We start from the raw sequence: 262,500 nt of genomic DNA on the forward strand, positions 1-262,500 counted from the left end.
GGGTACTAGGTGGTACTGGTGGTGTTATTGGTGACTGGGTACTAGGTGGTACTGGTGGTGACTGGGTACTAGGTGGTACTGGTGGTGTTATTGGTGACTGGGTACTAGGTGGTACTGGTGGTGACTGGGACTGGGTACTAGGTGGTACTGGTGGTGACTGGGTACTAGATGGTACTGGTGGTGACTTATTGGTGACTGGGTACTAGGTGGTACTGGTGGTGTTATTGGTGACTGGGTACTAGGTGGTACTGCTGGTGACTGGGTACTAGATGGTACTGGTGGTGTTATTGGTGACTGGGTACTAGGTGGTACTGGTGGTGTTATTGGTGACTGGGTACTAGGTGGTACTGGTGGTGACTGGGTACTGGTGGTACTGGTGGTGTTATTGGTGACTGGGTACTAGGTGGTCCTGGTGGTGTTATTGGTGACTGGGTACTCGGTGGTACTGGTGGTGACTGTGTACTAGGTGGTACTGGTGGTGACTGGCTACTAGGTAGTGACTGGGTACTAGGTGGTACTGGTGGTGTTATTGGTGACTGGGTACTAGGTGGTACTGGTGGGGTTATTGGTGACTGGGTACTAGATGGTACTGGTGGTGTTATTGGTGACTGGGTACTAGGTGGTCCTGGTGGTGTTATTGGTGACTGGGTACTAGATGGTACTGGTGGTGTTATTGGTGACTGGGTACTAGGTGGTGGTGACTGGTGGTGTTATTGGTGACTGGGTACTAGGTGGTACTGGTGGTGACTGGGTACTAGGTGGTACTGGTGGTGTTATTGGTGACTGGGTACTAGGTGGTACTGGTGGTGTTATTGGTGACTGGGTACTAGGTGGTACTGGTGGTGTTATTGGTGACTTGGGTACTAGGTGGTACTGGTGGTGTTATTGGTGACTGGGTACTAGGTGGTACTGGTGGTGTTATTGGTGACTGGGTACTAGGTGGTACTGGTGGTGTTATTGGTGACTGGGTACAAGATGGTACTGGTGGTGTTATTGGTGACTGGGTACTAGGTGGTACTGGTGGTGACTGGGTACTAGGTGGTCCTGGTGGGGTTATTGGTGACTGGGTACTAGGTGGTACTGGTGGTGACTGGGTACTAGGTGGTACTGGTGGTGTTATTGGTGACTGGGTACTAGGTGGTCCTGGTGGTGTTATTGGTGACTGGGTACTAGGTGGTACTGGTGGTGACTGGGTACTAGGTGGTACTGGTGGTGACTGGCTACTAGGTAGTGACTGGGTACTAGGTGGTACTGGTGGTGTTATTGGTGACTGGGTACTAGGTGGTACTGGTGGTGTTATTGGTGACTGGGTACTAGGTGGTACTGGTGTTATTGGTGACTGGGTGGTGACTGGGTACTAGGTGGTACTGGTGGTGTTATTGGTGACTGGGTACTAGGTGGTACTGGTGGTGTTATTGGTGACTGGGGTACTAGGTGGTACTGGTGGTGTTATTGGTGACTGGGTACTAGGTGGTGACTGGGTACTAGGTGGTGACTGGGTACTAGGTGGTGACTGGGGTACTAGATGGTGACTGGGTACTAGGTGGTACTGGTGGTGTTATTGGTGACTGGGTACTAGGTGGTACTGGGGTGTTAGGTGGTGACTGGGTACTAGGTGGTGACTGGGGTGTTAGGTGGTGACTGGGTACTGGTGGTGACTGGGTGACTGGGTACTAGGTGGTACTGGTGGTGTGGTATTGGTGACTGGGTACTAGGTGGTCCTGGTGGTGTTATTGGTGACTGGGTACTAGGTGGTACTGGTGGTGTTATTGGTGACTGGGTACTAGGTGGTACTGGTGGGTTATTGGTGACTGGGTACTAGGTGGTACTGCTGGTGTTATTGGTGACTGGGTACTAGGTGGTACTGGTGGTGTTATTGGTGACTGACTGGTGGTACTGGTGGTGTTATTGGTGACTGGGTACTAGGTGGTACTGGTGGTGTTATTGGTGACTGGGTACTAGGTGGTACTGGTGGTGTTATTGGTGACTGGGTACTAGGTGGTACTGGTGGTGTTATTGGTGACTGGGTACTAGGTGGTACTGGTGGTGTTATTGGTGACTGGGTACTAGGTGGAACTGGTGGTGTTATTGGTGACTAGGTACTAGGTGGAAGTGGTGGTGTTATTGGTGACTGGGTACTAGGGTACTGGTGGGTGACTGGGTGGTGGTACTGGGTACTAGGTGGTGACTGGGTACTAGGTGGTACTGGTGGTGTTATTGGTGACTGGGTACTAGGGTGGTACTGGTGGGTGACTGGGTACTAGGTGGTACTGGTGGTGTTATTGGTGACTGGGTACTAGGTGGTACTGGTGGTGGTTGGTGACTGGGTACTAGGTGGTATTGGTGACTGGGTACTAGGTGGTGACTGGGTAGGTGGTAGGTGGTGACTGGGTACTAGGTGGTGGCTGGGTACTAGGTGGTACTGGGTGGTGACTGGGTACTAGGTGGTGACTGGTGTACTAGGTGGTGACTGGGTACTAGGTGGTGACTGGTGGTACTAGGTGGTGACTGGGTACTAGGTGGTGACTGGGTACTAGGTGGTACTGGTGGTGTTATTGGTGACTGGGTACTAGGTGGTACTGGTGGTGTTATTGGTGACTGGGTACTAGGTGGTGACTGGGTACTAGGTGGTGACTGGGTACTAGGTGGTGGCTGGGTACTAGGTGGTACTAGGTGGTGACTGGGTACTAGGTGGTGACTGGGTACTAGGTGGTGACTGGGTACTAGGTGGTGACTGGGTACTAGGTGGTACTGATGGTGACTGGGTACTAGGTGGAACTGCTGGTGAGTGAGTGGAAAACACACAAAAGGGCAACAATGATAAACACACCAACGTGATGCTGACCAGACCCGGACACAACACAAGTCTATATCCCCTCACATAGACACAGAACACACACACTGACCAATCTCCAACACATACTGAAACACACTAAAGAGGGAGAGGTAGACAGAGACACAGAAAGAGAGAGAGACACAGAAAGAGAGAGAGACACAGAAAGAGAGAGAGACACAGAAAGAGAGAGAGACACAGAAAGAGAGAGAGACACAGAAAGAGAGAGAGACACAGAAAGAGAGAGAGACACAGAAAGAGAGAGAGACACAGAAAGAGAGAGAGACAGAAAGAGAGAGAGACACAGAAAGAGAGGACACAGAAAGAGAGAGAGACAGAAAGAGAGACACAGAAAGAGAGAGAGACAGAAAGAGAGAGAGACACAGAAAGAGAGAGAGACAGAAAGAGAGAGAGACACAGAAAGAGAGAGAGACAGAAAGAGAGAGACAGAAAGAGAGAGACAGAAAGAGAGAGAGACAGAAAGAGAGAGACAGAGAGAGAGAGACAGAAAGTGACTGGAGAGAGGTGGTGACTGGGTAAAAGAGAGAGAGACAGAAAGAGAGAGACACAGAAAGAGAGAGAGACAGAAAGAGAGAGACACAGAAAGAGAGAGACACAGAAAGAGAGAGACACAGAAAGAGAAAGAGAGACAGAAAGAGAGAGAGACAGAAAGAGAGAGAGAGACAGAAAGAGAGAGAGAGACAGAAAGAGAGAGAGAGAGACAGAAAGAGAGAGAGAGAGACAGAAAGAGAGAGAGACAGAAAGAGAGAGAGAGACAGAAAGAGAGAGAGAGACAGAAAGAGAGAGAGAGACAGAAAGAGAGAGAGACACAGAAAGAGAGAGAGACACAGAAAGAGAGAGAGACACAGAAAGAGAGAGAGAGACAGAAAGAGAGAGACAGAAAGAGAGAGAGAGAGACAGAAAGAGAGAGAGAGACAGAAAGAGAGAGAGAGACAGAAAGAGAGAGAGAGACAGAAAGAGAGAGAGAGACAGAAAGAGAGAGAGACAGAAAGAAGAGACAGAAAGAGAGAGAGAGAGACAGAAAGAAAGACAGAAAGAGAGAGAGAGACAGAAAGAGAGAGAGACACAGAAAGAGAGACACAGAAAGAGAGAGACACAGAAAGAGAGAGAGACACAGAAAGAGAGAGACACAGAAAGAGAGAGAGACACAGAAAGAGAGAGAGAGACAGAAAGAGAGAGAGACACAGAAAGAGAGAGAGACACAGAAAGAGAGAGAGACACAGAAAGAGAGAGACACAGAAAGAGAGAGACACAGAAAGAGAGAGAGACACAGAAAGAGAGAGAGAGACAGAGACAGAAAGAGAGAGAGAGAGACAGAAAGAGAGAGAGACACAGAAAGAGAGAGAGAGAGAGACACAGAAAGAGAGAGACACAGAAAGAGAGAGAGAGACAGAAAGAGAGAGAGACACAGAAAGAGAGAGAGACACAGAAAGAGAGAGAGAGACAGAAAGAGAGAGAGAGAGACAGAAAGAGAGAGAGAGACAGAAAGAGAGAGAGACAGAAAGAGAGAGAGACAGAAAGAGAGAGAGACACAGAAAGAGAGAGAAAGACAGAAAGAGAGAGACAGAAAGAAGAGAGAGACAGAGACAGAAAGAGAGACACAGAAAGAGAGAGAGAGACAGAGAGAGAGAGAGACAGAAAGAGAGAGAGACACAGAAAGAGAGAGAGACACAGAAAGAGAGAGAGACAGAAAGAGAGAGACACAGAAAGAGAGAGACACAGAAAGAGAGAGACAGACACAGAAAGAGAGAGACACAGAAAGAGAGAGAGACACAGAAAGAGAGAGAGACAGAAGAGAGAGAAAGAGAGAGACACAGAAAGAGAGAGACACAGAAAGAGAGAGAGACACAGAAAGAGAGAGAGACACAGAAAGAGAGAGAGACACAGAAAGAGAGAGAGAGACAGAAAGAGAGAGAGACACAGAAAGAGAGAGAGACAGAAAGAGAGAGAGAGACAGAGAGAGAAAGAGAGACACAGAAAGAGAGAGAGACACAGAAAGAGAGAGACACAGAAAGAGAGAGAGACACAGAAAGAGAGAGAGAGACAGAAAGAAAGAGAGACACAGAAAGAGAGAGAGACACAGAAAGAGAGAGAGACAGAAAGAGAGAGAGACACAGAAAGAGAGAGAGACACAGAAAGAGAGAGAGACAGAAAGAGAGAGAGACAGAAAGAGAGAGACACAGAAAGAGAGAGAGACACAGAAAGAGAGAGAGACACAGAAAGAGAGAGACACAGAAAGAGAGAGAGACACAGAAAGAGAGAGAGAGACAGAAAGAGAGAGACACAGAAAGAGAGAGACACAGAAAGAGAGAGAGACACAGAAAGAGAGAGAGACACAGAAAGAGAGAGACACAGAAAGAGAGAGACAGAGACAGAAAGAGAGAGAGAGAGACAGAAAGAGAGAGACACAGAAAGAGAGAGAGAGACAGACACAGAAAGAGAGACACAGAAAGGGAGACACAGAAAGAGAGAGAGACAGAAAGAGAGAGAGACAGAAAGAGAGAGAGACAGAAAGAGAGAGAGACAGAAAGAGAGAGACAGAAAGAGAGAGACAGAAAGAGAGAGAGACAGAAAGAGAGAGAGACAGAAAGAGAGAGAGACAGAAAGAGAGAGAGACACAGAAAGAGAGAGAGACACAAAGAGAGAGAGACACAGAAAGAGAGAGAGACAGAAAGAGAGAGAGAGCGGCAACGAGAGACAACGGCAGAGAGAGGGAGAAGAAAGCGAGATACAGAAAGGGAAAGGGGGATACCTAGTCAGTTGTACAACAATGTATTCTACTGAAATGTGCCTTCCGCATTTCACCCAACCCCTCTGAATCAGAGAGCGAGAGAGAGAGCCCGAGGGCAGTTAAGTTCCCAGGTGATACCACCGTCTGAACATGTTTTATCGTCTTGCTCCTGTCAGAGTCTGTCTGATGACTTATGGCTCCAGGTATAAGTTGCCCTCAGGCACAGATTTAGGACCAGCTGTCCCTCCCACACCCCAACTTTTACCACGAGGAGGAGTAAACACAAAACCGACCCTAGATCAGCATCTATTCAACTTCCTAGTCCTGCGTATGGGACTCAGTGTCTGTCTCCTTCAGAAAAGAGTGAGACTGAGACTTTAAAGGCTGTGACTCCTCATGTCCAGTCACTTATTCACTCAGTCAGTCAGCCACCTGATCACTCACTGATGCTCAACACATCATCTACACATCTGAGCAGCAGAGTGGAGATGTGGCTACTCTAGTGATCAATCTCCCCCTGATGATAAGTTCATTAGATTCAAGTGTTGGGAAATAGGAACACGGCTGTCACTAATGACGTGGACGGATACATCATGTAGTAGTCAGAGTGGAAGCAGACCAGAGGTTAGGTTAGGTTAGACTGAATCAGACGCATAACGAACATGAAATCACACACGCGCGCACACACACACGTTCTGGCTCGGAGGGAATGTATTGTGTCACTTCTCCCCCCCCCATCTGGAGTGGAGCCTTTTCATCACTGCATTAATCAAAACTTTTATAGACATCACACACACACTGAAGGGGATTTGGGCTTTGTGTTAGGGAATCAGGCAGCCATTACAGGAGAATGACATCATCCCTCTATGAACCAAGCAGACCTTAACGGTTGAAAGAGTCCAGTGGTGTGTGTGTGTGCGTGTGTGTATGCACAGTGCTGCTCACGCACCGGGACACACACTTCTGTTTGAGTGTGTCTGGGCTGTGTTTTGTGTGGAATATGAAATCATAATATAACGGTCCAATGTGAATCATTTGAAACTAAACAAAGTAGTGCTGACGACTTCATTACCAGCAAGTACCCAACTGTCATACTTAAGTTAAAGTAACGATACCTTAATAGAAAATTACTCAAGAAAAAGTGAAGGTTACCCAGTAAAATACTACTTGAGTAAAAGTTGAAAAGTATTTGGTTTTAAATATACTTAAGTATCAAAAGTCAAATGTAATTTCTCAAATATACTTAAGTAAAAGTACAAATAATTACAAATCCCTTACGTTAAGCAAACCAGACGGCACCATTTCCTTGTTTAAAAAAAAAGTTACGGATAGCCATGGGCACGCTCCAACACTCAGATATCATTTAGAAACTAAGCACGTGTTTAGTGAGTCTGACAGATCAGAGGCAGTCGGGATGACCAGGGATATTTTCATGATCAGTGTGTGAATTAGATCATTTCTCTGTCCTGCTAAGCATTCAAAATGTAACAAACACTTTTGGGTGTCAGGAAAAATGTATGGAGTAAAAAGTACACCATTTTCTTTAGGAATGTGATGAAGTAAAAGCAAATGTTAAGCAAAAATATAAATAGTAAAGTAAAGTACAGAAACCCCCCAAAAACGACTTAAGTAGTACCTTCAAGTATTTTTTACTTAAGTACTTTATACTACTGCAACGGATACTGAAACAGTACTCAGAGGAATTCAGTGCTCTGTGCCTGTAGTTGCGTTGTCCAGTCAATATGAACCACTGGATGAAGGTGAACATAATGACTGTAAAGGTGAAACATGCAATACGTGGTGGTGATCGAGCGGGTGACTCACATGGAGCGATGTCAACATAGAGAGGGTCAATGTTGTGTAGCAGCTCCAGTCTGGGTGAAGGTGAACATAATGACTGTAAAGGTGAAACATGCAATACGTGGTGGTGATCGAGCGGGTGACTCACATGGAGCGATGTCAACATAGAGAGGGTCAATGTTGTGGAGCAGCTCCAGTCTGGGTGAAGCGTGACCTTTACTGGAAGACAAAGAAACAACAGTCACGACACACTTTCAGTCCGTCTCTCGACTACCCCAGAAGGGTCTGGAAATCTAAAGCTGATATCTACGTTCATAAAGCGGTCCCAGGCTTTGACCACACTGGACCACAGGGTGACCGCTAATACACAGCAAGAATAACTTTCTCAATTCACATGTTGCTGAGCTTTTTGGGAGGGTAACATGTTGTCAGTGTAAACTTAAATGACCAAAAACATTTTTTATTTTAAATGATATAAAGTATGTAGAAAAGATAATGGCTCTGCAGTGCATTCGGAAAGTATTCCAACCCCTTCACTTGGTCCACATTTTGTTACGTTACAGCCTTACTCCAAAATAATTCAATAAGATCATCTTTGAGAACCAAAATAAAAGCCAGTCAGGGAGATTAAAAAATTCCAAAAACAAGCCGTATGTATTTTGTTACTACGTTTGAGCAGAAGAACGCAGGATTAGCCATTGCAAAACGTATAGAAATGCAGGAAATGAGCTTTAAAACGGCTAAATGTTCTCCGCTCCACTGCACAATATGTAGAATGGCATGAAATATGGAACAATCTCACAGTTCCATGGAGAAACCTGACCACACCCCCTGCTACACCCACTGCCTACGCCCCTTTTTGACCCAGAACCCCCCCACACACACACACACACACAAACAATCACACAGCACTCAAAGCAGACTGGGACCATAAAAGACAAACAAACAAACAGGAATGTGTTTCAGTAGCCAATAGGGCCAAGGACACACGACGACACGTACACAGTCAAAACACACCAGACAAAAGGTAATGAAACAGCCAGGTGGCCAGCCACAGCCAATAGGAGAGAGGGCTGGACTGAGAGCAGTTGTTTGTGGGTAACCACAGGCTGTGGGTTTCTGCTGCAGGCCTCAATTCAACCCACTTTCATTGTGTCTGCTTTTAGTTTATGAATCTAATGTGTCACTCACGCAGAATGAAGGCAATGATCGCCTTAGTGATTTTGAAAGCTTCTGGCTAGCTTATGTAAGTCTTGTCCTGGACACCGGCCCCCCTTTAAGTGGTCAATGACTTTATGACTTGTACGACAAGTCAGGAGTGACAGAGTAAGAGAGGGACAGGCGCTATAGAGGGAGGGAGTTGGGGGAGAGAGAGAGAGATAGAGAGAAAGAGAGTAAGAGAGAGAGAGAAAGAAAGAGAGTAAGAGAGAGAGAGAAAGAGAGTAAGAGAGAGAGAGAGAGAGAGAGAGAGAGAGAGAGAGAGAGAGAGAGAGAGAGAGAGAGAAAAAGGAGCGACTCCAAATTTGTGTGAAAATGAGTGATGGAATTTCCTTCACTTTGAAGTCCCATCGTCCCGGTAACAAAGAGCTTATTGAAAGACCAGAGAGGGAGACAGATTGGTCAGGGGGAGGGAGGCAGGAAAAAAAAGAGAGGAGAGAGGAACTGTCAAACACAAGGAAATATTTGACCTGATCTGAGACGTTTGAAACTCCTGAAGTGTCTGGCCAGAGTGTAGGACAGACTCACATAAACAACTCAGAAATGATGACAAGGTGCGCACACACACCCCCCACTCCAGGCTTACCTGATAGCGTTCCACACATTATAGCCGTCCAGTGGCTTCGTCCCATCGGTCGATCCCCCGGCCAGGCCCACCAGTGTCGGCAGCCAATCAGAGATGTGTATGAGTTGGCGGCTGACAGTCCCAGGTTGTTTCAGCAGCGGGCTAGTTACGAAGCCAACGCCCCTAACCCCACCCTCCCACAGTGACCACTTCCTTCCTCTCAGAGGCCAGTTAGAACCCCCCGCCAGAGTCTGACCCCCGTTATCTGGAGAGAGAGAGAGAGAGAGAGAGAGAGAGAGAAAGAGAAAGGCAGAGAGAGAGGGACGTCATTCTACTGAAAAGTGTATTATAATGTTTACGTAAGTGCATTTTAAAGAAAGTTTGATTTGATTCTGATTGCATATCACTGACAGAGGGTAAGAAAGAATCCCTCTCCACTGATTAGAGCAAGGCAGCCATTTTATTACTGATGACACGTGAGGGGAACAGATTATGGGTGTCATTGTCAAGTAACTGGAGAGCCAAACCAAAGCTACTACCTTTCAACTCCTCCTCATAAAAACACTGTTTGTTCTTTCCCTTTCCACTGACTGATGCACAAATGACACATCAATTCCAAGATGACACATTGAATTCACCATGAGAGTACAGCGTGCTTGATAAGCCCTACTTACCAACATGACTTGATCTAGGAGTTCTGGGGGGATTCGTATAGTAAGGCTTAACAGTGATGCCAAGTGGATTCATCCCATGAACAACACAGTGGTTAGACCTCCGAAGTACAACGCTCACAGAGGAACTCCCTCAAGGCAGAGAGACGGGAGGGAGGTGGAGATGAAACATGGCCACCGTTTCTTAGATTGAGGAACTTCCTGGAAGCTGCAAGCCATGGTGGGTTGTTCGACCAATGGCCACGTGTCTTGGGGTTAGGGTTCATGGAACTGATCCATATACAAAAGGTTGTTTGATGACTAAGTTCTAGCTTTGCAAATACATAAAACGTTTTTTTTTTTAATTAAACAAATTTGTCTCCCTCTTCCTGTGTCTTTTCATTTTGTCTATGCTTCTCAGACAGACAGTCATCCTCCCTAGAGGCCAGTCCAGTATAAACAAAATAGACCATTCACCCTGGGCTCTCACTGCGCTAGAGAGAGGAGAGGGGGAGGAAAGGAGGGGAAGAAAAAGAGAGGAGCGCCATGTGAGTTCAGGAAGTAGTCTCTGCAGCTTCCAGGCTGTTCTCAAAAGAGAGCCCTCTCTTCACTAATTCATTTTCAAACTGTTTCTGCTCCTTCTCTATGCCAGCTCTCTCCCTCTTTCCTTCTCTCTCTCCAACTCTTACTCACACACCCGCTCCTATCCTTTCTCTCTCACACCCTCTCCCTCTCTTTCCCGTTCTCCCTCACAGACTCGCTCCTATCCTTTCTCTCTCACACCCTCTCCCTCTCTTTCCCGTTCTCCCTCACAGACTCGCTCCTATCCTTTCTCTCTCACACTCTCTCCCTCTCTTTCCCGTTCTCTCAGACTCGCTCCTATCCTCTCTCTCACACCCTCTCTTTCCCGTTCTCCCTCACAGACTCGCTCCTATCCTTTCTCTCTCACACCCTCTCCCTCTCTTTCCCTCTTCTCCCTCACAGACTCGCTCCTATCCTTTCTCTCTCACACCCTCTCCCTCTCTTTCCCATTCTCCCTCACAGACTCGCTCCTATCCTTTCTCTCTCACACCCTCTCCCTCTCTTTCCCCTTCTCCCTCACAGACTCGCTCCTATCCTTTCTCTCTCACACCCTCTCCCTCTCTTTCCCATTCTCCCTCACAGACTCGCTCCTATCCTTTCTCTCTCACACCCTCTCCCTCTCTTTCCCGTTCTCCCTCACAGACTCGCTCCTATCCTTTCTCTCTCACACCCTCTCCCTCTCTTTCCCATTCTCCCTCACAGACTCGCTCCTATCCTCTCTCTCACACCCTCTCGCTCTCTTTCCCGTTCTCCCTCACAGACTCGCTCCTATCCTTTCTCTCTCACACCCTCTCCCTCTCTTTCCCCTTCTCCCTCACAGACTCGCTCCTATCCTTTCTCTCTCACACCCTCTCCCTCTCTTTCCCATTCTCCCTCACAGACTCGCTCCTATCCTTTCTCTCTCACACCCTCTCCCTCTCTTTCCCGTTCTCCCTCACAGACTCGCTCCTATCCTTTCTCTCTCACACCCTCTCCCTCTCTTTCCCATTCTCCCTCACAGACTCGCTCCTATCCTTTCTCTCTCACACCCTCTCCCTCTCTTTCCCATTCTCCCTCACAGACTCGCTCCTATCCTTTCTCTCTCACCCCTCTCGCTCTCTTTCCCGTTCTCCCTCACAGACTCGCTCCTATCCTTTCTCTCTCACACCCTCTCCCTCTCTTTCCCATTCTCCCTCACAGACTCGCTCCTATCCTTTCTCTCTCACACCCTCTCGCTCTCTTTCCCGTTCTCCCTCACAGACTCGCTCCTATCCTTTCTCTCTCACACCCTCTCCCTCTCTTTCCCATTCTCCCTCACAGACTCGCTCCTATCCTTTCTCTCTCACACCCTCTCCCTCTCTTTCCCATTCTCCCTCACAGACTCGCTCCTATCCTTTCTCTCTCACACCCTCTCCCTCTTTCCCGTTCTCCCTCACAGACTCGCTCCTATCCTTTCTCTCTCACACCCTCTCGCTCTCTTTCCCGTTCTCCCTCACAGACTCGCTCCTATCCTTTCTCTCTCACACCCTCTCCCTCTCTTTCCCGTTCTCCCTCACAGACTAGCTCCTATCCTTTCTTTCTCCCCAGCTCTCTCTTACAGTAAGACCCCAGTGCGCCAGTTAGCTAACAGAGAGTTTCATCGCTAAGGAATCTCTCTGAGTGCTCCTCCAAACGTTTCTAAACCGTGTGTTTATGTCTGAACAGGGCTGGGGTGAGACATACTATGTAGGCCGTTAGTTAGCTCACACACTGTGACTCAGCAAGCAGTAAGCCTTGATGGGGCATGAAATAGTAATGATTCATTCACAGTGTATTCTCGACTAAAGAGCAAAACCATGAATATACAGGTTTTATCACCTCGACTCCCTCACAAACATCATTCTCTATATGTAAAAGCTTTTGGGGGGGAAACACAGAAGACAAGTCACAATCAGCCTGCTGTATCACACACTCAAACGGCAACATAGAATCAATGGGTGACACAAGCATCTATTGTTATATGGATCCATCTTCCTATCAACCAAAACCCAGTGCTGGGAATAGTGGTATGTATAGTGCTGGGAATAGTGGTATGTATAGTGCTGGGAATAGTGGTATGTATAGTGCTGGGAATAGTGGTATGTATAGTGCTGGGAATAGTGGTATGTATAGTGCTGGGAATAGTGGTATGTATAGTGCTGGGAATAGTGGTATGTATAGTGCTGGGAATAGTGGTATGTATAGTGCTGGGAATAGTGGTATGTATAGTGCTGGGAATAGTGGTATGTATAGTGCTGGGAATAGTGGTATGTATAGTGCTGGGAATAGTGGTATGTATAGTGCTGGGAATAGTGGTATGTATAGTGCTGGGAATAGTGGTATGTATAGTGCTGGGAATAGTGGTATGTATAGTGCTGGGAAGTATTGACAACTGCTCCTCCTACATAATGTTAAAGGGGGCCTCTACACTGGTAAATTAGGTCAATGTTGGTAGATTTCTGATTACACACCCATTGCCTTTAACAGTAGGCCTCCACGGCACATCTCGACTTCCCCCTGCTCACTGCTCACACTTGTCTGAGGGTCTGCGGCTGCTGGGAGCCGCTCAACTCAGGACTGTTTCCGTTTCCTAATGGCTCCCAGCTGCGTGATAAGGCTCCTCTACAGAGACGGAACAAACCACAGTCAGATACAAGGACATGCTGACCTCTAGTGGTAACTCTGGAAATGACTGAAATTGTTCAGACTGTCAGCATGGTATGAGTTTAGGGTGCGAGACACCTGAAGCGATGAAAATAATACCTGCTGGAACTATGACACACCACAGATGATGGTGACTCGTCCGCTCTGGTGAATCAAAAAGTGCTATGCAGCTCGTTCAACTGGCAGTGCAGAGAACAGAGTAAACATAGGCTTTATCCACTGTCACTTTAAAGCCAAACTTCCCAGCTACTCCTGTCCCTCCATGTGAACTGGCTCTGTGGTGCTGATGGAAAATTCTCTGTGTCCTGCCCGGAGACATTAAGAGTGATTACTCCGTCTTTAACTGCTCACAGAGTTGGGATCTGTTCACGTCTGACACTTCATAAAAACCCAGTGTTCCACAACCACATGTAAACTACAGAGAGTGGAGAGAGTCACAAACACACACACACACACACACACACACGAAGCAGAAGAAAACAGCCTAAAAGATAAGCAGTACACACTGGGGGAAAACAACAACGGGCATTCAGGGGGACCGATTAACACCCACACCCCAGCAACACAACATGTTACTGTCGATGAGGAAAGAGAGAGGGCCAGAATATGTGAGACGTCAGCAGACCTATAAACATTCATTCACAGGATATGAGGCAGATAAACCATTCTAACTCTGTCCTCCAGGGTCCGGGATTAATCCTGCTTCCACACCATAGGGTTTTCAAGGTAAGCACAAAGCACTGTTTGCTGTTGACTCAAGTGTGGGAAGGTTCAGGGACTATGCTCTATAAAATGTCTCTGTCTGAATTCAACCGTACACACACAAGCTCTTGTTATGTACCTGTAGAGAAGACCAGTACAGTGTTGTCCCAGAGGCCGGTCTCCTGCAGTGCCAGCGTAATATTGCCCACAGCCTCGTCCATAGCGGACACCATACCAGCATACAGCCTGCGGTTCGGGTCCTTTATGAAACTGTAGGGGGCGACGTAGCGCTCTGGAACTTGTAGAGGGGCGTGGACCGCTTGAAGAGCCACGTAGAGGAAGAGGGGCTGCAAGACAGGACAGGACAGGACAGGACAGGACAGGACAGGACAGGACAGGACAGGACAGGACAGGACAGGAGAACACACACCGGCCATGAACATTATTCAAGTCTCGCTTCATTTTTCAAGGCTACACAGAGGAAGAAGGACAGAAAGAGTGTGTGGGCGTGTGTGTGTGTGTGTGTACCGTTACCTTTTTGGAGTTGTGTTTAGCGATGATGCTGGTAACCCGGTCAGTAAACAGCTGAGTGGAGTAGGTCCCTGTGTATCCCGTAGCAACCTCCTCCCCCTCTCTCAGGTCCAGGGCACAGCGGGTCACGTTCAGGAGAGGGACATGACTGCAGCGCTGGTGACTGAAGTAGTCCTCACTGCCTGTCAGATAGCCTGGTGGGGACGGAGTGACAGACACAGGGGGGAGAGGGGGACAGAAGTGGAACAGACAGGTTTAGTCCAATATCTGAAATACTGTAAGACAATAAATACCCTATATTGAGTACATGGTTCAATCTTGATGTACCTGAACTGTTCACAGTGCTTTCAAGTGTGCAATGGTGTGAATCTGATGTTACACACAGACGTGTGGCGAGCCCTAGCCACATCCTGATGAAGACATAACCGATCATGAGATGTAAGTGAAGAGAAATGGAGGACGGCTCACACGACCGTGTGCAAAAGTGAACGTGTGCGCAAGAGTCATTTTCATCACTTGTTTCTTATTCCCAGTAGCATACCTAAGAGAGGCAACATGGTCTGTCTGTGTCTGTGTGTGTGTGTGTGTGTGTGTGTGTGTGTGTCTGTGAGCTGACAACCTACCGAAATAGGAGTCGAACCCTCTGCGTGTTGGCAGGCAGTCTTTGCGGTACATGCCCAGGTGCCACTTTCCCACCATGTGGGTGGCATAGCCTGTCTCTCTCATCAGCTGTGGCAGCAGCTTCTCATCCAGAGGGACACAGTAGGGCTGGCACGGCCAGATGATCTGGTGCTGCATGCCTGTGTGGATCTGACAATCAAAGCCACAGGCTTAGATCGACATCACATTATTGTGTCTGTTCTATTATGGCGTCTGCGAGAGCTTGGCAGTGCCATTGAGGCCATCTCCATTTTGAAGTAGTCCATTTTATTATTTTACTACTTCTAAGAGTTAGCAAACAAACTTGTAGTTTGTTGTTTGCAGTGGCGTAAAGTACTTAGGTAAAAATACTTTAAAGTACTACTTAAGTCGTTCTTTGGGGTAACATGTACTTCACTACATTCCTAAAGAAAATAAATGTACTTTTTACTCCATACATTTTCCCTGAAACCCAAAAGTACTTGTTACATTTTGAACACTTAGCAGGACAGGAAATGGTCCAATTCACTCACTTATCAAGAGAACATCCCTGGTCATCCCTACTGCCTCTGATCTGGCGGACTCACTAAACACACATGCTTCTTTTGTCAATGATTGGGCCCCTGGCTATACGCAAAATAGAAAGACAAGAAAATGGTGCCGTCCGTCGGGTTTGCTTAATATAAGGAATTTGAAAACATTTATACTTTTACTTTTGACACTTAAGTATTTGAGCAATTGCATTTACTTTTGATACTAACGTACATTTTAAACCAAATACTATTTCAAGTAAACTTTCACTTGAGCCATTTTACTCAAGTATGACAATTGGGTGCTTTCTCCACCACTGGTTGTTCGAAAAGGTATAAAGGTTGGAGATTTACTGCCTCCTGCAGTTATGAAAAGTTTGCACGTGAGTAGAATTCATTGGCTGATCCCTCCTGAAGACCCGGATAAAAATCATGTGATCCTTCCTTAACCAATGGCATCCTGTCATTCAGGGCACCTGTTTTGAGCCACACATTTTTAGCCCTGTTTTGCATGTTATTTTGGCATTAATACGTGTCACATATCAGTCTTGAGTAAGGCAGCTGCAAAATGTAGGTGTTTCAGCCTAGTTCTTTCTGTGTGGGTGGGGTAGCCAGCGGAAATTACAGAGCGTAGGTGTTGGTAATGTTCTCTAGTTGTGCCGTGATTGGCTCAGCGCTCTGTCACTCATGGGGACACTACGTCACCACCAAGTCTAACGGTAGAGCTCGGGAAATTCAAGCCCCTTGGGCGCTGCCATAGAGTTACATTAGAAGTGCCCATCCAAGAAGGCTCAAGGTAAAATAACGTCAAATCATGTTATATTTACAGTAGCTTTGATTGGATTGATCATGTCAACATCATACTTTCAAAATCTTAGCTAGCAGTCATCTACTGGCAAATTCTTTTTAATCCTTGTCAGATGAAGAGAAATTATAGATAAAATGTATCGTTGCTCATCGGCCATTGGAATTAAACATTACAAAACAAGTTGGAAATCGCAAAGTCAACAATGACTGGTTTGGAAGGAATCTGTGGCTAACTGCAAGCACTGAAAAGCAATCACTAGCCTGCTATTCAGTGGAGTGTCTGTGTGGTCCCAAGTCTGGGTTTAAGGGACTCTTTTCCAAGCTTAAAATGATAAACATTCAACATTGGCCATGCTGTTAATGAAGCATGATTTGTGCTGCGCTCAAAACAACTGGAAACTCTGAACTGGGAAATCTGACTTCAGTGAGTTCAAGACAACTGGGAACTCGGGTAAAATGAGCTCCGACTGGGAAGACATGTTTTGAACGGTCATCCAACTCAGAATTGTAAATCCAGAACCCGGGCCTCTTTCTATAGCTTCGACCTGAGATCACTGACGTCGTCGAGATTCAACCTTGTTTTTCTTCCAGAGTTCCCAGTTGTCTTGAAAGCACTCTAAATCCAGAGAATGCCAGACTTTGATGACAAAGTTTGCCCACGAAGGACAGCCGCACCACCTTCCAGTTCAAGTGAGCACAGCACAAGGTGAGTCCAAAATGATACTGTATGCTCTTGCATAAATGTTGCAATAAGCCAGGGAGATACGCATACAGTTTGATGGATACGTTCGATAAATCCAATGTTTTCACCACACAAAACGCACTGCAACTGCCTCTGCAAAGCAATGCTGCAAGGCAAATGCAGCGTTCCATTGGATGTTAATGTACTTCTGGTGGACCAAAACGCAATAACACTGTCGGTGTGATTGAGGCGTAAGGATGGTTTTGGGAAACAGCTCAGAGATGTAACAATGCTCCTACACTCAACAGGGGTTCAACAAGGGTTCTTCTAAGATCCTCAGGTCTTCGAAGAACCTTAGGGTTCTTGGCACTGAAAAGGTTCTTCCAAGAATCCCATAGGAGGTGGGGTTCATCGAGGAACCTTTGTTGGTGAGGGTTCTTGCAGGAACCTAATTGCCAGACTGAAACATTTGGATTTGAATTTGATAGGACAGCAGGTGCAGGTACTTAACTGAAAAATGTAAAGATCTCCTCAATGTAAAGTAAGGTTGTTCCTTATATGATCTAAATTGATATTGTTTTGTGATGATACCATCTATCTTTTCATATTTGTGCAAATCTTTCTAAAACAGAAATGGACACAATTCAATGGATATCAATCAACGAAGAGGTAAGAATATGTAGGATATAAGAATATGTTGAAGGCTGTATAGCGTGCAGATAACTGAACTGCTCACTATTGTGTCTGCAGGTATACAGACAAGTAGGCATACAAAAGGTATGTTATGCAGATCACATTACCATCCTCCTCCCTTAATTCATCAATGAATATCCCATAGGCCTCTACATTATGGACATAGTATACGTATGAAAACCATTATCAAAACGTTTTTTACATTCACATTTACCAAAAAAAACAAGGTATGAATTCTGTCGTGTGCGTGTTTTGTTAATCATCTGTATAATGACTATTTTTGGATTCACAGACTTCACCCTCCCTACACCTCTGATGAATATAACAGGAAACCTGTTCGATCACCACGCACTGCAAAATCATTCTGGCTATGGATACAGAGAACATCAACACCCCAGAGGATATATCCATCGGACTTGGGGTTCTGCTGGGAGTTTACCTCATATTTGGATTTTTAAATTCTGCTTTGCCACTAAAATCATAATAAACACTGAGAACTAAAATATTGTGTTATTGTTGTTGTGCGTATTATTAATAATCAGGGGAGGAGAGGGTAGTTCAAAAATATACCTCAAAAGGTTATTCGATGATCCATTAAAAGGGTTTCTTTGAAGAACTTCTAGGGGTTCCCCCACAGTTCAATTTGAAGAACCCCGAAAGGATACGCCAGGAACCTTTTTTAGAGTGTACGAAGGTTCTAACAATAAACGTAGCATTAAGATGCTTTTGAGAAACTGGGGCCTGTTGTTTACGAAGTGTGACGAATACAATTTTATTTTATTTGAATAGCTCAGCCTTTGCAACATAGTGTAGCCTACAAACAGTGGTGGAAAAAGTACCCAATTGTCATACTCGAGTAAAATAAAATATATTTTAATATAAAATGTCTCAAGTAAGTGCATTTTTATTTACGGACAGGCAGGGGCACACTCCAACACAGACATAATTTACAAACGACGCTATTGCGTTTAGTGGGTCCACCAGAGGCAGTAGGGATGACCAGGGATGTTCTCTTCATAAGTGCGTGAAATTGACCGTTTTCCTGTTCTGTTAAACATTCAAAATGTAACGTGTAAGCCTACTTTTGGGTGTCAGGGAAAACGTATGGAGAAAAAAAAAGTACTTTTTTATTTATCTTTAGGAATGTTTTGGAGTAAAGGTTTTTAGTTAAGTACTTTACACCACTGCCTACACACAGGGGTGTCTCACCTGATATCTTCCGGTCATAAATTGGTTCCTGGAAGGTGTACATAAAGGTTGAACGTAGTAATTTTCCAGCCGGACACCTTTAGCTGACAGTTTGTCCAGATTCGGCGTCTTGATCTCTGAACCGTGGTATCCAACATCGTTCCAGCCGAAGTCGTCAGCTAGAATGAATACTATGTGCGGCGGCTGTTTACCCTCTAAAAACAGGGGGCATGACAGCAAGATAATTGCAGTGGCAATCATACAACTCAATGTTAAAGGAAACATTGTCCCCCTTCCTCAAATCGAAGAACCTCGAAAGAAATGATACTATTCATGTAAACAAGGAAGTACTAGTGCAGTACAGATCTACAGTATCTGCAACGCCTGAACAGCAGTCGAAAGCATGATTCAGAAAGGTAATGTAGTTTATTTAATTAAAAAAAGCAACAAATCACAAGATGAGGAAATGCACGCGCAATATTGTTTCGCTGTCTTCCAGGTTGAATATTTTTAACTTCCTAGACAGTAACCAATCAGATGACAGCCGGTCACATGAGTAAGTGTCTTTATATGGGCATATGAGTCACACGCCTCAACGTATTGTCTAGCAAGCACACTAAAAAGAAAAGGTCCCTGGAGTATCAAATCAAAACTGTGGGGGAACCCCTATAACCCTATTTTATTATTAATAATAATAATAATAATAATACGCATTGCAATAACAAAAATAACAATATTTTTGTTCTCTGTGTTTATTATGGTTTTAGTGCAAAGCAGATTTTAAAAAATCCAAATAGGAGGTAAACTCCCAGCAGAGCCCCAAGTCCGATGGGTATATCCTCTGACGTCCATAATGTAGAGGCCTATGGGATAGTCCATAATGTAGAGGCCTATGGGATAGTCCATAATGTAGAGGCCTATGGGATAGTCCACAATGTAGAGGCCTATGGGATAGTCCACAATGTAGAGGCCTATGGGATAGTCCACAATGTAGAGGCCTATGGGATAGTCCACAATGTAGAGGCCTATGGGATAGTCCATAATGTAGAGGCCTATGGGATAGTCCACAATGTAGAGGCCTATGGGATAGTCCATAATGTAGAGGCCTATGGGATAGTCCATAATGTAGAGGCCTATGGGATAGTCCACAATGTAGAGGCCTATGGGATAGTCCATAATGTAGAGGCCTATGGGATAGTCCATAATGTAGAGGCCTATGGGATAGTCCATAATGTAGAGGCCTATGGGATAGTCCATAATGTAGAGGCCTATGGGATAGTCATTGACGAGGTATGGAAGGAGGATGGTACATGTGATCTGCATAACATACCAATTGACCTAATTTTGAACTCCTCTTTGTCTACATACCTACAGACACAATAGTGAGCAGTTCAGTTATCTGCACCCTATACAGCCAGCCTTCAACATATTCTTATAGTCTACATATTCTTATAGCCTACATATTCTTATATCCAACATATTCTTATATCCAACATATTCTTATATCCAACATATTCTTATAGCCTACATATTCTTATATCCAACATATTCTTATATCCAACATATTCTTATATCCAACATATTCTTATAGCCTACATATTCTTATATCCTACATATTCTTATAGCCTACATATTCTTATAGCCTACATATTCTTATATCCAACATATTCTTATATCCTACATATTCTTATATCCTACATATTCTTATAGCCTACATATTCTTATATCCAACATATTCTTATATCCTACATATTCTTATATCCTACATATTCTTATATCCTACATATTCTTATAGCCTCTTATATCCTACATATTCTTATATCCTATTCATATTCTTATATCCTACATATTCTTATATCCTAACTTATAGCCTTATTCTTATATCCTACATGTTCTTATAGCCTACATATTCTTATAGCCTACATATTCTTATAGCCTACATATTCTTATAGCCTACATATTCTTATAGCCTACATATTCTTATAGCCTACATATTCTTATAGCCTACATATTCTTATAGCCTACATATTCTTATAGCCTACATATTCTTATAGCCTACATGTTCTTATAGCCTACATATTCTTACCTCTTTGTTGATTGATATCCATTGAATTGTGTCCATTTTCTGTTTTAGAAAGATTTGCACAAATATGAAAATATAGATGGTATCATCATAAAACAACATCAAGGAACAAACCTTACCTTATTTTACTCGAGTATGACAATTGGGTACTTTTTCCACCACTGTTTGTAGGCTACACTATGTTGCAAAGGCTGAGCTATTCAAATAAAATAAAATTGTATTTGTCACACTTCGTAAACAACAGGCCCCAGTTTCTCAAAAGCATCTTAATGCTACGTTTATTGTTAGAACCTTCGTACACTCTAAAAAAGGTTCCTGGCGTATCCTTTCGGGGTTCTTCAAATTGAACTGTGGGGGAACCCCTAGAAGTTCTTCAAAGAAACCCTTTTAATGGATCATCGAATAACCTTTTGAGGTATATTTTGGAACTACCCTCTCCTCCCCTGATTATTAATAATACGCACAACAACAATAACACAATATTTTAGTTCTCAGTGTTTATGATTTTAGTGGCAAAGCAGAATTTAAAAATCCAAATATGAGGTAAACTCCCAGCAGAACCCCAAGTCCGATGGATATATCCTCTGGGGTGTTGATGTTCTCTGTATCCATAGCCAGAATGATTTTGCAGTGCGTGGTGATCGAACAGGTTTCCTGTTATATTCATCAGAGGTGTAGGGAGGGTGAAGTCTGTGAATCCAAAAATAGTCATTATACAGATGATTAACAAAACACGCACACGACAGAATTCATACCTTGTTTTTTTTGGTAAATGTGAATGTAAAAAACGTTTTGATAATGGTTTTCATACGTATACTATGTCCATAATGTAGAGGCCTATGGGATATTCATTGATGAATTAAGGGAGGAGGATGGTAATGTGATCTGCATAACATACCTTTTGTATGCCTACTTGTCTGTATACCTGCAGACACAATAGTGAGCAGTTCAGTTATCTGCACGCTATACAGCCAGCCTTCAACATGTTCTTATAGCCTACATATTCTTATAGCCTACATGTTCTTATAGCCTACATGTTCTTATAGCCTACATATTCTTATAGCCTACATGTTCTTATAGCCTACATATTCTTATAGCCTACATGTTCTTATAGCCTACATATTCTTATATCCTACATGTTCTTATAGCCTACATATTCTTATATCCTACATGTTCTTATAGCCTACATATTCTTATAGCCTACATATTCTTATAGCCTACATATTCTTATAGCCTACATATTCTTATAGCCTACATATTCTTATAGCCTACATATTCTTATAGCCTACATATTCTTATAGCCTACATATTCTTATAGCCTACATATTCTTATAGCCTACATATTCTTATAGCCTACATATTCTTATAGCCTACATGTTCTTATAGCGTACATATTCTTATAGCCTACATATTCTTATAGCCTACATATTCTTATAGCCTACATATTCTTATAGCCTACATATTCTTATAGCCTACATATTCTTATAGCCTACATATTCTTATAGCCTACATGTTCTTATAGCCTACATATTCTTATAGCCTACATATTCTTATAGCCTACATATTCTTATATCCTACATATTCTTATAGCCTACATATTCTTATATCCTACATATTCTTATATCCTACATATTCTTATATCCTACATATTCTTATAGCCTACATATTCTTATATCCTACATATTCTTATAGCCTACATGTTCTTATAGCCTACATGTTCTTATATCCTACATATTCTTATAGCCTACATATTCTTATAGCCTACATATTCTTATATCCTACATATTCTTATATCCTACATATTCTTATAGCCTACATGTTCTTATAGCCTACATATTCTTACCTCTTTGTTGATTGATATCCATTGAATTGTGGCCATTTTCTGTTTTAGAAAGATTTGCACAAATATGAAAATATAGATGGTATCATCATAAAACAACATCAAGGAACAAACCTTACCTTATTTTACTCGAGTATGACAATTGGGTACTTTTTCCACCACTGTTTGTAGGCTACACTATGTTGCAAAGGCTGAGCTATTCAAATAAAATAAAATTGTATTTGTCACACTTCGTAAACAACAGGCCCCAGTTTCTCAAAAGCATCTTAATGCTACGTTTATTGTTAGAACCTTCGGATACTCTAAAATGGAGGTTCCTGGCGTATCCTTTCGGGGTTCTTCAAATTGAACTGTGGGGGAACCCCTAGAAGTTCTTCAAAGAAACCCTTTTAACGAATAACCTTTTGAGGTACATTTTTGAACTACCCTCTCCTCCCCTGATTATTAATAATAAGCACAACAACAATAACACAATATTTTAGTTCTCAGTGTTTATTATGATTTTAGTGGCAAAGCAGAATTTAAAAATCCAAATATGAGGTAAACTCCCAGCAGAACCCCAAGTCTGATGGATATATCCTCTGGGGTGTTGATGTTCTCTGTATCCATAGCCAGAATGATTTTGCAGTGCGTGGTGATCGAACAGGTTTCCTGTTATATTCATCAGAGGTGTAGGGAGGGTGAAGTCTGTGAATCCAAAAATAGTCATTATACAGATGATTAACAAAACACGCACACTTATAGACAGAATTCATACCTTCATACCATGTTCTTATAGCCTACATGTTCTTATAGCCTACATGTTCTTATAGCCTACATATTCTTATAGCCTACATGTTCTTATAGCCTACATATTCTTATAGCCTACATGTTCTTATAGCCTACATGTTCTTATAGCCTACATATTCCTACCTCTTCGTTGATTGATATCCATTGAATTGTGGCCATTTTCTGTTTTAGAAAGATTTGCACAAATATGAAAAGATAGATGGTATCATCATAAAACAATATCAATTTAGATCATATAAGGAACAACCTTACTCTACATTGAGGAGATCTTTACATTTTTCAGTTAAGTACCTGTACCTGCTGTCCTATCAAATTCAAATCCAAATGTTTCAGTCTGGCAATTAGGTTCCTGCAAGAACCCTCACCAACAAAGGTTCCTTGATGAACCCCACCTCCTATGGGGTTATTGGAAGAACCTTTTGGGGGCCATGTTCAGTGCCAAGAACCCTAAGGTTCTTCAAAGAATTGAGGCTCTTAGAAGAACCCTTGTTGAACCCCACATTTTTAGAGTGTAGGACTTTCTGGGAGTGGTCTGAGTGGGGAGGGGAAACTGAGAGGTTTGGAACTCTGTTTCAAGTAATTTACCGCCTGGTGATGTCACCAAGCAGGCCAAAACTCCATCCCACCACAACAGGCTGAAAGACCTTTCAAAAAGCTCTTAAGCTTTCAAGTGACTTTCCCTTCGTGTCCATCTCCAGAGCCATGCTCCAGCAGGGTCGTTTGAGTGGACGGGATATATGTTATATGAAATGAAGTGCCCTTCAACATGGACCACATAGTCAATAAATCTGTTTAAAAATAAATACCCTACTGTTCAAATTTTGGGGTCACTTAGAAATGTCCTTGTTTTTGAAAGAAAAACACTTTTTTTTCTACATTTAAAATAACATCAAATTGATCAGAAATACAGTGTAGACATTGTTAATGTTGTAAATGACCATTGTAGCTGGAAACGGCAGACAAATAATGAGCTTCTCTTTCAACAACAAGGACATTTCTAATATTCCCAAACTTTTGAACGGTAGTGTATATAAATAAGAACTTGCTAAATAGCCAAAATTCAGCACTTTGTCCCGCTGTGCACCCTCTGTGAATTTCCAGAAGATTTTAACCTACTTACTCCCCAAATTTCACAATTTTGTAATAAAAAAGAAATAAATTCTGCAGCATTGATGGTCCCCAGAAACACAATGGCCTCCATCAAGTTGAAGAAGTTGGGAACCAACAAGACTCTTCCTAGAGCTGGCTGCCAGCCTGCTCAATCGGGGGAGAAGGGCCTTTGTCAAGGATGTGACCAAGAACCCGATGGTCACTCTGACAGAGCTCCAGAGTTCCTCTGTGGAGATGGGAGAACCTTCCAGAAGGACAACCATCTCTGCAGCACTCTACCAATCAGGGATTTATGGTAGAGTGACCAGATGGAAGCCACGCCTTAGTAAATGGCACGACAGCCCGCTTGGAGTTTGCCAAAAGGTACCTAAAGGACTCTCCTGAATACCAAGCATCACATCTGGAGGAAACCTGGCACCATCCCTACGGTAAAGCATGGTGGTGGCAGCATCACAGTGGGGATGTTTTTCAGTGGTAGGGACTGGGAGACTAGTCAAGATGGAGGGAAAGATGAACAGAGCAAAGTACAGAGAGATCCTTGATGAAAACTTGCTCCAGAGTGTTTAGGACCTCAGACTGGGATGAAGGTACACCTTCCAACGGGACAACGACCCTAAGCACACAGCCAAGTCAACACAGGAGTGGCTTCGGGACAAGTCTCTGAATGTCCATGAGTGGCCCAGCCAGAGCCTGGACTTAAACCCAATCGAACATCTCTGGAGAGACCTGAAAATAGCCATACAGCGATGCTCCCCAACCAACCTGACAGAGCTTGAAAGGATCTGCAGAGAATATTGGGAGAAAGTCCCCAAATACACTTGTGCCAAGCTTGTAGCGTCATAACCAAGAAGACAAGGCTGTAATCGCTGCCAAAGTTGCATCAACAAAGTACTGTGTAAAGGGTATTAATATTTATGTAAATGTGATATTTAAGTTTTTAATAAAACATTTGATAAACATATTTCCTCTTTGATATTATGAGGTATTATGTGTATGTTCGTGACCAAAAATGTCAATTTAATCCATTTTAGATTCAGGCTGTCATGCAACAAAATGTGGAAAATGTCAAGGGGTGTGAGTACTTTCTGAAAGCACTGTATAGGTAAAGTGACAAGGCAACAGGATAGATAAGACAGTAGCAGCTGTGTGTGTGTATTTGTGGCGTCATTATGCATGTGTATGCGTTTTGTATGTGTGTGTGTGTCTGTGTGTTGGGATCTCAGTGTAAGTACAGTATGAATGAGTGTGTGGGTAGTCCAATGTGTGTGCATAGAGTCAGTGCAAGAGCTAGTGCAAAAAACGGGTCAATGCAGGTCCGGATATCCATTTGATTAGCTCTAAAGCAGTTGTTTATCAGTCTTATGGCTTGCGGATAAAAGCTGTTCAGGGTCCTGTTGATTCCAGACTTGGTGCTCTGGTATCGCTAGCCGTAAGGTAGCAGAGAGAATAGTCTATGGCTTGGGTGGCTGGAGTGTTTGACAATTTTTGGGGCCTTTCTCTGACACCGCCTGGTATAGAGGTCCTGGATGCCAGGGAGCCTGTAATCTATGACTTGTGGTTGGGGGATGCACATGCGGTCACTGTGGGAACAACATTGTCAATGTACTTATTACTGAAGCCGGTGACTGATGTGGTAAATTCCTCAATGTTATCGGATGAATCCCGGAACACATTCCACTGTGCAAAACAGTCCTGTAGCTTAGCATCTGCTTAGTCGGACCACTTCCGTATTGAGCGCATCACTGGTACTTCCTGTTTGAGTTTTTGCTTGTAAGCAGGGATCAGGAGGGTAGATTTATGGTATGATTTGCCAAAGGGAGGGTGAGGAAAGAACTTGTATGCGTTTCTTTGTGTGGAATCAAGTTCTAAACGGACCTGGGTCGCAATTAGCACCAGAAGGTAGCTAAATAAAGCACACATTTTCTGTAAATACTTGAAAGAAAACAGATCCTATTTGGATTCAGGTCTGGTACTCTGGTTCTAAGCTGCCCCCCGTGTGTAGGCCTTAATCTTAACCTTCTTCTGCAGCCGGTTCTTGGTGGGTTAAGTGAGGACCAGTGGCTCCTAGACTACCATGGCAGGGTATGTCCTCCCCAACCTCCACCCTCTGCCCCACAGGACACAGCTCCACTGGCAGATAGGCAAATGCCAGACTCCTCTGGGTGGTGTAGCTGTAGGTCCCTGATGTAGTGTTGCCAACCACCTAGGAGAGAGAAGAGGGCAATAAGCTATATGCTTTTCTATATGATGGTTGCAGGTACTGTAAGAAAATGCTGGGTGGTGTAGAGTTTAGAAACAATGTCACTCCACAATGATATAATTATTGACAATACATATTACGCATAAAAAAACACATTGTGGAACATCTATAATGCATTCCATAATCTACATTCGTGGTAACACTGTTGGTGTAAGTGAAAGCCTCTGTTGTGTTGCCTCTTTGCCACCGGGCGCACACACACAGCTCACCTTGCCGTTGAGCCAGATGGTCCCGTCGACAGCTTCCTCTTCAGACCTTTAGCTTTGATCTCCTGCAGTGCTGTCTTACCGATGAATTCTGCAGGCTGGAGACAAGGAGAGTGATGTTTGTGTGTGTGTGTGTGTACTGTATTTAAACATAGCATTTATTAAAGAATACATGTGTGTAGGAGACTTAGGATACTGGCTACATGGCCACAATTTCACAACATCTAAACATAACCCACCTGGTTTGAATATGAACACCTCTACTTGAACCCACATACGGTGGCTGACTGGTGAGAGAGTAACAATGTAACAATGTCTACCTTGTTGAGATTGATGAAGTAGTCCAGACCAGCTTCCAGAGTGTTGGTGTCAAAGTTCATCTGATTAAAAAAACAGCCCGTCAATCCATACCGCATGAGAGTACGTGTGTGTGTGTGTGTACCTCTGCACCCCAGCCTCTAAAGCCCTTCTCCAGTCGTAGTGATGGCGTAGGTACCAAAGTTGTCGATTCCCTCATCCTGTCCTGCTTCCATGATAGCATGGTACACCGCTGCCATGTCCTTCGGAGGTAGATACAGCTCCCAGCCCAACTCGCCTGAAACACACGCAGTCAGTACGCTGTACATGCTACACATGTACTCTTAAACAATTGTAAGCTAACACACAGACACACACACACACCTGTGTAGGAGATCCTGGTAGCTCTGAGGTTGATGCCAGCCAGTTGAAGGGGTTTGCAGTGGAGTAACTTGAGGCATCGCTTATCAACAAAAAAGAAAATGGCAACATTTGATTGAACCTTTATATAACTAGGCAAGTCGGTTCAGAACAAATTCGTATTTACAATGACGGCCTACCCCGGCCAAAACAGGACGACGCTGGGCCAATTGTGCACCGCCCTATAGGACTCCCAATCACGGCTGGATGTGATACAGCCTAGATTTGAACCAGGGACTGTAGTAACGCCTCTTGCACTGAGTTGCAGTGCCTTGGACCACTGCACCACTCGGGGGCCGCTCATGTTCTACAGAAAGTCACTCAGGAGGACGTCTCTAGTCTTTGGTCCAGCCACAGCCAACACCCCAATGTCCTCTGTCACGTTAGAGATGTCTACGTTATCCCTCCTTCTGTCTCCTATCCACCTGGGTTAGAGAGGGATCCATAGGGTTATATGGTTAAACTTAACATTTCAAGGAATAGAAACGCCTGCACAATGTCGATTCAATTAATCCACCAATCAAAGTCTCCATTAAGGACTTGATCAGTTGAATACGGTGTTCTACTGCAGGGCTGGAGCAAATCCATTGACCCACAGGGCCCTTGGTGGAGAAGATTGGCCACCTCTGCCTGCCCTGCCGTAAGGCTGCAGTGCAGATTTCCTGACTGTCAGTGTTCTCCTGATACCACTAGGGGGCGAAATACAATACTAAGCTGTCTCAGGGTGTGTGAGAGAGCTGAATGAATAGGAGATGAATTCGTTTTTAATGTGCTGTTCCCTATTGGAGCAGAGAGAGGGGGCGTTTACATTAACAGCTGCTGTGAGGAGTTGGAGTACAGAGTTATACTAGCAGTGTTTTCTATGTGGGTTAGAATAATGTTATATAATGGGATATTGAATCATGTTATATGGGATGGTTTGACTCTACACCTGGCCTGAGCTGCTTAGAGTCTGTCCGTCTGTCTCCGTGTGTGTTACCTGAGGTCGTGCAGTTCTGATCCGGTCCTGTGATGAGGAGGAACTCTCCAGGTGCGAGCGGGGTAATGGTGACCTCAGTGTAGACTCTCCGAGTGGGGTTCGACATATGGTTGATGTTAATTAGGCCCACTTGACAGGGGAGAGAGAGGAACATAAATATACTTCCTAAGCCCAACAACCTCAAACAGGTCATTATGTTCAAACTCAACACCGCCTCCTGTTGGCAGTAGTGAGTTTCATAGAGACTGGGAGTCATACAGTGGTGCAGTGAGTTGTCTATGAGAGTTAATGAGTTTAGCCTGGCATGAAGCAGTGGCACATTCAGTTTCTCTCACCTTGGGCATAGTGTTGGTGAGATACAGTAAGATGTGATATAAGAGAACATTGAGTACTAATACAGTGAGTTGTATATAGTGTTATCCTTACCTTGGGCATAGTGTTATCCTTACCTTGGGCATAGTGTTATCCTTACCTTGGGCATAGTGTTATCCTTACCTTGGGCATAGTGTTATCCTTACCTTGGGCATAGTGTTATCCTTACCTTGGGCATAGTGTTATCCTTACCTTGGGCATAGTGTTATCCTTACCTTGGGCATAGTGTTATCCTTACCTTGGGCATAGTGTTAGCGAACAGTCTGTCCAGTTGTTTTTGGGAGTCCTCCCCTTTAACCATGAACTTGCTGAAGGGTGTAAGGTCCACGACCTCAACCTTCTCCATCACCAGGTTAGACCGAACCAGTTGGTACGCCTGAAACTCGGCCTGGGGAGAACAGACAGACACTTGGGGGTTAGTTACTTGGTTTATTTCAGATGTAATGACTGAAAGTGGAAATCCATTCACAGTAGTGACTTCAGAGGAGGTGCTTACGGACTAGCGTTTCTTGATAAACTTACCACTGTGTTATAATAAAACAGTCATACAAGGATGGCTCTAGAAAGGAGACTATTCACTGCAAGTACGTACATGATGTTATGTCACTGGGCCCTTACACGGAAGGTTTCATAGTTTTCATATGGAAAAACTGTATTTTAATATACCATGGGCATCATTTAAAAAATAAATCCCACAGATGGTGCTAAATTCTCAGAGCCAATTAAAAGCTGAGTCAGCCACTGGTAGATGGCCAACTGAAAGCTAACCGTGAGTTGGATTGGCAAACGAGATCCTAACCTGGAGTTTGAACATGTCAATTTGGAATCTAACCTTGAGTTCGATCTCTCAATCGCCTCCATCTCTTAAAACAAGAGTGGTTTCAGACCAACACATGATGATGATGTGGGACTGATATTATCAGACTGTATAGAGTATTGAACAGTAAGTACAGAGCAGTATTTTCCCAAGGCATTACATGTGAATAAAAACTGGAAGCTGTCCAGCCTTTCCCCACCCTCAATCCCAAAAGGAAAGAATACCAAGTCCTCAAACAGTCTAACATACACACAGGAACACACAGCTGCACTGGGACAAAACACACACACAACATTGCTACAATGTGTGTGCATGTAGTGTCTTCACACTCAAGGATGCAGAGAGTTCCAGGCACAAAGGAGATAGTGATGTGCTAGACAGACAGCTTAGGAATTAAAAATTCCTAAAGCCACACTATGCTTTCCATATGTGTACACGCCATAAAACACATGAACCTGAACTTCCTTCACTACTGTCCACTGGCATGATGGTCCAGTAGTAGCAATAGTAGTGTAACATGATGGTCCAGTAGCAGTGTAACATGATTGTCCAGTAGCAGTAGTAGTGTAACATGATGGTCCAGTAGCAGTAGTAGTGTAACATGATGGTCCAGTAGTAGCAGTAGTAGTGTAACATGATGGTCCAGCAGTAGTAGTGTAACATGGTGGTCCAGTAGTAGCAGTAGTAGTGTAACATGGTGGTCCAGTAGTAGCAGTAGTAGTGTAACATGATGGTCCAGTAGTAGCAGTAGTAGTGTAACATTACTACTGGTCCAGTAGTAGTGTAACATTACTACTGGTCCAGTAGTAGTGTAACATGATGGTCCAGTAGCAGCAGTAGTAGTGTACCATGATGGTCCAGTAGTAGTGTACCAAGATGGTCCAGTAGTAGCAGTAGTAGTGTAACGTGATGGTCCAGTAGTAGCAGTATTAGTGTACCATGATGGTCCAGTAGTAGTGTACCAAGATGGTCCAGTAGTAGTGTAACATGATGGTCCAGTAGGAGCAGTAGTAGTGTAACGTGATGGTCCAGTAGTAGCAGTAGTAGTGTAACATGATGGTCCAGTAGTAGCAGTAGTAGTGTAACATGATGGTCCAGTAGCAGTAGTAGTGTAACATGATGGTCCAGTAGTAGCAGTAGTAGTGTAACATGATGGTCCAGCAGTAGTAGTGTAACATGATGGTCCAGCAGTAGTAGTGTAACATGGTGGTCCAGTAGTAGCAGTAGTAGTGTAACATGATGGTCCAGTAGTAGCATTAGTAGTGTAACATGATGGTCCAGTAGTAGCAGTAGTAGTGTAACATGATGGTCCAGTAGTAGCAGCAGTAGTGTAACATGATGGTCCAGTAGTAGCAGCAGAAGTGTAACATTACCACTGGTCCAGTAGTAGTGTAACATGATGGTCCAGTAGTAGTGTAAAATGATGGTCCAGTAGTAGTGTAACATGATGGTCCAGTAGTAGTGTAACATTACTACTGGTCCAGTAGTAGTGTAACATTACTACTGGTCCAGTAGTAGTGTAACATGATGGTCCAGTAGCAGCAGTAGTAGTGTAACATGATGGTCCAGTAGTAGCAGTAGTAGTGTAACATGATGGTCCAGTAGTAGCAGTAGTAGTGTACCATGATGGTCCAGTAGTAGTGTACCAAGATGGTCCAGTAGTAGCAGTAGTAGTGTAACATGATGGTCCAGTAGGAGCAGTAGTAGTGTAACGTGATGGTCCAGTAGTAGTAGCAGTAGTAGTGTACCAAGATGGTCCAGTAGTAGCAGTAGTAGTGTAACATGATGGTCCAGTAGGAGCAGTAGTAGTGTAACGTGATGGTCCAGTAGTAGCAGTAGTAGTGTAACGTGATGGTCCAGTAGTAGCAGTAGTAGTGTAACGTGATGGTCCAGTAGTAGCAGTAGTAGTGTACCATGATGGTCCAGTAGTAGTGTACCAAGATGGTCCAGTAGTAGCAGTAGTAGTGTAACATGATGGTCCAGTAGGAGCAGTAGTAGTGTAACGTGATGGTCCAGTAGTAGTAGCAGTAGTAGTGTACCAAGATGGTCCAGTAGTAGCAGTAGTAGTGTAACATGATGGTCCAGTAGGAGCAGTAGTAGTGTAACGTGATGGTCCAGTAGTAGCAGTAGTAGTGTAACGTGATGGTCCAGTAGTAGCAGTAGTAGTGTAACGTGATGGTCCAGTAGTAGCAGTAGTAGTGTAACATGATGGTCCAGTAGTAGTAGTGTAACATGATGGTCCAGCAGTAGTAGTGTAACATGGTGGTCCAGTAGTAGCAGTAGTAGTGTAACATGATGGTCCAGTAGTAGTGTAACATGATGGTCCAGTAGTAGCAGTAGTAGTGTAACATTACGACTGGTCCAGTAGTAGTGTAACATTACTACTGGTCCAGTAGTAGTGTAACATGATGGTCCAGTAGTAGCAGTAGTAGTGTAACATTACGACTGGTCCAGTAGTAGTGTAACATTACTACTGGTCCAGTAGTAGTGTAACATGATGGTCCAGTAGTAGCAGTAGTAGTGTAACATGATGGTCCAGTAGCAGCAGTAGTAGTGTAACATGATGGTCCAGTAGCAGCAGTAGTAGTGTAACATGATGGTCCAGTAGCAGCAGTAGTAGTGTAACATGATGGTCCAGTAGTAGCAGCAGTAGTGTAACATGATGGTCCAGTAGTAGCAGCAGTAGTGTAACATTACTACTGGTCCAGTAGTAGTGTAACATGATGGTCCAGTAGTAGTGTAAAATGATGGTCCATTAGTAGTGTAACATGATGGTCCAGTAGTAGCAGTAGTAGTGTAACATTACTACTGGTCCAGTAGTAGTGTAACATGATGGTCCAGTAGTAGTGTAAAATGATGGTCCATTAGTAGTGTAACATGATGGTCCAGTAGTAGCAGTAGTAGTGTAACATGATGGTCCAGTAGTAGCATGATGGTCCAGTAGTGTAAAATGATGGTCCAGTAGTAGCAGTAGTAGTGTAACATGATGGTCCAGTAGTAGCAGTAGTAGTGTAACATGATGGTCCAGTAGTAGCAGTAGTAGTGTACCATGATGGTCCAGTAGTAGCAGTAGTAGTGTACCATGATGGTCCAGTAGTAGTGTAACATTACTACTGGTCCAGTAGTAGTGTAACATGATGGTCCAGTAGCAGCAGTAGTAGTGTAACGTGATGGTCCAGTAGTAGCAGTAGTAGTGTAACATGATGGTCCAGTAGTAGCAGTAGTGTAACATGATGGTCCAGTAGTAGTGTAACATGATGGTCCAGTAGTAGCAGTAGTAGTGTAACATGATGGTCCAGTAGCAGCAGTAGTAGTGTAACATGATGGTCCAGTAGTAGCAGTAGTAGTGTAACATGATGGTCCAGTAGTAGCAGTAGTAGTGTAACATTACTACTGGTCCAGTAGTAGTGTAACATTACTACTGGTCCAGTAGTAGTGTAACATGATGGTCCAGTAGCAGATGGTCAGTAGTAGTGTAACATGATGGTCCAGTAGTAGCAGTAGTAGTGTAACATGATGGTCCAGTAGTAGCAGTAGTAGTGTAACATGATGGTCCAGTAGTAGCAGTAGTAACATGATGGTCCAGTAGTAGCATGATGGTGGTCCAGTAGTAGTGTACCAAGATGGTCCAGTAGTAGCAGTAGTAGTGTAACATGATGGTCCAGTAGTAGCAGTAGTAGTGTAACATGATGGTCCAGTAGTAGCAGTAGTAGTGTACCATGATGGTCCAGTAGTAGTGTAACATTACTACTGGTCCAGTAGTAGTAACATGATGGTCCAGTAGGAGCAGTAGTAGTGTAACGTGATGGTCCAGTAGTAGCAGTATTAGTGTACCATGATGGTCCAGTAGTAGTGTACCAAGATGGTCCAGTAGTAGCAGTAGTAGTGTAACATGATGGTCCAGTAGGAGCAGTAGTAGTGTAACGTGATGGTCCAGTAGTAGCAGTAGTAGTGTAACATGATGGTCCAGTAGTAGCAGTAGTAGTGTAACACGATGGTCCAGTAGCAGTAGTAGTGTAACATGATGGTCCAGCAGTAGTAGTGTAACATGGTGGTCCAGTAGTAGCAGTAGTAGTGTAACATGGTGGTCCAGTAGTAGCAGTAGTAGTGTAACATGATGGTCCAGTAGTAGCAGTAGTAGTGTAACACGATGGTCCAGCAGTAGTAGTGTAACATGATGGTCCAGCAGTAGTAGTGTAACATGGTGGTCCAGTAGTAGCAGTAGTAGTGTAACATGGTGGTCCAGTAGTAGCAGTAGTAGTGTAACATGATGGTCCAGTAGTAGCAGTAAGTGTAACATGGTGGTCCAGTAGTAGCAGTAGTAGTGTAACATGATGGTCCAGTAGTAGCAGTAGTAGTGTAACATGATGGTCCAGTAGTAGCAGCAGTAGTGTAACATGATGGTCCAGTAGTAGCAGCAGTAGTGTAACATGATGGTCCAGTAGTAGCAATAGTAGTGTAACATGATGGTCCAGTAGCAGTGTAACATGATGGTCCAGTAGCAGTAGTAGTGTAACATGATGGTCCAGTAGTAGCAGTAGTAGTGTAACATGGTGGTCCAGTAGTAGCAGTAGTAGTGTACCAAGATGGTCCAGTAGTAGCAGTAGTAGTGTAACATGATGGTCCAGTAGTAGCAGTAGTAGTGTAACATGATGGTCCAGTAGGAGCAGTAGTAGTGTAACGTGATGGTCCAGTAGTAGCAGTAGTAGTGTAACATGATGGTCCAGTAGTAGCAGCAGTAGTGTAACATGATGGTCCAGTAGTAGCAGCAGTAGTGTAACATTACTACTGGTCCAGTAGTAGTGTAACATGATGGTCCAGTATTAGTGTAAAATGATGGTCCAGTAGTAGTGTAACATGATGGTCCAGTAGTAGCAGTAGTAGTGTAACATTACTACTGGTCCAGTAGTAGTGTAACATTACTACTGGTCCAGTAGTAGTGTAACATGATGGTCCAGTAGCAGCAGCAGTAGTGTAACATGATGGTCCAGTAGTAGCAGCAGTAGTGTAACATTACTACTGGTCCAGTAGTAGTGTAACATGATGGTCCAGTAGTAGTGTAAAATGATGGTCCATTAGTAGTGTAACATGATGGTCCAGTAGTAGCAGTAGTAGTGTAACATTACTACTGGTCCAGTAGTAGTGTAACATGATGGTCCAGTAGTAGTGTAAAATGATGGTCCATTAGTAGTGTAACATGATGGTCCAGTAGCAGCAGTAGTAGTGTAACATGATGGTCCAGTAGTAGCAGTAGTAGTGTAACATGATGGTCCAGTAGTAGCAGTAGTAGTGTAACATGATGGTCCAGTAGTAGCAGTAGTAGTGTACCATGATGGTCCAGTAGTAGTGTACCAAGATGGTCCAGTAGTAGTAGTAGCAGTAGTAGTGTAACGTGATGGTCCAGTAGTAGCAGTAGTAGTGTAACATGATGGTCCAGTAGTAGTGTAACATGATGGTCCAGTTGTAGCAGTAGTGTAACAAGATGGTCCAGTAGTAGTGTAACATGATGGTCCAGTAGTAGCAGTAGTAGTGTAACATGATGGTCCAGTAGCAGTAGTAGTGTAACATGATGGTCCAGTAGTAGCAGTAGTAGTGTAACATGATGGTCCAGCAGTAGTAGTGTAACATGATGGTCCAGCAGTAGTAGTGTAACATTGTGGTCCAGTAGTAGCAGTAGTAGTGTAACATTGTGGTCCAGTAGTAGCAGTAGTAGTGTAACATGGTGGTCCAGTAGTAGCATTAGTAGTGTAACATGATGGTCCAGTAGTAGCAGTAGTAGTGTAACATGATGGTCCAGTAGTAGCAGCAGTAGTGTAACATTACTACTGGTCCAGTAGTAGTGTAACATGATGGTCCAGTAGTAGTGTAACATTACTACTGGTCCAGTAGTAGTGTAACATGATGGTCCAGTAGTAGCAGTAGTAGTGTAACATTACGACTGGTCCAGTAGTAGTGTAACATTACTACTGGTCCAGTAGTAGTGTAACATGATGGTCCAGTAGCAGCAGTAGTAGTGTAACATGATGGTCCAGTAGTAGCAGCAGTTGTGTAACATGATGGTCCAGTAGTAGCAGCAGTAGTGTAACATTACTACTGGTCCAGTAGTAGTGTAACATGATGGTCCAGTAGTAGTGTAAAATGATGGTCCATTAGTAGTGTAACATGATGGTCCAGTAGTAGCAGTAGTAGTGTAACATTACTACTGGTCCAGTAGTAGTGTAACATGATGGTCCAGTAGTAGTGTAAAATGATGGTCCATTAGTAGTGTAACATGATGGTCCAGTAGCAGCAGTAGTAGTGTAACATGATGGTCCAGTAGTAGCAGTAGTAGTGTAACATGATGGTCCAGTAGTAGCAGTAGTAGTGTACCATGATGGTCCAGTAGTAGCAGTAGTAGTGTACCATGATGGTCCAGTAGTAGTGTAACATTACTACTGGTCCAGTAGTAGTGTGACATGATGGTCCAGTAGCAGCAGTAGTAGTGTAACGTGATGGTCCAGTAGTAGCAGTAGTAGTGTAACATGATGGTCCAGTAGTAGCAGTAGTGTAACATGATGGTCCAGTAGTAGTGTAACATGATGGTCCAGTAGTAGCAGTAGTAGTGTAACATGATGGTCCAGTAGCAGCAGTAGTAGTGTAACATGATGGTCCAGTAGTAGCAGTAGTAGTGTAACATGATGGTCCAGTAGTAGTGTAACATGATGGTCCAGCAGTAGTAGTGTAACATGATGGCCCAGCAGCAGTAGTGTAACATGATGGTCCAGTAGTAGCAGTAGCAGTGTAACATGATGGTCCTCTAGCAGCAGCAGTGTAACATGATGGTCCAGCAGTAGTAGTGTAACATGATGGTCCAGCAGTAGTAGTGTAACATGATGGTCCAGCAGCAGTAGTGTAACATGATGGTCCAGTAGCAGTAGTAGTGTAACATGATGGTCCAGTAGTAGTGTAACATGATGGTCCAGCAGTAGTAGTGTAACATGATGGTCCAGCAGTAGTAGTGTAACATGATGGTCCAGCAGTAGTAGTGTAACATGATGGTCCAGCAGTAGTAGTGTAACATGATGGTCCAGCAGTAGTAGTGTAACATGATGGTCCAGTAGTAGCAGTAGTGTAACATGATGGTCCAGTAGTAGTGTAACATGATGGTCCAGTAGTAGCAGTAGTAGTGTAACATGATGGTCCAGTAGCAGAAGTGTAACATGATGGTCCAGTAGTAGTAGTGTAACATGATGGTCCAGTAGCAGCAGTAGTAGTTTAACATGATGGTCCAGTAGTAGTGTAACATGATGGTCCACTAGCAGCAGTAGTAGTGTAACATGATGGTCCAGTAGTAGCAGTAGTAGTGTAACATGATGGTCCAGTCATAGTGTAACATGATGGTCCAGTCATAGTGTAACATGATGGTCCAGTAGTAGTGTAACATGGTGGTCCAGTAGTAGCAGTAGTAGTGTAACATGGTGGTCCAGTAGTAGTGTACCATGATGGTCCAGTAGTAGTGTAACATGATGGTCCAGTAGTAGCAGTAGTAGTGTAACATGATGGTCCAGTAGTAGCAGTAGTAGTGTAACATGATGGTCCAGTAGTAGCAGTAGTAGTGTAACATGATGGTCCAGTAGTAGCAGTAGTAGTGTAACATGATGGTCCAGTAGTAGCAGTAGTAGTGTAACATGATGGTCCAGTAGTAGCAGTAGTAGTGTAACATGATGGTCCAGTAGTAGCAGTAGTAGTGTAACATGATGGTCCAGTAGTAGCAGTAGTAGTGTAACATGATGGTCCAGTAGTAGCAGTAGTAGTGTAACATGATGGTAGTAGTAGTGTAACATGATGGTCCAGTAGTAGCAGTAGTAGTGTAACATGATGGTCCAGTAGCAGCAGTAGTAGTGTAACATGATGACCCAGTAGTAGCAGTAGTAGTGTAACATGATGGTCCAGTAGTAGTGTAACATGATGGTCCAGTAGTATCAGTAGTATAACATGATGGTCCAGTAGCAGCAGTAGTGTAACATGATGGTCCAGTAGCAGTAGTAGTGTAACATGATGGTCCAGTAGCAGCAGTAGTGTAACATGATGGTCCAGTAGTAGCAGTAGTGTAACATGATGGTCCAGTAGCAGCAGTAGTGTAACATGATGGTCCAGTAGCAGTAGTAGTGTAACATGATGGTCCAGTAGCAGTAGTAGTGTAACATGATGGTCCAGTAGTAGCAGTAGTGTAACATGATGGTCCAGTAGTAGTGTAACATGATGGTCCAGTCATAGTGTAACATGATGGTCCAGTAGTAGCAGTAGTAGTGTAACATGATGGTCCAGTAGTAGCAGTAGTGTAACATGATGGTCCAGTAGTAGCAGTAGTAGTGTAACATGATGGTCCAGTAGCAGTAGTAGTGTAACATGATGGTCCAGTAGTAGTGTAACATGATGGTCCAGTAGTACCAGTAGTAGTGTAACATGATGGTCCAGTAGCAGCAGTGGTAGTGTAACGTGATGGTCCAGTACTAGTGTAACATGATGGTCCAGTAGTAGTAGTAGAGGTGTAACATGATGGTCCAGTAGCAGCAGTAGTAGTGTAACATGATGGTCCAGTAGCAGCAGTAGTAGTGTAACGTGATGGTCCAGTAGTAGTGTAACATGATGGTCCAGTAGTAGCAGTAGTAATGTAACATGATGGTCCAGTAGCAGCAGTAGTAGTGTAACATGGTCTAGTAGTATCAGTAGTAGTGTACCATGATGGTCCAGTAGTAGCAGTAGTAGTGTAACATGATGGTCCAGTAGTAGCAGTAGTAGTGTAACATGATGGTCCAGTAGTAGCAGTAGTAGTGTAACATGATGGTCCAGTAGTAGCAGTAGTAGTGTAACATGATGGTCCAGTAGTAGCAGTACTAGTGTAACATGATGGTCCAGTAGTAGCAGTAGTAGTGTAACATGGTGGTCCAGCAGTAGCAGTAGTGTAACATGAAGGTCCAGCAGTAGCAGTGTAACATGATGGTCCAGTAGTAGTGTAACATGAGGGTCCAGTAGTAGCAGTAGTAGTGTAACATGATTGTCCAGTAGTAGCAGTAGTAGTGTAACATGATGGTCCAGTAGCAGCAGTAGTAGTGTAACATGATGGTCCAGTAGCAGCAGTAGTAGTGTAACATGATGGTCCAGTAGTAGTGTAATATGATGGTCCAGTAGCAGCAGTAGTAGTGTAACATGATGGTCCAGTAGTAGCAGTAGTAGTGTAACATGATGTTCCAGTAGTAGTGTAACATGGTGGTCCAGTAGTAGCAGTAGTAGTGTACCATGGTGGTCCAGTAGTAGCAGTAGTAGTGTACCATGATGGTCCAGTAGTAGCAGTAGTAGTGTACCATGATGGTCCAGTAGTAGCAGTAGTAGTGTACCATGATGGTCCAGTAGTAGCAGTAGTAGTGTAACATGATGGTCCAGTAGTAGCAGTAGTAGTGTAGCATGATGGTCCAGTAGTAGCAGTAGTAGTGTAACATGATGGTCCAGTAGTAGCAGTAGTAGTGTAACATGATGGTCCAGTAGTAGCAGTAGTGTGACATGATGGTCCAGTAGTAGTGTAACATGATGGTCCAGTAGCAGCAGTAGTAGCGTAACATGATGGTCCAGCAGCAGTAGTGTAACATGATGGTCCAGTAGTAGCAGTCATAGTGTAACATGATGGTCCAGTAGTAGCAGTAGTAGTGTAACATGATGGTCCAGTAGTAGCAGTAGTGTAACATGATGGTCCAGTAGTAGCAGTAGTAGTGTAACATGATGGTCCAGCAGCAGTAGTGTAACATGATGGTCCAGTAGTAGTGTAACATGATGGTCCAATAGTAGCAGTAGTAGTGTAACATGATGGTCCAGTAGAAGCTGTAGTAGTGTAACATGATGGTCCATTAGCAGCAGTAGTAGTTTAACAGGATGGTCCAGTAGCAGCAGTAGTAGTGTAACATGATGGTCCAGTAGTAGCAGTAGTAGTGTAACATGATGGTCCAGTAGTAGCAGTAGTACTGTAACATGGTGGTCCAGTAGTAGCAGTAGTAGTGTAACATGGTGGTCCAGTAGTAGTGTAACATGGTGGTCCAGTAGTAGCAGTATTAGTGTAACATGATGGCCCAGTAGTAGCAGTAGTAGTGTAACATGATGGCCCAGTAGTAGCAGTAGTAGTGTAACATGATGGTCCAGTAGTAGCAGTAGTAGTGTAACATGATGGTCCAGTAGTAGCAGTAGTAGTGTAACATGATGGTCCAGTAGTAGCAGTAGTAGTGTAACATGATGGTCCAGTAGTAGTGTAACATGATGGTCCAGTAGTAATGTAACGTGATGGTCCAGTAGTAGCTCTAGTAGTGTAACATGATGGTCCAGTAGTAGCAGTAGTAGTGTAACATGATGGTCCAGTAGTAGTGTAACATGATGGTCCAGTAGTAGTAGCAGCAGTAGTGTAACATGATGGTCCAGTAGTAGCAGCAGCAGTAGTGTAACATGATGGTCCAGTAGCAGCAGTAGTAGTGTAACATGATGGTCCAGTAGTAGCAGTGGTTATGTAACATCAAATTAAATGTTATTTGTCGCATACAACAGGTGCTTACTTACAAGCTTAACCAACAATGCAGTTTTATGAAAGATAATTGTTGAGCAAAAAATAGATAAGTTAAAAATAACAAATAGTTAAAGAGCAGCAGCGACGCTATATACATGCTGTACTGGTACAGAGCCATTTGATTAGCTGTTCAGGAGTCTTATTGCTTGGGGGTAGAAGCTGTTAAAAAGCCTTTTGGGGCCTCCCTGGTGGTGCAGTGGTCTAAGACTCTGGCCTCCAGAGACTCTGGGTTCGAGCCCAGGCTCTGTCGCAGCCGGCCGCGACCGGGAGGTCCATGGGGCGATGCACAATTTGCCTAGCGTTGTCCGGGTTAGGGAGGGTTTGGCCTGTAGGATATTCTTGTCTTATCCCGCATTAGCGACTCCTGTGGCAGGCAGGGCGCAGTGCACGCTGACCAGGTCGGTAGGGGCACAGTGTTTCCTCCGACACAATGGTGCGGCTGAATTCCGGGTTGGATACTCGCTGTGTTAAGAAGCAGTGTGGCTTGGTTGGGTTGTGTTTCGGAGGATGCGTGACTCTCGACCTTCGTCTCTCCCAAGCCCGTACGGGAGTTGTAGAGATGAGACAAGATAGTAACTACTAAAACAATTGGATACTACGAAATTGGGGTGAAAAAAGGGGGTACGTTTTTATTTAAAAAGCCTTTTGGACCTAGACTTGGTGCTCCGGTACCGCTTGCCCTGCAGTAGCAGAGAGAACAGTCTATGACTAGGGTGGCTGGAGTCTTTCACGATTTTTAGGGCCTTCCTCTTACACCGCCTGGAGGTCCTGGATGGCAGGAAGCTTTGCCCCAGTGATGTACTGGGCTGTCCGCACTGTACGCACTCCTTTTCCTGTAGTCCACAATCATCTTATTTGATCACGTTGAGGGAAAGGTTCTTATCCTAGCACCACCAGGTCTCTGACCTCCTCCCTATAGGCTGTCTCATCGTTGTCGGTGATCAGGCCTACCGCTATTGTGTTGTCGGCAAACTTCATGATGGTGTTGGAGTTGTGCCTGGCCATGCAGTCAAGGGTGAACAAGGAGTACAGGAGGGGACTGAGCACGCACCCCTGAGGGGCCCCCGTGTTGAGGATCAGCATGGCAGATGTGTTGTTATCTACCCTTACCACCTGGGGGCGACCCATCAGGAAGTCCAGGATCCAGTTGCAGAGGGAGGTTTTTAGTCCCAGGGTCCTTAGCTAAGTGATGAGCTTTGACAGCACTATTGTGTTGACTACAGCTCAGTGTTCAATCAATAGCATTCTCACCTATGTCTTCCTTTTCCCCAGTTCGGAAAGGGCAGTGTAAAATGCAATAGAGACTGCATCATCTGTAGATCTGTTGGGGCGGTATGCAAATTTGAGTGGGTCTAGGGTTTCTGGGATAATGGTGTTGATGTGAGCCATGACCAGCCTTCATGGCTACAGACGTGAGTGAGTGCTACGGGTCAGTAGTCATTTAGGCAGGTTACCTTAGTGTTCTTGGGCACAGGGACTATGGTGGTCTGCTTGAAACATGTTGGTATTACAGACTCAGTCAGGGACAGGTTGAAAATGTCAGTGAAGACACTTGCCAGTTGGTCTGCGCATGCTCAGAGTACACCTCCTGGTAATTTACCTGTTTAAAGGTCTTACTCACATCGGCTACGGAGAGCGTGATCACAGTCGTCTGGAACTGCTGATGCTCTCATGCATGCTTCAGTGTTGCTTGCCTCGAAACGAGTATAGAAGTAATTTAGCTCGTCTGGTAGGCTCATGTCACTAGGCAGCTTGCGTTTTGCTTTCCTTTGTAGTCTGTAATAGTTTGCAAGCCCTGCCACATCCAACGAGCGTCGGAGCCTTTGTAGTACGATTCAAGCTTAGTCCTATTTTGACACTTTGTCTATTTGATGGTTTGTCTGCGGGCATAGCGAGATTTCTTATAAGCGTCCGGGTTAGAGTCCCGCTCCTTGAAAACGTCAGCTCTACCCTTTAGTTCAGTGCGGACGTTGCCTGTAATCCATAGCTTCTGGTTGGGGTATGTATGTACGGTAACAGTGGGGACGACGTCATCGATGCACTTATTGATTGAAGCCAGTGACTGAGGTGGTGTACTCCTCAATGCCATCAGAAGAATCCCAGAACATATTCCAGTCTGTGCTAGCAAAACAGTCCTGTAGCTTAGCATCTGCGTCATCTGACTACTTCTTTATTGACGAGTCACTGGTGCTTCCTGCTTTAGTTTTTGCTTGTAAGCAGGAATCAGGAGGATATAATTATGGTCAGATTTACCAAATGGAGGGCGAGGCAGAGCTTTGTACGTGTCTCTGTGTGTGGAGTAAAGGTGGTCTACAGTTTTTTCCTCTGGTTGCACATTTAACATGCTGGTTGAAATTAGGCCACTAGAAGAAATGAATTAGGCCACTAGAAGAAATGAATTAGGCCACTAGAAGAAATGAATTAGGCCACTAGAAGAAATGAATTAGGCCACTAGAAGAGCTGCCTCTGGATGAGTGTTTTCCTGTTTGCTTATGGCCTTATACAGCTCATTGAGTGCCAGCATCGGTTAGGGGTTGTAAATGGACAGCTATGAAAAATATAGATGAAAACTCTCTTGGTAAATGGTGTGGTCTACAGCTTATCATGAGATACTCTACCTCAGGTGAGGTTTATGATTTTGGGGTGGAGCGAAAGGTGTCCGCAACCTGCACTAATAAATTGGGAAACGATGCTTAACGCTCAGTGGTAGTGTCATACTTGTATTGATTGACTGATTGACCGGGTATCTTATTGTATCCTGCAATGTATCCAGGCTTATATAACCAGTGTGGTCTTTCCCAGCCAGCATGGAAGCCCATGGAAGCCTTACCTTTTAGTAGCTCATACACTGATCCTGTGGGTCGGACGGCCCGCAAAACACTCCTCTTTAGAGTAGCCTGCTGAGGGAGGGAGGGAGATAGAAATTAAAACATTAATTTTCAACATTCTTTAGTAAACATGCCTTTACTTCAACCAGTAAAGATATCCCATTCATTGAAAACCCACTCACCCATTGTCCAAAATCCTTTTCTACTATAGGCCAGTGAGGGTAGAGAGTACTCACCTACTTTGTTGAATCCATAGGACTCTGACCTTGGTACACATATAGGGTACCGTTGTCCATTTGCCATTGAGGTCATAGAGGGGGGGGTCCCCAGTCACAATCCAATCACTGAGGAACTTCCCGATGCCACCACCGTGGATCATCCCATACCTGGGACATCGCACACAGTCGGACCATGCGGTAATGCCTTTGACCTTCAACCTCCCACTCCCAGTCAACCAAACGTAACAAGGCTTACCTAGTTTTTACAGCAGGGAAGATGGTAAGACCTTCAGAATTAAGAACTTTCACACTACACCATCCAATCACATCAATTTACTTCAGCATCCACCCCTGACCCCAACCCATTGCGCAGAGCTCCCCCAAACAAACACTTGCACACAATCCCACTCCTATGTTTACCCGAAGCCGATGCCGGTCCAGTGGTTGCCTGCGCCCTGGGCAGGAGGTCAGGAGTGGAGGTGATTGGTCCAGACACAGTGTTGATGATGTCCGCATTCTTCACCACAGGTACCATCTCCATGTCCATCTCCACATGGTCCATGATACGGTCCTGGTCTGACTCAAACAGCTCCTTACCAAAACATGTACAACACACACACACACACACACAGAGTAGTACAACTGAGGTTAGGCATACAGAGAGGTAGAGAGGGAGTCTGTGTGAGAGAGAGTGGGACAGAGTGAAAGAGAGAGCAAGATAGACAGACAGACCTGGTGGTACTCCATTTGTAACCCAGGAGTCCTGCAGCACAATCTTCTCTCTCTCGTAGGGCCCAAACAGCAGTCCGTCTCTCTCTCTCTCCTGTCTGAGGTATTATGAGCCCTCCAGGTCCCTGATCACTGGCAGCTCTGTCTTCAGGGCCTTTCACCTAGGCACAACAAAACATATCAAAATGTATTAATCATCTAATTAAACATCACAACACATGTTACTTTAAAACAATTTAATTAAATGAGTACCTCAGGCACTGTTGCTTTGACAGCATACTGGTGATGGACAGGGATAGTGGGGTGCTCAAAGCCAATCAGCTGGCCAATTTCCCGGGACCAGATTCCTATAGACCAATTAAAGAACAGTAATTATTTCATGGTCTGAAAAGGTGCACCTTCAGTGGGGTCAATAGAAACCAGAAACATCCAGGTTTTTTTCAGGGGAAAGGAAGGAGAGCCTGTGACGCGACTTCCGCTTTTGGACGTGCGCCTTGCTGTTTACAGACTCCACCCCAGTGAAACATATCAGATGCCTAAAAATAGCGCCAGTCTTTCTTCGAGATGAAGACACTACATACCAATTTTGTTGATGTCATTATTGCTAGATAAAGCTAGCTCATATTTGGCTAGCAGCTAGCTACGGCACGTGTTCGCTTGCTCTCTGAAAATGTTTCCATGCGGAAAATAAACAAGGCGACATTCCATCTTAACTCCTTCTGTTTCCCCCTCGTCATGACCAGAATATGGGGTATCCTGCTCAGGTGTTTATTTGACACCTCCTAGGTTAGGTTAGCATACATGTTTTGAGGAGACCAGGAAGCAGACACAGGAGTATGGAGAAAGACGCCAGTAGGGTGTAAACAGCCATCCTTGAACTGCCCCGGTCTCCACCGCAAGGAAAGCGAAACAAGTTTAAGAACAGAGCCTCACACACCGCTTCTTTCTGCCTTCTACTAACCCAGCCTTCACTTTATCAGATCAAAATAGTGCATAGCCAGCTGGGTCCCACAGATTGTGCAAAATGATAATGACAGAACTGGAGCGGAAAATGGCCGTAGAATAGTAGAATCTCAGATGCAGAGTATGAAAGCCGGTAGATAGGTTGAGTAAAAACACGACTGTTATTACAGTACTATGGTGTACTCTATGACACTTAGACATGGTTGTGTCTGAAATGATACCATATTCCCAAGATAGTGCACTACTTTTGGCAAAAACCATGGGGCTCTGGCCAAAAGTAGTGTCCTATATAGAGAAGAGGATACCATTCCAGACTGAGGCATGGTGTTAAGGGCCCGTCACGTTAACACTAACACAATGATCTGTCTGTCTGTGGCTCCAACACTATGACTCCACATCTTAAGACAAAGATAGGAGACCCCCTGTTCTACCAGCTGATTCACTTTAGAGTGAACGTCGAGTTACACTGCATAGAAGGTTAGTCTTGTTTTAAACTTCATCAAAGGCTTCATTTACAAAGGACTTCATTTTCTAGGAGCTATTTCAGGTGGTCAGCTGTTGGTGATAATGCAATCTGATCCGATCTGATGTTTGGTATAACGTCAGACGGTTTTCTGACCACTCACAAGGCCTTCTTCTTTTGGGGTTTAATCCCTGCTTGTTAGCTCCCCCACCGAAACACTGGCACAAACACGAATGTTCCTACTCCGTAACATTCTAAAAGAGAAGGAAACAGACCAGCCACTACATCCACAGGGACATGGATACCCCCTAAAACTGAACATTTACTCACTGCAGTACCTGTGTAATCACAGAGCTATTGCTTGACCGTGACAAGCGCAAACCCAGTCAACACATAGTCCTACATAAAATGTATATACATTTACTCATATACTGTAACACAAAGATTTAAAAAGACACTTTTACAAATGAAATAAAAGATTCATTAAAATAATGTATGGCATAGCCTCTGTGCACAGTAGACTGACCACAAACCAGTATAGGAAGCCTGTTGCTACGAGCCTCTTGCCCGATCAATATTCTGATTTCCGGGGCAAGAGTCAGCTGCCCTCCCTCTGCACACAGACAAACACACACACCATTACCCCTGCTGACACTACAGCCGTTTGTCCCTACAGAGCACAGGCTGGTAACGGCCTGCAGGAACCAGTTGTTGTGACAGCTGAAAGAAATGTCACATAACCCCACTTGTTGACTTCTGCCGCTTTCTGCGGAGTTGCAGCTGTTCCTCACCACCCTGCGTCAAGTACATAAATACTTGACATAAATACTTGAGGTACAAGTAGGGAAAAGAGTAACGGTAGAGTATGCGTAGAGTAACGGTAGAGTATGCGTATGTAACAGTATAACATTAGACCGTCCCCTCGCCCATACCCAGGCGCGAACCAGGGACCCTCTGCACACATCAACAACAGTCACCCACGAAGCATCGTTACCCATCGCTCCACATAAGCCGCGGGCCTTGCAGAGCAAAGGGAACTACTACTTCAAGGTCTCAGAGCAAGTGACGTCACCGATTGAAACGCTATGTAGTACGCACCACCGCTAACTAAGCTAGCCGTTTCACATCCGTTACACTCACCCCCCTTTTGACCTCCTCCTTTTCCGCAGCAACCAGTGATCCGGGTCAACAGCATCAATGTAACAGTATAACTTTACACCGTCCCCTCGCCCATACCCGGGCGCGAACCAGGGACCCTCTGCACACATCAACAACAAAAGCCGTGGCCCTTGCAGAGCAAGGGGAACTACTACTTCAAGGTCTCAGAGCAAGTGACGTCACTGATTGAAACGCTATTTAGCGCACACCACCGCTAACTAAGCTAGCCGTTTCACATCCGTTACACGTAGAGTAACGGTAGAGTATGCAAGTCTGATCTAATCACTCATTTTATATACTGCTTTACAGCGTATCTCTCAAATTGAGCAGAGTTCTGCATTATAACTTCAGCTTTGTTAAAAAATGTTTAGCTCAGAGGGATACATACTCTCTCTACCTTTTTTAAAGGTTGCCTTTCCCTATTTCTGTAGGCTATGACCAGTTAGGACCAGAGCAGAGCTTCTGGGGGGGGTCCGAGTAGATAGCACACATGTTTACCAGCTCACTGTAGCAGCAGGATACACACAAGGTCATTCACAAACCCTCCCAGGAGTAACCTCCAATGAATTGACTCTGTGATCCATTTCCAATGGGGCTTTACATCTGGGCTTACCCATATATCCACAGTACACCCACCGCACCTGTTAACTAACCAAATCAAAATCGCATTTTTATGTGTGGCATGCACCGAATACAACAGTGAAATGCTCACTGACAAGCCCTTAACCAACAACGCAGTTTTTAGAAAAATATGTTAAGTAAAAAATTGAAGTGAGAAATAATTGAAGAGCAGCAGTAGAATAGCTAACGCACTCACTCCCTTTCCTCCTTATTTATGAGCACCGGTGATAGCGTGGTAAGCTAAATCATTTCTAAAGGCCAGAGACTGTTTCTCACTCTCTGTGAAACAGTACTGTCCATTTTCTGTTCACAGTACATATAGCTCCCACTTAGGAATAACAGGTTTCACCCGTGATTTGAGGAGGTCCTGTGTGGAGGCCTTTCACTGGTTGTCTCAGCGGCCCGTTCTCCTTTTGGTTCCATTAGTAGGTCACGGCCCACATGGTGAAACCGATCCTTCGGGGGGAGACACATTCCTAGAACCGCAACCCCTGACCTTACTCTGGGGGATTCTCATTGGTCAAGGTGCCAAACGGTGGTTTCAGGAAGAGGGAGTGTCATGTTTTGAAGGAGGAGAAGATAAAAAGACGGGATACAGGACTTTACTCCAGCCCTGGAGCAGCTGCTCCTGGGGACATTGATTTGTTCAATCCACTGTGTTAGAGCAGGGTTGGAGCATAAGCAACAGCCGGCACACCCAGTAGCTCTCCGTGAGCAGGCTTGGTCACCAGCGACCAAGAAGAAAGAGAGAGGAGATGGGCAGCAAAAGAGGAAACGATTGGGATGACGAGGCCTGGCAAGTGGGGTTGGGAGAGAAGACGAGAGTCAATGAGAGGGAGGAAAAATTGAAGGGTTTAGAAGAAGGGGTAAGCGAGAGAGAGAGGAGGGCAAGCAGGGAGTTTGAAGTTGGAGGAAAGAAGAGTTGATAGAGAGGGAGGGAAGGAGCCGAGGAGAGAGTAAAGGGAAGGAGCCGAGGAGAGCGTAAATGGAGGGATTAGGGTATGTGGGGGAGGTAGAGGTGGTTGGGAGTCAAACAAGGGAATGGGGTGAGTGTGAGTGGAAGGAGAGAGAGATGGAATGGGGTGAGTGTGAGACAGTGGAAGGAGAGAGAGATGGAATGGGGTGAGTGTGAGACAGTGGAAGGAGAGAGAGATGGAATGGGGTGAGTGTGAGACAGTGGAAGGAGAGAGAGATGGAATGGGGTGAGTGTGAGACAGTGGAAGGAGAGAGAGATGGAATGGGGTGAGTGGAGATGGGACAGAGAGATGGAATGGGGTGAGTGTGAGACAGTGGAAGGAGAGAGAGATGGAATGGGGTGAGTGTGAGACAGTGGAAGGAGAGAGAGATGGAATGGGGTGAGTGTGAGACAGTGGAAGGAGAGAGAGATGGAATGGGGTGAGTGTGAGACAGTGGAAGGAGAGAGAGATGGAATGGGGTGAGTGTGAGACAGTGGAAGGAGAGAGAGATGGAATGGGGTGAGAGTAAAGGGAGCGAATGGAGTCTGTGAGGAATGCTGCAGCAGCACTTTAGGATCCGCTTTCACATGGAGTTATTTCTGTAGACCACAGCTCCAGTAAACATAAATCACGTACCCTTCCCTGACCTGCATGTCAAGGGTTAAACCCCCAAATCCCACCACACTTAGGGCTCCCGAGTGGTGCAGCGGTCAAAGGCACTGCATCTCAGTGCTAGAGGCGTCACTACAGACACCCTGGGAGTCCCATAGGGTGGTGCACAATTGGCCCAGCGCCATCTGAGTTTGGCCGGTGTAGGCCGTCATTGTAAATAAGAATTTGTTCTTAACTGACTTGCCTAGTGAAATAAAGGTTAAATAAATAAAATAACTTTACACAACTCACCCACCCACTACAGGAGAGGTGAGGTTGACCCGAGGGTTCGAGAGAGATTTGTATTGTAATGAAAGATAGGGAGGCTTTGCTGGAAACAACAGAAAACCTGACAGTGAGTGCTCCCATCGTAATTATCATACCCACATATCCAAACAATGTTCTCAGAATGTAAAAAAAACTCAACCACAAAAGCAGTGGGCTCATTTCACAGTAGAAGAACAAGGTTAAAATATTTAAGTCCTGGAGGAGTGGTTTTAAAAGGGGTGTAGTAACTGAACACCCAGATAGACTCTCCGACGTGTGTGTGTGTGTGTGTGTCTGTGTGTGTGTGTGTGTGTGCGCGAGTGCAAACAAACACAGAAACTTACACAATCGCCACACAAACCTCCACTCCTGGACCTGTACGTACTGTACATGAGCTGTACTACTTTACTGGACCATATGGAGACGGTAGTCATTACCGCACTGGTCAAACACCACAAATCCACAGTGTCCGGGGAGGTTTCAAGTTAAATCCTTTAGCTCCACTATGGGATGTTTCCATTGTAGCCCTGACAAAGTGGACTTCATTTCTCCCCAGCAGCTATATGAGTTACATAAACAGCAGTGGAAGGAAAGGAAGAAAGGAGCTGAACTGGGATGATCCAGTTCAAACCACGTGACCCCATTTCCCCTGAACTCAGGTACCTAATAAACCTGCCAGGCAGATTTAACTCCTCGGAATTCAGACATGAGAAATGGAAACTAAATGAGGCAGTCAGTATGGGTCAAAACCAAACAACAACTACAGCTGAACTCAACCTTAAAGCATTTGGCTAATCAACTGCTTTTGTCTTCAGAACTGGGGGTATAAAGATCTCAACTGTGCTCCTTAGTCTGTTCTACTCTTTCCACTATAGGCTTTGATAGGCTTTGTTGGCATTGACCAAAACAGCTGAACTGAAAATAAGTTAATGACAAGAGACTAGTTTGATTGACTTGAGAGACATGGGGTTCTGCAGTCTATCCAAGCCAAACTGTGGGATGTGTCCAACAACCTGGGAGAGGCTACACGGGATGGGTATCAACTTGTTCAGTTATCAGCTTACTCAAACTTTGCAGACATTACGACTAGAAAAATGTCAGTCACCTGAAGTGTGTGTTTGTTCAAACCTTTTGTCATAGTTTCTCAATCACGTTTTCCAGTGAGAATTCAAAGTGACCCCAGACCTGTGTTTAACAGGACTGTGTTTTTGAATGGCCAAACTACTTGAGTACGATCCAAACATCACGACAACCTCCTTGTATAGCCCTAATAAAAAACACTATAACACAAACAAGATACTACAGTGCTTAATGCAATATATTGATATTCCATTGATGTAAAAAATCAATAATCAATGCATGTTCTGTTGCTGAGTGGTATGGTTCTTACAATGTTTGTTTGAACATACTGACTTGTGCGAGGAGCGATCAATCATGGTTTGCAGCGCAAACACACTCTGCACAATAACCCAGTCCCTGGTTGCTCAACTTCCAACTACACCAACCCTCCTCTGGCTCTCTTTCAAAACACATTCTAGCACGAAGCTCAGCCTCCCAGTCTGCCAAAGGCTCTTGTTTCTATTTTCCACGTTTGCAGCAAGAGGTACATGTTGTGCATATATGCTTGCAAGCTTGTCTTTGCGCATGTATTTGTGTGTACTAGTGATGGTGTCACTTTTAATCAGAGGACGGACTGATTAGAGTGGAGTAGGCACATTTGGGCAGGTGCCAAAACCAGAGTAGGCCAGAGTAGGCACATGTGGGCAGGTGGGCAGGTGCCAAGACCAGAGTAGGCACATTTGGGCAGGTGGGCAAGTGCCAAGATCAGAGTAGGCACATTTGGGCAGGTGCCAAGACCAGAGTAGGCACATTTGCTATTTGACGCAACAGTTTGTGACAAAACAATCAGTAGAGTTGAAAATGTGATGGAAACACAATGAACTTGAGATATTTATTCGGTACATGAAAACGAGAGCAATAAAAGTCCATTTTGTGTGCAATATGTCATCATAAGGATTTTTATCAAGTCCGTTTGGTGGAAACACACCACTGGTGGGAAAATGCGCATATTTTCTTTATGTAGATAAGAGAATATTTCGCCAATTGGATGGAAACCTAGCTACAGACACCAGTGGAGGCTGGTGGGAGGAGTTATAGGAGGACGGGCTCATTGTAATGGCTGGAATTGGATGGAAACCTAGCTACAGACACCAGTGGAGGCTGGTGGGAGGAGTTATAGGAGGACGGGCTCATTGTAATGGCTGGAATTGGATGGAAACCTAGCTACAGACACCAGTGGAGGCTGGTGGGAGGAGTTATAGGAGGACGGGCTCATTGTAATGGCTGGAATTGGATGGAAACCTAGCTACAGACACCAGTGGAGGCTGGTGGGAGGAGTTATAGGAGGACGGGCTCATTGTAATGGCTGGAATTGGATGGAAACCTAGCTACAGACACCAGTGGAGGCTGGTGGGAGGAGTTATAGGAGGACGGGCTCATTGTAATGGCTTGAATTGGATGGAAACCTAGCTACAGACACCAGTGGAGGCTGGTGGGAGGAGTTATAGGAGGACGGGCTCATTGTAATGGCTGGAATTGGATGGAAACCTAGCTACAGACACCAGTGGAGGCTGGTGGGAGGAGTTATAGGAGGACAGGCTCATTGTAATGGCTGGAATTGAATACATGGAACGGAGTCAAACGTGCTGTTTCCATTGATGTGTTTGATACCATTCCAGACATTACAGTGAGCCCGTCCTCCTATAGCTCCTCCCACCAGCCTCCTCTGACAGACACCCTTATAGGCTTTAAAGATTATACACTATGGACGTTTAGTTGCCCTTTTGGCTCCGGAGCACCTCCAGAGGCCAATGTTCTGTGTAGCCTCTTTATGTCATTACAGAATCTCCATTAGGCTCGTAAATCATGCCATAAAACTGAAATCATGACGTTCTTGATCATATTAGCCTGGTCCAAGATATGTTTGTGCTGTCTTGTCACACCCCTTGACATTTAGAGTTGGCCAGACAACACAAACTTATCTGGGACCCAGTCTACATGTCTATGAAGGATGTGACTGTATTTCCCCTCAGGTCCAGACATCGTCCATGTTGAGCAGGGGGAAGAGCTCCTTGATCTTCTCAGGTGTGATGAGCCACTGGGGCCTGGGGTGTCGGTGGGTCCTGGACATCTGGTACTTCAGCTCATCCACTCTGACTGGGGTGGAGGCAACACGGATGCTGCCTGGCTGGTGGGAACCCACCGGCTAGAGACACACAGAGAAAGTGAAGGTGTGAACATACAGATACAGACTCACATTATCATCCATTGTGCCGTTCTGTGGTTTATGTGTAGTGTACGAGACTCTCATACAGATTGATGCTGTGGTAGTGGACCTTCTTCAGGTTGATACCAGGGTGGTAGTATGTGGTCAGACCAGCAAAGAACAGACAATAAACATGGATACTTAGAGGAGGAGGCATGGAAGTGTACATATGATCGCTGACTACACTTAATGGACTGTATGGACCCTGCAAGTTTGCAAAGCAATGTTTTGAAAGTGCATCTTTTTTTATATACAGTGGGGCAAAAAAGTATTTAGTCAGCCACCAATTGTGCAAGTTCTCCCACTTAAAAAGATGAGAGAGGCCTGTAATTTTCATCATAGGTACACTTCAACTATGACAGACAAAATGAGAAAAAAAATCCAGAAAATCACATTGTAGGATTTTTTAAGGAATTTATTTGCAAATGATGGTGGAAAATAAGTATTTGGTCACCGACAAACAAGTAAGATTTCTGGCTCTCACAGACCTGTAACTTTTTCTTTAAGAGGTTCCTCTGTCCTCCACTTGTTACCTGTATTAATGGCACCTGTTTGAACTTGTTATCAGTATAAAAGACACTTGTCCACAACCTCAAACTACTTCTGTGCATGTTGCTGATAATTGGCCTCTGTACCAAAAATGAATTCTAAGTGACTCCAAACTTTTGAGCGGCAAGAAAAGTATGTGAATCCTTTGGTAATACCTGGGTTTCTGCATACATTGGTCATACAATTTGATCTGATCTTCATCTAGGTCACAAACACAGTTTGCTTAAACTAATAACACAAACAATTCCACGTTTTCATGTCTTTATTGAACACACTGTGTAAACATTCACAGTGCAGGGTGCAAAAAGTATGTGAGCCCTTGTATGTAATAACTGGTTTACCCTCCTTTGGCAGCAATAAGCTCAACCAAACGTTTTCTGTAGTTGCGGATTAGACCTGCACAACGGGCAGGAGGAATTTTGGACCATTCCTCTTTACGAAACTGTTTCAGTTCAGCAATATTCTTGGGATGTCTGGTGTGAACTGATCTCTTGAGGTCATGCCACAGCATCTCAATCGGGTTGAGGTCAGGACTCTGACTGGTCCACTCCAGAAGGCGTATTTTCTTCTGTTGAAGCCATTCGGTTGTTGATTTACTTCTGTGTTTTGGGTTATTGTCCTGTTGCATCACCCAACTTCTATTGAGCTTCAATTGTCGGACAGAGCCTAACATTCTCCTGCAACATATCTTGATAAAGTTGGTCATTAATTTTTCCATCGACGATAGCAAGCTGTCCAGGCTCTGAGGCAGCAAAGCAGCCTCAAACCATGATGCTCCCTCCACCATACTTTACAGTTGGGATGAGGTTTAGATGTTGGTGTGCTGTGCCTTTTTTTCCCTCACATAGTGTTTTGTGTTCCTTTCAAACAAATCAACTGTAGGTTCATTTGTCCACAGAATATTTTGCCAGTAGCGCTGTGGAACATCCAGGTGCACTTTTGCAAATTTCAGACATGCAGCAATGTTTTTTTTGGACAGCAGTGGCTTCTTCCTTGGTGTCCTCCCATAAACACCATTCTTGCTTAGTGTTTTACGTATCGTAGACTCGGCAACAGAGATGTTAGCATGTTCCAGAGATTTCTGTAAGTCTTTAGCTGACACTCTAGGATTCGTCTTAACCTCATTGAGCATTCTGCGCTGTGTTCTCACAGTCATCTTTGCAGGACGGGCAATCTTAGGCAGAGTAGCAACAGTGCTGAACTTTCTCCATTTATAGACAATTTGTCTTACTGTGGACTGATGAACATTAAGGCTTTTAGAGATACTTTTGTAACCCTTTCCAGCTTTATGCAAGTCAACATTTCTTAATCTTAGGTCTTCTGAGATCTCTTTTGTTCGAGGCCTGGCTCACATCAGGCAATGCTTCTTGTGAATAGCAAACTCACATTGTGAGTGTTTAATAGGGCAAGGCAGCTCCTAACCATCATCTTCAATTCTCATTGATTGGACTCCAGGTTAGCTGACTTCTGACTCCAAATAGTTTTTGGAGAAGTCATTGGCCTTGGGGGTCCACATACTTTTTCCAACCTACACTGTGAATGTTTAAATTATGTATTCAATATAGACAAGAAAAATACAATCATTTGTGTGTTATTAGTTTAAGCAGACTGTGTTTGTCTATTGTTGTGACTTAGATGAAGATCAGATCAAATTTGATGACCAATTTATGCAGAAATCCAGGTAATTCCAAAGGGTTCACATACTTTTTCTTGCCACTGTGTACGTATATATATTATTGTTATTTTTATTTATTTGTATTTATTATTATTATTTTGTTTAAACAATACAAACAACGACATACAGACACACACAAACATCCACAACATCACCCCTGCCCAGACCCCCACCTCCAACGGCCGCATCACTCTCTGCCACATGGCCTCAAACTTCATCATTTGTTTCTCTCCCTTCCTCGTACTTTCAAAAATGTAGATAAAGGATTTGCTCTTTCCGTTGAAAATGGATTCAAGTGAGATTTGTCACTGGCCTACACACAATACCCCATAATGTCAAAGTGCACTGGCCTACACACAATACCCCATAATGTCAAAGTGCACTGGCCTACACACAATACCCCATAATGTCAAAGTGCACTGGCCTACACACAATACCCCATAATGTCAAAGTGCACTGGCCTACACACAATACCCCATAATGTCAAAGTGCACTGGCCTACACACAATACCCCATAATGTCAAAGTGCACTGGCCTACACACAATACCCCATAATGTCAAAGTGCACTGGCCTACACACAATACCCCATAATGTTAAAGTGCACTGGCCTACACACAATACCCCATAATGTCAAAGTGCACTGGCCTACACACAATACCCCATAATGTCAAAGTGCACTGGCCTACACACAATACCCCATAATGTCAAAGTGCACTGGCCTACACACAATACCCCATAATGTTAAAGTGCACTGGCCTACACACAATACCCCATAATGTTAAAGTGCACTGGCCTACACACAATACCCCATAATGTCAAAGTGCACTGGCCTACACACAATACCCCATAATGTCAAAGTGCACTGGCCTACACACAATACCCCATAATGTCAAAGTGCACTGGCCTACACACAATACCCCATAATGTCAAAGTGCACTGGCCTACACACAATACCCCATAATGTCAAAGTGCACTGGCCTACACACAATACCCCATAATGTTAAAGTGCACTGGCCTACACACAATACTCCATAATGTTAAAGTGCACTGGCCTACACACAATACCCCATAATGTTAAAGGGCACTGGCCTACACACAATACCCCATAATGTCAAAGTGGAATTATGTTTTTCCAAATTTTCACAAATGTATTAAAAATGAAAAGCTGAAATATCTTGAGTCAATAAGTATTCAACCCCTTTGTTATGGCAAGCCTAAATAAGTGCAGGAGTAAAGATACGGTTAACAAGTCATAATAAGTTGCATGGACTCACTGTGTACAATTTATAGTGTTTTTAATGTGATTTTTGAAGGACTACCTCATCTCTGTATCTTACACATACAATGATCTGTAAGATCCCAGTCGGGCAGTGAAATTCAAACACAGATTCAACTATAAAGACCAGGGAGGTTTTCCAATGTCTCGCAAAGAAGGACACCTATTGGTAGATGGGTAAAAAATAAAAAAGGCATACATTAAATATCCCTTTGAGCACGGTGAATTTATTAATTACACTTTGGATGGTGTACCAATACACCCAGTGACTACAAAGACACAGGTGTCTCTCCTAATTCAGTTGCCGGAGAGGAAGGAACAGGCTCAGTGACTTCACCATGAGGACAATGGTGACTTTTTAAAACAGTTATAGAGTTTAATGGCTGTGAGAGGAGAAAACTGAGGATGGATCAACAACATTGTAGTGACTCCACAATACTAACCTAATTGACAAGGTGAAAAGAAGGAAGCCTGTACAGAATCAAAATATTCCAAAACATGCATCCTGTTTTCAACAAGGCACTAAAGTAATACTGCAAAAGATGTGGCAAAGCAATTCACTTGTTGTCCTGAATATAAAGTGTTATGTTTGGGGCAAATCCAATACAACATATTACTGAGTATCACTCTCCCTATTTTCAAGAATAGTGGTGGCTGCATCATGTTATGGTCATGCTTGTAATCTTTAAGGACTGGGGAGTTTTTCAGGATAAAAAAAACGTAATGGAGCTAAGCAGAGACAAAATTCTAGAGGGAAAACTGGTTCAGTCTGCTTTCCACCAGACACTGAGAGACTAATTCACATTTCAGCAGGACAATAACCTAAAGCACAAGGTCAAAACTTCACTGGAGTTGCTTACCAAGAATACAGTGAATGTTCCTGAGTGGCCGAGTTAGTTTTGACTTCAATCTACTTGAAAATCTATGGTAAGTACTGAAAATGGTTGTCTAGCAATGATCAACATCCACTTTGAATAATTTTGAAAAAAAATATGGGCAAATGTTGCACAAACCAGGTGTGGAAAGCTCTTAGAGACTTACCCAGAAAGCCTTAAAGCTGTAATTGCTGCCAAAGGTGCCTCTAAAAAAGTATTGACTTAAGGAACGGGAATAGTTATGTAAATTAGATATTTCTGTATTTCATTGTCAACAAATGTAGATAAAAATTAAAACGTGTGTAGACGGTTGATTTAAAAAAAAAATCTGTAATCCATTTTGAATTCAGGCTGTAACACAACAAAATATGGAATAAGTCAAGGAGTATGAATACTTTCTGAAGGCACTGGACAGAGAAGGAGAAGTTAGATATGACTACTAAGGAAGTTGGGCCCCTGACATTTGAGCAGCATGTTTACTATCGCATGTAGACTAACCTCTACAGCAGGGATCATCAACTAGATTCAGCCGCTGACTGATTTGTTTCTTGAGTCAGGGAGCCGGGAACCTAATTACAATTAATTTGTAGACTGCAAATTGATAGCAAGAAGCCCAAACAGATGCAATATTTGACTCAAAAATAATTATTACAATTTGTATACGATCACATAGTTTATCCCTATTCTGGGTGGGAATACTGTGGAACAGACGTCCAAAATTACAATCACTTGGAGTCGATTTGCTGGTGTTTTTTAAGTCTTTTATGTCCACCAAATTCGCCAGTTGGAGAACCCTGCTATACAGGATGGAGTTGTTTGAGGGTGATAAAGAGGCAGAACTAGGCCATCAGTTCCTCGGCAGAACCACCTAGGCCTGGTTCTTTTGACAGCAGCTGTCTTTGACAGCTACCATAACTCAGATCTTCTTACATGCCTCCATCTACTTCTTGGAAATCTCAACCTCTCCTTCTGCCGAGTGGACTATCTGATATGTCTGTAGTATCTTAGGTTCTTCCCGGTAGCTGTAAAGTTGCTCTGGATAAGAGCGTCTGCTCAATGGCTCAAATTAAAATGTAAATATCTTGAGTGTGGTCTCTCACTGCGGTCTCACCATGTTGAATATTTCCGACCTACACTGCCTTTCCCTCTGATAGTGTGTGTAATAACACTTAATTCTAATGAGGAGAAATGTGAAAACTCCGTTGCCATGCTAACTGCTGTAGTAGTGGAAGAACGTCTCTGGTCGAAACGGGGCTGCAGTGGAAATGCGGCATGTGTTTTGAATCCTTTCCAAATGTTACGCAAAATGTAAAGGTGTTGTTGGGGGTTTTGCTGTGGATGCTGTGCTAGGTGTCAGACCATCAATCAATATGTTTAACACCAGACTCGATACATAAAAACCCTCTGAAGCCATTTGTAGTTCCCAGGTCAGTTCTGTCTTTTTTCCCATCATATGAGATTAGGTTTTGAGTCAGGCAAGTTGATCCTAGATCTGTTGTTGTTGACCTACAGCGTGCTCGGTGGTTCCAGCAGTATGTTCAGACTTCTCCAGCAGAACCAGATCCTTCTCTCCAGCCTTGGCCAGGTGATAGGCTACACTGACTCCCACACAGCCCCCTCCGATGATCAGTCTCAGCCGGGTCCTTCCACATCTTCCCCAGGACCGTGTCACTGTCCCTGGGAGGAGGGAGATTTTAATCCATTTCAATCCAATTCAATACAGCTAAAGATGTGTGGAGTCGTTGTGTGACTTCTAAGAAGTCGAAAATATTGTGAAGAGAATTGACCCTGTTGTGCACAATTCGGACATGACATACCCCAGGAGGGAAATGCAACACTCCATTGGGAACAAACTGGTTGAATCAACGTTGTTTCAACAACATTTTTCTATGTATTGTGACGTGGAATCTTAAGTGGAAAAGTGAAATACTTGAAAATGTATCTACAGCAATCATTTGGTCTCCCATCCAGGGTTTTAATAAAGCCCAGCCCTGCTTAACTTTGATATATGTCACTGGCTATTACCAAAGTGCTATCGTGAGAATGATTGTGGCGGGACCTCCACTTAAAAACTGGTGCTATCGAAGTCATTCCAAAGGGTAGGTTTAACAGAGTAAATTAAATGTAACCATAGTAGGCTACTATTATCAAGGATGCCATTTGGGCCTATATAGCATTTGTGAAATCATAAACAGCCATTTAGGATACAACTCAAATATACATATAAACCTAGGGTTTCAAATTGGTTTATTTCAAGTGTAATTATATGATAGTGATATTGAGTTGTGTTTGGTTGTCAACGATACCAAATATCAACATTTGAAGGAGATGTATCTTCTGCTTGAATAGTTCCATCTGTGCCATTGATTTAGTCTGGCTTTAATTCCAGTTTGTCTGCAAATGGCTTTTTATTTTATTTATTTCACCTTTATTTAACCAGGCAGGCAAGTTGAGAACAAGTTCTCATTTACAGTTGCGAACTGGCCAAGATAAAGCAAAGCAGTTCGACACATACAACAACACAGAGTTAAACATGGAGCAAAACAAACATACAGTCAATAATACAGTAGAAAAATAAGTCTATATACAATGTGAGCAAATGAGGTGAGATAAGGGAGGTGAAGACAAAAAAAAAGGTCATGGTGGCGAAGTAAATACAATATAGCAAGTAAAACACTGGAATGGTAGATTTGCAGTGGAAGAATGTGCAAAGTAGAGAGAAATAATGTGGTGCAAAGGAGCAAAATAAATTAATTAATGAGTAGGCGGAAAACACCTCAATTCAATCTGGTGTTATAAAATACAACTTGTTAGATAAATGATTTGAAATTGACAAGTTGAAACATAGATAATTAGCAGGCAGCGCGTGTTAAGTTTCCTGTTACGTAATAATCACATTTTGGAACAGTGAGTGTATTGCATAAACATGCATAAAACAACTCACGCTGGGGCGACCGTTAGAGATATTTGGAACCCTAATACAATATAGCAAGTAAAACACTGGAATGGTAGATTTGCAGTGGAAAAAAGTGTAAAGTAGAGATAGAAATAATGGGGTGCAAAGGAGCAAAATAAACAACGTAGGGTGAGAGGTAGATGTTTGGGCTAAATTATAGATGGGCTATGTACAGGTGCAGTAATCTGTGAGCTGCTCTGACAGCTGGTGCTTAAAGCTAGTGAGGGAGATAAGTGTTTCCAGTTTCAGAGATTTTTGTAGTTTGGTTCCAGTCATTGGCAGCAGAGAACTGGAAGGAGAGGCGGCCAAAGGGAGAATTGGTTTTGGGGGTGACCAGAGAGATATACCTGCTGGAGCGTGTGCTACAGGTGGGTGCTGCTATGGTGACCAGCGAGCTGAGATAAGGGGGGAATTTACCTAGCAGGGTCTTGTAGATGACCTGGAGCCAGTGGGTTTGGCGACGAGTATGAAGCGAGGGCCAGCCAACGAGAGCGTACAGGTCACAGTGGTGGTGAGTATATGGGGCTTTGGTGACAAAACGGATGGCACTGCGATAGACTGCATCCAATTTATTGAGTAGGGTATTGGAGGCTATTTTGTAAATGACATCGCCGAAGTCGAGGATCGGTAGGATGGTCAGTTTTACAAGGGTATGTTTGGCAGCATGAGTGAAGGATGCTTTGTTGCGAAAAAGGAAGCCAATTCTAAATTTAACTTTGGATTGGAGATGTTTGATGTGAGTCTGGAAGGAGAGTTTACAGTCTAATCAGACACCTAGATATTTGTAATTGTCCACATATTCTAAGTCAGAACCGTCCAGAGTAGTGATGTTTGGACAGGCGGGCAGGTGCAGGCAGCGATCAGTTGAAGAGCATGCATTTAGTTTGATTTGTATTTAAGAGCAATTGGAGGCCACGGAAGGAGAGTTGTATGGCATTAAAGCTCGTCTGGAGGGTTGTTAACACAGAATGGTGTGGTCTGCGTAGAGGTGGATCAGAGACTCACCAGCAGCAAGAACGACATCATTGATGTATACAGAGAAGAGAGTCGGTCCAAGAATTGAACCCTGTGGCACCCCCATAGAGACTGCCAGAGGCCCGGACAACAGGCCCTCCAATTTGACACACTGAACTCTATCAGAGAAGTGGTTGGTGAACCAGACGAGGCAATCATTTGAGAAACCAAGGCTATCGAGTCTGCCGATGAGGATGTGGTGATTGACAGAGTCGAAAGCCTTGGCCTTGGCCAGTATTGTTTCTTATCGATGGCGGTTAAGATATCGTTTAGGACCTTGAGCGTGGCTGAGGTGCACCCATGACCAGCTCTGAAACCAGATTGCATAGCGGAGAAGGTATGGTGGGATTCGAAATGGTCGGTAATCTGTTTGTTGACCTGGCTTTCGAAGACCTTAGAAAGGCAGGGTAGGATAGATATACTGTAGGTCTGTAGCAGTTTGGGTCAAGAGTGTGTCCCCCTTTGAAGAGGGGGATGACCGCAGCTGCTTTCCAATCTTTTGGAATCTCAGTCTACACGAAGGGGGGTTGAACAGGCTAGTAATAGGGGTGGCAACAATTTTGGCAGATAATTTAAAAAAGGGTCCAGATTGTCTAGCCCGGCTGATTTGTAGGGGTCCAGATTTGTAGGGGTTTTGCAGCTCTTTCAGAACATCACCTGACTGGATTTGGGAGAAGGAGAAATGGGGAAGGCTTGGACGAGTTGCTGTGGGGGGTGCAGTGCTGTTGTCCAGGGTAGGGGTAGCCAGGTGGAAAGCATGGCCAGTCGTAGAAAAATGCTTATTGAAATTCTCAATTATAGTGGATTTATCGGTGGTGACAGTGTTTCCTATCTTCAGTGCAGTGGGCAGCTGGGAGGAGGTGTTCTTATTCTCCATGGACTTTAGTGTCCCAGAACTTTTTGGAGTTTGTGTTGCAGGAAGCAAATTTCTGCTTGAAAAAGCTAGCCTTGGCTTTTCTAACTGCCTGTGTATATTGGTTTCTAGCTTCCCTGAACAGCTGCATATCACGGGGGCTGTTCGATGCTAATGCAGAATGCCATATGATACTTACATTTATATGTTTGATTCACATCTCCATCTCAATCAAAAATTGGAGTTAAAGAATTCGACCAAATCAAACATTGTTTTAAAGTGCATTTAAAAGTATGATTTGCTTTGATTTAGTCCTATTCTTTAACTTAGATTTTTGGTTGAGATGGAGACATGAATGCAACATATATATCCAACACAGTGCTTATTAATTTGTAGACAAACAAGAAATGAAAGCCACACTAAGTCAATGGCCCAGACGGAACTATCCAAGAAGGTTAATCTCATTAAAACGTTGATACTTGGTCCCGTTCACAACCAAACACAATTCAATGTCACTTTTGAAATACAATAACCTACTAACTTGATGACAAGTTCAAAACAAACTTTATTTATACAGCACATTTCACACATTGAAAGCAACACTGTGTTTCACAGGAAAGTACAAATTAAAACAAAAACTGAAATATTTACAACACAAAACATAAGAGGATAAAAACTAAAGATTGACAACTGAACGACTAAAAAAGCAAAGTTAAAAAGTTGTGTTTTAAGATCTTGTAAATATGTCCACAGTTTCCCCCCCCCCCCTCTGTCATTGTAACATAGACGCTGGGAGTCGAGAAGCAGGTGCAGCTGGTGAGTTTAATAATGCAATGAACATGGAACGGTACAAAAACAAGAGTTGCGTCTGGACATGAAACACATAACCAATATTGCCTGGGGAATGAAACCAAGGGAGTGAAAGATATAGGGGAGGTAATCAGTGAAGTGTTGGAGTCCAGGTGTGTCTCATGATGAGGCGGTGGGGCACGTAATGATAGTTGTCAGAGTCAGTGATTAGTAAACCAGCGACGTCGAGCACCGGAGAGTTGGAGTAGACGTGACAGGCAGGCTATTCCAGAGGCTGGGGGCATAGTAACTCAAAGCTGCCTCTCGGTTCTAGGCTTTGGGATAGTTAAAAGGCCAGAGGACCTGAGGGAACTACTGAGTACATAACATAAAGGATGTCAAGTCAAATCATTATTTAGTGGTCACATACAAGTGTTTAGCAGATGTTTTTGCGGGTGTAGTGAAATGCTTGTGCTTCTAGCTCCGACAGTGCAGTAATATCTAACAGTTACACAACATATATCCAATACAGATAAATCTAGTAAAGGAATGGAAATAAGAAAATAAAAAAATGAGGAGCAATGTCAGAGTGGCATAGAATAAGATACAGTATATACATATGAGATGGGTATTGCAAAATATGTAAACATTATTAAAGTGACTAGTGTTCCATTTATTGTGGACTGTGATTTCAAGTCTATGTACTGTATATACAGTCGTGGCCAAAAGTTGAGAATGACACAAATATACATTTTCACAAAGTCTGCTGCCTCAGATTGTATGATGGCAATTTGCATATACTCCAGAATGTTATGAAGAGTGATCAGATGAATTGCAATTACTTGCAAAGTCCCTCTTTGCCATGCAAATTAATTGAATCCCCCAAAAAACATTTCCACTACATTTCAGCCCTGCCACAAAAGGATCAAAATGACATCATGTCAGTGATTCTCTCGTTAACACAGGTTTGAGTGTTGACGAGGACAAGGCTGGAGATCACTCTGTTATGCTGATTGAGTTCGAATAACAGACTGGAAGCTTCAAAAGGAGGATGGTGCTTGGAGTCATTGTTCTTCCTCTGTCAATCATGGTTACCTGCAAGGAAACACGTGCCGTCATCATTGCTTTGCACAAAAAGAGCTTCAAAGGCAAGGATATTGCTGCCAGTAAGATTGCACCTAAATCAATCATTTATCGGATCATCAAGAACTTCAAGGAGAGCGGTTCAATTGTTGTGAAGGAAGTCCAGCAAGCGCCAGGACCGTCTCCTAAAGTTGATTCAGCTGCGGGATCGGAGCACCACCAGTACAGAGCTTGCTCCGGAATGGCAGCAGGCATGTGCGAGTACATCAGCACGCACAGTGAGGCGAAGACTTTTGGAGGACGGCCTGGTGTCAAGAAGGGCAGCAAAGAAGCCACTTCTCTCCAGGAAAAACATCAGGGACAGACTGATATTCTGCAAAAGGTACAGGGATTGGACTGCTGAGGACTGGGGTAAAGTCATTTTCCCTGATGAATCCCCTTTCCAATTGTTTGGGGCATCTGGAAAAAAGCTTGTCCGGAGAAGACAAGGTGAGCTCTACCATCAGTCCTGTGGTAAAGCATACAACAGTAAAGCATCCTGAGACCATTCATGTGTGGGGTTGCTTCTCAGCCAAGGGAGTGGGCTCACACAATTTTGCCTAAGAACAAAGCCATGAATAAAGAATGGTACCAACACATCCTTAGTGAGCAACTTCTCCCAACCATCCAGGAACAGTTTGGTGACGAACAATGCCTTTTCCAGCATGATGGAGCACCTTGCCATAAGGACAAAGTGATAACTAAGTGGCTCAGTGAACAAAACATCAATATTTTGGGTCCATGGCCAGGAAACTGCCCAGACCTTAATCCCATTGAGAACTTGTGGTCAATCCTCAAGAGGCGGGTTGACATACAAAAACCCACAAATTCTGACAAACTCCAAACATTGATTATGCAAGAATGGGCAAACATCAGGATGTGGCCCAGAAGTTAATTGACAGCATGCCAGGGTGGATTGCAGAGGTCTTGAAAAAGAAGGGTCAACACTGCAAATATTGACTCGTTGCATCAACTTCATGTAATTGTCAATAAAAGCCTTTGACAATGCCTGTAATTATACTTCAGTATTCCATAGTAACATCTGACAAAATACCTAAAGACACTGAGGCAGCAGACTTTGTGAAAATTAATATTTGTGTCATTTTCAAAGCTTTTGGCCATGACTGTAGGCGGCAGCCTCTATGCTAGTGATGGCTATTTAACAGTCTGATGGCCTTGAGATAGAAGCTGTTTTCAGTCTCTCGTCCCAGCTTTGATGCACCTGTACTGACCTCGTCTTCTGGATGATAGCAGGGTGAACAGGCAGTGTCTCGGGTGGTTGTTGTCCTTGATGATCTTTTTGGCCTTCCTGTGACATCAGGTGGTGTAGGTGTCCTGAAGGGCAGGTAGTTTGCCCCCGGTGATGCGTTGTGCAGACCTCACTACCCTCTGGTTGGCCTTACAGTTGTGGGCGGAGCAGTTGCCGTACCAGGCAGTGATACAGCCGACAGGATGCTCTCGATTGTGCATCTGTAAAAGTTTGAGGGTTTTAGGTGACAAGCCAAATTGAGGTTGAAGAGGCGCTGCTGCGCCTTCTTCACCACGCTGTCTGTGTGGGTGACCATTTCAGTTTGTCAGTGATGTGTACGCCAAGGAACTTGAAGCTTTCCACCTTCTCCACTGTGGTCCCGTCTGTGGATATTGGAGTGCTCCTTCTGCTGTTTCCTGAAGTCCATGATCATCTTTGTTTTGTTGACATTGAGTGAGAAGTTATTTTCCTGACACCACACTCCCAGAGCCCTCACCTCCTCTCTGTAGGCTGTCTCGTAATTGTTGCTAATCAAGCTTACTACTGTTGTGTCATCTGCAAACTTGATGATTGGGTGTGCTTGGCCATGCAGTCATGGGTGAACAGGGAGTACAGGATGGGACTGAGCATTCACCTTGTGGGGCCCCAGTGTTGAGGATCAGCGGAATGGAGGTGATGTTTCCTACCTTTCACCACCTGGGGGCGGCCTGTCAGGAAGTTCAGGACCCAGTTGCACACGGCGGAGTTCAGTCCCAGGGCCTCGAGGTTAATGATGAGCTTGGAGGGTACTATGTTGTTGAATGCTGAGCTATAGTCAATTAACAGCATTCTTACATATGTATTGCTCTTGTCTAGATGGGATAGGGCAGTGTGATGGTGATTGCATTGTCTGTAGATCTATTGGGGCGGTAAGCAAATTGAAGTGGGTCTAGGACGACGGGTAAGGTGGACGTGATATTATCCTTTACTAGTCTCTCAAAGCTTTCTTGGGTACAGGAACAATGGTGGCCATCTTGAAGCATGTGGGGACAGCAGACTGGTGTAGGGAGAGATTGAATATGTCCGTAAACACACCAGCCATCTGGTCTGCACATGCTCTGAGGACGTGTCTAGGGATGCCGTCTGGGCCAGCAGCCTTGCGAGGGTTCAATTATAAAAGGGTTGCATGGAAGAATACAAAAAATGGATGCAAGGTGAGAGAGTTCTGACAATAAAAATAAAATAACACAAAACACACTCAGTTAACTTCCAAAATATGCATGAAACCTAACACACACAAAAAATTAAAATGTCTTACTCACATCGGCCACGGAGAAGGGGAACCCACAGTCCTTGGTAGTGGGCCGTGTCAGTGGCACTGTGTTATCCTCAAAGCGGGCAAAGAAGGTGTTTAGCTTGTCTTGTATTCCGTGATTGTCTGTAGACCCTGCCACATACGTCTCGTGTCTAAGCCGTTGAATTGCAACTCCACTTTGTCTCTATACTGTAATGATGGGGTGTTGAGTCAGAAGCAGGTGCAGGTTAAACGTTTTAATAAAACAACAAAACCAGGAACAGGACACTAACATATGGCAGAACGCCAATACACAAGAACAATACCAACTGGTGAGTGAACATGGGAGAGTGACATATAAAGGGGAGGAAATTATGAAGGTAATGGAGTCCAGGTGTGAATCATAATATTAACAAGTGCGCATAATGATGAGTGCTAGGTGTGCGTAATGATGAATCCCAGGACCGGTGGTTCGTACTCTGGCGACATCGTATGCCAACCAGGGGGACGACCCCAAGGGCGAGGAGCGGGTCGGTCCGGGCGGCAAAGGTGGAAATCGCGGAGGATGTTTGGGTCCAGAATGTCTTCCACCGGAACCCAACACCGCTCCTCTGGGCCATACCCTCCCAGTCCACCAGATACTGGAGCTGACCCCCACGACGTCAGGAGTCCAATAGGGATCTAATAGAGTACGCCGGGCCCCCCTCGATGTACAGGGGGGGTGGAGGTGTGTCGTGGGAGACAGCGTCAGCTAGGGGAACAGGAACCACCGGCCTGAGAAGGGAAACATGGAAAAGGGGTGAGATACGGTAGTGAGGGGGTAATTGTGTCCTGTATTTCACCTCATTGACCCTCCGGAGAACCTTGAACGGCCCCACAAACCGGGGGCTCAGTTTCTTGCAGGGCAGGTAGAGTGGGAGATCCCTGGTATAGAGCCAGACACAATCCCCAGGATGGTTCACCGGGGTCTCATTGCGGTGACGGTCTGCCTGTTCCTTCTGACGATGGACACGCGCTGTAGTCTCATGTGCGCATTGTTCCACACTTCCTCCATGCGCCGGAACCCCTCATCTACCACAGGGGCCGTGGTCTGGCCTGAGGACCACTGGGCCAGGGCAGGCTGGAAACCCAACACACACTGGAAGGAGGTCAACCCAGTGGAGGAGTGAAGTAGAGAGTTCTGGGAGAACTCTGCCCAAGGAAGGGAACGTGCCCACTTACCCGGCCCGTCCTGACAGTGACTCCTCGGGAACATCCCCAGCTCCTCATTCATCCTCTCCACCTGCCCGTTAGACTGAGGCCAATACCCGGATGTGAGGTTAACAGTGACCCCAAGCTTCTTTAAGAAGGCCCTCCATTCTCGGGATGTGAATTAGGGGCCACGGTCCGAGACGAGGTCCTCTGGAAGGCCTTAATACCAGAAGACTTGCTGGAAGAGTGACCTTGAGAGCAGTGGGGAGACCAAGAAGAGGGATTAAAGGACATGACTTGGAAAATCTACCCACTACCACCAGAATGGGGATGAAACCATCAGAAGGGGGATGATCAGTAACAAAGTCAATGGATAGATGGGACCAAGGTCGCTGAGGCACGGGATGCGGCTTGAGCTTCCCTACTGGAGCATTCCGAGGGGACTTGGTTTGAGCACACACGGAACAGGAGTTAACATACAGCTTAACATCCTACACCAAGGTGGGCCACCAGTATTTCTCAGTGAGGGAATGGATGGTGCGAGAAATCCCTGGATGTCCAGCGATGACAGCTGTGTGCCCAGGTCAGCAGCCAATCCCTTACCCCTGTTGGAACGTAGATGTGTGTGCCCAGGTCAGCAGCCAATCCCTTACCCCTGTGGGAACGTAGATGCACGCGGGAGGACAATTCCGGGGTACGGGCTCCCTCTCTAGAGCCTGGCAAATGGCTTCTACGTCCTAGATCACTGGACCCACGAACCACGGGAGGATGGGATTATGGGTGCCCTCTGGACAAGACCCTCTCGCAAATTGTAGATACGGGACAGGGCATCGGCTTTGATGTTCTTAGAAACTAGGCGATAGGTCAGCGTGAAGTTGAACCTGGTGAAGAAGAGGGCCCAACTGGCTATGTGCAGATTCAGTCTCCTCGCTGTCCATATGTGCAAGGTTCCGATGGTCGGTGAGGATGACGAATGGTTCCTTGGCGCCCTCCAGCCAGTGTCTCCACTCCTCTAGTGCCAACTTCACCGCCAAGAGCTCCCGATCGCCGGTGTCGTAATTCCTCCCTGTGCGGGACAGTTTCTTGGAGAAGAAAGCACAAGGACACACTTGGTGACAAAATCCCCCCACACCTACCTCCGATGCGTCCACCTCAACCACAAAAGGTAGCATGGGATCTGGGTGTTTCAGCAAGGGGGCGGTGGTGAAACACCCCTTGAGGAGACGAAAGGCCTCGTCGGCTGCTGCAGGCCAACCCAACCTGTGAGGCCCACCCTTGAGGAGGGAGGTGAGAGGGGCAGCGACGGCGCTCGTAGTGACCAGACATCGTGCTGAGCGCCATCTTCCACTCATCCCCCTCCCGGATGCGAATGAGATTGTAAGCACTTCCAGGACCAGTTTGGTGAAGAACCGGGCCCCATGGAGCTGCTCGATGGCTGATGGCACCAGCAGGAGAGGATACAGATACTTCATGGTGATGTCACATTAATCGATACAAGGACGTAATCCTCCCTCCTTCTTGGCCCCATAAGAATAAACCAGCCGATGCAGGGGATGTGGACCTGTGGATGAAACCCTGTAGGAGTGCCTCTTGAATGTTGTCCTCTATGGCCTGGGTCTCAGCCACCAACAGATGGTAGTTGCATCTGCGCGGAGGTGTAGCACTGGAAAACAGGTCAATGGCACAGTCCCAGGGGCGATGAGGAGGGAGACCGGTAGTGCGGGTCTTGGAGAATACCTCCCTTAGATACTGATATTCCTTTGGGATGTTGGGCTGGAGGGCAACCACAGGACTCTCAACCGATGTGGAACCACAGGGGACAGGGAAGCAGGTCTTCCGGCATTCAGGTGACCAGACGGTGATTCTCATCCTCGACCATGAGATGGTAGGGTTATGGAGCTGAAGCCAAGGTAGGCAGAGGATGATCTTGTGAACTGGTGATGAAGAAGGGGATGTTTTCCTGGTGATTGGGCTCCACGGTGCGGGTGAGTGGTTGGGTGATGTGTGTGATGGTTCTGGATCCTAGAGGCCGACAGTCGAGACCTTGAACCGGAAAAGGAGAGGAGAGCAGGTAGGTAGTAATATTGAGAGAGGAGGCAAGGGTCCGATCCATAAAGTTCCCCGCGCCGCCGGAATCCACTAAAGCTGTAGACACAGGGCATGAGGGACAGTCAGCCAGAGTTATGGGTACTAAAATGAGTCTAACAGGAAGAGCAGTAGATGAAATACTCACTCCTGGTCCAGGGTATGTAACATTACGTGACCGGCTCTCTGCTCTAGTGGGTCCCGGATACTGAAGTAATGGACACCGCTGGCACGTGTGCCTTCCCTGGCCACAAAACGGACAGAGCCCCAGCTGTATCCATTTGAGTCATTCCTCCACAGGAAGGCGTGTGACCCCTACCTCCATGGGTTCAGGCTCTGATTCCGAACACTCCCCGAAGGATGGAGAGAAGCGATGAAGGGAAGGGGAGGTTATCCAGACAGATGGCCATCGCAATGAGTGCGTCCAGGGTGATATTGTCATCTCGGCAGGCCAGTTCCGTCTGGGCCTCCTTGCGCAGACCTCTTCTAAATAACGTGCTCAGCGTCGGCTCATTCCATCCACTGGAAGCTGCTACTGTCCGGAAGGTAAGCGTATACTCAGCAGCCGTCTGATTCCCCTGCTGGAGCTGAAGCAGATGCTCACCACCCTCTCTGCCCTCCGCGGGATGATCGAAAATACATTTAAACAGAGCCATGAACCCCTCATTAGACTCAAGCTCCTCCTCTCATCTCGCCCAGATGGCCGTAGCCCATTCCAATGCCCGCCCAGTCGGCAGAGAAATAACCGTGGTAACCTTAGACCTCTCGGGGGTGGGGGCTGCCATCTGATTTGCAAAATAGAGGGAGCACTGAAGGAGGAAGCCACGGCATTTCGATGGTGACCCGTCATATTTCTCCAGGAGGGATAGACGGGCATCACTGACCTGAGTGGGTTGCTGGATGGGCTGGTGTGCTGACTCCTTGGGTAGACTGGCTCTAGAATATCCTCCACTGTTGAGACGTTGTAGACTGCTGAGAACATCTTCCATGGCCGTCCCCAGTTGAGCCATCTGATCATGGTGTTGACGAAGACGACCTTGTTCATCGATCGTCTGGGAGATGTCCGGTTGTCCTGCTGCTTCCATATTTTGAGTTGGTATTCTGTAATGACGGGGCGGTGTGTCAGAAGAAGGTGAAACATTTTAATAAAACAACAAAACCAAGAGCACAACACTAACATAAGGCAGATCTCCACTGTTCCTGATATTGTGTCATTTTGGAGCCACTTTTATTGTAAATAAGATTCCAATATGTTTCTGAACACTTCTACATTCATGTGGATGCTATCATGTTTACGGATAAGCATAAATGAATCGAGAATAATAATGAGTGAGAAAGTTACAGATGCACAAAGATCATGCTGCAAAAAAACATGCTAACCTCATAACATTTGTATTGTAACAGAATGTGGAAAAAGGGAAGGGGTCTGAATACTTTTCCGAATGCACTGTATACACTTTTCTGCTGAGACACGGTTTTAAGATCAGAGTGACACCAACGACTGTATACATGAATGGACAAAGCCATTGATCACGTGACACCATTCATTCCTATTTAATGGCTCAATAGCGCATTGAAGCCAAATGAAGTCGGTTAAGATGGCCTCTCATGGAGACATAACATGCTCAGTTTGAACTACTCCAGTAAGTGACGTTGCAGGCTTGCTCAGTGCTCCCCCTCTCAATGAGGAATTTGGTTCTTGTTTGTTGTTCATGTAGTGAAAAGGGCTTTATGACAGAAATAAGGTATTTCTGTCTTTTCCATTTTAGAATACGGCTGTAAAAAAGTGAAGGGGTCTGAATGCTTTTTGAATGCACTGTAGATGCAGAGAAAAATAGATTATTTAACAAGCAGGAGCAGGCGGATCTGTGTGACTGTGAGTGACATCAGTGCACACCACACCCCTCCTTCGGCATATAAAGGCAAACGGATCACGGTATCAAACCCTCTCCAAATCTAGAGGAAGCCTGTGTTTGAGAAGGAGTGTCTCAAGTACAAGTGCAATCACCAATGATCATGGCACCAGCTGGAGCTAAGAGAGTAAGTCTAGACTTAATATGACCATCATTATGGCTGTAAAGGCATGCATGCCTATTGCGTAATGCACTTAGCCTTTTGCAGAACTATTGCAGATGTGCTAATGTGTGTAATGCTTTGGTGTTAAGAGTATGTTATTATAGGGATCAAAATGCTTATTTTAGTTCTAACTTCATCTGAACCCCTTGGTCTTGTTTGGTGCAATATATTCAAAAAAATCCATTGTGCATGCTTCATTTACTTTAGCTAACATAGAATGGTCTGACTTCTACTACAACTCTATTATATAACCTTAGATCAGCGTTTCCTGAACTCGGTCCTCGGGACCCCATGGGGTGCGATGTTCTCCCATTGGTGTCCCCAGGACCCAGTTTGGGAAACAATGCGATCGTCTACCCGTTGCGTATTTTATTCGGGGAGCTTTTTACGCATTTATTGCGGGTGCATATTTCATACTTGTAAAAGGGAGAGCTAATTATGCAATGTTTGTGCAGAACATTCTGGAGCGCCTGGATGCAGGCGAGATTGTTATTGGGGATGGAGGTTTCGTCTTCGCCCTGGAGAAGAGGGGCTATGTGAAGGCGGGTCCCTGGACTCCTGAGGCTGCCGCCGAGCACCCCGAGGCTGGTAAACGATATCTAATATTTGGCTCCCTGGACCCTGCGCACCAGTCATAGGCTAGCCTACATAGCATTTAGTTTAGCGAAGCCTCTCCAACTTGTCCATCAGACGCACATTTTTCAACCAGATGTAGTTGAGAGAGCGTGAGGTCGCGAAGTTGTAAATACTCAGCAAATAGCCATATGAGTGAGTGACACTTACTCTTCTCATTTCCAGTGAGACAGCTGCACCGAGAATTCCTGCGGGCGGGGTCAAATGTCATGCAGACTTTCACCTTCTACGCCAGCGACGATAAACTGGAGAACAGGGGTAACGCTCAGCGCTTCACTGTGAGTATCCGTCTGCAGCTGTTGGGAAAACTCACAGAGAGGAAGAAATAAGAATGCCAGACCCCATTCTACTGTTACAGTTTGGCCATGCATTTCTAAGCAAGATTGTTCAATGACTGAATGGGATAAGAGTTTATAAAAATAATTATTCCATCTGTAAATCAGGTTTCCTATACATCTCTCGAAGCCTGTTCTTCTGTTCAGCACTGATTTATTTCCCAACTTGGTGTTTAACCTACTTGGCAGGTTTCAAAATGGTGATGTAGAAGACATTGGGTGTGTTCCTCTGCCCAGGCGTTGCTGATGCCTGCCAGATCTTACAACGCCTGGTTAGGTATTTTTTTGTATCAGCTAATCACGTTGTATGTTATAGCAATCTGTCAGTCAATCACGTGACACTGAAACATTGGTTGACGCATGCAACGTCTGAGCAGGGGAACACAACCATTGTAGGCTACCTCAAACTACATCAATAGGGTTGTACACTCATCAATACTTGATTGACACCAGGGCACACAAATCAACGAGGCCGCCTGTGACCTGGCCAGGGAGGTGGCCAATGAGGGCGATGCGATGGTGGCGGGCGGGGTCTCCCAGACCCCCTCTTACTTGAGCTGCAAGTGCGAGGATGAGGTCAAGGGCATCTTCAAGAGGCAGCTTGATGTCTTTGTCAAGAAGAACGTGGATTTCATGATTGCAGAGGTAGGAATGGCATGATGTACGCACATATAGTAGATCCACTTCTTGCCCACATGGCATACTGATACCGTAAATCTGATTTTGACCTGACCGATTCTACGTGGATGGATCTTCACTTGGACAATGCTGGTTTCTGTATTGCTTGGGTTGTCACTGTTTTACCCTGTGTGTTTGTGCAGTACTTTGAGCATGTGGAGGAGGCAGAGTGGGCCGTGCAGGTGCTGAAGACCTCCGGCAAGCCAGTGTGTGCTTCTCTGTGTATTGGCCCTGACGGAGACCTCAACGGAGTCAGCCCTGGAGACTGTGCCGTCCGGCTGGTCAAAGCTGGTATGGGACTTCATTTATATATATATATATATCTCAGCAAAAAAATAAACGTCGCTTTTTCAGGACGCTGTCTTTCAAAGATCATTCATAAAAATCCAAATAACTTCACAGATCTTCATTGTAAAGGGTTTAAACACTGTTTCCCATGCTTGTTCAACGAACCATAAACAATTAATGAACATGAACCTGTGGAACGGTCGTTAAGACACTAACAGCTTACAGACGGCAGGCAATTAAGGGCACAGTTATGGCAACTTAGGACACTAAAGAGGCCTTTCTACTGAATCTGAAAAACACCAAAAGAAAGATGCCCAGGGTCCCTGCTCATCTGCGTGAACGTCCCTTAGGCATGCTGCAAGGAGGCATGAGGACTGCAGATGTGGCCAATAAATTGCAATGTCCGTGCTATGAGACGCCTAAGACAGGGCAGACAGCTGATCGTCCTTGCAGTAGCAGACCACATGTAACAACACCTGCACAGGATCGGTACATCCGAACATCACACCTGTGGGACAGGTACAGGATGGCAACAACTGCCCGAGTTACACCAGGAACGCACAATCCCTCCATTAGTGCTTAGACTGTTCGCAATAGGCTGAGAGAGGCTGGACTGAGGGCTTGTAGGCCTGTTGTAAGGCAGGTCCTCACCATACATCACCGGCAACAACGTCGCCTATGGGCACAAACCCACCGTCGCTGGACCAGACAGGACTGGCAAAAAGTGCTCTTCACTGACAAGTCGGGGTTTTGTCTCACCAGAGGTGATGGTCGGATTCACGTTTATCGTCGAAGGAATGAGCGTTACACCGAGACCTGTACTCTGGAGCAGGATCGATTTGGAGGTGGAGGGTCCATCATGGTCTGGGGCGGTGTGTCAAAGCATCATCGGACTGAGCTTGTTGTCATTGCAGGCAATCTCAACGCTGTGCGTTACAGGAAAGACATCCTCCTCCCTCATGTGGTACCCTTCCTGCAGGCTCATCCTGACATGACCCTCCAGCATGACAATGCCACCAGCCATACTGCTCGTTCTGTGCGTGATTTCCTGCAAGACAGGAATGTCAGTGTTCTGCCATGGCCAGCGACGAGCCCTGATCTCAATCCCATTGAGCACGTCTGGGACCTGTTGGATCTGAGGGTGAGGGCCATTTCCCCCAGAAATGTCTGGGAACTTACAGATGCTTAGTGGAAGAGTGGGGTAACATCTCACAGCAAGAACTGGCAAAGCTGGTACAGTCCATGTGGAGGAGACGCACTGCAGTACTTAATGCAGCTGGTGGCCACACCAGATACTGACTTGTGACCCCCCTTTGTTTAGGGACACATTATTCCATTTCTGTTAGTCACATGTCTGTGGAACTTGTTCAGTTTATGTCGCAGTTGTTGAATCTTGTTATGTTCATACAAATATTTACACATGTTAAGTTTGCTGAAAATAAACGCAGTTGACTGTGAGTTTATATACACACACACTCTCTCTCTCTGCCAATAGGAGCCAATATTGTGGGCATCAACTGTCACTTTGACCCCATGACCTGTGTGAAGACGGTGAAAATGATGAAGGAGGGTGTGGAGAAGGCGGGGCTGAAGGCACACTACATGGTCCAGCCTCTGGCCTTCCACACCCCTGACTGCAACTGCCAGGGATTCATCGACCTGCCAGAGTTCCCCTTCGGTACGTACACAGATCTCCATCGCCATCTCTCTCCTGCCCACTAGGTCGTCTTTCTCTGTTTCTCTTTCCTCCTTCCTTTCTCCTAATTTCTCTTCCCTTTTCCAACTCCCTCTCTCTGACTGCATGTCTGCCTCTCCCCCAGGTCTGGAGCCCAGGATTCTGACCAGGTGGGACATGCACAAGTACGCCAGGGAGGCCTTCAACGTTGGCATCCGTTTCATCGGCGGCTGCTGCGGCTTCGAGCCCTACCACATCAGGGCTGTGGCTGAGGAGCTGGCCACAGAAAGAGGCTGCCTGCCCGCTGCCTCAGAGAAGCACGGTAACTGGGGTGCTGGTCTGGAGATGCACACCAAGCCATGGGTCCGTGCCAGGTAAGGAGACCGTATATACCACACGGGTACAAATTAGTTAGATACCAGGAACCACAAAAGAGTGTCCTTATATGACTCCAGTCCAAAATCGCAAAAGTTAAGTTATTTAACTTAAATGGTTACTGTAAGACACATGAGGTTAGACATAGTACTGTACCATTTTATTACCAGCTTATTACTCCCATGTCCGGAGTATACATTTGACCTTCTACATTTTCCCCCACCTCTCCCTTCTCCCTCCGTTCTTCTCTCTCCCCCAGGGCTCGCCGTGACTACTGGGAGAAGTTGAAGCCAGCATCCGGCCGTCCCAGGTGTCCCTCCATGTCCACCCCTGATAGCTGGGGTGTCACCAAGGGCCATGCCGACCTGATGCAGCACAAAGAGGCCACCAGCCAGGAAGAGCTCAAGCCCCTGTTTGAGAAGGCCAAGGCCAGCCACTGAGCACTCCTTCTGGGGTAGGAGAGGGAGGTGGAGCCCCCTGGAGGAAAACCGAAGGAGTGGTGTGATAAAGGCAGAGGGGAGAACTCTCACACATTCCCTTTTTAAAGAAGTTTACATATCAAAAATAATTAGAAGTCTTATTGTTCTGTTTTGATTTCTAGGACCATCTTCTTGTGAACCAAAAGTTATTCTTATGATTTCATTCAGATTTGCAGCATCTCTAGATGGTATAGCTCCATTGTATTCTCTTCTGTAATAATTCTAAAGTGATTATGGTATATATGCATCTAATTTCTAAATAACTGGATTTCAAACTTGATATGTGCCTTACTCAAATATAATGTGACAGCAATCATCGAGCCATTGATACGTACTGTGAGTTAAACAAACAAACCAAAACGTTGCCCCCGGTGGTGCGTCCCACATACCTCCAGAGTGTGCTGCTGATCTTGTGACTATTGAAACGCATAATATTAGAAATAAAAGTGAAAGCGTGTTACCGAAACTACTGTGACCACAATGTTAAATAGCTGGTAAAGAATGTAGGATAGCCTAGTTACATCTAGTGCCAAAAAAAGATCTATACCAAATGAAAGTTGACTTCATAACTGTAGTTTGATTCAATAAACTTCCACTTGACCTTGTATGTGATGACATTTCTTCATTGTGTGGGGTATCCTGTGTTTTGAAACCTCAAGCTACCAAAGTACTTTACATACACAGAATACCAAGATAAAACTATTGAAATTAAAGACAATCGCAGCAAAATCTGAATTGATTTATTTCCAAAACATTATTGTAAATGTTTCTGAAATGACAAATAACCAAATAGCTTCAAAGTACAATCCAAATGAGTACGAAAAAGCTATTTCACTGTCATTCTACCCTTACAAAAAAGTCCTGCAAGACTATTCAATAATCCTGCAGGTTCTGTTGGATTCCTGCAAGAATTTAGCTGACCCTGCAGGGATTACTTTGGCTGCATTTACACAGGCAGCCCAATTCTGATCTTTTGTCCACTAATTGGTATTTGGACCAATTACATAAGTCAGATCTTTTTAGATCTGATTAGTCAAAAGACCAATGAGTGAAAAAAAATATCAGTGTTACATCTGCTCCTGCCACGCCCTCTACTTCTCATCCTGTGTCTCCCTAACCTGCCACCACTCCCCCAGTACCACTCACCCAGTGCTCTCTCCCTCTCTGTGTATGTAATTGTGTGTGGAGACAGGTGTGCTAGAGGCGGAGCAGATCACCACCAGCTGCAACCTGTTCCATGTTCAAGGCCTCTACAAATACTCAGCCCTGCCACTTCCACACTGTCAGTTTGTAGTCTCTGCTCAGTCAGTCTGCGGTTCTAGCCGCTTGTTCCTGCATAGATCTTGTTATCCTGTTTTTCCCTAGCCTGACGCTACTTTTCTCTCTGCTACAATTCCAGCTGCTCTGACTCTGTTCCCTTTCTCCAGTCCCTCGTCTCGTCACTCCTGCCCTGGACCCCCACTCTACTGCTTCCTTGGACTCCGCTCCAGTCCTGCTTCCCTGCCCTGGACCCACACTCTACTGCTTCCTTGGACTCCGCTCCAGTCCTGCTTCCCTGCCCTGGACCCCCACTACTGCTTCCTTGGACTCCGCTCCAGACCTGCTTACCCTGCCCTTACTCCGCTTGCCTCAGTTCCTGGTTCCCTGCTACCTGGCCTGCACCCCACCCCCACTCCCTCCCGCTTTTCAATAAATACCTTAGCTACCTTGTCCCTGTCTCCTCGTCTGAGTCTGCACTTGGGTTCACCTGCTCTGCCCTGCGTTACAGCCAGAATTGGGCTGTCTGTGTAAATGCAGCCCAAGTCCTGCAGGAATATCAAACATTCTGTCAATTCTGCTCCTACAGATCCTGCAGTAATTTACCTGGGATGTGCAAGATCCTTTTTCCTGCATGATAAGAGAAATTCCTGAATTACAGCAGTTGCCTTGACTTCTGACAGCGACATCTATAAACGTTTTCCTGCATGATTTCATCAAGCCTACAATATTCTTATAGGTCACCTACACAATTAATTCACAAAGGCAAACATTCCTCTTTTAGTTTTCAGAATGTTGATATTTTTGTTATCTGCAATTTTACAGGTTAGGCATTCTCTACCTAACTGTGTCATTAAAGGCTGCGTTTACACCTGGGGAAAACGGCTCCCCCCCCCTCTCATTGAAGCCACGGAAGTTCAAGGCCGACAGTGGTACTGCAGGCGTTGTTTGCAGAAAAGTGACTATCTTCATGGTCAATCTTAGTGTAAATAAAAACAAAAATGCAAGACAATCATGGTACAAATAATTGCTTCTAACACACCAGATATATGTCCTTGAACCGATTATTTCAAATTCACACACAGAAGATTCCATTCTCTATATTTTTTTCACTTTGAAAGTGCTTTCCTCACCATCTTAAATAAGCATGTCCCATTCAAACAATGTAGAACCAGGAACAGATATAGCCCTTGGTTCACTCCAGACCTGACTGCCCTTGACCAGCACAAAAACATCCTGTGGCGTACTGAATTAGCATTGAATATCCCCTGCGATATGTAACTTTTCACAGAAGTTAGGAGCGCAAAGGTTAGCTTTTTCAAACAGAAATTTGCATCCTGTAGCACAAACTCCAAAAAGTTCTGGGACACTGTAAAGTCCATGGAGAATAAGAGAACCTCCTCCCAGCTGCCCACTGCACTGAGGATAGGAAACTCTGTCACCACCGATAAATCCACTATAATTTAGAATTTCAAAAAGTATTTTTCTACGGCTGGCCATGCTTTCCACCTGGCTACTCCTACCCCAGTCAACAGCACTGTACCCCCCACAGCAACTCGCACAAGCCTTCTCCATTTCTCCTTCTCCCAAATCCAGTCAGCTGATGTTCTGAAAGAGCTGCAAAATATGGGCCCCTACAAATCAGCCGGGCTAGACAATCTGGACCCTTTCTTTCTAAAATTATCCGCTGCAATTGTTACAACCTCTATTACTAGCCTGTTCAACCTCTCTTTCGTATCGTCTGAGATCCCCAAAGATTGGAAAGCTGCCGCAGTCACCCCTCTTCAAAGGGGGTGACACTCTAGTCCCAAACTGTTACATACCAATATCTATCCTACCCTGCCTTTCTAAGGTCTTCGAAAGCCAAGTTAATAAACAGATCACCGAACATATCGAATCCCACCGTACCTTCTCCGCTATGCAATCTGGTTTCCGAGCTGGTCATGGGTGCACCTCAGCCACGCTCAAGGTCCTAAACGATATCATAACCGCCATCGATAAAAGACAATACTGTGCAGCCGCATTCATCGACCTGGCCAAGTCTTTTGAATCTGTCAATCACTACATTCTTATTGGCAGACTCAACTGCCTTGGTTTCTCAAATGACTGCCTCGTCTGGTACACCAGCTACTTCTCAGACAGAGTTCAGTGTGTCAAATCGGAGGGCATGTTGTCCGGACCTCTGGCAGTCTCTATGGGGGTGCCACAGGGTTCAATTCTCGGGCCTACTCTTTTCTCTGTATACATCAATGATGTCGCTCTTTCTGCTGGTGACTCTCTGATCCACCTCTACGTAGACGGCACCATTCTGTATACCTCTGGCCCTTCTTGGGACACTGTGTTAACTAACCTCCAGACGAGCTTCAATGCCATACAACTCTCCGTCCGTGGCCTCCAACTGCTCTTACATACAAATAAAACTAAATGCATGCTCTTCAACTGATCGCTGCCTGCACCTGCCCACCCGTCTAGCATCACTACTCTGGACGGCTCTGACTTAGAATATGTGGACAACTACAAATACCTAGATATCCTACCGATCCTTGATTTTGGCGATGTCATTTACAACACTCTACTCAGCAAATTGGATGCAGTCTATCACAGTGCCATCCGTTTTGTCACCAAAGCCCCATATACAACCCACCACTGCGACCTGTATGCTCTTGTTGGCTGGCGCTTGCTTCATATTTGTTACCAAGCCCACTGGCTCCAGGTCATCTACAAGTAAGTCTCTGCTAGGTAAATCCTGGCCTTATCTCAGCTCACTGGTCACCATAGCAGCATCCACATGTAGCATCCGCTCCAGCAGGTATATTTCACTGGTCACCTCCAAAGCCAATTCCTCCTTTGGCCACCTTTCCTTGTAGTTCTGGAGACTCATATATCCCTCCCTAACTTTAAGCATCAGCTGTCAGAGCATCTTACAGATCATTGTAGCTGTACATAGCCCACCTGTAAATAGCCCATCCAACTACCTCATACCAATATTGTAATTTTTTTTCTTCTCCTTTGCACCCCAGGATCTCTACTTGCACATTCATCTTCTGCACATCAATGACCCCAGTGTTAAATTGCTAAATTGTAATTACTTCACCACTACGGCCTATTTATTGGCTGACCTTCCTAATGTTACTTCATTTGCACACACTGTATATAGACTTTTCTATTGTGTTATTGACTGTACGTTTGTTTATTCCAAGTGTAACTCTGTGTTGTTGTTTGTGTCTCGCTGCTTTGCTTTATCTTGGCCAGGTCTCAGTTGTAATTGAGAACTTGTTCTCACCTGGCCTACCTGGTTAGGAGAATTAAATAATATATATTTTAAAAAAGCTGTAAAGATCATTTAGTTGCTAATGGCATCCTGCAGTACCCCGGAGTTGCCTCTTCACTGTTGACATTGAGACTGGTGTTTTGCGGGTACTATTTAATGAAGCTGCCAGTTGAGGACTAGTGAGGCATCTGTTTTTCAAACTAGACACCCTAATGTACTTGTCCTCTTGCTCCATTGTGCACCGGGGCCTCCCACACTATTCTGGTTAGACAGTTTGCGCTGTTCTGTGAAGGGAGTAGTACACAGCGTTGTACCAGTTCTTCAGTTTCTTGGCAATTTCTTGCATGGAATAGCCTTCATTTCTCAGAACAAGAATAGACTAATGAGTTTCAGAAGAAAGTGATTTGTTTCTTGCCATTTTGAGCCTGTAATCGAACCCACAAATTCTGATACTCCAGAAACTCAACTAGCCTACAGAAGGCCAGTTTTATTGCTTCATTATTCAGAACAAAAATTTTCAGCTGTGCTAACATAATTGCAAAAGGGTTTTCTAATGATCAATTAACCTTTTAAAATTATAAACTTGGATTAGCTAACACAACGTGCTATTGGAACACAGGAATGATGGTTGCTGATAATGGGCCGTTTTCCGCTACAATAGTCAATTACAACATTAACAATTTCTACACTTTATTTCCGATCAATTTGATGTTATTTTAATGGACTACAATTTAGCCTTTCTTTCAACAACGAGGACATTTATACGTGACCCCAAACCTTTGAACGGCAGTGTAAGTGGTATCCCGGCAACTTTGGAAAAAAAAACTATATCGAAGTTGTGCCTGTTGTTCACATAGGTAGTTTGCAGACGACACAACAGTAGTAGGTTTGATTACCAACAGTGACAAGACAACCTACAGGAAGGAAGTGAGGGCTCAGGGAAATAACCTCTCACCCAATGTCAACAAAACAAAGGAGCTGATCGTGGACTTCAGGAAACAGCAGAAGGAGCACCCCCATATCCAAGTCGACAGGAACACAGTGTTGAAGGTGGGAAGCTTCAAGTTCCTCGGCGTACACATCACTGTCAAACTGAAATGGTTCACCTACACAGATAGTGTGGTAAAGAAGGCGCAACAGCGCCTCTTCCACCTCAGGACACTGAAGACATTTGGCTTGGTACCTAAAACCCTCAAACTTTTACAGAGGTGCAATTGACAGCATCCTGTCGGGCTGTAATACCGCCTGGTACGGCAACTGCACCGCCCACAACCGCAGGCCTCTCCAGAGGGTGGTGCGGTCTGCCCAACGCATCACCAGGGGCCTACAGCACATCACAGGAAGGCCAAAAAGACCAAGGACAACAACCCGAGTCACTGCTTGTTCACCCCGCTATTATCCAAAAGGCGAGGTTAGTACAGGTGCATCAAAGCTGGGACGAGAGACTGAAAAACAGCTTCTCTCTCTCAAGGCCATCAGACTCTTAAATAGCCATCACTAGCACAGATGCTGCTGCCTATATACATAGACTGGAAATCACTGGACACCTTAACCAGTTGCCACTCAAACGTTGAAAATAAATGTCTTGGCTGGAAGCAAGATAAGGTGGTACCATCCTATCCAATGAGGGTTGATACCTCAAATAAAATTTGATTTGTCATACAGGTGTTTAGCAGATATTGCGGGTGTAGAGAAATGCTTGTGTTTCTAGCTCCAACAGTGCAGTAATATCTAACAAGTAATGTCTAACGATACACATAATCTAAAGGAATGGAATTAAGAATATATTAATATTGGACAAGCAATGTCAAAGCGGCATAGACTAAGATACAATACAGTATATACATATGAGAAGAGTAATGCAAAATATGTAAACATTGTTAAAGTGACTAGTGTTCCATTATTAATATTATCTGGTTAATATTATCTGGTTAATGCAACTGGTTAATATTATCACATGTCAGGTATGACCCAGATGCAGACTGTGTCAACAAAACAAACGTTTATTTCTAATACAGGGGAAAGCGACAGGAGACAAAGTGCTGCGAAACATGGGTTTAACTCTGGACACATGAAAGGTGGGATTTATACGAAGGTACAGGGCAGCAGAAGACGAATAGCAGAGTGGCTAATTTTCACATTAAATTTAACAAGGTAGGCTAGTTGAGAACAAGTTCTCATTTGCAACTGCGACCTGGCCAAGATAAAGCATAGCAATTCGACACATACAACAACACAGAGATACACATGGAATAAACAAAACATACAGTCAATAATACAGTAGAACAAAAGAAAACAAAAAGTCTATATACAGTGAGTGCAAATGTGGTAAGTTAAGGGAGTTAAGGCAATAAATAGGCCATGGTGGCGAAGTAATTACAAATTAGCAATTAAAACACTGGCATGGTAGATGTGCAGAAGATGAATGTGCAAGTAGAGATACTAGGGTGCAAAGGAGCAAGATAAATAAATAAATACAGTATGGGGATGAGGTAGGTAGATAGATGGGCTGTTTACAGATGGGCTATGTACAGGTGCAGTAATCTGTGAGCTGCTCTGACAGCTGGTGCTTAAAGCTAGTGAGGGAGATCAGCTTCAGAGATTTTTGCAGTTCGTTCCAGTCATTGGCAGCAGAAAACTGGAAGGAAAGACGACCAAAGGAGGAATTGGCTTTGGAGATGACTAGTGATCGATCCTGCTTCCCTATTCCCCATCTGAGTGCCGTCGCCAGGCACGTGGTGGGAATTATGGTCTCAGGTTCCGGGGTGGTAATCGTGGGGCTATAGCAGCGTGAGAGCGCATCAGGCTTGACATTCTTGGATCCCGGCCAGTAGGAGAGGGAGAAGTTGAACTGGGTGAACAGTAGGATCCATCTAGCCTGCAATTGAGGCGCAAAGATTAATTCCAGGTTATGGTGGTCGGTCCACACAATGAATGGATGTTCCACCCCCTCCAGCCAGTGCCTCCACCGCCATCTTCACCGTGAGAAGCTCACAATTCCCAACATCGTAGTTCCTCTCCGTGGCATTGAGGTGGTGGGAGAAGGGATGTAACGTGAGGCTCAGTGCAGACCGCTGGGACAGGACAGCCCCCACTCCGACATCTGAAGCATCGGCCTCCACTACAAACTGGCGGGACGGGTCAGGATGAACCAAGATGGGAGCTGTGCTGAAGCAGTGTTTGAGACCCTGGAACGCCCGGTCAACAGCTGGGGACCACGTGAACAGAATCTTGGGAGAGGTGAGTGCAGATGGGTGTAGCCAGGGTGCTGTAGCCCTGAATAAAGCGACAAGTTGCCGAAACCAAGGAACTGCTGCAGCTGTACTCTGGACGTAGGCTGGGGCCAATCCACCACCGCTCTCACCTTCCCAGGATCCATCTGTATGCTCCCTGCAGCAATGATGTAACCCAGAATGGAGATGATTTCACACTTCTCTGCTCTTACAAAAAGCTGGTTATCCAGGAGGCATTGGAGAACCTGTCGGATGTGGAGCACGTGTTCTTGGGTGGAGCGGGAGAAGAGGATGATGTCATCGAGGTAGACGAACCGGTTCAACATATCGCGGAGAACATCATTAACCATATCCTGGGAAATATCAGGGGCTTTGGTAAGGCCAAAGGGCATGATTAGGTACTCGTAATGGCCGCTGGCCATGTTGAAGGCAGTCATCCACTCTTCCCCATCCCGTATCCGCACCAGATGGTAGGCGTTCCGTAGGTTCAACTTGGAGAACACGGTGGCCCCCTGGAGCGGCTAGAAGGCAGAGGTGGTGAGAGGTAGCAGGTAGCGATGCATGGAGTGCGGGAGAGGGAGCCTTGCAGAAGCTGGAGTATTTTCTAGGCAACCTCTTTCCCGGACAATAGAGCATCGAAAACCTTCTTTACCTCTGCCATGAACTCCTCCAGACTGGAGCATACGGCCGACTGTTGTTCCTATACTGCCGTAGCCCAGGCGAGAGCCCTCCCGGACATCAACGTGATGAAGGAGTAGGACTGCAGCTTGATGATGAGGGACACTGAGGGAACACTGAGCGAGAAACGCCCGAGAAGTGCCCAACTCTATCGAAGCGCTCCGAGGGAGGTAAGCAGGGTTCCTGGGAAACCGGGGTGACGGCGCTGCTAACAGCAGGGTTGCTGAGGGGCTGGGAGGTTACCGTCGTGGTAGGCTGCATAGTAGACAACCCATGAAATTGCTCCAGCGATGTGTTCAATGCTTGGTCGTGGCATTCGGCCAAGGTCTGGAACCCTTCCATAAGACCACAAAGCAACTCCTCATGCCTTCCAATGGTGGCTCCTTGGGAGGAGACAGTGTTGCAGAGTTGGTCCGAGTCTGCTGGGTCAGTCATAGCCAGTTCGTACTATCCCGTTTCAGGTATGACCCAGATGCAGATAGTGTCGAAGAAACAAAAGTTATTTCTAATACATGGGCAGGCAAACGACAGGTCAAAGGCAGGCAGGGGTCAATAATCCAGTGAGGTGGGGCAAGGTATAGATCGGCAGGCAGGTTCAGGGTCAGTGAAAGCAGAACAGTCAAAACCGGGAAGGACTAGAAAACAGGAGCAAGAAACAGGCAGGAGCAGGGGAACAAACGCTGGTAGGTTCCACAAACAAAACGAACTGGCAACAGAGAGAGAACATAGGTATAAAAACACAGGGGATAATGGGGAAGACGGGTGACACCTGGAGGGGGGTGGCGACAAACACAAGGACAGGTAAAACAGATCAGGGTGTGACAAATATAATGGATCATCTGTGGCGCTAATGAGTCTTCACATAGCAATGAATGGTGTCAAGTGATCAATGGCTTTGTCCATTCACATACAGCACATACCAAACACATTCCATGGAGTGCAGAGTGTCTGCAGATTTTCGCTCCTCCTTTATACTTAATTTATGACTTAAGGTCAATAAATAGTTAGGAATTCCCCTCACCTGGTTGACTAGGTCTTAATTGAAAGGAACAAACAAAAACTGTCCCTCTGTGGAATGAGTTTGACACCCCTTGGTTTACACAGGCATCTCAATTCTGATCTTTTTTTTTACTAATTTGTATTTTGACCAATCAGATCAGCTATGAAAAATATCTGATGTCAAAAGATCTGATGTGATTGGTCAAAAGGTAAAGGAGTGTAAACACAGCCATAGTGTGACTGCTTGGTTTAAACTTAAACAGTTTGGCAGCATACATTTTACAAGCAAAGTATTCCATCAAGTGGACAAAATGTAAATCACCTTGTAATATCCTACTTTGTAATAAACCACAATCTGTAGGTGTCAGTGTTGTGCCATCCGATCTGGCCCACTTTCATCACCAGGAAGCTACTGTTATATCGTCATAACTAATACTGACTGTATCAAACAAAGGCAAAAACAAGTACAAAATAATTAATTCCTGACTTACTAAATGTATTGTAGTATTTTCACTATTATTAGTATTCCTATGCCTCCTGGGGTCCAAACAGGAATACAACAATTACATCACAACAAAACAACAGCAGCCTACATCCTAAATTAAACAATACATCATTCAATACATTATTACATTATTACTCTGTTAGAAAAATGTACAATATAACATTTACAATAGTACAATGTGTGTGTGTGTCTATTTTAGAGTGTGTGTGCGTATGTGTGTCTCTTCCACAGGAGGTTGGTAGCACCTTAATTGGGGAGAACGGGCTCGTGGTAACGGCTAGAGTGGAATTAGTGGATTCGTATCAAATTCCATTTGCTCTGTTCCGGCCATTATTATGAGCCGTTCTCCCTTCAGCAGCCTCCTGTAGTCTCTTCACAGTTCGCGTTGTGCCGTGAGGTGTTGTTTTATCTGTTTCAACCTGATTTGACTGATAGCTTGATATACTTGATGTGGAAGAGAGTTCCATGTAGTCGTGGCTCTATATAGTACTGTGCAATTCCCAGATTCGGTTCTGGACTTGGGGAATGTGAAGAGACCCCTGGTGGCATGTTTCGTGGGGTACGTATGGGTGTCTGAGCCGTGTGTTAGCTGTTTGAACAGACAGTTCGATGCTTTCAACAAGTCAATACCTCTCACCAAGACAAGTAGTGATGCAGTCAATCTCTCCTCTACTTTCAGCCAGGAGAGATTGACATGCATGTTATTATTAGCCCTCAGTGTAAATTTAATGACCAGCATGTGCTGATCTGCTCTCGTGGGGAATATATGGGTGTCTGAGCTGTGTGTTAGCAGTTTGAACAGACAGTTCGATGCTTTCAACAAGTCAATACCTCTCACAAAGACAAGTAGTGATGTAGTCAATCTCTCTGCTCCTCCACTTTGAGCCAGGAGAGATTGACATGCATGTTATTATTAGCCCTCAGTGTAAATTGAATGGCCAGCCGCGCTGTTCTGTTCTGGCACTTGACCGTATATAGTCATGGCCAAAAGTATTGGCACCCTTACATTTAAAAAAAATAATGCACCATTTCTTCCAGAAAACTGTTGAAATGTAAACATATTTTGGTATCCACATGTACAGTTGACGTCAGAAGTTTACATACACCTTGGCCAAATACATTTAAACTCAGTTTTTCACAATTCCTGACATTTAATCCTAGTAAAAATTCCCTGTCATAGGTCAGTTAGGATCACCACTTTATTTTAAGAATGTAGAGAGAATGATTTATTTCAGCTTTTATTTCTTTCATTACATTCCTAGTTGGTCAGAAGTTTACATACACTAAATTAGTATTTGGAAGCATTGCTTTAAATAGTTTAACTTGGGTCAAACATTTTGGGTAGCCTTGCACAAGCTTCCCACAATAAATTGGGTGAATTTTTGCCCATTCCTCCTGACAGAGCTGCTGTAATTGAGTCAGGTTTGTAGGCCTCCTTGCACACAAACGCTTTTTCAGTTCTGCCCAGAAATGTTCTATAGGATTGAGGTCAGGGCTTTGTAATGGCCACTCCAATACCTTGACTTTGTTGTCCTTAAGCCATTTTGCCACAACTTTGGAAGTATGCTTGACCAAGCTTTAACTTCTTGACTGATGTCTTGAGATGTTGCTTCAATATATCCACACAATTTTCTACCTCATGATGCCATCTATTTTGTGAAGTGCACCAGTCCCTCCTGCAGCAAAGCATCCCCACAACATGATGCTGTCACCCCTGTGCGTCACGGTTGGGATGGTGTTCTTCAGTTTGCAAGGCTCCCCCTTTTCCTCCAAACATAATGATGGTCATTATTGGCAAACAGTTCTATTTTTGTTTCGTCAGACCAGAGGACATTTCTCCAAAAAGTTCTATCTTTGTCCCCATGTGCAGTTGCGAACCGCAGTCTGGGTTTTTATGTTGGTTTTGGAGCAGTTGGTTCTTCCTTGCTGAGCGGCCTTTCAGGTTGTGTCAATATAGGACTCGTTTTACTGTGGATATAGATACTTTTGTACCTGTTTCCTCCAGCATCTGCACAAGCTCCTTTGCTGTTGTTCTGGGATTGATTTGCACTTTTCGCACCAAAGTACATGAATCTCTAGGAGACAGAACGAGTCTCCTTCCTGAGCGGCATGACGGCTGCGTGGTCCCATGGTGTTTTACTTGCATACTATTGTTTGTACAGATAAACGTGGTAACTTCAGGTGTATGGAAATTGCTCCCAAGGATGAACCAGACCTGTGGAGGTCTAGAATTTTTTTCTGAGGTCTTGGCTGATTTCTGTTGATTTCCCATGATGTCAAGCAAAGAGGCACTGAGTTTGCAGGTAGGCCTTGAAATACATCCACAGGTACACCTCCAATTGACTCAAATGATGTCAATTAGCCTCTCAGAAGCTTCTAAAGCCATGACATCATTTTCTGGAATTTTCCAAGCTGTTTAAAGGCACAGTCAACTTAGTGTATGTAAACTTCTGACCCACTGGAATTGTGATACAGTGAATTATAAGTGAAATAATCTAAATCTATATCCCATCTGTAAACAATTGTTGGAAAAATTAATTGTGTCACGCACAAAGTAGATGTCCTAACCGACTTGCAAAAAAAACTATAGTTTGTTAACAAGAAATTTGTGGAGTGGTTGAAAAACGAGTTTTAATGACTACAACCTAAGTGTATGTAATCTTCCAACTTCAACTGTATGTCTTTGCTTTTCAGTTGAACAAAACAAAAACCTCTGAATCATTTACTAAATGTTAGCTTAATCCAAAAATAAATCCTAAAATGGCTCAGACAATATTATTGTCACCTTCTAGAAGTAGTAGCCTGCCCTGCCAGAAGCTGAGCCCACGGTTTGTGGGGCCATTTAAAGTCCTGAGGAGGGTTAATTAGGTAACGTTTGCAACTCCCTGCTGATTACCGCATTAACCGACTTTTCATGTGTCTCTCCTCAGGCCAGTGGTGCCTGGTCTCCTCGCTGAGGCTGGAGCCAGTGACGCCCCGCCTCCTCCTCTGGACATCGAGGGAGGTCCAGAGCTCTCGGTCCATGAAGTCCTGGATTCGTGGCATCGTGCGGGGCGTCTCCAGTACCTTATCGACTGGGAGGGGTATGGGAGGGGTACGGCCCAGAGGAGCGGTGCTGGGTTCCTGCTGTGGACATCCTGGACTCTTCCCTGACCATTTTCAGCGTTAGCGCCCTGACCGACCCACACCGCATCCCTGTGATCTTCCCGGATCCCCCTGTACTGCTGCTCATTCCGTTCACCAGCTCCGGACGATTACCACCAACCGCGGACTGTCTTGTCCCATTACGCACATTTGGTTCCCATTCACCCTGATGAGTATGTGTATATATGTGCCCTCTGTTTCCCATTGTCCTTGTCGATTATTGTCCCATGTCCGTTAGTCTTATGAGTATCAGCTGTCCAATGTCCGTTGGTGCTCTGTTGTATCAGCTTTCGTGCTACATGTTATTGTGCACTTGTTATTACGGGTCTCGTCCCGTGTATTATTTATAGGTTTACACCTCGCTCTTTTGTTTGAGGTAAATCCCTGTGATATATATATATATATATATATATGACAGGGACTAAGCCCAAAACAAACACACACGTTTGTTTTGGGCTTAGTCCCTGTCGTTTTCATGACGTTTTCATGATGTACTTTATTTTGGGTGGAGAAATAAAAAACCCTGATACCTATTCCTCCGCCTGTCTCCTATCATTATACAGCGTGACATGACTGCAATTTGTCAAAACACACCTGAACATGCCAAAATCCTTCTGAGAGAATGTCCTGTGGACAGATGAGACCAAAAGAACACCTTCCGTACAGTCAAACATGGACGAGGTACCAGTGATGTTTTGTAGTTGCTCTGCTGCCACTGGCACTGGGTGCCTTGAACGTGTGCATGGCATCATGAAATCAGGAGAATACCAAGTCATTTTGGAGTGCTATGTCAGACCAAGTGTCAGAAAGCTGGTTCTCCGTCGAAGGTCATGGGTCTTCCAGCAGGACAATGACCCCAAAAACACTTCAAAAAACACCCAGGAATGGTTCAAGACAAAACGCTGGACTGTTCTGACGTGGCCAGCAATGAGTCCGGATCTAAATCCCATTAAACTTGTGGAGAGTTCTGAAAACAGCAGTTGGGAGAAGGCACCCTTCAAATCTGGGAGAACTGTATCAGTTTGCACATGAGGACTAGGCCAAACTGCTAGTACAGAGGCACTTGATTGCAGTTATTTTGACCAAAGGCAGTGCTACCAAATATTAAGTCTAGGGTGTCAGTAATTTTGTCAATGCCATTTCTGTTTATTTTCTGATTTAAATGGATATATTCAGTTCTGAATTCAAAACAAAGGTTCTGTAATATTAACAGTGAAATAAAAAATTGTGGAGACCAAATACTTTGGTTAATCTAATTTTTAGGGGAAATTGTGAGTTACTTGAAATAAGTGCAAGGGTGCCAATATTTTTGGCTATGACTGTAACTGGGCAGTAGTTCAGGTGTAATAAAACCAGGGCCTGTAGGACTTGTTTTGTTGATTGTGATGTCAAAACAGCGCTTTATCACGGACAGACCTCTCCCCAGTCACCATTGCGTCAATATGTTTGACCATTTCAGTTTACACTCAACTTGCTCAATTGCCACATTATTCATTACAATATTTAGATGAAGTTTAGGGCTTCGCAAATGATTTGTCCCAAATACAATGCTTTTAGTTTGTTGATATATTTAGGAGTAGCTTATTACTTTTCACCCATTCTAAAACGGACTGCAACTCTTTGTCATGTGTTGCAGTGATTTCACTTTGTGGTAGCTGACGTGTATAATGTTGAGCCATCAGTGTACATAGATACACTGGTAGTCTTGTGGCCAAAGAAGAGGGGGGGGGGGAGATAGGTGGAAACCTCTCTCATTGAATTAATTCCCCCCAAATAAAGAAATACAACTGCTGTTGAATGGAGAATCCTCAATACATCAAGTGGGAGTAACCTAACCATTTGGCTGACTCTGTCACTGGCAACAAATGGTCTGAAGTCAATGCAAAACCGATCTATAGATGGTATGTACCTATCTAACACACAGCTCAGACACCCATATAGTCACCACCATACTTGATATGACTCTTTTATGTCATAGTGCCTTTGTTATTTTATGTATTTGTTCAATGTAGGCCTATAGGCTACATTGACTTATTATAGAGTGCAAGTGTTAGCAAATCAAATGTTATTTGTCACATGCGCCGAATACAACAGGTGTAGGCCTCAGTGAAATGCTTACTTACAAGCCCTTAACCAACAACGCAGTTTTAAGAAAAATAAGTGTAAAGTAAAAAATAGATCAGTAAAAAAAAGCATATATATTGTCATGACAACAAATGATTGCTTGCCAGGGGATGCAACTGTTACTAATTGTGTTACGTATTTATAACACATTAATAAAGGGTTCTATTAACAGTGATTTGATTAAATGAAACAGGGATTTGTACGTTCTCAATTCTGCGTCACCACGTCCACTGCGTGTCCCACGTGCAGATGTTTACGCTCCTCGTGCAGAACCACGTCATATTAATTCGCAGTTGGAAGAAAAACGTTGGAAAGAGGGAAAGATGGCACATCGAAACAACAACACATTTGTCGTAACCGAACAAAGGGACAGTTCCTGGACAATATCACCCGACTGTCTTTAGACTAACAACATCTCCGACACAGTAAAAACAGTATTTCCGAAGGGGGGTTTTGTTCAGAAAAGCCCTCCCCCGAATTTGACTGCACGCATCTCTCTGGCGTTTACTGCTTGTAAACAGATCCTCCTCTCTTGACGTCGATGGGAACCGCGGCTCTGCATTGATTGTCTGTAACGTTAGTCGCACAAAGGGAGCCAGACAACGAATGTAGCAGACAGGTGAGCGAGCCAGGTGGAGCGATGACAAGCCTGGCAACTAACAATAATAATTCGACTCTTACGCCGTTCGTGGCTGTTTTGTTCTTATGGATGTAACGTTAGTCGAGCAATTTAACGGGCATATCTTCAACTTGACGTTTGATTTGAGAAAATTCTGCGCAACGTTCAGAGGGTCGCTAATCAACTCTCCAAGCTTCTAAACAAAGCGAGCCACGTTTTTTGTTGTTGTTTTCTTCTCGGTTAGCTAGTCTTTTTAGCCTCAACGACCAACTGTGATAAGGGGTACCGGTATTCGTGTGTGAGCTCTTTAGCTCCGTTTTTACTGGCTGGATGAGATGTCATTCATGATGGAGGAATCTGTAGAGTCGGACTGGGTGGCCGTTCGACCAAATGTTTTCGACGAAAAGGAAAGACACAAATTCGTTTTTATCGTCGCTTGGAACGAGATCGAGGGAAAGTTCGCCATAACCTGCCACAATAGAACAGTACAGAAACGGTCTGCGTTTCGGGATTCGCTCTTGGAAGACGTCGAATGCGACCTCGCATCCCCCGCCACACTAGCACCCGAGGCAGACAAACGCAAAACTCCACTAAAAAGTCCCACCAAAAGAAAAGATGACATCTCCGCATTGATTAAAGTTAGATCTAATGTCAAACCGAAAGGGAAAAGTCCGACAAAGAGTCCCATTCGAGAGAATACAGCCGCGGTAGGTGCCTCATCAAGGCCAGCCGAGAGTGTTATCAAAACACTTACGTTAGGGTCGTGGGACATCGTGCCCTCAAAGATGACCGACATCGAGGTCTTGGAACCAGCGGATGTCTCTGGGTTGCCTCGCTCCTCGGACGACGGCGACGGAGAGGAGTCGGATAGCAGCCGAGAGGGCTACAGCTGGGCAGGTCTGTTCGCCTTCCAGGACGTGCGGGCAGCCCACGTCCAGCTCTGCGCTGTCAACTCGGACCTGGAGCCCTGTCTGCCCCCTTTCCCCGAGGAGCAGTCAGGCATGTGGAAGGTGCTATTTGGGGCCCCTGAGGTATCTCAACGGGAGACGGACGCTCTGTGTTACCAACTACAGGTGTACCTGGGCCATGCTCTGGACACCTGCGGCTGGAAGATTCTTGCCCAGGTGCTATTTACAGAGAGTGATGACACAGAAGAGTACTATGAGAGTTTGAGTGAGCTGAGACAGAAGGGATATGAGGAGGCTCTCCAGCGGGCCAAGAAACGGCTCCAAGAGGTAAATTCAACTACACACCAATCTCCCAGCACCCGAGTGTTTATGGGGAATGGCTAGTCTCCAGACAAAAATAACATGGCAAGAGTAGCTACATTAATCTTCTACTGCTCAGCATGATAAACACTGAACCAGAATCTGGTTTCACAGGAGACGTTGAATATGGCGATTCTCCTTTAAGCCCAGGAAGAAGCCATTCAACTTGCCGTTCACCAGCTTTTCAAGCTTAATAATGCCAAAATAAGTTTGGTACTTATTAAAAAATAGACGGTAATATAAGTGTATGAACGTCATATTAATTTGTTGTTTCTCCCGCACTACACGTAATGCAATAATATTTAATGTAAGTATACCATATAGCGTATGTTTTTACAGTGATTGTATATTTCTAGATAGGCTTTATTTAGTGTATTTTAATTCCAATGCTAGTATGGCAGTAGGCGCAGAAAGGTGGATTTGGTGCATGCGCACTTGGTCAAAAACCATACTTATATTATTTTCTAACAAAGCATGTAACTTTTTATTTAAACTTTTTTTTGATGCACATACAGCTTGACATGCTGCTGAATGGCAAGTTGAACGGCTGCTTTCTGGGCTTAAAGTAGAATCGCCATGTTCAGCGTCTCCTGTAAACCCAGATTATGGTTCAGATAAACACTAGAAAATTGTTGACATTCAATATTAAATTAACAAGATAATTGATTTGATGCCATCATAACACCAGCAGACATTCTGAGTCTCACAATGAAGAATAGTTATTGTTCCACATGTAGGAAAATGCCTGGAGAAATTCCTGACATTCTTTACTGTTATTATTTTGTTAATCTGGCATTACTATACAAGGAACATGTTGATCACTTTGTTTCCCAGTCCAGCTTAAATGCACATGCAGGCCTGTACTTTGAACACACACATTGTTTCCATTGGCTGATGAGGTCCAAAGTGCATGTCAGGGGCACTCGACCACATGGTCGTCTCTCCCTCTCCTCCCTCTCTTTCTCCACCTTTCCCTTTGTTTTTATGTAGCCTCAGAGCAACCATCTGTTGCTCTACAAGCCTCAGTCCCAGGCCTGTAATATGATCTGGCCCCTGCCCTGACACTCCATTTGGCTGTTTAGGGGAGGGGAGTTCATTGTTACTGTTGGATAATGGGGTAGGGAATCCTCCACACTAGAGTCATGGAGTTTCAGCAAATGCGGTTTGAGAGTGAGAATTTGAATGATAACAAACAATCAACATTATAGTAACAAAAGCCAGCTCTTATAGGGCTGGATGGGTGAACCTCCTTTAGGGCAGGTCCTACTATCACCCTGTCTGTGTAAGTGCTAAGTGCTAGGGGGAGGGGGGTGGAAACTGTAAAAACTATCTGTGCCTCCCTCTATCTATCGCTCTCCCTTTATCTCTCCATCCCTTTTTTCTTTGTCTTCTCATTTCTCTGTCATTGTGTGATTGTTTGAGTCAGAGACCACAGAACAGCTGGGCAGGCTAGGACGGGGCTAAGTCAGGTCATAACTAACTAACAAGTGGGGATAAGAGTATTTAAGAATCACTGTTACTCTCAATGTTATTCATAAAACAAGCAGGCTATTGCCTTGGCTTACTCTAACACTCGGCTCTGGTTTATGAGGACTAGGTTGTTTACAGTAGACAACATCACAGCCATCCTGTCCCGTTACAGGGTAACAAACAAATGATTCCCTTGTAAAAGCGCGTTGTCTAAACCTGGACTGAATTGTGTTATATGAAGAGTAGTGATGGGGGGTCTATACAGTTACATATCGGGATATGATTTTTTTTGACTATATATGCCTATCATAACATAATTTTGCAAGATAATTTGTTGTGCTAGTGGAATGTACCTGCACCAAATTCCATACTTTTTTTCTTCATAGCTTGTTCTCCATCTTCTTTTTTAATAGGGGGCCAATTAGTTTTCAGCACTTTTATTTCCAAGACTGATAAACTTGTTTCCCCATGCTCTCTCTTGTCCCTTTGCAGCAGACCAAAAGAATCACAGTATCAAATCTCATTCCATATATCATGAGAATCGCAATACGTATCGAATTGTCACCTAAGTATTAGTGATACGATATGACATTTCTGTCCGATACCGATTTCCAATATTTTCCTTGCCAAAAAAAAACTATTCCGATAATCAATATAATTTTTTTTAGCAGCCTTTTAAGCATTCTAGTACGGTTAAATAGTTAACACACAGACATGGACGCAGCGGTCTAAGGCACTGCATCTCAGTGCAAGAGGTGTCACTACAGTCCCTGGTTCGAATCCAGGCTGTATCACATCCTGCCGTGATTGGGAGTCCTGTAGGGTGGCGCACAATTTGCCCTGCGTCGTCCGGGTCTGGCCGGGTAGACCGTCAATGTAAATAAGAATTTGTTCTTAACTGACCAAAACGTTATTTTGTTGGCATTTACGTATGTCCCCATTACCAGTAAAACATAATCAAAACCTATTTCTTTCACTTACTTGCTGTTTCGTTGTTCATTTGTTCAGTCGTTTCATTCTCAACCGGGATTTCTATGGGACGCCGCTTGGGTCTTTGCGTGTCGAAAAATATACGATTTAACACTATTTTACTTGTCAAATAACACTTGACGTGTCATAGTTCGTGGCCGGTGTTTGCTTGTTTGCTGACTTTTTTGTACAGCTTTGACAGTGCTACTGTATCTTCTTTGACACGCAAAGACCCAAACGGCGTTCCATAGTATGAATGCCGTGAACCTAATAGCAGTAATGCTATTACTGTGTAACTCCGGTAGGGCAACATCGGAAAAGTAGCGCACTTGGTAGTGTTAACCGATGCTCGACCAGTCGGCGAAAGCCAACATCACCCAGGACAAAGAACGGTTGATTGTCAAGGGCAATGAATTCCATTATCTTGGCTTTAATGGATTTCGCCTTTGAGTTGTCTCGCTGAAAATTTGTTTTTCTTTCAAGTGACTGTTTGACTTGTTGACTGCTCGAGCCACACAGCAGACGTGGTGGGCTAGTTTAGGAATGCTACGTGGCGTCATTACGTCATGTACCTTCGTTATATAGGTATGCACGTCAGCTTTGACATCGGTTTTGCACATCGGGCGTTAAACTAGACATCCGATATGTTCACCGATATGTCGTGCATCCCTACTAAGTATCGTGAGAATTTTGTATCGTGAGGTCCCTGCCAATTCCCAGCCTTTTATATGATGGAGAAACCTGGATAAGAATGATGGCAGGATGAGGATAGTAATTAGGAATGTAAATCGGTTAGCCATCAAAAATACATTTACAATGCTTATCAGTCTATAGGTTAATTTGCATCATTTTGTGGAATTAAATTGGCGTGTGCGTTTTATTCATCACACGCGCACCGCATACCCTAGTTTGAAGAGCAGAATAGCCTACCACCTGTCAGACAGTGCGAAAGTAGCTCCTCAATAAGCCTGTAGGCTACTGGAGTGAAGCCCAGTCATTGCGCAACAAATAACAATTCTAAATGAAATTGTGTGTTAAAAACTTTGGTGGCCACGATTTAAAAAGGAGTTATTTTTATTTCTCATTTTCAACTCGTAACGTGCTCCACCCATTCGGCTGCATAGGCTATAGCCTGCCTACCATTGACTATCAGCGTGTCACCCACTACTTTGCAACGTGATCTTGAGGCAGTATAATTGTTTGAAACCTGAACGGTTTACTTCACTTCAGATAACGAGGCATGTCTGACCTTGCTTCAAAGTAGCCTGGCCAAAATCCAACCATAGAAATGTGGAGGCAGTTATTTTATAAAGACTTCCTCATGACATTTCTTTCTTGTCCTATTGATTTTCATATCAACTTTCTTCCATTGTCCAGATGCCAAAGGCACAATCCTAGTCATATTAGAAACCCATCATAGTAGTTGCTATTAGAGTCCTCCTCTTTCCAAGTTTCTAACAGATGTTCAACTCTGTCAGATATGGAACTTCTCACATTAGGTCTGCTCACATTAGAGCTGTGTTTTCCTGCAAATAAAGTTATTTTGGGCCTAAGCTTGTCGCCCGCCTTATCGCCTTGGTACAACTCCAATTGTTAGGCTGGAAACATAAGCATCTCGTCATTATATATACAAAACACTACCAGAGATTGTTTGCCACGTCATTTTACCGGTTAATGAGGTTCAGTTAGTTGGTAGCAAAATTGACTGAAATGTGCATCCTTATAGCAAATGAGTCTATTACTGGAGACCTTGTGTGATTCCCTGTTGCTGTGGTGACCTGGTTTGACTCCGTAAGGTGTTTCTTCCTCAGAGAGATGGGGAGAGGGAGACACACTGTGTTTTCATATTGTAGGTGCTGGCAGGTGTGTGTGGAGGTTGCTGAAACTGACCTCACATCCTCTGCCACAAACATAATAAAATTTGAGCGTAATCGTGTGTGCCTGTGTGCTCGAGCATGTTTTTGTTTTTTTGCGGGGGATTCCGTGGGTTGATTTTGCTTGAGCTGTAGGCAGAATGCAGAATGCACTACACCACACCTAATAATAATTCACGACAGGCCAGACAGACATCTCACAGAGTAGGACAAAGAGAACTCCTCTCTGAATACAGTGCAGGAAAAGGGGAGGAAACAGAGAGGGAGAGGAGGCCATTGTATATTAGTAGTGTGGGTTGGTGGTGAAGGCCAAGGACAGAGGGGAGTAAGAGAGCAGCAACTCAATGGACACACAATAGCTTCCTCTGACTGAGGCTGTGGGCTATGATGAGAATGTCACAGCTGATTGAGCTCCAACCTCTGTCAGTCATTGGGTGATGATGTCATTGAGGGGAGACAGTCACTGACTTTGTGCAGGCCTCCATGCTGATAGTGAGAAGGCCATAGGACCAGCTGGGATACGAGTCAGAGAATCACTGGGTTAACTCACTGTGTCCTTATCTCAACCTCTGCCCTGCCTGTCTGCCTGCCTGCACTATGTAAAATGATTCAGTTGTGGGATACACTGCTTGAGAAGAGAGAGCAAACACTGTGCTAAGCATTTATGGAATAGAATGAATAGAGCAATAGTCTTGTTCAATGTCCACACACAATATGGAAACTTGCCTTTGGCTTCATACACTTTGATCCAGATATTTGCCTAAACAACCATCAAAACATCAATAGCACTTGTCAAAAATAACATGGGACTTCAAAAGTAGGCTACAACATGGAAAATTCAAAGAATGATTTATAGTCTATTAGTTTGAACGTTATTACCAGAGGTTATCTGTACCGAATTAAAACAAAAAGTCTACTTTCTCTGGGATTTAAAGTTTGATCCGAGTTTTGATTCAGAGTAACATTAGTTTGTCATAGAAAGGGTTTACAGTAAGATGGGCACTCCCAGTCTGTAAAAGTCATCGAGACTCCTGTAATTACGGCAAACCTCCCTCGCTCCCAGTCCTACACACCCCACTGAGTCTGAGAAGTTTTTACATCTGCACAGCCCAAGATACAGCTTTGATAGCTATCCTAACCCTTTTCAGACCTTGTCTGTGGAGTGTTTTTGACGTGAGTGTAGAGAGACAGCTCGGGTTGGTTGCTATGGGTTTTAGCCCTGTCGAGTCAGAGCGAATCTGTCCTATATTTCTAAAATGTATTTAATAGGGGTGTAATAGTACACGTATTCGTACCGAACCGTTCGGTACAGGGACCTCGTTTGGGCCACACTGAACCCAAATACATACATAAAAAAATATATATTTTTACAAAAAAAAAACACTAGGCCTATAGGTTATGCGTACGCTGTGTTGTATGCCTTGTGTAAATCTGAGCTGAAAAAAAGTATCATTTTGGGTTATTCCGTTAAAACAACTAAAGACTATGCGCATTAGTGTTGCACAGTATACCGAAACTTCTGAATAACACACTTGAATAATGCGACACGGCATGTAAAAATGTTGAAAATGTTCATTATTGTTCGCAAAACAATGTCCATACAGGCTAGAACACATTACAATGCAAGAAGATACCGGTAGCTTCCAGCTTGGTAGGCTAACTATCCTTGCTAGCGTACAGCTGAAGCCAGCATCAATTCACTACCCTAGTACCTTGTTTGTGAAAATGCAAAATATGCTGATTTCAAAGCTAATTGCCACCAAAACTTTATTAATTCACATAATTGTTCTCTCTCTCACATCTCTTCCAAAGAGGGTCTATTGCCTCAGCAAACTGCCCCCCTTTTTCCTCATGAATGACATCATTACTGTTTAAAGAGACAGTGTGCACTTGAATAAATAAGCTACTTCTATTCATATGTTGTTGATCAGTACAATAAAATACACAGTACCTTTTGGCAGCTATTAATTACATCATCGAGTCTTCATATGGGTATGATGCTACAAGCTTGGAACACCTGTATTTGGGGAGGTTATCCCATTCTTCTCTGCAGATCTTCTCAAGCTCTGTCAGGTTGGATGGGGAGCGTTGCGGCACAGCTATTTTCAGGTCTCTCCAGAGATGTTTAATCAGGTTTAAGTCCAGGCTCTGCCCGGGCCATTCAAGGACATTCAGAGACTTGTCAAAATGTGTATGAACCCTGAACATGGCTGCCATAGAATGAAAACTATCATAAAATATGCAAAAATAGGCATCTAGTTGGCACTTTGTGGTTTTTGCACTCAACTGTGTGAAGTTGGAGCTGAACCAATCAGAGGACTTGGGCTCCATAGTCGTAGTACTATCAAAAATTGTGGATAAATGAATCATTTCTTGATCTGTCCTCTTGAACAAGGTCATGGATAATATACATCTACCTAGGTTTTCTATGCGCCGTCAAGAACGTACAGCACCGTCGGGTAAGGTTAGGGGGAGGGATGTGTCTCTTTTTTAACCTTTCTAGGGTATGTGGGACGCTAGCGTCCCATCTGTCCAACATCCAGTGAGATTGCAGAGCTCCAAATTCAAATACAGAAATGCTTATTATAAAAATTCAGAAAACAAAACATATTTTACATAGGTTTAAAGATTAACTTCTTGTTAATCCAATCACGGTGTCAGATTTATAAAATGCTTTTTGGTGAAAGCATACCTAGCCCAGAACATTGCCCAGTTGACAAATTATTACAAACAGTAACCAGCCAGGCAGAAGCGTTACAAAACTCAGAAATAGAGATAAAATGAATCCCTTACCTTTGATGATCTTCATATGGTGGCACTCAGAAGACATTCATTTACTCAATAAATGTTCCTTTTGTTCGATAAAGTGTCTTTATATTCAAAAACCTCCATTTGTTTCACACATTTTCTTCAGTATTCCACAGGCTCAAAGGCAGTGAAAACAGGTAGACAAAAAAAATCCAAATTGTATTTGTAAAGTTCATAGAAACATGTCAAACGATGTTTATATTCAATCCTCAGGTTGTTTTTAGCCTAAATGATCTAATATTTCAACCGGACAATAACGTTGTCAATATAAAAGGTAAACAAGAAATGCACTCTCTCGGGATTGCGCATGAAAAAGCTCTGTGACACGTCAGGGTCCACTCATTCAAACTGGTCTTACTCCCTCATTTATAAGAATACAAGCCTGAAACAATTTCTAAAGACCGTTAACATCTAGTGGGAGGCATAGGAACTGCAAATTGAGTCCTAAGTCAATGGATACTGTAATGGCATTGAATAGAACTACAAAACCACAAAAAAATATATACTTCCTGAATGGATTTTTCTCAGGTTTTCGCCTGCCAAATCAGTTCTGTTATACTCACAGACACTATTTTAACAGTTTTGGAAACTTTAGAGTGTTTTCTATCCAAATCTACCACCAAATCTACTTATATGCATATCATATCTTCTGGGCATGAGTAGCAGGTGGTTTAATTTGGGCATGCCTTTCATCCAAAATTACAAATGCTGCCCCCTACCCTAGAGAGGTTAACAACAGCTGGTGCGCAATCTCTAATGTTAAGGAAGTCTCTATATTTTGCTAGCCTGAGTCAGAATACCTAATGATAAGCTGCAGACCACACTATTTACCCAGAGAGTTTTCATCTATATATTGCGTAGCTGTCTAGTTATCACCACAGACCGGTGCTGCCACTTAGACCGCACTCAACAAACTGTACAGGGCCATATGCAAAAAAGAAAATACACATCCAGAGGCAGCGCTCCTAGTGGCCAGTGATTTTAATACAGGGAAGCTGAAATCCAGCATGTCACCTGTGCAACCAGAGGCAACAACTCTAGGCCACCTTTACTCCACACACAGAGTAAAGCATACAAAGCCCTCCCCGCCCTCCCTTCGGCAAATCTGACCATAACTGTATCCTCCTGATTCCTGCTTACAAGCAAAAACTCAAACAGGAGGTACCAGTGACTCTTTCAATTACGGAACTGGTCCGATAAAGCTGGAATATATTCCGGGATTCATCCGATAACATTGAAGAGTTTACCAAATCACTCACCGGCTTCAGTAACAAGTTGTTCCCCCAGTGACTGTATGTACATATCCCAACCATAAGTCATGGATTACAGGCAATATTCACACTGAGCTAAAGGCTAGAGCTGCCCCTTTCAAGGAGTGGGACACTAATCCGGACACTTATAAAAAATCACCCTACAAGCCATGAAAACAGGAAAAGCATCAATACAGGACAAAGATCGCCCAGTGACGCAAGCCTAACAGATGAGCTAAATAACTTCTATGCTTGGTTTGAGGCTAGCAACACTGAACCATGCACGAAAGCACCAGCTGTTCTCGACGGCTGTGTGATCTCGCTCTCAGTAGCTAATGTAAGACCTTAAGCAGGTTAACATTCACAAGGCTGCAGGGCCAGACAGATTACCAGGACTCGTACTCAGAGCATGCGCTGACCAGCTGGCAAGTGTATTCACTGACATTTTCACCTCTCCCTAACCCAGTCTGTAATATCTACATGTTTCAAGCAGACCACCATAGTTCCTGTGCCCAAGAATACCAAGGTAACCAGTGTATATGACTATCGCCTTGTAGCACTAACATCTGTAGCCATGAAAGGCTGGTCATGGCTCACATCAACACCATCATACCAGACCCACTGGACCCACTACAATTTGCATACCGCCCCAACAGACCAACAGATGATGCTATCTCTATTGCACTCCACACTGCCAATCCAACCTGGGTAAGAGGAACACCTATGTGAGAATGCTGTTCATTGACTATATCTCCATGTTCAACACCATAGTGCCCTCCTTGCTCATCACTGAGCTCAGGACCCTGGGAATGAACACCCCCACTCTGCAACTGGATCCTGATGGGCCGTCCGCAAGTGGTGAGGGTAAGCAAAAACACATCCGCCACGCTGACCCTTAACACGGGGGCCCCTCAGGGGTGCATGATCAGTCCCCTCCTGTACTCCTTGTTCACCCACGACTGCATGGCCACGCATGACTCCAACACCATCACTAAGTTTGCTGATGACACAACGGTGGTAGGCCTGATCATCGATGACGATAAGACAGCCTATAGGGAGGAGATTAGTGACAACAACCTCAATGTCAGCAAGACAAAGGAGCTGATCGTGGACTACAGGAAACGGACGGGCAAGCACGCCCCCATCCACATTGACGGCGCTGTAGTGGAGCGGTTAAAGAGCTTCAAGTTCCTCTGTCCGCATCACTGAGGAATTAACTTGGTCCACACACACCAACACAGTCGTAAAAAAGGCATGACAACATCTCTTCCCCCTCAGGGGGCTGACAACATTTGGCATGGGCCCTCAGATCCTCAAAAAGTTCTAGAGCTCCACCAGCATTTTGACTGACTGCATCACCGCTTAGCATCCGACTGTAAGACACTACAGAGTACATCACTGGAGCCGAGCTCCCTGCCATCCAGGACCTCTTTATCAGGCGGTGTCAGAGGAAGCCTGGAAAATTGTCAAAGATCCCAGCCAGCCAAGCCATTCACTCTGCTACCTCACGACAAATGTCACCGGAGCGCTAATTCTGGAATCGAAAGGCTCCTGAACAGCTTCTACCCCCAAGCCATAAGACTGGTGAATAGTTCATCAAATAGCAACCCAGAGTATTTGCATTGACCCTTTTTTGCATGAACTCTCTTGCACTGACATTATGCACACTCACTGGACTCTACCAACACACTCACACAAACTCAGCAAAAAAAGAAATGTCCCTTTTTCAGGACCCTGTCTTTCAAAGATAATTTGTAAAATCCGAATAACCTCACAGATCTTCATTGTAAAGGGTTTTAACACTGTTTCCCATGCTTGTTCAATGAACCATAAACAATTAATGAACATGCACCTGTGGAACGGTCGTTAAGACACTAACAGCTTAGAGGCAATTAAGGTCAGAGTTATGACAACTTAGGACACTGTAACGACCTTTCTACTGACTCTGAAAAACACCAAAAGAAAGATGCACATGGTCCCTGCTTATATGCGTGAATGTGCCTTAGGCATGCTGCAAGGAGGCATGAGGACTGCAGATGTGGCCGGGGCAATAAATTGCAATGTCCTTAGTGAGAAACGCCTAAGACAGCGCTACAGGGAGACAGGACAGACAGCTGATCATCCTCACAGTGGCAGACCATGTGTAACAACACCTGCACAGGATTGGTACATCCGAACATCACACCTGTGGGACAGGTACAGGATGTTAACAACTGCCCAAGTTACACCAGGAACGCAAAATCCCTCCATCAATGCTCAGACTGTCCGCAACAGGCTGAGAGAGACGGGACTGAGGGCTTGTAGGCCTGCTGTAAGGCAGGTCCTGACCAGACATCACCAGCAACAACGTCGCCTATGAGTACAAACTCACCGTCGCTGGACTAGACAGGACTGGCAAAAAGTGCTCTTCACTGACGAGTCATGGTTTTGTCTTACCAGGGGTGATGGTCAGATTCACGTTAATGGTCGAAGGAATGAGCGTTACACCGAGGCCTGTACTCTGGAGCGGGATCAATTTGGAGGTGGAGGGTCTGTCATGGTCTGGGCGGTGTGCATCATCGGACTGAGTTTGTTGTCATTGCAGGCAATCTCTACACTGTGCGTTACAGGGAAGACGTCCTCCTCCCTCATGTGGTACCCTTCCTGCAGGTTCATCCTGACATGACTCTCCAGCATGACAATGCCACCAGCCATACTGCTCGTTCTGTGTGTGATTTCCTGCAAGACAGGAATGTCAGTGTTCTGCCATGGCCAGTGAAGAGCCCGGATCTCAATCCCATTGAGCACGTCTGAGACCTGTTGGATCGGAGGGCTAGGGCCATGGACATTCCCCCAGAAATATCTGGGAACTTGCAGTTGCCTTGGTGGAAGAGTGGAGTAACATCTCACAGCAAGAACTGGCAAATCTGGTGCAGTCCATCAGGAGGAGATGCACTGCAGTACTTAGTATCTGGTGTGGCCACCAGCTGCATTGACTTTTGATATTGACCCCCCCCCTTTGTTCACGGACACATTATTCCATTTCTGTTAGTCACATGTCTGGGGAAGTTGTTCAGTCTGTGTCTCAGTTGTTGAATCTTGTTATGTTCATACAAATATTTACACATGTTAAGTTTGCTGAAAATAAATGCAGTTGACAGTGAGAGGACGTTTCTTTTTTTGTTGTGTTTACTTACACACGCTCACACACACTTCTGCATATTGATGCCACACACACTTTTACACTTCACCTACGCTGCTGCTACTCTGTTTATTTTCCGTCCTGATTGCACAGTCAGTTTTACCCCTACTTACATGTACATATTACCTCAGCTGCCTCGTACCCCTGCACATTGATTCAGTACCGGTACTTCTTGCATATAGTCTTGTTATTATTATCTCTTGTGCTACTATTTTTACTCTGCATTGTTGGGAAAAAGCGTGTATGTAAGCATTTCAAGGTATTTTGCGCATATGACATTGATTTTGATTGCTTGATCTAGCTCTGTCAACAGTAGGCTTCTAATGATGTGATGATAGTCAGTTCACCAACGGCAACAAGGCATGTTGAATGAATGGCAGTCTAGTAGCCAGACCTAACATGATGGATTATGTCAGTGTGGAGATCTGAAACTAGCTCATATAGGCCTAGTTCAATTGTTTTGTTTAGCCGCAGCTAACGTGTACTATAGCCTAGCCTGCCTGTTAAGTGCTGTTTTGCTGCTAGCTTCTCTCTACATGTGATTTCTCTTCACACTTTAGTTAGCTTACATGCTATTTAGATAGTAATCCAGTTTAGAACAATAGTCAAGTAGAATACGTGTTTTCTATGTATTGTGTTGGTCAAGTATTGTATTGTTCACTATGAGACAATGAAACGTCAGTTAGACTCTGTTGTACATTTATATTGCCTTTTAGTCTGAGCTGCTCCAATAATTTAATTTTTCTGTATTGTTAGTTTTACACTGTTTCAACTATACAACTTGAGGTTTATAGAAAGCCGATCTGGTTCAGTTCTTCATTAGAGTTTGGCTGGCTGTCAAATGATGGTTGCAGACACCTTAAGGAGGACAGTACAGTGTGGGTGTCGCACGCGCCGTTGTGGGGTCCGCAGGGCCTGGGTTGCTGCCGCCGTGCTGAAGTGGTACTCCTAAAAGTTCTTCAAGTTTAGCAGGTCTGTGTCCACCGTGTACTGTTAATCGGGAGCTAACATGGCTGCCATAGAATGTTGAAGTGTCCTGTAAATGCATCATAATGCAGAAACCGCATTGGCCCGAATCTCTGAGTGTGCATGGCTCTGCTTGCTGATGTGTTTTGCTATTTGCTGCCCAGAGCCATATATATATTTTACGGTGTTCACCATCTTTGCCCAGAGTGGGTGAAAATGCATTTTGGCAAATTTAAATTGCACTTATGTTATATAATACATTATTACCAAGACAAATATGATTATTCATGTTCTTAATTGTTCAGTGGGTTATGTTATATAATACATTATTACCAAGACAAATATGATTATTCATGTTCTTAATTGTTCAGTGGGTTCTTTCTCTAACATATCATGAACATTATACACAAACAGTTGGATTTCGTAACCTAATACAGCCGATAATAAGCACCGAGCTCTGTTGACATAGCAGCGCAGCTTTCCCGTAACAACTTGAGGATTTTACATTTTGTGCTAGTATTCAAGTACCTGCCCTGTATTGACCCCCTAAAGGTCAATGGGCTACAGTTAGCTGTTATTAGAAACTTAGCTAGCTAATGTGAGCTATGCACATCTTCCCCTGACATGCTACATCACAATACATGTTATCTGCCAAAAGACGGCACCCTACACAGGGTAGTGTCCCCAATCACTGCCCTAGGGCATTGGGATATTTGTTTTTAGACCAGAGGAAAGAGTGCCTCCTACTGGCCCTCCAACATCACTTCCAGCAGCATCTGGTCTCCCATCCAGCAGCATACCACCCTGCATACCACTGCTGGCTTGCTTCTGAAGCTAAGCAGGGTTGGTCCTGGTCAGTTCCTGGATGGGAGACCAGATGCTGCTGGAAGTGGTGTTTGAGGGCCAGTAGGAGGCACTCTTTCCTACTGACTGAGCGGTGGTAGGCAGAAGCAGGCGCGTAAACGTTCATTCAAACTGCACTTTTGTGAGTTTTGCCAGCAGCTCTACGTTGTGCGTGAAGCATTGCGCTGTTTATGACTTCAAGCCTATCAACTCCCGAGATGAGGCTCGTGTAACCGAAGTGAAATGGCTAGCTAGTTAGCGCGCGCTAATTGTCATTGTGTTGCTGGTTCGAGCCCAGGGAGGAGCGAGGAGAGGGACGGAAGCTATACTGTTACACTGGCAATACTAAATTGCCTATAAGAACATCCAATAGTCAAAGGTTAATGAAATACAAATGGTATAGAGGGAAATAGTCCTATAATAACTACAACCTAAAACTTCTTACCTGGGAATATTGAAGACTCATGTTAAAAGGAACCACCAGCTTTCATATGTTCTCATGTTCTGAGCAAGGAACTTAAACGTTAGCTTTCTTACATGGCACATATTGCACTTTTACTTTCTTCTCCAACACTTTGTTTTTGCATTATTTAAACCAAATTGAACATGTTTCATTATTTACTTGAGGCTAAATTGATTTTATTGATTTATTATATTAAGTTAAAATAAGTGTTCATTCAGTATTGTTGTAATTGTCATTATTACAAATAAATGTAAAACAAATTGGCCGATTTAATCGATATCGGCTTTTATGGTCCTCCAATAATCGGTATCGGTAGCGTTGAAAAATCATAATCGGTCGACCTCTAGCTTTAATACACTATAAGTGAAATGTATCTAAATACTTATGACATCTTCAAATGGGGGAGACTATATATTCAGTTGAAGTCGGAAGTTTACATACACCTAGATTGGAGTCATTTAAACTCTTTTCAACCACTCCACAAATTTCTTGTTAAACTTCTTGACGCTACCCATCCCTGTCGCGGGATCATTTTCGTGAGCAGCCTGAATAGCATAGCGCCACAGTCAAATAATATTACTAGAAAATATTCATATTCATGAAATACAAGTAAAATATATTGAAATACAGTTTAGCCTTTTGTTAATCACCCTGTCATCTCAGATTTTGAAATTATGCTTTACAGCCAAAGCAAGACAAGCATTTGTGTAAGTTTATCGATAGCATAGCATTATGCCTAGCTAGCAGCAGGCAACCTGGTCACGAAAATCAGAAAACCAATCAAATTAAATCGTTTACCTTTGAGCTTCGGATGTTTTCACTCACGAGACTCCCAGTTAGATAGCAAATGTTCCTTTTTTCCAAAAATATTATTTTTGTAGCCGAAATAACTCTGTTAGTTCTTCACGTTTGGCTGAGAATTTGACCGGAAATTGCTGTCACGACAACGCCAAAAAATATTCCAAATTAGCTCCATAATATCGACAGAAACATGGCAAATGTTGTTTTATAATCAATCCTCAAGGTGTTTTTCAAATATCTATTCGATAATATATCCACCGGGACAGCTGTATTTTCAGTAAGACCGGGAGGAAAAATAGCTACCTCTGTCTATTACGCAAGAATTACTCTGAGAGCCCTCAGCCGGACACTTACGCAATGTAGTCGTTTACGCTCATTCTACAACATAAAGGCGTGAAACTACGTTAAAATGATGTAGACACCTTGGGGAATACGTAGAAAAAGGAATCTGGTTGATAGCCCATTCACTGCTCAATAGGGATGCATCGGAACGCAGAGCTTTCAAAACATGAGTCACTTCCTGATTGGATTTTTCTCAGGTTTCGCCTGCAATATCAGTTCTGTTATACTCAGAGACAATATTTTTACAGTTTTGGAAACTTTAGTGTTTTCTATCCTAAGCTGTCAATTATATGCATTTTCTAGCATCTTGTCCTGACAAAATAGCCCGTTTACTTTGGGAATGTTATTTTTCCAAAAATGAAAATAGTGCCCCCTTGTTTCAACAGGTTAACAAACTATAGTTTTGGCAAGTCGGTTAGGACATCTACTTTGTGCATGAAACAAGTGTTTACAGACAGATTATCTCACTTATAATTCACTGTATCACAGTCGACAGAAAGCTACCTCTAAGTTGACTGCGCCTTTTAACTTGTTAGTGTCCCCTTTTCAGAATATCTGCCTGATTGCCAAAGTAAACTGCCTGTTACTCAGGCCCAGAAGCCAGGATATGCATATAATTGGTACCATTCGATAGAAAAAACTTTGAAGTTTGTTAAAATGTTATAATGTATGAGACAATAACACAATCGATATGGTAGGACAAAATCCAAAGAAAAACCAACCAGAATTTTTTTTGAGAACCCATGCTCTTACAATGAAAAGCTATGGGTCCTATGTAATTCTAGCTCCCAGATTGCAATTCCTATGGCTTCCACTAGATGTTAACAGTCTTTGATCATGGTTTCAGGCTTGTTCCTTCCAAAACGAGGAAGAATTTTGAGTTTTGATACAGGGAGTCAGAGTTGGAAATCAGTCTGGGCGCGCGACGAAGAGGACGCACACTAGCTAATTTTTCTTTTCTATTGCACATACTTTTTCCCGTATGAAATATACAGGAAATATATTATAGTTTAATTACATTTTAGGGTACCTGAGGATTATATAGAAATGTAGTTTGACTTGTTTTAACAAAGTTTAACGTTAGCTTTTAGGATTCCATTGTCTGCATGTCAATTGCGCCAACTAAACATTGTCTCAAATCGATTTCGCCAACTAAACATTGTTTCAAATCGATTGCGCCAACTAAACAATTTTTTGGGGATATAAAGAAGGATTTTATCTAACAAAACGACTATGCATGTTGTAGCTGGGACCCTTTGGATTGAAAATCAGAGGAACATTTTCAAAAAGAGATTTATTTAAATCGCTATTTGTGATTTTATGAAGCCTGTGCTGGTTGAAAAATATGTTGATGTGGTGCACCGTCCTCAAACAATGGCATGGCATGCTTTCGCTGTTAAGCCTATTGTAAATCGGACAATGCAGTTGGCTTAACAATAATTTAAGCTTTTAACCAATATAAGACACGTGTATGTACCTAGATGTTGAATATCCATAATTTTGACGATTATTTATTTGAATTGTGCGCCCTCTAATTTCACCGGAAATTGTCGACAGGTGTCCCGCTGACGGGAAACCTAGCCCTAATTAAGCCATTTTACCACAACTTTGGAAGTATGCTTGGGGTCATTGTCCATTTGGAAGACCCATTTGCGACCAAGCTTTAACTTCCTGACTGATGTCTTGAGATGTTGCTTCAATATATCCACATAATTTTCTTCCCTCATGATGCCATCTATTTTGTGAAGTGCACCAGTCCCTAATGCAGCAAAGCACCCCCCACAACATGATGCTGCCACCCCCGTGCTTCACGGTTGGGATGGTGTTCTTCGGTTTGCAAGCGTCACCCTTTTTCCTCCAAACATAACGATGGTCATTATGGCCAAAAAGTTCTGTTTTTGTTTCATCAGACCAGTGGACATTACTCCAAAAAGAACTATCTTTGTCCCCATGTGCAGTTGCAAACCGTAGTCTGGGTTTTTTATGGCGGTTTTGGAGCAGTGGCTTCTTCCTTGCCGATCGGCCTTCAGATTATGTCGGGGCGGCAGGGTAGCCTAGTGGTTAGAGCGTTGGACTAGTAACCGAAAGGTTGCAAGTTCCAATCGCCGAGCTGACAAGGTAGAAATCTGTCGCTCTGCCCCTGAACAGGCAGTTAACCCACTGTTCCTAGGCCGTCATTGAAAATAAGAATTTTTTCTTAACTGACTTGCCTAGTAAAATAAAGATAAAATATATCTCTTTTAAAAAAAAAAATAGGACTCGTTTTACTGTGGATATAGATACTTTTGTACCGGTTTCCTCCAGCATCTTCACAGGGTCCTTTGCTGTTGTTCTGGGATTGAATTGCACTTTTCGCATCAAAGAACGTTCATCTCTAGGAGACACAACGCGTCTCCTTCCTGAGCGGTATGACAGCTGTGTGGTCCCATGGTGTTTATACTTGTGTACTATTGTTTGTACAGATGACCATGGTACCTTCAGGCGTTTGGAAATTGCTCCCAAGGGGATGGAACGTGTCGCCTTCCTGAGCGGTATGACGGCTGCGTGGTCCCATGGTGTTTATACTTGCGTACTATTGTTTGTACAGATGAACGTGGTACCTTCAGGGATTCGGAAATTGCTCCCAAGGATGAACCAGACTTGTGGAGGTCTACAATTTTTTTCTGAGGTCTTGGTGGATTTTCCCATGATGTCAAACAGGCACTGAGTTTAGAGGTAAGCCTTGAAATACATCCACAGGTACACCTCCAATTGACTCAAATTATGTCAATTAGCTTATCAGAGGCTTCTAAAGCCATGACGACATTTTCTGGAAATTTCCAAGCTGTTTAAGGACAACAAAGTCAGGGTATTGGAGTGCCCATCACAAAGCCCTGACCTCAATCCTATAGAACATTTGTGGGCAGAACTGAAAAAGCGTGTGCGAGCAAGGAGGCCTACAAACCTGACTCAGTTACACTAGTGCTGTCAGGAGGAATTGTCCAAAATTCACCCAACTTATTGTGGGGAGCTTGTGGAAGGCTACCCAAAATGTTTAACCCAAGTTAAACAATTGAAAGGCAATGCTTCCAAATACTAATTGAGTGTATGTAAACTTCTGACCGACTGGGAATGTGATGATAGTAATAAAAGCTGAAGTAAATCATTCTCTATACTATTATTCTGACATTTCACATTCTTAAAATAAAGTGGTGATCTTAACTGACCTAAAAACAGGAAATTCTTATGAAGATTAAATGTCAGGAATGGTGAAAAATTGAGAAGAAATGTATTTGACTGAGGCGTATGTAAACTTCTGACTTCAACTGTATAAGTGCTTTGATTTCTTAATGGCAAATCGGATGGAAAATACCCTAAAATAAAATGTTACATTCTATACGGTCACCTCAGATGAAACATTTGATCTGAAATCCAAAATGCTGGAGTATATATCCAAATATAACATTTGAGCATCTCTGTCCAAATGCATACGTAGAGGAGTGTACACCCATATACAGCTAGTGAAATGATGAATACAATACAGTGTATGTTGTTAAAGTCACACACACACACACAGCTCTGTGGAAGGTGTTGCAGCCTTGTTCCCTTACGAATAATTTTGTAATGGCGGACTCATTTTATGTAACTCATAAATAGCTGACATGTTAACTCAAAAAGGGATGTGTTCTTTGAAAGACAGGACTGGTGTTTCCCTTCATAGGAAAGGTGTTTCCTGCCTGCCGGGCCTACTGGCATCACACTATAGCAAGACAAGGCAGATTTCACACTGACAGACTGGAAGAGTTCGGTTTGATAATAGGCCTAGAACGGATATCCCCCCCAGCCAATCAGAGCTGTACGTCGAGAAGAGATAGCCAATCCCTGTGATGGTTATGTTAGCACTGACCTGAGATCAAGTACCACACACACAAACATGGTCGGGAGTGCTCCCAGGGCTGTAATTACACTCAGCTGCCTCCTGCCTTAATCACACCTGGGTCAGAGGTCACAGGAAATGATGTCACTCAACAGACAACATTTTCCATTCTTGCCCCGGAGGTTGCATTGTTCCCACTGACAGGATTTGGTCATTTGTGCCTATGGGCAACTTGTACCTTCCTACTAAATCAGCTATGCTGCTACTGTAGCTCTCTCCCTCTCAGCCAACCCACACTTACAGTAGCTAAGGTGTTTCTCTGGAGCTCTCAGCAGCTGCAGGGGTAGACAGTCAACTAGTGCAGGGCTGGCCTGTCTGTGGTTACCATGGAGATGCCTGGCCAAGGTAAACAGTAGGAGCAGTGTTGGAGCTGAATCGAACAGTGTCTGTCTCTAGCCTCTGGTCCCTAGAGTGGACTTGTGTCTCTCTGTGTGTGCATGTGGCTATGGAAAGCCTGGCTAGGGTTAACAAATAAGAGCCCCTATTCATCCGATCTACAGCTCCTCCACTGTTTTCAATCCACACCAGACAGAGCAGAAGAGTACTGCTCAGGCTATTCACTGCGTAGATAGGCTAGTTATACATTTACGCATTCAATGTCATCCCTGGGAGAACTTAGGGAGAGTTGTACTGTATGAAGCGAGTGGTTCCTAGGCTAGTACATGATTAATTTGATGGTTGTGAGGTGTGGACAATGGTTACTTTGATAGTGTTATCAGGGAAACAATGCTATAGTTGTCTGGACTCCTAGACATACAGTATGTTCTGTATCAGCAGCAGTTGCTGGTTTTCTCTTTCTAATTTATATTGAATGGATTTTTATGATATGGCCACACACCTACACACTAGGGGTGTAACGGTATACGTATTCTCACTGAACCGTTCAGTACGAGGTGAACCTGAATAAAATATCTGACAATTAAAAACGCTAGGACTATAGGCAATGCCTATGCTACATTGTATGCCTCGAGTAAAGCTGAGCGGACTTTTTTTTCTTCAGGGTATGCTCACGTTGTCAACAAAATCTGAATCTTAATGGGCTCATTTCAAACTGTCTTTTTGCGAGGCGCAGCCGGGAACTAGTTCTGTATGATGGCGAGTGGTGGGATTGTAAACCAGGAGGATTCTCCACCCGTTGTTTTAATCTCCAGTTTGGGACCATTTAGGCTTCCCTGTAGATTACAGCGACAATGGACAGAGAGAGTATGTCTCCACTGCTCAACGAGAATAGCCTATGCAGCTGCCAACACCTCAAACATGTTGACATATTTATGACGACATCACACCAGTATTCCTGCTACCGGAGCAAGACTGAAACGCCAAAAAAACAACAACACAACACCGTCTCCCATCTGCAACACTGTCTCCCATCTGACCGGGCCAAACAAATTAGAAGAGCGATATGCATGTTTATGGCCGTGGAAATGCGCCCATTCTCGATGGTCGAGCAGAATAGAGGGTTTTAGCACCATGTTATGACCTCTCGCACCCATTTCAGTAAACCGTTAGTACCCACTCTATATACGGTGAACAGAAAATATAAACGCAACATGCAACAATTTCAAAGATATGACCTGATTTTAGTTCTAATAAGGAAATCAGTCAATTGAAGTAAATTCATTATGGGAATACAGATATGCATCGGTTTGTCACAGATGCCTTAAAACATAAGGTGGGGACGTGGATCCGAAAACCAGTCAGTATCTGGTGTGACCACCATTTGCCTTATGCAGCGCGAGACATCTCCTTCGCATAGTGTTGATCAGGCTGATTGTGGCCTGTGGAATGTTGTCCCACTCCTTTTCAATGGCTGTTGGAAGTTGCTAGATATTTTGGCGGGAACTGGAACACACTGTTGTACACATCGATCCAGGGCATCCCAAACACGGTCCATGGGTGAGATGCTCAATGGGTGAGTATGTAGGCCATGGAAGAACTGGGACATTTTCAACTTCCAGGAAATGTGTATAGATCCGACATGGGGCCATGCATTATTATGCTGAAACATGAGGTGATGGTGCCGGATGAATGGCACGACAATGGACCTGAGGATCTCGTCACTGTATCTCTGTGCATTCAAATCGCCATAGATAAAATGCAATTGTGTTCATTGCCCGTAGCCTATGCCTGCCCATACCATAACCTCATCGCCACCATGGGTCACTCTGTTTACAACATTGACATCAGAAAACCTCTCGTCTACACGGCGCCATACACGCTGTCTGACATCTGCCCGGTACAGTTGAAACTGCGATTAATCTGTGAAGAGCACACTTCTTCAGCGTGCCAGTGGCCATCGAAGTTGAGCATTTTCTCACTGAGGTCAGTTACAATGCAGAACTGCAGTCAGGTCAAGATCCTAGACGACGAGCACGCAGATGAGTTTCCCTAAGACAGTTTCTGTAGAAATTTTTCAGTTGTGCAAACCCACAGTTTCATCAGCTATCTGGGTGGCTGGTCTCAGACGATCCCGCAGATGAAGAAGCCCAATGTGGAGGGCCTGAGCTGGCGTGGTTACACGTGGTTTGCGGTTGTGAGGCTGGTTGATCACACTGCCAAATTCTGTAAAACAACGTTGGAGGTGGCTTATGGTAGAGAAATTAACTTTAAATTCTCTGACAACAGCTCTGGTGGATATTCCTGCAATCAGCATTGCATTTGCACTCTCCCTCAACCTGAGACATCTGTGGCATTGTGTTGTGTGACAAAACTGCACATTTCAGAGTGGCCTTTTATTTTCCCCTGCACAAGGTGCACCTGTGTAATTAATGATCATGCTGTTTAATCAGTTTCTTGATATGCCACATCTGTCAGGTGGTTGGATTATCTTGGCAAATGAGAAATGCTCACTAACAGGGATGTCAACAAATGTGTGCACAAAATTTGAGAGAAATATGCTTTTTGTGCGTATGGAACATTTCTGGGATCTTTTATTTCAGCTCATGAAACATGGAACCAACACTCTACGTGTTGCGTTTATATTTTTATTCAGTATATATTGAAGCGCTACAGACACGGCCCTTTATTAGAGACACAGAAGTGCACATATTTTTCTCTTTGTAAGAAAACATAGCATAGGCCTATAAATGTCTGAGCCCTGTTTACATATTGATTTCACAGACATTTCTACTTGATTTTAGTGTTGTTGTTAATGAGTAATCATGTGTTTTCATTTAAGAAAATCCAAAGTGTTAATCCTGATGGTGCTCTCACCAGGAATTATATGACTAATGATCTTTATATGGAGTCAGGAATACCGACACTTAATTTTGTCCTCTTTAACTACAGTAACTGTTGGCATTTCATTTTCCCGCTGTACCGAAACCAAACCGTGACCCTAAAACCACAATACATACCGAAACGTGTATTTGTGAGCAATTACACCTCTAACACACACACACACACACACACACACACACACACACACACACACACACACACACACACACACACACTTACACATGCTCACACACATTATCATGCTTATGCACTGACTGCACAAATACTCAACCTTCTCATTTTACAGGTACTGTAACATTTGGTAAATACGTATTCTAATTTTTTTCTCCAGATGTTGAAAGAGCTTTCTGTTGAGGCAGCCATCATGAAATGGTCTGGAGTCTGGGCTGAGACTGGGGCCACTATATACACACACACACACACACACACACTGATCCAGTCACTCCTGTGAATCAACGCTGCTACTAGTCTCAACAGTATTAGCTATTCCTGAACGTTATTAGCACCTCTCCTATAGCACCTTATTCAGAAGCACAGAAGAAACACAAGTTCTTCAAACCATGTTCCCCATTTTCCTATTTTCTTTCTTTGGTACAGGCCTAGCCATCTAGGCCTACCGAATCCTCCTAACTCTGCCTTGATGCTGTAAATTGTTTAATTATTTTAGTTGCTTTGATGTTTTTCTGAATTTCTAAATGATCTTGTTTTCTGTAGCTGCTGGAGAGGCACCGGGCCATGGAGAGTATGGTGGAGCTGCTGCAGGTGTATCCAGAGGAGGACGAGGCCTACGGAGAGTTACTGGAGGCTACAACACAACTCTACCACTACCTACTGCAGCCCTTCAGAGACATGAGAGAACTGGCCATGCTGCGCAAACAGCAGATCAAGGTAACAAATCCAATCCAATTGTATTTGTCACATGCGCCAAACACAACAGGTGTAGGTAGACCTTACCGTGAAATGCTTACTTACAAGCCCTTAACTAACAATGCAGTTCAAGAAATAGAGTTGATAAAAATATTGACTAAATAAACTAAAGTAAAAAAAATAAAAAATAGAATCAATGAAAAAAAGAACAGAATAAATGTACATAACAATAAGGAGGCTGTATACAGGTCAATGTGCGGGGGGGATACAGGTTAGTTCAGGTCATTTGTAAAGTGACTATGCATAGGCAAGTAGCAGCAGTATAAAAACTAGGTGGAGGTGGGGGGCTCAATGTAAATAGTCTGGGTGGCCATTTGATTAGTTGTTCAGCAGTTTTATGGCTTGGGGGTAGAAGCACTGTATACACACACACTGTATACACACACACACTGTATACACACACACGCACTGTATACATACACACACACATTAGCTGTCTCTGGCAGTCTGGGCTACGGTCAAGGTTAGTGTAGCAGTGGGCCTAAAGCCCTTTGACAGACAGCAGCATACACTCTAATACCCAGTATTTCTTAAGTCCTATCTAATGACATTAGGGTTAGCTCCTGGTGGGTAACTGGACTAGACGGCAGAGATAGCGGGAGTGACATGAATGTGGAAGTGCAATAAATGACAGGTGAGTTTTAAGTTGTTCCTTCTCTAATGGCTAAGCTGATTCTAGAGCTGTGGTGAAGGCTAAACTCTTCCCACAATATGATGGGCAGTCGTGTGTGTATGGGGGTTGGGGGGGGTAGAGGATCAGATCCGCTAGAGAGGCTTTCCCCCCCTTCAGTCCTCCTGCCTCCCTGCCCAGAGCAGCTTAACCTACAGTATTAGTACAGCAGTTTGTACTCAGCCTCTAAACCAGACCAGCCTGGAATACTGCAGTCTCAGCAGACACCTCTCCTCTCACTCTCCCCTCTCTCCTTCCCTTCCCTTCTCGTTCACTCTCTCTGAGGCTGTTGTGTTATTTCAGTCATCTCTTGTGAGGGTCCAGTCTGTAGCTCGTAGTCATGGCGTTGGAGGTGATTTCCCCCTGTTTGCCTTTTCCCCACACCACGTTCCTCACCCATCATGGCTGTCTGTGGTGCTACGCTGGTCACACACACACACACACACACACACACACACACACACACACACACGGCTGTGTGTGAGGGGAGTTTCTTCAGAACACAATGCAGCATTATGAACTTCGGATAGGACCTGGTTCCCGGTAGGTACAGATGTAGGATCAGTTTACCTTTTGAAACCCTAACACAAACCATTAGGGGGGGAAATGATGAACTGATCTTGAATCGGCATCTAGGGTGTCTTAATCCTCTCATCGTTGCTCGCTGTGTCTGGGCTCACTTATTAAGCCTTCCAACACTGTGAAACATGAAGGAGAGATCTAGTCTCTGGGCTCGTTTGATAATCCTGCCAGTATGGTCAAAGCTGCTCCACTGATCTGCTCTCCTCTAGTATGCCTGCCAGATGTCCAGAACCTGGAGCAATGATATGGCTCAGTAATCCTGCCTGCCTACTGGGTTGCAGCAGGTTGCTGGTAGTCTTTTGTTAATTAAACCCCCTACAATATGAATTCAAATATGTTTGTTTGCTCATGTAGTTTGTAGGAGGAGCTAGAGTACTGTACATTCGATCCACCATATAAATCCTGAATTGTTTAATTATTTAATAGTGATGGGGTAAGAAACTTGTTAGTTACATATCGCAACATTATTATTAAATGTTTTTGCTAGGTAGTGTTAGCTAATGCTAGTCGACTGTACCTGCGCCAAAACTCCAGTATTTTTCATCCTCTAGCTTGATCTCCATCTTTTTAAATAGTGAGCCATGTTTTCAGCACTTCTATTGCCATTGCTGATCAAAACTCATTTTTATCATGCTCTCTCTTGTCTCTCTGCAGCAGACACGGAGAGAACAATATGTTTGAAACATGAAATCGCAATATCGAGTCGCAATACATAGACTTGTAAAAATCACATGTCGTATCAGCACCTAAGTATCGTGATATCGTATCATGAAGCCCCTGGCAATTCCCAGTCCTATTACTTCATGTGTACTGTTTCCACACGCTTGTTCTTATTCGTGAAGACAACAGCAAAATGTTCCCTAAGCTTTGCTATATTGTGAGCTAAGGAGATCCATCTAGGATAGTTGGTCAGTAGGTCTGTTTGATGCTATGATTGTGATTCAGCTCAACCACCTGTTGCCCTGAGGGGAAACCAACGGCTGGAAACAAAGCTGTATGCAAATTAACCCAAATATCAGGCGGGCCAGTCAGTTGGTCGTTTGGATGTTGGTTGTTGCTTGGTTTCTCATAAACTGATGAGTCAGTAGAACAGCCCTACATTATACAGCTGGGAGTAGGAGTCTGTCACTGAGAGGAAGGACGAGCGAGAAAAGGGTGAGGGAGAGGAGAAAGGGGAAGGATAGGGTATTTGCATGTGCTCTGCATTGTCCTTGATGTTCAAGTGGGTAAATGTTGCGAGTAAGGTGAGGCGAGAATTGTCACGTGGACAGATGAGGGTAGGCTAGGTAGTCTTTCAATAGACTACTATCAGTGCCCCAAAGGAGATGAGAACCTGATAAAGTTATAGCGTCCTCTTACCTCCTGGGAGTGTGAACACACACACACACTGCACTGATGCCAATTGTCCTAGGACCTAGTGGAAGGTGTAAATGAATCCTGTCACCTTTTTTAGAAGGGAGGAGCTGACAATGGGTTAAGCTATACAGTGCATTCGGAAGATATTCAGACCTCTGGACTTTTCCCACATTTTGTTAACATTACAGCCTTATTCTAAAAAAGGATGAAATAAAACGGGATACTGTCCAAATGCACCGTTATTTAGCTGGTTGTACGAGTAGACGGGAGATATACTCTTATGATAAGAAGTTGGGAACAGTATCCATTTCACATGGTTCTTTTCTTTCTGGAACCTTCTGAACTAGGGGTGGGAACCCTGTAGGCTTGGGCGGAATGCCATATGCCGGGGTATTTGGAAATAGCCACGGATGGTTTTTCTATACCGTTGAAACTATTTCGTTGAAGTTTTTCAATACGTTTTTAGACTTGTAACTGCTTTCTAAGTAAATACCTGCAGTCAACTTGTCCAATTTGTTAGGAGATTAAGCAAATTGCGTTCTTCATTTCACTCATTTCACAATATTTTACATTATGAAGCTTACCGTAGTTCCCCAGAACAGTTGCGCCAGTGTTTGTTTGTAAATCGCACAACGGGGGAAAACGGGAGCAGGTGAGTTCAAATGTGTATTGACAGGGGTTGCGTTTTTATCTGTTTTATTTTGCAGTAATAGAGTGATCAGGGTCGTGCAACTATAGTTTTCCTTCACAGAAAATACATTTGTGCAACACATTTGTCATAAAATAGCTACATTTTCATCGGATGACAACAGAAGTGCAAAACTATTTGGCTGGCAGCCACACAAGTAAATGAGTAAAAGGATTTTTTTTTCTCCTAATGTTTTGCAAAGAATTATTCTGCACTTCGTGAATTCTCATCTGAGCGGAGAAGTGCAACTAAACCCAGCAAAAATTACAATAAGATGCTTTTGCGTTTACAAAACCCAGCAAGATAAAAAATAAATCTGCGGGAAAAACGCAGAATTCTGCATTAACGCGACCCCCAAGTTTAACTTGCTAAGTGGGTGAATTAATAAGGAGACGGGGCATCATATAGTGTTAGCTTTCTGCGATGTTTGAGAAATCTGTCCAGCGGACACTGCCATCTTGATGTGCTTTGTCACCTCGCTTTTCTCGACCCATTTGCTCCTCTCTTCTCCGAGCAGAGCAGGCAGAGCTGCTCTCTCAGAGCTGTTGCCCTAGCGACTCCAGGCTCCACACAGACACAGCGTGTACACATGCTTCTCCAGAGCCAGTACTGTTCTTCCTTCAGACTAGCATGCGTCAAAACTCTGTTCATTTGCACAATGTCTCTTGTTCACATTCGCTTGTAAATGTCCAAACTCACAAAATATTACATTCAGTAGCTCTTACCTATATATATGTATAGCTTTATGAGCTGGATTGCCTGTCTTTGCAATTCATTTACTTTGATTTGTGCTCGTTAGCATATTTAGCTAGCAGCCTTCATGGAAATTCGCTATTATTTGTGCTCATTTTGATAGCTTTCTTGTAGATGCCCAATTGGCTTTTTTGTGTGTCTATTTGGCTCCCTCTTGTGTACTAAACCGGTAATACCGTAAATCCCGGGCGAAGGACGGTCTGACGATATGAAAATCTGGATAGAACTCAACCCGAGAACCCTGCAGTCTATGCAGGCTTTTGTTCAAGCCCAGCACTAACTCACCTAATTCAAGTCATCAACTAAACATGGTCTTCAATTTTGACAGATATGTTAGAGCTGGGCTGGAACAAAAACATGCACACACTGTGTCCCACAAGCACTGGAGTTGCCCACCCCTGGGCTGAACCCTGTCAACATGCCAAAAGGAACAGGCGAAAGAGGGAACAGATGAATAGATTAATGAAGGGATGAAGTGGATGAGTGTCCGGGACAAAGGAGAGCAGGTATAGGATGAATGATGCATTGTGGGTCAGCCCTATCTTGTGTCGGAGTGATGCAGCATGGGTATTCTGTTACAGCCAGGTTCAAAGGGCATACATTAATAAGTCATGTTGCTTCTGTAACTTATGAAATGGTGGCTAAGTACCATAGGTAGTTAGTAGGTAGAACCTAAAAGGCGTGTATGATAAAAAGTGTGTGCGCGAGCTTGTTTGCACGTGTGGGGACGTTCCTCACTCCCGTAGGTGATAGAAGGCTGTTTTAGGCGTCTGTGATAAGGACTGTGACACTGGTCCATCTCTGTAGTTATTTCAGCCTGTGGCCCCCTGGCCCTGGGAACAGACCAGGCTGTTATTCCTGCCTCACTCACTCTGACACCAGCTGTCTGGAGCTGCAGATTACAGAGTGGGCTGTAGAGGAGGTGTGGAAAGATGGACAGAAGGATGGAGGTGTAGTACTGTTACTGTATGTGGAGAGAGGCAGTGTCAGTGTGTGTATAATTTAGTGGTGTAGGGTTAGGTTATGGCTGTATAGAGTGTCGCGTCTGAGATGAGACCATGACACAGCACAGCAACCAGGAAGTGACAGAAGAAAGGGGGGGATTACTGGACCAGGTGGCAGACTGGCCAGAGGACACCACTAAAGCTCTCTGGCATCATCACATTCACTATTCTTATCTCATTGTTCAATTCTCAGCAACATTCTATTCCAATACTGTGTTCTATTCATACTTATTTTTCACATATAGCCTTTTCACTGCAAGAACACCTAACAAGAACCAAATTCCTTAATGAGTGGGGGCAGCACTGAGCAAGCCTGCAACATCACCTCCTGGCGTAGCTCAAACTGCGCATGTTATCTCCTTGAGACGCCATCTTAACCAACTTCATTTGGCTTCAATGCGCTATTGAGCCATTACATAGGAATGAATGGTGTCACGTGATCTATGGCTTTTGTCCGTTCATATATACAGTCGTTGGTGTCACTGATCTTAAAAGCATGTCTCGGCAGAAATGTGTATACTGTATATAATTGTTTTGCAGTGGCGGCAACAATTTAGTGGCGCATATAGGGGAAACACTGAGTCAACCACAGTATCAGGGAAACGGAGAACAATGGCATACTAGAAATGGCATATTTTACATTTTGTCAACAGCCCCTGTCAAAGACATTCCCACTGTGAAGTGATACTAGTAGTAAAAACATATATATGTATTTTGTTTGTTTTGTTGTACTTTTACCCAATTTCATGATATCCAGTTGATAGTTAGTCTTGTCCCATCGCTGCAACTCTCGTACGGACTCGGGTGAGCCGAAGGTTAAGACCATGTGTCGTCAGAAACAACGACCCCGCCAAGCCGCACTGGTTCTTAAAACCTCTTGCTCCTACCCCCTACTTTTTCGAACATTCTGTTAAAAATCGCGCAACATTTCAGCGCCCTGCTACTCAGGTCAGGAATATAGTATATGCATATGATTGGTATGTGTGGATAGAAAACACTCTGACGTTTCTAAAACGGGTTAAATCACGGCTGTGACTATAACAGAGCGTCTGTTTCATCAAAAAGCGCAGGAAAATCTGATCACTGAAAATGGAAAAAAATATCCATGCGCCACTTCCAGGAATTGTTAAAGGTGAACCGTATTAAATGAGGCCGAGGTTGCAGTACCTACAGCTTCCACAGGATGTCTAGAGTCTTCTCATTTGCTTCGGATTTGATTCTTGGTCGAACCGACCCAAGGGAACCCATTCCCTCCGGCCTCCAACAGGATGTTTTGGTTGAGTTTTTTCCGGACATTTTTTCCAGACGACCACCTATAGAATTTACATCGCCTCCTGATGAATTTTATCGCTTATTAACGTGTACTAATACCTAAAGTTGCATTACACAAGTATTTCGAAGTGTTTTGTGAAAGTTTATCGTCGACTTTTTTACTTTTAAAAAATGACGTTACGTTATGAAACGCTATTTTTTTCCGTTTATCACACAGTCTTCATAGATCGATATCTAGGCTATATATGGACCGATTTAATCGAAAAAAGACCCAATAGTGATTATGGGACATCAAGGAGTGCCAACAAAGAAGATGGTCAAAGGTAATGAATGTTTTATATTTTATTGTGCGGTTTGTGTAGCGCCGACTATGCTAATTATTTTGTTTACATCCCCTGCGGGTCTTTTGGGGTGTTACATGCTATCAGATAATAGCTTCTCATGCTTTCGCCGAAAAGCATTTTAAAAATCTGACTTGTTGCCTGGATTCACAACGAGTGTAGCTTTAATTCAATACCCTGCATGTGTATTTTAATGAACGTTTGCGTTTTAACTAATACTATTAGCGTTTAGCGTAGCGCATTTGCATTTCCAGAGCTCTAGATGGGACGCCTGCGTGTCAGGTAGGAGCAAGAGTTAACACACTGCTCGCTTAACGCGGAAGCCAGGCGCACCGTACAGCTGGCGACCGAAGTCAGCGTGCATGTGTCCCGGACCGCCACAAGGAGTCGCTAGAGCGCGATGGGACAAGGACATCCCAGCCGGCCAAACCCTCCCTTAACCCGGGCGACGCTGGGCCAATTGTGTGCCGTCTCCTGGGCGTGGCCCGCTGCGCCACTGGGGAGAGACTAGTAGTGTTAACATTATGTCTCTATTCCACGTAGATATGATGGACCTCCTCATTGTTAGGGTGTTTCATAGTTCCATAGAGCAGGATGTGTGACTCGTCTGCTGGGTAGGAGCTGTGCTAGGCCCAGATGTTACAATCATTTGAAATGTTATAGTTTGTGTAGCGGGCCAATATGCCCTCTCTATTGGAGTGCGGAGGTTTCCATTCTAAGGTCATGTCTAACGTTGTGTGACTGACTGAGTTATGTCTTTCTCCTCGTCTAGCCTTCTCTGCCTCTTAACACACACATTTTTTTTTTCTCTCTCTCTCCTTCCTCTACCTCTGTCTAACACACTATTTCTCTCCCTCCCTCACACAGACACTAAACATCCAGTTTGTTGGCTGATTTAAACCACTCAGGTTCTGTGAGGCATGCTGTTGATTACTGTGTGTGTGTGTGTGCGTGTGGGCGCTCATACAGACACATCTGTTTTGCATTGAGATATTAGGCTGACATGTGAGTGTAGTGTATGTATGTAGTGGGGGGGTGTCCTTAGGAAGTAAGCTACTCTCACTGTACAATCTGTTCCAGCTGCTGCCGTCTAGTCTAAACACACCTAGAACAATGATCAGCGGTCTTACTAACTCACCCAGGGCTTATCCAGGGCTGGTTAGCTAGCTACAAAGACTGTAACAGACCCAAGTCACTTCCATGTATAGGACTAAGCCTGAGAAGTGAGAGACACTGGAACACTCGATTGCCATTACCTCAGTAGGTTGGGTTAAATCAGGTCCTCTTATCCATAGAGAATGTCCCACGGCTATGAAAAGAAAACAAAGGAGGACACTGGGTTAGTAGTACAGTAAACACATCCAGGCATGTAGCTCTATGTCCCTGACTTGCACTACTGCACCGCCTGCTGTTAAACAATGGTACTACATGATGCCAGTTGATTTGAGGTGCCCATAAGAGTCTAACCCCTGTGGGGGGGGGGGGGTTTATTTATTTGCCTCTTAAGGATCGTACCCTTTTTTATTTTATTTATTTATTTATTTTACATTTTTGCCTAAAATGACATACCCAAATCTAACTGCCTGTAGCTCAGGACCTGAAGCAAGGATATGCATATTATTGATACTATTTGAGAGGAAACACTTGGAAGTTTATTGAAATGAGAACATTTCCAAAATTTGAACGCCAGTGGCGTTCTATTAAGCTATATGGAATTGTTTTAAGAAGGTAATACCAAGATTATTTTGCTATTTGTGTGTCCTAGAGCAAAACAACTGACATGTTTGCGAGAGTCTCACCTTTGCACAGATGGACCATATTAGTGTGTTGCCGAAACTATTCGGACGCTACAGACAGAAGTTGGCAGATCGGTTGTACCAACTTCAGACGAGTCCCAAGGCGCTTGTGGGGGTTGTCGAGCAAAACGGAGAACACCATCGTGTTAAAGATGGGAGGTGGGGATAAACTTGGCTTGGGTGAGATAAATGGGGGAGAACAGGGAGGGGGTGGTGGAGAGAGAGCGAGAAGAAATGACTTTATTATACTACAATGTAGTTATATATTTTTTAAATGAATAACCGTACTGGACAGATTAAGGATGTCAAATCATTATTATTCCTTCTTTGGCATTACAATTAAGATTTAATGGTGGTTGTTGGTGAGAATGGAGAGGGGCTATATCCGGTGGATTGGGATGGGTTGCTGGGAAGGCACTTTACTGAGGTGTGCGTGGGGCTTCCACTCATCACATCTCAATAATTAAGACACGCAAATGACTAAAGATGGAGTCCGACCTTAGTTGATTTGATTGTGCTGGGCCGTGCTCAGACATGCTGTGCTGTGTTAAAAAATAAATAACAGCGAGTGACTGTGTGGCTAGCACCCGTTGTGTTTCTCTGTCCTCCCTGCTGCAGCGACCACCACAGAACATCAACAGTGTTTATCGCCCTGTCCATGTTGCTGAAGCTGGGGGGAAATCAAATGTATTTATAAAGCCCTTCTTACATCAGCTGATATCTCATAGTGCTGTACAGAAACCCAGCCTAAAACCCCAAAAAGCAAGCAATGCAGGTGTAGAAGCACGGTGGCTAGGAAAAACTCCCTAGAAAGGCCCGAACCTAGGAAGAAACCTAGAGAGAAACCAGGCTATGAGGGGTGGGCAGTCCTCTTCTGGCTGTGCCAGGCAGAGATTACAACAGAACATGGCCAAGATGTTCAAATGTTCATAGGTGACCAGCAGGGTCAAAATAATAATAATCACAGTGGATGTCGAGGGTGCAACAGGTCAGCACCTCAGGAGTAAATGTCAGTTGGCTTTTCATAGCTGATCATTCAAAGTATCTCTACCGCTCCTGCTGTCTCTAGAGAGTTGAAAACAGCAGGTCTGGGAGGTAGCATGTCCATTGAAAAGGTCAGGATTCCATAGCCGCATGCAGAACAGTTGAAACTGGAGCAGCAGCATGGCCAGTTGGACTGGGGACAACAAGGAGTCATCAGGCCAGATAATCCTGAGGCATGGTCCTAGGGCTCAGGTCCTCCGAGAGAGAGAAAGAAAGAAAGTGAGAGTTAGAGAGAGCATACTTAAATTCACACAGGACATCGGGTAAGACAGGAGAAATACTCCAGATATAACAGACTAACCGTAGCCCCCCGACACATAAACTACTGCAGCATATATACTGGAGGCTGAGACAGGAGTGGTCAGGTGACACTGTGGCCCCATCCGATGATACCCCCGGACAGTGGCAAACAGGCAGAATATAACCACACCCACTTTGCCAAGGCACAGCCCCCACACCACTAGAGGGATATCTTCAACCACCAACTTACCATCCTGAGACAAGGCCGAGTATAGCCCATAAAGATCTCCGCCATGACACAACCCAAGGGGGGCGCAAACCCAGACAGGAAGATCACGTCAATGACTCAACCCACTCAAGTGACGTACCCCTCCCAGGGACGGCATGGAAGAGCACCAGTAAGCCAGTGACTCAGCCCCTGTAACAGGGTTAGAGGCAGAGAATCCCAGTGGAGAGAGGGGAACAGGCCAGGCAGAGACAGAGACAGAGACAGCAATTGCGGTTCGTTGCTCCAGTGCCTTTCCATTCACCTTCAAACTCCTGGGCCAGACTTCACTTAATCATACTGAAGAGATGAGTCTTCAATAAAGACTTAAAGGTTGAGACAGAGTCTGCGTCTCTCACATTGGTAGGCAGACCATTCCATAAAAATTGAGCTCTATAGGAGAAAGCCCTGCCTCCAGCTGTTTGTTTAGAAATTCTAGGGACAGTAAGGAGGCCTGCGTCTTGTGACCGTAGCGTACGTGTAGGTATGTACGGCAGGACCAAATCAGAAAGATGGGTAGTAGCAAGTCCATGTAATGTGTTGTAGGTTAGCAGTAAAACCTTGAAATCAGCCCTTGCTTTGACAGGAAGCCAGTGTAGAGAGGCTAGCACTGGAGTAATATGATCAAATTTTTTGGTTCTAGTCAGGATTCTAGCAGCCGTATTTAGCACCAACTGAAGTTTATTTAGTGCTTTATCCGGGTAGCCGGAAAGTAGAGCATTGCAGTAGTCTAATTTAGAAGTGACAAAAGCATGGATTCATTTTTCTGCATCATTTTTGGACAGAAAGTTTCTGAGTTTTGCAATGTTACGTATTTGGAAAAAAGCTGTCCTTGAAATGGTCTTGATATGTTCTTCAAAAGAGAGATCAGGGTCCAGAGTAATCCCGAGGTCCTTTGCAACAGTATCAAAAAGGAATTTCAGATTGTTCTTATTTTCCTCAATTAAGTTAGAAAAATAGGAGGATCGAGCAGCAGTAAGGGCTCTACGTTACTGCACGGTACCGTCTTTCCATGCTAGTCGGAAGACTTCCAGTTTGGTGTGGCGCCATTTCCGTTCCAATTTTCTGGAAGCTTGCTTCAGAGCTCGGGTATTTTCTGTGTACCAGGGAGCTAGTTTCTTATGACAAATGTTTTTTGTTTTTATGGGTGCAACTGCATCTAGGGTATTGCACACGGTTAAATTGAGTTCCTCAGTTAGGTGGTTAACTGATTTTTGTACTTTGACATCCTTGGGTAGGCGGAGGGAGTCTGGATGGGCATCTAGGAATCTTTGTGTTGTCTGAGAATTTATAGCACGACTTTTGATGATCCTTGGTTTGGGTCTGAGCAGATTATTTGTTTTGATTGCAAACGTAATAAAATGGTGGTCCGATAGTCCAGGATTATGAGGAAAAACATTAAGATCCACAACATTTATTCCACGGGACAAAACTAGGTCCAGAGTGTGACTGTGGCAATGAGTAGGTCCAGAGACATGTTGGACAGAACCCACTGAGTCGATGATGGCTCCGAAAGCCTTTTGGAGTGGGTCTGTGAACTTTTCCATGTGAATATTAGTCACCAAAAATGTCATTATTATCTGCCATGACTACAAGGTCCGATAGGAGTTCAGGGAACTCCGTGAGAAACGCTGCATATGACCCAGGAGGCCTGTAAACAGTAGCTATAAAAAGTGATTGACGAGGCTGCATAGATTTCATGACTAGAAGCTCAATAACTTCATTTTTTGTTGTTGTTGGTTAATTGAAATTTGCTATCAGAAATGTTAGCAACAGGTCTGCCTTTGAGGGATGCGCGGGGGGGTATGGTCACTAGTTTAACCAGGAGTTTAACCAGGAGGTGAGGCCTCATTTAACACAGTAAGTTCATCAGACTTAAACCATGTTTCAGTCAGGCCAATCACATCAAGATTATGATCAGTGATTCGTTCATTGACCATAACTGCCCTAGAAGTGAGGGATCTAACATTAAGTAGCCCTATTTTGAGATGTGAGGTATCACAATCTCTTTCAATAATGGCAGGAATGGAGGAGGTCTTTATTCCAGTGATATTGCTAAGGCGAACACCGGCGTGTTTAATTTTGCCCAACCTAAGTCGAGGCACAGACACAGTCCCAATGGGGATAGTTGAGCTGACTACACTGACTGTGCTAATGGCAGACTCCACTGAGCTGGCAGGCTGGCTAACAGCCTGCTGCCTGGCCTGCACCCTATTTCATTGTGGAGCTAGGGGAGTTAAAGCCCTGTCTATGTTCGTCAATAAGATAAGAGCACCCCTCCAGCTAGGATGGAGTCCGTCACTCCTCAACAGGCCAGGTTTGGTCCTGTTTGTGGGTGAGTCCCAGAAAGAGGGTCAATTATCTACAAATTCTATCTTTTGGGAGCGACAGAAAACAGTTTTCAACCAGCGACTGGGTTGTGAGACTCTGCTGGAGAGCTCATCACTCCCCCTAACTGGGAGGGGGCCAGAGACAATTACTCGATGCCGACACATCTTTCTAGCTGATTTACACGCTGAAGCTATGTTGCGCTTGGTGACCTCTGACTGTTTCATCCTAACATCGTTGGTGCCGACGTGGATAACAATATCTCTATACTCTCTACACTCGCCAGTTTTAGCTTTAGCCAGCACCATCTTCAGATTAGCCTTAACGTCGGTAGCCCTGCCCCCTGGTAAACAGTGTATGATCGAGCCTTAACGTCGGTAGCCCTGCCCCCTGGTAAACAGTGTATGATCGCTGGATGATTCGTTTTAAGTCTAATACTACGGGTAATAGAGTCACCAATGACCAGGGTCACTGTAATACGTGACAGCCAATGGGATGCAGATGACATGACAAATAAACTGAAAACGGGGGAATGTTTGGTTACTCCGGAGGAAGTCAAATGTGTGGAAGACATTTGACGAGTTGTAGATAATACTGGAGATCAAGAAAACGAAGGTAAGTAGCAAGCGGCACATAGCAAAGATTTATCTGACATGTTGTGGTTGGGTGAGGCTTGGTGCTCACGGAATCAGTAGGTTATTATACAAACACTCACAGGCAACAGAACCAAGATCTGTTTTTATTTCTGTAGATATACAGTTGAAGTCGGAAGTTTACATACATACGTTTAGGTTGGAGTCATTTAAAATGTGATTTTCAACCACTCCACAAATTTCTTGTTTTAACAAACTATAGTTTTGGCAAGTCGGTTAGGACATCTACTTTGTGCGTGACACAAGTAATTTTTCCAACAATTGTTTACAGACAGATTATTTCACTTATAATTCATTGTATCACAAATCCAGTGGGATCATGTTGTATATATATTGAAGCAAAATCTCAAGACATCAGTCAGGAAGTTAAAGCTTGGTCGCAAATGGGTCTTCCAAATGGACAAGGACCCCAAGCATACTTCCAAAGTTGTGGAAAAATGGTTTAAGGACAACAAAGTCAAGGTATTGAAGTGGCCATCACAAAGCCTTGACCTCAATCCTATAGATAATGTGTGGGCAAACTGAAAAAATGTGTGTGAGCCAGGAGGCCTACAAACTTGACTCATTTACACCAGCTCTGTCAGGAGGAATGGACCAAAATTCACCCAATTTATTGTGGAAAGCTTGTGGAAGGCTACCTGAAATTTTTTGCCCAAGTTAAACAATTTAAAGGCAATGCTACCTATTACTAATTGAGTGTATGTAAACTTCTGACCCACTGGGAATGTGATGAAAAGCTGAAATAAATCATTCTCTCTGCTATTATTCTGACATTTCACATTCTTAAAATAAAGTGGTGATCTTACCTGACCTAATACAGGGAATTTTAACTCAGATTAAATGTCAGTAATTGTGAAAAACTGAGTTTAAATGTATTTGGCTAAGGTGTATGAAAACTTCCGGCTTCAACTGTGTATAGGGCATCAGCCTCTAAGGTGCAGGGTTGAGTAGTCGGGTGGTACCCGTCCAGTGATGACTATTTAGCCTTGAGATAGAAGCTGTTTTTCACGTTTGATAAGATTGACAGACATAGTAATAAAAAAGGCACATTTAGGGAGTCTGCAAAGATGCAGAAAAATGTAATCTCTACAAATATTTTACCGGACAACTGGAGATTTACTGTTCCCAACTACAAAATACTGTTCCTTTTTTTCTCAAAGTAAGAAGAGCTATTCAAGAATTGACTTCATTTTTTATTTCCAACAAATCATGAAATAGTGATGTCGAATCATTCTCTAGTATCATGTTTAATTACACCAATGTAAAATACATTTAGCAACAGAATTTGGAGAATGAACAGAGTGCGTCTTCTATACCAGAACTTGATTCAAAACTTAGACGAGAAAATGTAAACCCTTACAAATATGGACATAGAGGACAGAAAAAAGCCGACCCCCAATATAATTTGGGATGCCTTTAAGGCGTACATTAGGGGAATTATAATCTCACACTCGCCAAAAGTTACATTTTGTTTCGGGGTTTTTTTCTTTCTATCTTAAAAAGTATCCCAAAAAGTATCCCATAAAAAGTATTTACAAGGTGAAGAAGAAAATAAAAGGTTAAACTCAAATAACTACTTAATGGTAAATAAACCTGGTAAATATCTCGCAGCTCTCACAAAACGAATAAATGCTAAACCAGTTATAATTTTAAAAGATAAAGATACAGAAGCAGTCATTTGAAACAACAATGCAATTTAATCACAAGTTTATTATGAAAATGTATATAAATCAGAATTAAACAGCCCACAGGAACTATAGCCATCTAAGACTCTAACTCTGCAGCAACTATCAGCATACAACATTTTTTCAATCTGAATTGCTGTTCAAATTTTCGCACGGAGAAAAGCACCAGGAATGGATGGTTTTCCCGTAGAATTCTATTCAACCATTTGGACAAAGTAGCCCCCTATCTACACAAATGACAACACACGTCGTTTAATTCAGTACTTCCTAGTTCACTGCATCAAACAGTTATATTCAAATCTGGAGAATCCCCTGCTGATTAACTTCTCTGGGATATGTGGGACGGTAGCGTCCCACCTCGCCAACAGCCAGTGAAATTGCAGGATGCCAATTCAAAACAACAGAAATCCCATAATTAACATTTCTCAAACATACAAGTATTTTACACCATTTTAAAGATAAACTTCTTGTAAATCCATCCACAGTGTCTGATTTCAAATAGGCTTTACGCCGAAAGCACACCAAACGATTATGTTATGTCAGCACCTAGTCACAGAAAACCATACAGCCATTTTCCAGCCAAGGAGAGGGCTCACAAAAATCAGAAATGGCGATTACATTGATCACTAACCTTTAATGATCTTCATCAGATGGCACTCACATGACTTCATGTTACACAATAAATGTTTGTTTTGTTCGATAAAGTCCATAATTTATGTCCAAATACCTCCTTTTTGTTCGCACGTTTAGCCCAGTAATCCAAATGCATAATGCGCGATCACTTGTTCAGACGAAATGTCAAAAAAGTTATATTATAGTTCGTAGAAACATGTCAAACGATGTATAGAATCAATCTTTAGGATGTTTTTAACATAAATCTTCAATAATGTTCCAACCTGGAGAATTCCTTTGTCTTTAGAAATGCAATGGAACAAAGCTACCTCTCACGGGAGCGCGAGTGATCAGCTCATGGCATGACACTTGGCTGAAACAGCTCTCTTTCTCTCCCCCTTCACAGTAGAAGCCTCAAACAAGGTTCCAAAGACTGTTGACATCCAGTGGAAGTGTTAGGAAGTGGAAAATGACCCCATAGACACTGTATATTCAATAGGCAATGACTTGAAAAATTACAAACCTCAGATTTCCCACTTCCTGGTTGGATTTTTTCTCAGGTTTTTGCCTGCCGTTATACTCAGACATCATTCAAACAGTTTTAGAAACTTCAGTGTTTTCTATCCAAATCTATATTATGCACATTCTAGCTTTTGGGCCTGAGTAGCACCTAGTTTACTCTGGGCATCTTTTTATCTAAGCTACTCAATACTGCCCCCCAGTCCCAAAGAAGTTAAAGACCCATAAGTTTAATAAATTGTAACAATAAAATTTATAAATCTTATAATCAAAAGTGTTAAAAGACTTGATACAAATAGACACAAACATGTTTCAATTTAATACAATATGCAAAACAATAAAACAAGTTATTAATAATGCCCGAAAACACTTTTGATTGTCTGGAATTGCCATTGCTATTAAACTTTCCAGCTGAAATAATACATTTGTATTGAACACGACGGGAGACAGAGAGCTGGTTTCAAGCGCAGGGAGCAGCAGCTGTTTATTGTACAGGACCACAGGAGGAGGCAGGTAGCTGGGTCCAGGGGCAGGCAGGGGGTCACACACAGGGGGTCCAAAAGGGCAACAGTACAGGCAGGGAAAAGGCTAGTAACGTCATCCGGGAGATCAGGCAATAGGTAGATAACAGGAAATCCTAAAGTACATGCATGGAATAGGCAAAAGGCGTCGTTAGTGAGGCAGGCAAAAACTATCATACACGGGAGAAGTAAATCACGGGAAAAACAGAGCTACGAAAGAAGTGTCACAAAACAAACAATACCTCACAGTGATGGGGTGCAAAGAACTGAACTAAATAGTGTGTGATAATGACATACAGGTGTGTGAACAGGTGATTAGAATTCAGGTGATTGGGATCTGGAGAGTGAGCTGCGTTCAGGGGATCTATGAGTTTGAGAGTGTGAGCTGGAAAGTGGGCTGCGTTTAGAGGATCTAGGTGTTTGAGAGTGTGAGCTGGAAAGTGGGCTGCGTTTAGAGGATCTAGGTGTTTGAGAGTGTGAGTTGGAAAGTGGGCTGCGTTTAGAGGATCTAGGTGTTTGAGAGTGTGAGTTGGAAGCAGACGTTACAACATTCAATACAAATATTGTATAGATGTCCCAAAGCAAAAATATACTTGAATGATATAATACACTGAACAAACAGGCAACATTTTTAAAGATTTTGTTATGTTACAGTTCATAAAAGGACATCAATCAATTTAAATACATTTATTAGGCCCTAATCTATGTATTTCACATGACTGGGAATACAGCTATGCATCTGTTGGTCACAAATACCAACAAAAAAAAGAAAAAGCTAGGGCCTTAGATCAGAAAACCAGTCAGTATCTGGTGTGACCACCATTTGCCTCATGCAGCGCAACACATCTCCTTCGCATAGAGTTGATCAGGCTGTTGATTCACCTGGAAGGTTATAAAATGAACATGGAAAAATTCAAAATAATGGCAACTGGGAAAAATAATAACTCCCAGATCTGCAGCATTCCTTTAAATAGACTACAAAAAATGACTCAACACTATGAAAGCAGATCTAATTAAATGGAATAATCTTTCTGTAAATCTTTCAGGTAGAATAAACCTTGTTCAGAATGGCATGGCTGCTAAAGTTTTTGTATTTATTTTCAGTAATACCAATTACCCCAGCGAAGACATTCTTTAAAAAGTATACTCAGTTATAACATACATTATATGGGCAAATCAAATTCATATATTTAAAAGGAAAGTTTTACTTCTTCCTAATTCTGGGGGTGGTTTTCACCTTCCAGACTTGGAATTGTATCAACTCGCCACCCAGGGATTTTACTTGTGACATATAGTTAAATACACTATAGAGAAACAATGGGTATTGAAAATGCTCATCTGCAGAATCGTTTCACGTGTCTATTTTCAAAAGATAAAGCTAAGAACATTAACAACTTCATAGTATAACAGTATGGAAGAAAGGGAAATGTATTCTACAAGAACCAATATCACTTCCTACAAACACAACCTTATGGAACTATCGTTGGATAGCTTTTCAGAATTCACCGATTGGTTGGCCCACATGGAAAACTAAAGGCATAGAAACCATAAATGACTTGGTGACAGGAAATACATTTATTCCCATTACCGCTTTAAAAAGCAATTTGAGTAGATATTTTCAAATACATCTAACTGGGAAGTTTTATATCACCAAATGTTGATTTAAAATCTTTTGGACACCATAGCAACCTTGAGGGAATCTTATTTGAGTCCGAAAATGATGTTCATATGACAGGGAAGATTATGCAAAACCTTGCAGGGAGAATATCCAACTGACAATCTCTTTAGAAAAAAATATAAACTACTGGAACCAAGACTTAAAAATAACTGATGTTGGCACAAGATGGAGGGAATGCTGGAACATAACTAACACAATTACAGTTCATGAAAATGTACGCTTAATCCAGTATAAATGAATGTATCGAATGTATTATACAAGAGACAAAATTCCCAAATTCTACAGCACCATTGCAGTCATGTCTGAAGTATAAAACTATAATGAGTAAATAATTAATGCCTTCTGGGAATGTTACAAAATTCCAAAGTCATGGGTCGGAGTTGGAAAGATGGGTGTCAGAGGTATTGCAATGTAAACGTGCTTTTAATTCATCTGTCTGTATATTCCAAGACATGACATATGAGGGTGCAGCGAGCTACCCGATGGATTGGACAGTACTATTCTCATCGATTACCTTTTAAAAAACACTTGTACTCAAAAGAAATTGCCAATCCTCTGCCGTTCACGCAATGGAAAGGTCAAATGCTTTATTATTTAAGAATTGAAAGAGCGTGGCGATGGAGAGAAGGTAAATTGTGCAGTTTGTGGCAAAAAGGGATATAAGGCTACTGGATATGGGGGCTAGTGGGTCTCGGCAGGGGTGATGTTTGTGTGATGTATTTGTTTGTATGTCTATGTTTTTTAATTCATTGTTTATGTCAAATAAAATCTTAGACAAACAAAAAGAATGGAGTTGATTTGACCTTTGCGTGACCCCTGTTGACCTGTGTCCCCTCTGGGTCAGATCTCCCTGGAGACGGAGCGTCTGGGTCCTCGTCGCGTGGAGGGGCTGAGGAGGGAGGATGAGGAGTGGACGAGGAAGGCTCACGCTGCCGTCCTCTCCATACAGGATCTCACCGTCAAGTTCTTCGAGACCACTGCCAGGGCTCAGAAAGGTAAGTTACACACACACACACACACACTCTGTAGAGGCAAACTCCAGAGCTATGCATCTTCCGCAGAGCAGCCCATAGACAGACTATTATACCGACACTCCCTCCGAGTCAGACCCGAATCTCCATGCTTTAAATTGCTTTGTCTAAACTCTTCCCCCAATCACCTTAACCCAACTATCAACTGGCTCACAATCGGGTTAAAACCTCAAACATATTTTGTCTACCTTTGGTCCTTTGTATTTAAAAAAAAAAAATCTGTGTGTGTTCCAGCGGTTTACGAGCGGATGCGTGTGGACCAGAGGAAGTTTGGCAAGGCGGCGTGGGCTGCAGCTGTGGACCGCATGGAGCGTCTACAGTACGCCGTGTCCAAGGAAACACTGCAGCTGATGAGGGCCAAGGAGATCTGCCTGGAGCAGAGGAAACATGGCCTGAAACAGGAGGTACTACTACTACCACTACTACAGTACTACTACAGTACTACTACTGTTATAAAAGTAATAAAGGAGATCTGACTGGAGCAGAGGAAACAGCCTGAAACCGGAGGTACTACTAATGCTATAGCACTTTTCCAGACTCTCAAAGCACATTGTATTGGGGAGTCACTCCTCATCCACCACCAATGCCACGGCAGCCATTTTACACCAGATATCTCAACGCACACCAGCTTCCCTAGGTACACAATACTCTGTCTTTCTGACCATCTCTTTCTCTCTCTCTGGGTGTCTCAGATGCAAAACCTGCAGGAGGGAGAGGATGCCATGTTGCGGTTGGACCAGATGGAGGCGCTGTACTATGAGCTCCAGCTGCAGCTCTATGACATCCAGGCTGAGGTGCTGCGCTGTGAGGAACTGCTGCTCAATGCCCAGCTCACCAGTCTACGCAGACAGATCACTGGTAATACTACACACTTTATACCTGTTGCTGCTAACGAACATTCAGACTAGGAACTGCTGCTTAACGGCCAGCGCACCGATCTACGCAGACAGATCACTGGTGGACAATAATATTATACACTAGCGACACTACGGTACCAGATTTTCCTTGTCGAAAACGAAAACACAAAGCAGACTTCAAATCAAATGTATTTATATAGCCCTTCGTACATCAGCTGATATCTCAAAGTGCTGTACAGAAACCCAGCCTAAAACCCCAAACAGCAAGCAATGCAGGTGTAGAAGCACAGTGGCTAGGAAAAACTCCCTAGAAAGGCCAGAACCTAGGAAGAAACCTAGAGAGGAACCAGGGTATGAGGGGTGGCCAGTCCTCTTCTGGCTGTGCCGGGTGGAGATTATAACAGAACATGGCCAAGATGTTCAAATGTTCATAAATGACCAGCATGGTCAAATAATAATAATCACAGTAGTTGTCGAGGGTGCAGCAATTCAGCACTTCAGCACTTAACTCTATGGTCCTTTAAAACCTACTTTTGTAAAATATTGAGCTCGTCAAATAAACAAATGTGACTCTAGGCGACAACACAAGGCTGTTTTTTTTCATCATTAAGACTGCTTTCTTCATGAAATTTAGTCCACTTCATGTTTTGTTTCCTTTGCTTCCTTACTTCCTAGTATCGCGATACAGATATCGTGACAACACTACTATACACATATACCTGTTGCTGTTAATCAACACTTCTGCCTGTTATAACCGCTCAGCTCCAGAGCCTGTGTAGAAAGACTGTGGCCTACTGTACTAAACAGTGATCCTCTCTACCACAGAGCGCCAGGACGAGGTGGTGTATTATGATGCGTATGAGAGTCCTGATGCCATGCAGGGGGTGGAGGAACCCTCAGCTCCCCCTCCGTCCCCCCGAGACGAGCTTAGCCAGCTGCAGCAGAGGACCAGACAGCTAGAGGCACGCAGGGGACGCATCACCACCAAGAAGGTCTACCTTAAGAACAAAAAGGTAATTAGCAACCAATTACACGCTTACCTCTGGACTTGCTAACCAATCAAAGCCATGAAAGCCTGCCCCGAGAACAAAAAGGAAGCAGAAAACCAATAATTTGTTTACGTCTTACATCCTCCCATAATGTGTTGGCTCTAATATGTCTTGTTTACCTAAAACCAGGAGATCTGTATCGTCAACCACAACCAGAAGATACAGCAACGCCAGGGTAGTCAGGACGACCAGACATCGCATCAAGCGCTGCAACAGGTACGTTGTCTTTCATTAGTGTTTGTGTATGAGATTCCCTATAAACTCGCCACTTCGATACAGCTACAGTTGAAGTCGGAAGTTTACGTACACTTAGGTTGGAGTCATTAAAACTTGTTTTTTAACCACTCCACAAATTTATTGTTAAAGAAAGGTAAAAAAAAATGTTTTAAATGTCTAAACAATTGTTGGAAAAATTACTTGTGTCATGCACAAAGTAGATGTCCTAACCGACTTGCCAAAACTATAGTTTGTTAACTTCACTAGGGTAGGGGGCAGCATTTGGAATTTTGGATGAAAAGCGTGCCCAAATTAAACTGCCTGCTACTCAGGCCGAGATGCTAGGATATGCATATAATTAGTAGATTTGGATAGAAACGCTCTAAAGTTTCCAAAACTGTTAAAATAGTGTCTGTGAGTATAGTAGAACTGATTTGGAAGGCGAAAACCAGAGGAAAATCCAACCAGGAAGTACTATTATTTTGAAAGGCTGTTTTTCCATTGAAAGCCTATTCACCATACAAAGACTTAGGACCCAGTTCACAATCTCTATGGCTTCTTCTACATGTGGCCAGACTTTAGGCTTTAGTCTGTTTCAGGCTTTTACTCTGAAAAATGAGGGAGATACAGCACTTTCAATGAGTGGACAGTGGAAATTTCCAGCCATGAGCCCAGCACGTGATCGGGAGTGCGCATTTCTTGTTTACCTTTTTTATTGACGAAGCTTTTGTCCGATTGAAATATTATTGATTATTTATGACAAAAACAACATGAGGATTGATTTTAAACATCGTTTGACATGTTTCTACGAACTTTTATTGTACTTTTTAAAAACTTTTCGTCTGGAAGTTGTGAGTGCGCATTGTGCCTTTGGATTACTGATCTAAGGTTTTTGGACATAAAAGATGGACATTATCAAACAAAACTAACATTTAATGTCTAACATGGAGACCTGGGAGTGCCACCAGATGAAGATCATCAAAGGTAAGTGATTCATTTTAATGACTTTTGTGACACCTCTCCTTGGCTGGAAAATGGCTGTATGGTTTTCTGTGGCTAGGCGCTGACCTAACACAATCGCATGGTGTGCCTTTGCCGTAAAGCCTTTTTGAAATCTGACACAGCGGTTGCATTAAGGAGAAGTTTATCTTTAATCGTATGTTAAACACTTGTATGTTTCATCAATGTTTATGGTGAGTATTTCTGTAATTTGATGTGAATCTCTGCACTTTCAACAGATGTTTGTTTGAGACAATGATTACTGTACATAACGCGCCAATTTCAACTGAGGTTTTTGGACATAAAGATTAACTTTATCGAACAAAACACATTTATTTTGTAACATGAAGTCCTGTGAGTGCCATCTGATGAAGATCATCAAAGGTTAGTGATTAATTTAATCACTATTTCTGACTTTTGTGAGCCCTCTCCTTGGCTGGAAAATGGCTGTATGGTTTTCTGTGACTAGGCGCTCACCTAACATAATCAGATGGTGTGCTTTCACCGTAAAGCATTTTTGAAATCGGACACTGTGGTTGGATTTACAAGAAGTTTTTCTTTAAAGTGGTGTATAATACTTGTATGTTTGAGGAATAATTATGGGATTTCTGTTGTTTTGAATTTGGCGCCCTGCAATTTCACTTGCTCTTGTCGAGCTGGGGCGCTACCGTCCCACTGGTGCCAGAGAGGTTAACCTCTTAGGGATATGGAGATGCTAGCGTCTCGTGTGGCCAATAGCCTGGGGAAATGCATAGCGCCAAATTCAAATAAAACGCGATAAAACTCAAACTTTCATTAAATCACACATGCAGGGTACTCAATTAAAGCTACACTCGTTGTGAATCCAGCCAACATGTCAGATTTTTAAAATGCTTTTCGGCGAAAGCATGAGAAGCTATTATCTGATAGCATGCACCCACCTGAACCAGCTAAACCAGTTGTAAACAAAAGAACTAGCGTTAGCAGGCGCTACACAAAACGCTGAAATAAAATATAAAACATGCATTACCTTTGACGAGCTTCTTTGTTGGCACTCCAATATGTCCCATAAACATCACAATTGGTCCTTTTTTTCGATTAATTCCGTCCATGTATACCCAAAATGTCCATTTATAAAGCAGGTTGGATCCGGAAAAAAACAGCTTTCCAAAACGCAACATCATTACAAAACATTTCAAAAGTTGCCTATAAACTTTGCCAAAATATTTCAAACTACTTTTGTAATCAAACTTTAGGTATTTTTAAATGTTAATAATCGATCAAATTGAAGACGGGGCGATCTGTATTCAATAACAGCAAGTCAACAATACATGCATGATTTTCTCTCTTACATACCTATCAACAGTGTAACCTCTGCCAGGAAGTGCCTCTTCTTTGTTTCACCAATGATTAACTTCAACCCAATTCCAAAGACTGGTGACATCCTGTGGAAGTTGTAGGAACTGTAAACTGGGCGCTATCTAATTTCCCTTGACAAAGACAACTCAGGGAACTGCCAGGGATTTCTTTTTTCTTTTTCTGAACAGTTTTTCCTTGGGGTTTTGCCTGCTACATAAGTTCTGTTATAGTCACAGACATGATTGAACCAGTTTTAGAAATGTCAGTGTTTTCTATCCACACCTGCTAATCATATGCATATAATATATTCCTGGCACAAGTAGCAGGAAGTTGAAATTGTGCACGCTTTTTATCAAAAAGTAGAAATGCTGCCCCCTATCCTTTAAGAGGTTTTAACCAGGCAAGTCAGTTAAGAACAAATTCTTATTTTCAATGACGGCCTAGGAACAGTGGGTTAACTGCCTGTTCAGGGGCAGAACGACAGATTTGTACCTTGTCAGCTCAGGGGTTTACACTCGCAACCTTCCAGTTACTAGTCCAACGCTCTAACCACTAGGCCACCCTGCCGCCCCGACATAACCTGAAGGCCGATGGGCAGGTACAGGAACAGGTACAAAAGTATCTATATCCACAGTTAAACGAGTCCTATATTGACATAACCTGAAAGGCCGCTCAGCAAGGAAGAAGCCACTGCTCCAAAACCGCCATAAAAAGCCAGACTACGTTTCGGAACTGCACATCGGGACAACGATCATACTTTTTGGAGAAATGTCCTCTGGTCTGATGAAACAAAAATAGAACTGTTTGGCCATAATGACCATTGTCATGTTTGTGGAAAAAGGGTTGAGGCTTGCAAACCGAAGAACACCATCCCAACCGTGAAGCATGGTGGTGGCAGCATCATGTTGTGGGGGTTCTTTGTTGCAGGAGGGACTGGTGCACTTCATGAGGGAGGAAAATTAGGTGGATATATTGAAGCAACATCTCAAGACATCAGTCAGGGAGTTAAAGCTTGGTCGCAAATGGGTCTTCCAATTGGACAATGACCCCAAGCATATTTCCAAAGTTGTGGCAAAATGGCTTAAGGACAACAAAGTCAAGGTATTGGAGTGGCCATCACAAAGCCCTGACTTCAATCCTATAGAAAATGTGTGGGCAGAACTGAAAAAGAGTTTGCGAGCAAGGAGGCCTACAAACCTGACTCAGTTACACCAGCTCTGTCAGGAGGAATTGTCCAAAATTCACCCAACTTATTGTGGGAAGCTTGTGGAAGGCTACCCGAAATGTTTGACCCAAGTTAAACAATTCAAAGGCAATGCTACCAAATACTAATTGAGTGTACAGTCGTGGCCAAACGTTTTGAGAATGACACAAATATTAATTTTCACCAAGTCTGCTGCCTCAGTTTGTATGATGGCAATTTGCATATACTCCAGAATGTTATGAAGATTGATCAGATGATTTGCAATTATTTGCAAAGTCCCTCTTTGCCATGCAAATCAACTGAATCCCCCAAAACATTTCCACTGCATTTCAGCCCTGCCACAAATGGACCAGGTGATTCTCTCGTTAACACAGGTGTGAGTGTTGACGAGGACAAGGCTGGAGATCACTCTGTCAGTCTGATTGAGTTCGAAAAACAGACTGGAAGCTTCAAAAGGAGGGTGGTGCTTGGAATCATTGTTCTTCTGCTGTCAATCTTGGTTACCTGCAAGGAAACACATGCCGTCATCATTGATTTGCACAAAAAGGGCTTCACAGGCAAGGATATTGCTGCCAGTAAGATTGCACCTAAATCAACCATTTATCGGATCATCAAGAACTTCATGGAGAGCGGTTAAATTGTTGTGAAGAAGGCTTCAGGGCGCCCAAGAAAGTCCAGCAAGCGCCAGGACCGTCTCCTAAAGTTGATTCAGCTGCGGGATCGGAGCACCACCAGTACAGAGCTTGCTCAGGAATGGCAGCAGGCAGGTGTGAGTGCATCTGCACGCACAGTGAGGCGAAGACTTTTGGAGGATGGCCTGGTCTCAAGAAGGGCAGCAAAGAAGCCACTTCTCTCCAGGAAAAACATCAGGGACAGACTGATATTCTGCAAAAAGTAGTCCTGTGGTAAAGCATACAACAGTAAAGCATCCTGAGACCATTCATGTGTGGGGTTGCTTCTCAGCCAAGGGAGTGGGCTCACAATTTTGCCCAAGAAGACAGCTATGAATAAAGAATGGTACCAACACATCCTCAGAGAGCAACTTCTCCCAACCATCCAGGAACAGTTTGGTGGCAAACAATGCATTTCCAGCATGATGGAGCACCTTACCATAAGGTAAAAGTGATATCTAAGTGGCTCGAGGAACAAAACATCGATATTTTGGGTCCATGGCCAGGAACCCCCCGACCTTTATCCCATTGAGAACTTGTGGTCAATCCTCAAGAGACGGGTGGACAAACAAACCCACAAATTCTGACAAACTCCAAGTATTGATTATGCAAGAATGGGCTGCCATCAGTCAGGATGTTGCCCAGAAGTTAATTGACAGCATGCCAGGGCGGATTGCAGAGGTCTTGAAAAAGAAGGGTCAACACTGCAAATATTGACTCTTTGCATCAACTTCATGTAATTGTCAATAAAAACCTTTGACAAATATGAAATGCTTGTAATTATACATCAATGTTCCATAGTAACATCTGACAAGAATATCTAAAGATGCTGAAACAGCAAACTTTGCAGAATATAATATTTGTGTCACTCAAACTTTTGGCCATGACTGTATGTAAACTTCTGACCCACTGGGAATGTGATGAAAGAAATAAAAGCTGAAATAAATCATTCTCTACTATTATTCTGACATTTCACATTCTTAAAATAAAGTGGTGATCCTAACTGATCTAAGACAGGGAATTTTTACTCTGATTAAATGTCAGGAATTGTGAAATACTTACACCTGAGCCAAATACATTTAAAGTATGTGAACTTCTGACTTCAACTGTATGTGACTTATGTGGCAGGTTAGGATAATTAGGTTAAGGTTAGGAAAAGAGTTAGGGTTAGCGAAAATGCTTTCCTAAACTTCTGCGAAAAGTCACTTCTGGTCATAACTGTATCGAAGTGGCATGTTTTCAAGGAGTCCCGTTTGTGTTGATTCAGTATAACAGGGATGATGGTGAGTATTGTTCTTCATCCTATCTGTGTTTCTCCGTAGCGAGGGGAGGAGCAGGAGGAAGAGGAGGAGGAGAGGAGTAACACCAAAATGAGTCTGGATAGATCAAGAACTCTGGACAGACTACGCAGCTTCAAACAGGTGAGGTCGCCGCTACCTCTGAAGAACACTCAAACTCTCATGCTGTGTTTAGACTCGGGTCATGTTGTAACTGTTGGTACTGTCTGTTGCAGCGTTTCCCTGGTCAGGTGACTCTGAAGTCCAGCAGACTGCTTATGTCTCACGGCCAGTCCCGGAAGAAAACCATCTCCTCCTCCCCCCTCTCCCCTGTGGGGAGGCCTGAGACCCTAGCTGCCAGTGTCCAGACAGACACCGCTGACCTCACAGAGCTCTCTGCCCCTTCCTCTGATGCCTGTGGTCACCAGAGTGTCTCTCTAACCCTGCTAGGGGGTGCCACTGGGCCTCTCTCTGCCCCCTCCTCTCTAACTCCTCTCTCAGCGCTCCCGTCCTCTGCACCTCCACCACCTCCTCCTCCCCCACCCCCTCCCTCCTTAGAGGACCTCTCCAGTGAAGGAGGGGAGCGGGCTCACCCCACTAGCCCAGTTCGGCAGTCCAAGGCTGGGTTGGATTCAGAGCCTCTCCCCCTGGCTCCTTTCTCCCCACGGTTCTTTGACAGCAGTCAGCTGCAGACAGCCAGGAAGAAACTGAAGAAGACCGCCTCGCTGGACTCCTCACAGTGGAGGAGAGGTGAGTCATGACAACATACTATTACTAATAATGTATTTTAAAGGAATATTTCTAAATGAGAAATTGACTCGATTTTTCCTCTGACATTGTTCCATTCTCCCATCTCTACAGCGAGTTCCCCCATGGACGAGGTCCTGAACTCCCTCAAGCGAGGCAGCTTCCACCTGCGGAAGGCAGAGCTCCGGGTCCTAGCCCCCGATCCAGACGATGACGAGAGCAACAACATCCTGGCCCAGATCAGGCAGGGCGTTAGGCTGAGGAAGGTGCGGACGCGGCCGGACCAGCAGCGGCACCCCAAGGGCTCGTTCCCCCACTCTGCCGACGCTCTGACCCGCTCCATCCACGAAGCCCTGAGACGCATCAAGGAGGCTTCGCCTGAGTCCGAGTCTGAGGACGAGGGCCTGCCCTGCACCGACTGGGACTCTGACCTTTGATCTCAGCCTGCTACTATCTACTATTTCTGGCTCAACACGGACAGACCGCGGAAAGCGGTGTAGAGATGTTTCTTCAGAAAATAGGTCAGAAGTAACTTTTTCTTACTGTTTCTTCTCGTCTTTGAAATGGACCACTAGCCTTTCCCCTTTCCTCCTGCTTTTCTATGTTGTGCTCCTCCTGCTCTATCCCAAGTCAAGCACATTGAGATCCTTGTGATGGAAGTCACTATGGAAATAAAATTCCTTCATTCGATTCCTTCATTGTCCTGTACTAAGTGGGGGAATAAGGACCCCTTGTCAGTGCACAGACTAGAAAGCTAGGGTTCTGGGATCCCGTATGTAGACTGAACTATGAGGTTGGAGAGTTGAACTGTAGGTTGCTGTGGTGCGTTTGCTTTTACATGTGACAGGATTGAGCGTTTTCTTCAACGTTTATTCAACCCCCTGCAGAATAAGGTGTGTTATTGCTTGGCTGGAACAAAAGCTTGCACCCACATGGGTGAGCTTGGCCACCCCTGGTATTGGGGTTGAGAAGTCATGATGATGTTCTCTGTAAGATCGGCGCCCTGACAGCCAGCCGAAGTATCCAGCTCTACCCAGGTGTCATTCATTCCATATACCATATTAATATTCATGAAGTGTGTTGTTTCTGTTGACATTTTTTAAAGTGTGCTTTTACCTTTTACGGTCATTTTTATTTCCAAAGGAGTGTTTCTTTTTTTTTTTACTGCCTTGTTTTTACTGCTATTATTTTCCAAGCGAGTCCACTAGTAGCGGTTTTACCAGGAGTCGCTTCATGTTTTTATCTACGTTTGACTATCTAAGAGTTGTGTCAAAACTGAACGATTCTTGCACTGTATGAAGGACACGATGAAGAAAGAATGCTGTACTGTTAGGAACTGAAGGACTGAGAGTGCACAACTGCTGTCCAAATTGTTTGGCCAGGTCAAAGGTCGTAGTACTGTATTTTTCCAGCACCATCTTCAGTGGTCTTCAAAAACAGTCACATAGAAATGTATGGTGCTGATATGATTGTCTGTCATTTAGAATAGGGATCCTGTCAGCTCCATTCATCATATTTCTATCTGTGTGTTTACCTCACTGAATCCACCAGTGGTGTGGTAACTAACCTCAGTGAGTTAGTGGACTGAGCATATGGAGCTCATGCTGTGTCTTTATGGCAAGTGGTCAAAATCCAATCATGTGACTTTCTGCAGCATCCAGATCTCTGGCTGCGTCTCAGTATGAAGTGGGTTCCTCGTCTCCTCTCCATCTGCACTGATCTATAAAGCGTGGGTAGGTGACAGCAACATAGTGGAATGACTCAGTGGAATTAGCTTTCCACTTTCTTAGTGCAGGTGGAGAGAAGTTTAGGAGTCTTAGAGGCAGTCATTTTAGTTATGAGATGCCCTCCTAGTCCTGTCTCATGTTCTCGGTAGACAGGATTTTACAGTATGTATATCTGTTGGGAAATGACTCGTTTTTATCATTGTATTTATGTAGGTTTTCTTTTATACATATCTTTGTATAATCCAAATGTATTATTAGTTTCCATTTTTAGCCATCTAATCTCATTTCTGTCTTCAGCTAACTCTACAGTTTGACCCTATGACCTTATGCATGTGGCTGGCCTGGTCTGATTTGAAGATGAATCTGTCACTAGATAAGTGCAATATTAAACAGAAAAATGTATTATAATGTAATCAAGTGTACATCCTGAAAATACATTGGCATGCTTAAAAACGTATTTATTGAGTTTTTTTTTATTTAAAGAAATGGAGTAAGGATTTATAAAGCAATACCACACAATTTAATGTGCTTTTTAAGATTTTTTTTTTGTGTTGCATTTGACTCGTCTTTTCCCGTCATCGCATTCCTAACTGCTTTATATATATCCCAGTTATTTTTTTCCTTCAAAATAAAACAAAGTACCAAAATGTCTCCCTGTCCTGTTCTTTGACTTGGCATCACAGAGCCATTAGAACTCAGCGTTTGGCCAAACCAGCCAGCCTTCTGTTGGGCCTAGCACATCCACGTCAACTACAAATAGTCATTCATAAAAATACTGCCAGACGACCCCCTTTAGGGAGTAAGTGGATGTGATTTTATACAAGCAACAGGACTGGATGGGATCTTAACTGGTCTCTACAGAGACGAATGTACAGATTAGATGAGCAACATTCAGATGAGTGAAAATGGGGAAAATATTACACAACCCTCATTTGTTTAAATTGTTTTTATTTTACTATAAACTGAAAATTACAATTGTTTAAGCATGTGGCATAATCAACATTTAAAATTATTACTCAAACGTTTCTCCCCTTTCAAACTGTAGAAGTACAGATCATAAATGAAACGCTATAAAGCCAACTCACCCAGACACCCCATTTAAGTCTCCCAAAGATACTAGAACCAACAACAAGCCCTTAAAGGTCGACGTTGGGCAAAAACTGAAAAATGTCTTTAAACTGTATAACTGATCAATGCGCCATCATACCAGGTCAATGCTTAACTTAAATAATTGGATGAATAAGATATTTGGCTAAAGAAGTGCCATTTCTTGCCAATCTCTACAGCTTCCATCCAAAACCAAAATCGGTCGCAGCGCACGATACATCAACGAACCACCAAAGGCACACCCCATTTCTGTTTGAGATGTCTGACCACTTTTCGTGCCCAAAGTTGACCTTTAAATAATGTTCTTCACGTATACATATAGTTATAATTTTTTATACATTATCACAGATTTTTGGCAATAGTAAACCCCACAAAAGTACCGTAGTTAGTTACCATTGATCCATATTTGTACCAAAGGCAACGTCAACAAAATTCACATTCTGTACAGGAAAATATTTTGGCAAAAGGAAAGAAAGTCTCTCAGCAAACCTCACCTATGCACAAATTACTATAAATCCATTAGCTTTTTAAATAGTTCAAACATATTGCCAGTCTTTTTTTTCTCATACCTAAAAAACCAACCTTGAGACATAAAAAAAAAACAAGAGTAAGTGACAAACATCTTTGTTTGATACAATTCTCATTAAAATCTGTGGTTATAATATATCTGGAATAATAAATAGGGAAAACACCATAAACCAATCAATCATTGCACTTCCAAGTCGCAACAGAAAAAAGGGGAGGGAAAATAAAGAAAAAAAATCATTGTTTTGGATTCACCCAAACATACAATTCCATTTTCACAAGAGCACTATAAATGTTATATTAGTATTTGTAATAAAAAAGTTTATAGAAAGGAAAGCCTTTTGTAGTCGCTGCTGAGCCAAACCCCAGCGTCTGGGCTTGGAGTAGCGGTCGCTGCTGAGCCAAACCCCAGCGTCTGGGCTTGGAGTAGCGGTCGCTGCTGAGCCAAACCCCAGCGTCTGGGCTTGGAGTAGCGGTCGCTGCTGAGCCAAACCCCAGCGTCTGGGCTTGGAGTAGCGGTCGCTGCTGAGCCAAACCCCAGCGTCTGGGCTTGGAGTAGCGGTCGCTGCTGAGCCAAACCCCAGCGTCTGGGCTTGGAGTAGCGGTCGCTGCTGAGCCATACCCCAGCGTCTGGGCTTGGAGTAGCGGTCGCTGCTGAGCCAAACCCCAGCGTCTGGGCTTGGAGTAGCGGTCGCTGCTGAGCCATACCCCAGCGTCTGGGCTTGGAGTAGCGGTCGCTGCTGAGCCATACCCCAGCGTCTGGGCTTGGAGTAGCGTTGTTTCTTTGTCTCTCCTTACATTTCCCAGAAGAAGAGGAAAATACCTGAAAAGTGAGACTTCAACATGTTTATTTTTCTTCTGGATGCTCCCTCTTTGTATTGCTCATTTAGTATAGAAGGTTGTCCAAGATCTGACCTCAATCTCGGACAATATGCCAGATTCTTCTTCAATCTCCATGGTAACATTGTGATAGGAGGGAGGACATTGGGAGCGTTTAATAAAGTGACTGGGAGGTCATCTGTCTGACCTCTAACCCTTAGTCCTAGTCCAGTGTCAGATGGGGCCTCAGAGCGAACGGCCATAGAGTCCAGTGAAACGCTGTAAAGACCAGTGAGTCTTGACTCTCCATTTCCATGACATCTGACTGTCCTTTTGGCTGACATTGATATCTCCATAGTAAACAGAGCAATAGTAGTACTGTAGTAATAACGGAATAAGAATAGTTCAAAAACAGACCTGAATGTGTGGCGGACGACAGCGAAGAGTAAACAATAATAGCAAAACATCCACCAGCGAGCGACTCTGGATGACTGAACTGAACTTGTGCACCAAATAAAATGTAGAAAATGAGCATTTCCTTTTACCTGTTCAAAGTCTGTGATGGAAGAAACCCCTGAAGCAAAATGACCGACCATATTCAACATCATCTCCTATGGAATGCTAGCCAGACTCCGCAATTTTTTGTTGTTGTTGAAAATACAGTGCATTCGTAAAGTATTCAGACCCCTTGGCTTTTTCCACATGTTGTTACGTTACAGCCTTATTCTAAAATGGATTATATCAAAAATAATGTTCCTCATCAATCTACACACAATAACCCATAATAACAAAGCGAAAAAAAGATTGACAAATTTTTGCAAATGTATTAAATATAAAAAACAGAATTTACATACGTATTCAGATCCTTTGCTATGAGACTCAAAATTGACCTCAGGTGCATCCTGTTTCCATTGATCATCTTTGAGATGTTTCTACAACTTGGAGTCCATCTGAGGTAAATTCAAATGATTGGACATGATTTGGAAAGGCGCACACCTGTCTATATAAGGTCCCACGGTTGACAGTGCATGTCAGAGCAAAAACCAAGCCATGGGGTCAAAGGAATTGTCCGTCGAGCTCCGAGACAGGATTGTGTCGAGGCACAGATCTGGGAAAGGGTACCACAAAATGTCTGCTGCATTGAAGGTCTCTAAGAACACAGTGCCTGCATTGCAGGTCCCCAAGACTCTTCCTAGAGCTGGCCGCCCTGCCAAACTGAGCAATCAGGGGAGGAGTGCCTTGGTCAGGGAGAACCCGATGGTCACTCTGACAGAGCTCCACAGTGCCTGTGGAGATGGGAGAACGAGCTCCACAGTGCCTGTGGAGATGGGAGAACCTTCTAGAAGGACAACCGTCTCTGCAGCACTCTACCAATCAGGCCTTTATGGTAGAGTTGCCAGACAGAAGTCTCTCCTCAGTAAAAGCACATGACAGCGCACTTGAAGTTTGCCAAAAGGCACCTAAAAGGACTCTCAGACCATGAAAAACAAAATTATCTGGTCTGATGAAACCCATATTGAACTCTTTGGCCTGAATGCCAAGTGTCACGTCTGGAGGAAACCTGGCACCATCCCTACAGTGAAGCGTGGTGGTGGCAGCATCATGCTGTGAGGATGTTTTTCAGCGGCAGGTACTGGGAGACTAGTCAGGATCGAAAGAAAGATGAATGGAGCAAAGTACAGCGAGACCTTTGATGAAAACCTGCTCAAGAGCGCTCAGAACCTCAGACTGGGCCGAAGGTTCATCTTCCAACAGGACAACGGCCCTAAGCACACAGCCAAGACAACGCAGGAGTTGTTTCGGGACAAGTCTGAATGTCCTTGAGTGGTCCAGCCAGAGCCTAGACTTGAACCTGGGCTCGAACATCTCTGGAGACCTGAAAATAGCTGTGTAGTGACACTCCCCATCCAACCTGACAGAGCTTGAGAGGATCTGCAGAGAATAATGGGAGAAACTCCCCAAATACAGGTGTGCCAAGCTTGTAGTGTCATACCCGATTTGAAGGTGCTTCAACAAAGTACTGAGAAAGGGTCTGAATACTTACGTAATTGTGATATTCATTTTTTTTGCAAAAAATTCTAAAAACCTGTTTTTGCTTTGTCATTATGGGGTATTGCGTGTAGATTGATGGCGAAAAAAATAAATATTTTTTTTAGAATAAGGCTGTAACGTAACAAAATGTGGAAAAAAAATCAAGGGGTCTGAATACTTTCTGAATGCATTGTAAATATTTGAGCAGTTTGTAGTCAGAGCGTAAATAACATTCCACAGGGAGGGAGAAGAAGAGATGGAAGGCAGGGAAGGCAGGGTGTAAGCAAAGCCTCAACAGGACCTCTGTGAAGTGAGTGAGTGTATGTGCATACAGTATTCAGGTGTACCAGCATTATGCACGTTGTGAACATTAGCCAAAACTAAATCCAAGCGAGCAAGTCTATCTATTTACTACCAATGTGCACGTTTTCAGTAGAGTGGAGCATAATGACTATATGTGTAATAATAACAGAGTGAATATTTTCGTGCAGTGCCTTTGTGCACTGACTAGCAATATTCTCCCGTCACTGTGTTGTTATAATGGTGGTGATGGTGTAGGAGTACTGAAGCTCCACCAGGGGGCTCTGTAGTGGCACTTCTCTCCTCTAGCTGCTGCTGCCCTCAATGAGTCTGGCCAGGCTGTCTCGGAGCTCTGTCAGCTCAAAGATCTTCCCATCTAGCAGCTCCAGCAGGGTGCGCAGACTCTTCCTGAAGGCCTCTCTCTCCAGCTGACTGCCCTCCAGACGCTGCTCTAACTCCACCAGCTGAGCTTCCAACGTCTGGTTCCTCTCCTCCGTCTCCTGGGAGTGGAGGGGGGGCAGGTGTTAACATGTGCACACACACACATTCATAAAATACTCACTCGTTCCAGTGAAAACGTAACATTATGATTATAACTACTGTTCCCTGAAGGAGGGGAACGAGGTACAACATACTATGGGGGCGTCGCACTCTCGCGGCTTCAGTTGAGGGATCTAAAATCACGCCTGACAAGGCCAATGAAATCTGTGCCTTGCTGGAAGCCCTGCCTTCCCCAGGCATCAGGCTCGGATTCATTCCTTCAATTCAACACGGCTCTTCACCTAGCACCGGGATGGGCCGGAGCAGGGAGCGGGGCCATGTCGGTGTTGTACCTCATTTCCATCCTTCAGTGAACAGTATACACAGAACATGGTTGCCATATTCTCAGAACATAACATATTCCTGTTCGAGACGCGATTCATGGGAACGTTGTGAGAACATTCATATGTCCAGTTTTCTGAGGGAGAATATCCCATCAACGGTCCCCTGAAACGTGTCTAGAACATTCATATGTCCAGTTTTCTGAGGGAGGATATCCCATCAACGGTCCCCTGAAACGTGTCTAGAACATTCATATGTCCAGTTTTCTGAGGGAGGATATCCCATCAACGGTCCCCTGAAACGTGTCTAGAACATTCATATGTCCAGTTTTCTGAGGGAGAATATCCCATCAACGGTCCCCTGAAACGTGTCTAGAACATTCATATGTCCAGTTTTCTGAGGGAGGATATCCCATCAACGGTCCCCTGAAACGTGTCTAGAACATTCGTGTCCAGTTTTCTGAGGGAGAATATCCCATCAACGGTCCCCTGATGAAACGTGTCTAGAACATTCATATGTCCAGTTTTCTGAAGGAGGATATCCCATCAACGGTCCCCTGAAACGTGTCTAGAACATTCGTGTCCAGTTTTCTGAGGGAGAATATCCCATCAACGGTCCCCTGAAACGTGTCTAGAACATTCGTGTCCAGTTTTCTGAGGGAGAATATCCCATCAACGGTCCCCTGAAACGTGTCTAGAACATTCATATCTTATGTTCTGAGAACATGGCAACCATGTTCTGTGTACGTTTGGTGGGACATTGATGGAATGTTTTCCTAACCCAACAGAAAACTGGACACATGAATGTTCTTGCAACCTTCCCATGAAACGTGTCTAGAACATTCATGTCATAAGTTCTGAGAACATAGTAACTACGTTCTGGGTAAGTTACATTGTGTAACAGTATAGACTTTACGTCCGTCCCCTCTCCCCGACCTGGGCGCGAACCAGGGACGCTCTGCACACGTCAACAGTCACCCTCGAAGCATCGTTACCCATCGCTCCACAAAATCCGCGGCCCTTGCAGCGCAAGGGGAACAACTACTTCAAGGTCTCAGAGTGAGTGATGTCACCGATTGAAACGCTATTAGCGCGCACCACCGCTAACTAGCTAGCCATTTCACATTGGTTACAATTGGACATTACGGGAATGGTCTCTTGGGCATATTTATTACACATCCCAGGAACATTCCTATGAAGATTTTAGTAAATGACCTAATAGGAACTACGGGAATGTTCTCTAAAGTTGTGGGAATGTTTGTTGTTATCTGGGAAGTCGCGACCCCCTTTCGAAGAAAGGAAATACCGTCTGTACCAGCCGTCCTGGATCCGACAAAGAAACCACTCGGATTGCCCGCGTCTGGAGACGGCAGGATATTGCCTCCCTCAAAACGGGCACCGAGGCCTTGGGAACAGTCGACGTGATGATGCCCCAGGAGCATGAGGGGCGCGCAACAAATTGTAGCCTGTAACCCGACATTACCGTTCGCATGATCCAGAGCAACACTGTGCATGCGCGCCATTGGTCAGAGCAGACAGCAAGCCTCCTGTCAAGTGCCATCTGAAGGGGCGCAACGCCATCTTGTGGACTGGAAGAGATGGGATATTTTTTGGTTTCCACCACCATGTGTCTGAACGTGGAGAAGGGAACTTTATTGAACCTATATGTGGCAGACGCAACACATTTGGTACCCGTGAACACTGTGGAACCTTGGGTCGACACAACTGTGTTTATGCCCCAAGGTTTGCCTGGAGCCCGGGCCAGGCTGTGTTCACGGACTCCGGCGATCCGTGGCGTACCCCGATTGGCAGTGCCCCTTGATGGTACTTCTGTCACAGCGAGCCTGCCACGGTTTTAGCCGCTGACCGGCTGGCACCCAGCGCTGGACCGTACTCATTAAAAATAGACCCAGGAAAACTGCTATCATGAAGGTTATCATACACACCAGCCAAAGGTACCGGCGCCTCAGCACCTTGTAACTCAGCTGGAAAAGGGACAGACAGCTTTGAAAAACGGACCCCTTCTGTGGTAAAAGACGGGCGATTCGTAATAGAATCTAATTCCCCAGGAATGAAACCAATCATTTATAGAACCCATAACAGTGTATCACTAAGCACCTCATAGGGACTAGTGAACAATGAGCCACCTATGGGGGAGGACTGCCCCCTTGTGGACAGAGAGTAAATCCACTAACTTATTACCGTCACCCTGGGGAGATTGATATACAGTGCCCTCAGAAAGTATTCATAACGCATGGCTTGTTCCACATTTTGTTGTGTTACTGCGTGATTTCTAAATGGATTAAATATATGTTCTTCACACAGACACACAACTACCCCATAATGACAAAGTAAAAACAAGTTGTTTTAGAAATGATTGCACGTTTTTAAAATGAAATACAGTGCCTTGCGAAAGTATTCGGCCCCCTTGAACTTTGCGACCTTTTGCCACATTTCAGGCTTCAAACATAAAGATGTAAAACTGTATTTTTTTGTGAAGAATCAACAACAAGTGGGACACAATCATGAAGTGGAACGACATTTATTGGATATTTCAAACTTTTTTAACAAATCAAAAACTGAAAAATTGGGCGTGCAAAATTATTCAGCCCCCTTAAGTTAATACTTTGTAGCGCCACCTTTTGCTGCGATTACAGCTGTAAGTTGCTTGGGGTATGTCTCTATCAGTTTTGCACATCGAGAGACTGAAATTTTTTCCCATTCCTCCTTGCAAAACAGCTCGAGCTCAGTGAGGTTGGATGGAGAGCATTTGTGAACAGCAGTTTTCAGTTCTTTCCACAGATTCTCGATTGGATTCAGGTCTGGACTTTGACTTGGCCATTCTAACACCTGGAAATGTTTATTTTTGAACCATTCCATTGTAGATTTTGTTTTATGTTTTGGATCATTGTCTTGTTGGAAGACAAATCTCCGTCCCAGTCTCAGGTCTTTTGCAGACTCCATCAGATTTTCTTCCAGAATGGTCCTGTATTTGGCTCCATCCATCTTCCCATCAATTTTAACCATCTTCCCTGTCCCTGCTGAAGAAAAGCAGGCCCAAACCATGATGCTGCCACCACCATGTTTGACAGTGGGGATGGTTGTTCAGGGTGATGAGCTGTGTTGCTTTTACGCCAAACATAACATTTTGCATTGTTGCCAAAAAGTTCAATTTTGGTTTCATCTGACCAGAGCACCTTCTTCCACATGTTTGGTGTGTCTCCCAGGTGGCTTGTGGCAAACTTTAAACGACACTTTTTATGGATATCTTTAAGAAATGGCTTTCTTCTTGCCACTCTTCCATAAAGGCCAGACTTGTGCAATATACGACTGATTGTTGTCCTATGGACAGAGTCTCCCACCTCAGCTGTAGATCTCTGCAGTTCATCCAGAGTGATCATGGGCCTCTTGGCTGCATCTCTGAACAGTCTTCTCCTTGTATGAGCTGAAAGTTTAGAGGGACGGCCAGGTCTTGGTAGATTTGCAGTGGTCTGATACTCCTTCCATTTCAATATTATCGCTTGCACAGTGCTCCTTGGGATGTTTAAAGCTTGGGAAATCTTTTTGTATCCAAATCCAGCTTTAAACTTCTTCACAACAGTATCTCGGACCTGCCTGGTGTGTTCCTTGTTCTTCATGATGCTCTCTGCGCTTTTAACGGACCTCTGAGACTATCACAGTGCAGGTGCATTTATACGGAGACTTGATTACACACAGGTGGATTGTATTTATCATCATTAGTCATTTAGGTCAACATTGGATCATTCCGAGATCCTCACTGAACTTCTGGAGAGAGGTTGCTTCACTGAAAGTAAAGGGGCTGAATAATTTTGCACGCCCAATTTTTTAGTTTTTGATTTGTTAAAAAAGTTTGAAATATCCAATAAATGTCGTTCCACTTCATGATTGTGTCCCACTTGTTGTTGATTCTTCACAAAAAAATACAGGTTTATATCTTTATGTTTGAAGCCTGAAATGTGGCAAAAGGTCGCAAAGTTCAAGGGGGCCGAATACTTTCGCAAGGCACTGTATCTCATTTACATACAGTACCAGTCAAAAGTTTGGACACACCTAATCATTCCAGGGTTTTTCTTTATTTTTACTATTTTCTAGTGAAGACATCAAAGCGATGAAATAACACATATAGAATCATGTAATAACCGAAAAAAAGTGTGTAACCAATCAAAATAAGAGCTCAAGTCCAAATTATGGCAAGATCAGCTCAAATAAGCAAAGAGAAGCGACAGTCCATCATTACTTTAAGAGATGAAGGTCAGTTAGTGTGGAAAATTTGCAGTCGCAAAAACCATCAAAGTGCTATGATGAAACTGGCTCTCATGAGGACCGCCACAGGAATGGAAGACTCAGAGCTACCTCTGCTGCAGAGGATAAGTTCATTAGAGTTACCAGCCTCAGAAATTGCAGCCCAAACTGTTCAGAGGGGACTGCGTGAATCAGGCCTTCATGGTCGAATTTCTGCAAAGAAACCACTACTAAAGGACACCAATAAGAAGAGACTTGCTTGGGCCAAGAAACATGAGCAATGGACATTAGACCGGTGGAAATCTGTCCTTTAATGAGTCCAAATTTTACATTTTTGGTTCCAACTGCCGTGTCTTTGTGAGACGCAGAGTAGGTGAATGAACGATCTCCGCATATGTGGTTCCCACCCTGAAGCATGGAGGAGGTAGTGTGATGGTGCTTAGCTGGTGACACTGTCAGTGATTTATAATTGAAGTCGGAAGTTTACATACACCTTAGCCAAATACATTTAAACTCAGTTTTTCACAATTCCTGACATTTAATCCGAGTAAAAAATCCCGTCTTGGGTAAATTAGGACCACCACTTTATTTTAAGAATGTGAAATGTCAGTATAATAGTAGTGAGAATGATTTATTGAACGTGGTACCTTCAGGTGTATGGAAATTGCTCCCAAGGATGAACCAGACTTGTGGAGGTCTACAATTTTTTTCTGAGGTCTTGGCTGATTTCTTTTGATTTTCCAATGATGTCAATCAAAGAGGCACCGAGTTTGAAGGTAGGCCTTGAAATGCATCCACAGGCACACCTTCAAATTGACTCAAATGATATCAGAAGCTTTTAAAGCCATGACATAATTTTCTGGAATTGTCCTAGTTGTTTATAGGCACAGTCAACTTAGTGTATGTAAACCTCTGACCCACTGGAATTGTGATACAGTGAATTATAAGTGAAATAATCCATCTGTAAACAATTGTTGGAAAATTTACTTGTGTCATGCACTAACTGACTTGCCAAAACTATAGTATGTTAACAAAACATTTGTGGAGTATTTGCAAAACAAGTTATAATGACTCCAACCTAAGTGTATGTAAACTTCCGACTTCAACTGTATTTATAATTCAAGGCACACTTAATCAGCATGGCTACCACAGCATTCTGCAGCGATAAGCCATCCCATCTGGTTGCCATGTTCTCAGAACATAAGATATGAATGTTCTAGGCAAGTTTCAGGGGAACATTGCTAGAACATTCATGTGTTCAGTTTTCTTTGGGTGCGGAAAATATTCCATCAATGTCCTACAGCTCCAGGCTGTGTAAGGGCTATTTGACCAAGAAGGAGAATAATGGGGTGCTGCATCAGATGACCTGGCCTCCACAATCCCCCGACCTCAACCCAATTGAGATGGTTTGGGATGAGTTGTACCACAGAGTGAAGGAAAAGCAGCCAACAAGTGCTCAGCATACGTGGGAACTCCTTCAAGACTGTTGGAAAAGCATTCCAGGTGAAGCTGGTTGGTGCTGGTTCAAGGAAAAGGGTGGCTACTTTGAAGAATCTAAAATATACTTTGATTTAACACTTTTTTGGTTACTACATGATTCCATATGTGTTATTCCATAGTTTTGATGTATTCCATATTATTCTACAATGTAGAAAATAGTAAAATAAATAAATACCCTTGAATGTGTAGGTGTGTCCAAACTTTTGACTGGTACTGCAAGTATTCACACCCCTAAGTCGATACCTACCTACAGCAGTGAATCTTTCTGGGTACGTTTCTAAGAGCTTTCCACACCTGGATTGTGCAACCTTTGCCCACTACTCTTTTCAAAATGGTTGTTGATCATTGCTAGACAACCATTTTCAGGTCTTGAAAATATTGAGAGTAGTATTCCGTAATTGGATTTTCCACAAACATAACACTTAGTTTTCAAGACAAAAATGTATTACTTTAGTACCTTGTTGCAAACAAGATGCATGTTTTAGAATATTTTGTATTCTGTACAGGCTTTCTTCTTTAACCTCTGTCAATTAGGTTAGTATTGTGGAGTAAATACAATGTCGTTGGCAATCCTCAGTTTTCTCCTATCACAGCCAATAAGCTCTGTAACTGTTTTAAAGTCCCCATTGGCCTCATGGTGAACTCCCTGACCGGTTTCCTTCCTCTCCGGCAACTGAGTTAGGAAGCACGCCTGTATCTTTGTAGTGACGGTGTATTGATACACCATCCAAAGTGTAATTAATAACTTCACAATGCTCAAAGGGAAATTCAATGTCTGCTTTTTTTTAAACCCGTCTAACAGTGGAATTGCTTGGGTATCTCTTTTATTTAGTATACGTAGCTAAGGGAGGTTTTCCAATACCTCGCAAAGAAGGGTGGATAAAAAATTTTAGTTTTTAAAAAAACAGACAATGAATATCCATTTGAGCATGGTGATGTTATTAATTACACTTTGGATGGTGTATCAATACACCCAGTCACTACAAAGATACAGGTGTCCTTCCTTACTCAGCTGCCGGAGAGGAAGGAAACAGCTAAGGGAGTTCACCATGAGACCAATGGGGACTTTAAAACAGTTATAGAGTTTAATGTCTGTGATAGGAGAAAACTGAGGCTCAACAACATTGTATTTACTCCACAACACTAACCTAATTGACAGAGTGAAAAGAAGGAAGCCTGTACATAATATTTATTGTTCTCCAAAACCTGCATCCTGTCTGCAACAAGGCACTAAAGTAATACTCCCAAAAATTTGGCAAAGCAATTTACTATTTGTCCTGAATAAAAAGTGTTATGTTTGGGGCAAATCCAACAAAACACATTACTGAGTACCACTCTCCATATTTTCAAGCATAGTGGTAGCTGAATCATGTTATGGGTATGCTTGTAATCGTTAAGGACAGGGGAGACTATCCGGATAATAAAGAAATGGAATGGCGCTAAGCGCAGGTAAAATCATAGAAGGAAATCTAGTTCAGTCTGCTTTCCACCAGAAAGAGATGGATTCCCCTTTCAGCAGGACAAATCTACATTGGAGTTGCTTACCAAGAAGACGGTGAATGTTCCCGAGTGGCCGAGTTGCAGTTTTGAGTTAAATCTACTTAAAAATACAGTCAAAGCCTATGAATACTTCCTGAAGGCACTGTTTGTCTGCTGCAGAGGGACAAGAGAGAGCCATGAGAGAAAACGAGTTTTGATCAGTCATGGAAATAAAAGTTGCTGAAACAAATTGGTTTCCCATTTAGAAAGATGGAGAACAAGCTATGCCAAAGTTTTTGTGCAGGTAGAGCCAACAAGCACAAAAATGATATTGTAATATTGTCAAAACTATACGATATATCATCAAAAAGAATATCCCGATATGTAACTGTATCAATTTTTTCTCCAATCATTATCCAGGGGATGAGCACGCTCAACCGCTAAGGGACCGTTTAGTTAGTGCAACATAAGACAGTCCCGTGTTCCAAATGTTTGTTTTGGCAGCGTGAATCGTTCCTGTCAACACCGAGGTGAAGAGAGGAATAATTGAATCAATGAATCTGATGCCTCAAGCTTATCTCCTGTGGAAGGCGGGGCTTCCAGCGAGGCGCAGATTTCATTGGCCTTGTCAGGTGTAATTTTAGATCCTTCAACTGAAGTCACGAGAGTGCCACTGCCCACACTATGTTGTACCGAAGCTGACTGACTGAAAGAGAACAGGTGTGTAAAGGCCCAGTGCGGTGTGTTCATTCGTCTCGCCTGCAGTTTCTGTGTTAGTGATTCCTTTTGAGTCTGGAACTCATTGGCGCTCTCCACTTCCTCTTTCAGCCTCTCCAGTTCCTGCAGGGAGGGAAAAGATACATTTACAAGTTTCAAGTTTTATTTGTCACATGCACAAGTACAGTGAAACGCTTAACTTGCAAGCCCTTCCCAACAGTGCAGTATTCAATATCCAAATAGTTTAACCAACAAAAAAAAAAAAACAGGAGAATGTAAGCTATATACAGGGTCAGTCCCAGTACCAAACTTACAATGTGCAGGGATACTGGAATGGCTCTAAAGACACAGGGCTTACATGTATGCGTTTCTCCCTCACAAATGCAGTTTACATGCCACAAGCACTTGCGCACACACACTCCTTACCTCCTCCTTGGACTTTAATGCCGACTCCAGTTCTTCTATCGTCTGGTTGAGCTCAGTCTTCTGGGATTTGATGACGGTCATCTGACCACTCACACACTCCAGCTCTGTCACCTGAGGACATACACAGTGTGGGTAATCATAGAGCTTCATTTTCCATTTATTTATGCTCTTTGTGTAACCATTCTGATGCGTTTGTTCAGCCTCTCTTTATTACAGACCTGGGCTCCAATTCTATTTCTAATATCTCAATTACTTTCACATTACACTTCGAAGTAAGTATTCCGATATGTTTTATTTGTAAAGACAAGTAGTTGAGTATTGGAATGTATTTGAAAATACACTTGGAAAGTATTGGCATGTATTTAAAAAGAGTAAAATACACTGACTCAAAAACACTCGCATGCATTTAACTGAGGTATTTGGAAATAATTTGAAAAATAAGTATTTGAAAATACTTTCAAAAATTCCAATACAAGTTGTTGATTCGGGCCACATTATTTGAAAAAAACACAAAAACCACAGAAAATAAGTATTTAAATAACAGATCATCAAATACATGTATTGAAAACCAGGTCTGCTCTCTTACCCGTTTATAAACTCAGTCTTACTAGTTTGTATAGTTAATTTATCTTAGACATTTGTGTATTCTCTCTCTATTACTTTATAAAGTTAGTCAGTCTTACACGTGTATGTAGTCTCTCAGCCTCCTCCTGGTAAGCAGCCAGTTGTGTATTCTCTCTCTATTACTTTATAAAGTTAGTCAGTCTTACACGTGTATGTAGTCTCTCAGCCTCCTCCTGGTAAGCAGCCAGTTGTTGTTTCCACTGTTTGACATTGGCTGTGGACTCCAGCAGAGCTGCTGTCAGCTTGGCATTGTTGCCCTTCAGGGCTGCCAGCTCGGCCTCCCAGTGCTTGTTTATACTGGACGAACTGGAGACAGACAGACAGCCAACCATAAACTTCAGAAGTGTTTAGGTGACCATGAGTGGAGACCAAGATCCAGACTGATTTAGACCAGGACATGAATGCTTTTTTTGTAGTCTTGAGTAGTCTTAAGACCACGAGATTAAAACTCCATCTCTGATAAAACGTCATAATTGTCTTCCTGAAGAATAGAAATGCTATCATTTGACTCTTGGGTAAAATACTAAACCATTCCAGCAGCAATGTACAAATTATACACGTTCAACTTCCTGTTCATCAGCATTACCATTTGGTCCCCCCAGCATCACCAAGCTCAGATGGCAGAGGTGACATAAGGGGAACCACGTATAGTGAATATAGAGAGCTGGGGGGACCAAATGCATTTCCATTCATTTAGTAATTCATAATTAAATCAGAGCCACACAGTGTTTTAATGTAATGCTTTACTGCTGTCTAGGGGCTCTGGGACCACATGAATAAGAGATGGATAAATAGACACATCCAAGGCCTGACCGGGCGAACCGCACGGTACTGCTGCTGTGCCAATTTCACTTTAAACCATCACTCTAAAGAGAGGTCCCAGTGGACAGTTAAACCCCCCACCTCCAGGCTGAACAGGGGAGCACTGTGGAGTACTGCGTCTGTTCAGCGTGTAACAGAGGAAGATGAGGGAATTTTAAATGAGGGAATTGGAAGACAGTTTTTGTATTTAAATTGGTGTTAGCTTAACATTTCCACAGAACTGAATGTGTTCATTTCTTCAGCCTTCGTCCACTGTCCGACCATGCGTTGGCCAATAAGGTGCACTCTCTTTGGGCTTGGCACCCTACTCCTGCCCCCGGTTTTAGAGCCTGGTTCTTACCTGTGAGAGAAGGGCAGTTGGTTCTGTGACGGCTCGGCACGGGGCTCGGGGAGGTACTGCGGCGTTTCGGGGGTGGTGCCCCTCTCGTCATCAGTGCCGTTGATGCTCTCCGGGGTCAAAGGTGACTGCAGGTCGCCGGTGGCTGACTCCTGGAATGACGTAAACCAGAAGGTTAAAGGAACAAAAATACCCATAAACTGTTGTTGTCTGTTCTCATGTGCTGAGTAAAGAAAAGACTGGTGTAATGTGGAGAGAATACCTGCAAAAATGATTTATACTCCACAGAAAGGTTTTTTTCAAGTGAGTAGGACTATGTGTTTTTAAGTGAGCCTGAAACATCACTTTATGGGAGCATAAATATCTGACATTGGGAGATAGGAGCGTTCATCTGAGACAGATGTTAATCTGATATTAGGATGGGAGAGAGAGAGGGGTTGTTAATCCACGGCGGAGGGCAGGGTTCTCCCCAAAGAGTGGAACAGTGCCATTCAACACCATGTTCAATTCTGGTTTAAATATATACGGTACATCCATTTTTCTAAGATACTGCTGTGACAACATTCTGGGGAGACCCCCTGAAGGGGTGGGCTGGAGTGTGTTAGCCTAGGGTTGGGTGGAAGCTGGAGGTGTCAACGCTGGACTGGGGTAGGAGGTGACGCAGGAGGGTTATCTGAGACTGGGGTTGGGTGGAAGCTGGAGGTGTCAACGCTGGACTGGGGTAGGAGGTGACGCAGGAGGGTTATCTGAGACTGGGGTCAGATGACAATGATTTTGATTTAATTTTACCTTCTTTCTTACAGGTACTTTGGGAGGTACTTTGGGAAGTACTGGGAGCACATTCTTTTTAACTGCAGCGACCTGGGAAAGAGTTGCAGGGGAGAAGAGATGGGTTGAATGAGCCAATTGAAAGCTGGGGGTGGTTGGGTTGGGAGTTTAGCCAGGAAACTGGAGTGAACACACTACTCTTGCTATGGGAGTTGTGACCACGGACACTCCCATTAGGAATCAGTTTAACGTCTCATACATGGGACGCTTTTGCAGGGTCGTGTTTCCAATCACTTCCTATGATACTTATATCATTTAAGGTCCATTCACTCCCATTGTTTTCCGGTAAAAATAAATAAATTAAATATATAAGGGAAGGGTTATCCTGGTCCAAAGACACCATGAGGATGGGGTTAGGATTAGGGGTGTTTGTGGTTGGGATTACCTGAGAAGGGGTGCTGGTGAGTTCCATCTTCTCCTGGGATTTCTCCTTGGCTAACCGAGCTGCCTCTTTAAACTCAGCAAACTTCTCTGCAAACTGTGAAAGAACCACAAAGACACAGACCAAACTGATTAAACCAGTCCGTGTGTTTGTGATGTGTGTGTCTGTATGAACACGCGTGTTTGTGAGCGCAAGCTTGCGTATGTGTCTCCCCGTCCAAGTCTGTGATCCCCCACATGCTTCAGGATGTCCACCATAGAGAGAAATAGTAATGGCGTCTTTTTGTAGGCACCAACTCCGCCAAGGTTTGTTGGACAAAGCCTATGGGGAAATGAACGGCGTTTCCGTAGGATTTTTCCTACGCAGAAAATAAGGTCTGTGGTAAACACAGGCTTAGGAGATCTTATACGTTTTGTTCTATGAGATAATCTTCATCAGCAAAACTTTTTGTGAACTTTGAAGCATTTATATAATGGAAAAAATAAGCACATTAAGGCTTCATAATTCATAAAGGTCATGTTAACTGACTGATATCTCACAGAACAAAACGTAGAAGATCTCCTAAGCCTGTGTTAACCTCAGAACTTTTTTGGGGGCGTTTATCCTAAAAACCCTATTCTTTCCTCATTAAATTTTCCCCATAGGGAAGGCTCAACGAACCAGAGGTAACCCATTTCCTGGTTTTAGGACGACACGCTGGCGAGCTCTATTGTCCCTGTATCCAAGCAAACAAAGGTAACCTGCCTAAACGACTAATCGCCCTGTAGCACTAACTTATGTCATCATGAAGTGCTTTGATCCCACCTGGACAAGAGGAATACCTATGTGAGAATACGGTTCATCGGCTACAGTTCAGCTTTCAACACCATAGTCCCTTCAAAGCTCATCGCTGAACTCCTCTCTCTGCAACTGGATCCTGGACTTCCTGACACGCAGACCGCAGGCGGTGAGCATAGGCAACAACAACCTACCCCATGGTGACTTTCAACATGGGGGCCCCCAGGGGTGTGTGCTCAGCCCCCTCCTGTATTCCCTGTACACCCATGACTGCGTGGCCATGCATGACTCAAACACCATCATTAAGTTTGCCGACGACACAACAGTGCCTCGGAACAACAGGCTCCGAGACAGCTTCTACCACCAGGCCATCAGAATGCAAAACAGCTAACCCTATCGGTCTCTCAGTCTGCACAGACCTTAGTGACTATTTGACGTTACAAATCGCAGATTCAATAACATGGTTTTGCTCAAATTACTTTCTCTCTACCATCCCAAAAAATACCTCGCCTTTTGTGACATCTTCAGTGTCAAACTGCGCACTGTGCCCAGCTTCGCGAGATGTAGTCGGCCTGTTCCTGATCTTTCACATCTGCGCGGCACCTTCAGCATTTAAATGCTAAAATCTCTTGCGCAATATTAGGCTTCATTAGATGAGTGACAACCCACGTAATCTTCTAGGTTATTGTTATCTATGCACTGTTGAAAATTGTATTTTACCGGTGTAAAAAGTGAGCTAACGGAGACACAACTCTCATCTGGCTATACATGCTGAACAATAGATTTTATTTAGATTGTTCAGGTGTACCATCAGTAATAGTTTTGCTTTAAACCATCAGTGCATATGGTCATTTTTAGATATACACGTTCAATTTGATGATTTCATAATGAGGAATCACTTTTGTGAGGCTGCATGTGGTGATGTGCAGTTCGCCAACGGTACGGTCTTTTTGAACGATTATTTTTACTGACTCGAGAGTCATGATTTGTTTTTCTCAGTGACTTGTTCATTTGACCCGCTGGCTGCAATGAGTCCTATAGCACGGGTATTCTCAAACAGGGGTATGCTCAATGCCGTCAGGGTACGCTCACTGCCGTCGGGGTACGCTCACTGCCGTCGGGGTACGCTCACTGCCGTCGGGGTACGCTCAATGCCGTCGGGGTACGCCAAATAAAAATGCGCTTTACTTTTTTTTTTTTAATAAAAAATTCAAACAGTCCAACGGGGCTATACATTTGGGTTAGTTTTTTTTCTCTCGCCTGAGTAGCCTCGTTTCACTGCCAAAAATAAGATGAAACCATCTGGTGTTCAGCGAAATAACACAATGTCAAATACAGGGAGCCAAAAGAAAAATAATTAACATCCAAATCATATTATGTAACGGCCTTCTTCCTGGGAAGGAGAGGAGGACCAAAAAGCAGCGTGGTTGAAGTTCATGGTTCTTTAATAAGAGACACTTAACATGAACAAAATACAAAACAATAAACGTGGCAAAACCGAAGCAGCCCTATCTGGTGCAGAAAACACAAAGACAGGAAACAACATCCCACAAAACACAACACAAAACAGGCTACCTAATTATGGTTCCCAATCAGAGACAATGACTAACACCTGCCTCTGACTGAGAACCATATCAGGCCAAACATAGAAATAGACAAACCGGACACAAAACATAGAATGCCCACCCAGCTCACGTCCTGACCAACACTAAAACAAGGAAAACACAAAAGAAATATGGTCAGAACGTGACACATTAACCATTACTCTCTCGCGGGAATTCCACTAACGGTCCGTACGTAGCCAAACGTAGCTGCTGCTCATTCCCTTTGCTCAAAAATGGATAAATGGTTTTAAAAACGTAAGGCCCGCGTCCATAGAGACACATACCAGCTCTACTGGAAGTACTGCTACTACCAGCAGTACTACACCTGCACCTGTCAACGACAAGTTGTTCTGCTTCCACGAGCACATCCAGTGCTAACATCAGTAATTCTACATTTGTTGTTAGCCCAGCTAGCATGGAAACTGACCGTTGTGAATCTGATGCAGCCGAAGAGCTACTGCCCCCTTACCCGGGAAAGCACCGAACAACAGACGGGGATGTTGGACCATCAAAAGGAGGTGCACATATGATGAGAACTACATTGATTTGGGGTTCATTTATACTTGGGAGTAGTGCCTTTCCTTAGCCACAGTGTGTTATATGTGCTAAAGTACCATCTCACAACTCGATGAAACCTTCCCTCTTGGGCAGACATTAAGAAGAAAGAAAAAACCCGCCAATCTGGAAAATAACGGGAGTTTTTGGAGCGAGAAATAAGGCGACTTTCGAGTAGTAAGACATGTATAAAAGCAACAGATACCATTAATAAAAAGGGGCTAGAAGCGTCTTTTATGGTGAGCTACCGAGTGGCTAGGACAGGCAAGCCCCATACTATTGTGGAGGACTTCTTTCTTCCTGCTGCTGTGGATATGGCTGGGACAATGCTGGGGGAAAAGGCCCAAAAAACTGTGACATGGAAGGAGATGTTTTGAAACCATTTCTGCTTGGCATACAAACCAATGAATTCTATGCGTTACAGCTGGATGAGTCAACAGACGTGGCAGGCCTGGCACAGCTCCTGGTATATGTCCGTTACGTTTATGGGGGGTCAATTAAGGAAGACATCCTCTTCTGCAAACCACTGGAAACCAGGACAACAGGAGAGGATATTTTTAAAGTACTGGACAGCTTTGTGTCATCAAATGGACTTTGGTGGTCAAGATGTGTTGGTATCCTTACTGATGGTGCAAAAGCCATGACAGGGAGACATAGTGGAGTGATAACGCAAGCAGTTGCTCCAGACGCCACTGCAGCATCCACCGAGAGGCTCTTGCTGCCAAAGGGACACCTGGCAGCTTGAAAGACGTTTTAGGCACTACAGTGAAAATCCTTAACTTTAACCATATCTACATGTACATACTACCTCAAATCAGCCTGACTAACCGGTGTCTCTCGCTACTTTTATAGCCTCGCTACTGCATATAGCCTCTTTTTACTGTTTATTTCTTTACCTACCTATTGTTCACCTAACACCTTTTTTTGCACTATTGGTTAGAGCCTGTAAGTAAGCATTTCACTGTGAAGTCTACACCTGTTGTATTCGGCGCACGTGATAAATAAACTTTGATTGGATTTAAAGCAAGGCCCCTGAAGTCTTGTGTATTTTCTGCACTATGCAATGATATGGACAGCGACCATGTAACGCTTTTACAACATACAGAAGTGCTCCCAGAATCTACTAGAAGCCTAGAAGGAAGATTGCAGACTGAACGCAGGTATGTAGACCACCTCAAGATAAACACGTAATATTCAATATCGGTAAGTTAGACTAAATATGAGCACTACACAATCTGGTGGGTAATAACCTTCAATCTAAAAACACCACAAAACAAATCATAAGACGAGAGAAATGTATCGAAAAATATTACAAAAACAAGCAACACCCAAACATGACGGAGAGTAAGACAGGGGAACCATTTCAAAACAAAAACGTGACTCTTCTACAGACACAGACGTTTGAATCTTTTCACTACCCGGAATGGTAAAGGTCGAAACCGATCTGTTAAAAATCAATAAATGACAAACTGGGCATACTTGAACAAGTCGGTAAGGATATAAAAGAGTTGAAGGCCTCGAGATGAGTGACAAAGAAGCTGCGACATTGGAGAAAGACACAAACAAGCTAAAAAGGGACAGTCAATAAGATTGAAACCGAAGTTAATGACCTTAAAAAGGAGAACATCATTCTGAGAGAAGCCTTACTTGACATACAGACTAGATCCATGAGAGAATCTGGTACTTACAGGTATCCAAGAGAAAGAAGGAGAAGGTCCTGAATCTGTAGTTAGAGAGTTCCTCCTTACAGCGCTACAGATCCTAAGCGCTTCAGACAGATCGTTGCCAAATTTGCTTTCTTTAAAGATAAAAATAATGGTTAAAAGCCTGGGTAAAAGACTTGCTGGCACGAAAATAGGCATGTATGACCAGTTCCTGAAGAAAATTGCAGAACGGCGCAAAGTTCTGCATCCAATCTTCAAGGAGAATCGATTGAAAGGGAAACGCGTAGCTCTCGTAGTCGACAAACTGTATATTGATAACCAGTTGTTCAGAGACACAAAGGCTACTCCAAGGCTATTCTAAAAATTACAAAGTTCTCAGAGGAGGCAAATAATGACACAATTCTAGCCCTGTTATGGATTGCAATAATACAAACAATACATATATCTTTTCAATCTATCTTCAAATAACTAATTGGAACACAAAAGCACTAATTCGACATGGTGGAGATAATAACACCAGACAGAAGGCACAGTATGTGGGTATGTGTGGACGTAATGAGATGGATGGTGTGGTGTGTGTTTTTTGGTATTTGGGAAAAGTGTGGCATTGAGTGAGTGAGAAAGGAAATGGTTGCATATCCCAGAACCAATGTATTTCTGTGAGCAGGGGTTGTGAGAGAGCTTTCAATTTTGTGCAGATGAGGGATATACATTTTATAAACAAATTATAAATCTTATTTATATATTGTCATATCATGGTGGAACAGTATTTTAAAATAAATTATACATCTAATTGATTTATTGTCCTATCATGGGGAACTACATTTTTTAAAATCAATTAAGCATCTAATGTATTTCTTTGTGGTCCTATATTGATGGAACGGTCCAGAACCCTTTACCCTAGACTCCCACCTGAACGACCCAGATACTAAGAAGCCCCTATCTGTTTTATGGGCCTGCTGTAAGCGGCCTGTATGCAGCCAAAATGTGGTCAGAGACTTAGAGCAGCACTGCCCCCTCAAGTTTATGAGCCTGCCTGGCAGGGTTGGTCCTGCAAAGCCCCCTGATGGGAGAGCATAATATACAAGGGAATTCTCAAAGCTGCTAATGAGAACCTTGACGACCTTGTACCTAGCCGGTGGGGATTCTGGTGGGGTGCCCCCACCCAGGTAGTGGCAGTGCTGGCAACACTAGCTGCAGTAACCCATGGGGAGGGGGGGGTCACACTCGGACATTCAGCATATTATTGTGGTCATGGTGGCACAAAATCAAAGGTCTGACTGCATGGAGATGCTTGGGAATATGGTCACTACGGGAGACCGTGTGTGGGCATTTCAGGGTAAGGGGTAAGGGGGTATATCGGACCTCCATCAGGATGGTTAATCAAATCTCCCCATTTATGCCCATTTGTCTACTCAGTTTTGCAGGCCTTCTCATACAGCTGCAACTATATATGCATTCGTAAATCTAGACCTTTCTTGAGTTGGGCTCTGGGATGGCGCAACTGTTGAGAATCTGAGTCTATGGTTGTTGTGGTGGAAAGGGGCTGAGTGTGTATCCCACAACTGTTGCGAGGGAGTATAAGATGTTAGAGACAATATAGGATGAATCACAATAATTGTTTGCTAAAATAATAATTGCATGCCATAATGTAATTTTGGTAATGGTGAGATTGGTGAGAGGTAAAACATCCTTTGCATAATCTGCCTACATTACTACAAATATTAATGGCTAATTATGGAAAATAAGAAATAGGATTTAAAAAATATATATATATATATATATATTTTTTAATGGCTATACATAATACAAATCGAGGTGAGGGAGATGGAAATGCATTTGACGGTTGGTCTGCTTCTGTTTACTTAAAAATCATACAATGTGATTTTCTGGCTTTTTAGATTCCGTCTCTCACAGTTGAAGTGTACCTATGATAAAAATGACAGACCTCTACATGCTTTGTAAGTAGGAAAACCTGCAAAATCGGCAGTGTATCAAATACTTGTTCTCCCCACTGTATATATATATATATATATATCCCAAAAATATATGGGGGATTGGAAATGATGCATACAGTTACATTGATGGGAGCAACGATCTGCAATATTAAAGCTGATCCACCCTCTGAAAAAAAATATATAATACACACACACACACAGAAGTGCGCTGGTTACCAAGTGGCAAATTATTGACACATTTTTAAATTGAGAGACGAGCTTAAAGTTTTCTTTACTGACCATGATTTTCACTTGTCTGACCGCTTGGCATGAGGACAAGTTTCTCACACAACTGGCCTATCTGGGTGATGTTTTTACTCGCATAAATGATCTGAATCTAGGATTACAGGGACTCTCCGCAGCTATATTCAATGTGCGGGACAAAATTGAGGCTATGATTAAGAAGTTGGAGCTCTTCTCGGTCTGCAGTAACAAGGACAACACACAGATCTCTCCATCACTGTATAGCGAAGCACCTGAGTGAGTTGAGTGCACAATTACGCAGGTACTTTCCCGAAACAGATGACACAAACTGGATTTGTTATCCCTTTCATGCCCTGCCTCCAGTCCACTTACCGATATCTGAACAAGAGAGCCTCATCGAAATTGCAACAAGCAGCTCTGTGAAAATAGCCACTGCCAGATTTCTGGATTGGGCTGCGCTCAGAGAATCCTGCCTTGGCAAATCTCGCTGTTAAGACACTGATGCCCTTTGCAACCACATACCTATGTGAGAGTGGATTCTTGGCCCTCACTAACATGAAAACTAAATACAGGCACAGACTGTGGGTGGAAAATTATTTAAGACTGAGACTCTCTCCAATACAACCCAACATTGCAGTTATGAGTTATGTGCATCCTTTCAAGCACACCCTTCTCATCAACCTCTGGTGAGCCATTTACACTTTCCGATGAACAAATAAGGTTTTATATGTAAGATGGTTAAATAAAATAGCAAAATTACTGATTATTATTATTATATTATTATTTGTGCCCTGGACCTATAAGAGCGCTTTGTCACTTCCCACCAGCCAGGTTGTGACAAAAACGGACACTTATTAAAACATAATAATGAGTATATCGTACAGTGTGTGTGTGTGTGTGTCAAATCAAAGTTTATTTGTCACGTGTGCCGAATACAACCTTACAGGGAATGCTTACTTACAGGCTCTAACCAATAGTGCAAAAAAGGTATTAGGTGAACAATAGGTAGGTAAAGAAATAAAAACAACAGTAAAAAGACAGGCTATATACAGTAGTGAGGCTATATACAGTAGTGAGGCTATATACAGTAGTGAGGCTATATACAGTAGCGAGGCTATATACAGTAGTGAGGCTATATACAGTAGTGAGGCTATAAAAGTAGCGAGGCTATAAAAGTAGCGAGGCTACATACAGACACCGGTTAGTCAGGCTGATTGAGGTAGTATGTACATGTAGATATGGTTAAAAAGTGTGTGGCATGTTTACAATGATGGCAAAAAACAACAGTTGAGAGTGCGCCGACCCAATTCATACAGTAGCAAGAAAATGTTCCAATTCTTGCAAGACTGCGCAAATATATGCATACTGCGCAAACATGAGTGAAGTGCGGTGGGCTCTTTTCGAAGAGAGAAGTTTATCGGGCTCAGTAAAGCCTCAAACATAAATTGTCCAAAACGCAGAAATGGGCTACTTCTCTGTGAATTTTTTAATTTCACCTTTATTTAACCAGGTAGGCAAGTTGAGAACAAGTTCTCATTTACAATTGCGACCTAGCCAAGATAGTTAAAGAGTTAGAGAGTTAAACATGGAGCAAAACAAACATACAGTCAATAATACAGTTGAAAAATAAGTCTATATACAATGTGAGCAAATGAGGTGAGATAAGGGAGGTAAAGGCAAAAAAAGGCCATGGTGGCAAAGTAAATACAATATAGCAAGTAAAACACTGGAATGGTAGATTTGCAGTGGAAGAATGTGCAAAGTAGAGAGAAATAATGTGGTGCAAAGGAGCAAAATAAATAAATTAATGAGTAGGCGGAAAACACCTCAATTCAATCTGGTGTTATAAAATACAACTTGTTAGATAAATGATTTGAAATTGACAAGTTGAAACATAGATAATTAGCAGGCAGCGCGTGTTAATTTTCCTGTTACGTAATAATCACATTTTGGAACAGTGAGTGTATTGCATAAACATGCATAAAACAACTCACGCTGGGGCGACCGTTAGAGATATTTGGAACCCTACTCCACTATTTAAATATATTTAGTCCTACCTCAGGTCAAAAATGGGACACCACCACTTAACACACCCTGTAACACTTCTGATGTCAAGTCTTGCACACCCAAATACCTCTCTGCAGCTGCCACCACAACCTCAATTTTCTGTGACTTACTTTCCATCCCTGCAGTTCAGTTGATAACCATTGTTTAAATGCCAAGTCCAATCTTACTGAAACATACAGTACCAGTCAAAAGTTTGGACACAGCTACTCATTCAAGGGTTTTTCTTTATTTTCACTATTTTCTACATTGTAGAATAATAGTGACGACATCAAAACTGTGAAAGAACACATATCATGTCATGTAGTATATCATGGAGTAACCAAAAAAGTGTTAAATTAATCATAATATATTTTATATTTGAGATTCTTCAAAGTAGCCAACCTTTGCCTTGATGACAGCTTTGCACACTCTTGGCATTCTCTCAACCAGCTTCACCTGGAATGCTTTTCCAACAGTCTTGAAGGAGTTCCCACATATGCTGAGCATATGTTGGCTGCTCTTCCTTCACCCTGCGGTCCAACTCATCCCAAACCATCTCAATTGGGTTGAGGTCGGGTGATTGTGGAGGCCAGGTCATCTGATGCAGCGCTCCATCACTCTCCTTCTTGATCAAATAGCCCTTACACAGCCTGGAGGTGTGTTGGATCATTGTCCTGTTGAAAAACAAATGATAGTCCTACTTGCCTACCTGGTTAAATAAAGGTGAAATTAAAAAATTCACACAGAAGTAGCCCATTTCTGCATTTTGGACAATTTATGTTTGAGGCTTTACTGAGCCCGATAAACTTCTCTGTGTCTCACAAAGACATGGCAGTTGGAAGCAAAAGTCTAATTTGGACTCATCAGGCCAAAGGACAGATTTCCACCGGTCTAATGTCCATTGCTCGTGTTTCTTGGCCCAAAAAAGTCTCTTCTTCTCATTGGTGTCCTTTAGTAGGGGTTTCTTTGCAGAAATTCAACCATGAAGGCCTGATTCATGCAGTCTCCTCTGAACAGTTGATGTTGAGATATGTCTGTTATTTGAACTCTGTGAAGCATTTATTTGGGCTGCAATTTCTGAGGCTGGTAACTCTAATGAACATATCCTCTGCAGCAGAGGTAACTCTGGGTCTTCCTTTCCTGTGGCGGTCCTCATGAGAGCCAGTTTCATCATAGCACTTGATGGTTTTTGCGACTGAAATGTTCCGCTTTGACTGACCTTCATTTCTTAAAGTAATGATGGACTGTCGTTTCTCTTTGCTTTTCTGAGCTGGTCTTGCCATAATTTGGACTTGGTCTTTTACCAAATAGGGCTATCTTCTGTATACCACCGCTACCTTCTCACAACACAACTGATTGGCTGAAATCCATTACTAAATGATTCCATATGTGTTATTTCATAATTTTGATGTATTCACTATTATTTTACAATGTAGAAAATAGTAAAAATAAAGAAAAACCCTTGAATGAGTAGGTGTGTCCAAGCTTTTGACTGGTACTGTATATCACTTGCTGGCCTATCCCTCTGTACTGGTACATATCTACTACTCACACCACTCCTCTCAGGATCCCTCCCACTTGACCCATCGTTCTCTACTTTCTTCACTGCCTCAGCATATGACAACTTCTGCACTACCTGCCTATCTCGCACCAGACATTTCTGATCCCCAGCCCCATGGGCACCCCTACAATTAACACATTCATATATACATTCATATAATTCATATTGTACTTTATGTCAGCCGAGAGTTATAAATATATGACCGCTTGTGTTATGTCAATCTGGTAAACTCTAGGACGAATGTAGCCTACATTTATCCGGTTTGGATGATGGTGTTATGATGTTGCTACTTCTGTGAATGTCTGAACATTGCACCCAAAAATAAACTGCTCCTATTATGGACATAACTATGTAAGGACTGTGTTTGTGCAAAATGTTTCTGAAAAAACAGTGTGGCCAGCTCAAATGCTGATTGTTGTGTCATACCAAAACTGGACATTCTAAATAAGTGTTCTAATCACACTGGTTTGATCGTATGCTACCGGGACCACTGTAGAATGATCACACCGGCATGTTGGTCTGTGAGTTGCCTTGCCTTTATGCCCGAGAAGAAAACACTTCAATTTGCTCACCTTGCCATTTGCTCAACCATTGGCTGAACTTACCCTAAGGCAAACAGTTTGACTATATTAGCCCACACAGCTAGAAGGATGCACTTTTAGGACCTCATATTGAAGCTTATGGAATGCCAACTGAAAATAATCTTAAAATTATGATCTACTTTGGTTTAGATACAAGCATAGATATAGAAAAGGTTTTGGACCTAACTTGCTTACCACTTTTCTCAAGAGGTTTCTTCCTTCACAGACTCCATGAACTGACCTCTTCCTAAATACTTGGTCAAATGATTCATTTTGTGTATAGTTTCCTAGAAACAAGGGTGGCTCAACTTACCCCACTATCCCCTATATTGTAATTACAGTACTTGACATAGTGAATGTGCTACCTATTCTGTATATCATATTGTGTACATATCGGGCTATTACTTTGCATAATACCTCTTCTATTACTTATTTTTTTATTTGAATGGACTATTATTGACATTGATTATTGCTTATTGTAATGCAATTCTGAGGGAGCTAGCACACAAGCATTTTACTGCACCTTTTATACCTGCTGTAAACTGTGCACATGACAAATAAAATGTGTGCTAGCTGTGTGTGTGTGTGTGTACCTTGAGCAGGTTGTTCTCTGAGGAGAAGCCTAGACCGTAGACGGTGTTGGCTCGGCTGTCGGCCCACTGGCCAAACTTCTGGGAGGTCTTGGTGAAGGTCATGTTGGGGGTGATGGTGCTGTTGATGATTGCCTGGGAAAGGAAGAAGAGTTATATGAGTCACAAAAGCAATGCTGATCATTTTATGTAGAAGCCCACTTGTCTAAGATGAGTGGGCTTGTATTCTGGATGGTTGCCTACAGCAACAGTAATGACTGAATATGAATTAGCTATCTGTGTCTGGCTGTGTGTGTGTGTGTGTGTGTGTGTGTGTGTGTGTGTGTGTGTGTGTGTGTGTGTGTGTGTGTGTGTGTGTGTGTCATCTACATTGACTGGGGAGAGGGGTGAGGGAGGTGGGTGAGGGTGGGAGGTGTGGGGTCAAGTTTACCGTTGAAGATGCTTCCCTCCACTCTGTCTCACGCCTACAGATTTTAGATAGCTTCTTAGCTAGCTGTAAAAAGCTTTAGTGTTATTAGCCTTAGCCTGTTTAGCTAGCTGTAAAAAGCTTTAGTGTTATTAGCCTTAGCCTATTTAGCTAGCTGTAAAAAGCTTTAGTGTTATTAGCCTTAGCCTATTTAGCTAGCTGTAAAAAGCTTTAGTGTTATTAACCTTAGCCTATTTAGCTAGCTGTAAAAAGCTTTAGTGTTATTAGCCTTAGCTAGCTGTAAAAAGCTTTAGTGTTATTAGCCTTAGCCTATTTAGCTAGCTGTAAAAAGCTTTAGTGTTATTAGCCTTAGCCTATTTAGCTAGCTGTTAAAAGCTTTAGTGTTATTAGCCTTAGCCTATTTAGCTAGCTGTAAAAAGCTTTAGTGTTATTAGCCTTAGCCTATTTAGCTAGCTGTAAAAAGCTTTAGTGTTATTAGCCTTAGCCTATTTAGCTAGCTGTAAAAAGCTTTAGTGTTATTAGCCTTAGCCTGTTTAGCTAGCTGTAAAAAGCTTTAGTGTTATTAGCCTTAGCCTATTTAGCTAGCTGGAATCAGCTAATCTGCCACTGCCCCGACGGATATCAGAAATGAGGAGGGGGCACCTGGCTACATTGTCAGTGGTTTTTAAAACTTGTGACAGCATTGTGAAGTTGACAGCGAATGCACGTGTTCTTACAACACAGCAGTAAGACTCAAGGCTAAAGGACTTCTGAAGGCGGTGACGGAACCCTGGCTTTAAGTTTACAGCCACCATGGTGCACAGAATCCTCAGTCTTCTCCATCCTCCAAACAAATGACTCCAGGCAAAAGCAACTGATCTTTACACTGGAGTCAAAGTTGTCCGCAGTGCGTTGGAGAGCATTGAGAAGCGGAGGTGTGACAGCGAGTTCCAAGCCATTTGGGCACAGTTCCGTGCCAGTGGCACTGACGCACCTCCAGCTCCAAGCAAACGACGAAGGTTATGCACGTACAAATCTCCAGCAATGTGTGTCGGACAGTACAGTAGGCCGGCAGGACAGAGGAGAAGAGACTGAGTGTAAAAGACTGGTCTTCAGCACGTCGGATACTGTCACTGGTGAAATGTCCAAATGATTCAGCGAAAGCAACAGCCAACTGGTGGAGGCCTTGTGTGCCCTTGACCCAGAGAGCCATGACTTTCTAGATGTGGGGGAAAAAAAGTGAAACCACTGCTGGATCTAAGCAAAACTGATTTGGTGGAAGCTGAGTTTAGTATCGCTTGCCAGTTTTTGCTGTATATTGGCGGGAACTGGAACAAGCTGTCGGAGAGGTCGATCCAGAGCATCCCAAACATGCTAAATGCGTGACATGTCTGGTGAGTACACAGGACATCGAAGAACTGGGACATTTTCAGCTTCCAGGAATTGTGTACAGATCCTTGCAACATGCGGCCGTGCCTTATGTTGAAACGCAAGGTGATGGTGCCGGATGAATGGCACGACAATGGGCCTTAGGATCTGGCCCTCGTACTATGCATTCAAACTGCCATCGATTAAATGCAATTATGTTTGTTGTCTGTAGCTTATGCCTGCCCATACCATAACTCTACTGCCACCATGGGCACTCAGTTCACAATGTTGACATCAGCAAACCGCTCGCCCGCACGACGCCACACACTCGGCCTATCTGCCCAGTACAATTGAAACCGGAACTCATCTGTGGAGAGCACACTTCTCCAGCATGCCAGCGGCCATCGAAGGTGAGCACTTGCCCACTGAAGTCGGAGACGAAGTGCAATCGGGTCATGACGTGCACGCAGATGAGCTTCCCTGAGACGGTTTCTGACAGTTTGTGCAGAAATTATTTGGTAGTGCTAACCAACAGTTTCATCAGCTGTCCGGGTGGCTCGTCTCAGATGATCCCGCAGGTGAAGAAGCCGGATGTGGATTGATTATCTTGGCAAAGGAGAAATGCTCACTAAACAGGGCCCTAAACACATTTGTGCACAACATGTGAGAGAAATCAGCTTTTTGTGCTTATGGAACATTTTGGGGATCTTTTATTTCAGCTCACGAAACATGGGACCAACACTTTACATGTGTAGCTGTTTTTTTTTTTTTATAGAGATCTAGGTGGTATAGCCAGGGTACGGAATGGCAAAATGATTTCCTTAGCCAAATGACACCCCTGGGTATAGCTACATATCGGGTTGGTTCATCATAGAAATAGATACATTCTATGATGGTTTTCTTGTTAACATACTGGTTTCTGTGGTTGTAAATAGAACTGCACGTATTGGAAACGTGTTTTTGAGAGGCTGCTGTTATTCAAAGCCAAACTGCTACTCAGTGTTTTTATTGGCGTGCATGAATATGTAGGCTACTACTTTCAGCGTTTATTTTATTTTTAGTAAGGCAGCTGTGTGTACGGCTGCATTCACATAGGGGTAATTCGCCTATTTCATAACAGCCTATCCATCTTGTAGCCTATATTCATTACTACCGGCCTCGCTTTAATGTGTAGGGTGCTGTCCACCGTGCTGATACAGCGCAGCAGAGATGGGCTACAGATTTCGCACCAACCCGCCACATCAAAAAGCACTCAATGGTCTCAGAGTCTCTGAACGTTATGTTTACTGTGGTACAGCGTGATATAAGCAGAATATAATTCCAAGAAAGCCCATTTCAACTGCCTCTTTAGAACCAGGCCTGGCGCCAGGACAAAGGGACTACTGCATGTACTTTCTACGGAAAGTTGTGTGTGTGTGAAGTTCTGTGTTTGTCTATGTGTGTCTCACAGTGGGCTTGTGTTGATGTTAATGATGAGTGTATCCTAGAGCAGCAGGCAGGTAGCCAGCGCCACAGTGCAGCCCACCCTCTCCCTGCTGTTTCAAGCTTAACACAGCACAGCACAGTAACGGTAACCCCACAGTTGAGTTCACCCACTCGCTAGCTAGCTACAGTAGCCCCACACCACCAAGGGTCACATACACAGCAGTGGAGAGAGAAGCAGAGGACTCTCTGTGTGTGTGTGTGTGTGTGTGTGTGTGGTGAGCATTACATAACCGTTGCGGTGCTGAAATAGTTCCTCCTCCCCTGCACCCCTCTGAAGACAAAAATAATCGTTGTTATGACGTACAGAACATAACAGGCCACAACGCCCCCACGCCATTACCAGCCACGGGCTCTGCTGCTACTGCTGCTGCTACCGTTGGCCATGGAAACACACGCACACACACACACTGGTGGGAAATGTAGGGGGTGTGTGTTGAGTGAGACTGCAGCTCAATTTCTGGTTCTGTCCGTGTCCGTGGGCGAGGGGACGATTAAATATTTGTGAGGGGGAAGAGGGAGTACAGTACACAAGCACATGTTTCACGTAAATCAATCCATGATTGATTCTAACTGATCTATAGTTCTACCAGCCCAGAGCCTGAGGTGGCACCAGCCCAGCCAGCCTGGTGCCACCTCTAATTCGCTCCCCATAAAATCACCTTTGCTGAGAGGGGAACCACGTGCAATCTCTAATATCTTCCCCTTCCTTTTTACAAATCTTTAACACACACACCTTGGAGCCGTCGAGGCTGATGATGCGGTAGACGTTGCGCGTGCTGTCGTAGAAGTAGGAGACTGTGACGGCGTGTTTACTGGTGGGAACCCAGTTCTTCTTGGTGGTGGGGTCAATCTGGAAGACATGGGCCCTCGTACTGAAGATAGGCTGCTCTCTGCAGAGGAGAGGGAGAGAGCGAGTGGGAGAGTTTGCATATACACGGGAATTAAACTCACCACCCTGAGCCATACGAAACAAAAGTGCTGGGAGTGTGTGAGTGCTGAGGTAGGTGAGAGACACACACACAGCCTCCAGAGATCTCGACAAACATCCATTATTCACACTCTCCTGCAGCGCACTGCACTGGCCATGACTGGGAGGGGAGAACACACACACACTTAAATTCCAGTATGGATGTGCATTCTCTTCAATCCAGATGGACCTCAATTAACATTAGCAAGGAGTTTTAATACCAGCAGGAGAAAGACAAACATCACCTAGCCACAGACAGAAATCATTTACTAGAAATGAATGGACGTTACGTTTACGTTACTCAAACTGCTGGGTACATTAAGGTAGTAAAACAGGGGCAACGGGGATAAATGATGTTCCACTAGTCTATTCATTGCAGCTAATGTGCCCCTGCTAAGATGATAGAGAAGCGGGTCATTAAAGATGATGCATTCCCAGTACAGGGCCATTTAAACTGTTAAAGCTGCCTGATGAAAATGATTCAATGTTAAAGTGCCTCTTTTTTACTTTGATATAATGTACAGGAAAGTAGCATTTACGTTCAACCCATAGAAGCGGACTGGATTGTTGGTCTCCGTGTGGTACTTAGAGGATGAGAGAGAGAGAGAGAGAGAGAGAGACGCAGAGGAAAGGCTGTGCGACCACTGCACTACCGCAGAACCAGAGACGGCACTGCATTTCCTGACAAAGTGTCAGAAATATAAAACAATTTGTTTCATTTCCCCAAATTTGAACGCCTTATTCAAGGTTTCAAAGACCTCTCTGATGAGGATAGGCTACCTGTCCTGTCGAGGGAGGACACAGAGCTGTGGGTTGGCAGCGTACTACATTGAAGACCTCTCTGATGAGGATAGGCTACCTGTCCTGTTGGGGGAGGACACAGAGCTGTGGGTTGGCAGCGTACTACATCAAAGACCTCTCTGATGAGGACAGGCTACCTGTCCTGTTGGGGGAGGACACAGAGCTGTGGGTTGGCAGCGTACTACATCAAAGACCTCTCTGATGAGGATAGGCTACCTGTCCTGTCGAGGGAGGACACAGAGCTGTGGGTTGGCAGCGTACTACATTGAAGACCTCTCTGATGAGGATAGGCTACCTGTCCTGTTGGGGGAGGACACAGAGCTGTGGGTTGGCAGCGTACTACATTGAAGACCTCTCTGATGAGGATAGGCTACCTGTCCTGTCGAGGGAGGACACAGGGCTGTGGGTTGGCAGCGTACTTCACTACATTGCTGCCTGCAGTAAGATGAGGGACAGTGTCTGACAGACCAACCAACCTGCACATGTCCTCTATGCTTATTGTTATTTTGACCCTTGGTTATTGTTGTTACTGTTGTCCCATTGACAATGTTGATTCTAATGATTTGAATATTGTAAATATCCAAAGTAAGCTTTGGCAATCTGTACATTGTTTACGTCATGCTAATAAAGCACATTGAATTGACAGAGACAGAGAGGGGAAACTGCTGAGTGAGAGGGAGAAAGACTGAGTACTGGGTGAATTCTATTATCTCTATTGTCCCCCTCTATGAGAGGGAGGGGGGGGTGAGAGAGAGACAGGAAGACAGACAAAGAGAGAGAGACACAGACAGACAGACAGACAGAGACAGTCAGACAGAGACAGACAGACAGACAGACAGACAGACAGATGAGCTCCCACACATTAGCATGTTTTTTTTAAAATAGACAGACAAACTTGGATTTTTTGGCACATATGCAGGATTCTACCGTAAACTCCAAATCAAAGCACCAAACCTACAACCTGATTTTGAACAGAATGACCTAGAATGTTTCCTACACCCAAGGATTATTATTCCCAAGCTAAACATCAAATGCTCTGTCAAACAAACAGAAACCTGAAAACCACCATCCAACCTGGAACTGAGTGAGTAATGCTTCGTCCAAAACTATTTTTCACTTTCAAAAGCCAAGAAGAAAAATACATTACAATGATATACACTGCTCAAAAAGATAAAGGGAACACTAAAATAACACATCCTAGATCTGAATGAATTAAATATTCTTATTAAATACTTTTTTCTTTACATAGTTGAATGTGCTGACAACAAAAATCACACAAAAATGATCAATGGAAATCAAATTTATCAACCCATGGAGGTCTGGATTTGGAGTCACACTCAAAATTAAAGTGGAAAAACACACTACAGGCTGATCCAACTTTGATGTAATGTCCTTAAAACAAGTCAAAATGAGGCTCAGTAGTGTGTGTGGCCTCCACGTGCCTGTATGACCTCCCTACAATGCCTGGGCATGCTCCTGATGAGGTGGCGATGGTCTCCTGAGGGATCTCGTCCCAGACCTGGACTAAAGCATCCGCCAACTCCTGGACAGTCTGTTGGTGGATGGAGCGAGACATGATGTCCCAGATGTGCTCAATTGGATTCAGGTCTGGGGAACGGGCGGGCCAGTCCATAGCATCAATGCCTTCCTCTTGCAGGAACTGCTGACACACTCCAGCCACATGAGGTCTAGCATTGTCTTGCATTAGGAGGAACCCAGGGCCAACCGCACCAGCATATGGTCTCACAAGGGGTCTGAGGATCTCATCTCGTTACCTAATGGCAGTCAGGCTACCTCTGGCGAGCACATGGAGGGCTGTGCGTCCCCCCAAAGAAATACCACCCCACACCATGACTGACCCACCGCCAAACCGGTCATGCTGGAGGATGTTGCAGGCAGCAGAACGTTCTCCACGGCGTCTCCAGACTGTCACGTCTGTCACATGTGCTCAGTGTGGACCTGCTTTCATCTGTGAAGAACACAGGGCGCTAGTGGAGAATTTGCCAATCTTGGTGTTCTCGGGCAAATGCCAAACGTCCTGCACGGTGTTGGGCTGTAAGAACAAACCCGACCTGTGGACGTCGGGCCCTCATTACCACCCTCATGGAGTCTGTTTCTGACCGTTTGAGCAGACACATGCACATTTGTGGCCTGCTGGAGGTCATTTTGCAGGGCTCTGGCAGTGCTCCTTCTGCTCCTCCTTGCACAAAGGCGAAGGTAGCGGTCCTGCTGCTGGGTTGTTGCCCTCCTACGGCCTCCTCCACGTCTCCTGATGTACTGGCCTGTCTCCTGGTAGCGCCTCCATGCTCTGGACACTACGCTGACAGACACAGCAAACCTTCTTGCCATAGCTCGCATTGATGTGCCATCCTGGATGAGCTGCACTACCTGAGCCACTTGTGTGGGTTGTAGACTCCGTCTCATGCTACCACTAGAGTGAAAGCACCGCCAGCATTCAAAAGTGACCAAAACATCAGCCAGGAAGCATAGGAACTGAGAAGTGGTCTGTGGTCATCACCTGCAGAACCACTCCTTTATTGGGGGTGTCTTGCTAATTGCCTATAATTTCCACCTGTTTTCTATTCCATTTGCACAACAGCATGTGCAATTTATTGTAAATCAGTGTTGCTTCCTAAGTGGACAGTTTGATTTCACAGAAGTGTGATTGACTTGGAGTTAGATTGTGTTGTTTAAGTGTTGAGGCACACACACACACAACTAATTGGCAAGGGCACTAGAACAGGCTGCAGCATCCGGCCTCACCCTACTAGAATCTAAAGTCAAATGTCTACTGTTTGCTGATGATCTGGTGCTTCTGTCACCAACCAAGGAGGGCCTACAGCAGCACCTAGATCTTCTGCACAGATTCTGCCAGATCTGGGCCCTGACAGTTAATCTCAGAAAGACCAAAATAAGGGTGTTCCAAAAAATAATACTTGAATCAGTCATAGAGTAGTCCCATTGCCCTTTATGGTTGTGAGGTCTGGGGTCCGCTCATCAACCAACGATTCACAAAATGGGTCAAACACCAAATTGAGACTCTGCATGCAGAATTCTGCAAAAATCTCCTCCGTGTACAACATTAAACACCAAATAATGTATGCAGAGCAGAATTAGGCCGATGCCCGATAATTATCAAAATCCAGAAAAGAGACGTTATATTCTACAACCACCTAAACGGAAGTGATTCCCAAACCTTCCATAACAAGCTACAGACAAACAAACACACCCTACAGAGAGATAGATGGCATCTATCTGGAAACAAGGCCCCTGAGCAAGCTGGCCCTGGGGCTCTGTTCACAAACACACCCTACAGAGAGATAGATGGCATCTATCTGGAAACAAGGCCCCTGAGCAAGCTGGCCCTGGGGCTCTGTTCACAAACACAAACAGAACCCCAAGACAGCAACACAATTACACCCAACCAAATCATGAGAAAACAAAAAGATAATTACTTGACACATTGGAAAGAATGAACAAAACCACAGAGCAAACTAGAATGGTATATGGCCCTAAACAGAGAGTACACAGTGGCAGAATACCTGACCACTGTGACTGACCCAAACTTAAGGACAGCTTTGACAATGTACAGACTCAGTGAGCATAGCCTTGCTATTGAGAAATGCCGCCGTAGGCAGACCTGGCTCTCAAGAGAAGACAGGCTATGTGCACACTGCCCACAAAATGAGGTGGAAACTGAGCTGCACTTCCTAACCTCCTGCCAAATGTATGACCATATTAGAGACACATATTTCCCTCAGATTACACAGATCCAAAGAATTTGAAAACAAACCCAATTTTGATAAACTCCCACATCTACTGGGTGAAATACCACAGTGTGCCATCACAGCAGCGAGATGTGACCTGCAGTCTCAAGAAAAGGGCAACCAGTGAAGAATAAACACCATTGTAAATACAACCCATATTTATGTTTATTTATTTTCCCTTTTGTACATTAACTATTTGCACATTGTTACAACACTGTACATTTGAAATGTCTTTATTCTTTTGGAACTTCTGTGAGTGTAATGTTTACTGTTCATTTTATATTGTTTATTTCACTTTTGTTGATTATATATTTCACTTGCTTTGGCAATGTAAACATACAGTGCATTTGGAAAGTACTCAGACCCCTTCACTTTTTCCACATTGTGTTATGTTACAGCCTTGTTCTAAAATGGATTAAACAAATGTGTTTCCTCATCAATCTACAGACAATATCCCATAATGACAAAGTGAAAACATGTTTATAGAAAACAGAAATACCTTATTTACATACGTATTCAGATTCTTTGCTGTGAGACTTGAAATTGAGCTCAGGTGCATCCTGTTTCCATTGATCATCTTTGAGATGTTTCTACAACTTGATTGGAGTCCACCTGTGGTACATTCAATTGATTGGACATGATTTGAAAAAGGCACTCACCTGTGTATATAAGGTCCCACAGTTGACGGTGCATGTCAGAGCAAAAACCAAGCCATGAGGTCGAAGGAAATGTCTGGAGAGCTCCAAGACAGGATGTGTGGAGGCGAACATCTGGGAAAGGGTACCAAAATATTTCTGCAGCATTGAAGGTCAACAAGAACACAGAGGCCTGCATCATTATTAAAATGGAAGAAGTTTGGAACCACCAAGATTCTTGCTAGAGCTGGCCACCCTGCCAAACTGAGCAATCGAGGGTGAAGGGCCTTGGTCAGGGAGGTGACCAAGAACCCGATGGTCCTCTGACAGAGCTCCAGTGTTCCTCTGTGGAGATGGGAGAATCTTCCAGAAGGACAACCATCTCTCCAGCACTCCACCAATCAGGTCTTTATGGTAGAGTGGCCAGACGGAAGCCACTCCTCAGTAAAAGGAACATGACGGCCCAGTTGCAGTTTGCCAAAAGGCCCCTAAAGACTCTCAGACCATCAGAAACAACATTCTCTGGTCTGATGAAACCAAGATTAAACTCTTTAGCCTGAATAACAAGCATCACGTCTGGAGGAAATCTGACACCACTCATCACCTGGCCAATACCATCCCTATGCTGCAGCATGGTGGTGGCAGCATCATGCTGTGGGGATGTTTTTCAGCAGCAGGGACTGGGAGACTAGTCAGGATCGAGGGAAAGATGAGCGGAGCAAAGTACAGAGAGATCCTTGATGAAAACCTGCTCCAGAGCACTCAGGAGCTCAGACTGGGGTGAAGGTTCACCTTCCAACAGGACAACGGCCCTAAGCACACAGCCAAGACAACGCAGGAGTGGTTTCGGGTCCCTGAATGTCCTTGAGTGGCCCAGCCAGAGCCCGGACTTGAGCCCGATCTAACATCTCTGGAGAGACCTGAAAATAGCTGTGCAGCGACGCTCCCCATCCAACCTGACAGAGCTTGAAAGGATCTGCAGAGAAGAATGGGAGAAACTCCCCAAATAAAGGTGTGCTAAGCTTGTAGCACCAAACCCAAGAAGACTCGAGGCTGTAATCGCTGCCAAAGGTGCTTCAACAAGTACTGAGTAAAGGGTCTGAACACTTGCCTGTGTGTGTGTTTGGTTTTACTATCCTTGTGGGGACCAGAAGTCCTCAAAATGACAGTAAAACAAGCAGAATTCAGACATTTCGCCAGTCCCCGAAAGGAAAAAGGCTACTTTAGGCTTAAGGGTTAGGTTTAAGGTAACAATTATGGTTAGGTTTAGGAGTTAGGGTTAGGTTAAGATTTATGGGGTTGGGGTTAGGTTAAGGGAAAATAGGATTTTGAATGGGAATCAATTGTTTGGTCCCCACAAGGACAGTAAAACGAACTTGTGTGTGTGTGTGTGTGTGTGTGGGTGGTGGTGATAAGATAAGGCAGAAATCCGCAGTTTTAAAAGCAACCAAAGTGAAGGCAGATATGCTAATTTCCCTCCACTTTTAAGAAGATGGATGAACAATGAGAGCCCACACACAGACACACATCGCTCCTCCATCACTACACCTCCTACTACACCACACACAGGAGAAAGGGGGAAATATGACCAGGTTAAGGTATGAAGGCTGAGCACTGATTCTGCCATAGTTAAAAGTAAGGTGGAGCTTTTACACAGAAAAAGGACAATACAGATTACAAGAATAAAAGCCATTACTGTTATATTTGTGATCGACTTGGTTTGAATCTGGGTCTCCTACGCACCATGGGACCGTGTTAGCCCGCTGAGCTAAAGCCTCGGCATTAGGCCTGGGAGCTAATGCAAGTCTGGTTCACAAAACCACCTCTGTTACATATCTCTCAAGTGAATGAGTGGATGTGGTTATGCAAACAGTCCAGCAGGGGGCAGATGTCCATATGAGTAAAGCTGAAGTAACAGTAACGTGATATAAGAGAAGAAGTGACCTGGGAGTACCTGGGCCCACATACACAGATCAGACAACTGGCCAGATCCTGTGGCCCTGGCCTGCTTCCAAACATAACATACACTACATATACAAAAGTATGTGGTCACCCCTTCAAATAAGTGGATTCGGCTATTTCAGGCACACCTGTTGTTGACAGGTGTATAAAATCGAGCACAAACACACATGCAATCTCCATAGACAAACATTGGCAGTAGAATGGCCTTATTGAAGAGCTCAGTGACTTTCAACGTGGTACCGTCATAGGAAGCCACCTTTCCAACAAGTCATTTGGTCAAATTTCTGCCCTGCTAGAGCTGCCCAGGTCAACTGAAAGTACTGTTATTGTGAAGTGGAAACGTCTAGGAGCAACAACGACTCAGCCGCGAAGTGGTAGGCCACACAAGCTCACAGAATGGGGCAGCCGAGTGCTGAAGCGTGTAAAAATCGTATGTCAACACTCACTACCGAGTTCCAAACTGCCTCTGGAAGCAACGTCAGCACAAGAACTGTTCGTCGGGAGCTTTTAGAAATGGGTTTCCACGGCCGAGCAGCCTCACACAAGCCTAACATCACCATGAGCAATGCCAAGCGTCGGCTAGAGTGGTGTAAAGCTCGCCGCCAACTCGGGAGCAGTGGAAACGCGTTCTCTGGAGTGGTGAATCACACTTCACCATTTGGCAGTCCAAAGGACGAATCTGGGTTTGGCGGATGCCAGTAGAACGCTACCTGCCCCAATGCATAGTGCCAACTGTAAAGCTTGGTGGAGGAGGAATAATGGTCTGGGGCTGTTTTTCATGGTTCGGGCTAGGCCCCTTAGTTCCAGTGAAGGGAAATCTTAACCCTACAGCATACAATGACATTCTAGACAATTCTGTGCTTTCAACTTTGTTGGGGAAGGCCCTTTCCTGTTTCAGCACGACAATGTCCCAGTACACAAAGCGAGGTCCATACAGAAATGGTTTGTCGAGATCTGTGTGGAACGACCTTGACTGGACTGCACAGAGCCCTGACCTTAACCCCATTGAACACCTTTGGGATAAACTGGACCACAGACAGCCTAATCGCACAACATCAGTGCCCGACCTCACTAATGCTCTTGTGGCTGAATGGAAGCAAGTCCCCATAGCAACGTTCCAACATCTAGTGGCATGTTGGTTGGATGTCCTTTGGGTGGCGGACCATTCTTGATACACACAGAAAACTGTTAAGCGTGAAAAACCCTGCAGCGGTGGAGTTCTTGACACAATCAAACCGGTGCGCCAGGCACCTACTAACATATGCCGTTCAAAGGAACGTCAATCCTTTTACCCTCTGAATGGCACACATTCTATGTCTCAATTGTCTCAAGGATGAAAAATCCTTATTTAACCTGTCTCTTCGTATTTATCTACACCAGGGATCATCAACTAGATTCAGCCGGGGGGATATAATTACAAATATTTGACTAAAACATAATAATTTCAAACCTTGCTCACATTTGTATACGACCACATGTCTCTCTATTGGGGAATACTTGGAATACTTGGAATACTTTGGAAGAAAATCAAAAATCACTGATTTCCTGGTGTTTAAAAAATGTCCAACAATGAAAATTGTCTACACTGATTGAAGTGGATTTAACACGTGACATCGATAGGGGATCGTAGCTTTCACCCGGATTCACCTGGTCAGTCTATGTCATGGAAAGAGCAGGTGTTCCTAATGCTTTGTATACTCAGTGTATATTAAGAGCATGATGAAGAGTGAGATGGAGAGGAACAGAGAGAGCTAGAAGAAAAGAGATGAAAAGAGAGCAAGTGTTCATTTCAGATAATGTGACTGCACTCTTCCAGACCCCTGTGTAAAACTGAACTAGTATTAAAAAAAATAGAAACCTCTGGACATGAAAGAACACATTGTTCTCATAATTGGTTCTGTTAGGAGATGTAGAGGCCTTACTTGTTTTATTATGGATCGCATTTCATCATGGCAGCAAATCGCACCTCAATCACGAGCCATTTGAATGTATTCTCCTCGATAAGAGAGAAGTGAGGAGCAGGAGCCCCAGTTAAGAAAGTACGGACATAGTACCAACTTACACACACACACACACACACACACACACACACACACACACACACGAATGAAGCCTTTCTGGTTGAATGAAGGGAAAAATACCAAAACATGGTGTTGTTGTTTCTAATGATAACCTTGTTTTGAGGTAAAACAAACACTGTTGAAAAACAACAAGCCAGTGGATATTATCACTGTGTTGACGATCAAACAGGAGAGCTTCTCTACGGGGACGACACGGTTGTCATGTGCGTATGACAGGCCAACGCCTGAACTCTGCTGGCTAGTTTGCCAACATACTAAAACAGGAAAGCGCCAGGCTTGTGTCCGTCTGTCCTTTGGGACATGACGTCATGTCCCTGCATCCTTTGGTTACCGTCTTGGTTACCCACGGATGATGATCACAACATGCAAAGCATAATGACTTCCTCCTCCTGGTGTAGTATCAGTCATCCCTACAAAATCAGCTCAACTCAAACCGCCTACCAAATCTGCCAGTCTTAGCTGTAGGCTACTCGGCAGGTAACCATAGTGGTTAGAGCGATCGAATCCCCGAGCAGACAAGGTAAAAAAAATAAAAATGTTATTCTGCCCCTGAGCAAGGCAGTCAACCCACTGCTCCCCGGGTGCCGAAGACGTGGATGTCGATTATGGCACTCTCTGATTCAGAGGTCGAGTTAAACGCGGAAGACACATTTCAGTTGATTGCATTCAGTTGTACATCCCCTTTCTCCTCACGTTAGCCTTGACTGGAGCGGCAACGCCACGATTCTTCTTGTAGAGCCACTTACATTAAAACTAACTATTGAGAGCAGACATTGTAAAGGCTACCAAGACTTTCTGCTTTTCATCCGCTACCTACATGTACATATTACCTCAATCAATCATCCCAACTACCTCGTAACGCAGTGCACTAACCTGGTACCGGTACTCCTTGTACATAGCCTCGTTATTGTTGTTTTATTGTGTTTCTTTACTTGTTCATTTTCATACTTTTTAAGTGCATTGTTGGGGAAGGGCTCGTAAGTAAGCATTTCCCAGTGAAGTCTACACTTGTATTCAGCGCATGTGACAAATACAACTTGATAGTGTCAGACAATCTGAGGGATGGGTGCAGATCCACAGACCAGAGGTTGAGAAGCAGTCAAGAGCAACAGTTTGAGACACGTTCGGGTTGTGGTTTCCATCTATAGTCCTCTCTAATGAACACTGACATAAAATTTAAAAAATACTTGGCATTGAAAAAAAAACCTTGGTTGGACTAAGTTGACTGAACCATGAGTGAGAGTGCCCCTGGGGAGCAGCCCTGGCCTGGCCAAACTGAGCTCTTCCTGGGCTTGCAAGCCTCAGGGTCTCTCCTCCCCTCTGGAACTTTCACACAGCTCAGCCTCACCGTCCAAGCCAGCAGTCACTCAACAAAGACAAACACTATTATAGTTAAGATTCTTCTGTCTGCAATAAACCCCCACAAATGAAGCCTCCAGTATGGCAGCCAGGCGTTGTGCCTTTAAAACGGGTCTCATTTCATAGCGATTCGGTCCTTCGATGACTATCTGCTGGGTGAGAAGAGAAGTCTGCAGGGGAAAGCCCAATTAATTGCTCGGCGGTGGCTCAGAGCGGGTCTCATTCTCACGGCATACCAGGCTTCTTCTGTAGGACAGCGTGAATGTTCGCCTCCCTGTTTTAACTAGTTAATTAAGTTAGCAGAGTGGAGTGGTGGGGGTTTGGCAGCCTGTCATTTAACACAGACTGGTGTAATCAGAGTGGTGATGTGTGATGGGAGGGTGGACTGTTAACTGTACTTTATGACTCACACTAGATCAGACTGCAGAGCACAGCTACAGTGGAGTCAGGCTGTGTATGGAAGGTCTGTGAGCAGTAATGTAGAGCCAATGGAAATATAATATTGACGTGTTGTATTGGGTACGAACCCATGGCCTTCATTACCCTTTTCCCCATCGCCACGTCTCTCTGTTGTCCTTAATGTTTCAACTCGACTTGAGTCGCTGTTTTCATACAGCGACTCAACATACCGACATCAATTGCCATTACACCCACTTCCTCCTGAAGCAAACACTCCCTGTTATCTATCCATCAGTGCCCAGGTGTGTGTGTGTGTGTGTGTTTTCGTGCGAGGGCCTCTTGTCCCTACCACAATGGACAGTTTTGTGGCATGCAAAGCTCAATGACTGGGAGCTGCACCAGAGGAATCTTGACCACAGACGATGTAATCAAATCAGCAGTCCACTTACCACCGTTTAGAATCCCTGTCACACTCAACCCTTATAGAGCCGGATGTCCAGGAAGCATCATTCACTTCCTGTTTTCTGAAGTTGTGTTCAGAAATCCAGGTCATATTTAGAAAAGTCATACGGCACATATGAACAGGATTACTAGATCATATTAAAATGTGCTTCCTGAGATGTTGAAACACTTCTCCAAGGAAATTGCGAGATCTGATCATCTGCACTAGGCAGTGCGGCTGTGTTAGAGACGGGTTGCAAACTCCACCAATCACTCGTTAAAAATAATAATAATAATATCCCTGCTTGCCTGCATTACAAATGTAGCTGCTGCCTGGTTGCCAAGGCAACGTCCACATGACTCAGGGCCGGTCAGGAGCTGCTAGCATCCTCCAACCCCCTCTCTCCCTCCCACATGCTCTCTAAGCCAATCACAAGGCAGCATGTCCCATACACGATAAACCCACTCACAGAGGGAGAGTATGGGGCTTTGCTTGGCGCAGCCTGCGGTTTAAAATACCCATATGACAGGCTAAGGCCTGGCCTTTGGATACACAGGCTGAAGATATTGGCACAACCTCTGGTTTAAAATACCCATATGCTAAGGCCCGGTTTGTGATCTGTGTGGTTCTGGTGACACACACACACATGGCGGGTAGTTTGTGGTTTGTGTGGACTCTTCTGATCCCTCTCTCTCTCTCTCTCCCGATAGTCTCTCTCGCTCTCTCCATCTCTCCTGTCGTTTGCTCAGGGTCAGTGGAGTATTGACAGCTGGAGCCCAGTGAAGATGTCTGGCTTTCCTCCAATAATGCCGCATTTCCATGGAGACTTACCCCCACATCGGCGTGTCGCCAGTGTTTTTCTGTTAATGTACGCTCCAGTGTAATTGTGTTTCTATTAGGAGAGTGACGCTAGGACCTGGGGGAGAGCAGAATCAACAGCCTCGGCAACATCAAGACAGTCTCCTGATCAGAAGGTGTTAAGTTCAGTTAGCCATTGTTATGTAAATAGTAGCTGAAAAGGACCAGTGGCCTGGCTTCGGCCCCAGGTGAAATCCGGTCCGCCGGAGCCATGGCCCAGCGAGACACGGGTGCCAGCCAGCATAGATGGAAACAGAAAAGTCTGGGGCAAATCCTGTATTGAAATATGGCTCTCGCTCTTAATTCCCCCACCTGTAGTTAAGTGTTCCACCTCTGGGGACACTGCCATGGGTAGTAGTCAGGAGGGATCTGCTCGGAGGTTTCCTTCTTAATACCTTCACAGTGCAATCTCTTCCCGTTTTGTCAATGAAACTGTACTTCATGCTTCTAAAAGGGCCATTCGGCATCCTCAGCTTCAGACTGGCATTAGCCATGGGTAAGATGATTGACACAGGGCAGGAGCCAGGAAGGGCCTTGGCTATGCCTAGTGTAGCTGTGGTAAGTCTGGTTGTGATGTCCGTTTTCAGTAAGGACACAGTGGGGTTTTCAAAACAAGGTGCTCCCGACTCTGACCATCCACTTAGTGTCTGACAGTAACTGCCTTGTCCAACACTGGCACCCTGTACGATGAGATGATTTGGAGATCATTTCTACTCAGTCGGAGGACAGGGGAGAAGGTTTTTAAAAATAAAAAAAAAGAAGGCAGGACAGGCAGCACTGACATACTTCTGCACGTATGAACAACATAAGGTTTGGGTTAAAGTAGCTGAACCAGATAAGGGCAGGGCAGACGATGTGAATTAGTTCCGTTGATGATGGAGGAATCATAGTTTGAGGAATCATTTGTGGAACACTTTACCCTCCAGAATAGTTATAAAGTTATGCCAACAAAACAAAACAAAATTAGAACACACTCTTGTCACCTCACTATTTCAATACAACTACTGTATACTAATTATTGTTAATCCAATATATCTGACTGTTTATGACACCTCCTGAGAGTACTTTAGGCTGCTGAGGTGCCAAGTTTCAGGCTGGTTTACATTCATTCATTCGTTATGCAGAACAGAAGCCTTGCACTAAAACGCTGTAGCAGCCAACTCTCTGACAGGCCTAATTTAAGAAGAGGGCACACTTTGAAGAAAGACACATTATTTGACTTCTTTTTTTTGTCAGGCTCTTTATGGGTTCGTCAGTTCACCCTAAAATCAAAGTTGGTCATATAAAGTCGAATTTAGTCCCTTTTTATCCCAGTCTACCGTGTAGGTATAGGCAGATGCATCAGGCATCAGGTAGAGTTAAGGCTACATAAGATAACCGAGGCCTCTGCGATGGGTATTCCATATTCCCATGATTAGTCTGAACTGTCATTTAACTTAATGACTTCTGGGTTATTTTCTGGTATCAGTACAGTGCCTTCAGAATGTACTGACTTATTCCACATTTTCTTGTGTTACAGTCTGAAATCAAAAAAATAATCTCACCCATCTACACACAATTCCCCAAAATGACAGTGAAAACATGTTTTTTGAAATGTTTGTAAATGTATTGAAAATAAAACACAGAAATACCTAATTTACATACGTATTAACACCACAGAGTCAATACATGTTAGAATCACCACCTGGATTGTACAATATTTGCATATTCTTTTTAAAAATCTTCAAGCTCTGTTAAAGATGATTGTTGATTATTGCTAAACAGCCATTTTCAAGTCTTGCCATAAGATTTTTAAGCCGATTTAAGTCAAAACTGTAACTAGGCCACTCAGGAACATTCAATGTCGACTTGGTAAGCAAGTAAAGTGTTTATTTGGCCATGGTGTTTAAGGTTACTGTCTCCCAGTGTCTGTTGGGAAGCAGACTGAACCAGGTTTTCCTCTAGGATTTTGCCCATGCTTAGCTCAAGCATGACAAGCATACCCATAACATGATGGATGCAGCCACCACCTTGCTTGAAAATATTAAAAGTGGTACTGATGTGTTGGATTTGCCCCAAACATAACGCTTTGCATTCAGGACATGAAGCTCATTTATTTGCCACAATTATTGTAGTTTTACTTTAGTGCCTTATTGTAAACAGGATGGATGTCATCTTTGTACCTTTGGCCAAGGTGTAAACTTACGACTTCAACTGTATTGACTCAAGACGTTTCAGCCCATAATAAATTTGTACACATTTCTAAAAACATAATTCCACTTGGACATTGTGGGGTATTGTGTGGAGGCCAGTGATACACAATTTCAATTGAATCCATTTTAAATTCAGGCTGTAACACAACAAAATGTAGAAAAAGTCAAGGGGTGTGAATACTTTCTGAAAGCTCTGTACACAGTGGTCTGGGCTTAGTGACTATCATTTGTTTTTCAACAGGACAATGACCCAACACACCTCCAGGCTGTGTAAGGGCTATTTGACCAAGAAGGAGAGTGCTGCATCAGATGACCTGGCCTCCACAATCCCCCGACATCAACCAAATTGAGATGGTTTGGGAGTCGTAATGCAGAGTGAAGGAAAAGCAGCCAACAAGTGCTCAGCATATGTGGGTACTCCTTCAAAACTGTTGGAAACGCATTCCAGGTGAAGCTGGTTGAGAGAATGACAAGCATGTGCAAAGCTGTCATCAAGGTAAAGGGTGATTATTTGAAGAATCTCAAATATATTTTGATTTAACACTTTTTTGGTTACTACATGGTTCCATATGTGTTATTTCAAAGTGTTGATGTCTTCACTATTATTCTACAATGTAGAACAGAGTAAAAACAAAGAAAAACCCTTGAATGAGTAGGTGTTCTAAAACTTTTGACCGGTAGTGTATCTTCAGAAAGTATATTATGTCCGGGTATGACAGCCTCATTCTACAGTAGTTCTTAGCTTTTGCTTAGCCACCGGAACAAATATTAGACAAATGTATGAATTCATTTATCCATTTCAATGGAGACAGTGTCAACCCATCACAAGGCCATCACTCCAGTCGTGGATAAGATTATCACTTTCCAATGATACCACACAGATGTATTATTATCTGCCTCGAACAAGCTCTATTTTGGTGGCTTCTGGTACATTATATGGCCTTGGTTCCACCTGAAATACACAGCTAAACTACTGAATACTTTAACTTTACCTCCCAGATTGGTCAAATTAGTTGTGGTATTGAAAATGTAAGAAATCAGTATGTAGGCCTACATATTTACATGCAAGATATGAATTGCCAAAGTGTTTGTTATTCAAATGATGTATTTTATTGGCTCTGCTGCTGTGGACACTTAGGGTAAGGAAACCAATGTGTCCTTTGTGTGAACTATCCCTTTAACAGTTTGGCCTGTCAATCAATCAATGTGGTTGGAATTGTCAGAGGAGGCGGCAGGATGTTTGTGAGTCACAAAGTTGGTAGGGTTTCAGACCTGTCAATCAATGTGGGTGAGACGGAGGAAACGTGGTAGATTGTGACTATGTCACTAAACTAAATAGTCTACTCTTTCAATTGAGTTTACTGTGGCAACAACTTAAGCAAATATATTGTGCAGTAGTAGCCTTCCAGTATGCACATTAGGGAGCCAAATGAACGGCTCTCTTGATCAAAAAGAGCTGTTCGTTCATGAACTACGAATCACTAGGCTACACCAACGAGTCACTTTAGCAGTCACTGGCAAATCTCGACATGGGCTTCGAATCCTAGGAAAATACAAACAAGATCTTTGGTTTACTTGTCCCGATGTGATACCATGGACATAACTCCTGTGTAACATTTACGAATATCAAAGGGATATAGGAGATTGATTTATTCAGTCAGTTCGACACCTTTTATAAACTAGTCAAGACAAGCTGTTCTGTCGTCAAATCGACTCCGTGGCTGGCTATAGGCCTAGGAAAACGCCAAAGAAAATACAGGAATGTGCCACAAAACAAGAATGAAGTGGATTTCAACTCATCGTTACCACTTACATGACACGTGTAAATTCACTCACAGGAGACGATGAAAAAGCATCATGTTCTCCCTCATCCGTGAAAAGAAATTTGACTGCAGTCAAACACAGGGCACAAAAAAAAACCACAGGTAGAGGCGAGAGGGGCGGGACAGACAGCAGACTGACAGTGTTTCCCTGTCATCGCTTTGTGATTTACAGGCACCTGTCCTATCAATAGATCACTAGACGATGATAACGTTCATTCTCGCAGGGAAAGGCCATACAGACTTTTGACTAGCAAATTGAAACTTTTAAATTGAAAGAAGCCTAGTCAAATTTATGAAGTGGAACAGTAGCCGGCTTACAATGAGCCTGTTAACCGCTGTTGAGCCGGTAGCTGGCACTTATGGGAAAACACTGCACAAATGTATTGAATTAAAACACATAACACTTAAAGCCATATGTCTATGTGTATAATCTTAGAAAACTAGAAACAAAAGGGAGGAGTAGCCGCTGTTTGATCAATTGTTCAGTGGGCATTTGGAAGCTATAGGGCAATTCCACTGCAAAGGAATTATGCCACTTTAAAAATGTATGCTAAACAACAACAAAAAACATTGCTTTCAAAGTTTAAAGGCCAACTGCCCCTTAAAACCAACTCCTCTGGTTTTAAACGTGGCGTCAATGAGTCAGAAACGTTAGTGTCAAAATTGACTACAAAGTATAAATAGGATCATTTGTCATAGTGAGTCTCGCCCAAACCGAGTTTTGTAAAAGTGAGTTTGTCACGACTTATTAATTACATACCAAATTGCCCAACAAGACACAACAAGACAACACGTGGTATGCTCCCAGCTGCCAAGTGAACATTTGTCGTCAAGTCTGCATATGGATGCAGCGCACGCACATTTCACTCAACAAATAGGAGTGAAAATGGGCTTCCATAAAGTTTGCACAAACTTCCAATGCATTTCAACAATATTGCCAGAAATGGATTGAAAACCGTCAAACCACTGGTGTTGGCGAGTGCGTTAGCTAAGTAGCTAGCTAGTAACTACTTTTGGTTCTACAACATTATTTGATCATGTTAGCGAGCCAGGCTAGCTATGAGAAGATCAATAACAACACTGTCCAGTGGGGTTTGTTCTTGGAACAAACTGTCTGGAGGGAGAAAACGGCAGAAGTGGATGTTATGTTTGAATCAGATGGTGTGTCGAGTGGAGATGAGTGAGAAGAATTGGATTACCGTGGCGAATGCAAAAGGAAATAAGAAATCCAAGCCTAGTTCTGATTCATTTTTTGTTCTGAGTAAGGGTTTTGTGTATCTATGGAACAGAAGGAGCGTACTCTGCGCTTCAAGAAGATATAGGATAGGAATGTGTCCTGTTATCTCTGGGGTGGTCATAGAAGTAAAAGCAAAGGATATACACTACATGACCAAAAGTATTTGGACACCTGCTCGTCTAATATCTCATACAGAAATCATGGGCATTAATATGGAGTTGGTCCCCCTTTGCTGATATAACAGCCTCCACTCTTCTGGAAAGGCTTTTCACTAGATGTTAGAACATTGCTGCAGGGACTTGCTTCCATTCAGCCACAAAAGCATTTGTGAGGTCGGGCACTGATGTTGGGCTATTAGGCCTAGCTCGCTGTCCACGTTCCAATTTATACCAAAGGTATAATCGGCTGGAGTGGTGAATCTAAAACAAAAATCCAGAAAATCACATTCTATGATTTTTAAGTCATTTGCATTTTATTGCATGACATAAGTATTTGATACATCAGAAAATGCAGAACTTAATATTTGGTACAGAATTGCAATTATAGATACATTTCCATACGTTTCCTGTAGTTCTTGACCAGGTTTGCACACACTGCAGCAGGGATTTTGGCCCACTCCTCCATACAGACCTTCTCCAGATCCTTCAGGATTCGGGGCTGTCGCTGGGCAATACGGACTTTCAGCTCCCTCCAAAGATTGTCTATTGGGTTCAGGTCTGGAGACTGGCTAGGCCACTCCAGGACCTTGAGATGCTTCTTACGGAGCCACTCCTTAGTTGCCCTGGCTGTGTGTTTCGGGTCGTTGTCATGTTGGAAGACCCAGCCATGACCCATCTTCAATGCTCTTACCGAGGGAAGGAGGTTGTTGGCCAAGATCTTGCGATACATGGCCCCATCCAACCTCCCCTCAATACGGTGCAGTCGTCCTGTCCCTTTTGCAGAAAAGTATCCCCAAAGAATGATGTTTCCACCTCCATGCTTCACGGTTGGGATGGTGTTCTTGGGGTTGTACTCATCCTTCTTCTTCCTCCAAACATGGTAGGTGGAGTTTAGACCAGAAATCTCTATTTTTGTCTCATCAGACCACATGACCTTCTCCCATTCCTCCTCTGGATCATCCAAATGGTCATTGGCAAACATCAGACGGGCCTAGACATGCGCTGGCTTGAGCAGGGGGACCTTGCGTGCCCTGCAGGATTTTAATCCATGATGGCGTAGTGTGATACTAATGGTTTTCTTTGAGACTGTGGTCCCAGCTCTCTTCAGGTCATTAACCAGGTCCTGCCGTGTAGTTCTGGCCTGATCCCTCACCTTCCTCATGATCATTGATGCTCCACGAGGTGAGATCTTGCATGGAGCCCCAGACCAAGGGTGATTGACCGTCATCTTGAACTTCTTCCATTTCCTAATAATTGTGCCAACAGTTGTTGCCTTCTCACCAAGCTGCTTGCCTATTGTCCTGTAGCCCATCCCAGCCTTGTGCAGGTCTAGAATTTTATCCCTGATGTCCTTACACAGCTCTCTGGTCTTGGCCATTATGGAGAGGTTGGAGTCTGTTTGATTGAGTGTTTGAATAAGTGTCTTTTATAAAGGTAAGGAATTCCTACAGGTTCAGTTAATACAGGTAATGAGTGGAGAACAAGAGGGATTCTTAAAGAAAAACTAACAGGTCTGTGAGAGCCGGAATTCTTACTGGTTGGTAGGTGATCAAATACTTATGTCATGCAATAAATTGCAAATTAATTACTTAAAAATCATACAATGTGATTTTTCTGGATTTTTGTTTTAGATTCCGTCTCTCACAGTTGAAGTGTACCTATGATAAAAATTACAGACCTCTACATGCTTTGTAAGTAGGAAAACCTGCAAAATCGGCAGTGTATCAAATACTTGTTCTCCCCACTATACATATACACTGCTCAAAAAAATAAAGGGAACACTTAAACAACACAATGTAACTCCAAGTCAATCACACTTCTGTGAAATCAAACTGTCCACTGAGGAAGCAACACTGATTGACAATAAATTTCACATGCTGTTGTGCAAAATGGAATAGACAACAGGTGGAAATTATAGGCAATTAGAAAGACACCCCCAATAAAGGAGTGGTTCTGCAGGTGGTGACCACAGACCACTTCTCTCATTCAGATCTAGGATGTGTTATTTTAGTGTTCCCTTTCTTTTTTTGAGCAGTGTATATATTTTTTTACATTTGGTTTCCATGTGTTTGATGCCATTTCATTTGCTCCCCTCAGCAGTATCCACTGATGTAGACGGGAGGGGTATCGATTGCCAGCTGGGCCTAAATGCTGCAATTGTGATGTGTCCTGTTAGGCTGAAGGAGACGGAGGTGGTAAGAATAAGGGCCGTCCAGCAAGTCTCTTCTGCGGAGGCGGTGAGAAGAAAGGAGTGAAGTTGAATAAATAAATGGTAGGAGGAGTAGAGACACCAGATAATATTCCTTGTCAACAGAGGGATCCTGACATGTTGCATGTGAAGAAAGTGGACTTTGTATTAGAGGCCGACCGATAATCGGCATGGCCGATTTAATTCGGGCTGATTTCAAGTTTTCATACCAAATCGGTAATCGGCATTTTTGGATGCCGATTACATTGCATTCCGCGAGAGAACTGCGTGGCAGGCTGACCACCTGTTACGCGAGTGCAAGTTGCTAGCTACCTTTAAACTTCTCTTATAAAAAACAATCAATCTTCACAATCACTAGTTAACCTAGTAATATCATCAACCATGTGTAATTAACTAACTTGTTCTGCATTGCCTGTTCATTTATCATCGAATCCAACTTCGCCAAACGGGATGATTTCAAAAGCACAACCGTTGCATGAAATGTACCTAAAACATCAACGCCTTTCCTCAAAATCAATACACAGAAGTATATTTTTTTAAACCTGCATATTTAGTTCAAAGAAATTCACGTTAGCAGGCAATATTAACTAGGGGAATTGTCTCACTTCTCTTGCGTTCATCGCAGAGTCAGGATATATGCAACAGTTTGGGCCCCCTGGCTCGTTGTGAACTAATTTGCCAGAATTTTACGTAATTATGACTTAACATTGAAGGTTGTGCAATGTAACAGCAATATTTAGACTTAGGGATGCCACCCGTTCGATAAAATCCGGAACGGTTCCGTATTTCACTGAAAGAATAAACATTTGTTTTCAAAATGATAGTTTCCGGATTTTACCATAGTAATGAACAACGGCTGGTATCTGTGTTTATTATATTATAATTAAATCTATGATGTGATAGAGCAGTCTGACTGAGCGGTGGTAGGCGGTAGCAGGCTTGCTTTACAGCGCTGTTTATGACTTCAAGCCTATCAACTCCCGAGATTAGTAATGTCAGCCTAAAGTGCCTATTAGAACATCCAATAGTCAAAGGTATATGAAATACAAATGGTATAGAGAGAAATAGTCGACGCGTCATAGTTCCTATAATAACTACAACCTAAAACTTCTTAACTTGGAATATTGAAGAACTGGGAAAATTGAAGTCTCATGTTAAAAGGAACCACCAACTTTCATATGTTCTCATGTTCTGAGCAAGGAACTTAAACGTTAGCTTTTTTACATGGCACATATTGCACTTTTACCTTCTTCTCCAACACTTTGTTTTTGCATTATTTAAACCAAATTAGGCATGTTATATTATTTATTTCAGACTAAATAGATTTTATTTATGTATTATATGTCCGTAAACACACCAGCCAGCTGGTCTGCGTATGCTCTGAGGAAGCGGTTTGGAATGCCGTCTGGGCCGGCAGCCTAGCGAGGGTTAACACGCTTAAATTTCTTACTCACATCGGCCACGGAGAAGGAGAGCCCACAGTTCTTGGTAGCAGGCGGTGGCACTGTTTTATCCTCAAAGCGGGTGAAGAAGGTGTTTAGCTTGTCCGGAAGCAAGACGTCGGTGTGTCCTCGACATAGCAGGTTTGTCTTTTGTAGTCCGGAATTGTATGTAGACCCTGCCACATACGTCTCGTGTCTGAGCCGGTGAATTACAACTCCACTTTGTCCCTATTCTGACGTTTTGCCTGTTTGATTGCCTTGCGGAGTGAATAACTACACCGTTTGTATTCTGCCATATTCTCAGTCACCTTGCCATGGTTAAATGCGGTGGTTCGCGCTTTCAGTTTTACATGAATACTGACATCTATCCACGGTTTCTGGTTAGGGTGTTTTAATAGTCACAGTGGGTACAATATCTCCTATACACCTCCTGATAAACTCAGTCACCGTATCAGTATATTTGTCAATGTTAGGCTACCCAGAACATTTCCCAGTCTACGTGATCAAAGCAATCTTGAATCATGGATTCTGAATAGTCAGACCGGCGTTGAATAGTCCTTAGCACAGGTACTTCCTGTTTGAGTTTCTGCCTATAGGAAGGTCAGATTTGTCAAAAGGAGGGCATGGGAGGGCCTTGTAGACATCCCGGAAGTTGGAGTAGCAGTGGTCGAGTGTTTTAGCAGCGCGAGTACTACAGTCAATGTGTTGATATTACTTTTTTTCTAATTTGAACTGTGACTGAAGGAGTGGGATGTTTTATTTTTATATGATGTCGGGTTCCCCCCCTTCTCTTCCCGCATTATCCCGTACAGCGAGTGGCGGCAATGCACCAATAAGTGTAGTCTGCCATAAAAACCTTAAAGAAGAAGATGAAGGCTATCTATGATACCACAGATGAAAGGGGAATGACATTGTAGCTAGCTGAATATATCAAGCTAACATGTAAAGTGGTGTAGCATGTCAGAGGAAGATGTGCATAGCTCAAGTTAACTAGCTACCTTGTTAACAGCCAACTAGCAGCAAATAGCAAAACGTATCGGCAAGCATTCAGCAACGTACACAGCTGGTTGCATAGTAACAGTGTCAGCGTCACCGGCTTGAATCTATTCTGTAGTTACAGTCCCTTTAATAGCATATACATTACTTCCAAACTACAGAAAGTAAAAAATGTTGCTGTTGATTGACTTATGATATTTTATTTCATTCACAGGCTATGTAAAAAAACTTGGTGGATTTGTTCAGCAGGGTTGTGGGAATCCCCTTACCATATCATAGCCATTACAGAAGGATGAGGCAGTGGCCAGTCACCGGTCCCGCTTCAGGGTAATGGAGGACACTTGAATCAGGTTGCTCCCATTTGACTTGGTCAATGGTCAAAATACTATCTGTCCTGGAATTCACCAAACCACCATTTATAATGTAATCAGTACTGTGTGTTTTGTGTATGTTGTAAGGAGGTGCCCCCTTCCACTGCATCAGTGGATTACTGCTGGTCCCAGGGAGTAATGCCAACCAGTCAGTGCCATGCTGGCACGTGCCCCTTGTGAATTAGCTGTGAATCAGGATCGCTGATTGGCTACATTCAACATTGTATTCACTGTTGGCTTCCATGATTGTATGGTGACAGTCTCTCTCTCTCTCCCTCAGTGATATAGGAGCTCAAGCTGAAGGGGCTCCTTCATAAGCAGTATCTGAGCAAACCACTCGCCAAGACAACGCCATACACACCATCTACCATCTGCCTGGGACAGTTGAAACCGGGATTCATCCATGAAGAGCACACTTCTCCAGCGTGCCAGTGGTCATTGAAGGTGAGCATTTGCCCACTGAAGTCAATTACAAGCCAAAATGCAAGACACTGGCAAGAACGACGAACACGCAGACGAGCTTCCCTAAGACGGAATCGGACAGTTTGTGCAGAAATTCTTCGGTTGTTTAAACCCACCGTTTCATCAGCTGTCCGATGGCTGGTCTCAGATGATCCCGCAGGTGAAGAAGCCGGATGTGGAGGTCCTGGGCTGGCGTGGTTACACAGTCTGTGGTTGTGAGACCGGTTAGACATACAGCCAAATGCTCTATAATGCTGTTGGAGGTGGCTTATGGTAGAGAAATTAACATAAAATTAACTGGAAACAGCTCTGGTGGACATTCCTGCTGTCAGCATGCCCATTGCACGCTTCCTCAACTTGAGCTATCTGTGGTATTGTGTTGTGTGACAAAACGGTACATTTTAAAGTGGCCTTTTATTGTCCCCAGCACAAGGTGCACCTGTGTAATAATCATGCTGTTCAATCAGCTTCTTAATATGCCACACCTGTCAGGTGGATGGATTATCTTGGCAACGGAGAAATGCTCACTAATAGGGATGTAAACAAATTTGTGCACAAGATTTTAATTCAGCTCATGAAACATTTTACAACACTTTACATATTGCGTTTATATTTTTGTTCAGTGTATATTATTATGGGGTATTGCGTGTAGATGGGTGAGAGAAAAAAATAGAAGTTAATACATTTAACTGCATTTTTGGGGGAATAAGTCAAGACGTATGAATACATTTTCAAGGAATAATTATGAGATCCATTTAGGATCAAGAGTCCAATGTGCACTTTCTAGCGTAACCTTATATCCTTTAGTCAATCAAAATAGCCTCCAACACTCTACTCAGAAAATTGGATGTAGTCTATCACAGTGCCATCCGTTTTGTCACCAAAGCCCCATATACTACCCACCACTGCGACCTGTATGCTCTCATTGGCTGGCTCTCACTTCATATTTGTCTCCAAACTCACTGGCTCCAGGTCATCTATAAGTCTTTGCTAGGTAAAGCCCTGCCTTATCGCAGCTCACTGGTCACCATAGCAGCACCCACCCGTAGCACGCGCTCCAGCAGGTATATTTCACTGATCATCCCCAAAGCAAACTCCTCTTTTGTCTGCCTTTCCTTCCAGTTCTCTGCTGCCAATGACTGGAACGAATTGCAAAAATCACTGAAGCCGGAGTCTTATATCTCCCCCACTAACTTTAAGCATCAGCTGTCAGAGCAGCTTACCGATCATTGCACCTGTACACAGCCCATCTGTAAATATCCCACCAAACTACCTCATCCCCATATTGTTTAGCTCCTTTGCACCCCAGTATCTCTACTTGCACATTCATCTTCTGCAAATCTATCACTCCAGTGTTTAATTGCTCAACTGTAATTATTTCGCCACTATGGCCTATTTATTGCCTTTACCGCCCTAATCTTACTACATTTGCACACACTGTATATAGATATTTCTATAGTTTTATTGGCTTTACGTAATCACACATTGTGTGCAAGTGAGAGCGAGGGAGCAAGAGAGTTTGTGGTGACAATGTTTTGTTGATGCGAGTTGGTGCCTGTTTGATGACATCTGGTTGACATAAGATTTAATTATTAAATTAAATCCATTAAAAGGGACAATCTGGGATTGGTACACCCATTTTTGGACTTAATTTAATATATAGCTATTGATTCTTGAAGAATGCAACTTAAAAATGGCTCATGAGCAATGGTCTTACCCCATCAGAAACTAAAATACAGTATATGTTTGTTTTAGTACATTGTTTGTAATGACTGACTATCTCATAACTCGGGGTCTGAATTGTTTTGGGGATGGGGGAAACAAGCTTCCGTATTCACATTTCTGTTTGACTTGAAATAAAACCCATTACCTCTGCCACTTTTTTTGTATGATATTAAATGGTTTAACAATCTCTAATAAATACTTTTTCATTTGCCTGCCAAATCGATATGCTCCTATGAACTTCATAGGTTGGGTCCTTTTACATGTAAATTACCTAAAGCTCAGGCCATGGGCTGATGGTGAGGCGATCAACGGAAGGCAACCCAACTTCAGGTAAATCATGTCGCCAAACAGCGTATTGTTTCTGTCAACCTTCTACCCCCACTTATCTATCTCGAAACAAAACAGGCTTCCTAGAAATCATAACACACCCATGAATACAATTATTGCCAGGGAAGATTAGCACAGACTAAATGGCACTACATTGCGCGATACGTACCCCATTTTGCTTGGTTGTTAAATCGAAGGGAAGGGTTTCAGTCCGTGGGCGCAGAGCTCCAAAAGGCGGAGTGAACAATCTAGGTAATGTGTTTTTTTCCCCTCTCCAATAAGCAGCTCTTCACAGCGCTGTTGACGTCTGTGGCTTGACAGGAGATTCGAGACAGTCAGTGTGGTTCCCTTCACGCCGACATGTCTTGCTAGTCTGTTCTACGCTATGGGGTGTTGGTTCAAAGTTCACCCAAGCAAACGTGTCGGTGGATTCATGACGACCGAAAACATCGGTGTTGACGTTAGCGAAATTAAACGCACTCTTCAATCATGCTCAATGGGAAGCTAAAGCACGGAGGATATAGCAGCTAAGCTAACGTTGGCTACCGAGGCGCGCATACGTGACTGACGGTTCTTAATTCCAAAGTAGCGCGAGCTCCTTTTACACTTAAAAAGGTAGGGAAAATAGGGACCGCTTGCATTGATATTGGCAGCACACCATCTTCTCGTCTGCGGAAAAAAATGCTTAAAACATCCACTTGGTTCTAGACGGATTTGGGTATTACTATTACAGCTCCGCACGGCGCTCCTCTCCGTTGACTTGCATTTCGCTACTCTCCAAAGATGACACCGCTCTCAAAATGTGACCAGCTGCGTGCACCGCAGTTATCCTCGGGCGAGAAAAATGCTTAACATTCATTCTTGCTTCTCACTTTGAAAGGCCCGACTGTTCAACGTTCCGAAATGTAACGTTACTCGTTGCTCAATCCCTGGCGTCGTAAGTGCCATCAAAATTCCTCTAGCAGCTATCCTACTACAGTTTATCAAAACGCATACATCTGCAGCAATAATAAACTCATTTTAGCTACAGGGAAAAATATCAATTTTTATGTCGAATAGGTTTCATCTCCCATCTGTTTTCGCGGAAAGACTTGGTACATTCTCATGGCTCCATCGTCTCCTCTAGTCAGACCAAACCAGCTACCGGCATCTTCAACGCCTGGTCAAATAAGGCCGACTATGAAATGCTATGCTGAATTAAGTTCAAATAAGAAAAATAGGCAATTCGTTGATTTTATTCATCAGACAGGGATTTAAAATGTCAAATCACGGCCAGTCTTTGCTCCATCGAACGCCTCCCTTTTTCTCCAGCCGTCTGTCTGTGTAGTGTCTGATCTCTCCAATCATCCCATTCATCACCTCTCTCAACCCATCCTCTCGTTCTGTTCACTGAAAGCATGAAATTGGCCCTACGTGATCACGCCGCCTCTCCGCACAACGTCACCGTATCCTTAGAAATCTGACGCAATAAAATAGTTCCGTCATTTCCGCTTAGCGACTGAGGAAAAATTCGTATTATACCTCAGTGGTACCAACCTGCAGTTTATTATGGGCCGTATAATAAACCTGCAATAAACATTTAATGCAATATTACGTTTAAGTTTTTCATTGCGGTATGTTTTGTGACCATGGATTGGATGAGAATTCGGACCTACATTATATGTATATGACCTTTGCAAAGCATTCACTAATTCAGCACACTGCACAGATCTCTTAGATTAAGTATTAGAATTCTACAGATGATTCACCCAGAGGTCGACTTTATGGATAGCCACTATATTACTACTCTACAACTTTTTTTGTTTTCGTAATAGGACATATTTAGTTACCCTATATACATTAAAAGCATACACAGAATGATCATCGATGCAGTGTACACATCACTGACTTGTTCCAGTTAGATTATTGTGCAATGGATGGTGGACACCTTGTGGACATTGGATGTCAGTGGCAAATGTGGCCACTGCAGTGTGACTATTTACTGTTATTGAACTCCGGTTCCCACCCCTCAGCTTGTTTTCTTTTCAAACAGACAACAGTGGCATATTGGCCTTTAGTTTTTGACCCGTGTTAAAGGGCTGGTTGTATGCTTGCCATTCCCTCTTTGGCATCAAGAGGATGCTTGCATGCAATATGGCATGTCTGTTATCAGATGTGTTATCAGATTACTAAATCTAATTATCAAACACTGTTACCGGACCTGGCTTATCAAATTGTTCTGGGCTGTTCATTGCTTCAAATAAATCACAGATTTTGAGGGTGCCCTTGTGCTAATGGAATTTCACTGAAACATAACATTCTCCTGCCCTGTCCCTTAAATCCTCACCTCACATCTGATTTACCACCTGAGAAGAGAGTGAGCAGGGAACATGGCTATATACAGGTAATTGGCAAAATATTGGAAACACTTCTGTAAATGAAAAAAAGTATATTGAAAGCAGGTGCTTCCACACAGGTGTGGTTAATTAAGAAATTAACATCCCATCATGCTTAGGGTCATATATAAAAATGCTGGGCAGGCCATTATTTTTGCTGCCATGGCAATGCCCCCATCCACAGGGCACGAGTGGTCACTGAATGGTTTGATGAGCATGAAAACGACGTAAAGCATATGCCACAACCGTCTCAGTCACCAGATCTCAACCCAACTGAACACTTATGGGAGATTCTGGTGTGGTGCCACCATCAACAAAACACCAAATTATAGAATTTCTCACGGAAGAATGGTGTCACATCCCTCCGATAGAGTTCCAGACAGTTGTAGAATCTATGACAAGGTGCATTGAAGCTGTTCTGGCGGCTCACGGTGGCCCAATTCCCTAATTAAATACTTTATGTTGGTGTTTCCTTTACTTTGGCAGTTACCTGTTTATATATACACCACCGTTCAAAAGTTTGGGGTCACTTAGAAATGTCCTTTTTTTGAAAGAATAGCACATTTTTTGTCCATTAAAATAACATCAAATTGATCGGAAATACAGTGTATTGATGGTGCAGCTAGAATCTTTTGAGGATCTGAGGACCCATGCCAAATCTTTTCAGTCTCCTGAGGGGGGATAGGGGATTTTCTCATACCCACTTCACGACTGTCATGGTACACCAAGGAACTTGAAGCTCTCAACCTGCTCCACTGCAGCCCTGTCGATGAGAATGGGGGCGTGCCCGTTCGTCTTTTTCCTGTAGTCCACAATCATCTCCTTTGTCTTGATCCCATTGAGGGAGAGATTTTTGTCCTGGCACCACACAGCCATGTCTCTGACCTCCTCCCTAAAGGCTGTCTCGTTGTTGTCGGTGATCAGGCCTATCACTGTTGTGTCATCGGCAAATTTAATCGTGTTGGAGTCGTGCCTGGCCGTACCGTCATGAGTGAACAGGGAGCACAGGAGGGGGCTGAGCATGCACCCCTGAAGGGCCCCTGTGTTGGATCAGCGTGGCGGATGTGTTGTTACATACCCTTACCACATGGGGGCGGCCCGTCTGGAAGTCCAGGATCCAGTTGCAGAGGGGGGTGTTTAGTCCCAGGATCCTTTGCTTATTGATGAGCTTTGAGGGCACTATGATGTTGAACGCTGAGCTGTAGTCAATGAATAGTATTCTCACATAGGTGTTCCTTTTGTCCAGGTGGAAAGGGCAGTGTGGAGTGCAATAGAGACTGCATCATCTGTGAATCTGTTGGGGCGGTATGCAAATTGGAGTGGGTCTAGGGATTCTGGGATAATGGTATTGATGTGAGCCATGACCAGCCTTTCAAAGCACTTCATGGTTACAGACGTGAGTGCTAGGGGTCAGTAGTCATTTAGGCAGGTTACCTTAGTGGTCTTGGGCACACTATGGTGGACTGCTTAAAACATGTTGGTATTACAGACTCGGACAGGGAGAGGTTGAAAATGTCAGTGAAGACACTTGCTAGTTGGTCAGCGCATGCTCGCAGTACACACCCTGGTAATCTGTCTGGCCCTGCGGCCTTGTGAATGTTGACCTGTCTAAAGGTATTACTCACATCAGCAGTGGAGAGCGTGATTACACAGTCTTCTGTTACAGCTGGTGCTCTCATGCATGTTTCAGTGTTATTTGCCTCGAAGCTAGCATAGACGTAGTTTAGCTCGTCCGGTAGGCTCATGTCACTCGGCTGTGCTTCTCTTTGTAGCTCTCGGCTGTGCTTCCCTTTGTAGTCTGTAACGGTTTGGAGGCCCTGCCACATCCGACGAGTGTCAGACCCGGTGTAGTACGACTCGATTTTAGTCCTATATTGACGCTTTGCATGTTTGATGGTTCGTCAGAGTACATAGCGGGATTTCTTATAAGCTTCCGGGTTAGAGTTCCACTCCTTGACAGCGGCAACTCAAGCCTTTAGCTCATGCGATGCTGCCGATAATCCATGGCTTCTGGTTGGAGAATGTACTTTGGGGACGATGTCATCGATGCACTTATTGATGAAGCCAATGACTGATGTGGTGTACTCCTCAATGCCATCGGAGTAGTCCTGGAACATATTCCAGTCTGTGCTAGAAAAAACGTCCTGTAGTTTAGCATCTGCTTCATCTGACAGCTTTTTTATTGATTGAGTCACTGGTGCTTCCTGCTTAAATTTTTGCTTGTAAGCAGGAATCAGGATAGAATTATGTCAGATTTACCAAATGGAGGGCGAGGGAGAGCTTTGTATGCATCTCTGTGTGTGAGGAGTATAGGTGCTCCAGAGTTTTTTCCCCTATGGTTGCCCATTTAACATGCTGATAGAAATTTGGTAAAACTGATTTAAGTTTCCCTGCATTAATGTCCCCGGCTACTAGATGCGCCGCCTCTGGGTGAGTGTTTTCTTGTTTGCTTATGGTGGAATACAGCGCATTCTATCTTAGTGCCAGTCTCTGACTGTGGTGGTATGTAAACATGACTAATGATTCCACCCTAAATCAGCTAGATACAGGCAAGAGTGTGCAAGGTGGTATTGAATGTGTCACTGTCTGTCACCTCAAATATTTATCTCGACTTGTGCACCTACGTTGTAAACTTTCATTCAGGCTAGGTTGTAGCAACATCATGATGGGAATAGGGAAAATGTGAGTATCATGTAGTAGCCTAAACCTATTGATGTTCCGTTGAACTGCATGAATGGAATATGAATGTGCTGTAACTGAAATAAGGCCATGCTCATAAAAAAATACAAAAATGTCTTCACTCATCTTAAACAGCACTGACCACCACTGCTACACAGACCTGTATGAAGAGGCGGGAGGCAGCAAGGAAGGAGTGAAGGATGGAGACACAGAGAGTATGACCTCTGAGTGGTCTTTCCACAGCAGACACTGAGACTGGAAGGCCAGTGGGTACCTGGAGAAGTTTGTCCTGAAGGATGAGACTCCCGTGGTGGAGCTGGAAGGGTAACCAGCCGTAGAAGAAGGCTTCAGAACTTGGGCCCAGGAATCAGATACGCTGGACAGCTTTTTCTCACACACTGAGTCTGAGCATGACATGACAGATTTCTTCCTGACGAGCGCCAGGTTCTCTCCATCCGATGATCGGTACATTCCATCACTGGATAAAGAAAAGAACAATGCAGAACCTGTGTAGGAGGATAAGCATGTCAAGGCAGACGATAACGTTTTGGAGACAGTGCAGGAAGCGCCTCAGCCTCAAGTGGTGGAAGAAGGGAATACCACGGAATTGGGAGCGAGACACAGGGCATAGTCACAGACATAAATGAGCGTCCACTGTCTGACCCAGAGTCTTCCTCTGAGGTGGCTGGTGAGGGGAGTGTCACTGAGCCCCCCACAGACCCAGACCTCTCACACAAGCATGATGCTCCCACAGAGGAACTACAAACCCTCCCGTTTCCTCTGCGTGACAGTGGAACCCAGCAGATAACCAATCAGGAAGCTCCAAAGCCAGTAGCCCTGCTTAGAAGGATGCCAGTTGCACCTCCCAAGACCTCTATGAATCTAGCGCCAATGGCTCAAGCCCATACCCCAGTCGAGATCCTGGAGGAGGGAGAAGGTGATTGAGGGAAGGAAGAGAGGGAGGAGGAGAAAGCCAAGGCATCACTAGTTGACGGCTCATCCTCATTGTACCAATCCCAGATTGCACTGCTATCAAGTATAGCTACTGACCCAACAATTGAAGAAGGGAAAGGAAAGCCATTGATTAGACAATGAACCAGTAAAAGTAGAGAACAAATATACTTAATTGGCTGAGGGAAACACAGAACCACATCAGGTTGAGGATTGTGACAGCCCCAAACCAGATACCGACCCGGTATTGATAGGAGAGGAGACTAAGACGGAACCTGAGAAAGGAGAGACTGAACCAGAGAAAGGATAGACAGAACCAGCTGAGTCAGCTAAGCCAGAGGTTGAACCAGAGAAAGGAGGGGGCAGCAGTGAGGACTGTATCAGCTACAGTACAACAGGAGCTAGCCAGACCTCTCCACCTGCTACTGCCCTAATGCCTGCCACAGTGACTGAACCAGCCAAAGATAGCAGAAGATGCATCCTCCTTTAGCCTTGTTCAGTGTCACACCCTGATCTGGTTCACCTGTCCTTGTGATTGTCTCCATCCCTCCAGGTGTCGCTTATTATCCCCGGTGTATATATCCCTGTGTTTCCTGTCTCTGTGCCAGTTCGTCTTGTTTGCCAAGTCAACCAGCGGTTTTCCTTGCTCCTATTTTTCCCAGTCTCTGTTTGTTTCTAGTCCTCCTGGTTTCGACCCTTGCCTGTCCTGACTCCGAACCCTCCTGCCTGACCACTCTCCCTGTTCTGACTACCAGCCTGCCTATCCCCTTGTACTGTTTTGGATTATTATTATTCAGCCCCTTTACTTTCAGTGCAGCAAACTCTCTCCAGAAGTTCAGTGAGGATCTCTGAATGATCCAATGTTGACCTAAATGACTAATGATGATAAATACAATCCACCTGTGTGTAATCAAGTCTCCGTATAAATGCACCTGCACTGTGATAGTCTCAGAGGTCCGTTAAAAGCGCAGAGAGCACCATGAAGAACAAGGAACACACCAGGCAGGTCCGAGATACTGTTGTGAAGAAGTTTAAAGCCGGATTTGGATACAAAAAGATTTCCCAAGCTTTAAACATCCCAAGGAGCACTGTGCAAGCGATAATATTGAAATGGAAGGAGTATCAGACCACTGCAAATCTACCAAGACCTGGCCGTCCGTCTAAACTTTCAGCTCATACAAGGAGAAGACTGTTCAGAGATGCAGCCAAGAGGCCCATGATCACTCTGGATGAACTGCAGAGATCTTCAGCTGAGGTGGGAGACTCTGTCCATAGGACAACAATCAGTCGTATATTGCACAAATCTGGCCTTTATGGAAGAGTGGCAAGAAGAAAGCCATTTCTTAAAGATATCCATAAAAAGTGTCATTTAAAGTTTGCCACAAGCCACCTGGGAGACACACCAAACATGTGGAAGAAGGTGCTCTGGTCAGATGAAACCAAAATTGAACTTTTTGGCAACAATGCAAAACATTATGTTTGGAGTAAAGCAACACAGCGCATCACCCTGAACACAACATCCCCACTGTCAAACATGGTGGTGGCAGCATCATGGTTTGGGCCTGCTTTTCTTCAGCAGGGACAGGGAAGATGGTTAAAATTGATGGGAAGATGGATGGAGCCAAATACAGGACCATTCTGGAAGAAAACCTGATGGAGTCTGCAAAAGACCTGAGACTGGGACGGAGATTTGTCTTCCAACAAGACAATGATCCAAAACATAAAGCAAAATCTACAATGGAATGGTTCAAAAATAAACATATCCAGGTGTTAGAATGGCCAAGTCAAAGTCCAGACCTGAATCCAATTGAGAATCTGTGGAAAGAACTGAAAACTGCTGTTCACAAATGCTCTCCATCCAACCTCACTGAGCTCGAGCTGTTTTGCAAGGAGGAATGGGAAAAAATGTCAGTCTCTCGATGTGCAAAACTGATAGAGACATACCCCAAGTGACTTACAGCTGTAATCGCAGCAAAAGGTGGCACTACATAGTATTAACTTAAGGGGGCTGAATAATTTTGCACGCCCAAATTTTTTTTTTTATTTGTTAAAAAAGTTTGAAATATCCAATAAATGTCGTCCCACTTCATGATTGTGTCCCACTTGTTGTTGATTCTTCACAAAAAAATACAGTTTTATATCTTTATGTTTGAAGCCTGAAATGTGGCAAAAGGTCGCAAAGTTCAAGGGGGCCGAATACTTTCGCAAGGCACTGTAGATGGGCTGTTTACAGATGGGCTATGTACAGGTGCAGTGATCTGTGAGCTGCTCTGACAGCTGGTGCTTAAAGCTAGTGAGGGAGATGTGAGTCTCCAGCTTCAGAGATTTTTGCAATTCGTTCCAGTCATGGGCAGCAGAGAACTGGAAGGAAAGACGACCAAAGGAGGAATTGGCTTTGGGGGTGACCAGTGAGATATATCTGCTGGAGCGCGTGCTACGAGTGGGTGCTGCTATGGTGACCAGTGAGCTGAGATAAGGCGGGGCTTTACCTAGCAGAGACTTGTAGATAACCTGTAGCCAGTGGATTTGACGACGAGTATGAAGCGAGGGCCAACCAACGAGAGCGTACAGGTCGCAATGGTGGGTAGTGTATGGGGCTTTGGTGACAAAACGGGTGGCACTGTGATAGACTGCATCCAGTTTCTTGAGTAGAGTGTTGGAGGCTATTTTATAGATGACATCACCGAAGTCGAGGATCAGTAGGATGGTCAGTTTTACGAGGGTATGTTTGGTAGCATGAGTGAAGGATGCTTTGTTGCGATATAGGAAGCCGATTTAATTTTGGATTGGAGATGCTTGATGTGAGTCTGGAAGGAGAGTTTACAGTCTAACCAGACACCCAGGTATTTGTAGTTGTCCACATATTCTAAGTCAGAGCCGTCTGGACGGGCGGGCAGGTGCGGGCAGTGATTGATTGAATAGCATGCATTTAGTTTTATTTGCGTTTAAGAGCAGTTGGAGGCCACGGAAGGAGAGTTGTATGGCATTGAAGCTCGTCTGGAGGTTAGTTAACACAGTGTCCAAGGAGGGGCCAGAAGTATACAGAATGGTGTCGTCTGCGTAGAGTTGGATCAGAGAATCACCAGCAGCAAGAGCAACGTCATTGATGTATACAGACAAGAGAGTCGGTCCGAGAATTTAACCCTGTGGCACACCCATAGAGACTGTCAGAAGACCGGACAACAGTCCCTCCGATTTGACACACTGAACTCTATCAGAGAAGTAGTTGGTAAACAAGGCGAGGCAATCATTTGAGAAACCAAGGCTGTCGAGTCTGCCAATAAGAATGTTGTGATTGACAGAGTCAAAAGCCTTGGCCAGGTCGATGAATACGGCTGCACGGTAATGTCTCTTATCGATGGCAGTTATGATGTCGTTTAGAACCTTGAGCGTGGCTGAGGTGCACCCATGACTAGCTCTGAAACCAGATTGCATAGCGGAGAAGGTATGGTGGGATTCTAAATGGTCAGTAATCTGTTTGTTAACTTGGCTTTCGAAGACCTTAGAAAGACAGGGTAGGATAGATATAGGTCTGTAGCAGTTTGGGTCTAGAATGTCACCCCCTTTGAAGAGGGGGATGACCGTGGCAGCTTTCCAATCTTTGGGAATCTCAGACGATACGAAAGAGAGGTTGAACAGGCTAGTAATAGGTTGCAACAATTTCTGCAGATATTTTTAGAAAGAGAGGGTCCAGATTGTCTAGCCCGGCTGATTTGTAGGGGTCCATATTTTGCAGCTCTTTCAGAACATCAGCTATCTGGTGACGAAGATTCCCAATTTTGGAATGGCAGTGTCAGCCAATCAGCTCCTTTGTTGTTCAACCATTCCATAATGACTGCCGTGGCTACTGTTGTGACAGTTCACTTAAAAACGAGCAGTCAGTCAATCTTCTTGTGTAACAGTTGGGATAATGGGACAATTCTAAGTACAACACATTTCTCCTCTTTGGATTGAGTTATGTTTCCTGAGCCATACCTCGTGCTGGCTCCCCCGGTGTCTTAATCTACACAGGGAGCCTGTCAGACCCTAGTGCAGCTGTCAGCGTGCTGGCTACATGTTGGTGAGTTCAGTGGGAGGCTGGGAGTTTGTGTTTTCTTGACCCACGCTTGTTATCATAGTTGAATATTTAGGATTAGCTAGCCACCGGAGGATATTCATTCTCACCACAAACTATTCTCACACTCAGAGTTTTCAAACTGTACCCTCTGTCTTTGCTATTCTGCTGCTTCTAACAAGATGAGATTTGAGCAGATGTTATTGCGGGTGTAGTGAAATGCTTGTGTTCCTAGCTCAAACAGTGCAGTAGTATCTAACAATTTACAAGAAAGGAATTAAGAAATATAGAAATATTAGGACGAGCAATGTCAGAGTGGCATTGAATAGAATACAGTATATACATATGAAATGAGTAAAACAGTATGTAAACACTATGTGACCAGCGTTCCATTATTAAAGTGACCAGTGATTCCATGTCTATGTACATAGGGCAGCAGCCTCTAATGTGCAGGGGTGAGTAACCGGGTGGTAGCCGGCTAGTGACAGTGACTAAGTTCAGGGATGGGTACTGGATGGAGGCCAGCTAGTGTTGGCTATTTAACAGTCTGGCTGCGGTGGCTGCATTGTGCAGACACAGCAGAATGCTGATCCTGTACCCAGGACCAGGTGCTCCGAACCTGGAGGAGCTAGTCCAGAACCAAGTCCTGAAACGGGAAGAACAGAACCAGGGAGACCAGGACGTGAGGACAGTGGGACACAACATCATCATCATCATCCTCGACAGCACCTGGAGCCAGGCCAAAGACATTTTCCTGAGAAACACCATTCTCAACCAGCCCAAAGAGGTGGAATTGCAACAGTCCAATAGGGCACAATGTATTTAGTACAATGTAACCAGGGTAAGTAAGTATAAAGGACGCAGGGTACTTTACACTGGGGAAGTATTGATTAGGTACAATGAAACCAATTTAATAGTCCCAAAAGTGCAAACTACAAGCTAAATCAAGCGCTTTCAAGTATATAAACTCAGCAAAAAAAGAAATGTCCTCTCACTGTCAACTGCGTTTATTTTCAGCAAGTAAGTAAATATTTGTATGAACATAACAAAAAACAACAACTGAGACATGAACTGAACAAGTTCCACAGACATGTGACTAACAGCTATAGAATAATGTGTCCCTGAACAAAAGGGGGTCAAAATCAAAAGTAAAAGTCAGTATCTGTAGTGGCCACCAGCTGCATTAAGTACTGCAGTGCATCTCCTCCTCATGGACTGCACCAGATTTGCCAGTTCTTGCTGTGAGATGTTACCCCACTCTTCCACCAAGGCACCTGCAAGTTTCTGGGGACATTTCTGGGGGAATGGCCCTAGCCCTCACCCTCTGATCCAACAGGTCCCAGACGTGCTCAATAGGATTGAGATCTGGACTCTTCGCTGGCCATGGCAGAACACTGACATTCCTGTCTTGCAGGAAATCACGCACAGAATGAGCAGTATGGCTTGTGGCATTGTCATGCTGGAGTGTCATGTCAGGATGAGCCTGCAGGAAGGGTACCACATGAGGGAGGAGGATGTCTTCCCTGTAATCCCCTCCACCTCCAAATCGATCCCGCTCCAGAGTACAGGCCTCGGTGTAACGCTCATTCTTTCGATGATAAACGCGAATCTGACCATCACCCTTGGTGAGACAAAACCATGACTCGTCAGCGAAGGGCACTTTTTGTCAGTCCTGTCTGGTCCAGCGACGGTGGGTGGGTGCCCATCAGGCCTACAAGCCCTCAGGTCCAGCCTCTCTTAGCCTATTGCGGACAGTCTAAGCATTGATGGAGGGGTTGTGCGTTCCTGGTGTAACTTGTGCAGTTGTTGTTACCATCCTGTACCTGTCCCGCAGGTGTGATGTTCGGATGTACCGATCCTGTGCAGGTGTTGTTACACATGGTCTGCCACTGTGAGGATGATCAGCTGCCCGTCCTGTCTCCCTGTACCGCTATCTTAGGTGTCTCGCAGTATGGACATTGCAATTTATTGCCCTGGCCACATCTGCAGTACTTATGCCTCCTTGCAGCATGCCTAAGGCACGTTCATGCAGATGAGCAGGGACCCTGGGCATCTTTCTTTTGGTGTCAGTAGAAAGACCTCTTTAGTGCATTGAAGGAGACAGGTTAATAAGGATCTTTAAGCCTTGAGGCAATTGAGACATATATTGTGTATGTCTGCCGTTCACAGGGTGAATGGGCAAGACAACAAATTGAAGTGCCTTTGATCTGGGTATGGTAGTAGGTGCCAGGCTCGCTGGTTGATGTCAAGAACTGCAACGCTGCTTGGTTTTTCACACTCAATAATTTCCTGTGTGTATCAAGAATGATCCACCACTCAAAGGACATCCAGTGCATTGGAGTCAACATGGGCCAGCATCCCCGTGGCACGTAGAGTCCATTCCCCGACGAATTGAGGCTGTTCTGAGGGCAGCCTTAACCTTCTGCGCATAAGGCCGCCACAGACCCACACCATGATGCCGGGGGGGGCCCTTTACAAACAACCGTCCTGAACAGGGCTAGGTCCAGGGAGTGTTTCCCTGTGCTCCTGTCACTGTATGTGACTTATCATTTCCTCTTCCTGGCTCCTCCGGGTTCTGTTGAAGCCTCTGCAGGCTCTGTACTCCTTCCAGCTGCAGCAAGGGGCCCAGGTCCACCACAGCTCCCCAAGATGAGGGACTACTAGGTTGTGCCTGAAAGGAATGGACACCCTGGCCTATCCCTCATGTAGTTCACTACTTATGACCTGAATGCAATTTCAGTTAATTTCTTCCACTTTTTCCAGATGTTTGTGCAGTACACTGCCAATTCAGGCTCCCTCAAGGATTTAAAGCTGCAATATGTAACTTTTTGTGCGATCTTACAAATTTCACATAGAAAGGTGAGTTATAGATCTGTCATTTTCATTTAAAGCATGTCCCAGAAGCAGTATATCTGTTCTATGTGTGTTATGTCTATGCTTCCCATTCTTAAGTTTTACTTTCGGTTTTGAACACCAGCTTCAAACAGCTGAAAATACAATATTTGTGGTTATGGAAAATATATTTCATAGCGGTTTAAATGGTACAATGATAAGGCCCTGCCCCGCCCTCCTTTCGGAAAAGCTGACCACGACTCCATTTTGTTGATCCCTGCATACAGACAGAAACTAAAACAAGAAGCTCCCGCGCTGAGGTCTGTTCAACGCTGGTCCGACCAATCTGATTCCACACTCCAAGACTGCTTCCATCACGTGGACTGGGATATGTTTCGTATTGCGTCAGACAACAACATTGACGAATACGCTGATTCGGTGAGCGAGTTCATTAGAACGTGCGTTGAAGATGTCGTTCCCATAGCAACTATTAAAACATTCCCTAACCAGAAACCTTGGATTGATGGCAGCATATGCGTGAAACTGAAAGCCTGAACCACTGCTTTTAATCAGGGCAAGGTGACCGGAAACATGACCGAATACAAACAGTGTAACTATTCCCTGCGCAAGGCAATCAAACAAGCTAAGCGTCAGTATAGAGACAAAGTAGAATCTCAATTCAACAGCTCAGACACAAGAGGTATGTGGCAGGGTCTACAGTCAATCACAAAAAGAAAACCAGCCCCGTCACGGACCAGGATGTCTTGCTCCCAGGCAGACTAAATAACTTTTTTTGCCCGCTTTGAGGACAATACAGTGCCACTGACACGGCCCGCTACCAAAACCTGCGGACTCTCCTTCACTGCAGCCGACGTGAGTCAAACATTTAAACGTGTTAACCCTCGCAAGGCTGCAGGCCCAGACGGCATCCCCAGCCGCGCCCTCAGAGCATGCGCAGACCAGCTGGCTGGTGTGTTTACGGACATATTCAATCAATCCCTATCCCAGTCTGTTGTTCCCACATGCTTCAAGAGGGCCACCATTGTTCCTGTTCCCAAGAAAGCTAAGGTAACTGAGCTAAACGACTACCGCCCGTAGCACTCACTTCCGTCATCATGAAGTGCTTTGAGAGACTAGTCAAGGACCATATAACCTCCACCCTACCTGACACCCTAGACCCACTCCAATTTGCTTACCGCCCAAATAGGTCCACAGACGATGCAATCTCAACCACACTGCACACTGCCCTAACCCATCTGGACAAGAGGAATACCTATGTGAGAATGCTGTTCATCGACTACAGCTCGGCATTTAACACCATAGTGCCCTCCAAGCTCGTCATCAAGCTCGAGACCCTGGGTCTCGACCCCGCCCTGTGCAACTGGGTACTGGACTTCCTGACGGGCCGCCCCCAGGTGGTGAGGGTAGGCAACAACATTTCTACCCCGCAAGGGTGCGATCTGAGCCCTCTCCTGTGCTCCCTGTTCACCCTCATCAAGTTTGCGGACGACACAACAGTGGTAGGCTTGATTACCAACAACGACGAGATGGCCTACAGGGAGGAGGTGAGGGCCCTCGGAGTGTGGTGTCAGGAAAATAACCTCACACTCAACGTCAACAAAACTAAGGAGATGATTGTGGACTTCAGGAAACAGCAGAGGGAACACCCCCCTATCCACATCGATGGAACAGTAGTGGAGAGGGTAGTAAGTTTTAAGTTCCTCGGCGTACACATCACAGACAAACACAGAATTGGTCCACCCACACAGACAGCATCGTGAAGAAGGCGCAGCAGCGCCTCTTCAACCTCAGGAGGCTGAAGAAATTTGGCTTGTCACCAAAAGCACTCACAAACTTCTACAGATGCACAATTGAGAGCATCCTGTCGGGCTGTATCACCGCCTGGTACGGCAACTGCTCCGCCCACAACCGTAAGGCTCTCCAGAGGGTAGTGAGGTCTGCACAACGCATCACCGGGGGCAAACTACCTGCCCTCCAGGACACCTACACCACCCAATGTCACAGGAAGGCCATAAAGATCATCAAGGACAAAAACCACCCGAGCCACTGCCTGTTCACCCCGCTATCATCCAGAAGGCGAGGTCAGTACAGGTGCATCAAAGCTGGGACCGAGAGACTGAAAAACAGCTTCTATCTCAAGGCCATCAGACTGTTAAACAGCCACCACTAACATTGAGTGGCTGCTGCCAACACACTGACTCAACTCTAGCCACTTTAATAATGGGAATTGATGGGAAATTATGTAAAATATATCACTAGCCACTTTAAACAATGCTACCTAATATAATGTTTACATACCCTACATTATTCTTCGTATATGTATATACTGTACTCTATATCATCTACTGCATCTTTATGTAATACATGTATCACTAGCCACTTTAACTATGCCACTTTGTTTACATACTCATCTCATATGTATATACTGCACTCAATACCATCTACTGTATCTTGCCTATGCCGCTCTGTACCATCACTCATTCATATATCTTTATGTACATATTCTTTATCCCCTTACACTTGTGTCTATAAGGTAGTAGTTTTGGAATTGTTAGCTAGATTACTTGTTGGTTATTACTGCATTGTCGGAACTAGAAGCACAAGCATTTCGCTACACTCGCATTAACATCTGCTAACCATGTGTATGTGACAAATAAATGTTGATTTGATTTGATTCTCTACACTATACTTGCTTGTTTTTTCACATAAACTGAAATTAGGCAAACTATTAGAATTTTAACAACCAGGAAATAGAGAAGTGATTTCTGCATAGTTCACCTTTAAAATAATTGGATCAGAGTGCATGGTGTGGCTACCATAGAAGATATAACTGTTAGCGCAGTTAGCGCACCTGAGAGCGCGCGGGAAAGACTGATGTTTTAATAGAAAAAGGTAGGACATTGCATCGCGCCGCTGGTGTAGTGGTATCATGCAAGATTCCCATTCTTGCGATCCGGGTTCGATTCCCGGGCGGCGCAAGTATTTTGGTACATTTTATCCCAATTTTCTCCTACATTTTGGATGCACATCAAACCGAATGTAAACCATGCCATCTGTAGCACAAATATGAGTTTGGTCATTCTGCCAGTGCTTTCAACGAAGCCACAGTGCGCATGCGAAGCCGTATATCCGCTCTCTTTCTCCGCCATCTTATGTCGCCTTTCCATTGTTCATTGAAGTTAGCAGGGGTGGCGGAGCTATTTACTGCGCATTAAAACATTTCGGGGATATTGTTCAGTTGACATCCGCAAAATAGTGGGAAGGAGAAAGAATCCAAGGTCATCATAGAATACGTGACACGCGCGGATTTATCGCTCAGGGTTCGATCTCACACCTCGTCGGGAAACATGATGGACGACGAACAACCCAAGACCCTGTATGTATGAATAGCGGCAAGCTAACTAGCCGACTGACCGTTTATTTTAAGTATCATCATGTAGCCGTGCATGTATCAATTGCATTTTCTTAATATGTGGTTCGTAATAGTCATGTCAGTCAGTTCTCCATCCTCCTGCTTTCTAGTTGTGAGCCAGCCGCAACATGTCAGACGCGTCCATTTTTTTAGACAAAGCAAAGGCTGTATTTTGTTGCGAGCACTGTTGCCACTGCACAATCATTTCGAAAGCCACCTTTTTAAAATCTCAACATTAATTGATATTGCGATGTTCTTCTTAGCCTATACTACGGGAGTTAACTGTTAATGGTTGTATATTTTGGTAATAGCAGCTATTCGAGAAAGAGTTAGCATGCATGCTAACTATCTTGCTAACTAACGTTAACTCTTGTCGGCAGCATGCCGGGCCTCTAGTTTCTGTATTATGCGAAGCAATGCGGTTGTCATCAGTCTGATACCTTTCCACACCGGTGGCCATACTCTACAATGTCTGTGAAATCATAACCTACCTGCTAACATTGGCTAGCTAGCTACATTTTAACTAGCGACACTGCTCGGCGTACACCAACAATCAGACGTCCGTGTTGTGTTGGTTTGCTAACTTAATTAACCTACGTTCCCTAACTTACCGTTCATCATACCGCTTCAAATTGGGTTTGTCAGCTACCATTTGTATGTCGGTGTTGTTACTACAACACTGCCATGTAATGATAGCGAATGCACGTCGCTATTAGCTAGTTAGTTAAGGAACATAATACATGCAATGTGAAAGCGTGGCCTAGTCTTGTCGGATGCCGAGTTTTAGTTTCTGAGGCCTATAGGCGCCTAACGTTACTATCTCAAGGAAATTATAACCGTGAATGTTACTGTATTATGTTGCTGTTGCAGTCACGTGAATTCAGGTGTGACAATGTTACAAATAATATGTACAGTGGCTGTAAAATACGGTCGGGTGTTTACTGTTTCCAAACAGCCCAGCTGACTTTACTTCACTGTTGTTTTTCTTCTTTGTATTGCGCATCCCTGTCTTGGTTTCAGTATCACCCCAGTCGGCTTCTTCATGTGGCCACTGGTTATACCGTGCCTTGCTTGGGCTGGTATCCATTTTACGTGAACTCCCAATATCCCAAATGGGTAAATCCGTTTGAAATCAATAACTTTTTTTTTTGACAACCTCCACTTTGATTTAAACAACACTTTACATACATGTTTGCCCATAGAATACGTTTTCAGAAAGTGGATTTTTGGACCTGTGTGCCAAAACGTTCAGGAGATAAAGGTGCTCGAAGTTGACATCCCATGAGACATCTATGGAAGCCTGTCCCCCCCCCCCAAATGTATCAAGACAGAGTTATGAGGTAGTAAGTCTATCGAATTAATGTTTTAGTGCAATGTGCCAAATGCCTGTATCACAAGAAACACTTTTTGTTGTTGAGTGTTCTGTCTTTTTGGTCTTTGCTCCTTCTGTGCCGGTGTGCACCTTCACACACAGACACCAAACCCCTCCACCTGTCACTCACAACTAACGACGAAAGATGACGTCTTCCTCTCTGACAACAAGCAACTTAAACTCGCTATTTGTGTTTGAGATTTGGTCCAACAGAATCAGTTATATGCACACCGAAACACTTAGATACATTATTTTACTGTAATAGATGAGAATTGAACATTTATAATGATGCTCTTTTTATGTATTAACTCCAAAACGTAGAACAGAGCAGACCCTACTAAAACTAGAGTAACAATGAACATGATTGTGGAAAGTGTATGCTCAGTTCCTTTGCTCGAAGCATTGCAGTACCATGTACCACTGGCAACATTTTAGCCACAGACTAATGTGCTAGCCGTCTAGTCTGCAATGAGAATAAAAATAGATGTTTATATAAGGAATTGGGAACTCGTTTTAATTCTGAGAAATAAGTATCTTCTTATCCAGGTGGGCCACTTGATTTCAACATCTAAACCACGTGAACAGACTGTTGTTCAAACAGTTGGAGACGAAGAGAAGGGTGTGTTCATAACAGTTCAACTGTTATACCTTGTTAGCAAGCAAACATATCCAAGTTGGCAAGACTTATTTTTATGCCCATTGCAGACTAGACAGCTAGAACATATAAATCAAAGTAGGTTACACTTTTTTTGGTTACTACATGATTCCATGTGTCATAGTTTCATAGTTTTGATGTCTTCACTATTCTACAATGTAGAAAATAGTACAACTAAAGAAACCCTTGAATGAGTAGGTGTCCAAACTTTTGACTGGTACTGTAAGACCCTTTGCTATGAGATTCAATTGAGCTCTGGTGCATCCTGTTTCCATTGATCATCCTTGAGCTGTTTCTACAACTTGATTGGAGTCCTCCTGTGCTAAATTCAATTGATTGGAGATTATTTGGAATGGCACACCTGTTATATAAGGTTGACAGTGCATGTCAGAGCAAAAACCAAGACACAAGGTCAAAGTATTGTCCGTAGAGCTCCGAGACAGGATTGTGTCGAGGCACAGATCTGGGGGGGGTATACCAAAACATTTCTGCAGCACTGAAGGTCCCCAAGAACAGTGGCCTCCTTCATTCTTAATTGGAAGAAGTTTGGAACTACCAAGACTCTTCCTAGAGCTGGCCAAACTGAGCAGTCGGGGGAGAAAGGCCTTGGTCAGGGAGGTGACCAGGGGGATGATTTAACAAAAGCGCATTTGCGAAAAAAGCACAGTCGTTGGACGACTGTACCTAACCATAAACACCGCCTTTCTTAAAATCAATACACAGAAGTATATATTTTTAAACCTGCATATTTAGCTAAAAGAAATCCAGGTTAGCAGGCAATATTAACCAGGTGAAATTGTGTCATTTCTTTTGCGTTCATTGCACGCAGAGTCAGGGTATATGCAACAGTTTGGGCAGCCTGGCTCATTGCAAAATAATTTACCAGAATTTTACGTAATTATGACATAACATTGAAGGTTGTACAATGTAACAGGAATATTTAGACTTTGGGATGCCACCCGTTAGATGAATACCGAACGGTTCCGTATTTCACTGAAATAATAAACGTTTTGTTTTCGAAATGATAGTTTCCGCATTCGACCATATTAATGACCAACGGCTCGTATTTCTGTGTGTTATTATGTTATAATTAAGTCTATGATTTGATAGAGCAGTCTGACTGAGCGGTGGTAGGCAGCAGCAGGCTCGTAAGCATTCATTCAAACAGCACTTTCGTGCGTTTTGCCAGCAGCTCTTCGCAAGCACAGCGCTGTTTATGACTTCAAGCCTATCAGCCTAAAGGCTGGTGTAACCGATGTGAAATGGCTAGCTAGTTAGCTGGGTGCGCGCGAATAGCATTTCAAACGTCACTCGCTCTGAGACTTGGAGTAGTTATTCCACTTGCTCTGCAAGGGCCGTGGCTTTTGTGGAGCGATGGGTAACGCTGCTTCCAGTGTGGCGAAATGCTTGTGCTTCTAGTTCCGACAATGCAGTAATAACGAACAAGTAATCTAACTAACAATTCCAAAAAACTACTGTCTTATACACAGTGTAAGGGGATAAAGAATATGTACATAAGGATATATGAATGAGTGATGGTACAGAGCAGCATAGGCAAGATACAGTAGATGATATCGAGTACAGTATATACATATGAGATGAGTATGTAAACCAAGTGGCATAGTTAAAGTGGCTAGTGATACATGTATTACATAAGGATGCAGTCGATGATATAGAGTACAGTATCTACGTATGCATATGAGATGAATAATGTAGGGTAAGTAACATTATATAAGGTAGCATTGTTTAAAGTGGCTAGTGATATATTTACATTTCCCATCAATTCCCATTATTAAAGTGGCTGGAGTAGAGTCAGTGTCATTGACAGTGTGTTAGCAGTAGCCACTCAATGTTAGTGGTGGCTGTTTAACAGTCTGATGGCCTTGAGATAGAAGCTGTTTTTCAGTCTCTCGGTCCCAGCTTTGATGCACCTGTACTGACCTCGCCTTCTGGATGACAGCGGGGTGAACAGGCAGTGGCTCGGGTGGTTGATGTCCTTGATGAGTGCCTATGAGAACTATAGTGCCTATGAGAACATCCAGTAGTCAAAGGTTTATGAAATACAAATGGTATGGCGAGAAATAGTCCTATAAATACTATATTAACTACAACCTAAAACCTCTTACCTTGGAATATTGAAGTCTCATGTTAAAAGGAACCACCAACTTTCATATGTTCTGAGCAAGGAACTCAAACGTTAGCTTTTTTTACATGGCACATATTGCACTTTTACTTCTCCAACTGTTTGTTTTTACATTATTTAAATTGAACATGTTTCATTATTTATTTGAGGCTAAATGGATTTTTATTGATGTATTATATAAAGTTAAAATAAGTGTTCATTCAGTATTGTTGTAATTGTCATTATTACAAATAAATAAAAATCGGTATTGGCTTTTTTGGTCCTCCAATAATCGGTTTCAGCGTTGAAAAATCATAATCGGTCGACCTCTAGTATTAGGTAGTGGTTGTGGAATTGTTAGATATTGCTGCACTGTCGGAACTAGAAGTACAAGCATTTCACTACACTCGCAATAACATCTGCTAACCAGGTGTATGTGGCCGATAAAATGTGATTTTAAAATAATTTGACAACCCTGTTTGTAAGATTTTTAAATTATACTAATCTCAACCGTTTATGTTTTCCAGTGATGAAGACATGGATGTTTCACTGTATGGTGGTGTATGCAACATTGTCAACTTTGAGCACCTTTATCTCTTGAATATTTTCATTCAGGTCCCAAAAAGTCACTTTCTGAGCACTTCTACACTCAGCAAATATGTGTGCAAGGTTTTGTTCAAAAGGGATACTGCCAAAAGTAATTGAATTCAAATGGATTTACCCAATGTAAAACTGAATCATTCAATACAACCTCTTCCTAATGGTTAGTTGTGAGGTAAAATAGTGTGGTTTAAAGGAACAGTTCATCCCCAAAATAACAAACTATTCCAGACGGTTTCACACCTCAGCAACGTTGTGGATGGTGGTGAACCATCCCTTTTAAATCCAGATCTTCTTAACCACACTTCCTTGTCTATTTATTGTCTGCTAAGTGGAGCATCCATTTCTCTTCTATTTGCTGAGCTGAGCCCAGGGTGTCCATGCTGATGTGTTGTCACTGTGCTGCAGGTATGTGGGAAACCTGTCCCGGGATGTGACCGAAGCCCTCATCATGCAGCTGTTCGGCCAGATCGGACCCTGCAAGAGCTGTAAAATGATAGTAGATGTGAGTCAAAAATCAACCTTTCTGTTGTCTGGGAATGAACCTTCTTCAATCAGATTCCCCTATGATTCTGCTCAGAATGACTTAACGCTGTGCCATGTTCAGTTAGAACAAACCCGGAGAAAAGTTTTTTAAAATATATTTAAAAATATTAGCATTATATTAAAGTGAGGGCATTACCTCCGCTTAAAAAAAAATGTCTCTAGTTTTGTGCCAACCAAACGTTGACCATGACTAGGGGCCTATTCAGTGGTCTGCAGCACATAGAACATTGCAGAAATGTAATGTGTCGAGCCTATAAGAAAACAAACGTGACCACACAATTCCCTGTTGAACATGACGGAGAGGAATGTCTATACAAGGCTGCTTTATCTGAAACCCCCACAGAATGAGCCCCAGGACTGATTAGCCCAATAGGACAACAGCGTTGACCAATATTAGCCAGGAGCCTGTTTAAGAACACATGGTACTGCTGTGAGTCTTACCTCTGGGATTGATTCATATTAGGATCCTGAGTCTGTCACTCAATAGAAGAAAGATGTGTTTGGCCAATCTCTTAACGATGACGAATGGTCACGGATTTGAGTTGCGTAGGCTAGCTAGAGCTGCCCATTTACATTGCAAGGAGGGAGACTCAACTAGGCCTACCTTTTTTACAATGGCAGGATGAAATTCCCAGTTCTGACTTTAAAAAGTCCCTGTTCTTGTCCCCCTCCAGACGGCAGGTAATGACCCCTACTGCTTTGTGGAGTTCTACGAACACAGGCACGCTGCCGCGTCACTCGCAGCCATGAACGGTCGTAAAATAATGGGTAAGGTAAGCTATCGTATCTACAGGGTGAGTCGGCTTGGGGAGGGGAGGTTTGGCCAAAAGACAGGAGGAAGGAATTGAAGCCAAGTTCAAATCAGCCCCTATCCCCAGACACTTGACTTGATGCAGGTCTGGAAAGGTCGGATGTGTGCGAGCATTATGGCAGACCTATGAGAAGTGTCTAGGGGTAGCGACTGAGGCCCATTGACTGGGTATCACATTGCATCATGGGTATCGCACTGCGTCATGTTGTCCGTTCAACCCCAACCATTTACATTAAACCTCAGTAAGTATGACATGAATGGAAAGGTTTTTTTCGTGATTGGTCAATAATACCACAACACCAGAACGTTTTGCAGGGTCCTTAGGTTCGGTGGGTGGCAGCATGTCTTCCAACGATAGGGTACTATGTTCTTCACCCCAAAATCTAGCTTTCTCCATTCTGCTCTGGTTCTTAGAGAATACTACTTATTCCGTAGATGGCGTCCTATATACATTAGAAAAACACTGCAGGCCCCAATCTAATTAACGGGGACGTTTGACACGGTGTCATTTGACTGAATTAGATGGTGCCATTTGTTTGGGTTTGAAGCCTGCCGATGTCTCTCACTGGAAGTACAACGTCTTGTTCCTTTGGCCTGAGGGGAAATGCTGAACGAACGAGCGTGGAGGAGGGCTTGCACTTTAATTCAAACACTGTATGAATAACATGTTGATAAGATGTTATGGAGACCCCCAAAAATGTTTCCGGTTATTTAACTACAAAATGTAGCTTGCTAGTGATTTTTTGTTTGTGATATTTTTTTACGGATTCTGTGCCATTCCCCTGACCCTGCCGTCCTCGATTGGGTGTAGCTAATAGCTTCTTCTCATCACCTGTCCTTACCCTCTGTGGTCGGGGTTCTCGCTCAATCCTGCTGGTAGACAGAGCCTCTGGACGTCGCCCATGTAAATGGGTTCACGCTCAGAAGAGAAGACTTGTCATAGCCAATTAGTATTGGCAGCACGTCCCATGACTTTGGGTTGTGTAATCTTTCTAAGTAGTGCCCCCCCCCATTAACCTGTTTCAGATAACACTCCTCTACTTCACTGCCAGCCTTTATTCTAATACTCATTATTATTATTGTGTACAATGTGTTCTTTGGCAAATTCCTTTGCATAAAGAATCCAGATAATAACTATACTATATCTCTAAAGACACATTCAGTTGAAAATATTTTATCCTCAACAGGTAATGAAGGACCATTTGAGGAGTAATACAAGTTCGTAAAATTCACTTGTTTGTAAGTCCCTTGTTATTTGGACCCTTTTATTTTTTAACTTCCTAGACGTTTTGTTCCAAATTTGATTGATTAGACAGTGAGACTGAATTGTGACAGTCTGAGTGTGAGCAGGCTTTCCCTCTTATCATTGTGTGACTACAACAAGCCCTCTGATCGGCAAACAGACGGACACGTGTGCTGTCCAAGTAAGGCTCGCTTTTCACCCCTCTTTCCGTCTCTCTCTCTCTTTCTTTTCTTCAGGAGGTCAAAGTGAACTGGGCTACAACCCCTAGCAGCCAGAAGAAAGACACAAGCAGTGAGCATTATCTCCCTTGATACTTTGACACGGCCCATACCCAACTGTGTTTTAAAGGAGTGTAGCGCCTGTATAACACATGGGGGGGGCTAGACTGTGCATGGTGCATTCAGAGCACATTTATGTTATCCAAGAATTGTTAGCATTGGTGTCTAAAATGAGTTGGCTATATAAAAAAACACGTATGATACATATGATTCTGTGTTCAGATCACTTCCACGTTTTCGTCGGAGACCTCAGTCCTGAAATCACCACGGATGACATCAAAGCTGCCTTTGCCCCCTTTGGGAGGATATCGTGAGTGTTCTCTCTGCTTCTCCTTACCCAAGTTATTATCTCGGTTATGCTTATTCAAAACACTACAAAGATTGTGACTGTATTGTTTGAACAGAAGAGGACAATCTGTACTCACAGCATTCATCTGTCAAATATGTTCTCTACAGATCTTATTTGCGTATCTCTCAAGAAGCAAATATGCACAACAGATCTTCTTAGAATCCTACTTATCAAGTGCTTTGCAGCCTCCCTGGACAGAAACCCAGGGAGCCGGTGGCAAGGAAAAGCTCCCTGGGAACACTGCTCCGTAGGGCTGAGTCTGTGGCCAGAGGCCATAACTTGCTCTCGTCTTGCCAACCGTAGTATTTCTGTCTGTTCGTAGTGATGCCCGGGTGGTGAAAGACATGGCTACTGGCAAATCTAAAGGCTATGGCTTTGTGTCCTTCTTCAACAAATGGGTGAGTGTCCCCCACCACCCTCGGCCTACTGCTCACTCTTGGGTTTGTAAGAAATCATTAGCGTCGGCGCGAAGAGTGTGAGCCTCCAATCCTTTGTTGTTGTCCCCCCCAGACAACAGCCAGCAATGTTTAGCCAAGCAAATACCACTCTGTAGTTGATTCGCTACGTTGGTGTAGATAAGGTTTAGATTCTAGGTTATACCGTGATTACTACCACCATGCTTTATAAAGTCTGTGGATATTGGAACTGTGTGTGTGTAGGATGCAGAGAATGCCATCCAACAGATGGGAGGTCAGTGGTTGGGAGGACGGCAGATCAGGACCAACTGGGCCACCAGGAAGCCCCCTGCGCCCAAAGCCACCTACGAGAGTGAGTTAGACACACACCTCTCACTGCTCCAAAGAATGACTTGCACACACCTGTTGGCATTGAATACAACAAAAAAAGATTGTCCGTCTATTGTCATTCAAGTTTTAAATGCATCTTCTATTCCTCCCAGCGAACACAAAGCACCTGTCGTTTGAGGAGGTAGTGAACCAGTCCAGCCCCAGCAACTGTACCGTCTACTGTGGAGGAGTCACTGCAGGGCTTACAGGTACAGAACTACTCTGGGGGTTTCCTTTAGGAAAATGGACAACGTGACCAGAAAGGTTTGCCAAAAGGGGAAAACTTTTCGAAACGGCACACCTGATGACTGGGAGGAAACTCTCCGTTAGACACTTGGGTGAATCTAAAGATGCAACAAACTAGGATGGGTTGCTAATGTGATTAGAATTGTGCGTTTGGCTTTTGGACAATGAAAGAAAGTTTATTATAGAACTGGAGGAAATTGGCGAATGAAGAAGTCTTTCATAGGGAGCGCGTGGCAAAAAGGTCTAACTGGGGAGGGGTTTGTGGCAAATATAGCCTATAGGCATCTCTCTCCAATATGAGCCTTCTGCTCTCCAGACTCCACTCAGCTGTTTCCCACCTATTCTTGTGAATTGTTTGCCCTTTGTTTGTTTCTATTGATCAGTTCCCCATTACATTCACTACATGACCAAAAGTATGTGGACACACCTTCAAATTAGTGGCTTCGACTATTTCAGCCACACCTGTTGCTGAGGTGTGTAAAATCGAGCACACCGCCATGCAATCGCCATAGACAAACAATGACCGAAGAATGGCCCTTACTGAAGAGCTCAGTGACTTTGAACGTGGCACCGTCATAGAATGCCACCTTTCCAACAAGTCAGTTTGTCAAATTCCAGCCCTGCTAGAGCTGCCCCGGTCAACTGTAAGTGCAGTTATTGTGAAGTGGAAACGTCGAGAAGCAACCACGGCTCAGCCGCGAAGTGGTTGGCCACACAAGCTCACAGAGCGGGACCGCTGAAACGCGTAGCGTGTAAAGATCCTCTGTGACACTCACTACCGAGTTCCAGACTGCCTCTGGAAGCAACGTCAACACAATAACTGTTCATCGGAAGCTTTGTGAAATGGGTTTCCATGTCCGAGCAGCCGCACACAAGCCTAAGATCACCAACTGGTATGGAGTAGGTGTGATGGTTTCTAAACCCCCTGCTACTGTGATTTTCAATGTGAAGTAATCTACAGTGGATCTACAAGCTTCGGCTGGAATGGTGTAATGCTTGCCGCCAACTCTGGAGCAATGAAAACACGTTCTCTGGAGTGATGAATCACGCTACACCATCTGGCAGTCCAACGGAAGAACTGGGTTTGGCTGATGCCAGGAGAACGCTACCTGCCTCAATGCATAGTGCCAACAGTAAAGTTTGGTGGATGAGGAATAATGTTTTGGGGCTGTTTTTCATGGTTCGGGCTAGGCCCCTTAGTTCAAGTAAAGGGAAATCTTAATGCGACAGCATACAATGACATTCTAAACTATTCTAACTGCAGTATAACTAGAAGCCCCTCTCTCCTTTCTACAGTATAACTAGTATCTCTCCTTTCTACAGTATCACTAGTATCTCTCCTTTCTACAGTATCACTAGTATCTCTCCTTTCTACAGTATCACTAGTATCTCTCCTTTCTACAGTATCACTAGTATCTCTCCTCGCTATAGTATCACTAGTATCTCTCCTTTCTACAGTATCACTAGTATCTCTCCTCGCTACAGTATCACTAGTATCTCTTTCTACAGTATTCTACAGTATCACTAGTATCTCTCCTTTCTACAGTATCACTAGTATCTCTCCTTTCTACAGTATCACTAGTATCTCCTCGCTACAGTATCACTAGTATCTCTCCTTTCTACAGTATCACTAGTATCTCTCTACAGTATCACTAGTATCTACAGTATCACTAGTATCTCTCCTTTCTACAGTATCACTAGTATCAGTATCACTAGTATCTCTCCTTTCTACAGTATCACTAGTATCTCTCCTTTCTACAGTATCACTAGTATCTCTCCTTTCTACAGTATAACTACAGTATCACTAGTATCTCTCCTTTCTACAGTATAACTAGTATCTCTCCTTTCTACAGTATCACTAGTATCTCTCCTTTCTACAGTATCACTAGTATCTCTCCTTTCTACAGTATCACTAGTATCTCTCCTTTCTACAGTATCACTAGTATCTCTCCTTTCTACAGTATCACTAGTATCTCTCCTTTCTACAGTATCACTAGTATCTCTCCTTTCTACAGTATCACTAGTATCTCTCCTTTCTACAGTATCACTAGTATCTCTCCTCGCTACAGTATCACTAGTATCTCTCCTCGCTACAGTATCACTAGTATCTCTCCTTTCTACAGTATCACTAGTATCTCTCCTCGCTACAGTATCACTAGTATCTCTCCTCGCTACAGTATCACTAGTATCTCTCCTCGCTACAGTATCACTAGTATCTCTCCTCGCTACAGTATCACTAGTATCTCGCCTCGCTACAGTATCACTAGTATCTCTCCTTGCTACAGTATCACTAGTATCTCTCCTCGCTACAGTATCACTAGTATCGCTCCTCGCTACAGTATCACTAGTATCTCTCCTCGCTACAGTATCACTGTGATCGTGTTAATATAGGACTGACAGGTATATAACTTTCCTCTATTTTCCCTCCTTAGAACAACTAATGAGGCAGACCTTCACCCCCTTCGGTCAGATCATGGAGATCAGAGTTTTCCCAGACAAAGGCTACTCGTTTGTGAGGTAAGACCACAGACTCAGTGTGTTTTGAGATTTACCCATATTGCAGTTGGACTGCAGTCATTGCCATGTGACTGCTCACTCTGACCCCGTCTCACCCTTGTCCCCCTCGCACGTCTCTACCTGGCTTAGGTTCAACTCCCACGAGGGAGCGGCCCACGCCATAGTGTCAGTGAACGGGACGTCCATAGAGGGTCACGTGGTGAAGTGTTACTGGGGGAAGGAGACAACAGACATGGTCAGCCCCATGCAGCAGGTACAGGTGCCTCAGCTCACACCGCAGGTAACATCTCCCTTTCTCATGTCCATTATTGTCTATTACATATCTGTATATTGTATGTTATAACACGTATGTGTATATAATATATACAGTTGAAGTTTACATGCACCTTAGCCAAATAAACTCAGTTTTTCCACAATTCCTGACATTTAATCCTAGTAAAAATTCCCTGCCTTAGGCCAGTTAGGATCACCACGTTATTTTAGAATGTGAAATGTCAGAATAATAGTAGTGTTTATTTCAGATTTTATTTCTCATCACATTCCCAGTGGGTCAGAAGTTTACATGCACTCAATTAGTATTTGGTAGCCTTGCCTTTAAATTGTTCAATTTGGGTCAAACGTGTGTAGCCTTCTACAAGCTTCCCACAAAAAGTTTGGTGAATTTTAGCCCATTCTTCCTGCCAGAGCTGGTGTAACTGAGTCAGGTTTATAGGCCTCCTTGCTCGCACACTCTTTTTCAGTTCTGCCCACACATTTTCAATAGGATTGAGGTCGGGGCTTTGTTGTCTTAAGCCATTTTGCCACAACTTTGGAAGCATGCTTGGGGTCATTGTCCATTTGAAAGACCCATTTGCGACCAAGCTTAAACTTCCTGACTGATGTCTTGAGATGTTGCTTCAATATATCCACTTAATTTTCCTGCTTCATGATGCCATCTATTTTGTGAAGTGCACCAGTCCCTCCTGCAGCAAAGCACCCCACAACATGATGCTGGCACCCCCGTGCTTCACGGATGGGATGGTGTTCTTAGGTTTGCAAGCCTCTCCCTTTTTCCTCCAAACATAACAATGGTCATTATTGGCAAACAGTTCTATTTTTGTTTCGTCAGACCAAAGGATATTTCTCCAAAAAGTACGATCTTTGTCCCCATGTGCAGTTGCAAACTGTAATCTGGCTTTTTTATGGCAGTTTTGGAGCAGTGGCTTCTTCCTTGCTGAGTGGCCTTTCAGGTTATGTCGATATTGGACTCGTTTTACTGTGGATATAGATACTTTTGTACTGGTTTCCTACAGCATCTTCACAAGGTCCTTTGCTGCTGTTCTGGGATTGATTTGACCTTTTCACACCAAAATATGTTCATCTCTAGGAGACAGAACGCATCTCCTTCCTAAGCTGTTTGACGGCTATGTGGTTCCATGGTGTTTATACTTGTGTACTATTGTTTGTACAGATGAACGTGGGACCTTTAGGCATTTGGAAATTGCTCCCAAGGATGAAACAGACTTGTGGAGGTCTACAATTATTTTTCTGGGTTCTTGACTGATTTTCTTTTGATTTTCAAACGATGTCAAGCAAAGAAACACTGAGCTTGACAGTAGGCCTTGAAATATATCCACAGCTGTTTAAAGGCACAGTCAACTTGGTGTATGTAAACTTCTGACCCACTGGAATTGTGATAGTGAATTGTAAGCGAAATAATCTGTCTGTAAACAATTGTTGGAAAAATTACTTGTTTCACATCCGACTTCGTGTGTGTGTGTGTGTGTGTGTGTGTGAGAGAGTTCAAAGTGGGCCTGCTAAGGGAAACCGATAAACATAGTTGATCTCTAAGCGTTGTCTCCACAGCAGAACAAAATTGGTTTTGCAGCGCAGCCCTACGGCCAGTATGCCCAGTGGTACGGTAACGCCCAGCAGATTGGCCAATACGTGCCCAACGGGTGGCAGGTGCCGACCTACGGAGTCTACGGACAGGCCTGGAACCAGCAGGGCTTCAAGTGAGTACTCATGAACTACGGAAGAGGGGTAAATGAAAATAAAGCGTTGGATTGAAATATAGCCCTAATGTCAGGATGAGACTACTATGAAGTGACAGCCGCCCTCAGAGCTTGTTGTTCAAGTTCATCTGTCCTCTGACCTCTTGTCTGTGTGCAGTCATTTACAGGCGGGTGCAGGGTGGACGGGCGTTGGAGCGGTCAGTAATGGCGGCGTGGTGGAGCCTGGACAGGGAGTCAACGGGGCGGTGCTGGCCAACCAGTCGGTCATGGGCACCGCTGGCTACCACACCCACTGATCAATGCCGGCCCGGCAGCCCAGTGTCGGCCTCCTACCCTCCCACCACCACCACAGGGATCCTACACACGGGGCAGACATGTTCCCCGTCTTTTACAACACGATTTAAGAACTCTATGGCGGGGAGTGGGGATGCGTGATTCCACCTCTTCCTGTCCAGTTCCCCCAATCCTGGTTTTTACATGTAAGTTTAAAGGAGGAGGAGATGAGGCTTGTGTGTCATCCATCGGAGGTCGGAGCGTTTCCCAGTCCTGGGATATAAGATACATGCATATAGATATATGCACACAAACACACACCCATGTCCACACAGACACACACATACTCTACAAAGGTCTTTGGCCCCGTGTCAGATCGATTGACTCAAGAATCAGAAAGGACTATGCCATTTTTAATTAAAAAGTACTATTAAATAAATACACCAAAAAGCGACTTCTTTTGGATGAGCTTTTTCTTGTTGGTTTGTTTAAGAACAATTTCAACTGCTGATATCGTTTAAGAAACGCCGCTTTGCCTGTTTTTGTTTCGGGACTGTCATTTTAAAGAAATGTTTATAGCTTAAAGTTATGTTTATAGGACACCATGGAATCATGTGAAATGTAAGAACTTTTTTTGGTTTATAATTTTTTTTTGTTGATCAAATGGATGTCAACTGTGGAATTTTTTAAAATACGATTTTCAATCTCAACTAAAAACCAATTGCAGGGATTACTGCCACTGTTCTTTCTTTACGAGGCAGACATATTGCACAATACTATTACTCTTAGTTACCTTTTCACACAATTTGATGTTACAAAAATTCTAGGTATTTTGAATTGTTTTGCATTCCACTTTATTTTTCCTTTTGAAAAGTTTATTTTAGGAGGGCTTACATACTGTTTTGTATGTAAATAACCAAACAGTCTGTTAAACTGTTCTGACAAGGTTTAGAGGGGGGAAAAACCTCATGTTAATTATGGAAGCTTGCTTGTTTTTTTTGACTGGCGGCCCGGGGGTAAGGGCTCATTAACAGTAGACGTGGGAATATTAGCGTCACTGTCTAATGCTGGTTCAGAACAATGTAAGGACAGTACAACATTTGATTCTTCCAGGGGCCTGTGAGGAGAGAACAGCATTGCAAAATGAGCTAGACCGAAAAGTAATGTAGACTTTAAAGTTATTCTGTGTATAAAACCTAAATATTGAACTTTTTTTTATGATAAAGTCGTAAATAGTTATAAAAAATCTTGACCGGATCAGAATTTTGAACTGGTTCCCTCTATGGAGTTGATTGAATAATACCGTTGGTCGAGACCCCTTGTTTTGCCTTATTTTGAGTTAATTTCATTTGAACCAACCTATTATCATAAATGGCTCATACGGTCCGATTATTTTCCGCCCTGGTGTTTATGTTGATGCTACAACGTGTTCTTGCTTTGTCCCATTAAAATGCTGATGCGCATAAACACTGCTTGTGGGAACTGTTCATATTGCTCTCCACTGTCCTTGTTACTGTATTTAAAACCGCTTGATGTGAGCCTGGTTCAGTCTTGCAATTAAATGTTGTTTTTTGTTTACAATGACCTTGCTTACATGTAATGTTCAGATCCAGTGATTTTTTTAAATCAGAACACGTTGTGTTGGTAGCAGAAACTGAAATCATTGAACAGAGCAGGCCTACCTACAGTACAGAACCTTTTGAGCATGAATTTATGCTACGGGTATAAACCAACAAAATACACTGAACAAATATATAAATGCAATAATTTCAAAGATGCTACTGAGTTACAGTTCATCTAAGAAAACCAGTCAGTATTTGCCTCATGCAGTGTGACATCTCCTTCGCATAGAGCTGATCAGGCTGTTGATTGTGGACTGTTCTCCCACTCTATAATGGCCTTGTGAAGTTGCTGGATGTTGGCGGGAACTGGAGCACGCTGTCATACACGTAAACCTGAGCATCCCAAACATGATCAATGGGTGACATGTCTGGTGAGTACACAGGCCTTGGAAGAACTGGTCCATTTTCAGCTTTCCAGGAATTGTGTACGGATCCTTGCGACATGGGGCTGTGCATTACCATGCTGAAACGTGAGGCGATGGCGGCGGAGGACTGGCACGACAATGGACCTCAGGATCTCGTCTTGCCCACCTGTCGCCACCCCCAGGGTAAAAGGACAGGCCAGGGCCGCTGTTCTGACCAACACCCTCTCCAAATAGGTTTCCAATTCCGTCACTCCCTGTGTCCACGTGAAGCAAGCCATGGGAGTGCCATGCGCAGACCACCCCTCTCCCTTTTGAAAAGTTTAATTCTGGAGGCTGGCTACTGAGTCCCCGGGACCCCTGGTCCAGAGGGTGGACTAAAAATCATCTGGTGGTGAAATGTAACAGTAGAGCAAGTCGCCCTCTGGGGCTGCAGCACCTGACTAGGTGCTGGGGGGGAAGAGGCAGAGAGGGGCGGTGTTTCAGTGTGCCTGTCAGGAGAGTGTCTGGGGGGGAAGGGGACCCCCATGGAGACTTCCCAGGATGGGGTTGGGGAGGTGAGGGTTCTCAGGTGTCTTACCCGACTCCGCCTCTCGGCCTGGTCCTGCAGCTCCATACCTCCGCCTCTATGTCTGTGCCTTCGCCAATGATGAGTAACTGGCCACAAGAGTTCACAGGTTTCCTCAACTACAGCTCCAATGGTGCCTAGGTGTGGGCTATTTTGTGTGTGTGTGTGATTGCACTTTGTGTAATACGTCCTATGGTGTATGTGCAGTGTATGTAAGAGATTGAATTGCCTCCCTGTCATTTGTACTGTAGGTGTACAATGGAATGCTGACTGCACAGTTCTTTGTGCCTCCAACCCATCTCAGCTGCCTGAACCAATCACCGCTCACAAAACTAAGAGACTCTGTCTGGAAGAGCCCGTCATTGATGAGCTGCCCTGCCAGTCACACCGTTCATCAAATAGAAGGGAGAATGCCTCATCATCTAGATAGGACCTGTATGTTCTTTTGAGAGCCGCCATAGCACGTTTTTTTTCTCTCTCAATCTGTCCTCTCTTCTTTGACTCTTTCATCTACTCCTCTCTGTATCTCCTTTCTTCCACCCTGTCCCCTCTCCTCCCTCCATCCCCAGCTCCCCCAGCTGTATGTCCTATAGGGGTAGGAGTGGGGGTCAGAAGAGTCCTGATCCTCCTGTTTCTACTGGACTCAAGGAGCCAGGTGCTGCCTGCCTGTCTCACTACTTTCTTTTCTCTTTCTCTCGGTCTCTCACCCACTGTCTCTGTCTGTCTGTCTTTCTCTCTCACCCACTGTCCCTGTCCATCTGTCTCTCTCTCTCACCCACTGTCCCTGTCCATATGTCTTTCTGTCTCTCACCCACTGTCCCTGTCCATCTGTCTTTCTGTCTCTCACCCACTGTCCCTGTCCATCTGTCTTTCTGTCTCTCACCCACTGTCCCTGTCCATCTGTCTTTCTCTCTGTCTCTCACCCACTGTCCCTATCCACCTGTCTTTCTCTCCGTCTCTCACTCACTGTCTCTGTCCACCTGTCTTTCTCTCTCTCTCGCCCACTGTCTCTTTCCTGTCCATGTCTCTCTCGCCCACTGTCTCTTTCCTGTCCATCTCTTTCTCTCACTCACTCACTCTCTGTCCTGTCCATCTGTCTTTCTCTCTCTCTCGCCCACTGTCTCTGTCCTGTCCATCTGTCTTTCTCTCTGTCTCTCACTACCTTTCTCACTGCATTTATGCCCCTTACGAGTATCTAATTAACCACAGCTTCTTGAGCATTAAAACTTTTTATTATATTACTCTATATCTTTGTGTGTGTGTGTGTGTGTCAGGGAGCAGCCAGCCTGTGGATGAGAGCCTGGTGACCCTGGGCTTCCAGCAGTGGCTAGGCAGCGTTACAGAGAGGATCCACCAGACCGTGCATTACTAGTTTGACAGTAACACAGCCCTCCGCCCCTCTGTTTGTATAATTGATGATGACGATGCAGATGTTGTTGGCTCCAGGTAAGCCGGAGGCTCTGGTGTTCCATGTTCCCTAGGTGTTCAGCTCCCTGCAGCACCGTCTGTCCCTGGGATCCGAGAAGAGACGGCTGCCCAACGCTACCTCAGGGTTGGGTTTGGGTTAGGGGTCTGGTTAAGGTTTACCTAACACAACTACAACTCCACAACTGAGCCAATTCCAAAAATACGGTCTAGAGTCTAGATGGAAGCTAGTTGAAGCATTGCCACCTACCAAACCAATCAAATATTTTTACCGACTTGTAACAAACTAGCTAGCATAAAATGTAAAAAAATTACTCAGCGTAGACTACTAAGTCTTTGCCCAACCCGTTAGGGAAAGAGGCACAGACAAGACATGGAAATGTAATTTCTACTCGGAGCCAATCAAATGCGATCGTTAACTTTTAGGTTAAGTTACAAGGTAAAAACAGATTTTTGTTTTCTTTGGTCAGCGTTTGTGAGGAATGATGATCTGCCTCCCCAAAGTACACCTGGCACATCACCAACCTGATGCAGGTCAAATGTATCTTTGACACCCCAGAGGCATGTGCCCTAGCGGTTAAGCGTGTTGAGCCAGTAACCGAAAGGTTACTGGTTTGAATGCCAGAGCTGACTAGGTGAAAAAGAAAGATCTGCCAATGTGCAAAAGTTTCTCTGGGTCAGAGCGCCTGCTAAGATGTGAAAGGTCTACTTACAAAGTCCTCAAACTTCTTATGTCAGTGTGTGGAAGAGCTTTTCTTGGACTGTGCCCAAGAAAGCGAAGGTAACCTGCCTAAATGATTACCACCCCGTAGCACTCACGTCAGTAGCCATGAAGTGCTTTGAAAGGCTGGTCATGGCTCACATCAACACCATCATCCCAGGAACCCTAGACCCACTCCAATTCACATACCGCACCAACAGATCCACAGATGACACAATCTCAATCGCACTACACACTGCCCTTTTCCACCAGGACAAAAATACTGTTCATTGACTACAGCTCAGCGTTCAACACCATAGTGCCCTCAAAGCTCATCACTAACCTAAGGACCCTGGGACTAAACACCTCCCTCTGTAACTGGATCCTGGACTTCCTGACGGGCCGCCCCCAGGTGGTAAGGGTAGGCGAAACCACATCTGCCACGCTGATCCGCAACACAGGGGCCCCACAGGTGTGCATGCTCAGTCCCCTCCTGTACTCCCTGTTCACCCAAGACTGTGTGGCCAAGCATGACTCCAACACCACCATTAAGTTTGCTGACCACACAATGGTGGTAGGTCTGATCACTGACAATGATGAGACAGCCTATAGGGAGGCAGTCAGAGACCTGGCAATGTGGTGCCAGGACAACAACCTCTCCCTCAACTTGAGAAAGACAAAGGAGCTGATCATGAACTACAGGAAAAGGAGGGCCCCATTCACATCGACGGGGCCGTAGTGGAGCGTGTCGAGAGTTTGAAGTTTCTTGGTGTCCACATCACCAACAAACTATCATGGTCCAAGCACACCGGGAAAGTCAGAAAAATGTTTTTCCCCCTCAGGAGTCTGAAAAGATTTGTCACGGGTCCCCAGATCCTCAGAAAGTTCTGCAGTACCGGGAGCTTCCGGACTGGTTGCATCACCATCTGCTATGGCAATGGCTCGGCATCCGACCGTAAAGCGCTGCAGAGGGTAGTGCATACGGCCCAGTACATCACTTGACCATATAATGCCTTCCAAAAGTATTCAGACACCTTGATGTTTTCCACATTTTGTTACGTTACAGCCTTATTCTATAATGGATTAAGTCAATAAATATCCTCAGCAATCTACACACAATACCCCATAATAACAAAGCAAAAACATGTTTTTAGACATTTTGGCAAATGTATAAAAAAAATTAAAACAGAATTACCTTATTTACCTAAGTATTCAGACCCTTTGCTATGAGACTCAAAATTGAGCTCCGTTGCATCCAGTTTCCATTGATCATCCTTGATGTTTCTACAACTTGACTGGAGTCCACCTGTTGTACATTAAATTGAATGCACATGATTTGGTAAGGCACACACCTGTCTATATAAAGGTCCCACAGTTGACAGTGCACGTAAGAGCAAAAAACCAAGCCATGAGGTCGAAGGAATCGTCCGTAGAGCTCCGAGACAGGATTGTGTCGAAGCACAGATCTGGGGAAGGACACCAAAACGTTTCTGCAGCATTGAAGGTCCCCAAGAACATAGTGGCCTCCATCATTCTTAATTGGAAGAAGTTTGGAACCACCATGACTCTTCCTAGAGCTGGGCGCCTGGCCAAACTGAGCAATTGGGGGAGAAGGACCTTGGTCAGCGAGGGGACCAATAACCTGATGGTCACCCTGACTGGGCTCCAGAGTTCCTCTGTGGAAATGGTAGAACCTTCCAGAAGGACAACCATCTCTGCAGCACTCCACCAATCAGGCCTTTATGATCGAGTGGCCAGACGGAAGCCACTCCTCGGTAAAAGGCACATGAAAGCCTGTTTGGAGTTTGCCGGAAGGCACCTAAAGACTATCTGGTCTGATGAAACCAAGATTAAACTATTTGGCCTGAATGCCAAGAGTCACATCTGGAGGAAACCTGGCACCATCCATACAGTGAAGCATCATGCTGTGGGGATTTTTTTCAGTGGCAGGGACTGGGGAGACTAGTCAGGATCGAGGCAAATATGAACAGAGAAGTACAGAGATCTTCCAACCGGACAACAACCCTAAGCACACAGTCAAGACAATGCAGGAGTTGCTTCTGGACAAGTTACTGAATGTCCTTGAGTGGCCCAGACAGAGCCCAGACTTGAACCCGATCGAACATCTCTGGAGAGACTTGAAAATGGCTGTGCAGCAAAGCTCCCCATCTAACCTGACAGAGCTTGAGAGGATCTGCAGAGAAAAATGGGAGAAACACCCAAAATACAGGCGTACCAAGCTTGCAGCATCATACCCAAGAAGACTCGATGCTGTAATCGCTGCCAAAGGTGCTTCTACCTAGTACTGAGTAAAGGGTCTGAATACTTATGTAAATTTGACATTTCAGTTTTATATTAAATAAATAAATGTGCAAAAATGTCTGAACCTGTTTTTGCTTTGTCATTATGTGGTATTGTGTGTAGATTAATGAGGGGAACTTTTTTTTAAAGAAATCAATTTTAGAATAAGGCTGTAATGTAACAAAATGTGGAAAAAGTCAAGGGGCCTGAATACTTTTCGAATGCACTGTGTATACCAAGCGGTGTCAGAGGAAGGCCCAAAAAATTGTCAAAGATTCCAGTCACCCAAGTCATAGACAGTTCTCTCTACTTCCGCACAGCAAGCGGTACCGGAGCTCCAAGTCTAGGTCCAAAAGGCTCCTTAACAGCTTCTAACCCCAAGCCATAAGACTGCTGAACAATTAATCAAATGGCCACCCAGACTATTTGCATTGACAAGCGGCCACCCGGACTATTTGCATTGACAAGCGGCCACCCGGACTATTTGCATTGACAAGTGGCCACCCGGACTATTTGCATTGACAAGTGGCCACCCGGACTATTTGCATTGACAAGTGGCCACCCGGACTATTTGCATTGACAAGCGGCCACCCGGACTATTTGCATTGACAAGCGGCCACCCAGACAAATGGCCACCCCCTTTGTTTTGACACTGCTGCTACTCAGTTTATTATCGATGCATAGTCACTTTACCCCTCCCTGCATCTACAAATGACCTCGACTAACCTGTACCCCCGCACATTGACTCAGTACCCACTGTATATAGCCTCATTATTGTCATTTTATTGACTAACCTGTACCCCCGCACATTGACTCAGTACCCACTGTATATAGCCTCATTATTGTCATTTTATTGACTAACCTGTACCCCCGCACATTGACTCAGTACCCACTGTATATAGCCTCATTATTGTCATTTTATTGTTACTTTTTAAATACATGTTTTATTATATGTACACATTTGTATATCTTTTTTTGCTTTTATTTGATTTGGTAAAAATTATTTGATCTATATCTTCTTAAAACTGCGTTGGTGGTTAATTAAGGGCTTGTCAGTAAGCATTTCACGGTAAGGTCTACCTACACCTGTTGTATTTGGCACATCTGACATTTTGTTGTCGTTGATTTGATCATGTTTTGGTTTCAATCCCTTCCTTTGTGACGTTCACTCTCTCATGTATCCCTCTCTTTCTCTGTCCTCCTCCAGAGTTTTGTGAAGAACATTGATGGTTCTCATTCTGCCTTCCGCCGTCCCGAACTCCCCACTCTGGAATCAACCGAGGGCTACTGCTGCAAAGACAGATCCCAGGCCATTCCACCCCTGGAGCTACGCACCTTCCTCAAAGTTGGTCTGAATGAGTGAGTCTTTTGTTCATGTCTCAGCCCCACTCTTGGCCTTCTCATGGCCCTCTTGGGGAACATGATTAAACCAGTTTGCAACCAATCATTTTCAATGCTGGCAATGGCACATAATAGATGTCTGCATTTTTGTTTGTTTGGTCCATTCAGTTAGCTTTAGACCACTATGTGATTGCACAAGCTAAAGATACTGCTCAATTCAAACTACTTATCCCTTGTAAAAAATCCTGCTCTGTGAGGTGTTTGAACCGCATGTACCCCTGTGCAAGTTTGTACAGTAGCGGTTATTTCCATAGGGCATTAAACACAGAGGGATGAACCAAAAACAAGCAAAGGAGGTGTGAAGGATGACAGTCTCTTGTTATACCTTTGTTTTGAGTGTTTTATCCCCTACTTAAAAAAACAGGTGAAGTTTTGCTTAGGAAAATGCAAAGCATATTTACTTGCATCACATTTAATGACCTGTGGGTGCTCACCGGTGGTGGGTTGTCGATGGTGTTCTGCACAGCTGCAGAGAGGCCTTCCTTCATCATAGAGGTGAGGCTGTAGAAATCGTGCTGCTGGTCGATCTCAAACAGGCCCAGTAGCTTCCACTGCTGCCTCAGACCCCCCCACATCTTCCTCTTCACCGTACCAGTCCTCTGCGTGCCCTCCGCGGGACCCGCAGACATCTCCATCTGGGGTGGGGATGACACACACACACACACAAAATGCCACATCAATGATAGGGCTTTTTTTCCCCCGATTCCAATTGCGTGCCATAACAAAGAACATACACCGGTAAGACCATGTAGGTTAGTCTTCCTAACGATTAACATGCGTGGTTGACAATAACAGTCGTGTCTTACCTAGACAGACCTGAGGCATGCAGAAAGTGACCACGGCCACAAAGGTCCAATGGCTCTATAGGCCTCAGAGATTGGAACGTTTTTATTGGCCTGATATTGATTAACAGTAGAACCAAACCAGCGACATCCATTTGACACCAGCAGCCTTTCCTAGGTTTGGAACAAGCGGCCGGGAGATAACTAAGGACTATCAAATTTATTTATATAGCCCTTCGTACATCAGCTGATATCTCAAAGTGCTGTACAGAAACCCATCCTAAAACCCCAAACAGCAAGCAATGCAGGTGTAGAAGCACGGTGGCTAGGAAAAACTCCCTAGAAAGGCCCGAACCTAGGAAGAAACCAGGTTATGAGGGGTGGCCAGTCCTCTTCTGGCTGTGCCGGGTGGAGATTATAACAGAACATGGCCAAGATGTTCATAAATGACCAGCATGGTCTAATAATAATAAGGCAGTGTCAGGAGACACTGTGGCCCCATCCGAGGACACCCCCGGACAGGGCCAAACAGGAAGGATATAACCCCACCCACTTTGCCAAAGCACAGCCCCCACACCACCAGAGGGATATCTTCAACCACCAACTTACCATCCTGAGACAAGGCTGAGTATAGCCCACAAAGATCTCCGCCACGGCACAACCCAAGGGGGGGGCGCCAACCCAGACAGGATGATCACATCAGTGACTCAACCCACTCAGGTGACGCACCCCTCCCAGGGACGGTATGAGAGAGCCCCAGTAAGCCAGTGACTCAGCCCCTGTAATAGGGTTAGAGGCAGAGAATCCCAGTGGAAAGAGGGGAACCGGCCAGGCAGAGACAGCAAGGGTGGTTCGTTGCTCCAGAGCCTTTCCGTTCACCTCCCCACTCCTGGGCCAGACTACACTCAATCATATGACCCACTGAAGAGATGAGTCTTCAGTAAAGACTTAAAGATTGAGACCGAGTTTGCGTCTCTGACATGGGTAGGCAGACCGTTCCATAAAAATGGAGCTCTATAGGAGAAAGCCCTGCCTCTAGCTGTTTGCTTAGAAATTCTAGGGACAATTAGGAGGCCTGCGTCTTGTGACCATAGCGTACGTGTAGGTATGTACGGCAGGACCAAATCAGAGAGATAGCATTACAGGGGCTTGCTCCTACCTTTGTAGGTTAGCAGTAAAACCTTGAAATCAGCCCTTGCTTTGACAGGAAGCCAGTGTAGGGAGGCTAGCACTGGAGTAATATGATCACATTTTTTGGTTCTAGTCAGGATTCTAGCAGCCGTGTTTAGCACTAACTGAAGTTTATTTAGTGCTTTATCCGGGTAGCCCGAAAGTAGAGCATTGCAGTAGTCTAACCTAGAAGTGACAAAAGCATGGATTAATTTTTCTGCATCACTTTTGGACAGAAAGTTTCTGATTTTTGCAATGTTACGTAGATGGAAAAAAGCTGTCCTTGAAATGTTCTTGATATGTTCTTCAAAAGAGAGATCAGGGTCCAGAGTAACGCAGAGGCCCTTCACAGTTTTATTTGAGACGACTGTACAACCATTAAGATTAATTGTCAGATTCAACAGAAGATCTCTTTGTTTCTTGGGACCTAGAACAAGCATCTCTGTTTTGTCAGAGTTTAAAAGTAGAAAGTTTGCAGCCATCCACTTCCTTATGTCTGAAACACATGCTTCTAGCGAGGGCAATTTTGGGGCTTCACCATGTTTCATTGAAATGTACAGCTGTGTGTAATCCGCATAGCAGTGAAAGTTAACATTATGTTTTCGAATGACATCCCCAAGAGGTAAAATATATAGTGAAAACAATAGTGGTCCTAAAACAGAACCTTGAGGAACACCGAAATTTACAGTTGATTTGTCAGAGGACAAACCATTCACAGAGACAAACTGATATCTTTCTGACAGATAAGATCTAAACCAGGCCAGAACTTGTCCGTGTAGACCAATTTGGGTTTCCAATCTCTCCAAAAGAATGTGGTGATCGATGGTATCAAAAGCAGCACTAAGGTCTAGGAGCACGAGGACAGATGCAGAGCCTCGGTCTGATGCCATTAAAAGGTAATTTACCACCTTCACAAGTGCAGTCTCAGTGCTATGATGGGGTCTAAAACCAGACTGAAGCATTTTGTATACATTGTTTGTCTTCAGGAAGGCAGTGAGTTGCTGCGCAACAGCCTTTTCTAAACATTTTGAGAGGAATGGAAGATTCGATATAGGCCGATAGTTTTTTATATTTTCTGGGTCAAGGTTTGGCTTTTTCAAGAGAGGCTTTATTACTGCCACTTTTAGTGAGTTTGGTACACATCCGGTGGATAGAGAGCCGTTTATTATGTTCAACATAGGAAGGCCAAGCACAGGAAGCAGCTCTTTCAGTAGTTTAGTTGGAATAGGGTCCAGTATGCAGCTTGAAGGTTTAGAGGCCATGGTTATTTTCATCATTGTGTCAAGAGATATAGTACTAAAACACTTGAGCGTCTCTCTTGATCCTAGGTCCTGGCAGAGTTGTGCAGACTCAGGACAACTGAGCTTTGAAGGAATATGCAGATTTAAAGAGGAGTCCGTAATTTGCTTTCTAATAATCATGATCTTTTCCTCAAAGAAGTTCATGAATTTATCACTGCTAAAGTGAAAGCCATCCTCTCTTGGGGAATGCTGCTTTTTAGGTAGCTTTGCAACAGTATCAAAAAGGAATTTCAGATTGTTCTTATTTTCCTCAATTAAGTTAGAAAAATAGGATGATCGAGCAGCAGTAAGGGCTCTACGTTACTGCACGGTACCGTCTTTCCATGCTAGTCGGAAGACTTCCAGTTTGGTGTGGCGCCATTTCCGTTCGGGTATTTTCTGTGTACCAGGGAGCTAGTTTCTTATGAGAAATGTTTTTAGGGGTGCAACTGCATCTAGGGTATTGCGCAAGGTTCAATTGAGTTCCTCAGTTAGGTGGTTAACTGATTTTTGTCCTCTGGCGTCCTTGGGTAGGCAGAGGGAGTCTGGAAGGACATCAAGGAATCTTTGTGTTGTCTGTGAATTTATAGCACGACTTTTGATGTTCCTTGGTTGGGGTCTGAGCAGATTATTTGTTGCAATTGCAAACGTAATAAAATGGTGGTCCGATAGTCCAGGATTATGAGAAAAAACATTAAGATCCACAACATTTATTCCATGGGACAAAACTAGGTCCAGAGTATGACTGTGACAGTGAGTGGGTCCAGAGACATGTTGGACAAAACCCACTGAGTCGATGATGGCTCCGAAAGTCTGTGGACTTTTCCATGTGAATATTAAAGTCACCAAAGATTAGAATATTATCTGCTATGACTACAAGGTCCGATAGGAATTCAGGGAACTCAGTGAGGAACGCTGTATATGGCCCAGGAGGCCTGTAAACAGTAGCTATAAAAAGTGATTGAGTAGGCTGCATAGATTTCATGACTAGAAGCTCAAAAGATGAAAACGTCTTTTTTTTTGTCAATTGAAATTTGCTATCAGAAATGTTAGCAACACCTCCGCCTTTGTGGGATGCATGGGGGATATGGTCACTAGTGTAGCCAGGAGGTGAGGCCTCATTTAACACAGTAAATTCATCAGGCTTAAGCCATGTTTCAGTCAGGCCAATCACATCAAGATTATGATCAGTGATTAGTTCATTGACTATAATTGCCTTTGAAGTAAGGGATCTAACATTAAGTAGCCCTATTTTGAGATGTGAGGTATCATGATCTCTTTCAATAATGACAGGAATGGAGGAGGTCTTTATCCTAGTGAGATTGCTAAGGCGAACACCGCCATGTTTAGTTTTGCCCAACCCAGGTCGAGGCACAGACACGGTCCCAATGGGGATAGCTGAGCTGACTACACTGACTGTGCTAGTGGCAGACTCCACTATGCTGGCAGGCTGGCTAACAGCCTGCTGCCTGGCCTGCACCCTATTTCATTGTGGAGCTAGAGGAGTTAGAGCCCTAACTATGTTGGTAGATAAGATGAGAGCACCCCTCCAGCCTGGATGGAGTCGTCACTCCTCAGCAGGTCAGGCTTGGTCTTGTTTGTGGGTGAGTCCCAGAAAGAGGGCCAATTATCTACAAATTCTATCTTTTGGGAGGGGCAGAAAACAGTTTAACCAGCGATTGAGTTGTGAGACTCTGCTGTAGAGCTCATCACTCCCCCTAACTGGGAGGGGGCCAGAGACAATTACTCGATGCCGACACATCTTTCTAGCTGATTTACACGCTGAAGCTATGTTGCGCTTGGTGACCTCTGACTGTTTCATCCTAACATCGTTGGTGCCAACGTGGATAACAATATCTCTATACTCTCTACACTCGCCAGTTTTAGCTTTAGCCAGCACCATTTTCAGATTAGCCTTAACCTCGGTAGCCCTGCCCCCTGGTAAACAGTGTATGATCGCTGGATGATTCGTTTTAAATCTAATACTACGGGTAATGGAGTCGCCAATGACTAGAGTTTTCAATTTGTCAGAGCTAATGGTGGGAAGCTTCGGGGTCTCAGACCCCGTAACGGGAGGTGTAGAGACCAGAGACCGACTCGCTGCTTAATGGGGAAAACCGGTTGAAAGTTTCTGTCGGCTGAATGAGCGACACCGGTTGAGCGTTCCTACAGCATTTCCTTCCAGAAACCGTGAGAAAGTTGTCCGGCTGCGGGGACTGTGCCAGGGGATTTATACTACTATCTGTACTTACTGGTGGCACAGACGCCGTTTCATCCTTTCCTACACTGAAATTACCCTTGCCTAACGATTGCGTCTGAAGCTGGGCTTGTAGCACAGCTATCCTCGCCGTAAGGCGATTGTTCTCCTGTATATTACAAGTACAGCGACTGCAATTAGAAGGCATCATGTTAATGTTACTACTTAGCTTCGGCTGGTGGAGGTCCTGACAAATCGTGTCCAGATAAAGCGTCCGGAGTGAAAAAGTTGAGGGAAAAAACAAAAATATAAACGGTAATTAAAAAGTAAAAACCGTAAAGTTGTCAGGTAGCAAATAGGTTGTCAACAAAACGCACAGCAACACGTAAACAAGTCTCTTGCAGAGATGGGTCGTTCCAAGTCATCTCACTCTCCTTCTCCCACAGATGACCCACCGGTGATCATGGATAGAGTGAGTGAGGGTGTGATCATCATCAACTAGATTCAGTCATGGGACATTTCTGGAGCAGATGGTCAGGGGGCCGGAACATAATTACAAATCATTTGTAGACTGCAAATTGACCGCAAGAAGCCCAAACAGATAGAATATTTGACTAAAACATAATCATTGCAAATATTGTTTACATTTGTATATGATCACGTGTCTCTTTATTATGCGTGGGAATACTTGAAGAGATTTCCGAAAATTAAAATCACTTGAAGCTGATTTCCTGGTTTCTTTAATATCTTCCGTCCCCTAAAAAATGCTAAAAATAAATAAATACATTTGCTCAGAAAACTTGGGAGAGAGGGGTCATTCCAAGTCATCATCATCATAAGACTCCTCCCAACCCAAAACGACTGTAGAAACAATGCAGTTAACTGACCCTCGAGATATCACACTGGAGGATCTGTTAGTTAAAAGTTCTGGAAGTATGGAAGTCTACAGGACTGTTTTTAGGGAAGTATAGAGATGAGGGGAAACCAGTTTAGAGAAAAGGAAAGAGAGATGAGGGTAAACCAGTTTAGAGAGAAGGAGAGAGAGATGAGGGTAAAACAGTTTAGAGAGAAGGAGAGAGAGATGAGGGGAAACCAGTTTAGAGAGAAGGAGAGAGAGATGAGGGGGAAACAGTTTAGAGAGAAGGAAAGAGAGATGAGGGGGAAACAGTTTAGAGAGAAGGAGAGAGAGATGAGGGAGAAACAGTTTAGAGAGAAGGAGAGAGAGATGAGGGAGAAACAGTTTAGAGAGAAGGAAAGAGAGATGAGGGAGAAACAGTTTAGAGAGAAGGAAAGAGATGAGGGGGAAACAGTTTAGAGAGAAGGAAAGAGAGATGAAGGGAAACCAGTTTAGAGAGAAGGAAAGAGATGAGGGGGAAACAGTTTAGAGAGAAGGAGAGAGAGATGAGGGGGAAACAGTTTAGAGAGAAGGAAAGAGATGAGGGAGAAACAGTTTAGAGAGAAGGAGAGAGAGATGAGGGGAAACCAGTTTAGAGAGAAGGAAAGAGAGATGAGGGGAAAACAGTTTAGAGAGAAGGAGAGAGAGATGAGGGGGAAACAGTTTAGAGAGAAGGAGAGAGAGATGAGGGGAAACCAGTTTAGAGAGAAGGAGAGAGAGATGAGGGTAAAACAGTTTAGAGAGAAGGAGAGAGAGATGAGGGTAAACCAGTTTAGAGAGAAGGAGAGAGAGATGAGGGAGAAACAGTTTAGAGAGAAGGAGAGAGAGATGAGGGAGAAACAGTTTAGAGAGAAGGAGAGAGAGATGAGGGAGAAACAGTTTAGAGAGAAGGAAAGAGAGATGAGGGAGAAACCAGTTTAGAGAGAAGGAGAGAGAGATGAGGGGGAAACAGTTTAGAGAGAAGGAAAGAGAGATGAGGGGGAAACAGTTTAGAGAGAAGGAAAGAGAGATGAGGGGAAACCAGTTTAGAGAGAAGGAGAGAGAGATGAGGGGAAACCAGTTTAGAGAGAAGGAGAGAGAGATGAGGGGAAACCAGTTTAGAGAGAAGGAGAGAGAGATGAGGGTAAACCAGTTTAGAGAGAAGGAGAGAGAGATGAGGGTAAAACAGTTTAGAGAGAAGGAGAGAGAGATGAGGGAGAAACAGTTTAGAGAGAAGGAAAGAGATGAGGGGGAAACAGTTTAGAGAGAAGGAAAGAGAGATGAAGGGAAACCAGTTTAGAGAGAAGGAAAGAGATGAGGGGGAAACAGTTTAGAGAGAAGGAGAGAGAGATGAGGGGGAAACAGTTTAGAGAGAAGGAGAGAGAGATGAGGGGAAACCAGTTTAGAGAGAAGGAAAGAGATGAGGGGGAAACAGTTTAGAGAGAAGGAGAGAGAGATGAGGGAGAAACAGTTTAGAGAGAAGGAGAGAGAGATGAGGGTAAAACAGTTTAGAGAGAAGGAAAGAGAGATGAGGGAGAAACAGTTTAGAGAGAAGGAAAGAGAGATGAGGGGGAAACAGTTTAGAGAGAAGGAGAGAGATGAGGGGGAAACAGTTTAGAGAGAAGGAAAGAGATGAGGGGGAACCAGTTTAGAGAGAAGGAAAGAGATGAGGGGGAAACAGTTTAGAGAGAAGGAAAGAGAGATGAGGGGAAACCAGTTTAGAGAGAAGGAAAGAGAGATGAGGGGGAAACAGTTTAGAGAGAAGGAAAGAGAGATGAGGGGAAACCAGTTTAGAGAAGGAAAGAGAGATGAGGGGGAAACAGTTTAGAGAGAAGGAGAGAGAGATGAGGGCAAAACAGTTTAGAGAGAAGGAAAGAGAGATGAAGGGAAAACAGTTTAGAGAGAAGGAGAGAGAGATGAGGGAGAAACAGTTTAGAGAGAAGGAAAGAGATGAGGGGGAAACAGTTTAGAGAGAAGGAAAGAGAGATGAGGGGAAACCAGTTTAGAGAGAAGGAAAGAGATGAGGGAGAAACAGTTTAGAGAGAAGGAGAGAAGACAAAACAGTTTAGAGAGAAGGAAAGAGAGATGAGGGGGAAACCAGTTTAGAGAGAAGGAGAGAGAGATGAGGGGGAAACAGTTTAGAGAGAAGGAAAGAGAGATGAGGGAGAAACAGTTTAGAGAGAAGGAAAGAGATGAGGGGGAAACAGTTTAGAGAGAAGGAAAGAGAGATGAAGGGAAACCAGTTTAGAGAGAAGGAAAGAGATGAGGGGGAAACAGTTTAGAGAGAAGGAGAGAGAGATGAGGGAGAGTGAATGAGTGTTGGGGAACGGACTGCAGCTGATGTCCAAAAATGTAATTTTTTAAATTTTTATATCAGTGTTTGTTCAATCTTCCACCATGTGTCCCTTCCAATACAGCTACCATGGATTTGTGTTTATGTACGCTATTACGCGACTTCTGTGTATCAAATCGCAGGTGCTTGATAACATTAGCTACTGGTTGATTGCAGCTCACTCTGTGTAGAACTATAGAATCTGAATGCTATATCAAGTCACTGGGATAAATCAACATGTATTTGAGGCTTATGTGTGTCTGAAGGGTTGTAAATGAATGACATCTGATTACCGTGTGTGTGTGTGTGTGTGTGTGTGTGTGTGTGTGTGTGTGTGTGTGTGTGTGTGTGTGTGTGTGTGTGTGTGTGTGTGTTTGTTTACGAAGCAGTGTGTAATTACAACTTTCTGATGTGTAGCTCACCCTTTTACATTGACGTGATTCAATGTCAAATATGATATTTACGTTTGTTGCCCGTACCTACACAAAAATGGAATGTGAGACCCAAGTCTGTTACTGCTATTTCTGTTCCATACCACTCCTCCCTCCCCTTCGCTAGATCACTTCTTTTGCTGTTAAAAAAAAATAGGGTGCACACTTATTGTGCTGAAAGTGTTGAGGTTACAGTTTTCGTCCACCAGGTGGCGACATTAGCTAACAGTTTCACTTCAGTGTTCCACAAACTAGACTCGTGGCTACATAGGAGAGAAATTAGGTTTACAGCAGAGAGGAATTAGATGTAGCTTTATAGAAACGTAATTGTCCACTATTTAGCCATGGCTCCATCCCCTGAAGCACAGACAGCTCACATTAATTACCCACTCGTTCTCAGGATATTGCCGTATCTTGGTCTTTCTACACTGAACAAAAATATAAACACAACATGTAAAGTGTTAGTCCCATGTTTCGTGAGCTGAAATAAAAGATCCCAGAAATGTTCCATAAGCACAAAAAACGTATTTCTCTCAAATGTTGCACACAAATCTGTTTACATCTCTGTTAGTGAGCATTTCTCCTTTGCCAAGATAATCCATCCACCTGTGAAGTATAGCATGTCAAGAAGCTGATTAAACAACATGATCATTACACAGGTGCACCTTGTTCTGGGGACAATAAAAAGCCACTCTAAAATGTGCAGTTTTGTCCCACAACACAATGCCACATACTATATGTCATATACATACTATACTACAAGTTTTGAGGGATCGTGCAATTGGCATGCTAACAGCAGAAGTTTCCACCAGAGTTGTTGCCAGAGAATTCAATGTTAATTGATCTACCAGGAGCCGCCTCCAACCTCTTTTTTTAGAGATTTTGGCAGTACGTCCAGCTGGCCTCACAACCCGCAGACCACGCCACCCAGGGACCTCCATATCCGGGCTTCTTCACTTCGGGGATAGATCGTCCGAGGAGTATTTCTGTCTTTAATGAAGCCCGTTTGTGGGGTAAAACTCATTCTGATTGCCTGGGCCTGGCTCCCGCGTGGGTGGGCCTATGCCCTCCCAGACCCACCCATTGCTGCGCCCTTGCCCAGTCAAGTGAAATCCATAGATTAAGGCCTAATAAATGTATTTCAATTGACTGGTTTCCTTATATGAGCTGTAACTAAGTAAAATCTTTGACATGCGTTTTATATTTTTGTTCTGTTTATAAACTAGGGTACCACTGAGCATTTATTTTAGTGGACAACTGTTTGGAAAGTTACAAAGTCATTAATAATAATGAGCCTTTTTTTCTTCTTCAGGTGACCCCATTAAGATATAAAGGGCAAACATGGATGCATTCAATATAATTTATAATTCAAACCTATGTTTAAAACCCTTTCTCGTGCTAGGAGTCTTCACAGATTTGGCACGAATCGTGTTATATAAAACACTACCTTACCTTACATTTATGATATTGCTGTTAGTCGTTATGTACTCTAGCTAAGCATTTAACAGTTGAATTACACATTGAACTTGATCCTATGAAACTCCTGGATAAGTGTAGTGGAACCTCCTAATATTTCGTATCTCTCTGTTACGGTGGGAAAACAGTTTTCATGGGCACACATATCCAAAATAATGCACGTGATTGCGAAACCGTATGCGTCTAACAGAAAGAGTAACTTTAACAAGACGAATCCAATCAAGGTTGACACTGTCGTCGACGAGGTTCTTCAATAATTATGCATAGTGCTTGTTTGATGCGCATTTGATGTTTAGCTGTTTAGTTATGTGGGGAAATGATCGTGCAACATCAGCTGATTCGGGAAAGGTTTCTCTGAATGACGGTCAAGTGATGAAGAGCAGGTGTGAAGCTGCAATGTGATTGAGCAACAGCCAACGTGCGGGAATTCATGTGGATCTGGAGAATTGTCTATGTTACAGAGGTCAAGATAATTAGCCTATGTAGTGGACAACCACTATGTCACGATTCCCGAGGTAAGATTATGGTCCGTGTACGTTTTGAGTAAAAATGGAGCAATCGGGAATGTGAAAATGTCTTGTTTTTTAAAATATATTCTTTTATAGAAATAGAACAAATAAAAAATGGTTTGTTTTTCCTTTTTGCATATAAAAAAAACTTAATATTTGGATTTTCACATGTGGGTGGGGTTAAATGTGGAATGCCTGTAGTTGGTTAAGTGCACAGCCAACACTTCCTGTCCTTTCTAAGTAGGAGTTCACCCTTCTAACTCCAGTCTATGAATCTATGATCTATTAATTCATTGACCAATAGCTGCCCATACCGTGTCACAGTGCCAAGATTTCTGCATAAGATTTAGCTTGTACTGACTGACATATCCTAGCTACCTAGCTAACCATTGGCAATCCTATTCAATAGTCATACAGCCAAAACAACTAGACTAGAGATATTCCCCTAGCTATAGTTAGTCAGTGGTTGCACATCTAACTCAATGGAATGAAGTAAGGGTGTGAGTAGTAGACATGTAAATATATAATTTGACTGTTAACAGCAGGTCCTCAGCGACCCAGAACTGTCGGATCATCTGATATGGTGCTGTGGGTGTGTCCAGGTTACACCTGTGAAAATCCATGTGTGTATAGCAATGGAATGAAACATCCGACCAATGGCTCGAGTCGTGCTGTAGGTCCACCCCACACCTGGAGGGTCCGGAAGCAGCCCCTAGCCACTTGTGGAGATCTGAAAGGATTGGACAGGTGTAAGCAATACCACCAAAATTCCACCAAGCTAATCAGAGGGTAAGGTGAAGCTCTCACCTTTTCACCACCCATCAATCCCTCTCAGATCTCCACGAGTGTCTAGACTCTGGGCAGTAGGGGCTAGGGGTGGTTTCTGGACAGGATATGGGTATTATGGTAGCGCAGTCAGTCAGTCTGGCTCTGAGGTACGGCCGGGATGATATCAGTATCGCAGTGTGAACTCTTTCCTCCTTTTAAAACCTGCTGTATGTACAATACTATGTGCAATAGTTTGGAAAATAAATAACTGTGACTCTGGAGGACAACATGATGTTTGTTTCCACTTTCAAGGAGAGGAAAGGAGTGGAGGAAACAAGGACAGAGTTTTTTTTGAAAAACAGAACACATTGTATTATATTATTGTATCAACTATTAAAACATATAGAAATTCTGTTGTTTATCTTTTTCATTCATGTTTAGCATGGCTACAAATAATAGAGATGTTGACTAAAGCACAAAAAGACCTGGCACCTAGGCATGACATACAAACATGTGTAGTCCATGCTTCTTGTGACACTTTGAATGACATGTAGATGTTTTGTTGTTGCTAGGTGGAGTTATGGTCTCATTGTGCCCACCTATACTTTTATTCCTGTAACTACACATGTGAAGCTACAAGAAAACCATATTTAAATGTTGAACCTGATGTCACACATTGGCCCCTTCGTTCATAGAAAGACCCATCTACAGAAACTACAACCACACGCGGTCACAGTAGCCTAGTGGTTAGAGCGTTGGACTAGTAACCGGAAGGTTGTGAGTTCAAACCCCTGAGCTGACAAGGTACAAATCTGTCGTTCTGCCCGTGAACAGGCAGTTAACCCACTGTTCCCAGGCCGTCATTGAAAATAAGAACGTGTTCTTAACTGACTTGCCTGGTTAAATAAAGGTTAAATAAAGGTTAAAAAAATATAAAAAAATAAATATCAACGCTTACATCAACGGACCAAATCAGCTCCTTCGAGAACCCCATGACAAATCAGTACCAGTACAGGATGAGGACATTAGTCTATCCGAGGTGTGTGTGTGGGTGTCAGAACATCAATGGCCCTATTCGTCCTCCCTCTCAGACCCCAGGAGACAACCTCCACAAGTGTTTCCACAAGTTTCATTAGTTGTGTGTGTGTGTGTGTGTGTGTGTGTGTGTGTGTGTGTGTGTGTGTGTGTGTGTGAGTGTATATCTGTGTGTGTGTGTGTGTGTGTGTGTGTGTGTGTGTGTGTGTGTGTGTGCTATGGTGCAGTGTCAGAGCAGGTGGTCAGTCCAGTTCAAGTGTTCAGCAGTCTGATGACTTGCAGATAGAAACTGTCTCTGAGCCTGTTATCAGTCCTCATGCTCTGATACTGTCTACCCAATGATAAAGGGAGAGAACAGCTCTTGGCTGGGGTGTGTGGGTTCCTTGATGACGCTGCGGGCCTTCCTCCGAGCACCATTTCGAGTACATGTCCCGGATGGGTGGGAGCGCGGTCGTCTTCACCATCTGCTGGAGGGCACTGCGGTCGTGGACGGAGCAATTCCGTCACCAGGCCTGGATGCAGTCAGAACGCTCTCGATGGTGCAGCGGTAGTATTTGGAGAGGACCGGCGGCGGCGTGACACATTTCTTCAGCCGCCGTAGGAAGTAAAGACGCTCTTGCGCCCACTTGACAAGAGTGGAGGTGTTGTTGGTCCATGTCGAGTCCTCAGTGTTGTGGACGCCGAGGAACTTGGAACTGCACAGTCCTGTTGATGCTCTCTGGAGTCAACAATCAATTCCTTTGTTTTGTAGTGTAGAGTGTTAAGTGTGACACTGACAGACACAGAAATAAACTATGGGAGAGAAGAGAGACATCTTGTTTGACATGAGCATGAATGCAAGCTTGAAAGTTGGAGGAGGAGGAAGGAGAGGGCTTGAAAGAGGCTGACAGAGATGGAGGGAGAGAGAGAGGGGGAGAGAGGAAGAGAGAGAGGGGGAGCGACTACAGCTTCAATTACCATTCCCAGAGAGGGAGAGGGGGAGCGACTACAGCTTCAATTACCATTCCCAGAGGGGGAGAGAGAGAGAGAGGGGGAGAGAGAGGGAGAGCGACTACAGCTTCAATTACCATTCCCAGCTTCAATTACCATTCCCAGAGAGGGGGGGGGAGCGACTACAGCTTCAATTACCATTCCCAGAGGGGGAGAGAGGGAGAGAGAGGGGGAGAGAGGGGAGAGCGACTACAGCTTCAATTACCATTCCCAGAGGGGGAGAGGGGGAGAGAGGGGGCGACTACAGCTTCAATTACCATTCCCAGAGGGGAGAGGGGGAGAGAGGGGAGAGCTTCAATTACCATTCCCAGAGAGGGAGAGAGAGAGGGGGAGAGGGGAGAGAGAGAGAGAGAGGGAGAGGGGGGAAAGGAAGGGAATGTCGAGTTATAAAGAACATTGGTAGATTCAAATCTCAGGGTCGCAAAGTGATTCTTTTCAGAGTGTGTGTGTGTGTGTGTGCACTAGTGTGTATGTGTCCCATGATGATTGAATGGTGAGAAGTAGCCAGGAGCCAGCTCCCTGTGACTGTGAGTGAGTGAGTGAGTGAGTGAGTGAGTGAGTGAGTGAGTGAGTGAGTGAGTGAGTGAGTGAGTGAGTGAGTGAGTGAGTGAGTGTGTGTGTGTGTGTGTGTGTGTGTGTGTATGTGTGTGTATGTGTCTGTGTCCGTCAACACCAGACGAAAGACATACACTGAGATGACAGCTCTCTCTCTTAGCCTTGTCATTCTGAATTAGAGAGATAACAAGAGTGTGAGCCAAGGCTATAGTGTAAGCGGCTAAGAGTAAAATATATATATATATATTATCCGAAAGGTAAACTCTCTCCATAAAGGAAAAACTTTCAGATGGTAGAGAATATATATTATTTAATAGATGCTCGACTTGTAAAGTTCTGGTGCAACGTGTGAAAAGTGTTCCACTTCTTCTGGACACTCCCTACAGGCCCTTCAGCTTAGTCCAATCCATGAGCTGGAGTGAGCTAGTGCACACATCAGACAGAGGAGTTTTGAGACTATTGAAACTCACCTACAGTCAAATTGAAGAACACTGAGACAATGAAGAGATCAGCAGATGTCAAGCAGCACTTCTCAGACGAGTCAACGGACCACTTAGCTACTAACCTCTGAGGTCTGACTGTCAATCATTAAACCAGCCGGCCAACCCATTCACATACCAATCGCCTGCCAATAGCTTCTACTCTCCTTCCCTCTCACTGCCCTTCTCTCTCTCTCCACCCATCTCTCCTCTCTTTCTCTCCCTCTCCCCTTAAACTCTCTCTATTGCTCTCTCTCCCTCTCCCCTTAAACTCTCTCTATCGCTCTCTCCCTCTCCCCTTAAACTCTCTCTATCGCTCTCTCCCTCTCCCCTTAAACTCTCTCTATTGCTCTCTCCCTCTCCCCTTAAACTCTCTCTATCGCTCTCTCTCCCTCTCCCCTTAAACTCTCTCTATTGCTCTCTCTCTCTCTCTCTCTCTCTCTCCCTCTCTCTCTCTCTCTCTCTCTCCCTCTCTCTCTCCCCTTAAATTCTCTCAATTGCTCTCTCCCCTTAAACTCTCTCAATTGCTCTCTCTCTCTCTCTCTCTCTCTCTCCCTTTAATGTTAGGGGTGAATGAGGGTTGCGCTGGGTTCATTGGAGACAGTACTCCTCCCTAGCGATGTATGATCCTACCTGACCCTGTGACCCTGTGTTCCTCTCTCTGGGTTCAATTACAGCACCATTCATCTGGCCTGCTTAACTCAACGATTAATTTGTTACGATTCAAAATCGATTGAATACTTAATACTTTTTCTCATTCATCTACACACAATATCCCATAATGACAAAGTGAAAAAATATTTTTAGAAACCTTTGCAAATGTTGGAGATGAAATTCAGAAATATGTTGTTTACATAAGTATTCACTGAGTCAATACATGTTAGAATCACCTTTGGTCTTTCTGGGTAAGTCGCTAAGAGCTTTGCACACCTGGATTGTACAATATTTGCAAATTATTCTTAAAGAATTGCTGGACAGACATTTTCAAGTCTTGCCATAGATTTTCAAACCAATTTAAGTCAAAACTAAACTGTAACTAGGCCACTCTGTAACATTCATTCAATGTTGTCTTGGTAAGCAATTCCAGTGTTTTAGGTTATTGTCCTGATGAAAGATGAATTTGTCTCCCAGTGTTTGTTGGAAAGCAGACTGAAGCAGGTTTTCCTCTAGGATTTTGCCTGTGATTAGCTCTATTCCGTTACTTTTTATCCCCAAAAAACTCCCTAGTCCTTGCCGATGACAAGCATACCCATAACCTGATGCAGCCACCATCATGCTTGAAAATATGACGAGTGGTACTCAGTGATGTGTTGGATTTGTCCCAAACATAACCCTTTGTATTCAGGACATACAGTTCATTTCTTTGCCATAATTATTGTAGTTTTACTTTAATGTCTTATTGCAAACAGGAGGCATGTTTTGGAAAAATTGTATTATCTACAGGATTCCTTCTTTTTACTCTATCATTTAGGTTAGCATTGTGGACTAACTAAAATGTTGTTGATCCATCCTCAATTTTCTCCCACAGCCATTAAACTCTGTAACTCTTTTAAAGTCACCATTGGCCTTGTGAAATCCCTGAGCAGTGTCCTTCCTCTGAGGCAACTGAGTTAGGAAGGATGTCTGTACCTCTATAGTGATTGGGTGTATTGGTACACCATCCAAAGTGTAATTAATAACTTCAATGTCCACCTTTTTTTTTGCTGCCCATCTACCAATAGGTGTTCTTCTTCGCGAGGCATTGGAAAATCTCCCTGGTGTTTGTGGTTGAATCTGTGTTTCAGGGACCTTACAGATAGTTGTATGTGTGTGGTACAGAGATGTGGTCGTCCTTTAAAAATCATGTTAAACACTATTATTGCCCGCAACTTATTATGTAACTTGTTTAGCAAATGTTCACTCCTGAACTTACTTCAGCTTGCCATGAGAAAGGGGTTGAATACTTGACTCAAGATATTTCAGCTTTTCATTTTGAATTCATCTGTAGAAGATTCTAAGAACAGAGATTCCACATGATGGGGCATTGTGTGTAGGCCCGGGACAAAATGATGAACATTTTTAAGTCAGGCTGCAACACAACAAGATGCAATAATAAAGAGATAAAGTCAACCGGTGTGACGCCATTTAGCAGACACTTTTATCCAAAACAACTTACAGTCAGGCTTGCATACATTTCACGTACGGTTGGGCCTGGGAAGCGAACCCACTACCCTGACGTTATGCTTTACCAACTGAGCTACAGTGGATCACTAAGGCGCAAGGCAAAAACAAAAGTTAAAAAGAATGATATTCAATCATTTATTTGATTGTGGTGTACTATCATAAGGACCAGTAGTATCCCAGTGAGCTTCACATCAGAGCCAGTTCTTCTCTTGTAATATTTTCTCATTCATCCCTCTCAGGTGTTGAGTCCAGTGTACAGTAGCAGCCTGTAGAAGGTCACGAAGCCACGCTTTGTCTCATTCTGTTCAGTCAAGCTAATTTACTAACAGCGTTTAAGTGACTCACGTCATAAATGAAGACAATGAAAAGCCTCCGCCTGGAAATTACGTCAGCAGGAACACGTCGGTGTTTAATTGCACTGGAGGTCGGAGGTTAAAGACATCCATAGAAGGTGCACACACACACACACACACACAGCGCAGGGTTGAGTGGCTGGGCTGAGTGGGGCCGTCAGCAAATGCATCAGAGAGTAGGGGAGAGAAGTCGGTAGCCTGAGGATACATGGGCCAATTAGGGTCATAAATAATAATGGGACTGACCGACTGAGAGAGACTGGCAGGATGACTAATGAGCTTCTCTCTCTGCTCATTTACATGTGTCTGTGTGGAGCTCATCAGCTTTAATGTCAGCTGTATTTCCAATGCAGTTATTAGAGCAAATGAACTTGCACTTGAACCATTACTAACCCTAACTGCCGTCCTCCTAGTTCACCCTCTCGCCACTCCCTCCTCCGTGTCGACACGGGGGAACACAACATGTGCAAAGGTAAAACGATCCCTTTAGTACTTGTCTCAAGTCACTTTCATACAATCCACCACTCCAGGTTAGGCTGGAGTGACATGGGTCATTCTGATCCCAGACCTGTGTCAGGGGCCACTGCCACCAGGGGTGTAGAGAACAAAGGGTTGCAGTGTGCTGACATGTGTCCCCATGCAGAGCAGACCAGAGCAGTGCTGATCAGCCTCATGGTTAACTGTGTTACGGCAGATTTCATTAGCCCCTCCAGACTGCTCTCATTAAATAAACATCCCTGTGTCACAGGGAGGGAGGGAGGGAGGGAGGGAGAGTGGGAGGCAGAGAGTGAGAGAGAGGGAGGGAGGGAGGGAGGGAGGGAGGGAGGGAGGGAGGGAGGGAGGGAGGGAGGGAGGGAGGGAGGGAGAGTGGGAGGCAGAGAGTGAGAGAGAGGGAGGGAGGGAGGGAGAGTGGGAGGGAGGGAGGGAGGAGAGTGGGAGGCAGAGAGGGAGGGGAGGGAGGGAGGGGAGGGAGGGAGGGAGGGAGAGAGTGGGAGGCAGAGAGTGAGAGAGAGGGAGGGAGGGAGGGAGAGTGGGAGGGAGGCAAATACAGATCTTAGAATCAACTATTAAAGACTACCAGAACCCACTGGTGGGAGGGAGGGAGGGAGATTGAATGAGTTACAGGGGAGGCAAAATAAAAGAGACCTCCAACCCAAAAAGGCCTGTGGTGTTGATGGTATCCTCAATGAAATGATCAAATATACAGACAACAAATTCCAATTGGCTATACTAAAACTCTTTAACATCATCCTTAGCTCTGGCATCTTCCCCAATATTTGGAACCAAGGACTGATCACCCCAATCCACAAAAGTGGAGACAAATTTGACCCCAATAACTACTGTGGGATATGCGTCAACAGTAACGTTGGGAAAATCCTCTGCATTATCATTAACAGCAGACTCGTACATTTGCTCAATGAAAACAATGTACTGAGCAAATGTCAAATTGGCTTTTTACCAAATTACCGTACAACAGACCATGTATTCACCCTGCACACCCTAATTGACAACCAAACAAACCAAAACAAAGGCAAAGTCTTCTCATGCTTTGTTGATTTAAAAAAAAGCCTTCGTCTCAATTTGGCATGAGGGTCTGCTATACAAACTGATGGAAAGTGGTGTTGGGGGTAAAACATACGACATTATAAAATCCATGTACACAAACAACAAGTGTGCGGTTAAAATTGGCAAAAAACACACACATTTATTCACACAGGGTCGTGGGGTTAGACAGGGATGCAGCTTAAGCCCCACCCTCTTCAACATATATATCAACGCATTGGCGCGGGCACTAGAAAAGTCTGCAGCTCCCGGCCTCCCCCTGCTAGAATCCGAAGACAAATGTCTGCTGTTTGCTGATGATCTGGTGCTTCTGTCACCAACGAAGGAGGGCCTACAGCAGCCCCTAGATCTTATGCACAGATTCTGTCAGACCTGGGCCCTGACAGTAAATCTCAGTAAGACCAAAATAATGGTGTTCCAAAAAAGGTCCAGTCATCAGGACCACAAATACAAATTCCATCTAGACACTGTTGCCCTAGAGCACACAAAAAACTATACATACCTTAGCCTAAATATCAGCGCCACAGGTAACTTCCACAAAGCTGTGAACGATCTGAGAGACAAGGCAAGAAGGGCATTCTATGCCATCAAAAGGAACATAAATTTCAACATAACAATTAGGATTTGGCTAAAAATACTTGAATCAGTCATAGAGCCCATTGCCCTTTATGGTTGTGAGGTCTGGGGTCCGCTCACCAACCAAGACTTCACAAAATGGAACAAACACCAAATTGAGACTCTGCACGCAGAATTCTGCAAAAATATCCCCCGTGTACAACGTAGAACACCAAATAATGCATGCAGAGCAGAATTAGGCCGATACCCACTAATTATCCAAATCCAGAAAAGAGCCGTTAAATTCTATAACCACCTAAAAGGAAGCGATTCACAAACCTTCCACAACAAAGCCATCACCTACAGAGAGATGAACCTGGAGAAGAGTCCCCTAAGCAAGCTGGTCCAGCAGCACAATTAGACCCAACCAAATCATGAGAAAACAAAAAGATAATTACTTGACACATTGGAAAGAATTAACAAAAAAACTGAGCAAACTAGAATGCTATTTGGCCCTAAACAGAGAGTACACAGCGGCAGAATACCTGACCACTGTGACTGACCCAAAATTAAGGAAAGCTTTGACTATGTACAGACTCAGTGAGCATAGCCTTGCTATTGAGAAAGGCTGCCGTAGGCAGACATGGCTCTCAAGAGAAGACAGGCTATGTGCTCACTGCCCACAAAATGAGGTGGAAACTGAGCTGCACTTCCTAACCTCCTGCCCAATGTATGACCATATTAGAGAGACATATTTCCCTCAGATTACACAGATCCACAAAGAATTTGATAACAAAACCAATTTTGAAAAACTCCCATATCTACTGGGTGAAACTCCACAGTGTGCAATCACAGCAGCAAGATTTGTGACCTGTTGCCACGAGAAAAGGGCAACCAGTGAAGAACACACACCATTGTAAATACAACCCATATTTATGCTTATTTATTTTATCTTGTGTCCTTTACCATTTGTA

General features: G+C 44.0%; 5 protein-coding genes, 1 long non-coding RNA gene and 1 other non-coding gene across 10 annotated transcripts in view; 4 read left to right on the forward strand and 3 right to left on the reverse strand.

The window, feature by feature from the left end:
• The window catches only part of arsb (arylsulfatase B), a 32,071-nt gene extending 12,731 nt beyond the window's left edge, over nt 1-19,340 (reverse strand). The window contains exons 1-6 of the mRNA XM_024397146.2: nt 18,855-19,340; nt 14,918-15,104; nt 14,298-14,488; nt 13,903-14,110; nt 9,190-9,433; nt 7,534-7,604 (exon numbers count right to left, since the gene is read on the reverse strand). Coding sequence (XP_024252914.1) covers nt 7,534-7,604; nt 9,190-9,433; nt 13,903-14,110; nt 14,298-14,488; nt 14,918-15,104; nt 18,855-19,118 — 1,165 coding nt within the window. The 5' untranslated portion in view covers nt 19,119-19,340. The remainder of the gene's footprint in view (nt 1-7,533; nt 7,605-9,189; nt 9,434-13,902; nt 14,111-14,297; nt 14,489-14,917; nt 15,105-18,854) is intronic.
• An 8,669-nt stretch (nt 19,341-28,009) lies between these two features.
• LOC112230816 lies at nt 28,010-44,978 on the reverse strand. The gene is made up of 8 exons (XR_002950376.2): nt 44,619-44,978; nt 44,370-44,527; nt 44,058-44,229; nt 43,656-43,893; nt 43,422-43,491; nt 29,428-29,577; nt 28,818-28,946; nt 28,010-28,263 (listed from the first exon to the last, which is right to left on the reverse strand). It is a non-coding gene; the product is annotated as an uncharacterized LOC112230816 (long non-coding RNA).
• Nucleotides 44,979-71,574: 26,596 nt separating this feature from the next.
• On the forward strand, nt 71,575-77,915 carry LOC112230819 (betaine--homocysteine S-methyltransferase 1). 3 transcript variants are annotated; one of them, XR_006080708.1, is made up of 10 exons: nt 71,575-71,718; nt 72,210-72,342; nt 72,553-72,665; nt 73,176-73,367; nt 73,544-73,691; nt 75,184-75,366; nt 75,509-75,737; nt 75,998-76,192; nt 77,410-77,499; nt 77,645-77,915. XR_006080708.1 is itself a non-coding variant. In XM_024397150.2 (9 exons), exons 1-8 carry the CDS (start codon nt 71,689-71,691, stop codon nt 76,176-76,178), a joined length of 1,209 nt encoding a protein of 402 aa, XP_024252918.1. In that variant the 5' UTR covers nt 71,575-71,688; the 3' UTR covers nt 76,179-76,192; nt 77,645-77,914. The 3 variants fall into 3 exon arrangements, 2 of the variants coding, with proteins under 2 accessions (XP_024252918.1, XP_024252915.1); XM_024397150.2 differs by lacking the exon at nt 77,410-77,499 and having other exon boundaries at nt 77,645-77,914; XM_024397147.2 differs by lacking the exons at nt 77,410-77,499; nt 77,645-77,915 and having other exon boundaries at nt 75,998-76,822.
• Nucleotides 77,916-91,682: 13,767 nt separating this feature from the next.
• LOC112230820 (junction-mediating and -regulatory protein) lies at nt 91,683-146,139 on the forward strand. Its single transcript, XM_042311270.1, has 10 exons — nt 91,683-93,282; nt 116,153-116,326; nt 135,217-135,367; nt 135,638-135,807; nt 136,096-136,261; nt 137,086-137,273; nt 137,439-137,525; nt 143,060-143,158; nt 143,251-143,764; nt 143,876-146,139. Exons 1-10 carry the CDS (start codon nt 92,383-92,385, stop codon nt 144,196-144,198), a joined length of 2,772 nt encoding a protein of 923 aa, XP_042167204.1. The 5' UTR covers nt 91,683-92,382; the 3' UTR covers nt 144,199-146,139.
• A 3,905-nt stretch (nt 146,140-150,044) lies between these two features.
• Nucleotides 150,045-204,905, reverse strand: LOC112230821 (homer protein homolog 1). Its single transcript, XM_024397152.2, has 9 exons — nt 203,690-204,905; nt 178,041-178,197; nt 174,052-174,183; nt 162,473-162,565; nt 161,263-161,411; nt 160,247-160,406; nt 159,477-159,587; nt 159,093-159,173; nt 150,045-150,770 (listed from the first exon to the last, which is right to left on the reverse strand). Exons 1-9 carry the CDS (start codon nt 203,692-203,694, stop codon nt 150,576-150,578), a joined length of 1,083 nt encoding a protein of 360 aa, XP_024252920.1. The 5' UTR covers nt 203,695-204,905; the 3' UTR covers nt 150,045-150,575.
• Nucleotides 204,906-219,339: 14,434 nt separating this feature from the next.
• trnag-ccc lies at nt 219,340-219,410 on the forward strand. The gene has a single exon. It is a non-coding gene; the product is annotated as a tRNA-Gly (tRNA).
• A 146-nt stretch (nt 219,411-219,556) lies between these two features.
• Nucleotides 219,557-235,219, forward strand: LOC112230822 (nucleolysin TIA-1). 2 transcript variants are annotated; one of them, XM_024397154.2, is made up of 12 exons: nt 219,557-219,808; nt 225,002-225,098; nt 225,814-225,912; nt 227,430-227,484; nt 227,694-227,781; nt 228,143-228,218; nt 228,480-228,588; nt 228,719-228,814; nt 231,284-231,368; nt 231,498-231,648; nt 233,217-233,362; nt 233,520-235,219. In XM_024397154.2, the coding sequence occupies exons 1-12, from the start codon at nt 219,780-219,782 to the stop codon at nt 233,656-233,658; spliced, it is 1,170 nt and encodes a 389-aa protein (XP_024252922.1). In that variant the 5' UTR covers nt 219,557-219,779; the 3' UTR covers nt 233,659-235,219. The 2 variants fall into 2 exon arrangements, with proteins under 2 accessions (XP_024252922.1, XP_024252921.1); XM_024397153.2 differs by having other exon boundaries at nt 219,558-219,808; nt 233,214-233,362.
• Nucleotides 235,220-262,500: the final 27,281 nt, after the last annotated feature.

The sequence above is a fragment of the Oncorhynchus tshawytscha genome, linkage group LG33 (assembly GCF_018296145.1).
Source record: "Oncorhynchus tshawytscha isolate Ot180627B linkage group LG33, Otsh_v2.0, whole genome shotgun sequence".
Taxonomy (NCBI): domain Eukaryota; kingdom Metazoa; phylum Chordata; class Actinopteri; order Salmoniformes; family Salmonidae; genus Oncorhynchus; species Oncorhynchus tshawytscha.

What these genes read in the sequence shown, in the direction of transcription:
- LOC112230819 (XM_024397150.2), top strand. Translation starts at nt 71,689, where the DNA reads ATGATCATGGCACCAGCTGGAGCTAAGAGA. An exon ending in CACCAGCTGGAGCTAAGAGA is followed by an intron (nt 71,719 to 72,209) that starts GTAAGTCTAGAC and finishes ATGTTTGTGCAG; the next exon opens with AACATTCTGGAGCGCCTGGA. An exon ending in CGCCGAGCACCCCGAGGCTG is followed by an intron (nt 72,343 to 72,552) that starts GTAAACGATATC and finishes TCTCATTTCCAG; the next exon opens with TGAGACAGCTGCACCGAGAA.
- LOC112230822 (XM_024397153.2), top strand. Translation starts at nt 219,780, where the DNA reads ATGATGGACGACGAACAACCCAAGACCCT. An exon ending in GCTGTAAAATGATAGTAGAT is followed by an intron (nt 225,099 to 225,813) that starts GTGAGTCAAAAA and finishes GTCCCCCTCCAG; the next exon opens with ACGGCAGGTAATGACCCCTA. An exon ending in GTCGTAAAATAATGGGTAAG is followed by an intron (nt 225,913 to 227,429) that starts GTAAGCTATCGT and finishes TCTTTTCTTCAG; the next exon opens with GAGGTCAAAGTGAACTGGGC.
- LOC112230821 (XM_024397152.2), bottom strand. An exon ending in CATTAAAGTCCAAGGAGGAG is followed by an intron (nt 159,174 to 159,476) that starts GTAAGGAGTGTG and finishes CCCTCCCTGCAG; the next exon opens with GAACTGGAGAGGCTGAAAGA. An exon ending in CACTAACACAGAAACTGCAG is followed by an intron (nt 150,771 to 159,092) that starts GCGAGACGAATG and finishes CTCCACTCCCAG; the next exon opens with GAGACGGAGGAGAGGAACCA.
- LOC112230820 (XM_042311270.1), top strand. Translation starts at nt 92,383, where the DNA reads ATGTCATTCATGATGGAGGAATCTGTAGAGTCGGACTGGGTGGCCGTT. An exon ending in TCTACGCAGACAGATCACTG is followed by an intron (nt 136,262 to 137,085) that starts GTAATACTACAC and finishes TCTCTACCACAG; the next exon opens with AGCGCCAGGACGAGGTGGTG. An exon ending in TCTACCTTAAGAACAAAAAG is followed by an intron (nt 137,274 to 137,438) that starts GTAATTAGCAAC and finishes ACCTAAAACCAG; the next exon opens with GAGATCTGTATCGTCAACCA.